This window comes from Macaca mulatta, chromosome 9, assembly GCF_049350105.2.
Source record: "Macaca mulatta isolate MMU2019108-1 chromosome 9, T2T-MMU8v2.0, whole genome shotgun sequence".
NCBI classification, from domain to species: domain Eukaryota; kingdom Metazoa; phylum Chordata; class Mammalia; order Primates; family Cercopithecidae; genus Macaca; species Macaca mulatta.
In genome coordinates, this window is record NC_133414.1 from 132,482,107 (window position 1) to 132,770,464 (window position 288,358).

Sequence of the window (288,358 nt, forward strand, 5' to 3'; positions counted from 1 at the left end):
AAAAAAAAAAAGCTCCTAAGTGGTACCCATGCTACCTTAAGTGGGTCACCTTTGGAGTATTGAGGTAGAAGCTTAGTCAACCCCCAGGACTGGCCACACCTCCTTCCCCATCACTCCAGCTCAGGAGACGCACACATCTTTCTGGAGTTCTACCGGGGACCAACAAGAGGATTTGCCGCATTCTTACTTTGTGCTTGTCACTATGTGTAGCATTTTACTGTATCTTTTGAAAGCCCAGGTTGTCTGAAATTTAGGACATTTTCAAACCCGTGCTCAGCTGCCTTAGCAAGAAACAGCTGGGTCCAGGTGTAGGGTAGGAGCACAGCTATTGATGAAAGGAACAGAGCTCTTGATCTGAACAGGATGGCTTGTCTTTTGGGGGGTTAGAGAAGGAAAAAAAAGTGATTTCCCTCTACCCTCCAAGGTTCTCTGGCTCAGGCTCTGGAAATGAAACTGACAAAGATGAATTAAGAGAAAAAGAAGCAGCGCTTATTGACATGTGCATTGTGCATAACCATGGGAGAAACTCAGTCATGAGTAAAATCAAAGGGGTGGCTAAAACGTGGGGCTTAGATCACATCTTAACGAAGAACAATAAACTTGTAGAGATGCGACAAGACAAAGGAAAATAAGTTTAGGCTTCCAAGGGCAGCAAACCATGGAAAGGTAAATATATGGGGAAAACTAATGGAGATGAGGGTTATTTCAATAAAATTTGTTATGTAGATTCCTGGTGCCATCTCTGGGCCAGTAAGAGTCTCGAGTCATCCCTGGTGATTCAGAGTCTAAACCTACTTTTAGGCAAATGTGGAAATGTGGGGGAGGGCAGAGAGCTTTGATGGCATCTGCTGTTTCTTGAGTGTCTTCGGCTCAAAATAATCCTTGTGCTAAAGCGGCAGATTTTGAGATGATCTATTCAGATCCCTAATGAGGACATTGCTTCCTCTCCTCGCCCCCTTCTTCTTCTTCCTCCGTCCTGTCTTTCTCACTTTCTCACTCTCAGCCCAGTCTCTGGGTTTTCTCTCTCAGAACTCCCTGTGACTAGAGACAACACAATGTTTCTTCTGAAGATGAGCATCTTCCCTGCCACCCAAATCTCCTTGCTCCATAAAGGATTGTACCTAAACTGGGTTTCTGGAGCAGATGAGATAAAGACATTAAAGTACAGCCCAGAGCTCATATTCTGCATGAATTTTAGATCTTGGGGAGTTCTCAGCGATTATTTCCAGGCAGTACTTCTGCACATTCTACCTTTTTTGTTGATTTCAGACTTTGCTAATTGATCTCTGTACTTTTTTCACCAGCCTTGGACGCAGCTTCACAATCTTCAATACAACACAGAAGCAGCTGAGTTTGGCTTTTTTAGAGAGAAGATTCTTTATACTCTAAATCTAATAAACTTCAGATTTTACTTTAGGGAGACATGGAGGCTCAGGAAGGAGGAGTGACTTACTCATGGCATGGAGCTAGGTCTGGAAATCCAGGTACCCTGGCTCTAAGGCTGACATTTTTTTCTTACCCTAGTAAATGATCAGTTTTAAAGAATATTGTCTAGAAAGCTTGGAATGATACCATAAATTTTAACAGCTAAAGTATAGATTTTATGTAATATATTTCCTATATGCCTGGAAATTTCTTAAGTGTTATGGAAATTGTAAAGGACTGAGTATGTAAACAGCCATTGTTAAATGGTGAGTCTAAAAATTGACAAACTGTTAACTTCTAAGGATAATTAGCAGATTAGTTGATTCTGTGCTATTTATAATTTAGGGTTGTAACTAGTGATTCATTTATTTCACAGAGAAAGGAGGAACAAGATAGCTTAATTGGCAAATACTCTGGTGTCTGGCATTTGCAAATAAAGAAAATAGAGCACGTATCACTTTGTGGAACTCTTGTCCCGCACACTATTTTTATGTACCAACAGGCCCCAATGAGTACACTTGCTATTATTCCCATTGAACTTACAGCTCTCACATTGGGAGTTACATTTGTTATGGCCATTCACCAAAAGGCATGTAGTGCTGTGTCCAAAGTGGTGCAATGGCCAAGTCCAAGATAGAAATCAAGGTCTGTAGAGGGACTTCTCACTCCTCATGCAGTCTCCTGGGCTTCCAGTTCTTACACTGAATGCTACCCTGTGTACTCTCAGTTATTATCAGACAATCAGGAGGAAAGATTTGGAATAAATTCAGTGGAAGTCATTCCCATTAGAGGTGGCAGGAAGTCAAAGTTGAGATCCTGCCTCATGCCTGATACCAGCTCGTCTGCTAACAAGACGGTTTTTCTTTCTCATTTCATCCTTTCCCTCCCTCTCCTCTCTCTGTAGTTGGTATTTCTTTGCCAACCCCTCAAGCTGGATTAATTTATAACTTCAATAATGTGGTAAAGAACCTGAAGTTATTTTGCCTGGAGAAAGTGTATAAAGTAAGCTGCATAATTTTCATTCATGTTTACCCACGAGCAACCCATCTGCTTACTCATCATTGCTTTTGGAATTTTGGCCCTGGCATTGTAAAAGTACTCAGATTAATTTTAACTTTAGGGATAATTAAGTCCATAAAATGTGTGTTTGTTGCTCTTTGGTTGAAAGTAGTAAGAAGAGGAGAAAATTGGAAAATGAAGTGGAAATGTTCTAGAAAATTAGCTCCAAGTAGATCTGTTAACTCTGGAGGGGATATTAAGATATAACTTCCTAAGACAACTTCTGAGCAAGGAAATAGACCAGATAACATCAATTTGAAAAAGAATCTTCTTGTTGAAGAAAACATAATTTGACTTTCTTTTCATGTATTCCTAGTTTTCCAATAAAATGCTATATATGTAATGTTATTATATATAATTATTATATATATTATATATACACACCAAGGAACCAACTGGGAAAAGAATTGGATGATAAGGCAGTCAAGAACTTACAGATTGTCTATTAAGATTTTAAATTCACTTATAGAAGAGTTGTATGAATAAATGTAAATGGATTCTTTATTTGGACTTGAATAAATTAGAAAGAGTTAAAACTGGAAAACAATTTTTTCTTCCCTTTAGATTGAATTGACTCACTCTGAATTGAGCCCTGAATAGCCCCATAATATATGTATTAGTTTATGCCTTTCAAATCACTTTCTTATCCCTTGGATAGCCTTGGATCTTTCTGCAATTCTGGATGATGTAATGCACTGGTTGTGTTTTCACTGCATGTTACAGATGAGAAAACATTAGTTCAGCAAGGCCGATGACTTGTTCAGCATGAAGCAGCTGGTAGTGGCAAAGCTGGAAATTCAATTCGGGTCAAACACCTTTTGTTTGTTACTAACAAGTATTGAATGTGTGCTCTGGAATAGATGCTGGGGCCGAAGGCAATAGAGTCAGTCCCTGGCTACAGGGAGCTCTCAACAACAGGGGGAAGTTCTGCATACACAGACGATCTGAAACTAAAGTTCCCCAGAGCTGGGGGCTGGTTGAAGATGAGCAGGATGAATAAGGTGGGGAGTCGGAGGGATTAGACAGTTGGAAGACAGAGAGCCAAGGAAAGGGGTGCAAATGTCCTGAGGTTGGAAGACATGAATACGGCTCTTTACCCACAACTTTGTGCCCTTTGAACACTTTCACTCACTAACACATGAAATTATGATTGAAATCTATTTTTATTTTGTTGGCACTCCAAACTATACAATGGAACTAGAAGTCCCTAAAAATTGGAATCCCTTATTGACCTAAAAAAGATGAATTCTCCTGGGGCCTAGCTGTATAGTTAGAGTTAGACTTCTGGTTTTTATTGATGCTGTCAATGAGGAAAACTTGTCTTTTTGTAAAGTTTCAGTTCATTTTTGCATTATTTTCTTTGACATAAGAAGGTAAAATCTATCCGAGAAGAATATCGGTAAACTAAAATCTGTCCTTTTTCATTAGTAACACAGTTTGAATAATATACATTTACTGATTGTTTTGTGACAGAGCCATAAAAACATTATAAATGATATTTAAAAATTGTAATGAAATCACTGTCAAGTTTTTTGGTTCAATACTTCCTGAACAGCAGGTGATAACATTCAAAATATTGGTGTATGCAATTTTTTCTGGGCTGTGCCAGAATGATTAATGGTTTGGCCTTGATTTGAATTGCAAAATAAGCATAAGGCAAGATCAATTATGGGTGTACTTGGACTTCATTATCACAGAACAATCAGTAAATTCAGCTCTGTTCTCTGAATGTATATGAAGGGAGAGAGGGGGCAGCGTGTGAGGATGGAATGGTCTGGGCAAGTCAGCTACCTGTGCACAAATGGTGCTTGCTGTGACAATATCTTCTAACTGAATCAGTATTACAACACAAGCTCCTGGCCTTATTAGCAGCTTCATTTATTTTCCAGATTACAAAAGCATATATCCTCACTGTTAAAAATTCACATACTGTGAAATGTCTGACTTGGAATGTGAGCATTGTCTGGAATCACTGTCTTTCTCTCTAATCTCAGAGAAAACCACCACTGAGTTGGGTATTCCTGCAATTGTTTTCTATGCTGGTACTAACACTCATTGATCTATTAACAGAGAAAACATCCAGTAATACATTGTGAGCTTGATTTGTGGCTTAATCTCTCTATGCATCAAAAGAAAACCAACCCACATGCACCTGGGCTGCCTTAGGTCAGGCTGTGTCCCTGGCTAGCAGCTGGCCTTGCCCGCAGGTCCACTGTCCTTTAGTAAGGCCTTTTTTTGGATGTTATAGTAGGATTGATCAGGATTAACAGTTTCCTGAACTAGAGTCATTTAAATGTGCCTTGTCTGTAAATGGAGGTAATAATAGTACCTACATCATAAAATTATGCTTGCAAGGATGTGAAACTGTTTATGTAAAGCTCTTAGCCTGGCGCCTGCTTTATTGTAAGCTCCCAGTAAATGACAGTTTATATTCCCTTGCTAGATGTGTAAGCTCCTGAAGACAGGGCACCAACTGTTTTCCCTTCTATCTCCCAAGGTCAGAGATTGGCCCACCAAGGTTGTCAATAAATATCTGTTGAAGGGATGGATTCCTTCTGGTTGCCTCCTGTATTAGTCTATTTTCATACTGCTATAAAGAAATACCCTATCCTGGGTAATTTATAAAGAAAAAGAGGCTTAACGGACTCATAGTTCCACATGGCTGGGGAGGCCTCACAATCATGATAGAAGAAGGTGAAGAAGGAGCATGTCTCATATGGCGGCAGGCAAGAGAGCGTGTGCAAGGGAACTGCCCTGTATAAAACTATCAGATCTCATGAGACTTGTTCACTGTCATGAGAACAGCATGGGAAAACCCACCCCCATGATGCCATTATCTCCCACCAGGTCCCTCCCATGACACATGGGGATTATGGGAGCTGCAATTCAAGGTAAGATTTGGATGGGGACATAGCCAAACCATATCACCTCCATTGAGCTTACTGACCAGAGGTCCATCAAGACTCCTTCAAAACCACATGTGTGCTTCACACTGGAAGAAGAATCCGGAAAGAAGAGTTGGAGGGTCGGAGAAGGCGGAGCCTGCAGTAAGGCTGGGAAGCTGCCAGGAAGGTCCTGCCGCTAAAGAGGGGCCATGCCCCCGGGGCTGGAGGCAGGGTCTGTGGACAGCTGTTCCTCTGTCTCAGGTGGGCCTGACCATGCTTCTGGTCAATAGGATGGCATTTGGGAAGAAGAACTGGATGCAATATGGGAAGACAAACTGGAACCTCCCGGCCTTTCTTTATACCTTGCCTAACCACGATAACTTCCTGAAAATAACAGCTGCTGCTCCACTTCTCCCTTTCAGATCTTGGGCAGATTTCTCCTCTGGCCAAATTTACATGAGATCCATATACACAGAAGGCATTCTAGGAAATGTCCCTGCCCAGCCAAGGTGAGTCGGAGAGTGAACCACCATCTAAAACCCATTCCTGTGTCTGCTGGAATAAAACACTCAGAGCCCTTCAGTCTTTGAGCTGCTAATGAATCCCATGGCTTTTTGCTGGGACATTCAGAATAGTTTTAACCAGCCAGCTATACCAAGTTAGATCTCTTCAATCCCATGCACAGAGGGGCCTGCTGCCCAGGACAGATATGCAGAGATACCCATTGTGTGGGGCCATCATCTCCTGGCCTAATGATGTTGAAGTTTATTAGCTGTTGTTAGCAGGTGAGGTCTCCTGGGATTTCTCTAGTCTATAATTGGCTTTTACTGTTGTGGGTTCTGTGAGTGTCAGAAATAATGAGGTGACATTTGGGTATGACATGGCATCATTAGAGGACTGGTAATGCAGCTTATGAACATGCATTCTGGTAAGGAAGAATAATCAAGTAGAAAAATGCTTGAGAAGTAATAAGGGTCACGCCTAAATGTATACTCTTTTGGTGCAGATTAATGCCAGCAATTGATAATTGATGGTCCTGTCCTCCACGGGGCTTGCAAGTCCCCTGCTAAAATAGTGTTTCTCAGACCACTGGAGAAACCCACAGTGAGTGTTAGTTAGGAAGTCCGAAGATCATTTGTGCCACGTACAGGTTTGGGTGGGGTGCAGATTAATTCATCAGGAGTGAAAGGAAGGGCATGTAGCTTTCCAAAACGAAATTATTCTCAGCACATTTTTATATGCCCCTACATGATTCCAACAATATTATGTTTTCCAAAAAAAAAAAATAGCAATTTGTAGCAGTCATTAAATTGCTGTGACATATGAGTGAGCAGCATTCCCCCACCCCCCAAGAAACACTGCAAGTTATATGTTTTAACACTGTCAGGAACCAACCAATGCAAATAGTTGTCTCTGGCTGTAGAAGTTTTTTTCTCGTGCACTAGGTATTTATAAGATTGAACAGCTCTGCTCATTATAAAATTCAGAACTTTTAGCACAGATGTTCGTAGTCAGCAGGTGATGAGAAAGGGAAGGCTGGCAGAAACATTAGTGGGTTTCCTGCTATGTGCCAGGCTTTTCCATACAAATAGTTTCAAATATCTCATGCCTTGCTCTCATCCTCCATCCCATGCCAATGTTTAGTATCCCAATGATGGCCCCATATTAAACGCTCTGAGAGATAGTAGAACATCTATTAGCACTGGTCCCTCCCTGTCCCTGTGTGCCTCTATCTGTCCTTCCTTGAGTATCTTTTTTGCCTCCAACTCTATCTTTTTTTGCTTGCTATGCCTAAAAATCTCTCCTAACCTTTAACTTTTTTTATATTGATGAATAATACACATACAGCACAGAAATCGTAAGAGCTCGGCTTGGAATTTTCCTAAACTCCAACCAGCATCCCAGAAGCAGCCTCGTATTCCCTTCTAATCACTACCTCTCCACGTGGACAGCCCCTCTCCTGACTTCTAACAGCACTGATTCATTGGCCTGCTTTTGCAGTTCATATGAATGGAGTCATGTGGCTGCTTTCACTCAGCATTCTGTTTGTGAGGTTCAGCCATGCTGTGTGTCGTTGTAAATTGCTCATTCTCATTGCTGGACACTGTGTCACTGCATGCATGTTCCACAGCTTATCCATTCTCCTGTCACTAGGCACTTTTGGCCAGTTATGGGCAGTGCTCCTAGGAACCTTCTAGTATATATCTTCTGTTGAACATATGCCTGCATTTCCATTGATTTTATATCTAGAAGAAGAAATGCTAGCTTCCTTTATTATAAATTTTACCTGTTCTTCAATCATCTCAGCCCCCATTGAAATGCAAAAGCAGTCTTGAGTGATGCTTAGGCCATAAACTCAGTTGTGTAAGAAACAGAATTTTATTTTTAAAATTTAAATCTAATTTTAAGCTCCAGACTGGGAAAAATCCAATTTTAGTCATTTTTTGATTCTTCCACTTCCTGAGTAGTAATCCAGATCAGAAGACAGAGGAAAGGTCTCTAGCCCTGTCTGTTTCCATGCTGACAAGGTTCAGTCCAAAAGGGTTTCCTGCGCTCTGCTTGGGGTGTAGGAGTTTGGGGAGGCTGGGACTCTTGACGTCTCTGAGATATCCTTCTGGGTCCTTCCTGGCTGTGGCTATCTCTTTGTGGGGAGCCATATTTCTGCTGCTCTAAGGGAAATCCCCCTTCCCTTCTCTTCCCTTCCCTTTCTCTTCCTCTCTGTCTGTCTTTTTTCTGTCTTTCCTTTCTTCAGGGTCTCATGCCCCGTTGCTCAGGCTGGAGTGCACTGGTGTGATTATAGCTCACTGCAGCCTCAAACTCCTAGGCTCAAGTTATCCTCCAGGCTCAGCCTCCTGAGTGGCTAGGACTACAGGGTGCACCACCAAGCCTGGCTATTTTTTTTGGTAGAGATGAGGTCTTGCTATGTTGCCCAGGCTGGTCTCAAACTCCTAGCCTGAAGAAGTCCTCCCACCTTGGCCTCCCAAAGTGCTGGGTTACAGGCATGAGCCACCACACCCAGCCTCTCTTCTTTTTCAGTGGGAAGACACTGTCTACATTATCTGGCTTCTCAGAGCCGCTCTGCCTCTTCCTCAAGCTCTGCTTAACTCTGTGGGCTCAGGATTTTGGAGAACAAAAGTCAAGAAGTCTTGCAGGCTGGTTGCATTCTGCTCTGGCATATTCCTGGCCTGAATATTCAACACAGAACCTACTACCATCAATGGGGAAAGGTGAAAATTCAGGAGAAAAATATGAATCATCTCAAAGTCCCCCAGCTCTTTGCTTGGCTAACATGTTGGGGAAAGGGGTGATGCTGGTGACAAAGGCTGACGCTTAACACAGCTGCTTGCTGTGTGGCCTGAGGGGCCACCTGGGCACCACCTGAGCATGGCGGTTTCTCTCTTACAGGACTCTTGTGACCTCATGTTTGTCTTGTCCCAGGAAGTGGAGAAAGGGTCTTGGGTGGACAGGAGGGAGGTAGGAGAGACTGAGAGGGAAGGAAGAGATGGACAGGGGCTGTTGTGGGGACACAGGCCCTGAGAGATCCTTGGGGAGAAGACACATTGTCAAAGTAGAACGGTTACCAATCTCAGGCACATGCAGAAGTGGCTGATGCATTAACAGAGCAGCAGGGATGAGGACTCCATGTCCTAAGACAGCAGCAAGTCACATGAGAACACTCACCCCGTGTTCCTTTCCTGTGGCTGCCGGAACAAAGTGCCACAAACTGTGGGGGCAGTGGGCTTAAAACAGCAGAGATGTATTCCTTCACAGTCCTGGTGCCTAGAAGTCCCATTCGAGGTTTTGGTAGCAGGGCTTTGCTCCCTCTGAAGGCTGGGTGGGGAGGATCCTTTCTTACCCCTTCCGAGTTTCCAAGGGTGGCTGGCAAGCCTTGGGGTTCCTTCGCTTGCGGCGGCATCCCTCCAGTTTCTGCCTCTCTTCACATGGCTGTCTTCCCTCTGTGTGTGTCTGTGTTTTCTCTTCTTAGAAGAATACAGTCCCTTCGATTAGGGCCCAGCCTACTCCAAATGACCTTGTCCTATTACTATTTACATTTTCAAAGACTGTATTTCCAAATAAGGTCACATTCTGAGTTTTGGGGTACATATAAATTTTGGGGGGATGCTGTTCAACCCATTACACCCCTTGAAAGGAACTAACATGATTGGTGGTCATTGTTAGTTGAATTCTCCCAAAGCATGCGTAGTTTTTCTCATTTTTCTTTTCTATCTTGATAGGAGCAAATTTGAGGGTCCTTTCCCCTTTCTTTATTCTTTTCCTTCTTTTTTACATTTTCTTAATTATACTGAAACCAGGACTTACTTCCATGATTCATAACTCACTCCAGAAGTCATAGACTCAAGAATTCCACCAGCTTTCTATGGGTCGTGGCATTTCTTCCCCTCCCCTCACTGGGATTTTCTCCCCTTTCTGTCCTTTTCACCCAGGCCTTGATAACTGTCTGCTTGTCACCTGCCTGCCTTCTGGCATCTGCATCCTTGTTTCCTCTCACTGTTGGAAAAGAGGAAACATGGCTGGGTGCAGTGGCTCACGCCTGTAATCCCAGCACTTTGGGAGGCAGAGGTGGGCAGATCACGATGTCAGGAGTTCAAGACCAGCCTGGCCAACATAGTGAAGCCCTATCTCTACTAAAAATACAAAAAGTTTAGCCAGGCATGGTGGTGGGTGCTTGTAATCCCAGCTACTTGGGAGGCTGAGGCAGGAGAATCAGTTGAACTGGGAGGCAGAGGTTGCAATGAGCCAAGATGGTGCCACTGCACTCCAGCCCAGGTGACAGTGTGAGACTCCATCTCAAAAAAAAAAAAATAAAATAAATAAAAAATAATAATAAAAAAAAGAAATAAAATAAAAAAAAGAGATTTGCTGGGGATCACATACAACAAAGGAAATAGTTCATGGAGTGCAATGGCCAGGGCCCAGCAGGAACCAGAGAGGCTTACACAGAGTCACTGGGCAGCATTTAATAAGGAGGCTATTTATAAAGGTATGGGCTGGATTAGGAGAAAACAGCAAGGGATGGTGCAGGACCCTAGAGTTGCTCCTACCAGCCCTTGGTTTGAGGGGCAATAGGAGGGAGTATTTACAGGAACACAGAGGGAGGAGCTAAAGCTGGAAGAGAGGAGCTCCCACAAGGAAATGGCCCTAGGTAGAGGAAGCCTGCCAAACTGCAGAGACCACAAATGGGCCAAGGGACACAGACATCTGATATGGTTTGGCTGTATCCCCACCGAAATCTCATCTTGAATTCCCATGTGTTATGGGAGGGACCTGGCGGGAGATGATTGAATTATGGGAGCAGGTCTTTCCCATGCTATTTTTGTAATAGTGAATGGGTCTCAGGAGACCTGATGGTTTTAAAAAACAGGAGTTGCCCAGCACAAGCTCTCTTTGCCTGCTGCCATCCATGTGAGATGTGACTTGCTCCTCCTTGCCTTCCACCATGATTATGAGGCCTCCACAGCCATGTGGAACTGTAAGTCCAATTAAACCTCTTTCTTTTGTAAATTTCTGTCTTTATCAGCAGCATGAAAATGGACTAACACAGCATCCCAGCTTCACTTTCTTCCCTTTCTCTGCTTCTTGGCAGTACCTCTTGAGCTGGAACTAAGTGGACGTCCAGCTGATGCACTTAGAGTGGTAGAAGGGAAAAGGCAGGTCCGGAAGAGTCAACAAAAACTATCCAGACACAAAGCTGAGATCCTGCTCCTGGGTGAATGTGGGTGAGGAGGGCTTGCCTTGCTAGCTTTCTGGCCAAATGACTCTGAAACAAGCCCAGAAGTTGGGAAGTTGAGTCTATGCCACTGAAAAAGCCCATTTGCAACTAACGAGTTGCAATTCGTTACAGGGCAATTTCTAGTTTCCAGTCAGCGAAATTAGTTTCTGGCTTTACATGGGGGAAAAGCAATCTAGATGTTTTTGGACAAATATTTCAGAAAACACCAAAATTTTATAGCAGCAATTGGTCTTGCTGAGAGTAAGACAATTCTAGAACAGAAAGTGACAAAAATACTAAAAAGACAATTGATGCACCATGCTGTATAACTAATTCAAATCATTCTACCTCAGATTGGATCTAATAATCTAAATATTTCAAATACTATTAATTCAATTTAAATTATCTGCATAATAAACTCATATTTTCTCCTCAAAGCAGTCTCCTTTTTAGTATAAAATATCTGATTTATGAAAAATGGAATTAAGTCAGCAAACTTTTCTGTAATATGACACATCATTTTTCCCCTTTTCTCCTCTTGACAAATGAACTCAAAGGTGACATATGTAGATGTATCTTTTTTGTTCACTGGCATTTAAAATACATTTTTCTTGTATAAGTCAAATGAATCATTACATATTAATTTGTGTGATCAGATTTATTGGGGTTTCTGGAGCTGTTAGGAGTTTTCAAATATGTAATTAAAAACTTCTGGGTCATTTCTATGATTTATTGAAAAGTAATATTATATAAATAGGAGTTTAGGTACCCATTAAAAATAGATTTGAGTCCCATAATCTGAAAATTACTCAGTTCTTCATACTTCATAATGCATTACATTAGCTGGCAGTGTAGAGCCATTATGATATTAACACAGATTTGAGCAGTAATAGAAATGTACTTACAGGAAGGTTAAAAGAATAAGATGCACTTCTAATGGCTCTTTGTGCCACCCAGAGCAAAGTAATGCTTTGTGAGCATATTTTAAAACATTTGAATAATGAGTTTATAAGATTTAAAAATATTGATTTCTGGATGCTATTTTGAAATACCATGTCTTACACAATATTATTTAAAAACGTAAGCATTCAAAATAGCCAGATGGGGCTATTTTTTTCCTCTTCCATTTTAAAGATGACTAGGAATCTGTGAAATGTAAATGATGAGGAACGTCTGCCTGGGGTCCCTAATTGAGTGTGTCAGGAAGCTCTCTTCTGCCCTTCTTGAGATGGATGGATGCTATAAGGAAATTGGCAACCACATCTACAGAAGCCGTGTGGGAATGACTGCGCGGAGTGTCCTGGGAAGACAGATGATCGCTCACTAGAATATGAACAGCGGTGAGAAAGGGCTTTTCCCTGAGGGTCCACCGAAGCTGGGTCTCAGGTTAGTTCAGTCTTTATCATGCCAGTTGTGTTGGCACTGTTCCCCCAGCTGAGATCTGTTGAGATGAGTCTGTGTTTCCAATTTCTTCATTGTGAATTTAACCTGGGTAAAGATATGCTGGGACAACTTCAGGCAAGCACGCTGGGACAATTTCAGATCCCCGCTCCGTCTACCTGGTTCAAAAACATCTAAAGATGGGAGTTATTGGGATTCACACTCTGCTAGATCTGAGTCCAAATTTAATAGGTTAACATAATGGCTAGTTGGTTAAAAAAAATCCTTGGTATTTGTGACATTTTTCCTTTTTTCAGAGGGCTTGAGATGTTCAACTATGCTGACTTCCTCCTGGCAGTAAGGAACCCCTAGATTGCTCATTGGCCTCAGATGCATGCTAGCTTCATCTACAGACAGGCTGATCAATATCAGTGCTCAGCCACACCCCCCCAAACCTGTTCATGAGAATCGCTCAGGACCAGAGTGACCAACCAGGACTTAGAGGGGGAGGTGAGGTGTCCTGTACTCCTTTCTCTCAAGTCTAGGCTCCCCCCACCTGCCCACCCCATTCACCTTCTAACAAGCTGCTTCCAGGAGGCCTTGGCCTGCATGTGTTCAGCTGAGCAGCGAGGTTTTGTAGGGAAGAAACAGGATTGGGATGGGGTGAGTCTCAGACATTGGTGGTCCTGCTCTGGCCCCAAGGACAGTGTCTGAGTCCTCTGGAGAAGGAGTGAGGCGAGGAGGGACACCATGGCATGGCTTTGGTAGGAGCCATGACCACACATGAGGAAGAGAGGATGCCCCCGCCTATGGAGGGGCACCACATAGCTGCAGAGTAGGAGAAGCCACTTTCCTCTGCCTGCAAAGGCTGGCAGCACTGGGAGAACGAAAGGACTGCCCCTTTGACTCCAATGTTAGCATTGCCACTGTGGACACTGGCCCGCACTAACAGGATGGAAAAGCAGGCAGGAAGTGTCCTGAGCCAATGCAAGGGCTCCCTGGTGACTCTTTGGAGGTATGTGTGTGAATGTGCATGAGATGAATGGATATTGTGAGGAAAATGGCAACCACATCTACAGAAGCTGTGTGGGAATGTGTGCATGTGTGTGAACATACACATGTATCGTTTCACAGGGCTGGAGGGCACATTGGAAAAGAACCAGGGACACCTGGGTTGATGCATATGACACTCGCTGTAGCCACAGGCTGGTGCACCAGGCCTGGGGAGCCTTTGGTGACATGTTGATCTAGTGTTGGTTCCCATGTCATCTTTTGGGAAGACATGGGATGGCCCACAGTGACTAAGGAAAAAAACAAAGAAATCATTAACATTGGCACCTGTCTTTTGGCTCCAACAAATTCATGCTCCATGAGGTGCGCATAGATCCCAAGTCTCAATGCTGCACTTTGCCTAAGATCTGATGCTCTCCTCTCTCAGTAGCAATATGAGATGATCTTTAATGACCAGGTCCAATGTTGCTTTCTCCAGGAAGTCTTCCCTGATCTACAGCAGCCACAAATATTTCTCCATCTGGTTTACTGAGACTCATCAGCTGCACTTCTCCTATTGAGGTTTTCCACTTTCTCACTTGGGTATCTTCAAATGACATGTGTACATGGGACATGCTGTGGAGTCTGTATTTGTCCATCTGTATTTGTCCACTTCCCTACCAGGTGGGAATCCTTGAGGACAGAGTTCACTTTTTAGCGCTCCTATTTCTATAATAAAGTACGATCAGGGAATTCTCCCATACATGTTTCCTGAACAAATGAATGATTAACCCTTGCATCCTTTCTGTTGAACAACTGTGAACATTTTGCTTGGAAAAATAGGCTTCACAAAAGGGTTCTTATTGCTGTTTTAAAAACCATTCCTGTTTAAAACTGTTTGGTTTGAGTTCATAGGGAACTTTTCTAAGTACATTTACTATCTGCAGACCCAGTAAGCATGAAGCAGGGCTCTCCAGGCCCTTTCCAACATGACTCACTAGGTGTGCAATTCTTCGCTTGTTGATCAAATACTTAGGGTTTTGAGTAAAGCCACCTCACTGGGTACTAAAACATGAACTAGAAAAAGCTACCCTCAACTTGGAGGGGACTGAGGAATACCCCAATTTTAATGGCAAAAACATCAAAAGATCTTCACTTGATAGAATTTATACTTTTAGTACCTGTTAATTGAGAATGGATATAATAAAAAATGGTATGGATAATTTGATGAATACTTTTAAAATAGTTTGTGTGTATGTGTGTGTATACTATAAGGCTACAGTAACCAAAACAGCATGGTACTTGTCTAAAAACAGACACAGAGACCAAGAGAACAGGATAGAGAACCCAGAAATAAAGCCACACACCTACAGCCATCTGATCTTTGACAAAGTTGGCAAAAATAAGCAATGAAGAAAAGACTCCCTATTTGATAAACATTGCTGGGATACCTGGCTAGCTATATGCATAAGAATAGAAGTGAACCCCTTCCTTTTACCATATAAAAAATTAACTCAAGATGGATTAAAAAAATTTAAATGTAAGACTTCAAACTATAGAAATCCTAGCAGAAAACCTAGAAAACACCATTCTGGACATCTGCCTTGTGAAATAATTTATGACTAACTCCTCAAAAGCAATTTCAACAGAAATGAAAATTGACAAGTGGGACCTAATTAAACTAAAGAGCTTCTGTACAGCAAAAGAAACTATTAACAGAGTAAATAAATAACATACAGAATGGGGGAAAATATTTGCAAGCTATACATTAGACAAAAGTCTAATCTCCAGAATCTATAAGGAACTTAATTCAACAAACAAAAACCAAATAAACCCATTAAAAAATAGGCAAAAGACATGAACAGACACTTCACAAAAAAAAGACATACAGGTAGCCAACAAATGTATTAAAAAATTCTCATCATCACTAACCATCAGAGAAAAGCAAATCAAAACCACCATGAGATACCATTTCACACCAGCCAGATTGCTATTATAAGAAAGCAGAAAATAAACAGATGCTGTCAAGGCTCTGGTGAAAAGGGTACATTTATACACTGTTGGTAGAAATGTAATTCGTTCATCCACTGTGGAAAGCAGTTTAAAGGTTTCTCAAAGAACTTAAAACAGAACTGTCATTGAACCTGGCAATCTCATTGCTGGGTCCCTGAAATCTCATTACCCAAAGGAAAGTAAATACTGCTACCAAAAAGACACATGCACTGACATGTTCATTGCACCACTGTTCACAATCGCAAAGACATGGAATCAACCTAGATTCCCATCAGTGGTGGACTGGATAAAGAAACTGTGGTACATACACACCATGGAATACTACACAGCCATAAAAAGAATGACATTATGTACTTTGCAGCAACATGAATGCAGCTGGAGGTCATTATCCTATGCAAGTTAATACAGAAACAGAAAACCAAATACCATATGTTCTCATTTATGAGTGGGAGCTAAACATTGGGTACTCATGAACATAAAGATGGCAGCAGTAAACACTGGAAACTACTAGAAGGAGGAGTGGGGAAAGGGAAAGGGTTGAAAAACTAACTATTGGGTACTATGCTCACTACCTGAGTGATGGATTTGTTTCTATCCCAAACCTCAGCATCACCAAATATACCAATATACCTATGTAACAAACCTGTACATATAACCCCTAAATCTAAAATAAAGGTTGAAATTCTGAAAAAGATTAAAAAGTAGGGTTTTTTAAAAGTAGTTTTATTTAATCTTAATAGCACCTACAGGCATAAATCTCACATTATTTTATTTTTATGGAAATGCAGATCAAAATGACAGTGTCTGTTGCCGTATGTATTCATGAATGCTTTGAAATTACTCCTGTGTCCCTCAGGTCTGTGGCCTGTGGATCACTTGTCACTGAGATGAATGATCCTTTTGATTAGACAGCATCGTCAAGGTGCAGCACCGAAACCTACTGGTTTCTGCAGTGGCTTCATGCTTCCCCTACATGCATTTTACTTCGTGTGTGTGCAGAGCTTAGAGCCAGCCTGTCTGCAAAATTAGGAGAAGGGGGTTATGACTGTATCTGTTTGGAGATAAATCCTCCCAACTGTATCATGCTGTCTGGAGCCAAACTAGAAACAGGGCTTGCTCCTCCTGTATTATGACTGGGAGTTTAAGTCAATGCTGGATGGGCCAGTGCACAGGCAGAGGACAGGCTCCCTGGGGTAGTTTATGGGCATCAATCTTTTCTTTTCAGTTAGACTTGACAGGTTGGAAAAGGGAATGTGGCATAAACATAAACTAGATCTTGAGCATCCAAGTGTTTTTTTGTTCTGTTGTTTCTAAAAGCTTCCTTATCAACTCACTTTATAAACTGACCATGCATAGCAGTTTCTGTGGGATAAATTATTAACCTGGGTCAAAGCATAAAGAATGTTCTGTCTTTGGATATTAGCAATTCGGTGAGATTTCTCCATTCTTGTATCACATTAATTTGCCTGTGGGTATTCAGGCAGGACAATGCCACATCGTATTTTCAGCTTTCTTGTTTTGATGAAATAACACACAATTTATTTCAATATTTCAAACATATCCAATTGTTTTCCCTTTCATCGTTGGCTATTTTTTAATGTAAAGTCTTTGGAGTGACAGGTGTTTCCTAAATATAAATTTTCCTACATCATTTTCTGAAGTGGAGGACCTAATATAATCTCTGAGCTTCATATAATCAGCACATTCGTGCTATTTCTGTGGTAAGATTGAAGAAGAGTTCAATTACTTGGAGAAAATTTTGTCATTTTAATGAAATACATCTTCTCACACAAAGTTTCACCTTCCACAGGCGTCTCTATCTCATTTCTGACAGATTTTATAATGCTTGTTTCAACTCTGACAGTGTTCCAGGATACATTCAATTCTTTCATTAGTAATACATAAACTGCCTTTGTTTTCCCAAGGAAATAACTGAGACTAGAATCCAGGTCTCCTGTTCCTGGCTGCTGGACTATTGACTTAATGCTACTAATCAGGTCCTTGTAGACACCTACGGGGAGAGGGGAACTGCCTGCCCCTCCTCTCCAATGTATCCCTTAGAGTGGTTTGCCCTAGGAGCTTGATTTTGGCTCCTTGGTTCTATGGTTTATTAAACCAAGAGTGGATTCTGGACCCAAGATGGGCCAATTAGATTTGCTTCCTGGAGAAAACAAATGAAGAATCGGAAGCAGGGCATGGAGATATATATAATAAAGTATTTGTCAGATCTTTGTCCCTGGCTTCTGAGAAGGAGCTTCTAAACCCTAGAAATACCCTGAGTGTACAAGTGTCTTTGTTATTCATGGTGTGCCCTTACACCACATCCGAATTTATGTGAAAATGACTCAGGGTGGGTCATGTCTGAAACACCAACCATGTGATTAGGGGCTTAGGGCTTTGAGCCATCAGTCCCATCTTTGAGGAGAGGAGTGGGGCTGAAGATTGGGTTTAGTTATGTGGCCAGTGAGTCCATCAATCATTCCTGCAAAACGAAATCTCAATAACAACTCTAGATACTGGGGCTCTGATGAACTTTCTGATTGGTGAATACATCAATGTGCCAAGAGGGGCATGGGCCATGATTCCATGGGACGGAGAACAGCTCTGCATTTGAGACCCTCCCAGACCTAACTGTATATGTCTCTTCATTTCACTGGTCCTGATTTGTATCCTTTATAATAAAACTTCCATTGTAGGTATAGTGCTTTCCAAGGTCCTGTGAGTTATTCTAGTGAATTATTAAATCTGTGGTGGTTCCAGGAAGTTTCTGAATATGCAGCTAATTGGTAAGAATCTCAGGTGGCCTGGGACCTCTGACCCTGTGGCTGGCATCTGGAGTAAGGGCAGTCTTTCCAGGAACCGAGTCCTTAGCCTGTGGAGTCTATACTAACTCAGGACAATTAGGGTTAGGAGTGCACTGCCGTGTCACGGGAGCCAAGTTACATTAAGGGGAGACATTTAGAGAGAAAGCCTCACACGCCTTAGCTATGCAACTCCCTTGTTCCTATCCTTTTCATGAGATGCTCTAGTATCCTTTCAAGAATTTTCACACCCCCATCTAGCTAACGTTGGTCTAGCCCTTGCAAATCAAAGAAACTTTAGTAGTTTGGCCAGGGAAAGAGGCTACCAGAAACTTTTGGGGCCCCCTCCCAGCCGGGGTTTTATTAAGTCCTAAGTGTTCCAGAAGGTGGCCAGATGGGAGACCATGGTCCCTGGACCAACCCCTCCCATCTTGCATTTTCTGCCCCAAGACTGGTTTAGGTGCTGTAGCCCTCTTGTACATCCCCTTCCTGGCCAACTCTGCTCTGAACTACAGCAGATGCTTGTAGGGAAGGTGGACAGGAAGGGTCTGAGAGAACCTCCTCCAACTGTGACCCCAGAAGCTACTGCACTAGTTTCATGTAAGGTTCTTCTCTCTGCTGTCAATAGCTTTTTCCATTTGGCTACCATTTGGTCTTTGTATTAATGTCTTTGGTGTTTCAGTTTTATGTAATGACAGGAGACTATATTGTCTCTTTTTCTCTTTAATTTCTAGATACTAAAGATTGAATTACTGGATTTCTAAGCAGCAGCTAATGATCCATATCTCTAATATAAACAAATGGATTTACAGTTAATATTTAATTTGAATATTTTCTGGAATCTTTTCTAAAACATTTTAACTTGACTTTAGGCATAAAAATGTACAGGTTTTTTTTTTTTAAATTTTATTTGAGGCCTCCACTTTTTTTCCTGCTCTCCCCAGTTCCTCTTGTTATTCGGGAATGAGATTGATTGGACTGTCAGTCTTGTGTTTACTTTTCCACTTGGGTGAATTTCCTTTTATTTTTCTATTTTATTATTATTATTATTTTTGAGACAGAGTTTCACTCTGTAGCCCAGACTGGAGTGCAGTGTGGCGTGATCTCAGCTCACTGCAACTTCCACCTCCCAGGTTCAAGCAATTCTCCCTGACTCAGCCTCCCAAGTAGCTGGGATTGCAGGTGCCTGCCACCACGTTCAGCTAATTATTGTAATTTTTTTTTTGTTTTGTTTCGTTTAGTAGAGATGGAGTTTCGCCATTGTTGGCCAGACTGGTCTTGAACTCCTGACTTCAGGTGATCCACCTGCATTGGCCTCCAAAAGTGCTGGGATTACAGGCATGAGCCACCATGCCCAGCCTTGGGTGAATTTAGAAAATCTTCTGGTGATTTCATTAAAGTACACGTGAAAAATTTTTAAATGTACATGACAACTTTTATCTGTACATGTATCAACCTTAGGAGTCTTTAGGGACAGGAACTTTTACAAGCTTCTAGGGTGATTCTAATGAGTCTTAAAGTTGGAACCACTGCTTAATGGTTTGATAAATTCTCCACTAGCATATTTTTGTAATCACGCATCTGTCCCTCATAATTGGCAATACACCTTTTCAAATAAACAAAAAGAGGGCCTGAAGTGCTTAAAGAGCCAGGAAGTTGGGGAACTTCCACAGCTTAGCTTGGGATGGCAAGAATAACTCCAAGAAGTAGAGTTGGGGGAGGTAACTGTGAAAAGCTCAAAGTGATAACCCTAAGGGACTGGGGGAAGGGAGAAAGGCCCTCTGGAGGGTTTAGAAGAGATAAAAAGAGAAGAGAAAGGAGGAGATGTAGGGTAGCCTGTAGAGCAGCCTGTAGAGCCACTGTATTAGTCTGTTCTCATGCTGCTAATAAAGACATACCTAAGACTGGGTAATTCATAAAAGAAAGGCTTAACTCACAGTTCCACATGGCTGGGGAACCTTGGCGGAAGGCAAAGGAAGAACAAAGGGAAGTCTTACATGGTGGCAGACAAGAGAGCAGGTGCAAGGGAACTCCCCTTTATAAAACCATCAGATCTCATGAGACTTATTCACTATCATGAGAACAGCATGGGAAAGGCCTGCCACACATGATTCAATTATCTCCCACTGGGTCCCTCCCATGACACATGGGAATTATGGGAGCTACAATTCAAGATGAGATTTGGGTGGGGACACAGTCAAACTGTATCAGCAACAAATTATTGCCTCTGAAGTGCTTCTTAGCCTCAGTCACAGTTTGGTGCCTGGGACCTTCCAGTGAATAAGCGCTTGTGTTTATTATCATGAGCCCCTGCTCGGTGGGTATACTGTGTTCACTCCAGAACTGTTGGTTGTGGTGGCTCCCACTCCAGAGCTTTGTCTCAAAGTTCCCATGACACACAACTTACATGATTTTTCCAGTTATTTTCAGCAGATATTTTAATTTCTGATGCTTCATGCAAATTGATTGGCCAAGGCTCAGTCTTGTATTTTATAAACTTCCAATACCATCCCTGCCCGCCATCTCCCTTGTCATGTGGCCAAGAATCACTGACTGCATATTCAAAACTGGAGCCCCAGGAGTTCCAGAGAGACAGATCAATGCCAGTGAATGAATGCTACAATCTTAGAGAACTGGAAACTTGGAAGCTTGTATAGCCGATATCTCAATTTATAAGTCAACAGGAAACCGATTTTATTTTCTGTATTATTAATTTACTTCTCTTTTTTTATTACAGAATCAATACACATTGATTATTAGAAATTGAAACCCAACGGAAGAGCAAAAATAGTGGTAGTCTTCCATTCCCTAAATCCTCTTCTCTAGTCCAGCTCCTGCGACATGACACTGCTAGCAGTTTGGTGTGTATTCTTGCAGACCCTGAGACACACACACACTCTCTCTCTCACACACACACACACAAACACACACTTGTCCATAGCTTTTGTTCTTTACATTCTGGCAAGAAAGTGTGACAATGTAAGGTGTTCCCTTTGCCCTTAGCCATATACCATCACCAGCTAACTTGTCAGCTCTTGCTTTATCATTAATCTCTGAGCTGGAGTCTTGGTATGCCTTCATTAATTTAGCCATTCTCTATTGGTTGATATTTGGGTTGTGTCTACTTTTGTTATTTGATCGTGTAATAAATATTTTTCAAGTATTTATTAAATGGCAGCCTCTGTTCTAGACCAAGATTCTTGCCCTCAGGGAGTTTGTGGCCGTGGATACTCATGTACCCTCTCCTTAACCCCCCAGGCAAGGTTTTGGGGTACAGTGTTCAGAGTAGGTCCTGCCCAAGTCCTACATGTCTAACTTTAGATTGTGTCATTTAAAATTCTGTACTTTTTGTTTCTACGTAGAAAGAGTAGTTTCCATTCCAGAGTCCTGTCTCCTGTGGACCAATGTGAAAGTAATTCTATTTTAATGAGAAAGGCTGAGAGAACAACTGAAGTCATAATGGAAGAGACCTTTTGTCAGGGAAACACTGATGGAGTTTCTCAGTTGCATTTTGTCTACTTTCCTTTCTCAGCAAGTGTAATTTAACCTGTTCAAAAAGCCATCATTCCAAGACACCCTCAGGTCCTGAAGTAGCTGGGGACTGACAGAGGTCTCCAATGAAACCTGATATCTTTCTAGAACTTCCAAGGGAGGGGGAATGTTTTAGGAACTGGGGGGTCATTTTCAGAGTTTCAGCACTGGCAGCTTCAGCTGACTTTGCCAGGTTGAGTCTTGGGGAAAGGAAGAGCAGATTTTGTGATAGAATCCTTTTATGGTTTCCGATTCCCCCAAAATGGACGGATAGACTACAGAACACTAATTTAAATCAGACCTATGATTTCAATAGAGTGTCTTTATTTTGCTAAGTGACCTCTGACTTCATGTGTTTTCAGCAGCTCTGGAAAGAGAGCAGAGTAATTGTTGCAATCAGCACCTGCCAGAAATGCAAAGAAACCAGGTTTGGGTTAAAAAAAACTAGGCAGGGGTTTCTCCATCAGCCCAGGTCTCAATTCTCTAATCCTTTTCTCTTAGGTGCTGCTGCTTGGGGTTGAGAGTGATACTGACTATGGACAGAAGAGGGGCACGTTACATAGGGGAAGGGGAGTCAAATAAGGCAGGAGATCCCAAGCCAGAGCCTTGAGTTCAAATATCTGGAAAGGCACTTACTAATGACAAACTGTAGGCATGTACTAACCTCCCCAGGCTTCAGTTTGCCCATCTGTAAAATGGGATGATAATACTGTACACCACAGGACTGTGAGGATTATCCGGATTCCAGGTCACACAGTTGCCATTCAGATGTGAGCTAAGTCCCCCAGTTTTGCTGTAGCAGAACTGACTGGGGCAGAGGGTGGGGAAGTGGAGGCAACAGGGAGGTGATTTACCTGGTTTATAATTCACAATGACTCACTCCGCTGGAGTCACACATACTGAGGTCTGGAGCTCTGGGCTACACAATTTCTTGCTGTGGACTTTGGCTGATACGCTGAACCTCTGAGCCACTCATTCCTCAAAGGGACTCGCATCTGGAGAATGTGAGAATTAAACAAGAACATATCTACAGGGTGTCCTGCACTGTGCCTGGCGTGCAGAGAGAGCTCAATAAACAGCACCCAGCATGCTCAGCATCGTTCTCACCATTATTGCTGCTACACCTCTTCATTTTTTATCTGTCTGAATTGTTTGATTGGGCTTTAGTTGAATGGCTGCCTGCCCATCTGGCATAGCAAATGAAGGATAAACGGGGTTCGTTTCTATTTTGTTGACATCGTTTCTCCACCTTCAAACAGGTGCCTAGAGAGGCAGCCAAATCTGTTGGGTAATTTTCTCAGAAGAAGCACTACCTGTGCTGCAATGGAAATCATTATTCTTGGCAAACATCCTCTAATGTTTCAATGGATAAATCAGCATAAATAACCTCCCTGAACAGTTTTATATAAGGTACTTGGGGAACATTTTCAACTAGTGCCAACTGTGGGGAGACCCACACTGTTTGCTCACTCACTGTCCTGGTAGCTGCAGCGGTTGCCTTACTGAGATTGTTTTATGACAAGCTGGGTGATCAGTAGCACTTCTTTTACACGTGTCTAAAAAACAATTCATCTCCCCCACCCTGCTGTGTAGTGCAAGATACCGAATTTCAATCAAGTGGGCACACAGGCAACTACAAAGCCATGTTCATTCATTCATAATTAATCACGTATCCATTCAACAACTGTTTACTGTGCACCTAGTACACGCCAGGTACTGATTAGGTCAGGAGAATGTGATAATGAGGAAAAAACAGTGCCTTCCCTTTGGGGCCTACAGCATAGTAAGGGAGAAATATGCATTAAATGATTGTACAGTGAACACTAAAGTGGAAAAAAGGAGAGGCATACCGTATCAGGGAGTGTGCAGCGGGAGATCGGATTTAAGCAGAAGGGATAAGGAAGGCTTTCCAGGGAAGTGGTGCTTGAAGGGAACCTGAAGGATGAGGTTGGCTTACTTGGTTCGAGGTGAGAGAAGAACATTCCAGAAAGATGGATCAGCAAGTTCAAAGGCCCATGAGGTGAGAAGGGGCACCTGTGTACCAAGAACTGAGCAAAGGCCAGTGTGGCAGTGAGTGAGGGGTGAACAAGTCAAGGTAGGTGTGAGAGGGCAGGGAGTATTGTACAGGCTATGCAGGGTCCGGTAGGCATTGCTGAGAATTCCTGTTACACTTATTCCCATACTCTTACAGAGTTTCAAGGGGAGACTCTCACAGGGTTTCAAGAGCGAGTCTTTTAAGAATGAGTGTTTGTGAATCTGTGTGTTAAATGCAATTGATTTCCATTTTTCAAGGACCTCTCTGGCTGCAGTGTAGGTGGGGCAGGAATGGAAATGGGAGAGCAGTAGGGAACCCGGGAGAGATGGGGGAAATGGGATGGAGATGGCGGTGGGAATAATTGGATCTTTGGAAGCAATTCAAAAGATGACATTGACAAGATGTAGTTTTAGATTTAGAAAGGTAGTGGAGAGGTTCAGGGAACAGGATGATGCTTAAGTTCCTAACTTGATGCCAGGATGGACAGTGGGGTCATTTGCTGAGATAAGAAACACTGCGAAAGAGCTGGTGGGCAGGGGAGATGGATTGGAGGTAGGGCATGGAGAACACTGAACCCTTCTTCACAGCACTTTCTGGGCCTTGCCTGTATGTGTCCTGTGGCCACTCCACACAAAGGAAGAACCTGCTTCTGAATTTTGTTCCCCCAGCACCTCTGGGAACAAGCTTTCAGGTTTCTCCTCAATACCACCAAATTGTTGCATTTCTGGTACTCGTCAGGAAACTCAATTCAACCTCTGAAAGAAATGCAGTTTCATTGAGACCAAATCTAAGAGTCAAGTTCACTCTCCTTTTAGTAATAAATGACAATGTCAACAGCCCCTACTGTTTGAAGGCCACTGTGCTAGGTGTTTAACATTGGCAACTCTACCTAAGCTTGGTTCCAATTCTGACCACCAGCAAGCAGTGTGCCTAGTTCTGGTTCAGTGGTCAAGGAATTAATTTATCAAACAGACATTACTCACCAGAGACCTATTGACCTATTGGGCTGTGCTAGGCCCTTGAAGTATAAAGACAAATAGGACATGGCCCTGTCCTCAGAGTGGGGAGAATGAGTCAGTGCTGTGTTCAGTTATTATGCCAAGAGTAGGTATCAGAGACTTTGTTTCCTCACTAAGGAAGGGGGAAGAGAGTTGGCTTGAAGTGGTCCCTATTCATTTTCATGAGCACCTGACGTGGGGTGTGCTGACTCCACTCTGCTGCAACCAGTTAGAAGCTCATACCACTGTCCTTAAATCATCCATGTCTCTCTTCCAGAAACTCCAATAGCACCTACTATGTGCTGGTATTCACTCATACAGGCCACAGTTCCTAGCTTGAAGAGATTCCCTGGCAGGGAAGATGGGCACATCAAGGCCTAGCTATGGGCAGAAGGAAGTAATACAAGGAGTGGGGTCTGGATTATAGAGGAAGATGAATTAACCTTCCCACCCCAAGGGAGGATTGGGGCAGGCTTTTTGGAAGAGGTGGCATTTGCTTTGGGGATGGCTTGAGGGATAAATAAAGAGTTCAGGAGGCAGAGTGCATGAGGGAATAACGTTCCGGGTTTAGAAATAAAAGTCAGAAAGCAGGGCATGTTGGGGGAAGGGTAAATAGCCATGGGGTGCTGGAATGCAAGGAATCTGATGGGGAAGTAGTGAAGAAGAGGCAGAAATGAGAAAGGAATGGGCACTGGAGGGCCTCCATGCTAAGGCGTTTGGATTTGATTCTGCAAATGGCCAGAGCTGTGACATATATCCTAGGAAGAGCGTGGCAGGAGGGTTCCCATAATTTGGAAAAATGACTCAGGTTACTTGGTGTTAATGGTTGGGAAGGTGAGAGTTTAAAGGCAAGTTTCCAGATTTACGCAGCTGTTATCGTTTGAATTGTGTCTCCCTGAAAACATATGGTGAAGTCCTAACCCTCAGTACCTGTGAATGTGACCTTATTTGGAAATAAATTCTTTGAAGATGTATTCAAGCTAAAAGGAAGACTTTGGGGTGGGCTCTAATCCAGTATGACCAGTGTCTTTAGAAAAAGAGAGAAATGTGGACACAGGTGCACACAGGGAAAATGCAATGTGATGATAATGGAGGCAGAGATGGGAGCTACACAGCTGCAAGCCAAGGAATGCCCAGGCTTGCCCTGACACCAGTAGCCAGGAGAGAGGTTAGGAACAGATTCTCCCCTGAAGCCTTTTGGAGAATATAGCTCGGCTGACACCTTGCTTTCAGGCTCTGGCCTTCAGAACTATGAAATAATTCATTTTTGGTTTTTGAGGCCACCTAATTTTTGGGACTCTGTTATAGCAGCCATAGGACGCAAACACAGCAGCCTTCAATATTTCTTGGGAACTAGCTAGCATAGGACTCACATTTAGAGTCTTTGCAGAGATGGTACTCTCCAACCATAGGGAGAATTCAACACTCAAACTTTCATGGTCAAAGGAAGCCGTGAGGACCTTCGTCAGCCCAGGCAAGTCCTGACAAGCCACACTGCTACTGCTGGTGAAGCTGTGATCTCCTGTTGCCTCAACAGACATAACAGAGTTGCTCTTAGGAGAATGACTGGGCAGGAAGGAGCAGCCAGTCATGAGACAGGCATACTGCCCACTGAGACCCAGTTCACAGCCAGGATGCCACCAATAATTGTAATGTAAAAGGCAATGTTATGATATACTCCAGATGCTTTTGAGAACTTTAGAGCCTGAAAAGCAAATTTGAGTTGGGTTTACCATTTGTCTTGCATGGAGAGGATGCTGATGTGGTGAGAAGGAAGCTTCTTCTATCTTTGGGTTAAGTGGCTGTCTCCTGTTTTCACTGACTGCAGTGACAGGTTAAAAATGAAAGTAAGAAACTCACTCCATAATTAAAAACTGCAAATCAGAGCAACAAAGAGATGCCATTGTTCACCCATCAAGTTGGAAACAATTAAATTAACTGCTGTTGGGACAGGGTAGGGAGGTAGTATTTGGCAGTCAACCTCCTAATGTCAGTGGGAGTAGAAATGTTTGCAACCACGTAGGAGGGTAATTTGGTCATGTCTGTCAAAATGTTTAATGCATAGACATGTTGGCAAAGGAGTTACCCAGCTAGGAATTTACCCTATGGTTATATTTGCAAAACTTTGCTAATTTATATGTGTAAGGATACTCATTGCAGCACTGTTTATAATAGCAAAAAAATAAAAATTTAAAAACTGCAAACAAGCTAAACATTTTTAGTAGGAGAATAGAGAGTTTAATTATGCACATCTACACAATGGATTACTAAAATTAATCAGGATATTTATTCTAAGATAATTATATTACTGGTTGGAATACAAATCAGTACAACCACTTTGGAAACTACTGGTTTTTGGTAAAGCCAAAAAAATGCATACCATATAACCCAGCAGATCCACTGCTATGTGTGTACACCACAGATATGCATATATATCATCACCAAAAGACATTATAAAAGTATTCCTAACTGCCGTAGAGTATTTATATTAGCCCAAACTGGAAACAATCCAAATATCCAAACATCATAGATTGGATCAATAAACTGTGGAATAAACATGCTATTGGAATATCATACACCAATTAAAATGAATAAACTAACAACATAGATGAATTTCACAAACATAATGTTGAGTAAAAGAAGCTGGACATAAGAAAGACAATATAATACAGTTTGAGTATTCCAAATCTGAAAATTTGAAACCTGAAATGCTCCAAATCCAAAACTTGGGGACCAACATGATACTCAAAGGAAATGCTTCTTGAAGCATTTTGGATTTTGGATTTTTGGATTTGAGATGCTCAACCAGTAAGTATACTGCAAATGTTCCAAAATCTGAAAAAAAATTACAGCATTTCTAGTCCCAAGTATTTTGGATAAAATATACTTAACCTTTAGGACATATTATATCTTATGATTCCAAGTGTCTGAAGCTCAAAAGCAGGAGAAACTAAATGATAGTGATAGAAGCTACAGTGAGGGTAACCTTTGTTGGGGGTAACCAATGACTAGGATGGGGCATGAGGGAACCATCTGGGGTGCTGAGTAATATTTTATCTCTTGAAAAAGATGGTGATTATTTAAATGTATTCACTTTGAAAATTCGTCAAGTTCTATACTGATGATTTTGGCACTTTATATATGTAGTGCTTCAATTTAAAAAGTTTATTTAAAAAACAAATAGATAAAACTAAAAAACAAAAAGAACAAACAATCTAATTCAAAAATGGGCAAAGAACTTGAGATAGCTCTCCAAAAAAGATAAACAAATGCCTAATAAACACATGAAAAGATGTTTAACACCATTAGTCGTTAGAGAAATACATATCAAAACCACAGTGAGATGCAACTTCATACCCACTAGGATGGCTAATTTTTTCAAAAATAAAATAACGAGCACTGGGGACAATATGGAGAAATTAGAACCCTTGTGCATTGCTGGTAGGAATGTAAAATGGTGCAGTGGCTGTGGAAAATGATTTGGCAGTTAAAAAGTTAAACATAGGATTCCCATATGATCTAGCAATTCTGCTCCTAGCTTTATACCTAACATAATTAAATGCAGGGACTCAACAGATACTTGTATGCTAATAGCATTATTCACAGTCACCAAAAGTTGGTGTTCATCAACAGATAAATGCATGAACAAAATGTACCGTATCCATACAATGAAATATGATTCAGCCTTAAAAAAGAATGGATTTCTGATGCATGCTATGATATGGATGAACCTTGAAAACATTATGCTAAGTGAGATAAGCCAGGCACCAAAGGACACATATTTGATTCTGCTTATATGAAGTACCTGAAATAGGCAAATCTGTAGAGATAGAAAGTAGGAAGAGGTTCCCAGGGGTTAGTGGGAGGGGAAAATAGGGAGTTATTGCCCATTTATGCCTACTGTTGCATTATTGGAACGCTAAGCCTGTGGGAGTTATTTATATCCTACTGCTCAAGGTCATCGCCAGGGTCTGATTTTTCACACACGTCTGCAATTCCAAAAATTGCAACCTCCAGCATAAATGGGTTAATGGGTACAGGGTTTCTGTTTGGTATGATGAGAGAGTTCTGGAAATAGATAGTGGCGATGACTACATAACATTGTGAAAGTACCTAATGCCACTGAATTATACACTTAAGAAGAGTTAAAATGATAAGTTTTATATATATTTTACCACAATAAAAGGTAGAATGAAATACAAATTTAAAAAGTGATGTATGTGATGTGAAGTGATTTTCAACACGTTAAAAGAAAAATCGGCCGGGCGCGGTGGCTCAAGCCTGTAATCCCAGCACTTTGGGAGGCCGAGACGGGTGGATCACGAGGTCAGGAGATCGAGACCATCCTGGCTAACACGGTGAAACCCCGTCTCTACTAAAAAATACAAAAAACTAGCCGGGCGCGGTGGCGGGCGCCTGTAGTCCCAGCTACTCGGGAGGCTGAGGCAGGAGAATGGCGTGAACCCGGGAGGCGGAGCTTGCAGTGAGCTGAGATCCGGCCACTGCACTCCAGCCTGGGCAACAGAGAGAGACTCCGTCTCAAAAATAAAAAAAAAAAAAAAAAAAAAAGAAAAATCAAGAATAGTATATGCATATATAAAACATAGCCCTAATTGAATATTTTAAAAGCATATGCAAATGTATGCAGTTACACACGTTGATATTTTACTGAAAGGATGTGCAAGAAATGTTGATAATGGTTATCTTTGCAAAGGACTCAAAGTGGAAGGGGAGAGAGAATGGTCCTTTCTCACTTTAACCCTTTCTCTGTACAGTTTGAGATTTTCTTTTTCCCTCCCTGTGCTTGCATTGCCTTTATTAAAATAATGACACTGTGGGAGGAGGGCCATAATGGAAGTTCCCTTGCACACATTTTCTTGCATTTGCAGGCAAGTCTCTGCAGGGTGGTCCTGAGCCCAGGGTGGGAAACAAGCCCAGCAGGAGGGGCATGTGGTAAGTAAGGCAGGGCAAGGCAGGTTCAATGATGAAGTTACATTCTGGAATGAGCAGAACATTCCAGAATGCTGGGAACCAGGCTCCCGTTCATGGATGACCCAGTTCGTTTCATTTTTATAGGCCAAATTATTGAATTATTCTCCTTCATTTTATATAGTCATTTTAATAATAGATAAAATGGCACCATACATTTACTGAGTTACTTGCCAGAGAGAGGAAGAGAGGAAGAGGGAGAGGGAGAGGGAAAGAGAATAGTTCTGTCTTTGAATAATTGTCTGCTGTATATTTTATGCCTGCACATCACAGATGCTGGCAAAGTGGCTTCCTGGAGGAACCATTCCGTGCTCCTAGATGTGTTTTGAACTTTGCAGAGACTCAGTGGAGCTGTTTGCATTAGAGTTATTGTGAGATACAGTCATCATTTTATCTAATCTGTGACAATGGAGATGGGTCCTGAAGTCCCCTAACTGTTTTCTTGGTGAAAAACAAGAAATTCCTTGGCACAAGCTATTTGATTTATGGAGCTGCTTAAATACATCAAAATGCAACAAGAATACCTCCTACCTCATTTTCCTGGAAATTCTGGGAACATGGTTGTTACTTGTGTAGAAAAACGGTAGAACAGCTGACCCCAGGAGCTGTCTGAGCATTTTGCACTGTCAAGTGTCCCCCAGAGAGGTTAGACAGACACTACTTCAAATCACAGGATAGGGCATTGTTTAAGTACCTGATTATTAAGAAGTTTCTAATTGATTCAAAAGTGTAACTTCCCTTTGGAGGAGCACTGAACATTTTAAAAATTAAAGTGTGATTAGGTGGGGATAAAAATCAAGTTTTTCAACAGTAGACTTCAAAGCTGGGTTTGATAAGGGAGGCAAAAACATTTTATTACTTATTGCTCTGCACTGAATGTTTGTACCAACTTCCAAATTCATATGTTGAAGCCCTAATCCTCAATGTGACAATATTGGGAGGTGGGGCCCTTGGGAAGTAATTAGGTCTATAGATGAAATTATGAGGGTGAAGCTACCATCATAGGGTAGTGCCGTTATAAGACAGGAAAAGAGACAAGAGTGTGCTCTTGCTCTTTTGCTCTCTGTCTCTCTCTGTCTCTCTCTCTCTCTTTCTCTCTGTGCCATGTGAGAACATAGCAAGAAGGTGGCCATCTGCAAAACAGAAAGAGAGCCCTCACCACATACTAATCTGTTGGTACCTTGATCTTGAACTATCCAGCCTCCAGAACTGTGGGAAACAAATGTTTGTGGTTTAAGCCACCCAGTCTATGGAATTTTGTCATAGCAGCCCAAACTGACTAAGACGTACAGAAACCTTTGTTATACTCAATCAGTAAGTATTTCAAAGCATAATTTTGCCCGTGTTTTATAACACAGTAAATCTATGGGATATGATGCTGTAGCTTTCCTGAACAATCTCACCATAAAGTTAGTTCCAGCAAGCTTCCGCTGTAGTCTCCAACCTTTGTTCTGTAAGATGCTTCCTTTAGAAATGGAACTGGCATCCACTGAAACTTCAGGGAGTGGCTAATGCTTAGATGGGGGAACTTTTTCTTAGGAAGGGTGTTTTCATTTGTTTTGTTTGAGGAATCATAAACTCAAGTAATGACTACTTCTCCAATTCTACTTGACAAGGAGGGTATCTAATCATTATTAATTCCACTGGTGTATGCACTGTGGCACCAGCCCTGCCATAAGCATGTTTGGAATCAACTTAAATGTAATGTGGCATCCTTTCTGTATCACTGGTTAATTTCCTCTCTCAAAACTAGAAGCCCCAGAGTGCACTTTCTATGCAAATGGGTAACATGAAGGGACGAGAGTTGGCATCTGCATTTGAGTAGGGCCTAAAAGATGCCACAAACCAAATTTCTATGGTGCTCTGCAACTCAGAGGAAGCCCCTTGTGCATCCTCCGATCCTTGTGAATGAAGGATGAGGTGAGAAGAAGGCACTTAATACCTGGGGCCGATGAGAAGGCAGACAGGCCTTGCCTGTTTTTTTTTTTTTTGACAGAACTGTACTATCCAGAGTTGATCTCATGGGTGATGAGAATGACACAGTGGGCCTATTGGCAAGTATAAATTAAACTAATGTGCTAATAACTGTCTGCCAGTCCTTTTAGTAAATTACACCAAGACAAACATAGTGTATGCTTTTTGTAGAACAATCTGGAAACAAATCATGCTTCATTTTCATGTGCAATTTCATCAACTGTGAGTTTTTTTTTTCCCACCTATACATCTGATAAGCTGTATTTGCATCATTTCCTGAGTTTTCTTAGCCTTGTTTTATTTTAGACTGAGCGATTTTGTTTGCTGTGACTCAACATTTTCCCAATGAAGAAAGATGGAAGGGCTGATACTTTCAGGGATAGGTCCTCAGGCATCAAGAGGGGAACAAGTCCCTTGGTCCCCATCAGGCAGTTTTCTGGGATCAGCCTTCTTGATCTTACCCCAGTGCCTTTGCATATGGTGGTCTCCTAAAAACCCCTGTCCTCACTCTGCATGCTGAGGAATCCTGCTCTTCCTTTAGATGTTTTCCCTATGAAGACTTCCCTGTCCTTCCCAGACATCTATTTATTCAGAAAACATTTGAAATTACACATAGGCACTAACTGGGGCACTGGGGATACCATGGATAACATAGCAGATGTAATGCCTGCCCTCCTGAGGGTGTAAAGGAATAAGTAGATATGTAAATACAAATGATTTAAAACAGTGGTAGGTAACATAAGGCTAATCAGATGCTAAGATGGAGAATGACAGAGGAATTCTAGATCAAAGGGGACCTCTTGGAGGAGGAGACTTGTAATCTGATCATTGGAAGATGAATAGGAGGCATTCATCCCTAGAGCAAGGAGAAGAGCATTTTAGACCCTGGGAAAGCAGAGGGAAAAAGCTCAGAAAGTTTAAGGAACTGAAGGAAGCCAATGGTATGAAAAAGAGCATGGATTAATAGTTCTTGATTGTGCCCTCAAAACATTTGTGCATACTTCTAATACAGGGTGAGTCATAGTTCTCAAAGTTGAGTGTTTGGCTGTCTCCTGTGTCTGTTTTCTATTCACCTTGCATCTCCAGCACTTGGTTGCTTCCAGGGAATGTAGTAGGTACACAGCACATATGTGTTGAATGGAGGAGTCAATGAGTCAATCATCTTTGTTCTGGATCTTCCTTATGTGCCTCCTTGTAAGTTGTTACTTGTAAAGAACGTAGTGGGAAGCTGGCCCAATGGCTCATGCCTGTAATCTTAGCACTTTGGGATGTTGAGGCAGGCTTCTCACTTGAGGTCAGGAGTTCGAGACCAGCCTGGCCAACATGGTAAAACCACATCTCTACTAAAAATACAAAAATTAGCCTGGTGTGGTGGTGGGTGCCTGTAATCCCAACTACTAGGGAGGCAGAGGCAGGAGAATTGCTTGAACCCAGGAGGTGGAGGTTGCAGTGAGCTAAGATCATGCCACTGCACTCCAGCCTGGGCAACAGAATGAAACTCTGTCTCAAAAAAAAAAAAAAAAAAAGAATGCACTGTGGTTTGCAGGTCCTCCAGGGGATGGCATCAAGGTGCTGCTGTGCATAGTTTCTGATTGCTGGGATCTTCTCTGGCATTCTCATCAGGCACAGAATTGCCCAGACTGTGTTTCCTTGTTGGTGTATTGATATTTCCATCTATGATCCTTGCTCTGGGTAATTCTGATTGCTTGGGTAACTTTGTGGCAACTTTGGCTTAACACCACAGATGAATTCCAGAGATAGCAATATGGTAATGCAGCTATTTCAGACTTCGAGGCTGACAGATATAAAAGATCATGTAGTCCAGCCTTCTCATGTTACAAGGGCCACAGGGGTAAAGTCACTTACCCAAGGTAAAAAGTTAGGCAGCAGCAGGACTGAGACTAGCATGTGGGGCCTTTGGCTCTTAGGCCTTGCTATTTCCACTTTACACCCAGCCTCCTATGACACCTCAACACTCAGCGTTTCCCCTCCATACAAAGGGGGAGGGTTGGGGGTAGAGCCTGGGCTCAAGTCAGGCTGCCTCGCTGTAATCCCAGCTTTACCGCCTATGCTTGACTGCAAGATGGAGCAATGCCTTAGTTTCCCTATCTTCAAAGAGGGATAATAGCTAAATTTATCTTTTAATGCAGTGATAATTGAATAAAATAATTCATACACAGAACTCAACACTCGGTAAGACTTACATAAATGTCAGTTATTGTTACTATTCTTCCTCAAAACACTATTCTGGAGACAGCACAAGCAGGCTTAGTGCATATTTTCCATAATCCTTTCTTCTGCTTATACATTTATGTTTTTTTTTTTTTTTCTGTTAGCTACTGAACTGGATTTTATTTATCCATCTCTCTCTGGGCAAATGTCTCTACCATTAGTAAAATTATAAACCCTAAGCTATTGTTTCCTTATTATGTTTAAGGAAACAACACCTCAATGCTTATGATGTGTCCTTTCCTAATGCTGACAGTGTTGGAAGGATGCTTATTGTGATTAAAGAAGTTAATTAGTTATGCACAAGTAATGCAAATAGCATGGAGGAGAAGGGGCCTCTATGGAGAGAAAAATGGCTTGAATTGCAGCCTTGAAGATAAAATTATAAATGAGACAAGGGGTTTGCATGCATAAAATCCATCATTTTAAAGAGAAATTGAGATATATGACTGGAAATGAAAAGGTTGTCTAAATGAAACACTGAACTTGATAGGGATTCAAATGAATGGATATATGAGTGGGTAGCAAGTGGCTGGGTGGACTGACAGGTGGAAAGATGGAAGGGTACACAATTGGATGCACAGGTGGGTGGAGGAATTTGTGGGTGAGTAGGTGAATAGGTAGACAGATGACTGAGGGAGGGATAAATGCAGGGGTATGTTGGTGAGCAGGTAGATTAAAACAAAATAATCACCTGATTTTCAAATATTAACCCACCTGGAGCTCCACTCCTCTGTCTGTCACTGCCTGTGATCGTTAATTTTATGTGTCAACTTGACTGGGCTAAGAGATGCCCACATAGCTGGTAAAACGTTATTTCTGGTAGTGAGTGTTTGTGTGGGTATTTCTGGAAGAGATTAGCATTTGAATCAGTAGATTGGGTAGAGATGATCTGCCCTCACTAATGTGGGTGGGCATCATCTAATATCCACTGAGAGCCAGAATAGAACAAACAGATAGAGGAAGAGCAGATTCTCTCTCTCTCTCTTCTTGAGCTGGGACACCCATTTTCTCCTGCCTTTGGTTCTGTTCTCCTGGTTTTCAGGCTTTCAGATGTGGACTGAATTACATCACTGGCTTTCCTGGTTCTCCAGCTTGCAGAAGGCAGAATGAAGGACTTCTCAGCCTCCATAATCACATGAGCTGGCCTCCATAATAGATCTCATATACTCATATATACTCTATTGATTCTGTTTCTCTGATGACCCCTAACACACTGCCCAACATACCACTGTAAACATCCTGAAACATGAGGAGGAGGCTGTGAGTATGATGAGTGCCCACGATCCTCTGGGGGGACATTAGGTCTGTTGCATCCTGTCATGGATTCCAAACCTGAATTCCTTGGGCACCTCCAGAAGTGCTGGCCTCCAGGTAAACCATTGCCACCCTGACTCTTATGCTGGTCTGACTGTAGTTTGACCCAGTTCCCCACCTGCCCTGCTTTCTGGCTTTTCCACTGGACCATTTGGGACACAGGGTCCACCATCATCAAAACACGGGGCAGCACAATCTCTTCTCTGAAGGCTTTTCTCACATTCTTACATCTGCAGATATGAAGCTGCACCCTGAGTATTCAGCTTCCCTACAGACTTCCTAAGAGTGGGTTGTTTTTCATACTTTTCATACTATGTTTTGCAGAACCTCAGATGACTTTGGTGTCTTCCTCTCTTCCATTGCCTGTGCCCTGTAAATATGCCAGCTTCTTGCAATTTCCACCATCAAGCTATGCCATCTTCTGCCCTTCATTGCGACAATAATCCTCTGATTCTGATTCTTTCTCCCTTTTATTCTCCTTCATTCATTTCAAGTTTTAACATATAATCACCTTAGCTAACACTTGAGTAATGTTTCCTACCTGCCAGGCACTCTTCTAAGTGCTTTCTGTATATTAACTTATCTTCACAGCAACCTTCTAAGGTAAGTACTGTTATTACCCCACATTCCAGAGGCAAGAAAAATGAGACAGAGACAGGCTAAGCAATATGTCTAAGGTGATACTTTGCTAGTCATTGGTGGAGCCAGGATCTGAATTCAGTTAACCGGCCTTATTGTTTTCTTATACCTAAATACTTTGGTCATAATTCTTAGATAATTCCAGTATCTTCTGGAGCAGCACTTTCCAACTGAATGTTCTGCAACGATGGAAATGTTCTCTATCTGTTCTGTCCAATACAGCAGCCACCAGCCACATTTAATTGTAGCCATTTTAAATGTGAGTAGAGCAGCCACATGTGGCTGGTGACTGGTATACTGGACAGTGCGTCTCTAGAAACCATTCAGTGCCTCTTAAGTTCCCTGGCCTCCTTGTGTCCAATGATCGCCACTTCCAGGCTGTTTAAAGCCCATGACTCCCATGGTCACACTCTTGTTCTTGTTTCCATTGAACCGTCACTGAATCCAAAGTCTCAAATCCAAGCTTCTCAGCCTGTGGCCCACATCATCTGTATTCCCAGGACATTGACTCCATTGCCACCCACTTCAACTGTTTTCACCATGAGCCACACATTCCATTCATTTACTTTGCTCTATTTTTGCCGCTATATTAATCAGGGCTTTCCAGAGAAACAGAACAAATAGGATGTGTGTGTGTGTGTGTGTGTGTGTGTGTGTGTGTGTGTGTGTGTGTGTATGTGTCTGTCTGTATGTATATATATAAGGAGATTTATTTATTATGGGAATTGGCTGTCATGATTATGGAGACCCCAGAGTCCCTCAATATGTCATCTGCAAGCTGGAGAACCAGTAAAGCTGGGGGTATAATTCAGTCTGAGTCCAAAGTCCTGAGAGCCAGGGGTGGGGATTGCTGGGGTGAGTTCCAGAATCCGAAGGGAACTCCTCAACCAGGAGCTCCAATATCTGAGGTCAGGAGAAGATGGATGTCCCAGCTCAAGAAGAAAAAAATTGCTCTTCCTTCATTTATTTTTGTTCAATTTGGGACCTCAACAGATTAGATCATGCCCACACATTTGGTGAACATGATCTTTACTCAGTCTACCAATTTAAATGCTAATCTCTTCCAGAAACGTTCTCCCAGACATGCCCAGAAATAATGTTTTACCAGCTCTCTGGGCATCCCTTAGCCCAGTCAAGCTGACACTTAAGTTACAGTATCACACTGCCTAATACCCCTGATGTCCATAGTTCTTGACTAGCTTGGAGATGATTGACCCACCACGATGATTATGCCTTACAGAGAAGTTTGAGTGTGTAGCTAATGGTATTTAGGCTTTGAGGTCTCCACATGCAGGGACCTCTTCCAAGGACCTAAGAGAGGCTCTAGCAATGTGTTCCCAGGTCTCATGCTAATTGTAAAATTTACAATTGTGAGATATTAAACCACAGGGAGTTACAATCACTGTCTCTTCCTCCTCAAATTTCCCCTCTGTTGCACATCCCCTTTTGGTGGGTGGGACTGGTGGGTGGGGCTGATGTAGCCACAGGCAGTTTTGGGATATGGCTAAGGGGAGGTTGAGTGGGGCATGCATCTAGTTTGGGTTTAAAGGGATAACATCTACGTATGGATACAATGTTGCTAGCTGTCTTCATGTAGAAATGGCTTCCAGGAATATGCCACCTGACTATTGTGCTGATTTACCCATCATTATGACATGAGAGGCCAGGGCCAGAGGTTATATCATGATCTGATCATGTCCTACAGTGCTCAGCACAGGAAGTATATGAGTAGTGGGGGAGAATTGAGCTTGAACTCTATAGATCCAGAACTGAGTCTGGAAATTTCTCATAGATGCCTTGCCAGAAAGAATATCCTCAATGATGCAACATTTACAATTACAAACACAATATGTATTTTTATGGGCATCGTGTGCAATATAATTTGTCAAAATGTCTCTATTTGTAGCATAAAACCTGTAGGAGTATTACAAACAGTAAGAGTATATGTACGAAGTCACATGTTTTATTTGCCCCAACCATCAGTAAGAACAAACAAATATCAATCACTCTTGTTAAAAGAAAGACTGAGTTATCTTTCTGTTCTCTATACAGAAAATATCACAAAATTGTTGGCATATAAATAGGTGAAAAGGTAAGGAAATTAATACAATAAAAAGTTGTGTTCTTTAGTAAAAGTTTTTTCATGGATTAAGTGATGTTTCTGGGATGTGTTGAGTTTCAAAATTTATGATTTGTTATGATCTATTTTATCATTCTAAACAAATATTTGCTTTTGTTTTTAATTTTATATTTGTGATTTTGTAAACTTTTTCTTAAAGACAGCACCCAAAAGTGTTTAAGTGTCAGGTCCCACAAAACCTGGATTCCCCTGGATGGCGAAGCATGAACCTCAACTCTCTGGCGTTCCTCCTCACTTCTTCACACACACCTGTCAATGTCCCAGCCCTTATTAATCCAGGTCACCTGTGTGCTGACACCCACACACCTGAAAGTGTCTGGACAAAGATCCACAACTGGGATGGCTGTTTCTGACCTCAAAATGAGCACTTGGCCCCCCTCCCACCATATGCTGTGTTTTCTTGGTAAATTCACTTTCCACACTTCTTGATGACTTCTCACATCTTCAGTTTCAACAAATCTCCAGCAATTTCACCTGCCCACCTTCTTTAACAGAAGACCCCCCCCTTTGTTATTTCACTGATAAAATAGATGGAACGGCTCCATCTTCCTGAATCTACCAATGTGATTCCTCTGTGCCCTTCTCTCAGCCTCCTGTCAGTCATGACGGAACTGTGACTGTTACTCTCTAAGGCAGCCACTCCCCTTGGGCACCAGCCTCAGCCTTTCCAGAAGACATGAGAATCTGAGTGTAAAAGGTGCTGTGGGAGGTCCCTCAGCCCACCCTGGAGGCCACCAGGGACAGTTCTCTTATGTGCCAACAGCTTCCTGGTTCTCTGTCCAAGGGTGTTCTTTCGCTAGAGGTTGAAGCTAATTTCTGGAACAGCCCAGAAATCATAACCAGGAGCAACCCTCAGTCAACAAGGTATGAGAGTTAGTGGACAGACACATCAGTGTCCTTGCCCTCTATGGGGCAAGTGCTGATTTACCCATCATCAGAGCAGTGCTGATTCTGAGAGACTCCAGCTAGCCAGAGGCCCAGTTGTCCACAGAGGTTAGTACATCTTCTATTGACTTTCTTCCCTTCCTTGCTTTACTTTCTCATGCCCACACTGATTTCTTGGGACTATATCACCCAAACCTTTCCTCAGGGTCTTCCCAGTCTTCAGACTGCACTCCAAACTCATCTTGCTCTTGCCACCTTCACCAGCACCCAGTCCAAGCTCCCTTCACTTCCTACCTGCGATATTGTGATAGCCTCTCACTTTCTTAAACTCTGCTTCCACTTTTGCCCCAATGTAGTGTGATTACACAGAACAACCAGAGTAAGCGTGATCTTTGAAATGCAGAAATCGAATCATGTGATTCCTCTGCTTAAAATCTTTGGATAATTTCCGCCAAATGTGGAGTAAAATCCAAGCAATTCACCACTGCCCCTTCTACCTCTCTGACTGCGTTTCATACCCTCTCCCTCTCCACCAACCTCCATTCACATGAGCCTTTCCTCTTGAAAATGCCAAGCAGGACTGTGCTATTTGTTTACTTGTTTATTACCTGTGACCCCCATTAGAACATTAGCTCCCTGAGGGTAGGGACTCTGTGTTGGTCACTACTGTACTCCCAGCTAGACCTGGGGCTGTAGCTTTGCACATATGTGTGCTCATATGTCTGACCCTGGCATATGTGCACATATGTGTGCTCATATGTCTCACCCTGGCTCATATGTCTGACCCTGGCTATCTTGTGCCAGGCACATTGCTGCTCACGTAGTTGAGTGTGTGATGAAGACTGTTCTCCAACATGACCATAGGTATATTCTTTCATTTATCTACACACTGCGGTCCCTCCCTCAGCTGTGCCTGCATTTGACTTGTTTTTCTCTCCAGCATTGGTATGTTTGCATTGAGCCAGACATGCCTGCCACCTGGTCCCCTTATAGGACCAGTGGCACTGCCTTGAGACTGTTGCTTGCCAGGACCCATTTAGATTACCCCAATAGTGAGATGTAAGTATATTCCCCAAATTAGGAAGACAGAGATCAGTGGTAGAGCTGGGCCTCATAAGAGAACTGGGAGGACATTTGGGTTCTGCCACCATTCTCAAGGCCACATGATTGCGTCTCTCAGTTGCAGTGGCCATTCATTGCTCCCTGTCTTGGAGTTCAGCTGTCATGGAAGCAATATGTTCTGCCTATTTTAGCCACTACTGTGAACTTCTACTTCCCCATAGCTTCTGTGCATGTATAATTGCAACCAGTGTGTGTTTTCCATCACTTTATGATTATTACCACTCTGCCTTCCAAAAAAGAGCAAACGCTTGACTTATATACATGGAGCTGGTTCCTTGTTGTTGCCAATAGTGAAGGAAATGAGGGTTTTGTAGGTTTGCAATGTAAACTACTCTTGATCAAATTAATGCCCAAATTAGCGACGCTGTGAACAGAACACCCAACAGTTTACATGGGAGTTAGATTCACCAAGTCGTTTCCTCATTAAAGGAGAAATCACCTTGAACAGCCACCAAAGGCTTGCTGAAATTAGCATTTTAAAACAATCGAATGCATCCTTTCATCTTTTATGCTGCTATAGACTTAAAAGTTAGTAAAATATGAAAGGGAGAAATTAGGTTGACTGTAATCCTTTAGTAGAATTAAACACAGAGCCCTCAAAGGTATTATGGAGCTGCTTTACAGAAAATAGCTAAATAATTAATTCATTTTATGTATCTTCGTGTGGCACCAAATACCAAATCTCTTAAAAATGTTGTAACATTTGTTTCTGAGTTTCTCAGGAAAGTTACACAAAAAAGCGCTTTAGGTGATGTTCAGGTTCTCTGAAACATTTTGCCCTGGCCATCCCAAGGAGGTAAACGTTGTCTTAGGGGACTGTATGGACAAACCCTGGGCCCTGGGGCTGGGCTATGTCAGGGAGGAGGGAGAAGATTGCCCTCTTACCCCTTTTCTTGGGAAACATATCTCCTGACTTACAGACTGGTGAAGAAGCTTTGAGTCTGTGAAACTGCAGGCTTAGTCTTGGAAGTCTGGGTCCTTAGTTCATGGGGAACTGGAAGAGTTATCCAGAGGAACACTGGGGAGTGGGTGTGGCTCTTGTCCTGACCCTAATCATTTATTTAGGGCAAGGCATTCATTCATAAACAAATGTTTCTGAGCCCCTACTGTGTATGGATGCTGTGCTGGGTGCTGGGGTGATTTGGTGATCAGCATATCAGACCTGGTCCTTGCCTTTTGAGGTCTGCATTCTAATGAGACAATAGCTCAGCACAAACACACGCCTTCAGAAGTGCCTATGAAATAACCTGTGCTGTGAGGGAGATTAGTAGACGAGACCTTCTTACTGCATTTAAGCTGAAACCTGGAGATGAGATGGGAAGTGGTGGGGGAGCTTTTCTAGGGGAGGCAAGGTCTTGTGGAAGAACTGAGAAGAGCTCAGTGCATTTCAAGAATTGAAGAAGGCAGGTATGGCTGGGTTGCTGGGGGAAGGAGGAAAGAGTGTCAAGGGGGGCCAGGCGCAGTGGCTCACGCCTGTAATCCCAGCACTTTGGGAGGCTGAGGGGGGTGGATCACCTGCAGTCAGGAGTTTGAGACCGGCCTGGCTAATATGGCAAAACCTGTCTCCACTAAAAATACAAAAATTAGCTGGGCATGGTGGTGCACACCTGTAATCCTAGCTACTCGGGAGGCTGAGGCAGGAGAATCATTTGAACCTAGGAGGTGGAGGTTGCAGAGAGCCAAGATCGTGCCACTGCACTCCAGCCTGGGCGACAAGGGTAAAACTCTGTCTCAAAAAAAAAAAAAAAAAAAAAAAAGACTGTCGAGGAGGGAAAACTTTCTCTATTTTTCTTAAGTTCAGTGGCCGGGGCTTGCAAATTTAATGGAAAAAAGACAGATTAACAGGAGAAAAGTAATAGAAATTTTATTAATATTTTATGTGGATAGGAGTTTACAGAAAGGAAGTGAAACTCAAGCAGTTCAACTCAGCAGCATATATATTATACCATTTTAGCAAAGTAAGGTGGAGTTGGGTTTCAAGGCACAATAAGTTGTGGAAAAGTGACTAAAGCATATATGGGAGAAAGTAATGGAAGAAAAGGGCTATTTCAGCAAGGTTTGTTCATGGCAACTTTTCTTGGTGCTGACTCTATCTCTAGTGATAAAGGTTATTCTCCTGTTTCTGGTAGGGTGAAGGGGACACCTTCACAAAGGGAAATTTGTATCCTGCTTTTGGGCAGCAAACGGGAGGCAAGAGAATTCTTGCCTCTGTTGATTCTCAAATGCCTTCAACTCGTAATGAGCCTCATACCAAAGTGGCATATTTGGGGGGGGTGGCATATCCTGATCCCCATCAAGAGGCACAGATGATGGGGGAAGAGAGAAGAGGTTCTACCATGGAGGGCTGTGGGCCATGGTGAGGTCTTAGGATTTTTTGGATTTTATTCAAAATGCAATGAGAGAGGCTGTTGAAGGGTTTTAGGCAAGAAAATGACATGAACTGATTTATATTTTAAGCAATTTGCTCTGGCGTCTTTGTGAATAATCGTGTCTCTCCTTTCTGCTTGGGAAGTAAGCTGAGAATTTAAGTGTCTCTCATCCCATAAACAAAAGCTCGTGTGAGGTCAGGCGGTCAGCAGAGAACAGCGGGGGTTATTTGGAGGGACCTCTGCCATTAGCTCCTAGAGGCAGCAGCTGAGAGGGTTGACTACCACAGTGGCCACTGCCGAAACCAAGCCCCGCGGACACTCTGGAAGGATGAAGAAACCAGGTGTCCACACAGGGCAGACTCTGCCTTAACCAACTGCTATTATGCTTCAGGTGACCCTCCTGGACAGGGAGCGTGGGTCAGGTGAGCAGGAGTCAGAGCACCAGGAGCTCCAGAGAGATGAATGAAGAACATCTTCCCTCAGTTCTCAATGTGGGAGCCCAGAGGAGAAATCCTCAGGGCCAAAATGGTAGAGACCTTCAGGGAGAGGAAAGATGGAGTCCCTCCTGCCCAGTGGACTAATGCCATGGCCAACCTTAACATTTTTGTCTAATTCCCACCCCCCACCCACCCCCAGTCCTAAGATTGAAGTGGAAATGGGTCCTGGAACAAGGCAGGAGTAATGTGGAAAGCGGACACTGCGGTTGGTTGTCTCTGTTGGAAGCCAAGGGCTCCATTCTGAATTAGTAAATGTACCCTGAAGGCAGATGGCCTTCCCCATGGCATGGGGTAGCTACCACTTTAGAAGCAGGAGCCTGACTGGGTACAGTGGCTCGCGCCTGTATTCCCAGCACTTTGGGAGTCTGAGGCGGGCAGATCACGAGGTCAGGAGATCAAGACCATCCTGGCCAACATGGTAAAACTCCATCTCTACTAAAAATATAAAAATTAGCTGGGTGTGGTGGTGAGTGCCTGTAATCCCAACTACTCAGGAGGCTGAGTTAGGAGAAACGCTTGAACCGGGGAGTCAGAGGTTGCAGTGAGCCAAGATCGCGCCACAGCACTACAGCCTGATGACAGAGCAACACTCTGCCTCAAAAAAAAAAAAAAAAAAAAAAAAAAAAAGAAAAGAAAAAAAGCAGGAGCCCAAGGGCAGTGCTTTTAATGACAGTGCAAAGGAAGAGAAGCTCTAAGAGGAAAATAAGCAAATTTCAAAAAAAAAAAAAAAAAAAAAAGAAAAAAATGTGTGGATGATTCACTTGCATTATGTTGAAATGGAAGATCTTAATCATACTGAGTACCAAGAATAGAAACAATATGAAACTGTGTAAAAACATTAGAGACGAGATCATGAAGGGAAGGACATAACAGGCAAAGAAGTCAGAGAAATGGGTGAAAGTTCATTCCAACAAGTGCTTTGCTGTATGGAAGAACTTAAATTCAATAAAGCAAGAGCTTAAAGAAGAGATTAAAATATTAATAGATATCAGGTCTTAGATAAGAAAGAAAAAGAACTTTAAAAAATTAATGACGTTGTAAGAAAGAGAATAGACTTGGCTAAAAACAAATTAAGAGAGCTGGAATAGAAGGCTGAGGTAATCATAATGAACACAGCACACAAAACCCACCGTGGTACATGTATACCTATGTAACAAACCTGCACGTTCTGCACAAAACTTAAAGTAAAATTTAAAAAACAAAACCTACTCTTAAGTAAACCCAACACATTTTCTGGCTGGCCTAATATTAAATTATCTGCATTTGCTTAATAAAAAAAAGAAAAAAAATGCCTGTTTGAATAGAGTACTGCACTGAATCATTTGGTTCTCAAATGCTGTAGGCACTTGGAGTTACTGCAGTAAATTAGGAGATCATCCATCATTTCTGTCCCCATTGGAACACTGTGATGCCAATACCCAGGCTGTACTGCAGATAACAGGGAACATCTGGCTGTTCTCTAATTTGAGGAGAGAAGCCAATCAACTCTGCACAAACACATTCCATTTCCATAGACAATTCAGCAGAAGAGATGGAAATGCTTCAGGGCACATCCCAGGACTTGCACCATCAGCCAAGCTCTGCATTCACCTCCCTGAAAATCAATCATCCTGGTGTTCATTATCTAGAACTTTCTAAAAAGGAACCATTTTATTTTAGAAAAGAATGGCAACGAGAGTTAAGATCAAGTTTTAACGAGTATTTGACATACCTTTCCCTCAACCTATTTAATACATCATGGCCTCACTACAGGAGTGTTGAAATTGCTGTATAAGAGTCACTGTTTTGAAGAGTCAATACTGAAATGCCAGTTTTGGCATGTTCTGATGCAGTGGAAATTGTCTAAGTTGGTGTTTGAGGACCCTCATTGCCTGGGCCCTATCTGCCTCTATGTCATCTCCTCCCAGTGTCCACATCAATCATCTTTCATGCTTAAGCAATGCCATTCTGCTTGTCTCAAATCTTCATGCACTCACTTATGCCTTTATCATTGCTTGGAATGCCTTTCTCATCTTTCTTTGCTGAAATACTCCTACTTGTCATCCATCTGTCTTTCCAGAAATCCTTCCTAGACTCTCCTTGCTAAGCAAAAGACCCCTAATTTTTGAACTCATAAGTCTCTGTTTATGGCACATTTTTTTTTTTTTTTTGAGATGGAGTCTCATTCTGTTGCCCAGGTTGGAGTGCGGTGGCATGATCTCTGCTCACTGCAGCCTCTGTCTCCCAGGTTCAAGTGATTCTCCTGCCTCAGCCTCCTGAGTACCTGGGATTACAGGCGCGTGCCACCATGCCTGGCTAATTTTTGTATTTTTAGTAGAGACGGGGTTTCACCATGCTGGCCAGGCTGGTCTCAAACTCCTGACCTTGTGATCCACCTGCCTCGGCCACCCAAAGAGCTGGGATTACAGGTGTGAGCCACCATACCTGGCCTATGGCACTATTTTTATCAGTCACCAGATGAGACTGATATGTGTGCATGTGGCAGTCTCTTAAACTGGATGGAGAAGCTCCAAGAAGGCCTTGTGGTCTATCTCTTACTGGCCTTCATCATCCAGGCCTTAATACAGGGTATAACTTCTTAGCATCTCAAAATGCTTGTTGAATTGAAATGGGAAATGCTTCCCTTCTCAAGCCCACATTCAGTGCTTTCTTCCTCTCTCCTGCAGTCAGTGTGTGCTGGGCACACAGTGCCCGGACAGGTCACAGTTGCTGCTGGGACTGGTAAGGAGGGCAGGAATGAAATAGGGGTCAGGCCACCCAGGAAAAGGTGACTCTGATGAGAACCCAGTCACAGCTGAAGTGCCCAAGCACTTCAGTTAGTGAAGACATTATTGTATTGATGTGACTAAAATTCGACCAACCACAAATGATTTAGCCTTCCCCTATGTTGAGCTAATCTATTTCAGAATCTTGGAAAGAAAACTGAAAACCATATGGGTGATCCATTATCCACAGCACAGAAGGAAAAATTCCAATGGAAAGCTTACTCTTCCCCTTATCACCAGGTAAGGCTATGAATTTGCCCTTATTTATAGAAATGCCGAGTTTCTTTTCTCATAAGCTCTGAGACCAAGGATTAAGCAACACATTTTCTTTCACTTCCTGGGGAAGGTAAGGAATAGTTGACAAGGAAAGGAAAAGACATGCATTGACCCAAAGCAGGCTCAAAGCCAAATGGTGGAGGGCACACATGTCAGACGTCCTCAACCTTGGATGGTGCTTACATGCTCAGTCACAAATAAACAGGAGTCAGAATCCACAAACAACTGGCCAGGTGAATGAGGATGCAATCAGGGCAAACTAGAAATGCTAAGATGGACTGGATCAAGCCTTGTGCCCAGCAGGGATTTTAGCTGAGAGGGGCCTCCAGTGAAACCCTGTGGGATAGCTCCCAGAGGAACCTCTTTCTTTTCTTTACTTTTATCTTTAATTGAGAAATAATAATTGTGTATATGTATAGGATATAATGTGATATCCTATATATATAGATATATATCAATATCAATATATAGGATATCATATATATATAAATATATATATATATTTATATTGTGGAATGATTAAAGCAAGCTAATTAGCAAATTCATCACCTCACACAATTACCCTTTTTGTGGTAAGACATTTAAAATCTACTCTTTCAGTAATTTTGAAATATACCGTGCATTATTTATTATATAGTCACCATTCTGTCCAATAGATCACTAAAATTTATTGCTCCTATCTTATTGAAAGACCTTGAAAAACCAAAGCAATCTTGACCAAAAAGAATGAAACTGGTGGCTATCTGATTAAAAAATCTATGACAATTTTGTAGTAATCTAAACAGCATGGCACCAGCATAAAAACAGACGCATTGACCAATGCAACAGGATAGAGATTCTAGAAATAAACCTATGCATTTAAAGTCAAATGATTTTTGATAAAGGTGCCAAGAACATACATTGAAGAAAGGACAGTGTCTTCGATAAATGATGCTAGAATAACTGAATAGCCACATGCAGATGAATGAAATTGGACCCCTAACTCACATCATACACAAAAATTAACTCAAAATAGAACAAAGACTTTAATGCAACTTGAAACTGTAAATATACTAGAAGAAAACATAGGGGAAAAGTTCCACAACATTGGTTCAGCAAAGGTTTCTTGGATAGGAATCCAAAAGCACAGGCAACAAAAGCAGCAATAAATAAATGGGATTGCACCAAACTAAAAAGCTTTGCACAGCAGAAGAAACAATGCATAGAGTGAAGAGACAACCCACAGATTGGGAGAAAATATTTGTAAATCATATATATGATAAGGGGTTAAAATCCAAAATATATAAGGAATTCAAACAATGCAATAGCAAGAAAATAACCCAACCAGGGGGACCTCCATGTGAAGTGATATCACAGTGCTCTTTTGCCTTTTTCTTTTGATATGCAATTTTTAATGTTTTTTAAAAAAATTACAGCAATATATGACTACAGTTTCATTGTAAAGATTAAAACATTTCAGAATTATTTTAAAAGTCAGTCAGTTTTCTCCTTTTCTTCCTAGGAAATCACAGATAAGAATTTGCTAAATGTACTTACAAAACATTCCAAATGTTTCAGAACATGCATTTACATCTGTGTGTGTGTGTGTGTGTGTGTGTGTGTGTGTGTGTGTTGTGTGTACACACTTACAGGTCTAGTTTCTTTTCCTTTAAAAATATAGAAATGATATCATTCAGTCCATACTAAAATGCTATCTGACTTTTTCTACTTAGCACTATGTCTTGTAGATCTTAATATGCCATTGTATAATGTCTTGATCAATTTTTTTTCTATTATTATTATTATTATACTTTAAGTTCCATGGTACATGTGTACAACGTGTGGGTTTGTTACATATGTATACATGTGCTAGGCTGGTGTGCTGTACCCATTAACTCGTCATTTACATTAGGTATGTGTCCTAATGCTATCCCTCCCCGCTCCCCCCACCACATGACAGGCCCCAGTGTGTGATGTTCCCCACCCTGTGTCCAAGTGTTCTCATTGTTCAATTCCTACCTATGAGTGAGAATATGTGGTGTTTGGTTTTCTGTCCTTGTGATAGTTTGCTCAGAATGATGGTTTCCAGCTTCATCCACGTCCCTTTGAAGGACATGAACTTATCCTTTTTATGGCTGCATAGTATTCCATGGTGTATATGTGCCACATTTTCTTAATCCAGTCTATCACTGATGGACATTTGGGTTGGTTCCAAGTCTTTGCTATTGTGAATAGCGCCACAGTTAACATATGTGTACATGTGTCTTTATAACAGCATGATTTATAATCCTTTGGGTATATAACCAGTAATGGGATAGCTGGGTCAAATGGTATTTCTAGTTCTAGATCCTTGAGGAATCGCCACACTGTCTTCTACAATGGTTGAACTAGTTTACAGTCCCACCAACAGTGTGAAAGTGTTCCTATGTCTCCACATCCTCTCCAGCACCTGTTGTTTCCTGACTTTTTAATGATTGCCATTCTAACTGGTGTGAGATGGTATCTCATTGTGGTTTTGATTTGCATTTCTCTGATGGCGAGTGATGATGAGCATTTTTTCATGTGTCTGTTGGCTACATAAATGTCTTCTTTTGAGAAGTGTCTGTTCCTATCCTTTGCCCACTTTTTGATGGGGTTGTTTGATTTTTTCTTGCAAATTTGTTTGAGTTCTTTGTAGATTCTGGATATTAGCCCTTTGTCAGATGGGTAGATTGTAAACATTTTCTCCCATTCTGTAGGTTGCCTGTTCACTCTGATGGTAGTTTCTTTTGCCGTGCAGAAGCTCTTTAGTTTAATGAGATCCCATTTGTCTATTTTGGCTTTTGTTGCCATTGCTTTTGGTGTTTTAGACATGAAGTCCTTGCCCATGCCTATGTCCTGAATGGTATTGCCTAGGTTTTCTTCTAGGGTTTTTATGGTTTTAGGTCTAACATTTAAGTCTTTAATCCATCTCAAATTAATTTTTGTATAAGATGTAAGGAAGGGATCCAGTTTCAGCTTTCTACATATGGCTAGCCAGTTTTCCCAGCACCATTTATTAAATAGGGAATCCTTTTCCCATTTCTTGTTTTTGTCAGGTTTGTCAAAGATCAGATAGTTGTAGATGTGTGGTATTATTTATGAGGGCTCTGTTCTGTTCCCTTGGTCTATATATCTGTTTTGGTATCAGGTACTATAAAATGCTGTTTTGGTTACTGTAGCCTTGTAGTATAGTTTGAAGTCAGGTAGCATGATGTCTATAGCTTTATTCTTTTGGCTTAGGATTGTCTTGGCAATGCGGGCTCTTTTTTGGCTTCATGTGAACTTTAAAGTAGTTTTTTCCAATTCTGTAAAGAAAGTCATTGGTGGGGATGGCATTGAATCTATAAATTACCTTGGGCAGTATGGCCATTTTCACGATATTGATCTTCCTATCCATGAGCATTGTATGTTCTTCCATTTGTTTGTGTCCTCTTTTATTTTGTTGAGCAGTGGTTTGTAGTTCTCCTTGAAGAGGTCCTTCACATCCCTTGTAAGCTGGATTCCTAGGTATTTTATTCTCTTTGAAGCAATTGTGAATGGGAGTTCATTCACGATTTGGCTCTCTGTTTGTCTGTTATTGGTGAATAGGAATGCTTGTGATTTTTACACATTGATTTTGTATCCTGAGACTTTTCTGAAGTTGCTTATCAGCTTAAGGAGATTTTGGGCTGAGACGATGGGGTTTTCTAAATATACAATCATGTCATCTGCAAACAGGGACAATTTGACTTCTTCTTTTCCTAATTGAATACCCTTTATTTCTTTCTCTTGCCTAATTGCCCTGGTCAGAACTTCCAACACTATGTTGAATAGGAGTGATGAGAGAGGGCATCCCTGTCTTGTGCCATTTTTTAAAGGGAATGCTTCCAGTTTTTGCCCATTCAGTATGCTATTAGCTGTGGGTTTGTCATAAATAGCTCTTATTATTTTGAGATATGTCCCATCAATACCCAGTTTATTGAGAGCTTTTGGCATGAAGGGCTGTTGAATTTTGTCAAAGGCCTTTAATGCATCTATTGAGATAATCATGTGGTTTTTGTCTTTGGTAATGTTTATATGATGGATTACATTTATTGATTTGCATATGTTGAACCAGCCTTGCATCCCAGGGATGAAGCCCACTTGATCATGGTGGATAAGCTTTTTGATGTGCTGCTGGATTCGGTTTGCCAGTATTTTATTGAGGATTTTTGCATCAATGTTCATCAGGGATATTGGTCTAAAATTCTCTTTTTTTTGTTGTGTCTCTGCCAGACTTTAGTATCAGGATGATGTTGGACTCATAAAATGAGTTAAGGAGGAGTCCCTCTTTTTCTATTGATTGGAATAGTTACAGAAGGAATGGTACCAGCTCCTCTTTGTACCTCTGGTAGAATTCGGCTGTGAATCTGTCTGGTCCTGGACTTTTTTTAGTTGGTAGGCTATTAATTATTGCCTCAATTTCACAGCCTGCTATTGGTCTATTCAGGGATTCAACTTCTTCCTGGTTTAGTCTTGGGAGGGTGTATGTGTCCAGGAATTTATCCATTTCTTCTAGATTTTATAGTTTATTTGTGTAGAGGTGTTTACAGTATTCTCTGATGATAGTTTGCATTTCTGTGGGATTGGTGGTGATATCCCCTTTATCATCTTTTATTGTATCTATTTGATTCTTCTCTCTTTTATTCTTTATCAGTCTTGCTAGTGGTCTAGTGATTTTGTTGATCTTTTCAAAAAACCAGCTCCTGGATTCATTGATTTTTTGAAGGTTTTTTTTGTATCTCTATCTCCTTCAGTTCTGCTCTGATCTTAGTTATTTCTTGCCTTCTGCTAGCTTTTGAATGTGTTTGCTCTTGCTTCTCTAGTTCTTTTAATTGTGATGTTAGAGTGTCAATTTTAGATCTTTCGTGCTTTCTCTTGTGGGCATTAAGTGCTATAAATTTCCCTCTACACATTGCTTTAAATGTATCCCAGAGATTCTGGTATGTTGTATCTTTGTTCTCATTGGTTTCAAAGAACATTTTTATTTCTGCCTTCATTTCGTTGTGTACCCAGTAGTCATCCAGGAGCAGGTCGTTCAGTTTCCATGTAGTTGAGTGGTTTTGAGTGAGTTTCTTAATGCTGAGTTCTAGTTTGACTGCACCATGGTCTGAGAGACAATTTGTTATAATTTCTGTTCTTTTACATTTGCTGAGGAGTGCTTTACTTCCAACTATGTGGTCAATTTTGGAATAAGTGTGATGTGGTGCTCAGAAGAATGTATATTCTGTTGATTTGGGGTGGAGAGTTCTGTAGATGTCTATTAGGTCCACTTGGTGCAGAGCTGATTTCAATTCCTGGATAACCTTAACTTTCTGTCTCGTTGACCTGTCTAATGTTGACAGTGGGGTGTTAAAGTCTCCCAGTATTATTGTGTGGGAGTCTAAGTCTCTTCGTAGGTCTCTAAGGACCTGCTTTATGAATCTGGGTGCTTCTGTATTGGGTGCATGTATATTTAGGATAGTTAGCTCTTCTTGTTGAATTAATCCTTTTACCATTATGTAATGGCTTTCTTTCTCTCTTTTGATTTTTGTTGGTTTAAAGTCTGTTTTATCAGAGACTAGGATTGCAACCCCTCCTTTTTTTTTGTTTTCCGTTTGCTTGGTTGATCTTCCTCCATCCCTTTATTTTGAGCCTATGTGTGTCTCTCCACGTGAGATGGGTCTCCTGAATACAGCACACTGATGGGTCTTGAGTCTCTCCACTTTGCCAGTCTGTGACTTTTAATTGGAGCATTTAACCTATTTACATTTAAGGTTAATATTGTTATGTGTGACTTTGATCCTGACATTATGATGTTAGCTGGTTATTTTGTTCGTTAGTTCATGCGGTTTCTTCCTAGCATCAATGGTCTTTACAATTTGGGATGTTTTTGCAGTGGCTGGTACTGGTTGTTCCTTACCATGTTTAGTGCTTCCTTTGGGAGCTCTTGTAAGGCAGGCCTGGTGGTTACAAAACCTCCCAGCATTTGTTTGTCTGTAAAGGATTTTATTTCTCCTTCATTTATGAAGCTTAGATTGGCTGGATATGAAATTCTGGATTGAAAATTCTTTTCTTTAAGAATGTTGAATATTGGCCCCCACTCTCTTCTGGCTTGTAGAGTTTCTGCTGAAAGATCCACTGTTAGTCTGATGGGCTTCCATTTGTGGGTAACCTGACCTTTCTCTCTTTCTGCCCTTAACATTTTTTCCTTCATTTCAACTTTGGTGAATCTGACAATTATGTGTCTTGGAGTTGCTCTTCTCGAGGGGTATCTTTGTGGCATTCTCTGTATTTCCTGAATTTGAATATTGGCTTGCCTTGCTAGGTTGGGGAAATTCTCCTGGATAATATCCTGAAGAGTGTTTTCCAACTTGATTCCATTCTCCCTGTCACTTTCAGGCACATCAATCAGATGTAGATTTGGTCTTTTCACATAGTCTCATATTTCTTGGAGGCTTTGTTCATTTCTTTTTACTCTTTTTTCTCTAAACTTCTCTTCTCGCTTCATTTCATTCATTTGATCTTCAGTCACTGATACCCTTTCTTCCACTTGATCAAATCAGCTACTGAAGCTTGTGCATGTGTCATGTAATTCTCATGCCATGGTTTTCAGCTCTATCACGTCATTTAAGGACTTCTCTACACTGGTTATTCTAGTTAGCCATTCGTCTAATCTTTTTTCAAGGTTTTCAGCTTCTTTGCGATGGGTTCAAACATCCTCGTTTAGCTCGGAGAAGTTTGTTATTACCGATTGTCTGAAGCCTTCTTCTCTCAACTCGTCAAAGTCATTCTCCATCCACCTTTGTTCCCTTGCTGGAGAGGAGCTGCGTTCCTTTGGAGGAGAAGAGGCGCTCTGGTTTTTAGAATTTTCAGCTTTTCTGCTCTGGTTTCTCCCCATCTTTGTGGTTTTATCTACCTTTTGTCTTTGATCATGGTGACGTACCGATGGGGTTTTGGAGTGGGTGTCCTTTCTGCTCTTTAATTTTCCTTCTAACATTCAGGACCCTCAGCTGCAGGTCTCTTGGAGTTTGCTGGGGGTCCACTCCAGACCCTGTTTGCCTGGGAATCACCAGCAGAGGCTGCAGAACGGCAGATGTTGCTGCCTTATCCTTCCTCTGGAAGCTTCCTCTCAGAGAGGCACCCGGCCCGTATGAGGTGTCAGTCGCCCCCTACTGGGAGATGCCTCCCAGTTAGGCTACTCAGGGGACAGGGACCCAGTTGAGGAGGCAGTCTGTCCATTCTCAGATCTCAAACTCCATGCTGGGAGAACCACTACTCTCTTCAAAGCTGTCAGACAGGGATGTTTTAGTCTGCAGAAGTTTCTGCTGCCTTTTGTTTGGCTATGCCCTGCCCCCAGAGGTGGAGTCTACAGAGGCAGGCAGGCATCTGAACGCCCCTCCCCCAGCCTCGCTGCTGCCTTGTGGTTCCATCTTAGACTGCTGTGCTGGAAGTGAGGGAGGCTCCGTGGGCATGGGACCCTCCGAGCCAGGCGCAGGATGTAATCTCCTGGTGTGCCATTTGCTAAGGCCATTGGAAAAGCACAGTATTAGGGTGGGAGTGTCCCAATTTTCCAGGTACCGTCTGTCATGGCTTCCCTTTGCTAGGAAAGGGCTTCTCTGTAAAGGTGACCTGTGAGCTGATGCCAGAAGGATAGCGGCGGTGTGAGCTTGCTGAGGAGTTATGGGAAGAACATTTAGCTAAGGAGAGGGCAAGTGCAATTGTCCTGGGGAAAGAGCAAAGCCCATATGAAAGGAGAATGGGGAGAAAGGGGAGAGATCAGGTCTGGGTCCTCTTCACTGTGGTCCCCGGTGCTTAGTACAGGGCATAGCACTGTGTAGGTGCTCAGCAAGTTCTTAGAATAAATGATTGACGAGTGGATGAAAGAATGAGTAGGGAAAAGAAAGGATGATCTGAATGGTTAAAGGCTTTCTTGTGCTCTCAGGTAGCATCTGTCTATTTTCATTCATTCTAGTCTTCTGGAGAATAAGTTGGTAGGCATAGAGATGGGTGGGCATTTTTGTCCAGTGGTATTGAAGACCCCTCAAATCACATGTGGCACCTAAGTTAAGGCTAATGTTTATATTTTTAGTAGAGATGGGGTTTTATCATGTTGGCCAGGCTGGTCTTGAACTCCTGACATCAAGTCATCTGCCTGCCTCAGCTTCCCAAAGTGCTGGGATTACAGGTGTGAGCAGCTGCACCCATCCTAGTTACGCATTTTAAATAATAAAGCGCAGCTTTGTGAAGAACAAGTGTTGCTGTGTACTAGATTTCTTTTTTTTTTTCTTTTTTTTTTTTTTGAGATGGAGTCTCACTTTGTCACCCAGGCTGGAGTGCAGTGGCTAGATCTCGGCTCACTGCATGCTCCGCCTCACGGGTTTACGCCATTCTCCTGCCTCAGCCTCCCGAGTAGCTGGGACTACAGGTGCCCGCCACCTTGCCTGGCTAGTTTTTTTGTATTTTTTTAGTAGAGATGGGGTTTCACCATGTTAGCCAGGATGGTCTCCATCTCCTTACCTCGTGATCCTCCCGTCTCGGCCTCCCAAAGTGCTGGGATTACAGGCTTGAGCCACCATGCCTAGCCTGCTGTGTACTAGATTTCATAAAAATGTTTTCTTTTTCTTCTCAAATTATGTTGCAGTTTATGTATTAAGTCTCAACAAAAGCAAAACAGGATCCTCATGTAGCCCAAGAGCTGAAGCCTACAACACGCATGCTGGAGGCTGCCTTGGTCATGGTTATGAAATAGGGGTGGGACAGCGGTTGGCAGGGCAGGCCTGTCATCCAATAACAGAAGGGATCCTTATGGACCATGTGCCCAGAAAAGGTGACAACGGACATTCCAACCACCAAGTTTAGTGAAGTCATTTGCCCTAAACCAAGCTTAGAAGAGTCAGAGTCCAATCACCAGGCCTTTGCTTGTCATGTCAGGATGGCCAGGGGTTTCCACTCAATGTTATGTGTCCATCCATGCACAAAGATAAGTGGCCATGTGCCCATAAACACACTCACTTCACAATGTCCTCACAGCCTGACCTCAGGTTCCATGTGATGGCCAAAGACAGTAGAATAGGAATATTTAATACTCACAGAAAAAAAGAAATAAGGTCCCAGTGAGCAGAAACAAGGCCCCAAGTCTGGTGAGATGAGATTAAACAAACATTATTAATATTGGATTAGCATTTTAGCTTTTCCAAAGTGTTTTCAATCATGTACTGTCTTATTGATTTTCATGACCAGCCTCAAACGAGACAAATAGCTTACTAGTAGCTTAAGATCCTAGGTCAACATCGCCGGTTTTTCCTACTAGTCAATGTTGATGTTCTAATCACAAATTAGAGTGCATTGGAGCAACCAATCTTCAGAGCCACTTTAGTTTTCTGGGTAGTTTTATGGGACAATTTTATATCTATATGTATTTTTTTTCTATGTTTCAATTTATGAGAAAATCCAATTTTATAAAAATATATTCCTTTCTGAACATATTCAAAAAATAGTTTTTGAAACAATTGCATGCCAGGGCGAAGATTACAAAAAAACCTGTTTTTGATTTTTACAAAGCCTGAGTTAGTCGGCTGAAACTTCAAGAGGCTTTCATTGCTTTCCTGTTCATACTTATCAGCCTTTACAGTCTTTCTACCCTGTGGTTGGCTTTACAGAAAAGTCCTCAAAGGAAAACGCATCCCCTGGGGCTGGATCTGTCTGTGTTTCTCATGAAATCTCTAACACTAGGGTTGTCTTGTTCGTGAGACTTTCCAAATTTGATGGTAAGGTTGCCATGGCAACTATGTAAATGGACAACTCTTGTGGCATGAGCAGCTGCCTAGAACACGTTTCTCACTTGGGACTGCCTCTGCCTCCCTGCAGCCATTGCCTTAGTAGGACTTTGCAAGAACTTGGGTCTATACTCTAACCTCAATATAGGTCATATCTGAAGCCCCTGACATATTGCAGTCTCAGGACACAGTCCACGTGTGGCTGGTGTCTTCCAGCATCTCTACAATAGCTATTTATCAGCATCATCGTAGGGTGTGTCAATGGAATGGGAGGCGTGCGTGATGGTAGAATTATGATCTTCCTGCGGGAGTGAAACAAAACAGTTTTCTAGACTCATAGGACCCTGAAGAAGCAGAGACAAATATCAGTGAGGCTCATGTTTTCTTAGGCACTACCTTTTATAAGGTGGGCTGCTCTAATAACACTATAGACAACTGTTCTTCCTAAAAGGTGGTAGGGAGTGGAGGAAGGGGTGTGGACAATCATTCACTTCACAATTACTTACTGAGTACCTATGATGGGACACAGTTCTAGATGTTGGAATTAAAGGACAATTATTCACTTCACAATTATTTATTGAGTACCTATGATGGGACACAGTTCTAAATGTTAGAATTAAAGGAGCTGGAGTCAGATGGTCTCCAGTTAGTATCTTGCTAACTGTGTGTGAACAAGAGTGTTTTTTATAACCTGCTTAGTGCATTTCTGATGGAGGGGGAGAAAGGATATCCTGGAGTCTGTCTTGCATGGTGTCTTATACACAGGAGGTGCTCAACAAACGTCAATTCCAAGGATGACAGTAAGGAGCAGCAGGTAGAGGTACAAAAAGCAATGGGTTTTAAACCAGGAGGCCTCAGGACCCCAGGCAAGTGACTTTTGCCACTCCAAACTTGCTTCATTAAAAAAAAAATGGGAATGGTAGTGTCTCCCTTGCATGGTTATTGTGGGAATTCAGTAAGATGATGTCCATGAAAGGGGTTAGTGTGGAATGGGGTGTGGGAGGGGAGGGTGGAGGAGCAGCAGGGGCCGGATCATGCAGGCTGTGTTGGGCATGCTTGCTATTTTGGACTTTCTCCTAAAAGCACTAGGGAGCTTTTAGGAGCTCCTAGAGGGTTCCAAGTGACAGAGGGAAGGGTGGAGCTTTGTCTTTCTGGAAGTACCCTCTGGCTACAGCCTGGAACTGGGGAGGACAGCTGGCAGACTTTTGCTATAATGCAAATGAGTCATGATCATGACCTGTGTAAAGAAAGTGTGGCTGGGAATGGAGAGCGGCAGGCACAGTCAAGCAACTGGAATGTAGGATTTGCAGAAGTTGGTGTCTGCTAGTTATGGATGGGAGATGCAGGGCCAGCTCTTCAAATGCAGAGTCAAGAGACAATCTGATTTCTGGTTTATGCAACTAGGTAGGAAATGGTGCCTCCAAACTGAGATGATGAATGACAGGAGGAGGAGTATGTCCATGGGACAAGACAGCTCAGGAGTTGAGCTTTGGACCCAGAGTGTGAGGGGCCTGTGGTCAACCCAAGCAGGATGTCTAGGCACTTCACACCCGGCTAAGCCCTGAGCACCTTGGTCAGGGGCACACGGGTGAGTGAGACAGATCTGGACCCACTAGAGTTTCTGTTCTAGTGTGGGAGACATGTAGCTAACATGTGGTCAGTATGTGAATAGGATAAAGAGGTTCAGTGTGTGACAGGACCTATTGTGGGTGGGTGGGTGCTGGTATAACTTTATACAGGATGGTCAGGAAAGGCCTCTTGTGGGAGGCAGCATTTAAAATCAGATTAAAGGACAAAAGACCTTGGGCAAGCCACATCATCCTCTGGAGCCTCAGTTTCAACATCTTTAGGCGGAGACAACAGTGCTTTTCTTACAGATCAAAGGCTCCTGTACATCAAAGCAACTTGAAGCTATATAAATGGGAGGAGTTGTTCTTGGATAACACCTCCTTGGAGCCTTGGAAAGGTTTGGGCTCTGTCCTGGCATCTCTGTTGGCATCCAGAAGGAGAGGGTGTGCTTACTGCACAGAAGTTTTCTTAAAATCATGGGTCCTGGCCTCATGCTTAGATTCTTGGCCCCCTAAACTCCTCCAGGACTTAAGGGTAGAGGGAGGGCGTAGCCTGCACTGTGCTTTGTGGCCACAAGAGGGCTCACAGCTCACAGACTTTGCATCCAATAAATCTTCCAGGTTGGCTCTTGACACAGTTTCATTGAATGCAGCCCCATCCTGCAATGTTCGAGATTGCTATTTAATTATGCACGATCATTGGACAATTATGAGCACTTCTATAATAGCTAAACATTAATTTTAGCATCTTAATTTTATAAATGTTTAAATGTGTTGCTCATGCAGAGCTATTCAAATGCAGATGATTAAATCAAATTATTGAGTTTATAATTTTCTAGAGGTTTTTCCTTGGAAATTAAATTTCCTCATTAAAAGTTTCCCTTTGTTGTCACCCTTGGTCAGCTGCTTGGTTCTTATTCACAGTGCTAATTGTGCTCTCCCCATAATATGCACATTCTGCCTTGGTTTCAGCTGCCAGATTCTTTAAGCACTCAGTACGTTCATGGCATCCTGCTTAATGACTCATTTTCTGACCTTCCAGTGACAAATTGGAAATAAGCAAAAAGATGAACCTGCAACATAGGAGAGCTCTGGGAGCTTGGCAAAGTGGATCACTGCCATAGAGTTTATACCGTGGTCTTCAGGTCATCACAAGTGTAGACAAGGGAAATTTGGATGCAGGTCCAGCCCTCGCTCAGATGGAAAAGAAAATCTCACAGTCTCGGTGACTACTTCTGTGGATATGAGATCAGCAGACAGTCATGAACTTCCCCTACTCTCCGGCACATTTCCCTATTACAGTTCCTCTGGTTATCAGTCACTCAAAGAGCAATGTGCTCACAGGGGTCATAAGGCAGAGCTGTTCCCAGCCTGTTGACTCCAGGAGCATTTGGTCATCCTCATTGACCACTGCTCATCCATCACTTAAAATAAGAACCTTGTCATCTGGATGACATTGGACCTCAAGGTTTTGGAGTCCTTCTGAGTGAAGGAGAATTTGTCACAAGGCTGATGACGACTCCCAAGGAAAAAGCCTTTAAAGCTAAAATATCTAATGAGACAGAAGGCATGTTGGTTCCCTTCTCTCTTAGACACTTTTCCAGCTGTTTGTGTTCTGTGGCATGCAGGCTAGCTGGTCATCAGGATCTCAGCTAAACTGGCACAAGAGCATCTTTGTTCAAGCTGCCATGGATGCTGTGGGTTCTGGAGGAGAAAGGATAGGGTAATTAATCTTGTGTTGTGTGACTCTTGATGGCAGAAAGGATTCTGCCAGAGATTCTAGAAGCTCAATGGGACCTTGACCCTGGCTCAATCCGATGCCCCACCTGGGGGTGTGGCATACTAATGAGGGGATACCAAGTGAGCGGTCACTCACAGCCATGGTAGCAGAATCAGGGACAGGTTACAGTTAAGCACTCAGGGATAGTGTCTTTTTTTGGATGTGACCATGGTGCAATTTCTGCTGCTTGGATCTCACTTGTTCTTGCCTGCTTTTGCTTTTTGAGTCTGGTTCTTTGTCTTTTCTTTCAATGTTATGAAATCCATCCAAAGAACTGCTTGTCTACTTAAGGTAGTTAGATCTGGCTTATCTTCCTTACAACCAAGACTTCTGATGTAGCTATTGCTATAGCAGTTCGTATTCTTCAGGTCTCAATTCTTTTTTTTCCCCCCATTGTAACTGAGTTTTCTTTTTCTGCACCTGCCTCAAGCCTCAGGGCAGCTCCATCCTCTCTTTATCTCATGCAAATAATCTCCTGAACCTGAAACTGTAACATTTTCTCAATATTTAAGGAACTCTCCTGCCTATTTCCTGGCTCTTTCTGGATATCTGTTCATCCTCAGGCCTCTGCACCTTTGCAGTATTGTTGGTCTTTCTTCCTACAAGGACATTGCTTAGAAGGGTGGATTTTCAAGTCGGAGTGCCTGGGTTCAACTCCAGGCTCTGCGATTTACTTCTGTATGACTTAGGACCCGATTCTTAATTTCTTCATGCCTCAAATTCCTCATCTGAAAAAGGGGCATCATAATAATATGTAGTTCATGAAGTCATGATAAGGGTTAAATTCATGAAGCCACGTGAAGTGCTGAGGACAATGCTTGGCACATACTGAGTACTCAATAACAATAGCTATTTTTATTAATGCCTTGTTGACTTGCTATGTGGATTAATTAAGGTTCCTGACACATATTAGGTACTCAGTTGTTGTTCATTTTTGTCTCATCTTCTATCAGATGGACTCTTTCTCATCTTTCACATCTTGTCAATTCACCTCTGTGCCAGGCATCCTGATCTTACCTGCCTTTGGTTGACTTAGCCCAAAGGAGCAAGTAGGAGTAAGATTAAAGAGATGTGATCTCGGGGTAGAATTTTAGGCAAGAGAGAGAAAAAAAATCTGCCTATCAACTTGGGCTCCCCTGGGATGATGGCATTTCTATTTGGACAGCCCTCTGATTCCATTGTAATGGAGAAAATCCATTAGCAGGTCCTTGTTGTGCTACTATTGTAGGATCAAATCCCAGTCCTCAGAGTATACTGCTTGTTTTCTGGATTTTGTTTGTTTCTTTTATTTCTTCAGTCTTCGTTTTCTTTTTTCTTTTTCCTCTTATTTGGTTTTAGTAAAGCTTGGATTACAGAATTCCAGCCTGCATGGGAGGACATTAAGGACATGAGACTTACACATTTTAAAGGCGGGGCATGGGGGCTGTAAGAGGTGAGGGGCCTTGGAGAGGGGGTGGGGTGGAAGAAGAGCTGAGATCTGCGTAGGAGTGGTCCACCCTTCTTACTCATCCCTGCCCCTATCCTGCCTGTTCTCCTTGCTACCCCATTTCCCTCCCCAACTCTTTCTCTTCCAATCTTTCCTTAGTTGAGAAGAATCGGGCTGGAAATACCTAGTGAAAGGATCATTTCTGCATTCTAGGGATCTTCAGAGAGAGGAATGTAGATGTTTCTAGTTAGTAGTAGGCTAGTGGGAGGAAGAGTTTGAGTAGGCAGTCACATATTTTGAACAAGATGGATTCAGTCTACAATCCTTGTCTGGTTACCCTCTGAGCTGCTGAGCTGGAATACCCCTTCCTGTCTTAGAATTCTCATCTGTGACTCACAGACAGTCTTTTTCCTTTTCTTTTCTTTTTTTTTTTAGGCAGAGTCTTGCTCTGTCACCCAGCCTAGAGTGCAGTGGTGTGATCTCGGCTCACTGCAATCTCCACCTCCTGAGTTCAAGTGATTCTCCTGCCTCAGCCTCCCAAGTAGCTGGGATTACAGGTGTGAACCACCAGGACCAGCTAATTTTTGTATTTTTTTTTTTTTTTTTAGTGGAGACGGGGTTTCACCATGTTGGCCAGGCTGGTCTTGAACTCCTGACCTCCAGTGATCCACCCGCCTAGGCCTCCCAAAGTGCTGCGATTACAGGCATGAGCCACCATGTTTGGCCTCCTTTCCTTTTAAAATACTTCTCATCAAGTGCTATTGTACCAATAATGATGAAAACAATAATGATACCAGTGACAAACATATCTTGAGCGTTTGTCATGTTCTATGCACTTTTCGGCTTTTGCATGCATTATTTAATTTACTGGGTAACACCCTATATATCAAGTCTCATCGTTCCTATTTTGCAGAAAAGGAAACTGAGATTTACAGAGGTTAAATGACTTGCCCAAGGTCACATAAGCAGTAAATCGTAGAGTCAGGATTTGATTCCAAATAAGCTCTTAAGAATCTAACTCATGACAAGAAATTTACATGAAATTTGTACTATGGTTATGTACTAGGTTTGCCTATTTTTTAAAGGCCAGATTTTTTGAACTTGAAGGTCTTTATTCAAACACAGATTGCTGGGCCCTATTTCACAGTTTCTAATTTAGTAGGCCTAGGGTAGCTCAGAGAATATGGATTTCTGAAGAGTTCTTGGGTGATGCCCATCCTACTGGTCCAGAGACCTCAAGTTAAGAACCACCATCCTAGACTCCTAGTAACTGATGATTGTGTGTTGATTGGAAATATTCAACCATAAAGTCTTTGTTAATTTAGACACAACTTATAGGGATTTTCTAATCATTTGACTAGGGCTAAGACAGTTTGCGCAAAAAAGATAAGATCTTTCCAGCAAAGCATCAGCACACAGGGTTATCAAGAAGAGGTTGAAACTATGAGAAAACAAACTGCCCTCTGGCACTTATGGCACAAAAACAATAATTTATCAGCACATTGTCTCCCTAAGAGGTACTATAAATTGTGCTCTGTTGTGGTGTTAAATAACATTGACCCACAAAATAAGAAAGTTACTCACTTTGCAGTTCTCTTTCAGTTCCAATTATGTCAATGAGAAGGCATCAGTTTTGTGCTATTTCCTTTAATGCCTCTAAAAACACTCTTTAATCTCCCCTTCAACAAAGAGAAAGTAAGCCTCAGGATAGGCAACAGTAACCAGAATTTAATACATTGTTTGTTTTTATTGATGTGCTTTATTTTGCCATTAACTTATATATACCCCATATAAACAGGTTGACACAAATTAGGAAAACAGACTGCCTTGGCTCTGCCATTTACCAGCTGTGCAATTGTGGGCAAAGTTCTCAACCTCTCTGTGTTTCAGTTGCCTCATTTAAAAACTGAAGGTAAAAACAACCTCTGCTTCAATATTGTTATAAAGATTAAAAGAGTTAATATTTATAAAACCCCTAGAAGATTGTCTGGAATATAGAAAGTGCTACATAAGTACTTGTAAATAAATACAAGTACCTGTATTTTTATAGAAGTAAATAATTCACTGAAGTATGAAAAATACTGTCTTAAAAGCAATGAAAGAGCAGAGACAGTGTTCTGGTAACCTGAGGCTGTCCTTGCCCCACCCTGCTCCCCCGCCCCCAGCCCATGCAGACATTGCAAATCCATGAAGGCAAGTTTCTAACTCAGCTGTCAGAAGTCACAGGCCACAGCCCTCCAGGTAGCCACAATAAATGGTTAAATGTTACTTAAGACCAAGATCTGTTTACAGACACTAGTTTGGCTACTGCAGAGCATCTGGGGCAGGGGCTCTGGTTGAGTGAGGGGTGGACCTTGATGGCTCCAGGCAGGGCAACCCCCACAGTGGTGAGACCCAACAGGGAAGCTGAGAGAGTACCACTGAGGTTCCAGCACCAGATTGACCATCATCCAATGGCCAGTTGTCTTCATGACCATGACCAGATTGTTTTCATCCACTGAGGGTCCTTAGGGGAACAGTGATCTGCTCTCCCCTTCAAAGCCAACCACTGTTGAGTCTAAGGATATGGGAAGGATATTGGAAATGAGGATGTTGGGGTCATGAGGGAGAAGGGATGCGGCATCCATGGTGGGGATGGGGGCTATGGAGTCAGACAGGCACTGAGCTCCATGTCTCTCTGCTCCTCACTAGCCAGCCTTTGATTCAAGACTCAAAAATGAACTTAGTTTTCTCCATGAGCTTGCCTCAGTCAGGCCTTCCCGTAGTTACTGGGAACCTTATTTAATAAAAAGCAGATCTAGACCTACATTCCCAGAGATTCTGATTCAGCAGGACGTCTGCATTTTTAATAAGCACATTAGTGATTCTGATGCTGATAGTTCACGGGATACACTTTTGGGAATCCTGCTTCCGTTTCTTTTTAAAGGAGAATGTTCCTTTGTTTTTACTGTTTTAGGATCATCTGTGTAACTCTTTGCTGCAGCAACAGTCTCTTTTGACAAGAAGAAGTGAAAACTGCTGCCAGATCGAGATGAGTGATGGTGTTGCAAAGAAGGGTGAATTTATAATGTACAGAGAGCTTCAAAGACATTAAGTCACTTTCCCTGTTTGACCTTTTCATTCTTTGCATATTATGAAAAATTATATAAATTATTCTTAGGTTTTGAGCGGAACATTATATGTGCCTAAAATCTTTGGCTAAAATGAATCAGAGCTTTTAGTTTTCTATATTAAAAAGAGAACCCAGTATGAGTTCCTTTGCCAGATTTTTTGAAATAGGAAGCCTAGAGTATTATGCTATTACAAACTGGTCTTTTAAAAACAGTTTTTTCTCCCAACTTCTTACATCCAGTGGAATGTCCACTCCATGGGGCTTCTGACATAGAATAGTCAGTTGCCAAAAAATAACGCTTTGTCAGCCAGAGAAAACAAGGAGGTGAAAAATGCAAGCGGGAAAGCAGGGTATGTTACAATAATCAACAGTGTGAGCTGTGAGGGTTGCGGTGGATCATTGCTGTGCTTGGGGCTTTGGTCGATGTAAAGACATCAAGATGGGAAATCCCTCTGGTAGGGATTTTTTAAATTGTGGTAATATATGTAAAATAACATTTATCATTTTAACAATTTCTAAATATACAGTTTTATGGCAGTAATCACATCCGTAGTGTGTAACTTTCCACCATCCATCTCCCAATCTGAAACTCCAGACCCATTAAACACGAACTTCTCATTCTCCCATCTCCTGTCCCCTGGTAGCCATCATTCTACTCTCTGTGTCTATGAATTTGACTAGTCTAGGTACCTCATGTAAGTGGAGTCATGCAGTACTTGTCCTTTTGTGATTTGGTTTCTTTCACTCACCATCATGTCTTCAAAGTTCCCCCACGTTGCTGCATATGTCAGGATTTCCTTCCTTTTTAAGACTGAATGATATTTCATTGTATGTGTGTATATATATAACTTCTTTCTCACCTCCCCCCTTCCCAGTCTGTTCTGATATTCTACAGCTGGCAAGTGGCTGCTGGGTTACTTGAGTGACACTCAGCAGGAGATGGGCTGAGCAAATGGTTAAACTCCGAGAATCACTGCCTACGCTCTTAATGTTTCTGGAATTTTCTCATGTAGTTCATCGATTTAGAAGTCCTCACATGGACTCCCACAAGTAGAAGTTTAACACATCCTGTAAGTGATTTTTTTTTTTCAAATTTCAGTTGATTGAGACCTAAAAATTCCTTTAGATGATTTGAAACCACAGAAGAGGATGATTCTGTTGATGCTGATGGGGTTGGAGAGGGTAATGTTGTTGTCAGCTTCAGGCTTTTGCATTCAATGTTGCTCCCTGTGTGTTGCATTTGCTTTGTTTCCAGTGAGTAATCTCAGGGTTGGCTAAACCAAGGTGGAGTGGAAGAGACCTCCTGGTGAATTCTGTTTGATGTTCAAGTAAGAGGATAGGGTGCAGGCTGATCATTTGACAGATTTATAATGCTATGGATGTGACAGTCACTAGGTAGTGATGCCCTGCACCATAGAGGCAGGGCTTGTTATTCAGCAGTTCATAGAAATTCCACCCCCGCCCCATGCCAGTTAATCTGCAAGAACAAGAAATCAGATGAGAACAGTAGTATTGTATACATCCCACTTTCAAGGTTGTGTCTAAAAGGAATCATTGTCAATCTAGTCCCTTTGAAGGGTGGGTATTCAAAGTTGTAGAACTCTCTGGAAGAGTGGTGGGTAGTCAGACCAGAGCACCGGCTTCAGAGGAGACATTTTTCCTTCTGGTTCTGACCCCTGCAGGTGTCTGAACCTCACTCCTCTCTTTAAAACTGGCCTGCAGCAGCCCTCTCATGGAGTGCCTCCCAGGAGGCTAGGCTGTTTCCGAATTCAGTTTTCGAAAAGGGCTTTGGCAGGAGAATGGCATGAACCCGGGAGGCACAGCTTGCAGTGAGCTGAGATTGCACCACTGCACTCCAGCCTGGGCGACAGAGCGAGACTCCGTCTCAAAAAAAAAAAAAAAGCGGGGGGGAGCCTTTGAAGATAAAAGGAGGCGTACTCTGTTCATGCTACTTCCCCCCTTAATTTAATCTGGTCTTGCAGCCTCTCCCTAAAACCAGCTTTCCCTCCTGCTATAGCAATTCCAGGAACTGTGGGGCTGGAGACGCCTGCAGCACGGGCCTCAGCCCTCCTCCCGGAGTGGGGCTTTGCTAATGCACCACAAGGATCCCACTCCGCAGGCCCTTCAGCCACGTTTTTTCTCTAGTTCTGAAACCAATCTAGCTGGCTTAGAGCTTCTGTAATGAGGAAGGTAACACTTCATTCGCCCAGCGCTGCCAAGAAATGGATAATCCAGATCATTGAAATAGACTCTTCCGAAGCGCAAACCTGAACGTCTCTTATGATTCTTGTGGGAAGTCTTTCAGAAACCACATCATATCCTTCTGTTCCTTTTAAAAGAGGAGGTGTTGAACACTACTTAACCTTTGCACAATCACTTGCATTGCACACTCATCATTAGGCTGTGCAACATTGCAGTGAGATTGCCCCTGTCGTCCCTGTGTGCTGAGACACAGCTGCCGCATGTCTGCCTGGCATTTTTTGTTTCAATTTGCCATGGGAGAGAAAGGTGGAATAATCAATCAGTTAGCATTATACATGAGAATAAATAAAACTGATGGTGGAGTGATAAAAAGGCAAGGATTCTGAAGTCAGATGGCTTCAGGTTTGATGCTGAAGCTATAGTTTGTAAGATAGCATCAGGGGCTAGTTATTTAATCTCTCCAAGCCTCAGTTTCCTCATCTGTAAAATGGGGTTAGAAATAGCACCTTTTTCATGGGATTGGTGTGAGGATCATGTGATGTAATATAGATAAGGCATCTGACACACAGAATTGCTAGCTGTCACTAAAAGTGGAGGAGACAAGGGAAAGAGGGGAGAGTGACGGATAATACTCACGCCTTGCCCATACCACCCTGCCCTACCCCTACCCCTCAGTATTCACCATCTCTTCTATGCCAGTCTCAGCTGCCAGCTGCAAGTACCTGTAACTTTTTGTTAAGTGCTTTCTCTGGCTGTTGTCCTCTGCTTGGCCGGAGTTCAGGGAAGGCCATATGTGCCAGGAGCTATCTTCTTGGCTCCCCAGAAGTGGCTCTCTACAAACCGACAGAGGTTGGTGAATGAAAACTCTGGCTCCAGGTGGGGCAGGGGCTGGGGGATGATTCTGAGGCACTGGTGTAGTTCCCCAGCAGGACTAAGTCTCATCTGCCCACAGGGGTCACCTACTTGCAATGCACCTTGAATTGCCTTTTCTTCCTTCCGTGTGTCATTTCCCCACTCACCTCTGGGCTCCCTGGATCACTTCCCAAATAAGCTCCAAGCACTTGTGCCCTTGTCTTAGGAATGGCCTCTAGAGGAACCCAAACTAAGACATTATTATGCCTACTAGATGCTATCTTATTTTCCTCTCCCTCTTCTTTCCCATTCACTTCTGTATGTGGTTTGGATTGTATGGAAGAGAAAAATTTCCATTTTCACACAGGTAGTTACAAATACTAACAATACATATTTGAGATCTTGCTTTGCAATCACAGTATATACTCTTCAGTAAAAATGTTCCAGAAGCATGAGAGATGGGTAATCATTGTTTTCAGAATTGGACCATTAACAGAATCTAATAACCGTTTCCACTCTTCAACTCTTAATCAAGCAAGAAGCGGTAGAACCTTTGAAGAGAAGCACAACCTGCTTGCAGCAGGCAGTGTTAACCTAGTGGGACGGCTGCACAGTTTGCATGGCATGAATGTCTGTACATTCGCCTGTCACTGCACGACTGACTGTTTCACGGTGACAAGGGCAAACACTGGGAGGCGAATGCTGTGCCCACTTCTGCATTTGATGCAAGGAGATGTGCGGAGGCCAGAAATGTTAACATCAACAGTGCAGCATGCAGCGCTCCCATTTACCAGTACATTTATATGAAGGTCAGACCTACATAGAGATGGAAGGTGGGTTTTTCCCCCCAAAGTTTGCACAAAAATGAGTTTATGTGGCCACACCAGTTCATGCACTGGCAAGCTCTGATGTGTTAAGATTTAGTATGCCGCCCGAGGAGGCATATGTTCCTTTTTATTACAGTTGTTGGAGTGGTGAAAATATATTTTACAACTCCACCTGCTTGATTAGAGGCGCTTGAACCAGGTTTGAAACCCTCTCATTGTGCCACGCAGCCTGCAGAAATGACAGCCCCTTCCTTCCTCCTTCAGTCGAACAGCTCCAGAGGAGACAGATGGACACACAGGCAAAGCCAAACTGCAGAAGAGGCTGGTTGAGAATCACCAAAGTGGCTTAGTGGAATGAACCTCTCTGCCTATCCACTCTGCTCCTGGCAATAAAATCTCGCCAAAATAATACCTGCTGCTCCGTTTCCTGAGCACAGGCCACGTGCCACGCCCTGTGCTCAGTGCTTACGTGCTTCACTTTGCTGTGTGCCCCAAGAGTTCTGCGAGGCAGGAGTAATTTTTAATCACCATTTTATAGAAACTGGAATATGGAGAGATTAGGTCACTTGCCTGAGGTCACCCAGTGACGGAGTGGCAGAGCTGGGCTTCGAACCAGATCTGTCAGACTCCAAAGGTTACATCAAGATCTTGTTTCTGATGGGTCTAATTGCAAAATGTGCACGCTTCCTTCTCCACTGCACAAATTTATTAACTGTTGTTAACGGCACAGATGAGGAAACACTGAAAATAAGAAACTTTCCCCTCTGGGAACAGGGTGTCTTTTTGTTTACATGATACTCATAGGATTCAATAAAAAACTGATGAATTGTGTACAATCATGTTCGCTATGTTTCAAACAAGTCATTCAATGAGCAGACTATACAGTATCTATTTCCGATAGAAGATCAATGTCCCCAAATTATTCTCTTTATGAGTAATTTTTTGGAATTGTGTTTACAATAAATACCACAAAAGACTGGGTGTGGTGGCTCATCCCTGTAATCCCAGCACTTTGGGAGGCTGAGGCGGGTGGATCACCTGAGGTCAGGAATTTGAGATCAGCCTGGTCAACATGGTGAAACCCCATCCCTACTAAAAATACAAAAATTAGCTGGGCACGGAGGTGTGCACCTGTAATCCCAGCTACAAGGGAGACTGAGGCAGGAGAATCTCTTGAACCCTGGAGGCGGAGTTTGCAGTGAGCCAAGATGGCGCCACTGTACTCCAGCCTGGGCAACAGAGCAAGACTCCTCAGAAAAACAAAAACAAAAACAAAAAACCCCCAAAAAAAGCCACTACAAAAATGATCTGATGGGCAGGAGCTGACTTTTATGGACAGATATCCGACTAGTTGGGTTATTTTATTTTTTTAAATTTACTTGCTTTAGAGTCAAATAGGGAACAGCTGGATTTCTCTCTGATGTTTCCAGTGGATTCCCTGGAACAAAGGAGACTCCTCAGGGTCTGGATTTGAAACTAAGACCAAAAGTGCAGTACTAGCTAAGAGATGCTAAGTAGAGAAACTGAGACTCAGAGAGATTGAGTCATGTGCCCAAGGTCCTGTGGCGGCAGAGTGGAGTTGGAACCCAGGTTAGGCAGACCCCCGGCTGCAAGACCTCTGGGTGTTGTATGTGGCTGTCGTGGAGATGGGGGAAAACTCGGGGTGGGTGGGCGGATGTTGGACCAGCCTGGTGTTATGAGTACCTGGTGTGATGCAACATAAGGTGCTCAGATGTCCCATGAGGTTGTATTGCCTAGGATGCTTAGCCTGAATCCAACCAAGTCTGTGGACTAAACTCCCAGCTCGATGGGATTGCCCAGGGGTGGGGGAAAGGAACAAACTCGATGCCACCAGGAGGAAACAATCAGATAAATCCAGAATGTTGTTCTGACAATCTTGGCATTCCCCGAGACAAGTGACCTGAGTTCTTCAAGATTTCAATATCACTAAATAAAATGGGAGGTGGGATTAAAAGAGGCCAAAGAGACATAGTAACTAAATGACATAGGCTGAGTCAAATTTTTTATTAATAGTAAAATGTATTTTGGAGATGTTTAAATGTAGACTGGATATTGGATAACGTTATGGGATTATTGTTGATTTTTCTTAGGTTTAATAGTGGCATTGTTGTTATGTAGGAAAAAATCCTTAGGAGATTCATGCTGAAGTTTTGGGGGTTAAAGTGTCATAATTTTGTCAATATATTTTCAAATGATTCAGGAAAGAAATGTATATGGACATACATACACAAACATACACACAGGTGTGTGTGTATATATATGCATACACACACCACACTTATGTATATATGTATATACATATGTATGTACATACATACATATGTATGGTGTGTGTATACATACATATATAGTGAGAGACAGAGAGAGAGAAAGAGGAGAATGTGGAAAAATGTTAATACTTGGTGCATCTAGGTATGGATGTTCACTGGGCTATTTTGTAAATTTAACATATTTTAAAATGAAAAAAAATCAGGAAAAAACAGATCTACATGATTTGAATTCTATTTCCAGTGCTAGTGCAGACCCATGCCCTGTGGGATGCATTCCTACTCTGTGTTTTGGTCACTGACCAGTGGCTGATCCACTCAACATCCTCCCTCCCTAACCTGGTTTCAGGGGATGGGATGGGGGGAGGGACCTGCTTTGGAGACAGCTGTTGGTGATTAAAGGGATAGCTGGCTGTCCTTCCTGATGACCAACTGTGACCTTGGCCTATTTATTAAACTTCTGCTTCAATTCAGCAGACACAACCAAAGCAAAACTTCTAGGTTGTTGGCATGGACTGAGTTACCACATCTCCATTTTTGCTTTTTCCTTGTGTAGATTAAAGACATTGTTGGTCTTTAATCTACACAAGGAAAAAGTAACATTAGACCAAAGCATAACATTAGACCTATTGATGATATGGAACTTGAAAGGGGGGAGACTGTTACCTTACGACTTTGACAAAGGTTGGAAAGAGAAGAGCTATGGCACCCGTTCTCATTAGCACCCTTTGCATGGAAAAGGGGAACACGTCTTGTGAATATCACTTATTACTCAAGTGTCAGAACATCTTGCATCCTGGAAAGTTCTAAAACAGACCTGTGAATTGAATAAGGAGATGAACTTCAGGTAAGACGGGAAAGGGTCAGCTTTGTCCTGACACCACTCTTTCCTTCTTTTCTCTGCTGACAATTCCTTGTCATGCACATGGATCACTAGAGGGCAAAGGAGAGAGGGAGTCACTCCAGAATGGAATTTTATTCTTCAGCCGACGAAGAACATCTCCAAAGTAGCCACTCTCTTCTTCCTCTTGCCAGTATCTGTGCCCTTTAAGGTGGCATTTAGTCATTAGCTTCTTGCTTTTTGGATATTGATCTTGCTTTCCTAACTAAGCCCCTGTAGCCTCTATACCTCCTGGGTCCCCCACATATCCCTCAAGGGTGCTTGCCACATGGTAGGTATTTAGCAAGTACTCTGTGGTTGATACAATACATTTTAATGATTCATTCAGGTCTCAGTGACAGAGAAAAACAACAACATCCAAATCAACCCGTCTTACATGAAATCAGGAATGCAGTGGCTCATATGACTGTAAGTCCAAGTATTAGTGGCTTTCCGCACAGCTTGCCTCGGGGACCCATATGGTGTCAGTAGAGCCTAATGTCTCCAAGTCTTATGCCTGCTCTCCTCCATATTAACTTAATTCTCAGGATCTACGTGGTGGCAAGATCCCTGCTCTGGTCCCACATCCTGTAGGGTCTAAGTCCAAAGGAGAAGAAAGAGGGCGTTTCTCAGCAGTAGGAGGAACTCTTGCATCTCGTTGGCTCTAACTGGGTCATGTGTCCATCCCTGAACCAATCACTGTGGCTGGTTGAATGTCCTCTCTAATTGGCTAGACCCAAGTCAGATACACATCCCTTAAGCCGGAAGTGAGGTCAGCTTCACCGGAAGCATCCGATCTGAGAGTCGGGGTGGGGTTGTTGTCTTAGTCACCTCCTATTCACCTCATTGGCAAGGAAGGGCTCTCTGTCCCAAGGTTATGGAATGGCTGGCACATGAGTCCTGATACCGGACACATGAAATGAACAGCAGTTTTGTTGCCTGGGGGAGGAGGACGCTGTGTGCTATGCAGGGTGACATGGAGGATACACTTGAGAACAGTGAACAATCAGGGTCTGTGAGAGGCAGGCTTTGTAGTATCAAGGGGTGGGGTGACCCCTGGTTTCTTGGGGGAGGACGTGATTGGCCTGTTTGAGTAACTCTCAGGCTGGTTGGGAACGGAAACCTGACACTTGGGATAAGTAGAAACTGCTTCTTGTCCCATTTGTAAGGAGGACCATTTGGCTACGAGACCTTATCCATGGGGGCAGAGTGGGGAGGGAAACTTGTAGTTAGGCCATTCAAGCCCCTCCCAGTTTCACCAGATGTCAAGGCAAAACAACATTGGACCTTAATTTTAGGCCTTACACGGTAGTGGTCCCCAGAAGAAAATTAGGAACTATTAGCACAAGAAGGGCAAATGGATGCTGAGCTTACTGGAGGAGTAATACGTGTCCACTATCTTTGAGTCAAGAAACCTCAAGAAAGGGGTCACTGGCAGCTGGTCATCAAATGCCAACTCTTTGTCTGGACTGGTCATTCTTATGCTCACCCAGTCTTCGGAGTCTCGCATAAATGCCTCTAGGGTCCTTATAGAGGAGATGAGGCAAGTAAATGTAGATGGCACTGGAAAAGCCTTGCGGATATCTATCCTGGGGAGATAAGTCATTTCTTTTGCAAAGATAGCCTTCGTTACAGACGGTATTTTGAAATGCCAGACTTCAGGGGCACCCTGGATGGGCCCGCTGCCCTGCTCCAGGCGACGTCCTTCCTCTTTCCTCATGTTCAGAGGCCCTTGCTAGGCCGAATATTTTGATAGACAGGGTCGGATACCTGGCTGGACCTGATTCCAAGTCTGATCATGGTAGGAAATCCGTTATTCAATTGGAACTCTTTTAAAAAGTGCCATCTAATGCATCTGGGGCAGTCCTGGAATTGCTGCTGATCAAATTTTAAGGGGGTCACAGGTAATTTGATGTGATAATTATAAAAGCAGAGATTCTTGACTTTTTTTCTATGAAGCTTTCTGAGAATAATATGAAAAACGATGGACTTTGAGAAATATAAACAAATACTCCAAACTTTACAAGCAATTTCTGGGGGCTTCATGTAGCCCCTACAATCCCAGCATTATACATACATTATGATTTGTGAACCCCATAGCTTTGAGAGTCATATTTGGAGAAATTGATTAGTATCAGGTCAGCTAAGGCAAGCTTTATTCCCAGGAGGGAGGCAGCTTTATGTTCTAGGTCTGCAAAGACTCTACATCCACAGGGCAAAAGCTTCGGAAATCGAGGTTGCCTGTGCTATTGGTCATTGGCAGTGCTTCACTGTGTCAACGTATATGTATATCCATCCATCACTGCTCTAAGCAAGTTGTTCCCCAGTAGCAGACTTTTAATATCTTTGAAGGGGAATAAAGAGTAAAAATGACATTTTTAGAAGTTGGGCTCTAAGATGCAGTCTTCATATATATATTAACTTGTGGAATTCATCAATGTTACCTGCACCATGATGGAAAATAATATGGGCTGTCTGCTTTAAGTTCAACTGGCAAACAGACTTTCAGACAGGTGAGTTTAACATGACCAAGGATAGCTGCTGGAGGTACTGGGGACCCAACTCTTCCTTTTTTGGACGAGGGAAGAGAGGAGCAAAACAAAATTACATAATGCCCTATTTAGCAGATTCCCTCAGTGCTTGAAGCTCATTCATTTATTTGTTCATACAACAACTATTAATTTTTACTGAATTCTTACTCTGTGCCAGGTATTTTTCTAGGGGACATAGCGGTGAACATGACAAAGGTCCTGATGTAATGGTGATTATCTTCCAGGGAGAGCCATGTGGTAGGCAGCTGAAACTTGTCTTCCAAACATCCCTTTATCTTCTGGTAACAGCACATGACATTAAAGATCTACCCTTTCTTCACTCTTAATCCTCTTGGTTTGAGGGATGGGTCTCTGACCCAGAGTTAATCCAGTCAGCATAATTGCACTGCAAACTCCAGCTGCGATAGCCACAGGACCCAAGCTGGTCTAATTAGGAAGAATCTAGGGATTTTTGAAGAAGTGATTGGAAAAAAAATGTGTGTGTGTGTGTATGAATATATGTATATATACATTCTTATTTCTTTTTAATTTTTTATCTGCTGAACTTGAACCTGAGAGGCTTTAAGTTGGAGCTACCAGCATCAACTTGCTGCAAAAGGAGACAAAATCTTGAGTATAGAGACAACAGAGGAGTATTGAGTGACATTGGCAAAAACACCGAGGCTTTGTAACATTGTTTGAGCCCCTCTGGACATTGCTGTCCAGGGCAATTTGAGTGGGGGTTTTATCAGTTAGTACAAGAGGAATCAATTGATTCACCTGCCCGTCTGGAAGACTTGGTGAGGTAGTTGTGGCTACAATCACATTCTGTACATCTAGTGTATGCAAGTTTCTCAGAGGACAGATATGCTTGGCAAAACTTTTGCCAGTGAAGGTGGGCCTGGTCCTCCCTTCCCTCCTGTCATGAGCCCCTTCTCCTTACCCCTAACACAACAGCCCATGCACTTTTCTTGCCTTTCCCAGGCACTGGTCCTGCATTCTATTTCTGCTGTCAGAGCAAGCAATCTCTACTTGAATAGTGAGGGCCAGGTGCCTTGGCATATGGAAAGAGCACACAACCTGCTATGGGAAGCCTTGCCCTTTAGTTCCTGCTCTGAAACTGCCCATCTTGGTGGTCTGGGTGAGCCATGTAACTGCTTGAGATTTATCTTCCAAAAAGATAGGTGGAAGTAATAGTAGTAATAATAATAACAACAACAACAATAATACTTTCTCTTTTGTATGAGCTCCTGGTTGAGGGTCAATTGAGGTAACACATGGAAGTGTGTTATTAATAGCAAATTAACATGAAAAATAAGATGTTGTTAAAAAACAGTTGAATATATAATTTTACTTGGGAAATTCCACACTTTAAAAGGGGATCTTTGATGAGGGAAGCCCCTTGATTCCTTATATGAAGGAAGCTATCATGGTGAAAGAAAAGCCTTAGTAAGGGTTGATATTTTGAGGTTAAAAGGTTCTTTTTCACTGTCCAGTTATTCCTTGGTTTTGCAGCTGACTTCATTCCAAGGATAGCAGTTAAGACCTGGAGGTTCCTGTTTCATAAATGAGGATATTTTTCTTTTCATTGGTGGATATTTCTGCAGCACTCACAAGGCAAGAAGTGGTGTTGAAAAAGGATGGATCAAATGAACAGCCTGACCTCCCTTGACTCTAACAAGAGTGCAGGTAGGGAGCTGCGTAGAGCTGTCTTTTCCTTCTTCTGAAGATAAGAAAGTGACTGACAGGTGAAAGATACTAGGAAGAAAATTGCTAGTTAATGATGGCTAAGAACTTGAAAGCAAATGAAGAGTCATCCCAGAAGAATAGGCTGGGAAGTATTGAGCTCACAAGTGGGATCAGGTCAGTGGCCAGATTCCTGTTCGGTAGGAATGCTGGAGAAGGGACTCTGGTTTGAAGAGATGTTGGGAGGATGGTATACTGGTTCTCTCCAACTCAAAGATTCGAAGCTCCTGCATACCTCCAGCATTTAGCGTGCATGCAGTGGAAAGACAACATAGAGTGTCTTATATTTCTTGATCCCTCTAACCAGCTGTAGCAAGAAACATACTGCTATATTTTGACTCACCATTTGAGGGTAAGCTTTTCTTTCAGAGTGCGTGTATTTCTGGGGAAATAATTTATACTGTTACCTGAGTGTGTCCTTGCAAGGAGCATTTGAGTAGCTTCCAAATACTTCCTGGAAGCAATCTTTTAGTTGGGGTCTCTGTGAGACAAACAGCATTATTTGTGGAGAAATCTAATCCCATGGCAAATAGAATGCTTGGACAAATTGAGGAGCTGGCATGGTTTTCTTGAGGGATTCCACTGAGAATTTACCTCCATATCCTGTGACTTACCTTGTTTTCCCTTTGTTCTTCCTCTTTTTTAAAAAATGAGATATAATTGACACACAATACAATCACAAATTTTAAGTATAGAGTTAGATGGATGTTGACAAATATATGCATCCATGTCACCTGCATCTTAAGTAGGTACAGAATATTTCTAACACCTCCAAAGTTCCCCATGCCCTTTTCTTTTCTCCATCCGGACGTAACTGCCATCTTGCTTTCTCTCACCATAGCTCAGTTTTGCCTGTTCTAGAACCTCATATAAATGAAACTATAGGGTAGAACTTCTTTTGTGTGTGGTTTTTGTGCTTAAAACAATGCTTCTGAGATTTATTCATGTGTTTTGCATGTATTAGTAACTATTTATATTATTGAGTAGTATTTCATTATATGAATATGCCACTATTTTTCATGCTTATGTTAATGAGCATTCGAGTCATTTCCAATATTTGATTATTATTAATAAAGCTGCTAGAAATATTTTGTGCAAGTCCCTTGGCGTTGTCAATCACAGATCAGGACCCAAAAGAGATGAGTGGAAAAAATAAAAAGAATTGAGTGGACCCACACAAATGATCAGTTTTTGCCAAAGTGTCAAGGCAATTCAATGTGGAAAGACAATCTTTTCAACTAACAATACTGAACATCCTTACGAAAAAAAAGAAGAATCTCATCTCTCTTGCATGCCACATGCAAAATTAATCTGAGATATAACACAGACATAAATATGAAAGCTAATATTGTAAAGCTTTTAGAAGAAAACAGGAGAAAATCTACAAATGTGGAGTAGAGAAAGATTTCTTAGGACACAAAAGGTACACACATAAAAGAGAAAATTGATGAATTGGGCTTCATCAAAATTAAAAACATGTTTTTGTTGAAAGGTACTGGTAAGAAAATGAAAAGTTAAGCCACAGATGGAGAGAAGAAATTCATAATATGTATAACTAACAAAGGACTACTGTTCAGAATATATTGTACATTCCTTAAAATCAATAATAAAAAACAACAATCCAATTTTTAAAATAGGCCAAAGATAGGCATAGGTACTTTATGAAAATGAGAATGGCCAAAACACACATGAAAAGATGCTTGACAGGGCACATGGACACAGGGAGGGGAACCACACACAGGGGTCTGTGGGGGTTGGGGAGCGAGGGGAGGGAGAGCATCAGGACAAATAGCTAATGCATGCTGGGCTTAAAACCTAGGTGATGGGTTGATAGGTGCAGCAAACCCTCATGGCACATGTATACCTATGTAACAAACCTGCATGTTCTGCACATGTACCCTGAAACTTAAAATAAAAATAAAAAAAAGAAAAAGAAAAGATGCTCAACCTAATCATCCATCAAGGAAATGTAAATCAAAACCACAATGTCAAAAATCAAAACCAAATGTCACCCAAGATGCAGCTGGGGCCATAAAAGAGCACAGGAGTGTAAGAGAGGGAATCTGGGTTCTGCTTCTGCCCCAGATCCTGTCCCTCCCTCCCTGGGGCATCTTGGCAAGGCTCTGGACTTCCAACAAATGAAGGAACAGAACTAGCTGTACATGAAGTACAAAGGTGTCTCTATTTTTTATGTTGTTCTTGCCCTAATATTCCTGGATTCTAGTTACTGCCACAGCATCTATGGGAGGGGTCCTCAACCCCCAGGCCACGACCCCTTAGAAATTGGGCTACACAGCAGGAGGTGAGTGATGAGTGCTGGGTGGGGTGTGAGCCAGCAAGCAAAGCTTTATCTGTGTTTACAGCCACTCCCCATCCCTGGCATTACTGCCCGAGCTCCACCTCTTATCAGATCAGTGGTGGCATTAGATTCTCCCAGGAGCACAAACTCCATTGTGAACTGCACCTGTAAGGGATCTAGGTTATGTGTGCCTTATGAGAATCTACTGCCTGGTGATCTGTCAGTGTGTCCCATCACCCCAGATGGGACTGTCTAGTTGCCGGAAAACAGGCTCAGGGATCCCACTAATTCTACATTATGGTGAGTTGTATAATTATGTCATTATATTTTGCAATATAATAATAATAGAAATAAAGTGGACAATCAATGTAATGCACCTGAATCACCCTGAAACCATCCCCACCACCCTGTCCATGGAAAAATTGTCTTCTATGAAACAGGTCCTTGGTGCCAAAAAGGTTAGGGACTGCTGATCCACGGCAATGAGAATCTTGTTGGAGGCTCCCACACGATTCTTTCTGAATGAAGTAAGGGAAATGATACTCTGACTTTTCACATGATGAATTTGAAAATAATACACATAGTTCCGCACTTAAACTTTTCTAAGAAATGAAGTACCAGCCAGGCGTGGTGGCTCACGCCTGTAATCCCAGCATTTTGGGAGGCTGAGGTGGGCAGATCACGAAGTCAGGAGATCGAGACCATCTTGGCTAACACAGTGAAACCCCGTCTCTACTAAAAATACAAAAAATTAGCCCAGCATGGTGGCAGGTGCCAGTAGTTCCAGCTACTCTGGAGGCTGAGGCAGGAGAATGGCGTGAACCTGGGAGGCACAGCTCGCTGTGAGCTGAGATCACACCACTGCACTCTAGCCTGGCGACAGTGAGACTCTGTCTCAAAAAAAAAAAAAAAAAAAAAAAAAAAAAGAAAGAAAGAAAGAAAGAAATGAAGTACCATGTTTTTCCTGAAGATGTTATTAATTCATACATGTTCTCCTTTGAGAGAATGACACCTACTCTAAAGACATGAAATGGTTAATTTACTTTTACTGTGCTTTCCTTCTTCCCTGTAAGTAGGAAAATTACCTTTTATTATTATTATTATTATTATTATTATTGAGACACAGTTTTACTCTGTCACCCAGGCTGGAGTGCAGTGGCGCGATCTCAGCTCACTGCAACCTCTGCCTCTGGTTCAAGCAATTCTCTTGCCTCAGCCTCCCGAGTAGCTGGGACTGCAGGCACCTGCCACCACATCTAGCTAATTTTTGTGTTAGTAGAGACAGGGTTTCACCATGTTGGCCAGGCTGGTCTCGAACTTCTGCCCTCTAGTGATCTGCCTGCCTCAGCCTCCCAAAGTGCTGGGATTACAGGCGTGAGCCACCACGCCTGGCCAGAAAATTACTTTTTATTATGTGGAATTTGGCCTAATGCAGTTCCGCATCAGGTCTATTGCCAATATTCTCAGAGGTCTTATAAATATTGCTGCTTGAAAGAAGGTGAAACAAAGGAATATTTAGATTGGTAAAGAGAAGACTGTCTTCCTCCCTCTTGCTCTACGTATCTATCCCTATCTTCTTTTGTAGTTGTACGAGAATTAAAGGGCTATATTGTAGAAGAATAGACATTACATTTATTCTATGTGGCCCCCAAAGCACAATATGGGCCCATCAGTGTAGGCTGGAGGCAAATCTGTTTCTACTGAAACAACAGCTCTCTCTGGAAATGGAATGAGTGGAGTGATTTCTACGTCCCTGGAGGTATCACACAGATATTTATTGAGACCATTATGGAAGATATTCATGGACCAGGCTGAAGTTGGTAACCTTCTGGAATCCCTCTTGGGTCGCAGGCACATCACCAAGTTCATGCCAGGCTTGGTTCATGCCAAGTTCATGCCAAGCTTGGATATAAAGGAAGCTTGGATATAGAGGAAAGCTTGGATATGTGCACCTCTGTGGATAAGGGTCACTGTGCTGGCTGCCTGTTACCAAGACAGCTCTTAGAGCAAGTGGGTAGGTAGCGCTCAGATACAAAGTATAACTTCTGAAAATGAGATGACAAGAAACTGTTGCAAGTTTGTGTTCTCTCAAGGTGGCTTTGGGTTTTGGAAACGGTCAAAAGTCTGGTCAATTTGGGGTCAGCCTGCTGGAAAAACTGTTTGGGGGTTTTAAAAAAAACTCTAACAACATAAGCAAAACTACAGAGGGATGGAATTTATTTTCTTGGCATGCCCACAAACTCAATATGAAATATGGGAGAGTTCCCCAAAGTGGCACTTTGAAAATGTGTGCAGCCACAAAAGCATTGGAGGAAGCTACACTCGATGAGTATCTAGATTCTGAAGTGATTTTTCAAAGATCAGCCTCACACTTTACAGCGATGGGTTCATCATGTCTTGATAGGGGGATTGACATGTTTATTCTCTTTCTTACGATAAAGCATTTCTGACGCTGCTGAAGCTCTGACCCACGCTTCCTTCACCAGAGGACTCATCACATTCCATGGGGATCTTAAAAAGACCCAGCAGGGGCTGCCAAGCCTGACACCTGGGCACTCTGGCTGGATCACAGTATCTAACCTGGCTCTGCTTCTTGACTCCCTGTAAGCTCATTTGTCTGCTGGTGCAGCAATATGACACTTCAGGCGGGCTCTACCTGCTTGGCACATGCTCATAGCTGGACAGCTGCTAGAGCCAGCTACCTCTAAACATGTGAAAGGAATGTGGTGGTTGGCAGGGGGCGAGGTGGGGTGGCGGGTGGTCGGAGGTTGGGGTGGGCGTTGCTTCCTGCTTTTTGTGATTTGGGGCACTGAAGATGCCATCTGCAGTACTTTTCAGAGGTATCAGAGCCTATCTGCCCTTCAAGAAGGATCTGAATTAAATTATAGATCCTTCTGTGTAAGAGAGCCCCCAGAGACATCCTGATCCAGGTTTATATAATGAATAAGGTTAGAGCTTTCCCTTGACTGCAGGCTTTGGCAAATGGAAAAAGGGATCATTAGAGGAGATAACAGGGTTGCCAAAGGGACTGGAGAAAGAAGAGACTGGGCAGCTGAAGACAAGCATCAAGGATGACATCATAGCTTTGTTTAAAGCCACCTTCAGAGAACACAAACTTACAACAAATTGCAAGTCTGTATTGACAATTGTAGAAATTGGGCAACCTTATCATGGAGCACCAAGAAAAACTCCCTTTTACTGGTTAATGATCGTGGAGTTGGACAAGAATGTAGGGAGGAACACTGGTTGTCTTGAATCTGCATGGTTGGGGATGACCCCACCATGCAGCACGGAACAGGATGGCCCCTGGTTGTTTACCTTCCCATCAAACATTTTCCCTGCTCCAAAGCATCAGCCCTCTATATGTCGGGCCGTCTCTCCCCAGTCTCGGAAGCTTTGGGTAGGGATGAAGCATGTGACCAGGCTTGAGACAATCAATCCATCATGGTTCCCTGACTACAGTGATTGGTTCAGGGTCGGCAGCAACGATGACATTCTGTGACACTTTTGCTGGGAGTGCTGGAACCTAGGCAGAGGTCTTTCTAGCCAGACTTGAACTTGAGAGGGTGTAAAACTGGAATGCTTGCAGCCATCTTGAAACTACCAGGAGCCTGAGACTGAAGTCAATGCGGTGCAGACAGAGCAGAGAGTTGGAAAGAACCAGGTACTGATGACATTGCTTGCACTCAGAATTCAGTCATGCATGAAGGCTGACCTTCCACTGGACTTTTCAATCATCTTTTCTTAAATAAGTTTAGGTTGAGCCATCTGTTGTTCATCACCATAGAAGCATTGACTGTGACAGTTCCAAGTAGCTGGTGGGACAGGACTAATGCAATGATGTAAGTTGCAAGGTGGTGTGTAGCAGTTCCCTGTAAGGAAATGCTTTTGAAAGAGCCGTCTGAAGAGGGTACAGGCTCCCTCAAGGGTGAATGCCTTCTCAGTGGCAGGATTTGCACCCTGCACTGGATGAGGACTTGGAGGAGATAATGGAGAATAAATTCCAGCAAAATAGGGGTTTAATTGGGCAGTTCTTTAGATTTATGTGTTTCAGAGTCGCTTAATGACCATGAAGTGAAGTTACATGCCCCTTCTGACTCCCTCTCCGGGTATCTCTACACAAATAAACTTAGATTCTCACTGTGACCCTGGTAATAGACCCTGATAGGCAGGATTGTCACGACTAGGTCTCCTCCACCAACCTCACCTCGGGATGTTTCTCTGCTCTGTCAGACGGGTCAACTCATTATGCCCTACCAAACCACTTCCACCTTCTGCTCCCTTGCACCTACTTTCTTGCCCCTACCAAGAATTTCTTCCCCTGATTTTTTCTTTCTTTGCCTTACAAAAGCCAGCTCCTTTTTTTTTCTTTTTTTTTTTTTTTTTTTCAGATGGAGTCTTGCTTTGTCGCTCAGGCTGGAGTGCAGTGGCATGATCTCGGCTCACTGCAACCTCCACCTCCTGGGTTCAAGCGATTCTCCTGCCTCATCCTCCTGAGTAGCCAGGACTACAGGCGTGCACCACCATGCCCAGCTAATTTTTGTATTTTGAGTAGAGATGGGGTTTCACCCTGTTATCCAGGATGGTCTCGATCTCTTGACCTCATGATCCTCCCACCCTGGCTGGGATTACAGGCATGAGCCACCGCACCTGGTCCAAAAGCCAGCTCCTTTCCGTGAGGCTGTGTCCTCAGGCTATCTCAGACGGATGATGTGATTCCAACTTCTGACCTCTAAGCAATCCGGTTCTCTGAAGCACATGTTTGTGACTTATTAATACTGCTTTGCATAGTTCCCTGATGTCTCCTTGTGATCTATCAGCTCCCTGTCTTTTTGAAGGCAGAGATGGATTATGAATCATGTCACCTAGCACACAACTTTGCACGGGCTGCACTCACGCTCAGCGGATGCTTATAGGTAAGTGATGCCCCAATGTCAGGGGCTATTGTCAGTATGCCCTGCTGGAATATGGCCACCTGACAATCTCAGATCCAGATCATCAGAGTTCACTGGGCTGCCTATGGGCTCTCCTACACCACTTTGCCAACCCATGGGAGTCGTTATGTCTAAGGTAGTTGCTGGGCCCAAGATTCAGAGGAGACAGAAGCATACCTCCTCTCTCCAAGACCTTCCTACTCTACCTGCACCTGACACCTCGTGTGCCTGATGATATATATGGCCATATATTATATGAATGAATATATCATACATAGCCATATATATATATATATATATGTTTGAATATATACTTATCCATTTACTAAGTACCAACCAGGTATTCACAGTGTGCCGGGCACTGGACATAGAATGATGAGGAAAGCAGATGCAGCTCCTGCCTGCGGTGCCTCAGGGCTGGAGTCCCTCCCACACAGAACCTGGGTTGTTCCTACTCCCTCTGCCTCTCTCTCCCTAGCCCCTGAGATGTCTGGGGTCAGGTATCTCTGATCTGCACGTGTTTCCTTTGAAGGTAGGGTCTGTTTGCCCTTTGCTGATGCCAAGGGCCTCCTCCTAAGTTCTTTCTACCCGCTCCCCCTTTTATCCAGGACTGAGCCGTAGCTCCTCGGTCCCAGGAACCACCTTCTAATCCGTGTCCTCTGCTCACACAATTTTGGCTGGGTCTCTCCTAAAATCCAAGAGAGGCCTGGGCTCCCCAGGAACAACCTAATGGTTAGAATCACTGTGTGTTTTTGCATTTTAAATGTCTTCTTGGTTTAAATTAGTGAAGCCAAGAAGTTCAAATTCTAAGAAAAGTAAGATAAAATCCTGACAGCTTTGGGGAAAGCAAATCCAAGCTCCTGCTGGGCTCCAGCTGGAGGGCGTGACCCCTAGGCCTGCTGCGATGCTTGGACTTTTGGCTCTGAACCTGAGGATGAGGCTCTGAAGTTCTACCTGCTGCCTGGCTGACGGCTGGTTGAATGCTGTGTCAGCGACAGGAGACCCTGACCTCCCACACGCCGGCCAGGCACGGTGGCAGGAGCTTTTTCATATTCCACAGCTCAGCAGCCCCAAGCTGCTGGGGGCGGGGGACAAGTAGTGGGGGAGAGAGGATTCGGCCCCCAGGGGCCACCTGGCGCTGGTGGCATGGTGGGGAGCCAGGCTCGCCTTTGCTCTCTCTCTCTGTGCCACAGCCCTGGACCCTGGCTGGCATCTCCTGAGAGCAAAGCGAAGCCCGCGAGTGATCTCTGGGGGAACTTCCTAGAAAAAAGAATTTCAGGTTCCAACAGTGTAGGGAGGGCCGAAGAGGGAGGAAGGGAGCGCTCCTCGGCAGGGACCGAGGTTGGCCAGGGCTGCCCTGAGCCCTGGAGAATCCCCAGAGCGCTCGTCCACTACATGCCCACGTGCGTGCGTGTGCCAGGGAGCGAGAGCCCGGACAGCGGGTGTCGGAGGCAGGACCAGGAGCTGCAGAGGTGCCGCGGGCAGAGTCCCAGTGAGCGCGCTGCCCGGGCGCGGAGCCCAGGGGCCGCCCACTGGCGGGGGAGGCGGGGAGCGCGCAGGGAGGCGGCGGCGGCGGTGGGGCTTTCCCGGGCTTCCCCTCCCCGGGCCGCGTGTGCCCGGCGCGGGCCCAGGACGCGGAGGCGGTTCCCGGGGAGAGGGAGCCCGGAGTCCCCGAGGCGGCCCCGGCTCCGCACTAGGACGCTGGATCCGCAGCATCGCGAGCGGCCGGCGCGGCTTCCCGGAGCCCCGGAGCCCGAGGCGGGAGGTTTGGGCTGAGCCCTCCCCGGCGCCTGCCCCCGCCCGGCGCCCGCCTCCGCCCCCGCCCGCGGCCTGGAGCGCGCCTCCCTCGCCTCCCAGGGTCTGGCGAGCCGACGCCGGCCGAGCTGCGGGAGCCGCGCAGAGCGCCAGCCGTCGCCGCGGGAGCTGCTCCGGCCGCACCATGCGGGAGCTGGCCATCGAGATCGGGGTGCGAGCCTTGCTCTTCGGAGTCTTCGTGTAAGTAGTGGCGCGCCGCGGGCAGGGCGCACTGACGCGGGGGACCCACCGACCAAGCCTCTCTGTGCCCTAACTTAGTTTGCGCCGCCGCTTCCCACCGGGGCCTGGGTTCCAGGTCCCTTCCCCGCCAAGTGCCCGCAACGTGCCCTATGGGACCAAGAGAGACCCTTCCTCTCTCCTTCCTGGGATCCTAGGCGCGGAGCGACCCCCGCGCGCCGACGCTGAGACCTGCTCCGGGTCTCACCGGGCCCGCGCCTGTCGCCAGCCCCGCACCACCTGCCCAGGGGATCCAGGGCTGCACCTCTGAACAGGGACGCGCACCCTGGCCCGTGTCCTCGGGAAGTTTCTCCTTCTGTGTGATCTTTAAGGCCCACGTTGGAAGTCTTTGCACCTGGCCCCATCTGCGGTTCCTCCCCGCTGTGCTGAGGGCCGGACTCCTTCCATGTCCCCGGCTTTAGCGCCCGAGGTCCTGCGGAGCATTTTCCCAGCGGGCGTTTGCAGCGCTTCTCCTACTGAGAAACTGTTGCTGCGGAGGCTTGAGAAGTCAAGGGGCTGCAGCTGGGGGTGGGATACACACACCTGGAGCTCTGTGCCCAGTCGATGTCCGCTTTGGGGGCGGAGGCCCTCCAGGGCAGCCGTGAAATGCCCAGGGTGGCTTTGAGCGGCTGGCACTGGGAACAGCGATCCCAAAAAGAGGAAGGAGTGGTGGCGCAGGTTCTTTCAGAGATGTCTGAGCCTGCTCTGTGAGCCCAGGGACCCACCGCTCAATGACCTCCTGGGCCCAAGCTGCAGGGAGCTGTCGCATCTCTCTCTTTCAGATCTGAGCCCAGAACACCAGCTCAGAGCCACCCCACAGCCTCCCGTGAGCTGCTGCCACCTGGGCACCCACACCTGCACTGGTCCCTCCATCAGTGAGCCAAATTCTCTCCCCCTCTCTGCCCATGGATGTTTTCTGCCACATTCTAAATATTAAAGTTGCATGAACTTTTTGGATTTGCCATGCATTTATTTGTTTGTTTTTGTTTTCGTTTCTGGAAAAGCCCTCCCGAGCCAAACAGGAGGCCCTGTCTGAATTTCTGCCTCAATCTGAAGTCGTCCATGGCAGGTGTGCTGTGTCAAAGATGACTTCTGTTCTGGGCAGCCCAGGGTATACACATGGAAAGAAATGCCCTTTCTTGCATGTTTTTCTTTACCAGGGATTAAATTCATCCAGAGTATTTATTCACACCATCAGAAAAGGCCACGAGCTCCCCCAGATGCAAGCAAGCCCCCCTCTCCCGCCTTCTGCCCGAACACTGGTGTTATTCACTGAGAAGAAGGAACGAGAACTTCAGTTGGGTTTTGATGCATTTGGAAAAACAAAACACTTTTCCCTTCTCTTACTCTATTTTCTACCTTTGGAATGTACGTTAAAACTAGTGATTGCTGTGTGATCAGATGGGGACAGTTTCTAATTAGCAGATAGGCTGAAATCTCATTAAATTATTATGTGATAGAAATGATAAGTTTTTGGTGCACAGTAGAATTTAACATTTGTTGAGTGAATGAAGGAAGAATGCTGAGATAAAGTGAGATAGACTCTTACACTATCTCATTATCTGGTTTGACTGCTGCTGGGGGTGCTCAGATAAAAAAGGATCCAATAATGTGTAAAAATATTTGTCGTTTTCAGGTGTCCCTTCCAATATCCCCCCAAATATTTATGAGATGTTTACAAATACACAATGGTCTATGCAGTAAATTTGAAAACTTGGTAATTATTGCTTATGTGCGTCTTGCTTTTTCTAAGGGTGTTATGTAAAAACTGGACAGGCAGTTTATGTTCTGTTCTCTGAAGTTCCCTCTTGTGTTACTTAATAGGGGATCTGCTGTCACACATGGACATTGATGGCATTTTTGGATGATTCCCAGGTTTCTTATCAAATTGCTAACAGTGTGTCCAACTTGTGGTTCTTTTACCTGCAAAAACCAGCTTTGGTATTGATGCGAGCCTCCCTAGGGGGGCAGCTCTTGGATGCTCAGATGCTGTTAATATCAGGCATGTACTGACTTCTGGGAGGACGGCTGGGAGCATGCAGAAACAGATGACCCTTTGTTTTCTCAGATAAGCGTCTGGCACCTTGACAGAGACTGACTTTTGGGGGAAGTTTAGTTCTTCCTTTTGCCAGCACTGGAATGATGGCAATATTCAGTGGGTTGTACCCACCTCTGCTCACGAAGATGGTGGTCTCAGCGGCACAGGGGTTTAGAACGTCCCATGGGCAGGCTGAATCTGATTTCTCTGTTGCAGCCAGTGTCCAATTCAGCCAGTATAACGCATCATCTAGTTTTGCTTGGTATTTCTACCCTATTGCTCAGGATGAAAGAATTTTTTGGGGGGGAGAGGGGGTATCTTGCTTCTTTGCAAACTTCTGCCGCTGGAGAAACATCACCTGTAGATGTGCCTGTTCTCTGACTACATTTGCTCTGCATGAGAGCAGGGATCTTGCTGCCCGTAGCCCATATGCTCCTCAAAGATTCGAAGTTAGAGCTAATAAAATGCATTTTGGGCCCGTGGGTAGTAGGGATGCAAACTTTTCCTTACTGACTCTTAAAGATCCCATTTTCTGTCTCTAGACTAGGCACAGTGCTGAGGTTTTGTGTATTCAGAACTCGGAGAGGATGCTCTCCAGGCCCTCCCCGCCCCCACCCCCGCAACCACCCCATAGATGCTCAGTCCTGCCTAAGGACTTCAAATCGTTGGGAAGGAAATTAGTAGAGTAATGCAAATCAAGGCTGGCATATAAAGTTTAACATAACAGAAGATAAATTGGCTACAGGAACCCAGTGTTTAGGAAAAATAAAAGTGAAATGTGAAGTTTTGAGGCTGCATTTAGTACCATGAAGTGTGTGGGCCTTGAGGTCCTATTGCTCTTACTCATGGATTGTGGGCAGAGCAGGAAGGAGAAGCACTTTTGGGCTTTTTCTGTCCTGCTGCTACCCAAGACTCCAGGAGAGATTCTTTTGAGTATTTCTGCAAATGCCAAGGCTAGCAACAGACCTTACTCAGCAAGCACATAGTGTAGAAATGAGATGGCTGGTTAACACCCAGCAGACCAATAGTGCACTACTAGGAGCATGCTACTCACTTTGACCACTATCACCAGTACAATAGCAATCATTTACTGAGATCTCACTGTGTGTCAGGCACCAGTGAAAACTATCTCATATGCCATTTAGCCTGATGAAGGGGGTATATTGATATTTCTTTGTCATAGATGAAGAAACTGAAGCACAGTAAAATTAAGGAACTTCCCAAGTAACAGGGCTAACAAGGGCAGCTCTGAGACCTAAATCTAGATGCTCCATCTGCAAGGTCTGGACTCTCAATCACTTTGCTTCATAAAAAATAGCAGCCAGTTTTGGTCAGTCTAGGGCTTGCTGCATGCAAAAGGCATTCCATGTGATTTCTCTTTTAAGCCTCATCTCACTGGATTCTGTTCATTATTCCCACTTTACAAATAAAGAAACCAAAGTTTAGAAAGGTTGAGTAAGTTGCCTGAAGTCACTCAGCTAGCAGGAGGTGTAACCCTGATTCAAACAGGCGGTTGACCCCATGTCCCTGAGTGGTCATCCTCTGAGACAGAAGACATCCAGCTTCCAGACTGCTATGAAACTGGCCACATCCTGTGAGCAATTCCTTCCTTGACTCCTTATCTCCTAGCAAGTGCACATTGCCTGGAGTGATGTGTGGGAAGCTGTCACTCGAGTTCTAAAATCACATGCTAGGATGACACCTCAAAGGTGGAGGGATGGCAGTGGTGGTTCACACTTCCTAAAAGATGGGATTTGATCATGGCATGGATTTTAAGGGTACGATGTGGTGAGTAAATTGCCAGTGAGAACATCAATCATGGTAGTAAGAAACTAGGGATACACTGCTTTCTTTTGCTGTTTTTGGCCGTCTTCTCCCAGGACATCAATTAGTTCAAGCACTCTGTATTTACAACATTGGAGAAAGGACCCTAGAAAGATGATGACAATCTCATGTGCTGGGCTGGGGGAAAGGTGGTCTGTCTGTTTCACTTGTAGGCTTGAGTTCCTTGGGGTCTTATCTTCCTCTTTCCTTCCTTCCATCTGCCCTTCTCCCCATCCCTCTCTGTCATTTCTGGTGGCTCTCTGTCTGCAGGGTCCCCCCAGGAGCTGCTCAGGATGCCAGGGTGCACAGGTAATGGTGTTTACCTCCCCTTAGATAATCCAGCATCCTTCTTTGAGCTCCTAGGATGCAAGAGGCCTTTGCCAGGCACTGGAGATGAGAGGAGAGAGAAGGCCCGGTGGCCCCCAGTAGCTCACAGTCCAGCAAGGAAAGCACACAGAGGGCCACCATTTGTTATTTTCTCCAATGCAATTACTGGTTTTGAAAGTTTTCCCTCCAAGCATTTCTCTTTCATTGTTCATCCACTTGACGGATATTTGGCACCTTCTAGGTGCAAGCATTTGTGATAGTCGTTTCCTTTCCCTTTCATTGGTACGCTTTGATTGGTGTAATTCCAGCAAGACACAGGGAAACTTGGTGCTTTACCTGGTCCAGGTGACTTGCTTGAGGGCACTGGATGTCAGGTAGATTTTTGAAATATGGACACAAACTAACAGATTCATCTGCCCCTAGGAGCCCAGTGTAAGACTCCATGCTGGGGACCGTTGGAGCAAGGTGCTTGGTTTTACTGAGAAGGAGGATGTGTGTGCCAGGGAAGGCTGCCCAGGGCTGAGCACTGAATACCAGGTGTGCAGATCCTAGGCCTAAGGACATTCCTGCAGGCTAAAGGCCCGGAGGTGTGGAGGCATATTTTGGGTGGGGATGAGGTCACCAAGTCTGGCCTCAGTGTGGGTTTTGGGGTAGGTGGGTGTAGCAGTGGCAGGAAGCGAACCTGGATGGAGAATGCAAGTGGCCTCAGGGCCCTGCAGGGCAGTGGTCATTCCCACAGAGGCAAAACTGGGGGAGCCTGGAGGTTTGAAACAAGACCGTACCATGCTCAGATGTTTGCCCTGGGGTGGAAAGGAACCATTTGGCTGGACGCGCAGGCTTTGCTGACCGTGATGGGCTTCGTGGCCACAGCCCTGCTTCATGGCTCTCCAGGACAAGTACTCTCTGCTCTGCGTTGTGGTTAGCTGTCTGCATCTTTAACTTCTTTGCTTTCTCCTTCTCCTAGCTTGGCCTTGGCACAAGCGTGGTCGGTGCCTCCTGACTCAGTTTCCCAGGATAATTTTTACAGACCTGAGCATTCTGCATCAGTCCAAAGCAAAGCTACTTAAGGGGCGGATGGCTGCTGAGCACCTACGTCAGGATTACACGGGGCCCAGGTCAGGCTAACTGAATTGAAATAGAGATCAAGGCCCTCAGAATCTGCATTTTGAGCAGGGGCTCCTTCCATCCACTGCCTTTGGGAAATACTTATGTGCAGTCTAGTGAATGGATGGCAGCACCACAGGGTAGAGGCAGCAGGCGGTGGCCCTGGAGAATCCTGTCACTAGAGTGGCCTTTGTAAGAGGGAGGGGGACTTTTTGTGTTCACTGAAGTTTTGGGGTTGATTGGCTACTGTACCATCAGTCCTTTCTATCTAACGAATACGGTCAGAATCATTCTGCTTGCTCTCTAGAAACAGGTTTCTTTTTTTTTTTTGAGATGGAGTCTCGCTGTCGCCCAGGCTGGAGTGCAGTGGTGCGATCTCGGCTCACTGCAAGCCCCGCCTCCCGGGTTCATGCCATTCTCCTGCCTCAGCTTCCTGTAGCTGGGACTACAGGCACCTGCCACCACGCCCGGCTAATTTTTTGTATTTTTAGTAGAGAGAGGGTTTCATAGTGTTAGCCAGAATGGTCTCGATCTCCTGACCTCGTGATCCACCCGCCTCAGCCTCCCAAAGTGCTGGGATTACAGGTGTGAGCCGCTGCACTTGGCCTAGAAACAAGTTTCAAATGAGTTATTTGAGGTAAAGAGCTATAACTAAAGACCTCGGGCTTTGGAGCCAGGCAGATCCGTGTTTGGGTTTTAGCTGTGCCACTAACTAACAAGTTGCCTTCAATCTCTGAACCTCAGTTTCTTCATGTAGGAAATGGAGCTAATACTTACTTCACTGGATTTTATCAGATAAGGTACTTTAAGTGCCTGTGGTACATATAACAAAAATTAGTAGCTTCTCACCACCCTTGTTAATCCCTATTACATACATGTAGTGTCTAAAAATGACAGCACAGCACAGTGGTTACGACAGTGGCATTTGGCATCAGGTTACCAGGGCTTAAATCCTATTTTGTTTTGTTTTGTTTTATTTTTAATACAGAGTCTCTCTCTCTTGCCCAGGGTGGAGTGCAGTGGTGCAACCATAGCTATTCCCCTTAACTCCAGCCATCTCCTTGGGCCCTGCTCTTATAGGCCCAGAGGATTCTTTTTTTGAATATATAGATAGAGTCTTGCTCTATCACCCAGGCTGGAGTGCAGTGGCATGATCACCACTTACTGCAGCCTCAACCTCCCAGCCTCTCGAGGAGCTGGGACTACAGGTGTGTCATTGCAGCCAGCTGTTTTATTTTTTGAAGAGGCGGGGTCTGTGTGGCCTAGGCTGGTCTTGAACTCCTGGGCTTATGAGATCCTCTCACTTCAGCCTCCCAGAGTGCTGGGATTACAGGTGTGAACCATTGTGCCTAACCAAATCCTGGTTTGCAACTTATGTGCTGTGTGACCTTTGGGAGAAAGTATTTATTCCCTTCTGTCATTGTTTCTCCTTCTGTTCAATGGGAATGTCCATCATATTCATGAATGTAAGAATATGTTAAAAACATATTTTATTGAAGTATCAGTTTGAATCACATTAAACGTATTTTATTGAAGTATTGGGAGTATTAAATGGGACAGTATCCAGCTCATTGTAGGTGCTCAGCAAATGGTGATGTTATTATTATTATCCTTTTGTCGAAATGAATCCATAATATACGCTAAAGAGAAACACCGTAGGTGTCTAATGATGTTCTTTTTACAAATGATTTGCCACAGGATTTCTAGACAAGAATCAACTCCTGGAAGTGTATTCCTAATGATTCCTTTTAGGCCTCAAAAGGGAGGGATGTACCTTGCCGTAAGTTTGTCCAGTGAGTCAGAACCCCAGAGCTTGCTGTCTGGTGGGGTGGGCCGGCCTCAGCCTTGCAGTTTCTCAGTGGTGGCTTAAATTGCTGGCCCTTTACAACAGGGATTCTAGGAGGTCGAATTAAAGTGCTATCAGCATAGCTGCATTAGATAACATACTGGAAAATGCTATGTTGTGTTCTTAGATGACATAACATAAGGAAAATGCTATGTCCCCATTGTTAACTTTGCACACAGGGCTCAGTTAGAAGCCACGTCCAGGGGGTGCTTTTCTTCAGGTACCCCCTCAGCCCATCTGTGCATGCTGTGCAATGGTGCCCGAGTGTTTCTGCTCCCCTCCCTGAGAAGGTGTCTGCCTTGTCGTCTGATAAATGGGGCATCCTTCTGTTTGAAATATTACTTGCCACTGTAAAATGAGTTGGCTGTACCCAGAATTCTGAGAATTGATGATGTTTTCCCACAGGGAGATAAATGCTCCCGGCACTGCAAAAGAAATGCATGGTTGCATAACTTGTGGATAAAGTTACCTCAATTAGTTGTAAAGATTATACCTTTTGTGACACACGCAAGGCTCATAAAAGCTCACTACCTCTATTTTTCGATGATAGCATTTGTAAATAGAAACATTATCTTGGTAATAGTGCTTCTTTAAGAATATTATCTTGCTGTTCTATGTGGATGAAAGAGAAACACTGTTTTTACAGCGAGGAAGCTCCTTCTGACAAGACTGTTGCCTGCCAGTGGGCCCTCATCATTCAACCAGAAGCCGCGCAGGTGTTAAGAGCAAGGTTGGGGATTCCTGGGATGAGTGAAAGAAGGCTGGGAGGAACTGGGGCTGCAGAACGCAGGGGTAGCTTCATCACAGTCTTTCAATACGTGACTGTGAAACATTATCCCGCAGAAAGGAGGAATTAGTTATTCTGTCTCCACTAAAGACAAAGCAAGACAAATCGGCAGAAAAACAGGGCGAGAAGTGGCAGGAGCATTTAGGCTGGTTTCTTTTTTTTTTTTTTTTTTTTTTGAGGCGGAGTCTCGCTCTGTCGCCCAGGCTGGAGTGCAGTGGCGCGATCTCGGCTCACTGCAAGCTCCGCCTCCCGGGTTCCCGCCATTCTCCTGCCTCAGCCTCCCGAGTAGCTGGGACTACAGGCGCCGCCACCACGCCCGGCTAATTTTTTTGTATTTTTAGTGGAGACGGGGTTTCATTGTGTTAGCCAGGATGGTCTCGATCTCCTGACCTCGTGATCCGCCCGTCTCGGCCTCCCAAAGTGCTGGGATTACAGGCTTGAGCCACCGCGCCCGGCCTAGGCTGGTTTCTAGAAAGGTAGCAGTCTGCCAATCAATGCTAGATGTTTCTTTCTTCTTTACCAGAGGGTTTTAAAAAACATATTTTATTGAAGTATTAGTTTGAACCATATGAAATTGCTGATATTTCAGTATTTTGACCTATAAAACCGGGAATTTCATTCAGTTCAACCTAAAATAACATACACAAAGAAATGTGCACTATTCATAATTGTACAGCTGCCCAGAAAACTCCCCAATCTACCAAGCCCCCTTCCACCACCCTGGCTTCTAACATCATTTGAACTCTATAGAAATGGAACCATAAAGCGTGTGCTCTTTTGTGTGACTTTTTTTGTTGAACATGTTTTTGAGATTTATCTCTGTTGTCGTGGGTGGCGGCAGTTTGTTCATTCTCGTGTGCTCCAATTTATTTCTTCGTTTTACCCGTGAATATATAGGATATTTATCATTTTTGGCTATTAAATGTAGTGCTGCTATTGGTTTTTGGTGAACATTTTGTAATTTCTTGTAGGGATCTACATAGAGGTGGAATGGCTGGGTTTCTCATCAGAAGTTCTTAAGGAAGGATTTGGCCTCTCTGTCCAGCTATACCTCTGAAAGCAATATTTAGCCTGTATGATGCTGTAATCTCCATCTGCTGAGCAGCTACCTTGTAGAAAGCATGCAGTGGGCCTGGCAAGTGACAGGGCCTGGCAAATGGGTCCCATTCTGCAGGCAGATGGGCAGCATGGCCCACTTCTGATGAGAAACCCAGCCGTTCCACCCCTATGTAGATCCCTACAAGAAATTACAAAATGTTCACCAAAAACCAATAGCAGCATTGCGCTTAATAGGCAAAAATGATAACTATCCCATATATCCACGGGTAAAACGAAGAAATAAATTGGAGCACATGAGAATGAACAAACTGCCGCCACCCACGACAACAGAGATAAATCTCAAAAACATGTTCAACAAAAAATGTCACACAAAAGAGCACACGCTTTACGGCTGCATTTCTATAGAGTTCAAATGATGTTAGAAGTCAGGGTGGTGGAAGGGGGCTTGGCAGACTGGGGAGTTTTCTGGGCAGCTGTATAATTATGAATAGTGCACATTTCTTTGTTTATGTTATTTTTAGGTTGAACTGAATGAAATTCCCAGTTTTATAGGTCAAAACACTGAAATCATGGTGAAGACGTGACACCCTGACTCTGCTGATTATAAAGATGTGTCCGAGCCTCCTCATCTGTAAAATGGGGACACTATCTCACCTCCTAGGGAGGTTGTAAAGATGCGGTGATGTGAGATGTGCCAGGTGCCTTGCACAAAGATGGCACATAGTAGGTGCTAAGGTGAGTCTCTTTTCCTTCCTCCACCTCCCTCCTTCCTAGAACTGAGGTGAAGATACAGGTCAATTAAAAGATGCCTGACATCACAGTGTAATAATAATGATAATAAAATAGCGTAGCTCTCAAAACTGCCGGAGAGAGCTGAGCCTTCAACTAGGATTTAGAAATTTCCTAGAAGACATCTGAATCATAATCCAAGAAAAAGAAATTGCTGATATATAAGTGTGTGTAGGTTTTTTTTTTTGAAATGGAGTCTCGCTCTCTTGTGCAGGCTGGAGTGTAATGGCACGATCTTGGATCTCGGATCTCAGCTCGCTGCAAGCTCTGCCTCCGGGGTTCACGCCATTCTCCTGCCTCAGCCTCTTGAGTAGCTGAGACTACAGGCACCCGTCACCACGCCTAGCTTTTTTATTAAAAAAAATTTTTTTTTTAGTGTAGACGGAATTTCACCGTGTTAGCCAGGATGGTCTCGATCTCCCGACCTTGTGATCTGCCTGCCTCGGCCTCCCAAAGTGTTGGGATTACAGGCGTGAGCCACTGTGCCTGGCCTGTGTAGATATCTTATAATTGACATCTATTGCCACCTTGGTTATAGGAAGGCAGGGAGGTGGAGGAGACACCTGCTAGCTACTAAGAAAGAACACTTTAATGCCTACTATGTGCCACCTCTGTATTTGGCACTTGTCACAATCGTATGCTTTAATTATGACACTTCTCAGGTCCTGATTTACAGAGTTAAGAGTTAATGCTCCCTCATTCAGAGAGCTCTTACCAATTGACAAGGAAAGAGGAGCTCATCAACAGAAAAATGGGCAACAGATATGAGCAGAAAACTAACAAAAGTTCAAAAACTGCCACACTTTAAATCTGTGATTTTTTAATGTTAACTTTTTTTTAAGTTCAGGGGTACATATGCAGGTTTGTTACAGAGGTAAACTCATATTACGGGGGTTTGTTGTGCAGATTATTTTGTCACCCAGGTATCAAGACTAGTACCTATTAGTTACTTTTCCTGATCCTCTTCCTCCTCCCACCCACCACCCTCCAGTACGCCTCAGTGTCTCTTGTTCCCCTATATGTGTTCATGTGTTCTTATCTTCCACTTATAAGTGAGAACATGTGGTACTTGGTTTTCTGTTCCTGCATTAGCTTGCTAAGGATAATGATCTCCAGCCCCATCCATGTGCCTGCAAAGGACATGATCTCATTCTTTTTTGTGGCTGCATAGTAGCTCATGGTGTATATGTACCACATTTTCTTTATCTGGTCTATCATTGATGGGCATTTAGGTCGATTCCATGTCTTTGCTATTGTGGCTAGTGCTGCAATGAACATAGTGTGTACGTGTCTTCATTATAGAATGTAAATCTGTGATTTCTATAGCAATGCAAGATATGCATCTGAAAACAGCAAAATAACAATGAATATACATTAGTAGAAGCTTTTTATGTGCTACAATGGAAGAATGTGCAGCTATTAAAATTAGTTATATAATAGGTAGTTATTTGTTAACTTGAGAAGGCATCTATGAACCATTGTTACATAATAAAAGCAGCTTACAAAAGTGTGCATGATGCTAGTTTAATGTGGTAATGTAATAAAATCAATTGTGCCTACATCTCTATAAAGATACACAATACAGTTTTAACGGTGGTTATTTTGTGCTGATAGGACTATGTACTATTTGCTTTTTAAATGTTGTTTATGTCTAAATTATTTTATAGTAAGCATTTATTATTTCATACACAATCAAAAATCAATATAGATGTTTTCTGTTATGGAAAGAGGCCAGTGAAATATTCCAGGATAGGGCACTGAATGATTTTTTTGTGATTGCTTTAGAAATATTTAAAGTGACAATGTGTCAAAAAATCAACCTTTCTACATTTTATATCAACTAAAGTATTTAAGAAAAATCAGAAAGTAAAGATTACTATGCAGAATGTATAGGTTTGTGTTTTCAAATGTGATCAGATGCTCAGGTGGAATAGTAAATGGGTACAACTGTTTTGAAGAGCAATATTACAGTACACAAATAGCCATAAAATTATTCCTGCCCTTTGATTTAGAATTCTTGGTAAAAAATACATGGAGGCACTAATGGAAGAGATACCAAAATCCTCATATATAAAGATTCTTTTTGCTGTGTTCCATACAAAACAAAGTAAATGTATTTGTTAAATAAAAATTAAATTAAAACTCAAATGGTCAACATTTGAAGATGATTTGCTAGATTGTGAACACACAGAATATTATCTAGTTATTGGAAGAATCATTTGAAAATCATGAAGAAATGTGGTGAAATTTTATGATGTAATAGTTAAGGAAAAACACTATACAAAAAATATGCCTTGGAATTGCAACTATTTGAAGTATGTCTGATTTGCACAAATACTAGGAAGGATTACACCAAAATGAATGTGATGGAAATGAATGTATTTCTCCTCACTTAAATTTCTTTCAGGATTATAAAATACTTGTGAAAATTAAAGCAATACAAAAAGTGTAAGGCTCCTGGAACCACTTCAACTTTCTTTGCCTATTCTATTCTCTTCACTTTTTATACACATTTGTATATAATTAACAAAACCACTGGAAACACATTTTATTTATGGCTTAATTTTTAAACTCATCTCTTTAAGATATTATATATATGAACACATACTTGATTGTTTTTTACTGGCTGTGTGGTGTTCCATTGTATTAACCTATTCATGGAATCTTAGGGTATTTTCATTTTTTGCTTTGAAAAACAGTGTTGCAATTGTTGCATACATTGTAGTGCACCTGTTCAAGTACTGCTTCATGATAAACTCTTACAAATGAATTTTCTGGGTCAAGACCACATGCATTTTTTTTTAAGAGACGAAGTCTGGCTCTGTCACCTAGGCCAGAGTGCAGTGGTGCGATCTTGGCTCACTGCAAGCTTCGTCTCCCACGTTCACGCCATTCTCCTGCCTCAGCCTCCTGAGTAGCTGGGACTACAGGTGCCCGCCACAAGGCCCAGCTAATTTTTTTTTGTAATTTTACTAGAGACGGGGTTTCACCATGTTAGCCAGGATGGTCTCGATCTCCTGACCTCGTGATCCGCCCGCCTTGGCCTCTCAAAGTGCTGGGATTATAGGCGTGAGCGACTGCGCCCGGCCCACATGCATTTTAAATTCAGATGAATACTGCCAAATTGTCCACCCAAAGAGCTTCACATACTTACATTTCACCGCCGTGTGTGAAGGTGTCTGTTTTTATGCATCCTTGCCAATGTTGGATGTTTTGTATTCCTGCCATGGCCTGGAATATAACATTTACTTCACTTTGCATTTCTCTATGTTTAGTATTGAGCATCTTTTCACAAGCATATTGGCAATTTGTATTTCTTCAGTGAAATATCTGTATTTTCCTTTATCCATGTTTCTGTTGGATCTCTGAATTAATCTTACTGATGTGTAGGTGTGCTTTATGCCTTATAAATACGGATCTTCTCTTTCATATATTGCAAATATTTTTCCAGGTCTATGGTTGATTTTTAAGTTTCTTTATAATTTCTATTATTGTATATGTTTTAATTTTATGTAGTTAAATCTATGAGTCTTTCTTTGTTTCAGTTTCAGTCCTATTTAGAAAGTCCTTTCCCATCTAAAACAGAAATGTTCTTCTGTATTATCTAGTGTTTTATACTTTTGTTCTTTAATTTTAATTTGTTAGTGGTTTGGTTCTTTATTTGTTACTTGTCCCACTCAAATGGTTTGTCGGTTATGGAATAGTCCATTATTTTCTTGCATCTTATGGGATTGCAACTAAATTCTATTCTGAATATCTATTTGCCTGGTATTGTCTCAAGTAACATTTTAATTATTGTAATTTTATAGTATTTTTAGATATCTGTAGGGAAAATTTACCCCCACTACACTCACCCCACTCCACCCACTGGGAAGGAGTGGAGTACAGTGGTTAAGGTTTCAGGCTCTAGTGCCAGGATACCTAAATACAAATCTGCTACTTACTGGCTATCATTTGGGTAGGTTGCTTTATGTCTCTGTGCTTTAGTTTCCTGACGTTTAAGGCAGATAATGATAGTGCTAAAATAGTTTTATTGTATTGAGACCAGAGACTGTGGCTTGTATGATTTCTATATTTTATAACTGATTATGATTTTCTGTGTGGCCTCATACATAGTCATTTTTTTGGCTGTAAATTTATATAGATTGAACATAATGAATAGTTTGGTGAGTGTAAAGTTCTAAATATAGTAAAAGAAGGTAGCCACGCTATTAAAATTTTCTATAGTCTTATTCTTTTAATTTGGTCTTTTTAATTTGAAGGTATGCTATCTCTGTCAAACAAGAATAATTAGAGCCTTCACATTGTTTTTTGGAAATAATTAATATTTTGTGTTATTAAAACCAACTTATTATGTGTTTTCTTTTTATGGTGCTTTATTTTTATGTTTTATCCCCTTTGTTTCTTTCTTTTAGCTGAATAGCTCAAGCGTTCTTTGCTACCCTCCTTTTTTACTTTAATAATTTGGATGTCATAATTTCTATGTCTATATTTCTAGTTAGTATTCTTAAATTTTATCTCCTTCTGATGCTTGAGCTTTTATTATTATAAAATTTCTATTTGTCTTTGTATTAATATTATTATCTTAAGGTCTACTTTAACGTTAATATATTACTACATTATATTTATTGAGGTTAAAGTCTGCATAGAGTATCTTTTTCCATCCTTTTACTTTCAACTTATCTGTATCTTTATTTTTAACATACGGCTTTCGTAAATAGCACTTAGTTATATCTTTTAACTTTATCTGTCTGGCCAATCTCTGCCATTTAATTGGAGTGGTTAAGCCATTTACAGTTAATGCAATTATTAATATGGTTGAATGTAAATCTACCACCTTTTACTATTTGTTGCATGTGTTCCTTGTCTCTCTTTTTTCTTTCTTCTTTTAGATTAACTAGAAACTTGTTTGTTTTCCATTTTATCTCCTATATTGAATTGTTAGCTATATCTCTTTAAAAAATTTAGTAGTTTATTTCACAATTATAATATGCACTTTTTACTTATTACCACCATCTTCCCTGTGTCATTTATTATACCATTTCATGTACAATGTAAAAATCGTATGTCAGCCTACTTTCATTTCTACTCTCATGCCTTTGGTATATTGTTATAGATTTTACTTCTATATATAAATCTCACAAAACATTTAAATTATTTTTACTTTAAACAATCAACATACTTTGACAGCAATTAAAATTTTAAAAAATTTGCCGACATAGTTATTCTCAATGTTCTTTATCAGTTCTGTTAGATTTGGTTTTTCCCTTTGGGATTATATCCCTTCAGCCTGAATAACTTCCTTTAGCATTTCTTATAATGCAGATTGCTGGAAAGAAATTCTCCTGGCTTTTGTTTTCTTGAAATTATTAATATCTTTATTTTGCCTTTAGTTTTGAAAGATTTTTTGGTTGGATGTAGAATTCTCAGTTGACAGTCGTCATTCAACACTTTGCATTGTCTTGTGGATTCCATTGTTTCTGATGATAAGTCAGCTTGTACTGTTATTGCTGCTTTTATGAATGTAATACATTTTTGCTCTTGATTGTTTTTAAAACTTTCTGTTTATGTTTTACTTTCAGCAATTTGATTGTGATGTGTCTAGGTTGGACTCATTTGTATTTTTCCCATTTCTTTTCATTGAGATTATTGGAGATACGGTTTGATGTCTTTCATCAATTAAATAGTCCTAAGACATTATTTTATCCAATATTTCTTCTACCCAATTCTGTTGCTCCTGTACTTTTGGTTCTTCATGTACATATACATATATATTAGACTGTTTAATAATGTTCTACAGATCTTGGATGCTCTATTCTATTTTTAAAGTATTTTCCCTCTCTGTGGCTCAGTTTAAGATAATTTCTATTGATTTGCCTTCGAATTCACTAATTCTTTATTCTACTGATTCTACTGTGTCTATTCTGTTGGTATGTTCATGCAATAAATGTTTTATTTCAGATATTCATGAGTTCAGATCTAGAATTTTCATTTGGTTGTTTTTTAGAGATTTAGTTTCTCTGTTGAAGTTTCCGTCTGTTATCCATTGTGTTCATCTTTCCCTGTCATCTTTTAACATGTTTATAATGGAAGATCCCTTTGCACCAATTCCCACATCAAGATGATCTTTACCTTTGACCTTCTCTGTTGATGGTGGGTCACGTTATCTCTCTTCCTTTGCATGTCTAGTAACTATTACATATTGGACATTGTGAAACATACATTGTAGAGATTCTGGATTGTTATTTTCCCCTAAGAGTATTGAATTTTGTTTTAGCATGCAGTTAATATACTTTTGGGTCATTTCAGTCTTCAGAACTTTGATTCTAGGCTATTGTCGGGCAAATCCATCTTGTTTTTTTCCCTAGATTGTATCCCTTAATCTGGGATGTGATTTTTTTACTTCTATGGTTTTGCCCTTCTGAGGTTTCAGTAGAAAGCCTAACTTGGATACATTTCAGTCCCAGACTGTATCTCCTAGCACTGGCTAGGTGCTGAAATCTCTGCTTGGCTCTTTAGACTGTGACTGTTACTTTCCACTGGGGGTTCTTGGAGTCTTTTTCTGCACATTGCAATTTCTGAGTTAGCCAAATAATTTGAAGGAAATTTATATATAGAACTTGGGTTCCCCTTCTGAGGCTGATATGGTTTGGCTCTGCATCCCCACCCAAATCTCATGTCGAATTGTAATCTCCACATATTGAAGGAGGGGCATGGTAGGAGGTGATTGAATGATGGGGTCAGACTTCCCCCTCGTTATTCTCGTGATACAGTTCTCATGAGATCTGGTTGTTTGAAAGTGAGTAACACTTCCCCCTTCACTCTTTCTCTCCCCTGCTGCCGGGTGAAGATGTGCTTGCTTCCGCTTTGCCCTTCTGCCATGATTGTAAGTTTCCAGGGGCCTCCCCAGCCATGCTCCCTGTACAGCGGAACCATGGACTAGGTAACCTCTTTTCTTTATAAATTACCCAGTCTTAGGTAGTTTTTTTTTCAGCAATGTGAGAACGAACTAATATAGAGGCCAACCTCCTTTATATGGAGGTTTCTTCTTCGTTGTACTATGTATTTTTTTTTTCTATCTGGTTTATCTTTTTCTTAATTTTTTTCCTCTTCTTCTTTACTGATTGGTACTCTTTGAGGCTCTTCAACCTGTATATGGATTTATGTTTATGTTTTTATTACTTTCAGTGGTGTTTCAAGAGGGTAGAGAGACAAAATATATGAGTTCAATCAGCCATCTTGACCTAGATGTCTCTTTGAAGAGATTTAACATTTTTTCTTTGACACAGGTTTACATTTTTTACGTACAAAATTATAGTTTTAAAAAATCCATCAATTTTTACTTTTACCATGACTATTTTTATGGTTCTCTGAGTTATCCTTCAAATGGCCTCATTTTGTCTATCTAAAATTTACCTGTTTTACAAAATTCAGCTCAGAATTTACTTTTCTGTGGTGTGTTGTTTGAAATATCAGCCCCGAATTAATGTACATAATACTGATGACAGTTATATAGAAGTCCCACATTTATTTTTATTTATTTTTTGATTATGGAAATACATCGTTCCTGAATATATTATGTTTTCATTCATTCTTGTGGGCCAGTAAAAAGATCTTCAGTCATATAATATTAAATTAGACTTTTAAATATTAATGCTTTATTTATGAAAACCCTTGTGAAACATTGATGCTTTGCTTTTATTTATCCTGACACAAAAAAATCTTATTGTTCATTAAAAGCAAACTGGGGTTGTTTGGCTCTAGAGATGATGATATGATAATGATGAGAACAATGGCAGTAATGACTAATATTTATTGAGTATTTTCTATATGCCAGGCAGTGGCATAGTTAAGGCAGTTTACCCCTTGACTATTCAAACAACTCTATGAGGTAGGAATTTTATCATCCTTTCATTTTTTTGGATGAGAAATTCAAAGCTTAGAGAGGTTAAAGATTTCACCCAGTGTCACATTGTTAGTAAATAAGATGACAGTGTTTTGAGTGAAAATTTTAAATTGAGTATTTTATGTCTTGAAACAATTTACACCAGATTTGGATGGGGCGGGGGAAGAAAGGGCTGGTAGTGAGGCTTTCTTATAATTAGATGACCCTAGTGACCTCAGTGAAATCATAGATACAAAGGGGATTGACAATTCCCGAGCAAGCGGAGCTTTGATGTTCACCAGATGGCCCCCAGCATGAGTGATGTTATACCCAGCAGCTCCCTGGGGGAATCCTTAGGGATTATTATATCCATTCCCTTCTTTTTCTTTTTAAGAAGATTTTTCTGTTTTTCCCTCTTAGCCAAGGGCCTTACTTAGAGCCTCCTTGTTGTTCAGTGGCACCTCGGTGTCTTGACTTTTGGCCCCACAGGCCTGCGTTAGCATGGGACTTCTTCCCTTCCTAATAATGCATGGGTTCTGCACATTTGGCCTTGTTCTTTTCCCATTCATTGGAGGTTATATGAATGCAGCTGTGTTTCTAGATAGGCTTTGTGGGGCAGCTACTTGGGAGAGCTGCTCTTTATTACAACAAACTCTTGCTCTAAGGGAAGTCCTGGCAGTTCCCTTCTGTGTATTTATCATACTTCTGTGGGATGCATGAGGCAGACGTGTTCACAGGTCCAGAGAACAACATGAGATGATGAGTGAGCCTGGCCTTTGAGTGGTATATTCTCCCGCAATGGTCTCCCTGGCCTGAGGTTTCCTGTGGATTTTGTTCTAAGTATCAGGAAAAGGGATGGAACCTGAAGTTCAGGGGGGCGTGTTCCTGGAGGTGTTTTTTCTACGAAGACCAGCTTGAAAACCCAGAGGGCACCACATGTCACGCTGGGAATAGCTGCACTTTGGGAAAAATATCTGCAGATGGTAACACTGACCTTCTTTGTTCCAGGTTCTTATCCTGGCATGATGTGGGCAGGGGGCACAGTGTCCACCACCCTCACTTAAGATAATGTCTGAAATCACTTCCATTCCTCCATTCCTGCAGCCTCAGACATGCATTGATTGGGTCCTATTGTGCCAGGCACTGTATCAGGCCCAGAGAACATGGAGATAAATAGTGGCATGTGCCTGTGTCACAACTGTCCACATGGACAGCAGGACCCTTGGAGATCTGGGCTGTAGTGGAGCTGGGACTTGGGTGGGAAGAATGGTGGCTCTCAGAGCTAAGAGCAAAAAGGGAGTGGAGGACATTAAGGACGCGTTTTGCCTGGGGCCAACTGTGCCCCCCTGTGCAGGCCTTGCCTCCAGCTCTCCAGCCCCAGGGCCAGCTCTTTGGACTCTTTTCCATAAATTATAACAGCTGCTGCTTCTTTTTGTTGTTATTGTTGAGGGCTTACTCTGTGCCAGGTAATGTTTTTGTGCTTTGTGTGCAATTATCTCATCTAAACCTTACACCACCACCATGATGTAGATGCTGTCATTTTTCTCACTTTATAATTGGGGAAACTGATACTCGGGGAAGGAAGTCATTTGCCCATAGTCATTTGTCAATAGGTGGCACAGATGGAATTAGAGTCCAGGCTGACTTTCAACTTCCTTGTTCACATTGCTCTGTTGCTGCAGTTGGGTGGGGTGATACTTTGTCCCCAGCTTTCCACATACTGGCCTGCCCACTGCGGGTCATAACAAACCCACACTCAGATGCAGTCCAGTCTAGTGGTGATGATCCCAGGATCAGGAGCCAGAATGTGTGGGACTAAATGCTGCTTCCACCTCTACTTGGGTTACTCTAACCTCTCCTCCCTAGAAATAGTGCCTACTGGATGGGGTTCTCAGGGCACAGATGCTAGCGGGGTGGTACCTGGCATGCAGGGAGAACACCACAAGTGTAAGCCCTTACATTGCCTTTATAGGTGCTTGGCTAAAGCTTCCCTTACCCTTCTTGTCTCTGTCTTGAGAGCACCATGTTTTTCTATGCCCTCTCCCAATGGTCTTCTTGTCACCCTGACCTTGTCCTGCCTATGAGAGCCACTTGTTTATAAGAACTATCTTAGTTCACCGTAATCTTGGCTTCTTTCTTTAACAAATCAAACCTCTCCCTGGATGTCTGCAGACTTGTAGGAAAATAGTGTCTGCCTTAGAATAACCAATGTAAAAAGCATCAAGAGACTCGGACGAAACTTGATTAATTATCTGTGTACTTTATGCCGAAAGAGTGAATCATGGTCTTCATTTTCCTCTCAAGAATGTGAGCTGCCTGCTTTGAATGAATCCAGAATGGTGTTTCCAAAAAAAAAAAAAAAAAAAAAATTCTGCTGTATCGGCATTTGGAATTACTGCCTGAGGCTTTTCTTTTTCTTTCTCAGAGAATCTAAAGGTATGTCAAATAATTCTTGGATTAAATGTAATTATTTCAAGTTAAAAAAAAAGCAGAAGAAAATAACTTTGTGAAGATTGTGCTCCAGAAAGAAGTGTTCCCGTCGTCAGTTTTGTTTGTCTGTTTCTGAGCAAGGTGCTTTGAAAATCACCCCCCATTTTTCTGCTGGCTGAGCTGGAAATCACAAACTCTTGCCTCTGATGGGAAATCAGAAAGCGGTTCTTGGTCTGGACTGAGCTGGGTCCGATGCCACACTGAACAGAGTCAGGTTCTGTGTAAGAATCAGTGTCAGAGAGAAAGCAGTCTGGGTGTCATTTCCCGGCACGGCCTTGGGCTAGGAAAGCATCTGCCCCTCTCTACAGTAAGTCCCTTGGGAGGAGGGGCCTTGGCTATTGTGTTCACCTTGTCTCTGTCACCCCCGATATATGCCTGGCACATAGTAGATGCTCAGGAAATACCAAGTGAATGAATTGACTGCAGTGAGGGAATTTTAGATCACGCTTCTGCCTACTGGAGGAACGGGCTTTCCCCATGGGAATCTCCTGGGCCTGAGTATAGGAGATAGGGGCCATAGCTTGCCCTGCTGACATGCAGAGAATCTTAGAGGACAAGTTGAGGAGGGCATGAATCACTGAAGGAGGACAATTTTCTTCTCCAGGAAGACACGCAACAAGGAAAGGGTGACGGGTTTCGTTGAGATGCCCTTTGGGTCTGCCACTCCATCAGCTGCCTGTAATGGGTAACCCCTGGCCCGCCCGCATTGCACTTTGCCACTTAGAGGCTGTGCAGGGTTGGATCAAGGAGGGAGAGGGCAAAGGTGACAGTGGGGTAGTGTGGGTTTGTGCACACTTGATTAAATGTCAGGACACATGCCAAGGTTTTCCACATTTTCATTTCTCATCATGACCCATGCCTAGAGCTGACTGTCCCACCTTCTCGTGAGGGGTCCTTAATGGAGTCTGGCCCATTTCCTCAGGTGCAGCTTCCAGGCCCAGATACTTAGCACATCTTCCGGGAAGGGAGCTGTCCAGGGTGCCTGCTTTGCCCTCATAGCTGAAACTCACCTCTTCCAAAACCACAGCTTCTAAACAACTTATCTTTGCTGGAATTCTTTCTCTTATTTTAACTCAGCTATTTGGTAAAATTATGAAACAAGCATAGGCTCGATGTAGGAAACTTATATGATACACAGATAAAATGGATAGAAAATAAGATTATTTATGATCCTACTACCCAGAGAAAACCACAGTTAACATTCTTTTGTGTGTGGTCTTTCAGTCTTATGCCTGCTCCCATGATAATACATAGTACTTTCTCTACACAAGAGATATGTCTCATCTGAAATAACGTTTTGTAGTCTGCCTTTTTCTCTTGGTTTTATGCCCTCAGCATTTTTCTATGCCAAATATTCTTTCTTGACTTGTTTTTTTAAAAACTGCAACACAGTGCATTAAATGAAAGCAAATAATTTAATACAGCCAGCCTGCTGGTGTTGGACACCCAGGTTTTAGTTGATGTAGTTAACACCGTAATGAACAACCTGGAGCATTCATTGCTGTGCACACCTTTGTATGTTCTTAGGCTTAATTTCTGGATAAGGAAATCCTGAGTCAAGAAACTGGCCAGGCGTGGTGACTCACGCCTGCAATCCCAGCACTTTGGGAGGCCGAGGTGGGTGGATCATGAGGTCAGGAGATCGAGCCCATACTGGATAACATGGTGAAACCTGTCTCTACTAAAAATACAAAAAATTAGCTGGGCATGGTGGCAGGCACCTGTAGTCTCAGCTACTCGGGAGGCTGAGGCAGGAGAATGGCATGAACCTGGGAGGCGGAGCTTGCAGTGAGCCGAGATTGTGCCACTGCACTCTAGCCTGGGCGACACAGCGAGACTCCATCTCAAAAACAACAAAAAACAAAACAAAACAAAACAAACTTCTCATCCCCCCCCACTGCCACCAGTTTTGCCAAATTGCCCTCCAGAAATGATTTTCCGATTTACATTCCTCCCAGTAGTGCCTGATCTGGCTGGTATCCTCATGGGACCTGCTCAAATGTTCCTTGCTGGATAAACTATCACTGAGCAGCTGTCCCGTGTTCCATTATCACATTCCTCTGTTTTGTTTTTCTTATGGCATTTATTGCGATCTAAAATGATGCTGTCCGTTATTTATTGGTGTCCCTGTTTATCATCTGCCTCTGCTCAGCAGGCTGTATGTTCTGTGGGTGCAGGAACCTTGCCTGTTGGGGTCATTGCTGTCCTGCACTGCCTTCCCACCATTTCCCAGGATCTGGCTCAGCATGGTGTGCAGGAGGTGTTTGCTGAATGAATGTTTACTCACACCATGAATAACACTCATATTATCATGCATTTTTAAATAAAAATTGTTGCCTTCATTCTAAAACAAATGTTGTCAAAGATAATTTAACCAATGGCTGGAGATGAAATGGTGACAGATGGCCCTCAGGTAGTCACGTAATTCCTTCTTGTTCTGATGAGGTATGAGGTCCTTTTCCATGAAATAACTGGAGGTTGTAACTATTTTGGTTTGTTTCTTATAGTTTAAAATGTTTTCTCTATTCTTGAAAGGCTGTGGATGGTGTGCTGTCTAAAGCAAGTTAGTTTCCATTTCTGATTTGCAGCTGATAATCTGATAAGGCCTTGAAAGGAGATAGTCACCTTGTTAAAATTGTATGTAAAGTAAGATCACTCTTATTTCATATATAGGTTTAGCCTGAGTATCTGAACAGCTGCAGGGTTTAGGTGCTGGAGGATTCTGCATGCCTAGACCTTTTTGATTACTGACTTGTTCTTAGAGAGGGACAGTTTTGGTAGTTGAGTTCCTAGTGCATGAGGTTTTACCATTCTTGTTACTGAGTGTGTTGCCCCCTTGAGTACAATAGCAGAACGTCTTCTGATGAATCCAGTAGTTAGAGGCTGAACAAGGAGTGTATCCAAGGATTATTGGCTGTGGATGTGCATCTGGGGCAAGGGTGGGGAGGCTGTCCAGGGCCATGCCTCAGGACCCTGAATCTGACCTCCTCTGTCCAAGGTTTTGATCAGCAACTTGGATAAAGACATAGAGGGCAGTCTTATCAAATTTGCGAATGACAGAAGACTGAGATGCAAAGCTAATATATCGAATAATAGAATCAGGATTCATAAAAATCTTGACAGAGAGGATGCATCTGAAACTAACAAGGTAAATCCTAACAGGATTACACATGCAGCCGGCAGCTCACTTCAGCAGAGCTGGCAGCAGCCGCCAACGATGGGAAAGAGCCAAGGCAGTTTGTGGGGTTAGTAAGGTCCTGGGTTTCCTAAATGTTGATTTTTAAGATTACTTCTTCCTTCTATACTATTAACAGCAGTAGGGCACATAGACCTAAAGGGTGCTAATCTGCCCCTGACACTGCTCCTGCCCCCTCATCTTTCCTTTCTTGCTACAACAACACTCTCCCCACTGTCCTCTGCTTCCTCACCCAACCCATTTGATTTTCAGGCCCAAGTTGGGCTCTACTTATTCTGAGGAGCTTTCCCTAAGTCTCAAGGCAGAGTAAGTTATGCTCTTCTTCCAAGCACTCTGACAGTACCCCGTCTTCCCCATCAGGGTGCTTACCAAACCATGTGACCACTGTCTGTCTGATTGTACATCTTCCCTTTGGATTAAGGACTCCTGGCGGGCAGGGTCTGTGTCTGCCTGTGAGATGCCCCACCCTGAGCTGTGACACAGTGACTGGCACAGACAGATCCCAGTGGACACTTTGGTTGGTGGCATACATTCCTGGAGCGTGGGATGGAGTCTAGGCCCCACACTGTTGGATCTTGTACCTCTGTAGGCCATCCAGGAGTGGCAGCTTTCTAGCCCTTGTGCTATGGAAAGCACATGGTGGAACTGCAGGTGCCTAACCAGAACACGAAAGGACGTGGTGAGGACTGTACCATGTGCAGGCTGTCAAGGATGGAGGGTGTGGACTATTTTGAGGGGCTTCAGAGCAGCACAGGGGACATCAGGCAGAAGGGATAACTCAGTTCCTAGAATGGAAAGGGTTTAAAACCATTGTAGCTCCAACCATCTATGGACTGCTTGCTTGGTAGGAATCATCCATTCACTGCAAATGTTGAATTGTGGAGAGGATTTTTAAATTGGAAGTGGAAGAGTTGAAATATGATAATGGCAACAACAATGTCAACAGCTACCTCTTCCTGGAAGCTCCCTGGGCATCAGATGCTTTATACAACTGGGTCCTTACAGCCTCCCTGAAAGGTGTCAGGTGCTCTGTGACCTCAGTGGGGGAGATAAGGAAACAAAAACCATGATCAAAGTTTCCTGGCCAGTAAGGAGATGATAACTGAAGCTTGATCCCACTCTGAGGGCATCTGATGCTGAGATTCTACTGTGCTGCTGTTTAGCAACTGATACGGTTTGGCTGTGTCCCCACCCAAATCTCATTTTGAATTCCCATGTGTTGTGGGAGAGACCTGGTGGGAGGTAATAAAATCATGGGGGCAGGTCTTTCTTGTGCTCTTCTCATGATAGTGAATAAGTCTCACAAGATCTGATGGTTCTATAAGGGAGAGTTTCCCTGCACAAGCTCTCTCTTTGCCTGCTGCTATCCATGTTAAGACATGACTTGCTTCTCCTTGCCTTCCACCATGATTGTCAGGCCTTCCCAGCCACGTGGAACTGTAAGCCCATTAAGCTTCTTTCTTTTGTAAATTTTCTGGTCTTGTGTATGTCTTTGTCAGCAGTGTGAAAACGGACCAATACAGTAAATTGGTACCGGCAGAGTGGGGTGCTGCTGAAAAGACACCTGAAAATGTGGAAGCGACTTTGGAACTGGGTAATAGGCAGAGACTGGAACAGTTTGAGGGCTCAGAAGAAGACAGGAAAATGTGGGGAAGTTTGGAACTCCCTAGAGGCTTGTTGAATGGCTTTGACCAAAATACTGATAATGATATTGACTATAAAATTCAGGCTGAGGTGGTTTCAGATGGAGATGAGAAACTTGTTGGGAACTGGAGCAAAGATGACTCTTCTTATGTTTTAGCAAACAGACTGGAGGCATTTTGCCCCTGCCCTAGAGATTTGTGGAACTTTGAACTCAAAGGAGATGATTTAGGGCACATGGCAGAAGAAATTCCTAAGCAGCAAAAATTCAAGAGGTGATTTGGGTGCTGTTAAAGACATTCAGTTTTATAAGGGAAGCAGAGCATGAAAGGTTGGAAAATTTGCAGCCTGACAATGAAATTGAAAAGAAAAATCCCATTTCCTGAGGAGAAAGTCAAGCTGGCTGTAGAAATTTGCGTAAGTAACAAGAAGCCAAATGTTAATCCCCAAGACAATAGGGAAAATACCCCCAGGGCATGTTAGAGGTCTTCATGGTTGGTCCTCCCATCAGAGGCCCGGAGGCCTAGGAGGAAAAAGTGATTTCGTGGGTCAGGCCCAGGGTCCCTGTGCTGTATGCAGCCTAGGGACTTGGTGCCCTGCATTCCAGCTGCTCCAGCCATGGCCGAAAGGGGTGAACATAGAGCTTGGGCCATGACTTCAGAGGGTGAAAGCCCCAAGCTTTGGCAGCTTTCAAGTGATGTTGAGCCTGCCAGTGCATAGAAGTTAAGAATTGGGGCTTGGGAAGCTCTGCCTAGATTTCAGAGGAGGTATGGAAATACCTGGATGTCCAGGCAGAAGTTTGCCACAGGGGTGGGGCCCTCATGAAGAACCTCTGCTCAGGGAGTACAGAAGGGAAATGTGGGGCCAGAGACCCCACACAGAGCCCCTACTGGGGCACCACCTAGTGGAGCTGTGAGAAGACAGCCACATTCCTCCAGACCCCAGAATGGTAGATCCACTGACAGCTTGCACCGTGCACCTGGAAAAGCTGCAGACACTCAATGCCAGCCCATGAAAGCAGCCCGGAGGGAGGCTGTACCCTGCAAAGCCACAGAGGTGGAGCTGCTGAAGACCATGGGAATCTACCTCTTGCATCAGTGTGACCTGGATGTGAGACATGCAGTCAAAAGAGATCATTTTGGAGCTTTAAGATTTGACTGCCCGGCTGGATTTCAGACTTGTCTGGGGCCTTAGCTCCTTTGTTTTGGCCAATTTCCCCCATTTGGAATGGCTGTATTTACCCAAAGCCTGTACCCCCATTGTATGTAGGAAGTAACTAACTTACTTTTAATTTTACAGGCTCATAGGTGGAAGGGACTTGCCTTGTCTTATATGAGACGTTGGACTGTGGACTTTTGAGTTAATGCTGAAATGAGTCAAGACTTTTGGGTACTGTTGGGAAGGCATGATTGGTTTTGAAATGTGAGTGACTTGTCCTCCTTGCCACATGCCATGATTGTGAGGTCTCTCCAGCCACTTGGAACTGTAGGTCCATTAAACCTCTTTCTTTTGTAAATTGCCCAGCCTTGGGTATGTCTTTATCAGCAGTGTGACAATAGACTAATACAGTAACACTTCAGTGTCTGATGTGTGTAGACTTTTGTTGTTGTTGTTGTTAGTAGCTGCAGACTTGGTGTCTGTCTCATGGAGTCTTCTCCTGGCTCCTCTGTTGATGTTTGTGGGTCAGCAGCTGACCCTTGACTGCCTCAGTGTATGTCCCACTCTGAAAAGTTCCTGCCACCCCAGAGACAGCAAACAGCCAACCTTGTCTGCATGGTTAACACACAGACATTATTCTCTGGTGGACCCTGAGGCAGCATGGAGTGACTGGAGAAACTCACAGATTGAAAGACAGCCATGGACTTGGGTTCCTGTTGCCACTTACTGGCTGCATGACTACAGTTCAACCACTTAACCTCTCTGAACCTCAGCTGTAAAATGTAGAATTAATCTCCAGTTCTGTAAAGCACTTGACACGGGAGCCCAACTGACAAAGATGGTCGTAATTCCCATCTGCTTTGAGGTTCTCAGCTGTGCAGCTTGGGTTTAAGGTGGTTAGAAATCTGTTGTCCAGATAAGCTGAACATTTCCACAAAAAACAGTTGACTTACAATTTCCACACAGTGTAGGTAACTGACAGAGCTTTCCCTGCCTAGTAGTGAGATATCAGAGCAGAGGAAAAAGAATCAAATTGTCAAACTTTCCTGGCCTCAGGCTGCCCTGCCAGTCTGCTGGCTTCCCCACCCTTGGTCATCCTGCCTATGCATGGCTTTCCAGTAAGTGTATGTGAGTTTTCTTCTCTTTGAAATTATAGAGAGGGATCATTGATTTACTCAAAACATTTCTTTGAACACCTGTTAGACACCAGGCAGAATTCTAGACTCTAGTTATACAGCAGTGAACAAAACAGGTAAAGTTCTTGCCCTCTTGGAGCTCATATTTCTAATCTGGTGAGGAAGACTATGAATAAGTATGCAAGGGGAGATATTGCGTGTTGGATGTTGATGAATGATAAAAAAAATTAAGGGTGTAAAGGACAGGAATGGCTAGTTTGGGTAGGTGTTGCTATGTTATATAGAAATGTCGTAGTAAATCTGGCTGATAAGATGCTATTTAATCAGAGACCTGAAGGAAATGAGGAGCAAGCCATGCAGGTGTCTGGGGAAGAGCATTCCAGGTAGAGGGAACAGCAAATCAAAATTCCTGACATTGAAGCATGCTTGGCAAGTTCAAGGAACCTCAGGGAGGCCAGTGTGACTGGAATAGAGTGAGAGAGTAATGAGGACAATAGCAACATTGATTGATTGGAAAGTAGATTCCAGGGCTTGTATCCAGCTGGCTTGTGCATGTCCTGAAGTCCTCACTGTTCAACCCTTGGAGGCAGAGACCGTGGTTCCAACTAAGACTCAGGGTGGGCAAGTGATATGCCCAGGATTCCACCTCCAAGTGGCAGAGCCATGATTCTAACCCTGATTCACATGGCTCCAGAGTCCTTGCACCTTCCATTGTGCTGGGCTGGTGTAGACCCCCACTCCCTCTCTTCTCACCCAAATCACTCTCTTGTTTTCCACGCTCCATCCAGCCTGGAGACTTAGCCCTGCTCCTTCACACCACTCTGTGTCGTATCACTGCCAAGTGGTATGGGGTGGGTTTCTGCAGATTTCATTCTCATCTGTAATATCTCTGAGAAGAGTCTTTATGCAGGTCAGAATTAGAATACATTGGGAATTATTATTTGGAAACAGAACATGGCTTCGGTACTGGCCTCTATTAGGAGAAGCAGGTGAGTATGCCAAATTACTCTTTTGAGGGCTCTGAGGGTGCCTTTGGGACAGTTGGGCTAGAGTAGTTTGCTAAAGGGCAAATTGTGGAATGTAGTAACATTGCCCCTTGTGATAGTTAATACGGAGTGTCAACTTGATTGGATTGAAGGATGCAAGTATTGTTCCTGGGTGTGTCTGTGAAGGTGTTGCCAAAGAAGATTAGCATTTGAGTCAGTGGACTGGAGGGGCAGACCCACCCTCAGTCTGGGTGGGCACCATCTAATCAGCTGTTAGTGTGACTAGAATAAAGCAGACAGAAGAACGTGGAAGGACTTGACTTGATGAGTCTTCTGGTCTTCATCTTTCTCCCATGCTGAATGCTGCCTGCCCTTGAACATCAGACTGCAAGTTCTTCAGATTTTGGGTTCTTAGACCTACACCAGTGGTTTGCCAGGGACTCTAAGACACTTGGCCACAGACTGAAGGTTGCACTGTGGGCTTCCCTACTTTTGAGGTTTTGGAACTCTGGCTGATCCACCACTGGCTTTCTTGCTCCTCAACTTGCAGACGGCCTATCATGGGACTTTACCTTGTGATGGTGTAAGTCAATTCTCCTGAATAAACTCTTCTTCATATATGCATCTATCCTATTAGTTCTGTCCCTCTAGAGAATGCTGATTAATACATTCTCTTAGGGGTCTTGTGAGAACTGAGTGAGTTAATGAAGTTAATGAGTGTAAAGCACTTAGAATGTCCCAGGCATACACTAAGTCTTTGGGCATTCCACTGTGGTCACCACCATGGGCCTCGAATCCCTCCAGTGATGGAGCCCTGGAATAGAAGATTCTGTGATTTGAATATTTGACTCGTCCAAACTTCATGTTGAAATTTGATCACCACTGTTGGAGGCGGGGCCTAATGGAAGGTGTTTGGGTCAAGGGATTGGATCCCTTAAGAGTAGATCAGTGCCCTCCTGGGGGGTGGGGTGAGTTCTCACTCTATGAATTCCCATGAGAGCTAGTTGTTAAAAAGAGCCTGACACCTCCCTGCTTTCTCTTACTTTCTTTCTGGCCATGTGATCTCCGCACGCGGAACTCCCCTGGGCCTTCTGCCATGAGTTAAGCAGCCTGAGACCCTCAGCAGATGCAGATGCCCAATCTTAAACTTTCCAGCCATCAGAATTTTGAGCAAAATAAACCTTTTTTCTTTATAAATTATGCAGCCTCAGGTATTTCTCTATAGCAACACAAAATGGACTAACACAGGGGGAGAGAGAGACAGATGAGGGCTCTGCAGTCATGGAGCTTCCAGGCTGGTGGGGATGACCAGCAATGAGCAAGTATCTGTATAAGTGCTACAGGAAATTTCAAATGTGATGTGCTAGTAAGTGAGCGGATGTTACCATTGTTAACATTTTGGGGATTTTCTTTTTGTCTGTTTTTTTTTTCTTTGCACATGTGCATGTTATATAAACAATAACAACATTAACAAAAGGGAGAGCACAGGATCTGCTATATTCTTCCCTTTTACCTAATAGTATATCATTGCAAATGGTCAATCACCACATATGGTCAGTGTATGGCTGTCTTAGTCTGTTTTATGCTGCTATAACAGAATACCTGAAATTGGATAATTCATAATAAACAGAAATTTATTGGTACATGTTTCTGGAGATTAGGAAGTCGAAGATCGAGGTGCCAGCATCTGGTGAGGGTCTTCAGGCTGCACTATCCCGTGGCAGAAGGTGAGAGGGCAAGAGAATGTGAAAGAGGGTAAAAGGGGGTGAATTTGTGCTTTTATAAGGAACCCATTCCTGCAATAATGGCATTAATTCATTCAATGGGGCAAAGCCCTCATGGCCTAATTACCTCTTAAAGTTCCCATGTCTTAATATGTTGCGTTAGGGATCAAGTTTGTTGCAATGGGGATCATCTCTTAATACTGTTGCACTGGGGACCAACACATGAACTTTGGGGGACACATTCAAACCATAAAAATGGAAGAATAATGTTTCCCCAGGGATGTCCACATCCTCATTCCTGGAGCCTGTGAACATATAACCTTACATGGCCAAGGGAATTAAGGTTACAGATATAATTAAGGTTCTATTCAGATGATCTTGAGATGGAGAGATTATTCTGGATTACCTGGTAGGCCCAGTGTAATCATATGAGTCCTTAAAAGATGAAAAGAAGAGGCAGAAGAGGGGGTCAAAGAGATGCAATGTGTGCAGGACTCAACCTGCCATTGCTAGCTTTGAAGATGAAGGGGCCACAAAGCAAGGAATGCGGGCAGCCTCTAGATGCTGGAAAAGGCAACGAAGTAGATTCTCTTCTAGAGCTTCTGGAAAGGAATGCAGCCTTGCTAGCACTTTGACTTTAGCCCAGGGAGATCTGCATCAGACTTTTGACTTCCAGAACTTGTGTTATTTAAAGTCACTGTGTTTGTAGTCGTTTGTTACAGCAGCAATAGGAAACTTATACCATCTGTTTCTAAACTTGTGCCTTCCCCCTAGAGCTCCCTGAAGGCAGGGACTGTGCCTTATTCACTCTGGGACCAAGTGCCTGGCACAGGCTTTGAGCTCAACAAACATTTGCTAAACTCTTTGCACCTATTCAGGAGCTGAGCCTCTGCATTAGGACTGGAGGGGACCCCTTTGTCTCTCTTTTCCATACACAAACCCCAGTCTTGATATGGCCCACTAGGAGTGGCCTCCAAGGCCTATAGACCTACTTCCAGCCCAGGCCAGCCTAAAGTGAGAGCAAGCCATACAGAAAGAACACTGCCTGCTGCCGTAGCTCTCACCAAGTAGCACCTCCTTCAGAAGGGGAATCCCTGTTAAGTAGAAGGGTTCCTAAGTGGAACTCAAAACATGCACATGGTTTTTGATGCTGGATACTGTGAATTTCTTGCCAGATTTTTACAAAAGAACCATTATTGATTCATTCAGCAGGGAAATAAATGAGGTAGAGACAAATCAAAAAGAAAATTGAAATAAAAGAAAAGAACAAGAAAAGCAAAAAGAATACAGTGATGTGAACTGTTCACCTCCTGAGTTGCTGCTTGCCCGTCTCTCCTTGTAAGGTGACTGCGACAGTAGGCCTGCCCCACGCTGGCTGCCCTGAGATTTGTATTAGTTAGCCTAGGGTGAGGCAGGGGCAGTGACGTTTTTAAAAGCTCAATGATCGAGCCTAGTAAGCAGCTGGGGGGGACACCCACTGCTGCACAATATTCTTGCTCTGCTCTGGTCTCAAGTTAGAAGCTCCCAAACCCTAAAACTGAGTGAAGGATGCTGCTTGAAAACCAGCCAAGCAGCCCTCTCATCTTATACATGGAGAAACCAAGATTTAGAAACACAGATGCCAATCCCACAGTCGTGCAGTGTGGCACCTGGTGTCCGGGTTGAGGCCAGGGCCTGCTTCTGTGGATTTATCATGCCCACCATCAATCTTACTAGTGTTGCCAACAGTCTTAAATCGGGACAGCTCCATCAACCTCCATCTGTGAGAGGCTTTCCTCTTATTTCTTTTAAGTTTTTTTTTTTTTCCTCCTCAAATGCTCCTTTGAAAGATCTGCTTTTGATGGGAGACATGGACTCGCCCTGCCTCCGCCTCCATGTCCACCGTCCCCTAGATGAGGCAATACCAATTAGCTAGTATGAACATGGGCTCTGGAGTCACTCAGGTGTGGCTCTGAAATTTGGCTGCACTAATACTGTGTGGTCCCTGAAAGCCTCAGTTTGACCAGCTGTAAAATGGGCTTAATACTAGTACATCATTCATAGTGGTTGTGAGGTTGAAAAGACGTGGAATACATTGAAAGTGCTCAGAACTACGTGTGACACATAAATGCCAGCTGTTATACATTATATTATTGTTTTAAATTACTACTGCTATAGGGAGGAGAATGTGGTTTCAGGTGTCAGAGTCAGTAAAGAACATCGACAGACATTTTTGCCGTTGCTTACTGGCTTCCTTTGGGATGTATGTGGCGTTGGTCAGTGGTGTCCACTCCTTGACCAGACAGGCACAAGTGCTCTCTTGGGGTCTGGTAACAGTGAGCTTCCAAGTGAATGCATGGTGTGATGAGCTTGTTAGCCTTGGAGCAGAGGCTCCCTGGGCTTTTACCTCTTACCTACCTTGCCCACCTTAAGGTCAGCCCACATGGGCTGCCTCCTGCAGGGGTCCTAGGTGTATGGACAGACATGAGTCCTTGCTTACTGTGGGATTCAGAAGGGGTTTGCTGACTTTTCCTTCACTGTCTCCATTACAGAAACATTTTCCATGCAAGTAATTGCAGAATGAGATAACATGGAGGAAGATGGGGCAGATGATAATGGATAAACTAAACTAACTTGATTACGATCTTTCCCAAACTTGTTATCCACACTTGCTGTGCTGTGCAAAATCTCAAAAGCCAATTAAGACCTTACAATCACAACTGCAGGTTCCAGAGAAGTCTCCCTTATAAGTCTAGCAGATCTGCCAACAGATTGAGAATGTTGAGAGTAACTCTTCTGCTCTGGATTTTTGTATTTCAGTGAGAATAGGGAGTTTTATTGTTACGCTTTTAAACAAAGCTATTAAACATCCAGGCGGGAGGGCAGCTCTTCCGCTGATGTGGTGTGTAGTGATTTAGGTGAACCTTTGGTATTTTAGAGTGGGATCGTTCTGATTGGTAACATTGTCAATTGCACAGATAACTGATTCATTTTAAGACATGTTGATGCCACTTACAAAATCACAAGTTAAAGGACTTTGGGAAATCATTTAAGTCAGAGAAGCAACATTTCATTTATTTCTCAGCTTACTATTAGCTTCCTTTTATCAGTATTACTTGACCTTTAAATCGGTTTTTTAATAGACAAGATAACCCTATAGGGTCATGGTAAGTGTGAATGAAATAATGAATGTTAAGTGTATAATTCAGCACCTGGAATATAGAAGGGGTGCTGAAACTTTTGGTTTCTCCATTGTTTGGGAGGGAGATTCATAGCATTTGGACAGAAAAAAAACTCTACAGTCATCCAGTCCAGTTCCTTAATGAGAAAAATGAGGAACAGAGAAAGAGAGAGAACTGTAAATGATTTACTCAGATTGTTTTAGCAGCTAAGCCAAGAATAGAACGTGAATGTCCTGGCTTCCAGAGTTGGTAGCTGCTTCTTACCTGGTCCTTGACCATTTCCCATGCCAGCAGGAAACCCAAAACTCTCAACCCGGAGGCACCTGGAAATCCAAGACAGGAGAGGGCCGGGGAACTAAGGGATGGAGACCATGATGAGAAAAGGCTCCAGAAGTCAGGGGCTCCCTGGGAGCAGATGTAGTCCCCACTGGAGAAGGACCATATCCCAAGATGGCCTTGTGGGGTGACATTATTCAGGAAGGGTGTGGGTGGAGGGAAGAGGAGCTTGGGGAAAAGAATGAGCAGGGAGAGTGATCAAAGAACAGAAGGGCAGTGCCAGGAGCCCAGAGTCAATGCCAGCCCCCCTTGAGTGGTTTATAAAGCATTTTCACATTTATTATCTTATTTGAAGCCCTAAAACAGTTCTGCCATGTGGGTGGAATGTCAATATGTGCTGAATGAATGAGTGAGTGAATGAATGAATGAATGATGACTGAAAGCTAACATTTATTAAACCTGCTTACTATGTGCCAGTCATTGCATGTATAATAAGCCTTTTACAGGTGAGGAAAGTGAGGCACACAGAAGTAAAGTGATTGGCTAAGGTCAAATCCTAGGAAGCATATTTCAGAATTCATGCTTTTCATTTCATTTAACTATCTTGCCATACTGCAAATGCATGAAAGAAGAGTAGGTGGATGAATTTCCATTTTACCAACAAAGAAGTAGCAACATTGAGGGGCAAGAGGCTCCTACAGTTGTAAAGTAATCAGTGGTCGAGTCACTGCTAGTTAGTTATTTTGATCTCTAGTCCAACATGCTGCTAACTAGCTCCAGCTTGTATCCCACACTACTTGGGCAGGCTCTGGGTCCTCCCACCACACACCGAGTCAAGCTGTTGTCTTCAGCCCACCCATCGTCCCACCCCCACCTCAGTGTGCTCTTGCCCCACATTTTCAAAAATGGTTGTAATGGAAATAGCCCAGGATTGTTGTTAGAAGTCTAAGTTCCAGTTTTGATGCTTGTTAGCGGAGTGACTTTGGGCAGGGCAAGAAACCTCTTTGAGACTCAGCTTCCCTCTCTGGAAAATGGAGATAACAGTGCCTACTTTTCACTTGTAAGGATTGAGATAAGATGTAAGAAGTGTCTAGCAGCTTCCTGGCAGGTAGGAAACACTCAATAAATTGATCACCTGATCCTTCCCTGCCTCCCTACTTCCTTTTCTCCCTCTAGGTGCCTTTGAAGATGTCTCATGTACTGCATGAATAAGGAGCAGTTCAGGCAGTCTGTGATGTATCAAACCCAGTTCTCAGTGAGTGCGGCAGGGCTGTTATAGCTCCATCAGCTGGGATAGATGATGAAGAATGCAAGGTCTGCAAGTTGATCTTTCATTGGAGAATTGGTGGTGATAGTGGTGGTGGACAGGGACACTCTGACCACACAAATGCTGTGGACCACTTCGTCTTAATGAAACACTTGGTGAATGAGTACCCAGCAAAGGCCAGGCTCCCTGAGAATAGACATGCATTTGTTCACACGGGAGCAGACTTCAGAGAGTGGGACTGAGGGGCCCTGGTGACTGTTAAATACCCACCACTCCCCAGACCAGCTAGCAGCCAGTCTGAGCAGCCGTGAGAGGTGGTGTGAGCACAGGGTCACACTGCACAGCTGGAGTAGGAGTGGGCCACAAACACATGAGTGTGGCAGTCTGGATGGGGAAGACCTTGGGGTGAGCATTTGCCTTGTCCAAAGTGGGCAGCTGCTTCTTAGTTTTTTGGACTGAGTGCTGCCACGGGGAGATGCAGACTCAAGGTTGCCAGATCAAATGCTTCATCAGAAGCCAGAAATTCAGATGTTAATGTAAGAGCTCCTGTTTTTAAAATATTGGCCATGAGTTACATTTAAAAAAAAATTTTTTTTTTTTTTAACATGGAGCAGCTCAAACCAAATATGCAGCAGGCTGCAATTAGTTCAGGCTGCCAGCTGCCAGCTTCCGATTAAAGATTCCATGTGGCAGAGGCTTGGGTCTTTATTGGAACAGCTGACATGGATTTATTTGTTCAGTCATTGATTTAACAAATATTTATTGAGCACCTACTGCATGCCAGGCACTATTCTAAGTGTTGGGGATACAGCTCAGATCACAAGCACACAAGAATGCCTGCTGCCCTTGTGGAGCTGGTGTTCTGCTGTGACCCCTCCATTCTGCCTGGGGGCACTGAATCTTTGCAGTAGTAATGATGATCATGACCCAGTTATCCTCTATCCTCTTCTGCGGGAGACTCAAAGTGAGCAGCTCAACCTCAATCATAAAGCCCAGTTGTACCAAACGGGCAGCCATTCCTGGTCCTTGACTCAGGCAGTGGCCGCTGGTGGGGACAGAGACACCACCTTGGAGATGTCTCCAGCTGTCCAAAGTCAAGACCAGTTCTATAGGCCACGTGGGTGAGATGCCTCCATTTGCATTTGAATTGAGAAGTTCAGAGTTTGCAGTACAGGTGGCCATGAAAACATCTACCGATATCCACCATGAGCAAAAACTTTTGGGGCAAAAATGAGGGCTCCTTCTCTGCTTAAAAACCACAGCCCCTACCATTCCTCAGGGTGGAAGGAAGCTTCTGCGTTCTTCAGAGCTCAACCACCAAGCGGGTGAACATGCTGCGGGAAGCTGCATTCCAGAGCCTCATTGAATGCTCATGTGTTTGCAACCCTGTCCTGGATGCCTGCCCTCAGCCTCTCCTCTAATCATGGACTGTATTTGTGGCTGTTTCATCTTACACATCTGATTCCTCTCACCTGCCAGACTATTCTAGAACACAGCCTTGTTCCTCCATGGGGGAACAGTAGGTCAGAGAAATGGTCAGGGGTGTCACGTCAGGACTGTGCTGATTTCTGCCAAGGACTCAGGTGAGATCTCGAGGGAGCAGCAGAAAGGCCTGATGCCACCTGTGCTGCTGCTCACTGGAGCCAGAGGAATTCAGATGACATTACAAGGATGGAAAATCTTAAAGACACCTCTCAGGCCGTATTTAGGAAAACGTGATCTCTGTATATTGTGTTTTAATGAAAATGGCAGCTCAAAAGCACCTTCAAACTAACTTCTATCTTTCACTGTTTTCTCCTGAGTGATAAGTAGCATTCTTTCCTGTCCTCGAGCCCCTATCTCTGCTCAGGGTCATATCCTAGAGTCTTGTTGTGTCCTGGTGCAGGGTATGCATAGACTGTCCCAGAGTGCTTTAGGCTCTGGCTAAATTCCTAAACGCTCCTATTTAATCTTGGAATGAACACTTTACTAGGTATTTTAGAGTTAAAGATTAGTTGGAGACTGAGATCTCATAGCAAGGAAATATACACTTTCCCCTTGTCCCTCCTTTGCTAGGTATGTCTTTCTATGTCTTTCCATGGCTCTTCGTTTGCCTGTGGCTCAGGTACAGCCAAGTGGTCCGTGCACCAAACATCATTTCCCATTGGGAAATTTATTTGGCCAAGAGAGGAGATGAGTTCTGGAGGTCTCTGGGCTGCTGGCCCTGCTGGGTGAGGGGACCTGGCTTGTGCTAAGGTGGATCTGGGCTCTGGGATGCCCAGGAAGCCAGTAGGAGGTGAATTATGCAGGTTTCCCTGAGTCATAACCTCACTGGTCTGGTTCTGCCTCAAGTCACCTGCCACTGTGATGCTCACTTTCACCAGTACCTCATCACTCAAAGTTATTAAGCAGCTGCTTTTGGAGGCATGCAGGGCCACATCTGAGCCAGGGAGAGGGCTCCTCAGTGCCCCAGGCTGCAGGGCACCAGCATCTTTAACCTGAGGCTTTTCTAAGTGGCTCATTTTGTGATTGACCCAACCTCTTTCCAGCTTCTCTTTCCTTTTGTTTCTGATATTTCTTATCCTGCCCTTCCTTTTACTTTGTAATTTTTCTCAGTACTCTTCCCATTGTCTTCACTGAAATCTAGATGAAGCTAAACATTTCCCAATAATAGGCTGTTGCTTTAGTTGATAAAACACCTAATTTTGTAGCATCTCAATGGCCAATGGGCACAGTTGTTTTACGGAACTTTTTGATGTGAAAATTTTTAAATACCCTCCACTAATTATCAGCACTTTTGTTTTATCTGCTTCCCTCTCTCCCTTTTTTGGTGAAGTCTATTAAAGCAGATCCTGGATATGGCATCCTGTCTGTAAACACTTTGATATGGAATTTTAATCTATAAGAACCACAACAAAAACCATACAAGCAAACAAAAATACCCAAGTGATCTCCCATTACTATTGTAATACCTGATGAAATTAATAATAATTTCTTTGAATCAGGATCCAAATAAGGTCCACACATATTTGGTATACAAGCTTTTGGAAACCATTTGTTTTTCATTTAGAATGTTTTGGTAATTAGTATTACTATTAATGCCAGTTGCTGAGTGCCTCTTGTGAGATCTTGACAATTATCTCAAATCTTCACCACCTCCTAGCAGTGTGCTCTGCCCATTTTACAGATGAGCAGGGCAACTTAACTGCTTGACCCAGGTTATGAGGCCTCGACTGGATCCTGCTCTGTCAGCCGCTGCACCCAGGTTTATGTGGACCAGGATTTTCTGTTTGTGTTCAGACAATGAAGACATTTTCAGTCTTCTGTTGTTTACTCCCAAAGGAAAGGCACCCTCTGTAGAAATGTTCGAAAGTAGTTGCACTAAATATTTGGACTTCTGGGGTGATGCATGTGGTTTCTGCACACTGTGTTGCTGCCACATATGCTTACGTTTACACCATGCGCCATAGCAGGCATGTTTGAATGTGTTTTGCTGTTTTTATTATGAGGCAGAAGTGGTTTTGAATACCCTGTTGCTGCTGAAGACAACTCCGGCAGGAAGCGAAGGTATATAAGCACAGAACAGCCTGGCTCTTCACATCCATTCTGTATTACCTCACTGCTTACTCCTCCCCACAGCCGCTGAGATAGTGGCAGTTATCTCCATTTACAGAAGAGGGCTCAGAGAGGACATATACCTTGCCCAAGTCACACCATGAGTAAGAGGCAAGGGCAGCATGCAGGGTTTTCAACTCCGCAGCTCTGGCTGCCAGCTGTTGTACTTTCAGAGCAACACTGTCTTCCTTGCTGTGTCCCCACTTTTGAGGTCCTGCTTCTGGACCTTTCTATGCCAACGTTTTTATACTGAAAAATTCCAAATATTTAGAAAGGTTGAAAGAGTAGAATGATCCCCTATATACTCTACCTAGATTTAGCAATTGTTAACATGTAATCATATTGGTTGGATATCTCTATTTATTGTTTATATATGCATTTTTCTGAACTACCTGAAAGTAACTACTGATATATAAGGCTCCTAAACCCCCCCTAAATGTTTCAGCTGCTTCTCCTACAAAGAAGGCATTCTTCCACATACCCATGTCATTACTGCACTGAAGAAAATTAGTATACTTCCTATCACCTAAAATCTAATTCATTCTTTAATCCCACAATTTCTCCAATCATCCCCAATGTTTCTTTTTAATAGCTTTTGGTTTGTTTTGACCCAAGATTTAGTCAGAGCACATATGTTTCATTTTTGGTTGTTTTGTCTCTTTAGGCTCTTGTAATCTGGAACATTTAGCTTTATTCTAGCTTTATTCCTGGGTTCACCTAATTGTTCATTGAGGGTGTTTGACTTGTTCCTCTTCCCCTGTTGGGTCTAAGGGTTTGATGAGATCCAGAGTATGCATGTTTGGGAAGAATGCTCAGTGGGTTGCCATGGCCTTCCTGTCTCCTTGTGTTGGGGGCACAGAAGAAAGGGTCAGTAGTTCCAGTGTCAGGGGCCACAGGTAAAGAATGCAAGTTAGGGTCATTTTTCTAAAAGCTGAAGAAGAGTTGGCATGAGCAGGCAGAGGCCTTGCATTGGGAGCTTTGCTTCACCCGCACGGCCTGTTCTGGTCCTCTCTCTGCCAGTGCCGCTGCCTTCCATGCCCTAGGAGCTGGATAGATGGATGACATCTCCAGGCTTGGGCCACACATTTCCACACTCTCCACTCACCAATCCACACCCATCCCACCCCAGTGTGTTTAGGAGGGTACAGCAGTAAAGTACATGTTTTCATTGTCTCCTATACACCTTTTTGTCGAGGGAGGGATTCCTGCCCTAGGGTTATGAGGACGGTAATACATGACACTCAACACTGGGCAGATGAGATCAACGGCAGCTTATTCCTCACATATACTCACAGCCCAGGGGAGGAGTACACTGCACACCATGCAGGGACACAAGGAACAGAGTGAACAGCCAGGGACTATGGGAGGCAGGCTTTGTAGTGTATCAGGAGGGTGGGGTGGTCCCTGGTAATGGCAGGAGGATGTAATTGACTTATTGAATAATTCCACAAGCTAGCAGGAAGCTGAGACTCACTATTCAGAGATAGGCAGAAACTGTGCCTGGTCATGTCAATAAGAAAGGTTATTTGGCTACAGGACCTTATTTGTGAAAGCAGAGTAGGGAGGGGAACTTGTGGTTAGGACATTTGAATCCATTTTTGTTTCAGGTGTCAAAACAAGACATAACATTGGGCCTCAATTTTAGACTTTACACTGCTCAAATTTAACACCTTCATTATTCATTCACTATGTGTACTCATCCTCCTATCCTCCTAAGCACTTCATATGAACTAATTCATTTAATCCTTACACCAACCCTCTGAGGTAGGCGCTATTATCAGCATCACTTCAGAGATGAGGCAACTGAGGCCTGAGAGGTCTCTTGCCCAAGGTCACGTGGCTGGTAAGGAAAGAATCAAAATCCAACCCAGGAGAGCTGCCTGCAGAATCTGTGCCCTCACAGTTGAAAAGGGCATGAGATTTAGAGTGAGGGCACGAGGACATGAATCCTGGCTCTGCCTTGGGTTTGCATTTATGCTTGCTAAGCCTCAGTCTTTGCATTTGTTGGGAGGCTTATCACAGAGCAAGAAGAACCATCGCCAAGAGGGGGTGGTAATTCCGGGAGCTGTTCCTGGTCTGGTCCAGGGCTGGTCTCTGCATGCCATTCTTCCTCATCCAGGCGAGTGGTGGATTATTTGATTAAATCAGCTGCTGTAAAGGAAGCCCCTCTTTGGATTATAGGTACAAGAGAGTTGGTGGGAGCAACTTCTTGGGGTCTTCATTTCTTTTTCCACCTCCTTCCCTGTGCATTCTTTCTTTCCCTTCTTTCCAACAAACATCAAACTTTGCTCTGCAAAAATCTGATCTCAGTCGTCCACACTGAGACTGGAGATCGACATGTTGCAGTTCCCGAGTAAGGTCACATCTCTATATCTCTAATTGGGGAAAAGTCTGTGTCTTATTAAAATAATTGCAGATAACACTGAGCTGGTGGGGAAAGCATGTATGTGTGTGTTGTGTGTGTGTATTGTGTATGACTGTGTTGCTTGATTTCCTTAAAAGTCCAGTGCATGTACGGAGGAATAGTGCACCCTGTGCCATATAGACGTAGGCAAGACATCTGACATCTTGTAGCTTCAGTGCCCTCATTTCTAAAATAGGAATAATGGTAATTCCTGCCTTATAGGGTTCTTATGAGGATGAAGTCCTGTTGGAAAGCAGCAAATGAAAGGCTTGGCATAAGATATCTGCGATATCATAACTATGATTATTATTCTAATTGTTAGCTTTGTTTTGGGGGATAGCCAACTACTCCAATTCACAGTAAAGACTTGTCTGAGGGCAGTTTGCTGGCCCACAGGCTCACAGAGATAATCCAGCAACATGTTCTCCCTATAACCACACCCACCCCTTGTTCCCAGGACTAATGAGTAACCTGATACGCCTCCTTTCCTGCCAAGAGTGGAGTGGCCTGCTTGTTCTGCTGACCACATCTGATGCCTGTTTATAAGAGCTTTTTCCTGTTGCCCGAGAGTGGCTGACTAGGGAGGAAAAGTCAATAGTGCAATAAGGAAACATGCTTTCCTTTTGGCTCTCACCTGGAAAACGTTTTTTGTTTATCATGTGTCTTCAAGTGTTATTATTTTTTTTCTTCAGATCTCAATTGTTGAAAGTGACTTTCTGGGCCATTGTTTGCTCATAGAATGACCAAATGATGCAGACTTTTGTTGCCATTCTTCTATCTGCTCCCTTTCCCCAACACACAACCTCACTACCCTTAGGTGGGGCTTAAAGAAGGTGGGGCAGCCTTCTCACACCCAGCATATTCACATGTGTAAGAGAAACAGTCACCGTTTATGGAGGCTTTCGGTGCTCTAGGTGCTGTGCTGGACCCTAACTTATTACTAAACAGAATGTTCACAATGGCCTTGGAAGGTATGGCAGCGTCTTGGGGGACAGGAGGAAGATATGTAGCTTCAGAGAGGTCAAGTGACTTTTTTCAAGCCACCCTGACAGCAAACACCAAAGCAGGGATTTGGACTAAGTCTAATGATCTGATTGGGTTTATATTTCAGTATAATCTTGTGTTATTTATAGTTGGGGAAAAGGATGGTGAGATCTGGCATCCTAGTACTTGACTTCAAAGTCCCCTGGAGTTTTAACCTATCTTGAAAAAGGCCTGTCATTCAGGCACATGGGCTAAGGGCATTGGCAAATCCATGAAATCTTGTAGAAGCTTATAGGGATCCTCTGGGGCTTTGGGCACTTGACTTTGAATTAGAAGAGGCCCAGGGGGACAGTGGCATCACTGTCCCTTGTCATGGACTTGCTGTTTCTGCTGATGTGATGTCAATATCAGCCATTCCTTTGGATTCCCAACTTTGGGTTGCACCTGTTGCCACATTTGACATGTGGACTGTGATAGATACATACCTTGGAACATCCCTAGAGGACCAGGGTCCTCACAGGTGGCTCTGTTTGGGAGGCTATTTCATGAGACCAACTACTGGGGCACTCCAATCTAGACATCTTCTTAAAGCAGAGTGCAGTGGCAAGCTCATGTGTTCTGATGTGTACAAGGAAAAACCTCAACAACCAATTCCACGATCTGTTGTGACCCAGATTATACAATCTGTAATCTCCATAAGAGTTGGGACCGTATTTGTATTCACCAGTGTTGTAGAACAGTACTTGGCACATCATGGACACTCAGTAAATATTTGTTGAATGAAGAAAACTTTGGCAAAGATGATAGTCCACTTTCTGTCCCCTCCTGTGGCCTTTCTGTGTAACAAGATACGTATCCTGGGTCCTTAAGTCATGTTGAGCTATGGAAACAGAATTAACTAACAAGAGCATGGGAATGAGACAGAGAGAGAGAGAGAGAGAGAGAGAGAGAGAAAGAGAATGTGTGTGTGTGTGTGTGTGTGTGTGTGTGTGTGTGTGCAGGTGAGCATATGTGAGTGTAGTTCTTATCTGTCATGAGTCTAGATGCTGCCCTATCTAGCCCTAGTCTGGGGATCTTCCTAGGGGCAGGACCATATTCTAACTTGATGCCAAGTCAGTTAAAAGCCTGGAGAGCCCCCAGTGATGCCACGTGTGCCTCTGGAATTGCATCTGCTGCTTGTAGGTGAAGATTCAGGTGACCAAAAAAAGGTAGTAGGTGGTGCTTTTGTGATTTAGCAGTGAAAGCCACTGGCAGCCACGGTTTGCTTAAAGGGGAGAGGTGTGTGGTTTTCTGTTATATTTTGCTTTCAGATCACTCCGACTTCAGTTTTCTTCTTGCTTTTCATTCTTAGTCAATGTCAGATCCTCCTTTACCTCTTTTCCATTTTGGTTAATTTTAGTGGATTCTCCCTGCATCTTAAATAATTGCATCCTTTTATTTGCCTTCCACTCACTTAATTTCAGGCAGTGTGTGTGTGTGTGCACACACGTGTGTGTTTATGTGTGTGGGGTGTGTGTGTGTGCATTTTGTGTGTATATATATGTAATTATAAGCTCTATCCCCTTTAAACATCTGAACCACACATGAACAATGCACAAGAGAAAATTGCTTGGCATAAAGTTAGAATTACATCTTTGAATTTTCGTCATGAATTTTTTTTTCTTGTCCTGTCTTATGGTGCTGAGTGAATGTGTCTTAAGGTCTTCAAACTATATCATGGGAAAATTAAGGAGAAAATACGTAAAACTGCCCCCACTTTGCCCAGGAGAAATTAAGATATAAATAGATTAAGATAACTGTCCAGATGGGTGCAGTGGCTCACGCCTGTAATCCCAGCACTTTGGGAGGCCGAGGCAGGCGGATAATGAGGTCAGGAGATCGAGACCATCCTAGCTAACATGGTGAAACCCTGTCTCTACTAAAAATACAAAAAATTAGCCAGGTGTGGTGGCGGGTGCCTGTAGTCCCAGCCACTCAGGAGGCTGAGGCAGGAGAATGTCATGAACCTGGGAGGTGGAGCTTGCAGAGAGCCGAGATTGCACCACCGCACTCCAGCCTGGGCGACAGAGCAAGACTCCATCTCAAAAAAGAAGAAAAAAAAAAAAAAAAGATAACTGTCCAATTTAAACAGCAAAGAAATAGAAGTATGTCTTGGATTAAAATCTAACAACAATTTACCTGACTTTGGGCAGTTAAAATTATCATTAAAGAAAATAATATGTTTACTTTGGTAGTAACTTTGCTTTTCAATGTAGTAACATTTGACCTGCACAGTCTAGACATTTTATTTTTAGTTTCAATCCCTATTAAGTGAAATGATGTTGACAATAGTTAACAATTCATGAATGCTTGTAATGGGGGAAGTCCGTGATTTTGGGGTTAGACTGGCATGGCTGCTGAACTAGAGTTTATTGATAACAATGAAGAAAATATTGCATTCACACCTATACAGTCTCATTAAATAGCATTTTTCCTTTGAAATGATTCATAAATGCTACCTTGTAATCTGTTAGAATTTGTAGGGCTGTTTATTTTTGGTCATCAAACCTGATGAAGTTTTAGGAGCCTTACTCTACTCTTAAACATATTGTGAGATGCAATGGATAACTAGTGCGATTATCCACATGATTTGAGTACAGAGGGCCCCGAGTTATGTACACAGACACACCAGCTCTTCTATTCTTTTTTTTTTTTTGAGATGGAGTCTCACTCTGTCACCCAGGCTGGAGTGCAGTGGCATGATCTTGGCTCATTGCAACCTCCACCTCCTGGGTTCAAGCAATTCTCTTGCCTCAGCCTTCCAAGTAGCTGGGATTACAGGCACGCACCACTACACCTGGCTAAGTTTTTGTTTTTAGTAGAGAAGGGGTTTTGCCATGTTGGCCAGGCTTGTCTCGAACTCCTTGCCTCATGTGATCCACCCGCCTTGGCCTCCCAAAAGCTCTTCTATTCTTAATGAAGGCTTTGCAGAGAAGGGAAAAGGCCTTCACAGTGAGAACAACAGGCCTGACCCTCATCCCCAAAGGACCTCTGCATCCTTGGATCTGTCAGAGCCTTCTGGGCTTTATTTCTGTATTTATTGGAAATAAAAGTAAACTAAATGGTTTTACCCACCTTCTAGTGGTCAAAGAGTTGCTGCAATTTCTTTAACTTTTTCTTAAAAAGCTCAAGGACGTCCGTAATTACGCTGGCCAGGAATATACTGACACTTGCGAGCTACTAAGGCTGGCCGGGCTATAGTCCTCTACACTGAATGGCTTCAGGTTTCGGTGCCTTTGAGTTTTCATTTTGTTTTCTATATTCTTTTCTCCCCGCATGACACAAGTGGTGCTTGAGATGATTTTAATGGCTTTGTTAGGTGGGTTTAGATTTAGATTGTACTGGGTTGGTACATAGGCAATTGGGGGTTTTGCTATGCTTTAAAAAAAAAAATGGCAACAACCACAATTACTTTTGCACCAATGTAATACATGGATATGACCCACATTCTACCACAGTCATGGAGAAGATTCCCTGGGGATCATGTTAAATGCAGACTCTGATCTACTGGGTCTGGGGTGGGGCTGGAGATTCTGCATTTTTAACAAGATCCCATAAGATGCTGCTGCCCTGGACCCTTGTGACTCAAGGTTTGATCTACAAATCGGCAGCATGGCACCCCCAGGAGCTTGCTGGAAATGCTAGCTCTAAGGTCTTTTCTGAACCTGCTGTCTCTGTATCTGCAGTCACAAGCCTCCCAGTGATCTCTGGACACATTAAAGTTTGGGAACCGCCAACGTAACACACTGCTGGAGACCACGCCTTCACACTTTCCCTAGAAGCAGGGATCCCATTTCTTGGATTCCAAACCACTTCCAAAGAGCTTGTGGAAGGATGTTTCCAGGCCTGGGCATGTTCTCTCTTGGGAACACCTTTAACCTCTCCAGGACTTTCCATTCCACTCTGTGCCCTCCTCTGTCCCTGTTAAGATCCTTAAGCTTTATGAAGACCTTGGTCCTCTGCATATTAGCTCCACTGTCTGCGTTCTTTGAGACAGACGCCAGTGGCTGAAGCATGGCTGGAGAAGGGACATCGATCTTTCTTAGTACTGCTGTTCCTAGAGGATATAATTTGCTTGATAAATGGGTTCTGGCTGCAGCTACTCAGGGTGGAGTGAGGGATTGTGCAAAATGCTGGGTGCACCAGGCTTTAGAAAAATTGCCAGGAGGATAATAAAACCTGAAAGACAAACAAGACGAGGAAGGAAGATGCTCTGTGGTGTACCTGGTCCCATTGCCCTGTGGCCGGCTGTGTGAGAAGAAATAGGAGTCAAGGTTCTGGGGTCTCACAGAGTGGGAGTGTGTGGCCATCACAGTGTCAGTAGCACCCTGTGGGTGGCAGAGTATATTTCAGAGGTGGCTGCAGCCATATCCCTCATTCATCTGCTTTTCTATAGTAAGAACTTGCCACACCCCAGTCAATGGGTGGAGTCATTTCCCCTCCCTGGAATCCAGACTGACCTTAGGATTCACTTCTGACTGGAGATGACACTACACAACTTCTGAGACTAGGTTGGAAAAAGCCATTGAGCTTCTGCCTTGTTCTCCTGGGATACCTGCTGTGGGGGAAGCCAGTAGCTATGAATAATTCTGACCACCCTGAGACCACAGTGCTGGAGAGGAAGGGTTTTTCTAGGGGTGGAGGGATGGGGTTCGAGATCTTTTATTTTCAGAGCTTGCAACAGTTGGTTAGCAACGCTAGCTAAGTTGGTATGATCCGAAGGCCAATCACCTTTCTCTTTAGGCACTCAACCAATAGAATCTCTTTCTTACAAACAAGATCATTGACCAGTTGGGATCTGTCTCAACGTGTGTGTGGGAAGAGGTTCTCTCCCCCTACTTCTCCCAACAAGATTGTTTTATAGCCAAATGAAACTCAAATCCATAATACAGCAACTAGTCATCTCCTGTATCACTGATTCCCCCCACCCCCAGAATAGGAAGTTGAGGTAAGAGGGGAGAGACTGTCCTATTATACGAAAAACAACAGCAGGGGTTCCAGCTAACAGCCTGGTCAGTGGACAGCCGTTGACTGTGCCCACATGAGAGATGCTAAGTGGGAACTACCTAGAGGATGAGCCCCTCTCAATTTCCTGATCCACAAATTCATGAGCAAAATAAAATGTTTTGAAGTAATTTGTTATGTAGCTACAGAAACTGGAGTATTCTGAAGCTTTGGTTATCAGAGAGACACTACACATTCTTAAAGACATCCTTCAAGCAAAATTTATTTCATTTCACTTCATTTCATTATGTCTTAAAAACACTTGGGAGCAGGGAGTAGGTTGTCACAAAATCAAACAAAGCCCGAAAACCGTCTAATAAAAACATGCGGCTTTAGGCTACAGTAAAATGATAATAGTAATACAATTCTAGTTTTTGTTTCTCTTCTGTCAGGCCCTACATATATATTCCATCGTTTAACTTTCATTCCAACTCTGTAAGGTGTGTCTCTTTTAGAGATGAAGAAACTGAGGCTCAGAAAATGTTAAATGACTCACCATGTGCCAGAGTTGGGGTTTGAATGCTGCTGGACCTGACTCTAGAGCCTGTCCTGCAGTGGGTGGAAGAGTTGTTAATGAGAAGAGTTAAATTACAGGATGTCCTGTCCTTGGATCCTAGCCTCTGGGACCCTTAGGTGTCATTTAGTTCAATGCTGGGGACTCCTGGCCCATCATAGTGTTTTAAAATCCACATTACCAGACTCTGTTCACGTGGAGTCTTAGGTCTGTGGTAGGGTGTTTTCTAGAAAGTTCTGACCCTTCTCAAATTGAAGTCTCGGATTTAGTTCAGCCTCCCCCATTGCAGAGGCCCTGGGAGAGGAAGCAGCTTGCTCCACAGCACGGAGCAGCTCAGCTGGCGAGCTGGGGCAGAGAGCAGGTTTCTGATGCTCAGAGAGGGTGCTCCTCCAGGCAGCTCTAGAGGAGGTTTGGAAGACTGATAGCAGAAGTGACTTGCACCCCAGTGAGGGGATGCAGTAGGGATTCTGTAATAGAAGTGCTCCAGGTTCAGGGTTGGTGAAGGGTTGACTGGGTTCTGTGATGATGGCACTGCAGGAGTCCATTCAGTCATCTAGCAAATAGCTACCAAGAGATGCCTGTGTGCCAGGCAGAGGCGCTGGGGGCCCAGTGCTGAGCAGAACGGTCATGGGTACCACTGCTTTTCGAAATTACATAAATATACAGACTTTTAGGACTTAAAACGTCACAGAGGAGGCAGGGAGAGAAGGGGAAAGAGAAGGAGGGAGGGAGAGACAGGGAGAGAGACACAGAAGATGGGTGGATTTTAGGTTTCTTAGATACGCAATAGAATTGAGAGTCAGGCTGATCAAAGTAAGAATAGTTTCAGTGTCACCTGTTCAAAGTCCCAAATAGATGTTAACTTCCGTGGTCTCTGAGTGCCTACAGTGGCCCAGCCGTGCTACTGGGCTCTGAGGTGACAGCCCTGGAGTGGCTCCTGCCCTCATACCCTCACAGGGGAGCTGAAGCTGCAAACAGAACATACTCGTACAACGTCCCAAATCTGGGATAGAAACCGGGGCTGTGGGACTCCTGATTCTGTCTGGAGACTGGGATGGCTTTAGGTGACCAACTGTCCTGGTTTGCTCAAGACTGAGGGGTTTCCTGGGATATAGGACTTTCAGTGCTAAAACTGGAAAAGTTATGGACAAACCAAGACTGCTGGCCACCCTAGAGGGTTTCCTAGAGGAGGAGAAAGCTGAGCTTCTCCTCCTCTCCTGCTCCCCTGCACTCTTCATCTTGGATCATGGGAATCCTTTTCCCAGAAACCCAAACCAGAAGCCTAGGAATCAGCTTCAGCCACTCCTGCCCACAGGTTCTCCATGCCATCCATTTCCTCTCCAGTCTGCTAGTCTCTCTTGCAGGGACAACTGCCACAACCTCAGCACCTCCCACCTTGCCTTCTATTCTCTCTTCCAAGTTCCATCCTCACCATGGCCAGGGCCACCATTTTGAATTGGAATTCCCATTTACCATGCTCCTTTACCAAACCTCTCCTTGGCTCAAAATCAAAGTCCTCTAGCCTGGCACTCAAAGCACCAAATGACCTGGCTTCTTTTGCCCTCTCCAACTGCATCTGAAGTGGTGCTGAACTTAGTTCCTCAGGTAAAGATTGGCTGGAGAGCTGGGAGGTGGCCTGATGGCTGAGATCTGAAAAAGCAAACCCCTGCATTTCTGACCCTTTCTTAGTTTTTCTCTTGGCAGTGACTGCTTTTCATTGCCCAACCAATGAAGACAGCACACGGGCAGCTGTGCCAGTTACTCCCTCGCTTATGTTCCACCTCAAGCCTGTTTTGTTTTCAAGAGACCACACTGCTGCCCTGGCCTTGCCCCATTCTGACTTCAGTTTCCAGTTTACTTTGGAACCCCAAGTCCTTAGAGTCTTTGTACACACAAAGCTACTCCCTTATGCATGGAATTTGTCCTTGCTGGCAGGTGGTGATGGAAGAGTCTGTAAAGTCTCAGTGATTCTTTCAGTCCTTCCCAAGCCTTTGAACCAGTGAGAACTGACAGCAGGGCCTGTCTCTTTCCCCCTCTGCAGCAGTCTGGATTCTCCCCACTGAGGGTGCATAGTGGGGGGCCTCCTTGGGAACTTCCCGCAGCAACAGAACGCTTAACCTTTATGTACTTTTCTTTTTACGTTTCAGTTTTACAGAGTTTTTGGATCCGTTCCAGAGAGTCATCCAACCGGAAGAGATCTGGCTCTATAAAAATCCTTTGGTGCAATCAGATAACATACCCACCCGCCTCATGTTTGTAAGTACCATGATTTCATGCCTTATTTGACTGCTCTCTCAAAGATGAACCAAATGAGTTTTCATCTTTGCTTTTCTAACCCTGAAGACAGTGGGTGGCCTGAGAGAAAGAGAAGGTGAGCAGCCCATCAAATTAAAATCCAGTTCCTTGTCATGATACGAGCTGCTTGGTCATGTGAGAAGGACTCTGTTAGAAATGCTTGTTCCCTGGTGCCACAAAGAAATAGCACACGAACATAGATTTAATTCTCTCAGCAAGACAATGTTTACTTTCTGCAGAAAGGGTGCTCATCACAGATGGAACGATGGTGAGAACATGCCTGAACAAAGGAGGCAATTTTTATCCCTTATGCAGCTTGTCCCTGCTACTGTGTCCTGTCTCCATTGGCTGGAGCTGGACCTCACAGTCAAAACTAATACCTGATTGGCTAACAGCTTAAAACTTTCTTAAATAGGTAAAGGCAAGGGAGAATAAAGGAAAAGAGAAAGTTGCTTATGAAGGATTTAAAGAAGCAATAACGTTTCCAAATAAGGAAGGGGCATAAGCTATAAGCTAAGACTTGCCTTGGCCTGTCTAGATATGCCTGAACAAGCCAAAGCAACTAACTGGGCTGAAGTGTAAGAACTAACAGTTGATAGGAGGCTTTAGGGTAAGAAGCTGTTATTCCTAGTGCCTATTTTATTTTAAAACTAAGACGAGCTTTGAAGAGGAATTTTTCTACTTTCTACAAGTCATCGCCCAATATTGTAGAATGAGAAAGGACTTGCTTGTCTGGGCTATGCTGAGTTATAGTAAAGGAAGACTAGAAGCCAGTGATGAGAATTTTCTGTCCACTCTCTTTTTAGGATAAGCCTTGATTCTGCCCAAATGAAAGTACCCAGATAGCTCTGTTAATCTCTTTTCTGGTTTTAGCTGGTCAGTTGTTGGCCACTAATAAGACCACCCTGTGCTTCAACCTCTTGAGAGTGTCTTGTGTCTCTCTCCTTCTAGAATAAATGGGCAAGCACCCATGGAGCTGGTGAATATATTGAGATAAATTTTACCCCCCCCACCCCCAATGCCACATGGCAATTGCCACAACCTTTTACATTTCACTGCCTATATGCCAGGCTTGTTGCTGAGAGCTTAAGAAATGATGGTCTAATTTAATTCCACCCAGCATCCCAGTGAGGAAGATGTCATTGTTGTCCATATTTCACAGATGCAAAACTGCATTCCAAGAGAGATGAGGGAACTTGCCCGATGTCACATAGCTAGTGAGCACAGCACCAGGTTCTAGCAGCCAGCTCTTGGAGCTCAGCTCTCAGCCAACAGGCTGCCCTGAGGGTTGGAGGCAGTGTCTGGGACTCCTTGCTGATGCTAATGAAGCCCTGGAGAATTGGAGAATCACCATCCAACCTTTCTGGAGCAGAGGAAATATTTAAGCTCCTCTTTGTTATGGAACGATAATGTCACTTTTGGATGGGCAGCCTCCCAACAGTTTGAAGGTTGTTCCTGTTGACCTGCCATGGTGTCTCGTGCCTCTCTGGGAACTGCTCCAGAAACTTCATAGACACACAGGGAACATTTTTGTATTTTGAAAGAAATCCCTCTGATTTTGTGGAGGAAATTTTGTTAATTAGTGATGATTGGAAAGATCTGTGTTTTTGCAAACTCTTGGAAATGCCCATAATGCCAGCGAGCATTAAAGTATTATTTTAATTGCTTCTTAATAATTACTTTTCTACTGGAAAGTAAACTGGATTTTTATAAATCTTAGGGAAATTGACAAATTAGGGTTGTTGTGAGTAGGGAATTACTAACACATGGCTATTAAAATCAGGCTTTTTTCATTTCTGCTGTAACTCAAATCTTCTATAAATCCTAGAAATAAAGGAAGCAGTGTATGTGTAATGAGTTTACTCAATGGCTTTAATAGGGAGAAGCTTCTATTTATCAGTTACTCCTATTTTTCATAACCTTTTACATTTCATGTGTTGTAAAAACACAATTTGGAGATGAATGTTCATATGGGATGTTGTGAGAAATCTGTGGCTGTGTCCTAGATTTATGAACAATGGATTGTTTTGAAGTCTAGATACAAATGCCACAAATATTCTGGCTACAGGCACAAATAGGATGGAGCAATTTGCATGCTGGTGGTGGTAGAAATTAGTCAGTAGAGGGCTTATTCAGCACTGGGGTTCTCAGAGAACAGAAGGATATTCAGCCACACATACTGATTCATACCCTCTATTCTCCTAATGAAATAAGTTCAACCTTTTATTTCATTAATAGCAGTTGATGAATTTCATTCATTTGGTTGCACGATTTAGTACAATTCCATAATAACACAAGGAAAGCAGTAGATACATTTATAATACCTATAACGCAAAGATGAAAAATATTTTGTCACCCCATAAAAAAGATTTGTTCTCCTGGGTTTTAAGAATTTAATATAAAGCATTGTATTATTTTGGTACTTTAAAACCTTCAGACGTTGGTAGAATAATTGGTAATAGAACATCCATTTTCACTGATGTATAAAATGGCTTGATTTTCTTTGAAAGCTTAAATTTTTTTATTTACTACATAAAAAAGTCCTGGGGTCTCCTTTAATTTTGGTTGGAATGTTTTAATCAAAAGGTGAACTTTCTAACTTTCTTACCAAGGTGTTTTTTAGAAGCAGCTGGTATTGACTTGGATTTCTTTTATTGGATAATTAATGCTTCTAGAGTCATGTGTGTGCAAGTTAGACGAACCAATTGGGCAAATGTAACAAGAAAATTAACAGAATAATGGTTAGGGAATTAAGTGCAGAGTAAATGGCAATAATGTCACTGGAAGCCTCCTAACTTGCACTTTCGCTGTCTGTGGCGCCATTAGCTCAGGTGATGTCTGTCACCCTGAAAGTTGGGTGTAGTTAGAACTGTTTGAATCCAAGAGCTTGTTTCCCTTGACAACCCAGTGTTCCTGTTGACCAGAGACTGGCTGAGAATTCTTTTCAGATACACTCAGAAGTCTTGCTTAGCATTTCAGGGATATGCCCAAGGCCTTTATGGAAGGCTGTTTCCTTATTCAAAAGAGGTACCGGTTGCTTGCTGAGTGTGAGGGGTTTATCAGAACATTTTTTAAAACCTACTTTTTGTGTAGGACAACTTCATTGGTATTAGTTGTTGCTTTTTGGTACACGTTTTGTTATCTGTAGTAGTTGTTTCTTTGTACATTCAGGGGACATTTTCAGGGAGTCTGCTATGGGTAAAGAAAACCATAGGGGCTATAGTGGATAAGAAGTCCAGTGAGACTTGGGGTGTACCTTCAGGGACCCTCCAGGATCGCTGGTACATTAGGATGGTACTCTAATACAAAACGGAATCTGAAAAGGGCCAGAGGAGAGGCCCAGGTAAACTTCTAGGGAACTACTTCTTCTTCTTCTCCTTCTCCTTCTCCTTCTCCTTCTCCTTCTTCTTTCTTCTTTCTTCTTTCTTCTTCTTTCTTCTTCATCAGCTACAACAGTAAACATTTCTTGAATTCAGGGGCTGTGCTTATAACTTTATAAAGAACATCTCAGTTAATCTTCAGAATCAAAACTAGGGAAAACAAAACTAGGGAAATTACACAACTTGTCCAAGATTATACATCCGTCAGTGGCTGGACCAGGATCTGAGCACCGGCTGTGAGTGCAAACTCTCACTTGGAGGCACTCTGCTTGATGCCTCTTTGGTGATTGGTTAGGTGGAGAGGCGTGTAAAGGCAGAGAAATGGAGAGTGAGCCCACGTGGGTCCTGTCAATAGAGTCTGTTTGGAGTATCTATGTGTAAGGGCTAAGAATGGGGCATGGATAGAGCTAGACTGAGGATAGCTTTGGATTGGTTAATTACAACCTAATTCAGTGGATGGTTATGAAACACTTGCCATGAGGAAAGATGAATAAGATATGGTTTCAAGTCTAGGGAGGGGCACAGACATGAACACAAGGTGGACAGTGCTTCACTAAAAAGCCTTGAGGAATAGGTAAGACTCAGTAAGGAGTTTAAGGAATGATAGGTTTTGCAAACTTTTTTCCTTGGCTTCCAAAAGAAATCCACCCAAGCCCTATTCTTTGCCCTCTTCTCTTTTTGCTTCGACCATGATAGGTCCAGATTTATTCTCATAGACTATTACTGATAGATACTGTGTTGATTTGATACCAGGGTTTTCTATTCTGGGATAGGATGCTTCTAAGGAAGACAGAAATAAAGTCATTTTGGGGAGGAAGAAGGAAGAAAAAGAGACAAGGCTGGATCATGATAGACACTTTAATTTTTAGGCTCTTTTTAAGAGTCTTAGACAGCTCTTTTATCTGTGACGGAATGTAATTGTTTACCCACAGCAGGGCCTTTTCCAAGTGTCTGAGTGTCTTAAAGTTGTCTTTATAATCACTTTGCAACACACCTTTCTGTCAAAAGCCAGAAATGAAGGCACTTTGGGCCCACTGTTTTGTTTTGTCTGACGTGAATGAACCCTAGTGACAAACTCCTCTCTGGCTAACACCCTCACATCAGGGCTGCTCTGGCTTCGATCTCTTCTGGTTGTTAGAAGTCCTTGGCATCCTCATGCCATCCCCCCTCAAACACACTGCTCCACATTTTGTGGTTTCCCGGAAGTGCCCAGGCAGCATGGTGCACGGTGCCTTGCATCAGCACATGAGGATGACCCACTTTCTGGGTGTAGAACTGGCCAGGGATTGGCGCCCCTTCCTGTGTTGATTCATGGGTGGATGCTCCATACCCTAGTTGGTCATTTAGGGTATGGTCAGGGTGCCTGGGAGAATTAGGCTCCCTTTTCTGTCCCCAGCTTCCTTCCTTTACTCAAAGGTGCACACTATTCAGATCTCAGGGTGCAGGTGGGCTTGAACTGAAAATCCTTCAATCCTATATGTCTGGTGACAAGATCCTGATACCCTTTTAACAATCTTTTCCAGAAAATAATGAAATACTAGTCAACAACCAGCATTTGCTGGATGGTAGCTCTCTGTTGGACCCTGTTGGTGGGCAGTTGGTATGGGCTCCATAGTGGCCTACTACGGGTCAACTCCCAGCTTGCCACTCACTAGCTATGCAAATGTGGAAGATCACGTCCCCTCCTAGCACTTTACTTTCTTCATCTGTGAAAGGCGTCTTTAAGAACATGTCTCGGCCGGGCACGGTGGCTCAAGCCTGTAATCCCAGCACTTTGGGAGGCCGAGACGGGCGGATCACGAGGTCAGGAGATCGAGACCATCCTGGCTAACACGGTGAAACCCCGTCTCTATTAAGAAATACAAAAAACTAGCCGGGCGAGGTGGCGGGCGCCTGTAGTCCCAGCTACTCGGGAGGCTGAGGCTGGAGAATGGCGTAAACCCGGGAGGCGGAGCTTGCAGTGAGCTGAGATCCGGCCACTGCACTCCAGCCTGGGTGACAGAGCGAGACTCCGTCTCAAAAAAAAAAAAAAAAAAAAAAGAACATGTCTCATCAAGCTGTAGAGAACATCAAATGGGGATGACAGACCTATGGCACTTTACTTAGTGCATGGTACCTAATCAGCATTCCATAATTGCTGGTGAATTGAAATCCTGCGAATAATACCTGTCATAGATATTATTATCATCATACCCATTTTATAGATAAGGAAACAGAATTAATGAGGTTAAGTGACTTGCTCAAGGACAAAGAACAGACAAGTGTCAGAGCTTATCTCTCCTTAATCTGAGACCATTCCACACACATTTTTTTTTTTTGTACAGAGCTCTGGCTTCCCAGCCTGTGGAACAAGCTACATACAAAACTAGCCACATCCCAGATCCTGCTTAATGATGCATATGCTATCTCTTTATGTGGGCACTGTGCAGTACAATTAGTAACTTTAAAGGTGGTGTTCAATATATAATCTCTGTCAGCCTCATTTTCCCCATCTGTAAAATAAAGCTTTTGGGCTAAGGGAATCACTGAGATTCAAGACTCCAACCCAGGAGCATGGCAACCCAGTCTGGGAGTCTTGTTCCCACTAGCTGTGTGCATTTGTGTGTTTACTGACCTCTATGATTTTTAGTTTGGTTATTTGTACAATGGGAATAATATTTTCCACAACAGAGTAGTTAGAAGATTGGAAAGTGTGAGGTAAGTCCTTAACACATAGTAGGTGCTTAAGCTGTGACAGCTGTCACTGAAATTTCTTTGACTTATCTATGACCTGGACCTGGAAACAAGCCGCCTTACCTTTCTTTTTTAACTTGGAAAAAAGCAGGCACTGTATTTTATTTAATGTTTACTTTCTAGGGTAGGAACTGCTGTAACATTGTGGTTAAAAGTGTAGAACTTAATTTAGGTGACCTGGGTGCAAATCCTCATTTTACCACTTGATTAGTTGTGTGACTTCCAGCAGGTTGCTGAACCTCTCTGTGCTTTAGTTTCCTATTCGTTAAGTAAGGAGCCTTTTCCACCTAGGATTGCTTGAGAATTGAATGAGTTAATTTGCATGGGGTGTCTAGAATAGACCATAGTCCTTAGTAAGTTCTCAGTACACATTAGCCTTTGTTATTCTAACCTAGGTATGTACATTCAGCAGCCCCATACTCATAACAAGTGAGCAGAACTCAAGTCCAAGAAGGGTTCAATATGTTCTCTGAATTCTGCAGCAGTGTTTGTCTGGAATTCTTTGTTTTCTCTCAGGTCTCATTTAATAAGCACTGACCACTTCCCATCTTCCTACCCTGGGCTCATCCTAGGATTTCCTTGGGTTTGATTCTTTTAAAATTAGACATGGAAACATTAACAGAAGAGAAAACAATACCAAGGGAGATTTTGCTTGCTCATGTTTTCCCCCCATCTCTGCCCATGTGTGGAGGTACAAGGGAACATCCCCAACTTATGTCCCTCTGTCCATCGTCATCTGCTCCCCTGGCCCGAGCAGCAGAACCGCAGCTACCAATGGCCTTTGTCCGAAGAGTGGAATGCATATGCACTGGCTTCAATTCAATCTGCTTTGCTGAGTGAAAGTGAGGTGGTGGGGTGCTTACTCTCTTCATTCCTCCTTCACTCAGTTCACAGGTGTTTTGCCCCAGGAGGAGGTTGTTTTCCCAATGTGTTGGCTTCTGAAGTTCACCTCTTAATTCCAACTTTCAGTTAAAAAATGTTTGTATCCAAGGGGGTGAATGATACATGTAACTATGTCTCTATCCATCCTGATTCATGGACCCTGCTACCCAAGGATATGGCTGATACATTTCCAGAAGAAGAAATGAGACACCAGGGCCCATTGCTGTTAGGATGAGAGGAGGAAACAAGCCACATCTTGCAATCACACAGTCACCTCTGCTGAAGCCACTCTGGCTGCAGCCACACGGCACTTTGAAGGCTGCATTTCCTCGCCTGGGAAGCTCTTGAGGTGGGGAGCCTTGGGCCCTCCTGGGTGCTTAGCCTTGGCTCAAGAGCAGTTGATAGTGGTCCTAGACACCAAAATACATCTACCTAGGGAAGTTGTAGCATGAGTTAAATTAAGTCCAGCCTTGTTGGGGAAGTAGAGGTGAGGGTCCAATTAGGAAGAGGCAAGTTGAGGCAGGCAACGGTTCTAAAGGAGATCACTGGACCATCAGGCCACTAGCTTGGAGTCATTGAGCAGCTCTAATGAATTCTTCAGCCTGCACACTTGACCATGATCCTGAGCACCTCCCACCTGGCACCCACATCTCTTGTGTGGGCAGTGACTTTTTGCTCTGGAGTTTCCTTTGGAAGCCTCATTGGGAAAGTCATCCCAACTCAAATTTTTTTCTAGGGTTTCATTATTGCCTAACCTTAGATTATACCAGCTGGGATTGTCTTGAAATATTTCCTTCAGAATCATGTTGTTCTCCTATATAAACGCTGAATTGGTGGTCATTACTGGGCCATCCCCTATTTGGTGAGTTGCTTTCTCCTATTTGGGAGCACATTGCCTGGTCTGTATGCAGTGCTTGAAGGGACAGAAAACAGAAAGGTAAGCTGGTGGGCTTCATGTTTGGATTTGGAGAAACAAGGACTTCTTTGGCCTTGACCATAACGTTGGACTTCAGTAAGTGGTGCTTCAGTTCTTGTTCTTTAAGCACTAAATGCGTGAATCAAAAGTCTAAGGCATAATTCTCAATCATCAGCATCAGTACCATTTGAGATACTGTTAAAAATATACATTTCTAGACCTGCTATATAAGCATGTTTGAGGAAATCAGTACTTTAACAAGCCATGTAGTTATTTAGGTGTGAGAGCTGCCCAATAACTTATGGCAACTTTCACAGACTTACTGGACCTCTTAACTCATGAGTGTTGCCCTTCTGAATAGCCCCCAAGGGAATCCTCTGCTTTCTCTGTAGCGGTTCTGAATCTCCTCTCATGCATCTGCCTTTAGCACCTGAATACCCTCCATGGTGGCAAGACTTGCTTATTTGACTTTTAAACCGTCTAAATCATTCAGGGCCACAGCTGAATTGTCAAACTGGTTACTACCACTTCTGGTCAGAAATAAATGGTGACAGGTAAGGAGAGGGCTTTTTTCATGTCTCATACAAGTGGCGTCTGAAGACAGTTCCCAAAGGGGAGTCCCCAGGATGATTTGAACTCTAGCTGTCTGATTGTAGTAAGGATGTGGAGCATCTCAAATAATTTTAAAAGCCTGCATTCATTTGGGTGAATTCTGTTTTTACAAAAGAAGAGCTCCTGGTCAGCATAGTGAAATCCCATCTCTGCTAAAAATACAAAAATGAGCTGGGCATGGTGGTGCACACCTGTAGTCCCAGCTACTCAAGAGGCTGAGGCAGGAGAATTGCTGGAACCCGGGAGGTGGAGGTTGCAGTGAGCGGAGATCATGCCACTGCACTCCAGCCTGGTGACAGAGTGAGACTCCATCTCAAAAAATAAAAAATAAATTTAAAAAAGAAGAGCATCTTCCAGCCATGCCTTAGTCCCATCAGGAAGCCCCTCTCCAAAAAGTGACGGCTTGCTAGAGTGGAGAGGGAGATTTCCAGAATTATGAACACTATTGGTTAACAGTTACATCCCAGCCCTCCCACGACTGACTGGTAGGCCGATTCTGGATTTGTAAGATGTTCAGTCTCTTCTGATGTTGTTATCCTGAGATGTTATAGTCATAAGGAAGTAACATAAATACCTTTTATATGGTTGGTGGAATGTTGAAAAACAATTTACTAATTATGGAAAGCTGGAATAAAGACTCAATATGGGAAGGGAAACATTGTCCCCAAATCCTGGCCTCGCCCCTCTCCAGTTCTGTGTTCCCAGGCGCATCACCTAGTCCTCAAGCCTGGAGGAGGCAGTCACAGAGCTATCATGAGGATGTAAGAGTCTCCTGGACTTGATGGTAACTACCATGGTTTCCACTTCACAGTAGGTTTTGTAATGAGTGTTGGTTGCATCTGAATCCCACCAGTTTAACTCATTAAGTCTGAGTTGAGCATCTATGTGGAGGAAAGGGGATAGAGGAAGGGAAGAGGAGAGGCTTTATGCAAACAGACTAAACTCTGCTTTGCAGAAGAGATAAATATTCAACAAAAGAACACCAAAAAAGAATGAATTGATTGACTCGAAGTGAGTCCCAAATGCACTCGTGTTTCCAGAGAGATGGGAGTGGGAAGCCAAGGGTTCTTCACCCTTCCACAGAGGAGAGCATGAGGGGAATTACTGGCAAACATGATTCATTGTAATTATAGACTATTTTTTTCCATTTAAAAAGTCACTGCTTTAAACATGGCTCTCAGCAATTACAAATCAATTATAACCTACAATCAGATCTTCCATTTTTAAAGTCTGTGTAGTCTCTAAGCACAGACATACATCATCCTTTTTTTTGTTTGTTTGAGGTCAGGAGTTCAGTAAGATTATTCAACTAGGGAGTCTAAATGAAGCTAACGGGAACTAATTATCAATCAGCCCTTCTGATAGCAAACTGATGTCCTCATAAGGGATTGTTTGTTATTTCTTCCAGGCAATTTCTTTCCTCACACCCCTGGCTGTTATTTGTGTGGTGAAAATTATCCGGCGAACAGACAAGACTGAAATTAAGGAAGCCTTCTTAGGTAGAGTATTCACAGTTCCTGCTTTAGGGAATGGGGCTGGCCTTAATTAGATGATCGCATTTAAGAAATCTCAGTTGCATCCAACTGATTTTTTCTTTTGGTCAAATTAAGCTGGGGAGGAATAACATAAAATAAAGATAAACTTTAAGCCCAAATAAGAGCCAGTGTGCAGTCCTAAATGGAGGATGGTCAGACGCCGCCCGCTGTCGCTGTCCATTGTGCTGAATGCTCATAACACCCCGTACACACCAGAGAGCTGTGCTGCTCAGGCACACACTCTGGGCAGCTCTTGGCAGTAGGCAAAGTAAATCTAAAACTTTGTTACCTCCGACTGTCCAGTCTCACATTTTTGGCTAATAGACCCACATTATGGGCAATTCAGAAATCAACAACAGACCCCTCAACCAAACACTGTTGGCTAGAGGCAATAATGGGCAAATGCGGTGTAAAATAAAATAGATATTACAAACAAACTCTATAACTCATCTGAAGTTTGAAGACATTTTGGTAGTTAAGTGTTCACTATTATGTGAAGAGTGTTATGATCTTTGTCATTGATTATAACATCATTGTTATAAATTCTTCCCAAGCTAAGCCATGTCTGCAGGGCACAAGAGTTTGACGTTTCAGGATTAAATGTGTTTTTCTGGTCTTCATGTTAATCAAATCCTGAGTAAATGACGGCACCAAGAGATAGCCAAAACTACTTGGCTTGTTTAGCAAACAAAATAAACTAACCTGTAGCCAAGTTTTCAGCTTTTTGACCATGAGAAAAACCAAATCAGGTTGATTTTTTCTTTTTTTGACAGTCACCTAAAAGTTACCCAAATCCTCAGCCTAAATTTTGTTTTTGGTGTGTTATATGGACTTACCATTCAATGGCACAGTAAGTCTGGAAAATGAGAGCCTTCACTTAAGGGTGTGTTTGTTAATTATTGGGCTTTGAGGAAATGAAAATGTAGCAAAATATGGTCCTCCCTTTTTCATGGTAAGGGAGTGAGTGTGAGAGCTGCATCTAGGGAGTGTGGGACAACAAGCAGCTCCTGCCCTAAAGCAGCACACAGAATGCTTCCTATATAACCAGGCTTCTGTTAGGCCCTATCTAGGTGAAAGGAACAGAATCCCTCTCAAATTAGCTCAAATAAATTAGGGGTTTAATTACAGGGCTCTGATAAGCAATCTCACAGACATCCAAGAAAAAAGGGGGAAAAGTTCAGAGGCACCTCACAGGGACTGGAATGGGGAACTGGGCCATCAGGAGGGGAGACCTCCCTCTTGGCTCATGACCACTGCAGTATGCCTTCCCTCTTCTCCTGACACTCCCAGCCTGATTCCTCTGCCTCGACTTTGTTTCTGCTGCCCCATGTCTCTGGTGTATGTGAGACTTGGGCTTGCAGTGGTGGTGGCTTCTGCCCCCAATCTGTCTGCTTGTTCAACTTTGATGCCCACCCACCAAGCTTCACTGTGTTTTTTGGTCCAGACTTCCTGGACAGAGTCTCTGTACTTCCTAGATAGAGTCAGCTCATTTCTCCAGCCGGGCCACAAAAACTGTGAGTCCCTGACCAGCCTGTCGATGCCCTCCCTCAGGTCAGGTGTGTACCGCAGGCTGCCCTTGTATGGCTTGGCCTTTTGGTCACAGGTTTCAGTCTCCTCAGCTGAGGTGGGAAAAGGTCACATTCTCCAAGGACGCAGGTAGGTGTCCATTCACACATGGCTTGAGTGGCCAGGCAGTGTTTGGATGGATATCACCATAGTCTCCAAAAAGTGCTGTTGGGAGCCCTCTCAGTTCACTTGGAAATCCCTTTAGTTCATACTTTATTCTAGTAGCTCCCCTGGCATGGACTCTCAAGATAAGTGGCTGTGGGTAAGAACTGTCTTTCGTGGTTGTGGTTCTCACTGACGGCTGGCTTTTGGAGTAGGGCTGCTGTCATAGCAGTAAGTAGCTCACAGTTGCCTTCTCCAGACTTTTCATTCTGAACGAAATCTCCCTTAGGGTGACATTTCAAAACTGAACATCATACTCTGTCTGCTATATGTTAACAGAGAAGGTGGAATTATTGGATGTTCTGTTTGCCTAAATAAAACAAATGACAGCCTGCCCTATAAAAATGATGAACAGCCTCCCATTGTGTGTAGAGGTTTTTTTTTTGTTTTTTTTTTTTTGTTTTTTTTTTTAATTGCTACTTTTAGGAAGCCTTGGAAGTAGGGGGTGGAGGTGGGTGATCTTTAAAAGCCAAGGATAGAAAAGTGGGTATAGATTTTCCAGTGTTGTCTGGAATTCAGGACTCTATCAACCAGGAGGTTTAGTTCTCAGTGCTCTTCTTTACTCAGATGTCTTCAGCAGACTTTAACCCAGGCTTCCAAACCTGGATCCCAAGTGCTGCCCTCATCTCCAGGTAAACAGTGGCCATGTTTGTGCATCTGGCATTGGTTGAGAGGAGTGAGGTTTGCCCCATGCAGCATTGGGCTTTTAGGAATTCAGGCTGCAAAACAGTCAGGTCTGTATACTCTAGGAACCCTGTTATAAAAGCACAATAGTACTGATTTCCTACAGCAACGAAAGTAACAACAAAAGCCCTCTAATCCCCTGGAATGCTTATAACCAGTAGTGTCCTGAGTACAGGCTGCTTACAAGCCAACTCACGGGACACGTTGCTTTGAAATTTTTTATCAGATGCAGTATGGTTTGTCTTTTTGACTCTTCTCTCAAACCCACAGTGCTGTGGGATGCTGTAAAAACAGAACAGCCTTTATGACCAGACCCACTGGGTTATTGTTAATGAACAAGCATTCCTGATGGGGGCCATTTATTTTCCTGTTTGTCCAGCCTTTTATGGGTCTGATCCCAGCACAGCTTTCTCTCTAGTATCAGTGAGGGGCTCCTGCATTGATTCCCAGAGGGTTGTGCTATTCCGATAAAAATATTAAACAGTTTAGGTTCCTGCTATAATGCTGAAATGACTGTGTTAAATATCATCACCAGCTTCCTACCTTTCTGCTTCCTTCAGGTGTTTGGATCAGACAGGAAAATTGCCAATTGTTGGTGGTTATAACACATCCATACATTTTCCAGCTTAGCTACTTCAGACTTTTTAAAGAACGGCTCTGTGCTATGATAAGCCCACCAGGCTCAGAGGCTGGGGAAGTGATCCATGTGGCTGTGTATGAAGTTCACCAAGATCTATGTGGGGCGATAGGGAATTGGCCAGGGATGCTTGTTCCCAGAGAGGCCATGCTAGGACCAGGATGAGAATGAGTCCAGCCCCACTGGGAAAACACAGCAGTGAGCCTGGCAGGCCAGCCCTAACAGAGAAAAGACCACAGTAATTTCCCGGCAATCTCACAACCTGTTAATTATCAGGGTTTGTGGAGAGAACATGGCAAAGATATTCTAGGGAATTTTTTCTCCCCTCTTGGAGAGAGGCCTCTCCACAGTGCTCTGAGCTTGCCAGAGAGAAGGGGAGCTGGCATTTGAGGAAGGAAGGGTCTATGTGTTCAGAATGCAGTCAGTGGATCTTTCCAAGTTCCCTCATATTCAGTTCCAATTTCTGCACCCCCATTTCATGCTCCGTGTTTTAATGGCAGTGCTGTGCTGCTGATTCACGCTCTGCCCTCCAAGTCTGTGGCCTGTCCCTCCTTTCTGCCACACTCGGATATGGCCAGTTGCCCCCATCTCACACGTAGGTGATTTGTTTCCCTTTGACAAAGATGTTCATTTGAATGTGTCCCTCCCATTCTCTCTGCTTCAGATGACTTGTTAAAAACAGGTGGGTTGTGTTCCCATCTCTGTGGCTCATGCTCTTAGTGGTACTGGCCATTCCACAGTACTTTCTGCTCATAGAACAACATATTTGTCTCTCTCGATGGGCCGTGAATTGCCCTAGGCAGCTCCTTCCCGAAAATGCCCCCATTCACTGCTAAATTCTTATATAAATCTCAGCTAGTATTGAACAGTTAATATTTGCCGAAGGGAAATGGTAGCTCACATGCTTTATTATTCAACAAAGCAGTGGAATGGGGCATCAATAGGTTTTTATTGCTTCTGTGAGGCATTTGACCTTCTATCACATTGATGGTGATGACTCTGCCTTTTATGCACTCTCAATAAACCACAGGAGAGAGGTGCAAGATCTTTGCAGTGAAAGCTCTGTGACTCATGTTACCTGCCACCTTCGGGACAATCTGTGCTGCGTCTGGCAAAGTCTTCCCAAACTGTTTAGAGAAAGTCCCTGTGCTCTGTATGATCAAATAATGTGTCCCAGAAGTTCTTGCTCTTTTAGATGGCAAAAAGCACCGCCTGGGCAGACCTTCTCCAAAGCCAGTGAGGCTTTTGGACTCTGCACCTTTGCAGAAACAGTGATTTGTTTGATAATAAATGGACAGCTGTCAGCCGGTGATGGGTCAATAATGAGATAATTGCCGAGTGGGGACGTCCTTTTCTGCAGTAGGATTCCAGCAGCTGCTCTGATTAGAATTATGTCTGAGAAGGTTGCCAGGAGGAAATAAAAAAAGTTATGTTTCTTGCTACCAGTAAAAGAAATTCTACATGCTGTGGTATTAAATCTGTTCATATCAGGCCAGAAAATGATGGATGAGCTCCTCTGTGATTGTGAAAATTTCAGTCAAGGCGGAGAGATAAATTTCATGACACAGGGGCCTAGAATTTTATGAGTCACTCTCCAAAGTCCTGGCGTAATTATATTTTGCTCTAGCAACCCAAACGTATCTCTGTTTTCAAAGTATTCATGCCTGTTTCTATGGTCATTAAATAGTATTATAATGTAACAGTGATGATGATGATAATGATGATGATGATTTTGATTTGAGAGCCTGCTTGCTATTTTTCTGTCTGTTGGTTTTGTTTTGTAGCGGTGTCCTTGGCTCTTGCTTTGAATGGAGTCTGCACAAACACTATTAAATTAATAGTGGGAAGGTAAGTTCCAAGAAGAATGAAATGGTGACTTAGACTATGAAGGTCATCTGTATAGGAAGCTGGGCCAGCAGACACTGGATGGGACAGATTTGAGCTCATCTAGCTCTCCCTTAAACCGTCCTTCTGAGCTTTCCATCCTTAGCACAGATCTTTCCTTTGAATTACGAACTCACTATTTTAGAAAGCAGGAGATCACTAGCAAGGAAATGCCCACTGACCATACTTTCTTGTGGGACAAAGCTCACTGCTGGCGTTTCCAGTTCCTTCCACTGCCAGCCCAAGGCCTCCCCTGACACCCTCTCACTTGTCAGTTTTGGTCTCTAATAAATAAGTAGGATTTCTTACCTATCATTCTCTTCAGGATGAGACATATGGATTGGCATCTGAGCCTGGGCTTACGGCACATTTCTCTTACTGCCCCTGAGAAATGATTTCTGTTTTCCATTTATCTTTCCTTCTCTTCTGACTACTCTGGTGAAGAGCTGGTCTCTGCAGACATGAGCCGTCAAAATATCTGAATACAAGACCTAACTAACTCTAGCTGGCTGTTGGCCTGGGACACACTAGATCCCCTCTCAGAACATTAGTATTTATTTTATCTACTGGATGCAGGCCAGGGACTGAGGGGGCAGGAAATAGATAAAAATCAGGCAGTACGTGGCCTGTTGCTGCTGTATTCCCTTAACTTTGTGTGCTTAGAGCTACCACAGTGCCCTGACCAGTGCTCACTGTCAGGCCTCGGCCCTCTGAGGTTCTGGTGCATTAGGTGGACATCCATACTTGGAGAAACGCTGGCTGAGTACTGGAGAGACAGAACCCCAGCTGTTCTGGTAGACTGCTTAGGCCCTACCTGAGTTGCAGAACTGAAGGACCAGCGATCAGGACTGTGACTTGGAGTGCTCAGAAAGCAGGTGCTGTGTTTCTAACATTAGCTAAGCTTCACCCATGGTAGGTGCTCAGCGAATATTAGTTGAGTATGAATGTGAGGTGATAGGCCATCACCTACCTGTGTAAGGACCCTCATTCGAGTGAGGCAGTAAAGCATGCGGTGAAGTATGTTGGCACAAAGATCCAGGCACTGGTGTTCAGAGCTCGTCTTTGCCACTTACTGGATGTGTGTGACCTTGAGCAATGAAGAGCCTTCATTTTTGCACGTGTGAAATACAGACAGCCCCAGGCTCTGCCTCAGGGTTCTCCTAAGGATTATATGGCACAATGGGTGTGTGGACCTTAGCACTGTGTCTGAAGCCCAGTAAGCACTCAGGACTTCCTTCAGCTGTGATTGCTGCAGGAGGCTCGACTTCAGGCCCAGGGCCACCCCTATGTAGAGGTCTCTTTCCCATGTCCTAGACCAGAGAGGCCAACCTGGGGCACTGTGTCTTCTGCATCATGGAGCTGAATATTTAAGGTCTCTCAGTAAGGCCGGGTGAGGCCTGCCATTTCAGGAAGGGCAAGTGGCCACCCAAATTCAGGATATATGGACACGAGGCGCCTGGAGTCTTGGATCCCAGAGGCAGCCTCTGAAATAGATCAAGCAGTAGAGCGGTAGATAAATAGGATTACTTATTTATCATTCTCTTCAGGATGAGACCTATGGATTGGCATTTGAGCAATCCATGCCAATATCCAACAATAGAGCGGTAGATCAAGACAGGAAGTAACTTTTAGTCTATGGGTGGCATGAAGCCTTCCTTTTCACACCTGTCAAACAAGGAGCTTAAGCCAGAGGACACTGCTTAGGTGCCTCCTGTACGTCATGTCACTTTATCCTTAGGACCTCAGCTTTGGGTCAGTATTGATTTCCCCCTTCTACAGATGTGGAAACTGAAGCTGGGGGAGACCAAGTGACCTTCCCAAGGTCATAAAGCGAGTAAGTGGTACGTGGGAGCACCAACTCAGATTTTTCTGACACCAAAGCCTGAGCTTTTCCTCAAATGCCTGTGTCTAGAGGATTCTGTGGGGAGCTCCAGTGTTGATGGCCAAGGGGGCTGAGGAAGGAGCTAGGGGCAGTGGGGAGTTGGGGGTTCAGCTTGGGGTCATTTGTGATGGCAACATTTTATATTGAAAATGTCCATGGTGTCTTTTGTAGACCTCGCCCCGATTTCTTTTACCGCTGCTTTCCAGATGGAGTGATGAACTCGGAAATGCACTGCACAGGTGACCCCGATCTGGTGTCCGAGGGCCGCAAAAGCTTCCCCAGCATCCATTCCTCCTGTAAGTTCATGGCTGGGATGCTCTTAGTGCCCCCAGTCATGTTTCCTGCTCACTGTCTTTGGGAATTTAGGTGCAGAGCAAAGCACTTGTATGTGAATGTCAAGCGCAGTTCATTTTTCTTCACTGTACGGCGTTTGGCTTAGAAACAAGATTATTCAACAGGAAGTAATAAGCCTGGAATGAGGCTCTGGAGCTTATAAAACATTGTATGTGTTGCTTTCATGAGCTTGGCAGAGCGTAACATGTGATGCTTTATCCCTGCACAGTACGATTCAGGACAAGGGAATTCTCCATGCTCCCTGGGACCCTCCATTGTTTAGGTCATTGTTCCCTCTAGTTTATTTTTTCAATTGAGGTGTTGCGCATGTGTGTACACAAATATATAGCACATATGTATACATATATAGACATACATATGTACATGCATATACATATACATCTCCCCATACCTCCAGTTTATAGTCTGACTATAGATGTGTGAACACCTTAAAACAAAGACTTAATACTGTGAATCAGAAGCAGTGCAATGTAGCTGAAAAGGACACAGGTCTTTGAAGTCTAACAAACCCTGGCTCTGCCAGGTATTAGCTGGGGGACTTCACCTCCCTATGCCTCAGTTCGTGCTATAACATGGGAATAAGAATGCCTCCTTTATGGGTTGGAATGAGGATTAAAATAAGTGGTGATGATCCCTCCCATTTCTGGAGCAGCAGCTCTGCCAAAATGGTAACATAAATTATCTTATTTAATCCATGCAGTATATGTAAAGCACTTAGTATTGTGACTTTCAATAAACAGTAGTTATCTACGTGATTGTTGATGATCAGAGCTGAAGTTTCCTGAGCATTCTGGCTCATGTCATCATCCATCCGTCAGTTCATATTGCATGACTCAGGTGCCAGGCACTGTGCCAGGCATGGGGGATGCAAGGATAAATAAGATGCCGCTCATGTCCTGGGGAGTGCCCAGGTAGTGAGAGATGGTGTATTTAAATTGATGATTCCTGGGATAATTGGAGAACTATGGTCACAAGTGACCATCTTGAATATGACAGGCTCTTCTCATGATGCCAAGTCCTTAATTCTCCCACAAGTCTGATTATTATTTACCTTTAGCAAGCCTGCTATTTTAGCCTCTTTTTTTCCCTAAATACCCGAGACACATCCTACTAATGGCTGAATCAAGAAATAACTGAACGCTGTTTCCTGGAGAGTGGCTGTTGGACATGTTGCTCAAAGCCGTTGAAAACTAGGGCCTGTCAACCACACATTAGCTGGGGGCAGACACTCTAAATGAATCACTGTCAACTTGCACAACAAACTACCAGGTGAGGGATTGTCTCAGTTTCACACACAAGGGCACTGAGGATCAAGCAGGCTTGGTAACTTGTCGAAGGACACCAGCTCTGACAGGAATATCTGTAGGTACCAGCTGGAGGAATTCCTGCTGTCTTGGGACTTTCAATGATCAAATACAACAAAGCATTTACAGTCCATGTTTATTTAAGTAAATAACTAATTTTCTTCTCTAGTTTGTTGGAAACTGTGGTGAGTTGAGTAGTTGCCTCCAAAAAGATACGTTTAAGTCCCAGCCCCTGGAACATGTGAGTGTGACCTTATCTGAAAAAAGGGTCTTGTTTGATAATACTACGACCCTGTAGACTGGAAATTTGCTAAGAGAGTAGATTTCAGGTGCTGTCATCACACAAAAAAATAAACCATGTGATGAGATGGATATGGTAACTTGTTTGACTGTCGTAATCCTTTCGCTATGTATATTTTTATTTGAAAGAATGAACACTGATTTACATGCCAAAAAAGAAAAAGGAAAAGGAAAAGGATCTTGGCACATGCAATTAAGTTCAGATCTCGAGATGAGATCATTTTGGATTTAGGGTGAGCCCTAAGCCCAGTGGCAGGTGTCCTTATAAAAGAAAGGCTCAGCCAGGTGCAGTGGCTCATGCCTGTAATCCCAGCACTTTGGGAAGCCAAGGCGGGCAGATCACGAGGTCAGGAAATCAAGACCATCCTGGCCAACATGGTGAAACCCATCTCTACTAAAAACACATACACACAAATTAGCTGGGCTTGGTGTGCATGCCTGTAATCCCAGCTACTCAGGAGGCTGAGGCAGGAGAACAGCTTGAACCAGGGGGTCAGAGGTTGACCCAAGATCGTGCCAGTGCACTCCAGCCTGGCAACAGAGTGAGACTCCGTCTCAAAAAAAAAAAAAAAAAAAAAAAGGCTCAGGGTTCTTGTAGGCTCCAGCCATTCCTATGACTTAAGGCAGAACACCCATTTGGAGTTGCTTCCTGCCTCAATATGGTTTTTTCTCTATGAAGTCCCATTTTAAGTGATCACCTGTTTTGGAGGACTTGTAGTTACCAGCTGGAGGAATTCCTGCTGTATTGAGTTACTGTCTCCTTGTTTCCAGGGAGTCCCATGCTGGCATTGTTTAGAGGTACCTGGAATAGTATTCACCTGGGATCAGCTCCCATCTGCTCTCCATCTGTCTCCTGGTAGAGTCATTGAAGTTCTCTTAGCTTTTTTCTTCCTTTGTTCTCTTCTCCTTTCCTTCTCTTCCTTCTTTCATTCCTCCCTTCTCCCTCCTGTCACTTTCTGTCCTCCCAAAGACTTGGTGCTGAATCTTAAGGGGCTTCAGAAAGTAAAAGCACCCAAGAAGTGAAACTCTAAGAAAAACCTTAATATTGGCTTTTAGAATGGTTGGTGGGGGACTGTAGCACAATTTACTGTCTACTGTTGCATTTGAACTTGGGAACGAAATAGCTGTCATGTGAATCACTCAAGCTGTCAGGCTACTGGACCTCGGAGATTAGAAGCTGGGCCCCACAAAAATGTTGATTTTAGATGCACATCCTCCCTTCCAACCACCAGGAAGCATTTTCTGACATGGCTGGCTTTCGGCTGCGTTGTCAAATGCGTGGCTGACGTCTGATCGGTGCTAGACCAGCTTTTTGGCAGAGGCAATTAGATCCTTTGCTTATGATGCTACTTAAAATGTTACACACTTTTACTCCTTGGCAGACACAGAATTCTACCCAGCCTCTAGGCTTTGATGGTGGTATTTTCGTTTATTTTCTCGTTTTTTTTTTTTTTTAAATGACAGGTTAGTGATTGGCTTGGAGGGAGTGCCATATCCACTTAAAAAAACTACCAGTGCTGTTTTCTGGATTTCTTAGTAGCTAATAGGAAGCCTAGTAGTTGATGTGACTGCATCTCAGAGGGGGTGACCTAAGTGGACTCCCATTTTGATATAAACACTCTTTTTTTTTTCCTTAAGAAATCAATTTCGTAGGCTGGACTTGAGTGGCTGGGCAGGGGAGTTCTGGACTGAGGGGTCGCCTAAGACTAATTCTCCATGCTAGGTAGACGTGGGTTTTGCTTCTGCTGTGTTTGCAGATAATTGGCGGCTGGAATGGAGTCCGTGTCCTCATATCGTCCTTAGAACAGTTGGTTTTCTTTGAACTTAAGAACAAACATTGATTTCTTTTGGAAACAAAGGATCTTGTTCTTAATCTACCATAAGCAGCCAAACAACGCTTGTCTGAAGGGCTTATGTGTCAAACTCTCAGCAAACAGCAGTTCCCCATGGCAGCATTCTTATGGGGCTTGCTCTGTAAGGCAGCCTAAGCCACCCTTGATTGGAAAAGCAGAGACCACAGTTTCAAAGAGCAAGTGATTTTCATCCAACCTAAAAGAAGCTTAGGCTTAAAAGTGGAGAAAGGCAGTGTACCTTCCCATAGTTCTTAAAGCAGGGATATTCTGAAAAGAGAATTTGTCTCTCAGAGCATAATCTCGATTTTTGATTGAGTATTGATTCAACTTCCAGAGAGAGGATAGATTTAAGAGAGAAAAGTAGAAAAACCAAATTATTAATGCTATGTCGAGGTATTAAGAAACTTCTTTCCTGTGAAGATGGTGGGAATAAATAAAGCATTACTCTCGTCCAGGTGTCAGCGAATGACAGCATGCGGACCAAGTCCAGTGGCTGCTGGTTTTCATAGGTAGAGTTTTACGGGAACACAGAGATGCCTGTTCGTTTCCATGTTGTCTATGGCCTCTCTCACTTTACAATGGCCATGCTGAGGAGTCGCGGAAGAGAAACATGGTCCACAAAACTGAAAATATGTATTATCTGGCCCTTTACAGAGAAAATTTACTAACCTTGCAGTCGTCCCTGCTCCAAACAGATAGTATTAAAAAGCTTTACTAAAGCAAGACCAGTGCACTCAATTTGTGCACATGTTTCCATTTTAAACATTTTAAACTCTATTACAGTGTAAAAAGGGGCAGTTGTTGCTTGTGGAATACAGTTTTTAAATGACAGAGAAAATCTAAAAGGTATTCCTGGCTGATAAAGATTCAACAGGTGCTTCTTGAGTTCTTTCTGTTAGGTATGTACCAGGCTGAGCCCTTGGGGACAGTACAAGGGTGATCAGACATGGCACATATTTTCCTCCAGGATGAAGTCAAACATTAAGTTGTTGAACACCACACTCTGGGATTGGGGAGCTGAGAATTCCAATCAGGGGACACGGAAAGCCTCCAGGGAGGAAAAGCCCTTTATCTTATAGTTTCCCATAAATGAGTACATACAAGTTACATGTTTTGAGATGTTTAGTTATGAAATGTCTTAATTCTATTCTTTAGCTGCATGTAGAATTCTAGGAGGAAAATCATTTCCATGCAGGATTCCAGTTCACACTGTGCTTGAGAAGTCTGACTGCGTTCCTTGCCTTTGCTTTGTTTTTCTTTCTCTGGAAAGTTTGATGGTTCTTTCTCTGTGTCTCACCATCTAAAGTCCACAATGATGTACCTTACCGGGATTTGTTTTTTGTATTTATCGTTCCGCTCACTCTGTAGGTCTTTTAAATCTGGAACTGCGTGTACCTCACCTTTGTATTCCCTGTTTCTTCTCCCTGGAATTGTATTAGGCAGATGTTGAGTCTCCTGGACTGATCTTTTTATTATCTCTTCTTTCCTACTGTCTCTTTGTCTTTTTTATTCATCCGTCAGGGAGACTCTAAAATTCTCATCTACTAAAGCTTCTACAGAATTTTTATTATGATTTTTATATTTTTAATTTCCAAGAGCTCTTTCTTGAACTCTGATTAGAAAAATCATTAACATCCTGTTTTTGTCTTTTCATGGATACGTCATCTCTTACCCTGCTTTGTTTGCAGGTTTCACCTGTGCCCTGCCTTCCCTTTATTTGTGTGTTTTTGTGTCTAGCTTTCCTTAAATATCTGGTACCTTTGCTGTATGCTGTTATTTAAGGTTGAATCATAAAGCTAATTGGGCAGGGCTTGTTAACTGGGCTTCACTGAGGGTGAGTGGAGTGAGCTGGGTTTTCATTGGTTGACCTCCAGTGTTAGCATCTGGCCTTTACTTTGAGGCTGTTTGATTCCCTAGAGGAGCCTCTTCATTCTCCTGCCTGTTGTATGTGAACCTGGCATTCTGGAAGCTGTGCAGAAGGGTGTAGGCACTCACAGGTCAGTTCTTAGTCTTTCTCATCATCTCCCTATTTTCCATCTGTTTGTTCAACCATGCCCTCTACTCATCTGTGTTTCCAAAACCAGAGCCTCAGATAGTTAAAACTTCTGTCTTCCTCAAGAGTTGGAAAGGGGATGGCTTCCTGGCTTTGAAGGAGGTGTGGAAACCTGGAGCGTTTAGCTTCTCTTTATCGGCACTTTCCACCTATTTGCCTGTTTCTAGCCCCATAGTTCACATCCTGCCTTCTGCAGTACCTGGTGCCTCTAGTTTCAAAGGCACCAGGGCCTTTGCAGGGCCCTGCCTGGTGAATGGGCTGCCTCTCATCAGCACTACCCCCTGCAGGTGTGTAGATTGATCTGCCTTCAGTTCAGCAAGTCAGTATCTACTTTGCCACCTGCTTCCCATCTTCATAGAGTGGTGTAGTGTTCAGGTGCTCCTAGATGGAATGTGTGTTCCTGTTTGCATTAGTGAGGGCTCTCTGGAGAAACAGAACTGGTAGGATGTCTGTCTATCTGTCTGCCTATCTGTAATACCCATCAATCAATCATCAGTCATCTATCTATCTTAGCAATCTGTCAATTGATTGATTTATTTTAGGGAATCGGTTCATGAAATTGTGGTGGCTGGCAAGTCTGAAATCTGTAAGGCCAGGGTGGCAGGCTGGAAATTCAGGTAAGAATTGATGTTACATTGTTGACCCCCCAAATATGCAGACCAGCAGGCTGGAACTCAGGTAGGATTTCTACACTGCAGTCTTGAGGTAGAATTCCTTCTTATATGGGAAACCTCAATCTTTACTCTTAAGGCCTTCAACTGATTGGATGAGGCCCCTCACATTATAAAGGGTAATAAATCATACCCTCCATAATTGCTTACTTAAAGTCAATTGGCTGCAAACATTCCTCACTGCTAAAAATACCTTCACAGCAACATCTAGGCTGGTGTTTGTTTGACTAAACAACTGGCCACCATAGTCTAGCCAAGTTGACACATGAGGTTACCAATCACACTGTTCTTCCTTTCTTCCCCCATCATTTTAAAGTCACAAATACCATCATGATGCTCTAATGCATTCATTGTAGAGGAATCATTTTTAAGAGAGTTCTTGCTTTGCCTCAGTGTTATTACTATTGATAGCAGAGTCCTTAAGGGTGGAGCATACAGACTATATGGTCTTTTACCAGCTACGTGTCTGGGAGTCTGCTTTTGCTGAGAGTCTAAGTAGGTTTTAACTATGAATTGAGAAATTATCACATGATAGCATCTATGCCAGGTTTAATGCCATCGAGCATGAATATTCAATATTATAAACCAGCTGTTCTTAGAGTGGTTAGGCAGGCCTTTGTGTGAAGAAAGAGGAAACAAGAGAGTAGGGGAAATTGCAAGATTTGTTTGTTTTGCATCATTTGATGGAATGAAATTGCTGTCAAGGGGTTTTGCTGGTAGATGGGAAATTTGAAAAATACCACTCTCTTTTCTTTTAAGAATTGTATAAAATGGCATGGACTGCTTAGGTCATTTGTTCCAACAGGACACATTGGTGGCCATGTGTCTGAGGTCACCTCAACTTGTGTGGTTTCTCTTATAACTTAAAAATGAAAGTTCCGGGTTCACTAATATGTCAAGGGATATCAGCGAACTTGGCAAGATCCCCTCAGGGTTTTCTCCCTGAATTTTTATAACCCTACATCTCAAGCTTTCAAGACAATTGCAGAGGTTCTGGGAAGCAACCACAGTTGTTTTTGCCAAATAAAGGAAGACCCCTCCTAGATCCTGGGAGGCTTGCTTTGGGCATGTCAAACCCCTGGAGGGAATGGTGGTTTAAAACCGAGTCAGACAGACCTCTTTGGAGGGCAGTGCTTCTCAACTTGGTTTTTTTGTTTTGCTTTGTTTTGTTTATCACTCCCTCCTCCCCATGGAGCCTTTTTAGATTCTTTTTTTTTTTAATAATTCCCACCATAAAATGTTAATGCCACAGATATATATCTGTTTTATGTCTTAAAAATACAAGCTTTTAGGTTCACAGTCATGTGAAAGGACATCAGCGTACTAGGCAAGAGCCCCTCATTTTTTAAAATTTCCTAATGATTTTTTTCCCTAAATAATTGTAATATCTAAGATTTTAAGATCTCCCCAGGAACCAATTTTCATCTCCTCAGGGGACATACGAGAACGCATGTTCTAGGGCAGTGGTTCTCCACCAGGCAGTTTTGCATCCCCAGGGGACATTTAGCAACGTCTGGAGACATTTTTGATTGTCACAAGTGTGCGTGTGTGTGTGTGTGTGTGTGCATGCATGTGTAACGGGGGGTGCTATTGGCATCTTGAGTACAGAGGTCAATGCTGCTGAATATCCTGCGGGGCACAGGACAGCCCCTGTGGCAAAGAATTATCTGGCCTCAAATGTGAATAGTGACCAGGCTGAGGAAGCCTGTTCTAGGGTAATTAGGCAAATATATGGAAGAAATTGATCACTGTGTTAAATTCATCCACTCTCCAAATTCCTGGTCTGAATAAGTAGAATATTTTTAGCAATGGATACTGTGTAATTAATTCAAAATACTCTTTCTCAAAGAAATAGCTCACTATTTGATTTCTATGAAAAAAAAGATCAGAGTCAGATTAAAGGTTATAATTAAAACCCAATGCAAAGCCAGAAATCATGGCTCATGTCTGTAATCTCAGTGCTTTGGGAGGCTGAGGCAGGAGGACCACTTTAGACCAGGAGTTCAAGACCAGCCTTGGCAACATAGTGAGACCACGTCTCTAGAAAATATTTTCTTGTGTGCAGCAGAGTAGCTCCTTTGCTGAGATCTATTGAAAGTCAGCCCTTAACACAAGGGTTTGTAAAAAAGATAAAACAAAAAGTAATAAAAGAAACAAAAAAATGTTTTAAAAAAGAAGCCAGGGATTGTGGCGCACACCTGTAATCCTAGCTATTCGGAGGAGGGAAGATCGCATGAACCTGTAAGTTTGAGGCTGAAGTGAGCTATGATTGCACCTCTGCATTCCAGCCTGTCTCAAACAAACAAAAACCCAATGCCTCTTTGTTTCAGCTTTTTATTGTACAGCATTTCAGACTATAAAAGACAGCAATGTCTAGTGAATCCTCATCTCCTCCAGGTACAGCATTCTGCCCTTCTTGTATGCTGTCCCGTTTCTTACCACCATTCAATGATGATGATTCTTAATGTTACTTTAGCATTTTAAGGTAAAATTAACATCAAAATGCATAAATCATAACCATTCAGTTTTTACAGATGGACACACTGTGTAACCTATATTCCTATCACAATGCAGAATATTTCCATAACACTGAAATCTCTTTTTTGTCCATTTCCAGTCAATTTTCATCCCCGTGAGGCAGCCACTGTTCAGGGTTTTGTTGTTGTTGTTGTTGTTGTTGTTTTTTTTTTTTTGCCTTTTTTAAACTTTAGATTAGTTTTGCCTGTTGTAGAACTTCATAGAAATGGAATCATATAGTATGTGCTCTTTTGTATCTGACAGCTTTGGCTCAGTATGTCTTGAAATCCATCCATGTTAAGTATCAATAATGTATTCTTTTTTATTGTTGAAATGTATTTCACTATAATGAGTATCACACACGTTCTTTATCCATCTTTGCTAAACATTTGGGTTGTTCTAGTTTGTTCAGTTGTGAATAAAGCTGCTCTGAACGTTTATGTACAATTATTTTAGTGGCCGTATGTTGTCATTTATCTTGGCTAAGTATGAATGGTGTTGCTTGGTTAAAAGTGAGGTCTGTGTTTAACATTGGAAGAAACCATCCAGCCTTTTTACTAAATGCTTGTGTCTGTTGGCATTCCCATGGGCCATCTGTGAAAATGCTAGTTCTCCATTATCTTCACCGACATTTGGTGTCATCACTCTTTTCAATTTTAGTCATTGTGGTGGGTGTATAGTGCTATCTCTGTAGTTGTAATTTGCATTTCCCTGATGACTAATGATGCTGTGCACCTTGTCATTTGTATACAGGCTGTTCACTTATCTTACTATATTAATTGGTGGAGTTTCTCCATATTCTGTTTGCAAGCCTTCTGTCAGATAATTGTTCATGCCTATTTTCTTCTATCGATAGCATGTCTGTCATTTTCTTTTCTTTCTTTTTTCTTTTTTTTTCTTTTTTTTGAGATGGAGTCTCGCTCTGTTGCCAGACTGGAGTGCAGTGGCGCGATCTCGGCTCACTGCAACCTCCAGCTCACTGCAGCCTCCACCTTCCAGATTCAAGCGATTCTCCTGCCTCAGCCTCCCAAGTAGCTGAGACTACAGGCACATGCCACCACACCCAGCTAATTTTTGTATTTTTAGTAGATATGGGGTTTCACCATGTTGGCCAGGATAGTCTGGATCTCTTGACCTCGTGATCCGCCCGCCTCGACCTCCCAAAATGCTGGGATTACAGGCGTGAGCCACCACACCTGGCAGCCTGTCATTTTCTTTATGATGTCTTTTGATGAGCAGCAGCTTTTAATTTTGATTAAATCTAATTTACTACTTTCTTCTTTTATGGCTATTGTGCTCTCTGTCCTAAGAAACCTTTTCCTGCCCTCAAGTTATAAATCTGTCTTCATATGTTTTCTTTAAAACTTTATGGCTTTGGCTTTTATATTTAGGATTTTCTCTAATTTTTGTTTATAGTATGGGGTAGAGTTTGAAGTTCATATTTTTTCATATCAGTATTCATGTATTCAGCACCATTTGTTGAGATTACTTTCACTATCAAATTACTTTGGCGCCTTTGCAAAAATTAATAGTCTATAAGTTTGGGTCTACTTCTGTACTCTGCATACTATTCATTAATCTGTGTTCCTATCCTTATGTAAGAACCACACTACATATCTATATATGTGTGTGTGTGTGTGTGTGTATATATATATATATTTTATTATACTTTTAAGTTCTGGGATACATGTGCAGAACGTGCAGGCTTGTTACATAGATATACACGTGCCATGGTGGTTTGCTGCACCCATCAACCCATCATCTACATTAGGTATTTCTCCTAATGCCATCCTTCCCCTAACCCCTACGCCCCCAACAGGCCCCAGTGTGTGATGTTCCCCTCCCTGTGTCCATGTGTTCTCATTGTTCAACTCCTACTTATGAACGAGAACATGCGGTGTTTGGTTTTCTGTTCCTGTGTTAGTTTACCTAAGAATGATGGTTTCCAGCTTCATCCATGTCCCTGCAAAGGACATGAACTCATCCTTTTTTATGGCTGCATAGTATTCCATAGTGTATATGTACCACATTTTGTTTATCCAGTCTATCATTGATGGGCATTTTGGTTGGTTCCAAGTCTTTGCTATTGTGAATAGTGCTGCAATGAACATATGGAACCACACTATATTGATTAGTATAGCATTATATTAGATCTTGACATCAGGCAAGATCTTTATTTAATTACATTCATTTGAAATACATTTTATATATGATTCAATTCACCCATTTAAAATGGTTTATGGTATATGTTTTTAGTATATTGTTTATTGTATAGTCACAGCATTTGCACAATCACCACAATCTAATTTTACAACATTTTTGTCTCTCATAAAATAAAACCTGAATCTATTAGCTCTCTCCCTCCACCTGTTCCCACCTTCTGTATCCCCAGACCTAAGCAAACATTAATTTACTTTCTATCTCTATAATTTGCCTACTCCGGACATTTCATATAAATGAAATAATACAATATATAGTCCTTTGTGACTGATTTGTTTCATTTGGCATAATGTTTTCAAGATTCATTGATGTAGCATGTATTAGTACTTTATTTTTTATTGCTCAATAATCTTTTATTATGTGGATACAGATCACATTTTATTTATCCATGAATCTAAGTCATTTGATGGACATTTGGGTTGTTTCCAGCTTTTGGCTATTATGAATAATGCTGCTATAAAAATAGTATACAAGTTTTTGTGTGGATATATGTTTTCTCTTGGGTACATATTAGATGGGTGCAAAAGTAATTGTGGTTTTTGCTATTGAAGGTAATAATAACTAAGAATGGAATTGATGGACATACGGTAACTCTGGGTATAAATTTGAGGAACTGCCAACCTGCTCCATTACAACTGCCCATTTTATATTCTGACCAACTGACTGACATCTAAGATTTCCACATCCTTGCCATCATTTGTTATATTCCATCTTTTTTATTATAGCCATGCTAATGGGTATGAAATAGTATCTAATTATGATTTTGATTTATGTTTCCCTAATGACTAATGAGGTTGAAGACATTTTCATGTGCTTATTGGCCATTTGTTTATCTTATCTGTAGAATTTTCTATGCAAATCCTTTGCCCATTTTTAAATCCGGTTATGTGTCTTTTTATTATTGAAGTTTAAGTGTAGTTTTACATATTGTAGATACAAGACCATTCTCAAACATATGATTTGCAAATATCTTCTCCCATTCTGTGGGTTGTATTTTTACCTCATGGTAGTATTGTTTACAGTAAAAAGCTTTAAATTTTGATGGAGTCAAATTTATCTATTTTCCCCTTTGTTATCTGTGCTTTCGTCATAATATCTAAGAAACAATTTCCTAACCCAAGGTCGTATATTTCCTATATAGATCTCTTACCTCCTCCCTATCTTGATGCTGCTATTACTGTACATATTGTATCTTTATATATTACAAACCCAATAATATATTGTTACAATTATTATTTATATAATTGTATGCCTTTTAAAGAAGCTGAGAGAAAAAAGGAGAGCAAACATATATATTCCTAGAATTTGTTATATTTACTTTCTTAACATATTTGATTCTTTTCATTTGTTCCTGTGGATTTGAGTTACCATCTGGTTTCATTTCCTTAGTCCAATCCGGCTTTGCTCCCACCCACTTCTTTTGTGCTGCTATTAGCAAATATATTATCTTTCCATATGTTGTAGGAACAACAATGCAATTACATAGGTATCGTTCTTTATTACTGCTTTTTAAATCAGTTAAGAAAGCAGAAGAAGAAAGATGCATTTATACTGTCTTTTATAATTACATAATCAACTTTATTGGTGTTCTTTGTTTTTTTGTGTAGGATTTCAAATTGCTATCTGGGATCACTTGTTTTTGGTCTAAAGACTTTAGCATTTTTTGTAAGGTGGGTCTGCTAGCAATGAATTCTCTCAACTTTAGTTTTTTTTTTCCTCTGGGAACATCTTTATTTTGCCTACAGATTTGAACAATGATTTTGTCTTGATTGACATTTTTTTTCTTTGAGTATATTGTTCTGTTTTCTTCTGGAGTTGTTTCTGTTGGGAAGTGAGCTGTTTATCCTATTAGGGTCCCTTGTAAGTGACAGATCATTTTTCCTCTTGTTGCTTTAAATATTTTTTCCTTTTTTGTCATTTCTTATTCTTATTATGATTTATCTGTATGTGGACCTTTTTGTATTTATCGACTTGGAGTTCATTGAGCTCCTTGGATGTGTACATTAATGTTTATCATCAAATTTAGGATGTTTTCAGCCATTATTCCTTTGCATATTTTTTTCTGCTCCTCTTCATCTCTTATCACTTCTTCAGGTACTTCCATTACATCTACATTAGTATGCTTAAATGTGTCCCATATTTCTGTGAGACTGTTTATTTCTCTTCATTCTTTTTTTCCTTCTATTTATTGGATTCCAAAATCGCTATCAAACTATCTTAAATTTGCTGATCCTTTCTTCTTTGTTTCCAACCTACTGCTGAGGCCCTCTAGTAAATTTTTCCCTTTGGTTATTGTACTTCTCAATTCCAGAATTTTTATTTGGTTCTCTTTTATAATTTGTTTCTTTTCTTTTCTTTTTTTTTTTTTTTTGAGACGGAGTCTCGCTCTGTCGCCCAGGCTGGAGTGCAGTGGCCGGATCTCAGCTCATAGCAAGCTCCGCCTCCCGGGTTCACGCCATTCTCCTACCTCAGCCTCCCGAGTAACTGGCACTACAGGCGCCCGCCACCTCTATTGATATCCTTTTTTTTTTTTTTTAACTTCTTGAGAGCAAGGAGAACATTTTATTTATTTCTTGTTTATAAACAATGTATAACGCAGTGCCTTACACATTTTCTTTTTTTTTTTCCTAATTAAAAAAAAATTATTATTATACTGTAAGTTCTAGGGTACATGTGCATAACGTGCAGGTTTGTTACATATGTATACTTGTGCCATGTTGGTGTGCTGCACCCATCAACTCGTCGGCACCCATCAACTCGTCATTTACATCAGGTATAACTCCTAATGCAATGCCTTCCCCCCTCCCCACTCCCCATGATAGGCCCCGGTGTGTGATGTTCGCCTTCCCAAGTCCAAGTGATCTCATTGTTCAGTTCCCACCTATGAGTGAGAACATTCTTTATTGATATTCTTAATTTGATGAGACATTGTCATCATCCCTTCCATCCCTTCCTTAGGCATGCTTTCCTTTAGTTCTCTAAATAGAATTATAATGACTACTTTGAAGTCTTTGTTAAATCTGACATCTGGTGGCCCTCACAGGCAATTTCTTTTGCCTCCTTTTTCTCCCGGTGTATGATCAGACTTTCCTGTTTCTTTGCATGTCTCATTTTTGTTGTTGTTATTGGAGACCAGTGAATTTAGTTAATAGAGCAATTCTCAGTACTATTCACCTTGCATTCTAAAGCTTATTATTGTCATTTGCTTAGTGAATGGCTGGATTATTTTAGTGAAGTCTATTTTCCCCACAATATGAGGCCTCTGGTGGTGTTATTATGATGTTCAAGTATTTTCTACATTCCCTTGTGATTTCCTTTATCTGTGGGCTATTTAGGAGTTGATTGTTTACTTTCCAAATATTTAAGGCTTCCCTACTTAAGATTATAAATTTTTAATTTAGTTTTATTGTGAATAGAAAACATGATATGTGAAATTTTAGTCTCTTGAAATTTATTGAGTTTTGTTTTATTGCTCACTGTATAGTTTATCTTGGGGGATGTTCTATGCACACCTGAAAATTTATTCTGCATCTGTTGGGTGTTGCATTCCATGTGTCAATTACTCAAGATGATGATGTTCAGAGATTTGTGTGTGTGTGTCTTATTCTATCAGTTACTGAGAGTAGAGTTTGATAGTCTTCAACTATGGTTGTAGATTTGTCTGTTTCTCCTTTTAGTTCTGTGAGGTTTTGTTTCATATATTTTGGGACTCTGTTTATAGGCACATTCCTATTTATGATTATCATGTCTTCCTGATAGTTTGAGTCTTTTTTCCAATATTAAATGTCCTCGTTTTTTATCTCTTCCTGTTTCATGATGTGACTTCATGTGGATGCAAAGCCCCTAGGATCATCAACTGTGAAACCTTTTAATAACAGAGTTCTTGTTCTTAACCCTTGGTGATGGAATAGACTTAAATTATAAAGGGATTGGATAACAGCCATTTTGTGTGGTCTTCTTTTATTACTGTTTCAAATTATTGGCTTGTAATACTCTTCCAAATTTGAGTTTAGAGATCATTCAAGACATTTCAAAAATAGAAATTAAAAATTACCATGTGTCCTTTGTAATGGACATCTTTTGGGAAATGGACATCTATAAAATATTGATGAAAGAAATTAAAGACACAAATAAATGGAAAGATAGTTCATGCTTATGAAGAATCAATATTGTCAAAATGTTTATATTACCCAAAGCAATCTAGAGGTTCAATGCCATCTTTATCAAAATTCCAATGACATTTTTCACAGAAATAGAAAAAAAATCCTAAGTTTTGCATGAAAAGACAGAAGACCCTAGATAGGTAAATCAATCTTGAGCAAGAAGAAGAAAGCTAGAGGCATCACACTTCCTGATTTCAAATTATATTACAAAACTGTAATAATCAAAACAGTATAATACTAGCATAAAAACAGACCAATGGAATAGAATAGAAAGCCTAGAAATAAACTGATGCATATAGGATCAACTAATTTTTGACAAAGACTCCAACAACACACCAGAGGGAAAAGGTACTCTGTTCAATAAATGGTATTGGGAAAATTGGATATCCACATGTAAAGACAAATGAAATTGGATCCTTATATCATACACAAAAACCAATTCAAAATGAATTAAGGATTTAAACATAAAACCTGAAACCATCAAACACCTAGGAGAAAACATAGGGAAATAAGATCCTCAACTTTGATCTTCTTGGCAATGGTTTTTTGGTATATGACACCTAAAGCACAGGTTTAAAAAAAAAAAAAAAAGGAAAAATAAACAAATGGGATTACAAAAAAAACTAACGATTTTGCACAGCAAAGGAAACAATAAACAAAACGAAAAGACAACCTTGAAATGGGAGACAATATTTGCAAACCATATATCAAATAAGAGGTTAACATCAAAAATATATGAAGAACTCATACAACTAAATAGCAAAAAGACAAATAACCCAACTAAAAAGCAGGCAAAAGACCTGAATAGACATTGTCCTAAAGAAAGCTACAAATATCCAACAGATATATTAACAGCACTAATTATGAGGGAAATACCATTCAGAACTATAATGAGATATCATCACACATCTGTTACAATGGCTATTATCAAATAGACAAGAGATAATAAATGTTGGTGAAGTTGTGGAGAAAAGGGAACCCTTGTACATTGTTGGTGGGAATGTAAATTGGTATAGCCCTTATGAAAAATAGCATAGAGCTTCCTAAAGAAATTAAAAATGTAACTACCATATGATCCAGCAATCTCACTTCTGAGTCCATATCCAAAGGAAATGAAATCAATATGTCAAAGAGATATCCGTACCGTACCACCACATTCATTGTGGCATTATTCACAATAGCCAAGATATGGAAACACCCTGTCAATGGGTGAATGAATAAAGACAATGTGATAAATATAGATATACAATTAAATATTATTCCACTTCAAAAAAAGAAAAGGAAATTCTACTATTTGTAACAACATGGATGAACCTAGAGGACATTATGCTAAGCGAAATAAGCCAGACACAGAAAGATAACTACTGCGTGATCTTACATACATAGATGTGAAATCTAAAAAAGTTGAACTCATCAAAGCAGAGATAAGAAAGTTGATTGCCAGGAGCTGTGGGGTTGGGGAAAATGGGGAGGTGTTGGTCAAAGTGTACAAACTTATAAGATGAATAAATTCTGAAAACCTAATGTACAGGGAGCGAGTATAATTAGTAATGTATTGTATACTTGAAATTTGCAAAGAGCGTAGATCTTAAGCATTCTCACCCCTCCCCCAAAGGTAACTATGTGAGGTGATGGATATGTAAATTAGCTTGCTTGTGGCAATCTTTTCACAATAAATACATATATCAAAATATCACATCGTATGCTTTGAATATATATACTTATTATTTGTCAATTATAGCTCAATAAAGCTGAAAACAATTAAAGATCTGAATACCATGAGCGAGCACTGTTCCACATTGCCTTTTTCTGGAAATTGTCCCAGTCCTGAGCTGGGTATCCATCCTCAGCTAGGGCCCTGCCACAGAAACCTTCTGTTTTGGGTTCAGAACCACCAGGCCCTTTCTTTTTGTGTGTGTGTGTGTGTGTGTGTGTGTGTGTGTGTGTGTGTGTGTGTGTGTGTATGTGTGTTTTCAGATTCATATCTAGTATGCATTTTCTTAGAACCAGATGTTTTCTTTTCCCTTTTGGATAGAACTCATAAGCCTGGATAAGTCATTCCCATGGGGGCCTCCACAGCAAACATTTCCTTCCAGGCTTGCTTCCTTACGCCTCCCGGTGGGGCTGGGGCTGCCTCTTTTGGCAACTCCTTGGAAAATGCAAACTCATTTGAATGTTAGCCAGAACAATCATAATTAGGGAGTTAAGTCTGCCAAAGGAAAATGAAACAGATCATTCTATAGCCAAGTCTGTGCCATCTTTGGATGATTCAGACCAATGCTTCTTTCCTTTCATCAACCTTCGGAGTCTGCTAATTAGTGCTAAATAGCACCTTCCCTCTATGCCAGCAGCAGATTTCATACTGGAGATAGAGACATAGAGAAGGCGTTTCATGTTTTTGGAGAATGACATTCTAGAATGATCGTGTCAGGTCACTCCTCAGCTTGAACTCTGCAGTGGCTTCCAGTGCACCTGAGAGAAAACCCAGGCCCTTTCACATGGTCTTCAGGCCCTTGCAAGATCTGGCCCCTGCTGTCTCTTCAACCTCATGTCCTTCTCCCCTCCTCCTTATACATTACATTCTTGCCACCCTGTCCTTTCCATGATAATGCAAATAGCTATCATTTATTAAGGATGTGAAATGTGTCAGGTTTTGTGTTAAGGGCCTTAAAGGCTTTATTTTGTTTTATCCTCAAAATAAATCTCTGAGGTCTTTACTATTACTAACCCTATTGTCCAGTTGAGGAAACTGAAAGAGTGCAATAATTTGACCCCATGTCAACAGCCAGCATGTCACGGAGCTGGCATTTATACCCAGATCATCTGACATCAGAACCCAAACCCTTGATTTCAGAGCTCAGCTCTTGCCAGCAGACTCCACGGGAGATATTGCTTGTTTCCCTCCTTGGCCTTTGCACTTGTCCTTCTCTCGTATTTCCCACATGCTGTCAGAAGCTCATACATACTAATTCCTTCAGCCCTTACTATGGCCCTGCACACCTGTCTGATTTCCAACTAGTGGCAGCTGAACCTTCCTCTTGAGGGCTTCTGCTGGCTGCCGGAACCCACGCTGCCTGTGCTGGTGGGAAACTGGATGTGCAGGGAACAGATGCTCAACCTGTCCCCTAGAGCCACTGCTGTTAGAGGCTGAAGGGGTCGGGATATGGTCACAGGTCAGGTCACTTGGAGCTAGGAAATTCTGTGGTCTCTTTCAGCCTCGGTCTAATCAGCTTTATAGGAGGGCTTTAAAATGCCTGTCAAAGAAGGCCTGGTGATCATTGAAAGGGATAAGAGGTGTGAGTTCATTGCACTGTGCCCAGCACACAGTGGGCCCCTTATAACTGCTGGATTCCCTCTCTGCCTTCCCAGCAGAGCTAAGGATCTGAAAGATTAACATGAACACCTGTGAGTTAGGGCCCTTTCTACCTGGAAGCTTGAGGTGGACCTGGAGAACTGGGGACTTGGGGCAGGGCAGAGATAAATGATCACTTTTACTCCAGAGCCTGGACATACCTCAAGTCTTTCTTTCTTTCTTTTTTTTTTTTTTTTTAAATAAGCAGACATTTTTCAGAAGGTAAAAGTTATTTGAGAGCCTCTTTCTGCTTATTTCTACCAATAAATGGATTCCATTTCAGGCCACAAGTTGTTCTCTTTCATGGGATCTCCCTCATGAGGAACTCGATATAGGAGGAGTGAGGGAGGAAGGACCCTTGCTTTCCTTATATACATTTATTTACTATTAGGTTGGTGCAAAAGTAATTATAAAAACCGTACTTACTTTTGCACCTACCTAATAACAGATGCTAGGGAAAACACTTGGTATTTTTGAGTGCCACCAGCTGAGCCTCCCTCCATAGATCCCAAGATGATTAATAAGCTTGTGAAAAAAAAAAGTCTCCATTTTTGCCCTTTACTAATATGGTCTTTTGGTCAAATCTCCAAATATTTTGTCCTGGAGATCATTTTCCATGCTTTATAAATAAGATTCTAATTATTTTCTATCAAAACTATTTTCTTCCAAAAAAGAAGAAAAATGACTGCATTTGCTGACTCTGGAGAGAGCGAGGGAGCCAAATGCACAGCTGCCCAGCTCTTCCCAGGGCTCGTCCTGTGAACCCGGGGCTTGTGTCCTCCTGTGGCTAAGGTTTTAGCTGCTAGAACAAGTGACATGACGTTGCCACGCTTCACAATTTGGCCTTTGTCACGATATCTTTGGTAACACTCTCAATACTCTGTAAAATGTTTAAAAAGTATTCATTTTCATTTAGTCATTTAATAATTTGTTCCACACATATTTGCTGGATACCTATTAGGTTTATGTTTGGTGCAGGAGGAAGTAGCAGTGCTTACAGGGCAGGACTGCTGTGAGCCCATGCAATGCCTTATGCCAATTAGGAAAAGGCATTGCATCCTCCTAGCAGGTGCAACCCAAGGTACAGAGCAAAGTGAGAAGAGGCCTCGCTCCTCTGCTGGGCACCCTTGGGCAGTGCACATCCTGAACAACTATTCTTGGCAGCCCTGATGGACAACATGGACGTTACACAAATAATTACAGAAATGGCCACTTAATTACAATCCTGTTATGCGCTAGTATGAAAACTATGTAATGCATGATAATGGTGTCTTTAACATAGACAAATCTGGGACGATTACTTCTGAAGGAAGAATGAGGTGAGAACAGGCCACAAGAAGTGAGGGCGTTTCTGAGCGGAACACCCTCCAGTACGCTTGCCTGTCATCATGGCACATGTGCAGGTGAGGGAGGTGAGTTAAGCTATGGTGGAGAAGGACCAGACCACATAGAGCATTTTAACTTTTGAGTTTCTGGTCTAAATACCATGACCATTCATTTTTAAATTCTTTTTCTGTATATTCGTAACCAGATATTGTTAAGTGTCAAAAGAATGCCTTTTCAGGACCTCAGCTGGGGCCAAAAACGATATATTTGCTTTTGTAATCATTATTCTACATAAAGAAACTGAGTTACTTCGTATTTAAGTATGTTTCTGTATTGATGGGAGGAGAATTATTTTCAGACTTAGACAGACCTGAGTTTGAGCTGGCTCCATGACTTAGTAATGATGCAATCTTGGGCCAATTGCTTCACTTTGTGCCTCTGTTTATTTATTTGTGGAATGGGAGTTTCAGTCCTTACCTTTCAGGCTGTGAGGAAAATTAAATGGGATAATGTAGCACCATTCCCTATTGAACTATGATTCTGGAAAGGTCAGAAACTGGTCCCTGTCCCCAGATGATGGGAGAGCCAGAGACAGTCCTGACAGGTACCTACTGGAATGCACTTCTGTCTCATGCAACACTAGAGGAAGCTACAAATCCTTCAGTCCAGTTTATTTCCCTCCTGAACGGTACTTGTTCGATTATTGCATTCTTAGTGATGCCCTCCATGGCATGTGTTTTGCTGTGAGGGGGGACATGTATTTAGTCAACACATTCCTTTTGGAGTGATTCTCGTGTCTCCACTTATGGTATTAATTTGATTCTGAGTACAGATCCACATGCTTTGGAAACTCCGTGTCTTGCAGTTGTTCAAAGCAAAAATAAAAAATCGAAGACTGTTTCTCTGGTCATGGCCTGCTGTGCATTTAAGAAACATAAAGTGCCATTTAAGTCATTCTTTTTTTTTTTTTTTTTTTTTTGAGATGGAGTCTCACACTGTCACCCAGGCTGGAATGCAGTGGCACAATCTCGGCGCACTGCAACCTCTGTCTCCTGGGTTCAAGCAATTCTCCTGCCTCAGCCTCCCGAGTAGCTGAGAGATTACAGGTGACCGCCACCATGCCTGGCTAATTTTTTTGTATTTTTAGTAGAGATGGGATTTCACCATGTTGGCCAAGCTGGTCTCGAACTCCTGACCACGTGATTCATTAAGTCATTCTTGAAAGTCAGTGTGTACTTCAAAGAGCCCTCCCTTGAGTTAGGCCTCTGGAGATGGCCACATGTAATGAGCACAGCAAGGCGCTCTTGCCTGCCAGCCTCCAGCTTGGAGGTGAGGAAGCCTGCTGGAGGTTCATTTCCGGGAACACTGGTTAGTGGTTGCACCCATACCTACAGAGGTCACCGAGGCAGGAACACCCAGGGTGAGGTCAGCCAGTGTGTCAGCCAGCATGGGCTCAGATGCAAATGACCAGAGTCAGAGCCTGATTTTAAACAGTGGGGACAGAAGGTCGGTACCTGCTGTTTTCTCCATTGTATTGTTTTGGATGGTGGCTAAACTGGAAGAACAGAATTAATAGTGAATCACATAATTTATGGAAGCAATTGTTAGAGACACAAAGGAAGCCTCTGGGTACAACTAGGATGGTTGTCCTAAAAAGTTAGAGGCAACCTGGGGACCACTGTTTCCTGGGTCTCTTCCAGTATGTTTATGAGAGATGGGATTTGGAATAGCACAGGCTTGGCCGTGCAAGCTCATTGCAGAGGAACTGGCTGCCTCCCCTAGAAAAGGTGCTATTAGAAGACTTTTGCCCCACATGTGTAAACCTCAGCAAAAAAGTGACCTTGTAAGAGTTTGTTCAGTTCTTTTCTTGCACTCAGCCTGTATTCTCAATTCCACAAGTGCTGCTGAGTAATTAAGTGGGTAAAAGCTTTTTCATGCAGTAACAGTCTCTAAACCCACTGCAGAGTGACTGTTGATGCTTCATTCTGGGCATTTGGATCAATTAGACCCCCGATTGTGGGCAAAAGATGGCTTCATGTTCCAAAATTATTCTATGCATTTGCAACATGTAGTGGGATGAGGTTTGCTCCTCCCAGAGGCAGTTTGTGTCCTTTATTCTTGAGAGACGCTGCTCCAAGAAATGTGTCATAGGGCCCATGTGCATGTAGAAGGAGATTATGAAGAACGTGGTACTCTGTGTAGCCTGATACCCATCCCCAGGACGGTGGGTGAGTGTGGGTGTGGGTGGTAGGGCTGGGCCACCTTGGTAGAGATGAGCAGTAAGGGTCATCCAGCTCTACCAGCACTTGAGACCTGCCTGCCACAGCCAAGTGAATAACATCACAGGGAATAGAGCCGGGGGTCCCAGGGACACCCAGGGGACTAGAGTCAGTGTCTTTAGCACAGGCACCTTTTCAGTCCTTCCTCCTCCAGCTGGCATTGTCTAGGGGGTGATGTTGCCTGTGAATGGTAGAGGCAGAGGAGGGGCAGAGCTGAGGCACCTTGCAGCTGCCTGTCTCAGGGTTCCCTGCTGTTATGGTTGGCCTGTTGCTCCCGATAGCTCCTATGGTGGGAAGAGCTGGAGCTTGTGAAGGCCTTGGTGCTCAGGTGAGGGTGTAAGCATTACTAGCCTCTGGCATCAAGTCCAGATTGGCAGATTCTCAATGCAATAAAAAACCACACTCAGCTTGTCATTTGGCCCTGACTAATCTCTGCAGCCTTGTCCACGAGGGACAGAGGAGAGAACATTCCTGAATGTGTAGATTTTTTGGGTGTTGTAAAATATACCTAACATAAAATTTACCAGCTTAGCCATTTTTAAGTGTGCAGTGACGTTAAGTACATTCACAGTGTTGTGCAGCCATCACCACCATCTATTCACAGAACTCTTTCATCTTGCAAAACTAAACTCTGTACCCGTTAAACACTGACTCCCCATTCCCCTTCACCAAGCCCCTGGCAACCACCACTCTGTTTTCCGTCTGTGATTTCAGTTACTCTAGGTCCCTCATATTAATGGAATCATACCGTATTCGTCTTGTTCTCTTTCACTTAGCATGCACATCCTCAGGGTTCATCCATGTTGTAGCGTATCTCAGAATTTCCTCCCTTTTTAAGACTGAATATTCTTCCATTTTATGTCTACATGACATTTGGTTTGTCCATTCATCCAGCAGTGCACACTTGGGTTGCTCTCATGTTTTAGCTATTGCTAATAATGCTGCTACAAACACGGGGGTACAGATATCTCTTTGAGCCTCTGATTTCAATTCTTTCTGGGTATAAACCCAGAGGTGGAGTTGCTGGACCATATGGTAGTTCTGTTTTTAATGTTTTGAGGAACCACTGTACTGCTTTCCACAGCAGCTGCATCATTTTACATTTCCACCAACAGTACATATCCAATGTCCTTGCCAATACTTGTTATTTTCTGTTTTAATTTTTTTTTATAGTGGACTCCCTGAAATTTTGACAGAGCCCCTGGGCGGATGTGTCATCTTCTCTGCCTGGGAGACTAGAGTCAAAGTAAAGTGAAGATGTAGTTACTGAGTTTCCACATTCTCTCAATCCTCCCAAAAGCAAGTCGCCCATTCCTGCTGCTAAGCCCCTCACTACCCTTCCCGCCCCGCAACACAGAGCCCTGGTCAAGGCTCTCATTCAAGGCCCAGCTCACATCCCTGCCTTCTAGGAAACTTCCCCTCCCATACATGGACTCTCCTGCTCCCCAGGCCTCACTCTTCCCCCTTCCACCTCCAGCCAGTGGAGGTTGGAGTGTGAGCCTGTCCTCCCTTCTAGACTACAAGCCCCTAGAAGGCAGACCTGCCTGCTCATCTCGCCATCTCTTTGGGCCCAGCCCAGCACTTTGTACATGTTACAGGTTTGGTGAACAGCACAGGCTGAATCGTTGAACTTCCACATATAGAAACCAGAAAACCTAGGAAGACTTTTGAATCGGACTGGCAGGAGGGCCCATAGGTTTGAGGCTTTGTGTAGCCCATCTAAGCATAGCCAGGGGATCAGAGTATCAACCAGGGAATAGGATGATGCCCAGGCTGTCTCCGCTCAGACATTTGCTAGGGAAGTCTATGCCAGAAGAAGAGAAGGGTCATTGTCAGGGCCAGGGATTCTCCCTGAGCGTTTGCTTTTGGCTGAGGAGTGACATGTGCTTGGTTGATGGCATCAGTTCTGCTTTGAGAAGGCATTGCTGATCAGAGTTCTGGGACCGTCTGTAGGTCTCTGTAGGTCTCTGAAGGTGAGGATCTCTATAGGGCTGCCAGCTTGCCTGCGTGGCACTGTGGCAGACACAAGGAGGCAAACTGGAGAGCCAGCCACTTAGCCAGCACCTGCCATTGGCCAATTCCAAATCCTTTTGCTCTTACCCTTTCCTGGTCCTTCAGGAAACTAAGTCCTGGGTGGTGACCCAAGACTTCCTCTTTATTTACGAAAGCAATTTAATAGGATAAGAATGATTTTCGTTTATTACTGATCTTTATCTTTCCATTACATCGTCGTGCTTTTCAGGGCCAGAGATTTGGTTACACAAAGCCAAGGGATGAGTATGATATTCTGCCTTTACTCATGGACATTCTTGCATTTACTCATGGACATGCTTTCCTTTCATTGTCCTGATAGTTCTTCTGGCCTCTGCTCGCTTTTACCCTCTGGTAGTGGGCCCAGAAAAGGGCTTTGACTCCTTCCCTTCTCTCTGTGTCCCTCCAGGATTTGGGAAGCTCGGGTGATGCTTCTTCCCTGGAAGGGAGGCTCAGAGACCTCACTTAGCCTCTTCTGCTGGTAACCCATGCTCCCCAGAAGTGGGGTTCTGAATGTTGTCTCATCTCACTCTATCCTGGAAGTGGCAATGCAGCCTAAAGGAAGGTTGGATAGGGGTTTGGCTGCCTTCCAGTTTTTTATTTGAATCTGTAATGGTTAATATTGAGTGTCAATTTGATTGGGTTGAAGGATGCAAAGTATTGTTCCTGGGCGTGTCTGTGAGGGTGTTGCCAAAGGAGATTAACATTTGAGTCAGTGGACTGGGAAAGGCAGACCCACCCTCAATCTGGGTAGGCACCATCTAATTAGCTGCCAGCATGGCTAGAATAAAGCAAGCAGAAGAACACAGAAGGACTTGACTTGCTGAGTCTTCCAGACTTCATCTTTCTCCTGTGCTGGATGCTTCCTGCCCTTGAACATTGGACTCCAAGTTCTTCAGCTTTTGGAATCTTGGACTTAGACCAATGGTTTGCCAGGGGCTGTTGGGCCTATAGCCACAGACTGAAGGCTGCACTGTTGGCTTCCCTATTTTTGAGGTTTTGGGACTCGGATTGGCTTTCTTCAGACGGTCTATTGTGGGACATCACCTTGTGTTTGTATGAGTCAATACTCCTTAGTAAACTCCCTCTCATATATACATCTATCCTATTAGTTCTGTCCCTCTAGAGAACCCTGACTCACACAAAATCCTTCTTGAGAATGGAAAATGGATCTGCATCGTACACCTCCCCCATCCCCCAGCCTGCTATACAGCCTTCCTGTTCAGTTCTCCCACACAGTGGCACCAGAAGCCCTCACCTCTTCTCTGTGGCATCGAAAACCTAGGGATCTGCATCACTCAGAATCACTCATCAATTCCTTTAATAACTTGCTGGGGAATTCTAACCTGGAGATTTTCCCAAAGCCTGCTTGAACCAGTTTGCATTTTCTCTCCTACCTATTTGAGAAGAGCACGTTCTTTCTCCTCCAGCATGTACTCTTCAAACCAGTCAGTCTCAAGCCCTCACAGTGCCTGCCCTGGTCTGTGGCTCCTGCTCCTTCCTCCCACGCAGTGCCCTCCTGGCTCTTCTGTATAGCCTGCCCTGCCTGGCACTGTAGGTGTTGAGAAAATGCATCCACATCCTGCCTACCCATCTGTCAGGTCTGGATTCATGTTTCCAAACTTCCTAGAAACCTTTGATTAGCAAAATCCGCATTTGCTTCTCCATGTCATCTATCTTATCTCCTTTGCAAAATGGTTGTTAGGATAATGCTAGAGAATACGTGAGAAAGTGTTTCCCACTGTAAACCTGAATGTAAAGAAGAATTAAAAGCACAGTTCTATGATTGTTTTTAGCACTGGAAAATTTGTTATATGCACTGATTCACAGGTGAAATGAATAATAGATGTTCACAAGGTATAGGTCTAACATGTATGTCCAGTGTTTTACTAGAGTTCAGGGACTCTAGGTAGCACTTTTTTTTTTTTTTAATAGATGTTCCTGAAATAGTTGTCTTTTTTTTTAATCTTTAAGAATGGTGAACATAGATAATAGAAATGAGAATTATTTTTCTTTATTTTCTAAAATGAGGCATTCAATAAGAACAAGTCCTGAAATAAATGTTTAGTTAAACCCTAATATTTCTTGATTAAGAAGAAATAAATGCCTTTCAAAGAAAGGCATTTCTTTCAAACCCCTATCCAACCTTCCCTATCCAAACTTTGAAAGCTAATGCTTTCAAAGAAAGACATTTATTTCAAAGAAATCTCTAGAAATAAGAGGACAAATCATAACCCTATGATAACCTATTATTTAATAAAAAGAAATGGCATGATTTGATCAACACAGCGTATTATAAGCTTGCAAGCGATACTTCCCATCCTCATTAATCACACTTTTGAAGTGGATGTTGAAAATTGTGTATGTGTTTAAAAAATTGATATTTTGGAGGAGAAGCCCAGTAGGAGAATGATTGATTATTAATAAGTCAAGAAAGAGCTACATTCCTCTAGAGCTGCATTCGTCAAAGTATTACTTTCTGTTGTTTCCATCAACAATAGTATTTTATTCAGTACAGTGTGAAATTTCTTGACCCATGTGAAAAACTGACAGACATCCTTTCTTATCATAGATTCTTTTTTTCCATCTATCTTTATCCCAGTTTCATGAGGCACCATACCTTTCCAAAGGTTGGCTGCCCCAGTGGTTGTGATAGGATCTCAATTGTTTGTTCATGAAAATGTCATGGTTTAGTTCATAGGCACTGGAACAGAGAGACATGAGTTGAATCCAAAATAGCTTTTTGACTTTGAGAATTGCTTAATTTCTCTAAGCTTTGATTTTCTATTTTTGAAATGAATATAATAATAGTTCATAATATTATTATGAGGATAATATGAAACTTTCCAAATATGCTGATTTGTTTTAGTCACATGCTATTGAATTTCTTAAGAATAATGAATACATGTGGACCATGATGATTGGTGTTAGATTTGGGGAATTAATGTAGATGGCAGTTGTTTAAAATTGCCAATCTTCTTTTTTAACTTTTAGATTTAGGGGTATATGTGTAGGTTTGCTATATGGGTAAATTGTGTGTTGTGGAGGTTCGGTGTACAAATTATTTGGTCACCCAGGGTAATAAGCGTAATACTCAATGGGTGGTTTTTTGATCCTCACCCTCCTCCCACCCTTCACCCTCAAGTAGGCCTTAATTTTTGTCATATGTGTTTTGTCTTTGTGTTCATATGTACTCAGTGTTTGGCTCTCACTTATAAGTGAGAACACGTGGTATGTGGTTTTCTGTTTCTGCATTAGTTTGCTTAGGATAAAGGTCTCCAGCTTCATCTATGTTGCTGCAAAGGACATGGTCTCATTGTTTTTCATGGCTGCATAGTATTCCATGCTGTGTATGTACCACATTTTCTTTATCCAGTCTACCATTGATGAACATTTAGGTTAATTTAATGACTTTGCTATTGTGAATAGTGCTGCAATGAACATATGCATGCATATGTCTTTATGGTAGAAAAATTTATATTCCTGTGGGTATATATCCAATAATGGGATTGCTTGGTCAAATAGTAATTCTGTTTTAAGTTCTTTGAGAAATTGCCAAACTGCTTTCCACAATGGCTGAACTAATTTATATTCCCATTAGCAGTGTATAAGTATTCAGTTTCTACAACCTCACCAACATCTGTTATATTTTTACTTTTTAATAGTAGCCATTCTGACTGTTATGAAATGGTATTTCTTGGTGGCTTTGCTTTACATTTCTCTAATCATTAGTGATGTTGACATTTTTCCATATGCTTTTTGGCAACATGAATGTCTCCTTTTGAAAAGTGTCTGTTCGTGTCCTTTGCCCAATTTTTCATGGGATTTTTTGGTTTTTGTTTGTAAATTCATTTAAGTTCCTTATGGGTTATAGATATTAGACTTTTGTCAGATGCATAGTTTGTAAATATTTTCTCACAATTCCAAAATTTTTAGATAAAGTACTTCTGATTCTAGACATGAGGCAGAACGTGGTACTGAACTTGCCCTTGTTATTATTATTATATTAGTTAGTATTAATGAAATTGATAAACTCCTAACAAGACTGATCCAGGGAAAATAGAGAACCCACACAAATTAGCAGTATCAGGAAGGAAAGAAAAGCTATTGAATACTTCTAAAAAATCCTAAATACTTTAAAAAAAGGATAATTTTGTAAGCAGTTTCATGCCAACAAATTTAAAAACTAAGTAAAATTATTAATTTCCTTGTAAACCACTGCTAACCAAAATGGATACTAGATGAAGGAGAAATCTAATTTTAATTTAAAACCTTTTCAGAAAGAAAGCTCCAGGCCCAGATGGTTTCACTGGTGTCTTTAATCATACATTTAAGGAAGAACAAATGTTAACCTTACCTAAAACTTTAAAAAAGCCAGAAGAACAGGGAACACTTCCTGACTGACTCCGTAAGGCTATACAGATAAGGTAATAGGATAATCCTGATAACAAAATCTGACAAAGATATTGCAGCCAAGAAAATTATAGGCCAATATTCCTCATAAATATAGACACAGAATTCTCAAATTATCAAGATAAGTCCAACAATACATAAAGAAGAATTAGAACTTATTCCAGAAATGCAGTTGATGTAAAAGTTGAAAATCAGCCATTGCAAGTAAGCACATTAACAAAATAAAGAAGAAAAATCATATAATCATCTCAATAGATTTAGAAAAAGCAACACGTATTCATGACAAAAAATCTGTCATTAAACTAAGAATAGAAAGAAACTTCCCAGTCTGATAAAGGCATCTATGAAAAGCTTACTGCTAACTTCATACTTAGTGGTGAAAGTTTGAATGCTTTTCCTTTTTGATTGCAGACATCATAAAAAGATGTCTATTTTTACTGTTTTATTCAAAATTTTAGTGGTGGTCCTAGTCAGTACAATTAGACAATAAAATAAAGTAACAGGCAAGGGAGAAGTAAAATTAGTTTTGGATAACATGATTATTTATTTATAAAGTTCTAAGATGTACAAAATGTATTAGAATAAATGAATTTTGCAAGATCATAGGATACAAGGTCAATATAGAAAATCAATTAAATATTTATACAATGTCAAGATGCAATTAGAAAAGAGAGACTTTTAAAGTACTATTTATAGGTACTTAGGAATTAATAAACAAAAACTGTGAAACCTATATTTTTCAAACTATAAAACATTGCTAAAAAATGAAATAAGACTTAAATAAGTGGAAAAGTATACGATATTTGTGGGCTGAATGATCCAATATTGTTAAGATATTGATTATCCCTAAGTTTAAGTATAGATTCAACAAAACCACATTTAGATTTTTTATGTAGAACTTGGAAAACTGATTATAAAATTTATATGAAAATCCAAAGGACCCAGGATAGCCAAACAATTTTCAGACAGGGGGATACATTTGAAATACGGACAGTACCCAATTTCAAGAGTTCTTATAAAGCTATAGTGATAAAGCCAATGTGGTTATGGACAGATAAATAGGTCAATAAAACAGAATAGAGTCAAGAAATTGACCCACATATATAGTCAGTTTATTTTCGAAAAAGGTGTCAAAGTAATCTAGTGGCAAATGGAAAGATTAAAATCAATGATATTAGAGATTCTGAATAAAAGTATGGGAAGAAAGTAAACTTGACCCCTACCTCATACTATGTATAAAACTTAATTCAAAATGAATCATATACAAAAAGTTCATCTATAAATCATATAGAAGATAATATAGAATAATATCTTTGGTACTTTGGGATAGACAAAGATTTCTTGAGGAGAAACACAACAGCACCAACGATAGAAAATAAAAGATAAACCGAACTTAAGCAAAATTTAAAATGTCTGCTTTTCAAAAGACATTGTAGAAATAAAATGGCAAGTCACAGACTGAAAGAAAATATTTACAATTCATAGGTCTCAAAAGGACTTGTACATTCATATCCACTATATATAAAGAGTATGTACAGATCAGCAATAAAAAGAGCCCAATACAAATGTAGGAAAAAGACTTGAACAGAGACTGCGTAAAGGGAACTGTATATATGATCCGTAAGCACACGAAAAGGTGCTCCATTATTGCTCATTAGGGAAATACAAATTAAAATCACTTCACAACAATTAGAATAGCTAAATTCAAAAAGATCAACAATGCCAAAATGTTGATAGGTGTGGATTTAAGTGTAATTCTCAAATATTACTGGTGATGTCTAAATTGTTACAGCCACTTTGTGAATTGGTTGTCAGTTTCTTTTAAAGTAATCATATACTTATCCTACTACCTAGCAGGTTCATTTCTAGGTATTTGCCCGAGAGAAATAAAAACATACATTCATGAAAGGACTTGTACAAAATATTAATAGCAGTTTTATTCCTAATGATCCCAAACAGGAAACAATCCAAAGTTAATCAATAGGAGAATGCATAGCAATTAAAAGGAACAAACTAGTAACAAATATTGCAACATAGATGAATCTCGAAAACATTATGTTGAGAAAAGGAAGTCAGACAGAAAAGAGTGTAAGCTATAATATTCTGCTTATATGCAGTCCAAGAACAATCAAAACTAGTCTATGGTGTAGAAATTAGAGTAGTTGTCCTGAGTGGGGAGGTCATTGGCAAGGGAGAGAACTGGCTGGCAAGAGCTGTAACAGATTATTCTGAGGTGGTGGAAATGTTCTCTATGTTTATTGAGGTCTTGCTTACATGAGTGTCTATGTTTTGGGGTACTTAAGACCTATGCACCTTGGACACTCCTTCTAATGCTGTTTGTATAAGTTGCTCCTTCTCATCTTTCAGGTTTGTATAAAGTGGAGTCTCCCCTGCTCTCATCAACCATTCTGTTTTTCATAAGCCTATTTGTGGCTTTCCTAACTTTTTTTTTTTTACAATTTGTAATTATTTCTCTCTAAATTCCATAATGCCAAAACCCAAGTCTGTCTTGTTTGCCCCCCAGAACTGAGCATAATACTTGGCCAGACTTGTAGCAGGAACTGAGTAAATATTTGTTGAATTAGTAGCTTCATTATAAAATGCTGAATTCTGTTGCCCCAGGTGGTGATAATGATGGTGATTGTTGTTGGTGGTGGGGTGTGTGTGTGTTTGTGTGTGTGTGTGTATGTGTGTATGTTGTTTTGTGAAGTCCACACATTTCTCTAAATCCTGGCGGGCCAAATTCTTATTCGTTGAATTAGTAGCTTCATTGTAAAACGCTGAATTCTATTGCCCCAGGTGGTGATAATGATGGTGATTGTGGTGTTGTTGTTGGTGGGACGTGTGTGTCTGTATGTTGTTTTGTGAAGTCCACACATTTCTCTAAATCCTAGCAGGCCAAATTCTTATTCATTGAAAAAAAACTTGTATTACCAGAGAGAATAAGGCATCTTTCTCTAAACTCAGGTATTTGGCTGCCTATAGTTAGATGACCTTTCACTGAATCACAGCTTCTTAATCTACCGGATGAAACATTGAAGCCAACATCAGGGTGATATATCGTCTTCACTCCAGTGGATAAAGTTGGAATCTGATTTGATTCTAATTGTTTTTGACATTATCCATTCTCATTCTATCACCATTGGCCATCAAAAAATAATGTCTTGGGAAGTCTCCAGAATTTTATTTGAATTCGATGTGCATATTTCCTGTGTTTCACATGCACATGCTTTTGTGCTCACTCCCAGGAAAGCAATCTGGCTGGTGGGTGAGAAGGACCATTTTGACTGTCTTGACAAGCGGCTTGGCTGCTGCTTTTTGTTTGTATTTGTTTGGTTTTTTTGTTTTAACTGAACTTTGCTGAATCTATGACCTACTTTGGCCCTACGGAACACAAACTAACTTTCACCACTGAGCCTCATTTCTTGCAAGCTGTAGACTTGCATCAGTGATTAGACAGGCATATGGGCTATGCTGATTTACACAGCTCTCCAAGGAACTGAGTAACAAGACTGGAGTTGATGGAATTGATGCAGAAAAAGGCCTTTGGAGGATCCAAGAAAGCTGAGACTCTGCTGCTGACTGATACACCATAGGTAGCACTTCTGCTGTGCTTGAGAGGGGCATGGACATTAGAGTTCTCGACATTCGAGTTACTGTTATCTGATTCTTCTGATTCTTTGTAGTTATGAGATTGCATGGGGAAGCCAAAATCAGCATGATATGAAAGAAAATGTGTAGTAATGAATTTACCACTTCTAAGAGATGCTTTCAAATACTTATTCCTGCCAAATCCTAATGGAAGCCTCTTATTCTTTCTCAGTTACCACTGGTTATTGGTCATTTTAATATGACAGTTGTCGTGATCTGAATGTGTTCCCCAAAATTGATATGTTGAAAAGTAATCACCAATGTCATGGTGTTAGGGGCTGAGGCATTTGGGAGGTGATTAGGTCATAGGGCCTAATGATAGGTCATAGGGTCATAGGGTCCTTGTGAATGGGATTAGTGTCCTAAAAGAAGCCCCAGAAAGCTGTCTTGCCCCTTCCACCATGTGATGACACAGCAAGAAGGTACCACCTTTGAACCAGGAAACAGGCTTCACTAGACATCAAATCTGCCTTAATCATGGACTTCCAAGCCTCCAGAACTGGGAAAAATAAATTTTTGTTGTTTATAAAGTACCCAGTGTATGGTATTTGTTACAGCAGTCCCAATGGATTAAAACAACAAATGGCACAAGGCAAATCACACCAATTTGATGACAAAGTACATTTCTTGAGAAAGAGGCAGGAGGCTTCCAAGCCTCAACTCTTGCCCTCTGCATACCCACAGGCTTAACACCACGTGGAAGCTGCCAAGGCTTATAGCTTGCACCCTCTGAAGCAGCGGCCTGAGCTGTACCTTGGTCACTTTAAGCCATGGCTGGAGCTGGAGTGATCATGATGCTGAGTGCCATGTCCCCAGCTTACTCAGGGCAGTGGGACCCTGGGCCTGGCCCATGAGAAACTATTCTTCCCTCCTAGGGATCTAGACCTTGATGGTAGGGGCTGCCATGAAGGTCTCTAAAATTCCTTTGAGGCATTTTCCCCATTGGCTTTAACATTCAGCTCCTAGTATGCAAATTCTGTAGCTGGTTTGAATTCCTCTGCAGAAAATGTGTTTTTTTGTTTGTTTGTTTGTTTGTTTCCTACCGCATAGTCAGGCTACCAACTTTCTAAATTTTTATGTTCTGTTTCCGTTTTAAATATGTTTCAGTTTCAGATTATCTCTTGGGGCTCATGCATATGACCATATGCTATTAGCAGCAGCCAGGTTACCCCTTGAATGTTTTGCTGCTTAGAAATTTATTCTGCCAGATACTGTAAATGATCACTCTCAAGTTCAAAGTTCCACAGATCCCCAGAGCAGGGGCACAAGTCTGCCAGTCTCTTTGCTAAATCATAGCATAAAGAGTGACCTTTATTCCAATTTTCAAAAAGCTCCTTATCTCCATCTGAAACCACCTCAGCCTGGACTGGACTTTATTATCCATATCACTATCAGCATTTTGGTCACAACAATTTAACAAGTCTCTAGGAAGTTCCAAACTTTCTATCCTCTTTCCGTCTTTGCCTGAGTCCTCCAAACTCTTCCAACCTCTGCCCATTACCCAATTCCAAAGACACTTCCATATTTTCAGGTGTCTTTATAGCAAAGCCCCACTTCTCTGGTACCAATTTTCTGTATTAGTTCATTCTCAAACTGCAGTAAAGAACTTCCTGAGACTGGGTACTTTATAAAGAAATGAGATCTAATTAGCTCACAGTTCTGTAGGCTGTACAGGGAGCATGACTGGGGAGGTCTCAGGAATCTTATAATCGTGGCAGAATGTGAGGGGGAAGCAGGCATATCTTACGCGGCTGGAGTAGGAGGAAGAGAGTGAAGTGGGAAGTGCTACCCACTTTTAAACAACCAGACCTCATGGGAACTCACTATCACAAGAACGGCAAGGGGGAAATCTGCCCCTGTGACCAAATCACCTCCCACCAGGCCCCTCCTCCAACATTGGGGATTACAGTTTGACATGAGATTTGGGTGGGAAGACAAATCCAAACCGTATCACCCTGCATATGTCCAGCAGCTTCCCACCTGCACGCCCAAGACAGCTGGCTCTGTCTGCCACTTTATACAGGTAGCATATGTCTGTCTTCCCTGCCCCAAACCCACCTTTGAGAAATTTTGGGAATGTTGATAATCTCCCAGTGGCTGTCAGATTAAAGTGAGTGGCAAATGTGGGGAGTGGGGGTGGAAGAGAGTAGGGAAAACACAGGTAAAGGAGAATAAGCTAAAAATACTAAAACCAAGCAGAACCTACATAACAAAATACTTATTTTTACCTCTAGAAAAGAAAATGAAAAATCTGGCTCCATGGAAGAACTTTTACTCCCATAGCTAGACTGAAAAAAAATTGTGTTTGTCCTCTGGTTGGTCTGAATAATGTACAAGCTTACAAATGGCAGGCTGTCCCCAACTGGCTTTTTTCTAGTGTTTAAATCACATTTTATATGTTCCTTGCATTGTGCCTGGGCCACGTGAGACTGTTTAGATAAAATGGACTTTCTTTGGTACCACAGTTTTCAATTTTTCACCCAACTCATCTGGAAAGACTGAAGAGAAATAAGACCAGGGTCTCTGAACAGGTCAGCATCAATACTTTTTAGTTTAGTTGTTCGGTCAGCTACTAAAACTCCGAAATAGCTCTTTGCTGCTCAGCCTGTTATGCTTCTTAACTGTGACCTTGCCAAACACCTTACTATATCAGCACACACTGGGTGCAGAGACAGAAAGAGCATGGGTCTGCCTGGTTTAGTGCCTGCCTGTTTGAATGAATGAATGCATGAATGAATGTCATTTCAAGTCTTGTATCTATCACCTGTCAGCCATGACCTTCAGCAGGTTTCTTGGCATCTCATTCATTCACCCAACAGACATTTATTGATTGCCTCCTGGGTGCCAGGCACAAAATTAAGTTATGAGGATCCCAAGGTGAAAAAGACAGCATCTGTTCTTAAGAAATTCCAGTCTGGTAAGGAGGGATCCTTCCAAGAGAGTAACTGGCTCTGTATAGTGAGGACCAAATTGTAGGGGTGCTCACTCCCTTTATCTCTTGTTTTCTCAGACTGGTGGCTTGTGGCTTGCAGGACTGCCCCCCTCTGCTTTCTTTCTTAGCTAAAGTGGTGAGGCCTGTTAGATCACACACTCCATTCTGTGACTATTGCCAGAGACCCATATCAAAAGCTTTGGTCTTTACCTTCTGGAATTCCAAGTTTTCTTTTAAATGTCTATGTATGTATATTTTAACTAATCAAGATATTTTCCTTTTGTCAGGCTTCTGGTAGCTTTCCTGCTGTTCACGTGTTGCAAAGACTCCTGGAAGTAACTTTTGATCACACTGGGGAGGGTCTGTTAGTGCCCTGGGGATTCATTCTTCTAGTCCTAGATTTTTTGTCTCTCTTAAAGCTGACAGGTGGCTGACATTGTTCTTGATTTTTCTGATGTTTGTTCTCTTTCTCATGTTAGAGATCACAGCGGGAGTGGAAGAGTTGTGTTTAACTTAAACTATTTCTGGCCCACATGTCTGTTTGTGAATGCAGGGAGTGTTCAGATTTATTGGGTAGGAGGCCAAATGATGTGGACAAGAGTGTAAAATTTAAGTTTGCCATTCATGATAGAAGAAATTCAGAAAAAAAGTCCAGTCTCCTGTTGAGTGTAGTAAACTAAGCATAGAGGCTTTCTGCTGACTATAGTTCCAAAATACAGCTAGCATTTATTGAGCACTTACTGGATACTAGGCATGCACCAAACGTTCTACAAATGCTGTTTTACTTAATCCTTACAAAACCCCTATGAGATGGATATTTGTATTGATCTCATCTGCAGGTGAGAAACAGAGTTAAGTATCCTGCTTGAGGTCACACAGCAAGTAGTGAATCTAGGATTCAAACCTCGGCACTGAGATGTTACTTTGCATCCACATCTACCTATCTTATATTTAGGCTGGTGCAAAAGTTATCGCAGATTTTGCATTTTTAATGGCAAAAACCACAATTTACTTTTGCACCAGCCTAATACTTAGGTTAAGATGTTGTAATCAGTGAAGAGATCTCCAACTGATGATTCATGCAGCTGTTTTCCTCCTCAAAAACTTTGTAACAAAAGTATTTTATTTTATTTTAATGATTGTGGGGCTTGTTTTATTGCTAATAATTCTCAAGGAAAATAAATAATCCAAGTCCTGGCTTAGCATTTTTCTGAGCCCGGGCGAATCATGCTAACCATCACGACAAATGGCCAGTCTCAGGTGTGTGTTGTAATGAATAGGAGAAAAAGGAATGAAATCTGTCTTTTCACCCTTAAGAAATAGCTGCATTAGAAAAATAAAACAGCAATGAAGCTTGAAATATGTTCTGGTGTAAGATCTGTAACAGGTAACCCAGCCAGTTTCATTTAATCTGAATTTATTCCCATTACAAGCCTTGAATGCTCCCTGGGCTCTCTCTTGCTAAATCGATGTTTTCAGAATTCTCAGTGGCTTGAATTTTGTAATCTGAGAAATCAATCAAGTGCCTCCGGAGAATGCCATGTCTTATTCTACTCTGATCCTCCAAACGCCTCTTGTAATTAAGTATTAGTTGGAGTTCATTGCACTTGAATAATGAGGTGATGTTTGGGTAGGTTTCCTTTGTTGTTTTTTCTTGAGGAGCACGACTTCTGTTTTTCTGGTTAGCTGAATCACAGTTGTCACAAAAAATGCTATGGAAAGCCTCCCTAATTATAATAGTTAGCATCTCCAAAAACCAAATTCAATACTTTATGGTCGTTAGTGTGTTGCTGCAGTCGACATGCGTAGCCCTGGCATACATAGTGTATGCCCTGTGATTATGGAGTTTTACAATTAAGCTTTGACAATGACAAAAGGGCTGAAGGAGTTGAATGTGTTCCTTTTTAAAATGGTCTGACTTGCCTGATGACCAAATGAATGGCTGCATAACTCCCATTATAGAGCAAGCAGTGTAGTCACTAGCTCTTTCTGCATTTGCTCTGCACTATATAATTTCCTTGGCACACCACAGTTGTTTAACAGGGTAAATTAGTTAACAGTGAAATATATGTACAAAATCATATAGAAAAATAATCATTGGCTTAAATAGTATACTTACTATTAAATAATAATATTAATAAATATTAAGTAATAATAATAAACAGACCTTCATGTACCCAGCACTTGGTTTAAGAGGTTGAATTTAACTATACCCTTAGAAATCCTACATTACCCTCCTGGTGGCTGATCCTTCTCCCTTTTACTGTGGCCATTATCTTGAGATTTTCAAAATTATTTCTTTGCTTTTCTAGATAGTTTTACATGCACACACACACACGTGTATACATTCCTAAGCAAATTATTGCTTAGTTTTTCCTGTTTTTGAACTTTACATAAAGGGAGTCACATAGGGTAGGTTTTGTGATTCGCTACTTTTGCTCATTATTGTTCTTTGAGATTCTTCTATTTATGGATGTATGTAGCAGGAACTGATTCATCTTCTTTCTTTTTCTTGAGACGGGAGTGGAAGAGTTATGTTTAACTTAAGCTATTTCTGGCCCACATGTCTGTGAATGCAAGGAGTGTTCAGATTTATTGGGTAGGAGGCCAAATGGTGTGGACAAGAGTATAACATTTAAGTTTGCCATTCATGATAGAAGAAATTCAGAAAAAAAGTCCAGTCTCCTGTTGAGTGTAGTAAACTAAGTGTAGAGGCTTTCTGCTGACTATGGTTCCAAAATACAGCTAGCATGTATTGAGCACTTGCTGGATGCTAGGCATGCACCAAACATTCTACAAACGCTGTTTTACTTAATCCGTGTCACTTAGACTGGAGGGCAGTGGTACAATCTCAGGTCAGTGTGACCCGCAACCTCCACCTCCCAGGTTCAAGCTATTCTCCTGCCTGAGCCTCCTGATTAGCTGGGATTACAGGCGCCCACCACCACGCCTGGCTAATGTTTGTATTTTTAGTAGAGATGGGGTTTCACCATGTTGGGAAGGCTGGTTGGTCTCGAACTCCTCACCTTAAAGTGATCCGCCCACCTTGGCCTCCCAAAATACTGGGATTATAGGAGTGAGCCACCATGCCCAGGCTGAGTTTATTCACTTTCATTTTTATCTGCCATTCTAAGCCATGACTATACCTCGGTTTTAAAAGAATAATTCTAATGCTCATGGACATCTGAGTCATCTCTAGTTTGGACCTATTATAAAATGTCACCATGAATTCTTTTTGTACTTCTTCCAAATATAACTCTCAGATAAATTCCTTGTGGTAAAATTTTTGGGTCATTTGCTTATCTTCAGCTTTAATAACTAATGACAAACTGTTTTTACACTCTCACCAGCAAGTTACGAAAGTTCCCATTGCCCCACAGTCTTGTCGGCACTTAACATGGTCAGAATTTAGTTTTTGCTGGTCTGGAAGATGTATTGGTAGCTCCTGGCAGTTGTGATATATGTTTTCCTGATGACTGCTGAGCTAGATCATTCATTAGTTTAATGGATCTTAGCTTTTCTCTTATATAACATACCTGTTCATGTCTTTTGCCAATTTTTTTCCAAGTAGGTTGTCACTTTTTTCTCATTAATTATTAGGGTTTTAAAAATATTGTGGATATTAGTTCTTTGTTGGTCATACTTGTGGCAAATATCTCCCTTTCTGTGCTTGTCTTTTTCATTTTCATTTTTTTTTTGCCTTCCACAAAAAAGGCAGATGTTTGTGTATTTATTATTTGTTTATGTTTCTTTTATGTATTTATTAATTCATTTATCTTATAATCCTTTTCTTATTAAAGAAAGAATACATACACATTGTAGAAAGTTAAAATATACAGAGAAGCAAACTTTTTTAAAAAGAATTTTACATTCCTACTGCCCTGAAGTCACCAGAATTAATATCTTCTGTAGGATTTCATATTCTGAATTTCATACGTGTACGTGTATGTGTGTACGGTTGACCCTTGAACAACACAGGTTTGAACTGTGAGGGTGCACTTTTATGTGGATTTTGTTTTCAGTGAATATACTGAAAATTTTGGGGGGATTTGTGAAAATTTGAAAAAACTCATAGAGGAACCACAAAGCCTAGAAATATAAAAAAAATTTAAAAAGCTATGTCATGAATGCATAAAATATATGTAGATACGACATCTACATATATCATTTACTATCATAAAATATACACAAATCTGTTATGAAAAGTTAAAATTTATTAGACTTTACACATACAAACATAAGTGGTACGTGGCATCATTCGCAGTCAGTAAACTTGAAGCTGCAGTATTAAATCACAACTGCATAAGATTAACTGTAGTACACGCTGCGCTACTGTGGTAATTTTATAGCCACCTCCCATTGCTATTGTGGTGAGCTCAAGGGTTTTGAATATCTACTTAAAACACCGTGTGGCGCTGATCACCTTCACGTGGGCAATTCATGTCTCCACGAAATTGGCGGCGAGCCATGGTGAAAGTGATTTTTCGCCGTTCTCACATATTTCCCATTGTCTTTGGAGCAATGTTGTAAACCTTGAATAACACCATGGGACTTACGAAGTGTCACTAGTGATGCTGGAAGTGCTCCTGAGAAGCAGAGAAAAGTCGTGACATTACAAGGAAAAGTTGAATTGTACTGAGTATGTACTATAGATTGAGGTCTGTAACTGTGGTTGCCCACCATTTCAAGATGAATGAATCGAGCCTAAGGACCATTGTAAAAAAAAAAAAAAAAAAAGAAAGAAAGAAAAAAATCATTTGTGAAGCTGTCACTACAGCTGCATCAACAGATGTGAAAACCTTACACATTTTCTGAAATATTAGGTTAGTGCAAAAGAAGTTGTGGTTTTTGACATTAAAAGTAATGACAGACTGGGTGCAGTGGCTCACACCTATAATCCCAGCGCTTTGGGAGGCCGAGGCAGGCGCATCACCTGAGGTTAGGAGTTTGAGACCAGCCTGGCCAACATAGTGAAACCCCATCTCTACTAAAAATACAAAAATTAGCCGGGTGCAGTGGTGCGTACCTGTAATCGCAGCTACTCAGGAGGCTGAGGCAGGAGAAACATTTGAACCCGTGAGGCAGATGTTGCAGTGAGCCGAGATCGCACCACTGCACTCCAACCTAGGTGGCAGAGTGAGACTCCGTCTTAAAAAAACAAAACAAAACAAAAAAATAGTAGCATTAATTTTAACAGCAAAAACTGCAATTACTCTTGCACCAACCTGTACAAAGTGTGGGTTAACTGACCATTTATATTATCAGCAAGCCTTCTGGTCAACAGTAGGCTAGTAGTAACGTTTTGCGGGGAGTCAAAAGTTATACTCAGATTTTCAACTGCGTGGGGTGTTGGTGCACCATCCCCCACGTTATTCAAGGATCAACTGTATATGTAATCAAAAGTAATTTTCAGTCACCAACCTCCAAGTTTTCATTTGAGCAGATTTCCTCTCACCATATAGGTAAACCATCTTCAAATTTTCCCAGTTGGCCAGCAGTCCTTTAGAGCTTTGGTCAAACAAGTATCCAATCTAGGACTTATTATGTATTTGGATGAACCAAGTTCTGAATGTTAAAGTCTGTTTTATCAGTCCTTTGCTTTGTGATTAGTATTTATTTTTTGTATATTTTTAAATACATGTCTGTCAATCCCAAGACTGAGTTATCTTCTAACAGCCCTACAGTTTTGCTTTCTCCTTTAGCTTTATCAGCCAGAATTGATTTCTGGGTATAGTAGCAGTCCAATTTTTTTCCCATATGGATACCAGCACCATTTATTGATGTGCACCGACCAACAACATATCATGACTCCTGCCGTATTTCATGTTCATGTAAGGATGGGTCTTTTTCTTGGCTTTTAAAATTCTGATTCATGGGTCTATTTACTTATTCCTATACCAATGCTGCAGGGTCCTAATCATTGTGCGTTTATATATGCCTTTATAATATGTCTTGACATAATACATTTTATAATAAGGTTTAAATAAGACAAATCTCCATGGGTAGGTTAGGGAAGGTTGGGCTGTCTTTGGATACAAACCTCAGTGGCTTAAAACTCGAAGGGCTTGTTTCTTGCTCATGCTACGTATACAGTTGTGGTCACTCAGGGTCCCAGGCAGAGGCTCTGTTACTATCTCAATATGTTCTTCCACAGGCGAGAAGAGAGCACGGAGAATCACTTATCAACTTGTAATGCTTTCTCCCGGAAGTGACACATGTCAGTTATATTTACATTTCATTGGCAGAGCTACTCCCATGACCACGCCTGATTTCAAGGTTGCAGGGGAGTGTAATCCTTGTATAACCAGAAGCGGAGGATTGTCTACCACATCTCTCCCATTGCTCTTCAGAAGCGTCTTAGCTATTCTCAGCCTTGAGACCCAGCTTGTCAAGTTCCATGAAAACCTTTATTGAGATTTTGATTGGGATTTTAGTGAATCTAGGGTTTAATTTGAGGAGAAATCATGTCTTCCTTTCCAAGCTTATGGTATATTTGTCTATTTATCTAGGTCTTAATGTCTTTTAGTGGTTTTATCCTTCTCTCTTTAAAGGATTTGCAAATCATTTATTAGACTAATTCTTAGGTTTTTATATTCTTATTGCTATTATAAATTTTATTTTTTAAATTATATTTCCTAGCTAATTATTTTCTGGTATCCAGAAATGCCGGTGACTTTGGTATGTTAATTTTATTAATGCAGAAATTTTGAAAAACTCTCCTAGTAATTCTAATTACTTATCCATAAATTATTTTGCATTTTCTACATAGAAAATCATACCACCTGCAAATAATGACAGTTTCGTTTTTTCCTTTCTAATTCCTAACCCTTTTATTGAGTTCTCTTGTCTTCTCTAGCTAGGGCTTCTTGTGCGATGTTCTAGAAGTGGGGATAGCAAATGTTTGTGTCTTGTTACTGATCTTCAGGGAATGCTTTAAACGTGTGACCAATAAGTAGGACTTTTTTGCTAGACATTCTTTATGAGGTTCCTTCCATTTCTAGTTTGCTAAGAATGAACTTTGAATTTTGTGGATCAAAAAAGTGATACTTTCCCTTTGATATGTTAATGTGGTCATTTATAGTAATCAATTTAAAAAACATTAAACCTGCTTTAATTCCTAGAATTAACCTACCTTGGCTAAGATGTATTCCCCTTTTACTCAATGCTAGATTTGGTTGATAATATTCTGTTTAAGACTTTTGTAAATATGTTTTGAGTAATACTGGTTGGTAATTCTCATTTCTTGTACCATACCTGTATGGTTTTGGAATCACTGTTACCAGAATAAGACAGATGTACAAAATAGAAGTATGAGACCTATAAAATCCATGAAAATTGTTTAAGATATAAATATACATTTCAAGCTGGGCATGGTGACTCATGCCTGTAATCCCAGCACTTTGGGAAGCCAAGGTGGGCGGATCACCCGAGGTCAGGAGTTTGAGACCAGCCTGGCCAAATGGAGAAACCGCATTTCTACTAAAAATACAAAAATTAGCCAGGCATGGTGGCGGGTGCCTATAATCCCAGCTACTCAGGAGGCTGAGTCAGGAGAATCGCTTGAAGCCAGGAGACAGAGGTTGTGGTGTGCCGAGATCGCGCCACTGCACTCCAGCCTGGGCAACAAGAGCGAAACCCCAATTCAAAAACAAAACCAAACAAACAAACCAAAAAGATGTAAATGTATATTTCGGTGAGTGATAGATCAAACATAAATTGGAAAATATATAAGACTCAAATATCATAGTTAACAAGCTTCATAAAATATCCCCTCATTTTTAATTCTTTGTAAAGTGTCTATGTGAGTTGATTTATTTTTTGGGGGGATGTCTGGAAAATGTGCCCATGAAAATTTGGTCCTAGATTTCAAAATATAGAATCAGTTTACCAAGAGCTATATTTAAATTAACAATTTAATGTTAATTAATTTTTAGTTTGAAAGTTCTATCAAACCTCTAGTTTAACACACATAGTTAATGAAGTCTCAGGTTAATACCTTTTCTTCCTTCTGAGCAATGTAAGAACATTAAATTCTTTAACTCTGATCAATAATATATTCTAACTTATTTGATAATGTTATCTGGTATTTTAATTCTAGCTTGAGGCCGGGCGCGGTGGCTCAAGCCTGTAATCCCAGCACTTTGGGAGGCCGAGGCGGGCGGATCACGAGGTCAGGAGATCGAGACCATCCTGGCTAACACGGTGAAACCCCGTCTCTACTAAAAATACAAAAAGAAATTAGCCGGGCGTGGTGGCGGGCGCCTGTAGTCCCAGCTACTCTGGAGGCTGAGGCAGGAGAATGGCGTGAACCCGGGAGGCGGAGCTTGCAGTGAGCCGAGATTGCGCCACTGCACTCCAGTCTGGGCGACAGAGCAAGACTCCGTCTCAAAAAAAAAAAAAAAAAAAAAAAAAAATTCTAGCTTGATTCTTTCTCCTTCCTCCCAACAAACCACCAACCTCTGCACACTTTCACCCACAGATATGCCAGTATCTTCGCTTAGCATTCCCTCGTGTGTCTCAGCCTTACCACTTTCTGCCTAAAACATATCCCTTACATTTCCTTTGATTTATTTGCGTGTGTGTGTGTGTGTGTGTGTGTGTGTGTGTGTGCTCGCGCGCTACATGCTCTGTGTTTTTGAATTTCCTAAATTGTCTTTGACTTCATTCTTGGAAGATGGCCTTATTCAATATGGAATTCTAGTTTGACAGTTACTCTTTCTTTCTGAACTTTGATGATATTATTTCACTTGCTTCTAGCTTTGATTTTTTGAACCTCTTGAAATCATCTGTGAGTCTTAAACTGCTGCTCCTTTGTAGGTGTTCTTTTCTTCCTTTCTGCACGTCTTTAACAACTTGCTTCTTTTTGTGTTGTAAAGTTTTATTATTGCTGTGTCTAGGTGTGGAGTTCCTTTTATATATCTTGTTTGGGATTCACTGGGCTTTATAAATCTCAAGTTTGTGTCTTTCAACATCCTGAGATATCCTCTGCCATTATCTATTGGAATATTGCTTCTTCTCCATTTTCTCTATTACTTCCTCCTCTGATTTAGAACTTCACGTAGACATTTGTAAGACCTTCTCAGCATATCATCCATGTCACTTAATCTTTCCTTCATGATTTTTCATATGTCTTGTTAAATTTTTAACTAAATTCCGGTTAAAATTTGAATCTATCTTTCAATTTGCTAATTCTCTACTTAGGTTTGTTTTACGTGCTATTTAATCCATCTATTGAGTTTTAAAGTTTAATTACTATATTTTTCATTTATAGAAATTCTATTTTGTCGTCTTAAAAATCTACTTTATTATTCTTTTATAATGCTTGTTCTCTGTCCTTAGTTTTAAGCTTTTCTCAAATTTCTTCAAGCATATTGCAAATAGTTATTTTATATTCATGCCTTATAACTCTACTATCTAAACTTGTTATGAGTCAGCTTTTCTTATAGGTTCTCATTTATGATATCCTAGATCTTTGTGTTTCAGTTTTCTTACTCTGGGCTTTTAATTTTTCCTAGAAGTTTATTTTTGGGAAATACTTTGATGTCTGGGTTGAAGCTGAATTCCTCCAGAGAGATATTTTGCCAATTGCCTGACAGCACTAACTACCCCAGGACCACTCAAAATTAACTCTCCACTTATGATTTTTTGGAGACCATATGAGAAGCATGAATTGGATAGCAAAAACCTTTGAGAATTGGCTTGTAGTTCTAAAATCTCTCCACATAGCACAAAGATGGAGACAGGCAAGTGTCCCTGCTGTTTTCTTCTGAAGGACAGACTTCTTTTCCTACTTATTCCTTTTTTTTTTTTTTTTTTTTTTAAGATGGAGTTTCACCCTGTCACCCAGGCTGGAGTGCAATGGTGCAGTCTCAGCCCACTGCAACCTCCACCTCCACCTCCATCTCCTGAGTTCAAGCGATTATCCCACCTCAGCCTCCTGAGTAGCTGGGATTACAGGTGCTCGCCACCACGCCTGGCTAATTTTCGTATTTTTAGTAGAGATGGGGTTTCACCATGTTGGCCAGGCTGGTCTTGAACTCCTGACCTCAGGTGATCCACCTACCTCAGCCTCCCAAAGTGTTGGGATTACAGGTGTGAGCCACCATGCCTGGCTTTTTCCTACTTAAGCAGGTTGTTTAGTCTTTGGGGTGCAAGATGTACTCAGGGATCTTCTGTTATGTTTTCATCATGGGCAGTCCTGAGACTTTGTTTCTTCATCCTTATGCCCCAGGGAGACATCAAAGTGGAAGCTCAAGGTCTGCAGTTCCCCACAGACACACTTGGGGTCAAGTGTGGATCTCTGGCTTTCCTGTGTCCTTGCACCCTACGTGTTTTCTCTCCCTTCATTTTTGGGAACCTTGTTTTTATTAATTTTTCTCTGTGTCAACATAGTGGCATGTTTAAAATATTGTTTTAATATTTCATCTAACATTGAATTATTTCAAACAAAATATATAATCTGCGACACTGCTAGAAATAGAAGTCCTAGGTTTGGGAATTATTAGGCATTCTTGTATTTGAAAATGGGAACTAAACTTTGGCTAAGAAATAGGCATGTCTGGGTTTGAGACTAGACTCCGTATTCAATATTTCCAGATATTTGTTTCCTCAGCTTTACTAAAAGTAACACCTTTTATTTGTATGTTGAATTTCTGTTTACAAAGTCCTTTCACAAATGTCAAGTCTTTGGAGAGCTGGCTGAAGCAGATGTTGTTGTGCCTGTTAAGAGAATAGATGAGATTGTTGAGGGGACACCACACTGATTTGGAACCCAAGTCTTTTAATACCTAGAAGAGTTATTTTTGCTTCAATGCCATCTTGGATTAAATTATTTCAGAGAAGTCAGCAAGTGGATCTCAATTTGTTGTCTGGGGCAAGTCAGTGCGTGGACACTATCTTGAGGGAGATCCTGAGCCCAAACTGGGTTTTCTTGTTGTTGTTGCTGTTTGTTTGTTGTTTGTTTGATAAAGAGTTCATTGACCCAATTAGCAGTGTCTGCAAAAGTTGCAAGACATGACAAATGCAACTTATTTGCTTTTCCAGATTTAAAATGGCCTTCCTGACTTTAAAAAATTCACAGTTCTCATATAAACATAAAATATGTCTTTCTAAACTCAGGTGGCATAAGTATTGGAAAGATAGACTTTGCTTATGTCAAGTAATGAGGCTACTAGTTCTATTTATGGTCAGCTTCCTTTGTGGTGTGTGAGATGAGCATGGAATGGTCTTTGATGACAGGGAATTTGTTGCAAGAAAAACTAGAACATGAGGAAATCTTGGAAAGCCACCTCCTCACTGATACAATCACTTGGCGTTTCTCAGACTGGGTTGTGCTACAGTTTTCTTGAGTTACAAAAATAAGGACCTAGCTTAGCTCAGGACAGTAGCTTGACGTCAATCTGCTTCCCTTTTTCCACTCATACAATATTTAATATCTGATTGGGCCATGTGGCCAGCACTCATCACAGACTGTCCCTATTAGTCAGCATTTGAGCCAAACATTTCAGGGGTAGCAGATCTTCTTAATGCAAAGACCATTTATATTCTCTTCTCATGCTGGCTGAGACCCTCACTCAAGGCTGCTAGTGGAAGGTTAGAAGGGTTCTTTTTCTCTAGCAAACCCTGAGACAGGTTGTATAACATCTCATAAAAGGGAGGAGGAATTGAGGCTACGCTCTTAGAAGTGAGCAAGGCAGAAACAGTTATTACAACCTAAGGGCTTCTCCTGAAGTCCATGCACTCCAATTAGAGGATGATCAGATGAGCACACTGGGCAAATCAACGACTACTCCTTGTTGGTGGTTTCTTAAATGTGCATTACTATTCAAATGCCATCATCAAATTTATGCTCTGTTAAGTCCTTTGAAGGTAAACTAAAAATCATTTTTCATTAAAATATCATCTTTATTTTAATCCTGCTCATGCTCTTATCAGCTCCTCTAATGTCATTATGGAAAAAGGCAATTTCTTTCTTTTGAAGGCTTATTTTTATATTTATGTTTCAGATCATTGTGGCGTATAATCAAAGGAAAAGTTATCCTGGGGATTTAGACCTGGAGATTAGGATGTTCAGATATGCAAAACCACTTCCCATCCTTGTGACTGTCAGTTTTCTGCAGTGCAAGGAGTAACATTTATGAGTTCTCATAAGCATTTTTCATCAAGGAGTGTGGGGTGGACAGTGGAGCCAAAGCAGCTTCTGTCATTCAAAAATCCTTAATTCCCAACCAGGTGCAGTGGCTCACGACTGCAATCCTAGCACTTTGGGAGGCCAAGGTGGGCGGATCACTTGAGGTCAGGAGTTCAAGACCAGCCTGGCCAACATGGTGAAACCCCAACTCTACCAAAAATGCAAAAACTAGCTGGGCATAGTGATGGGCACCTGCAGTCCCAGCTACTGGGGAGGCTGAGGCAAGAGAATTGCTTGAACCCAGGAGGCAGAGGTTGTAGTGAGCTGAAATCACACCACTGCACTCCAGCCTGGGGTAAAGAGTGAGACTCCATCTCAAAAAATTAAAAAAAAATAAAAATATATATATAAAAAAAATTCTTAATCCTCCTCTGCTGCTACTTTCCCTCCTTGTAATTGCCCATTACCAGGATCAGTGCCTCCAGCCGGTTGACGAAAGGATGACCACCTTCCTCTCGCTATCATTTTTCCTCCCACCACTGTTCTTCCTCTGCACTTCTTGTGCATTCAGCCTGAGTTGATTCTTTTTCTCAGAACAAAATCCTCTTTGAAAATGCAACATGAGGTAACAAAAGGAGTTTACAGTCTGCTTTTTTCTGTTTGCATTTCCTGCCTCTGACATTTGCTTTCAGACTAATTAGGAGTTTTTGAATTCCTTTTCCTTTTCCCCATTGCTCATTTTCAAACAAGACTGTACAACCCTTTCCATCATGAGATGAAAATCTCACATGGCTCGGTAGCTCAGGTATCACCCTGCCTAGAAACAGGGGACAAAGGACATGACCTTTCATGTCTTTCTGTCCCTAAAGACTTTGGCCTCTTGCCAGAATACTTAATAGGGTCCAAGTATATTTGTAAAATGAATACATGGTCTCTACCATTTATATATTCATTTGGTCATTACATGTCAGGTGCCTCCTATTGTCAGGCAGTGCGTTCGGTCCTAGAGCTTCAACAGTGACCCTGATGGGCATGTCCCTACTGGGGGTATGAAAACAAATAGGCAGTTAGCATTGCTGTAACTGTAATAACGCTAAGAACATCTGTGGTTTTTGCTGTATTTAAAGAGAACTCATAGTTTCTAAAGAGCTGCATCGAACCCATGTAAATGATTTGTACTTTCTGAGCCTCCATTTCTCATTGGTAGAATGGCCTAATGACTATGTCGTTGTGTTGTTCTGGGGATGAAATGAGGCAACGTAATGAGAAGCTTCAAGCACAGTGCCTGGCCCGTGGGAGGCACTCAACCTCTGATCACCTGGCTGTCCTTCTGATGGAATGCTCCTCTGCCTGCTCTGCTTGGCATAGTTTCCTCCTGCTGATGAGGTTGAGCAGGCACTGACCAAGCAGGCTTGTTTCCCACATCCTTTGTTTCAAACGGTCTTGTGGAGATGAACTTACATCCTCTGCAAAACACCCTTCCGTACTAAGGTTTATTAAGCTACCCAACATTGCCCTTCTGCCTCTTAGAGAATATGATACCAACTCTCGGAACATCCCAAAATGGAAAGTTTGTATAGATTGACTCATCAGAGCACAATTGTGTCTTCAGTGCCAGAAATTATCAGCTTGTGTGGAGAAATGTATTATAATTAGCAAAAGTAAAAAAATACAACATGAAAAGCAGGATGTGTCTTCCTGGTTCTTATCTCATTTGTTTTTTAAAGAGTTTTCTTTTTTGGTGCCAGTTTTGTGTTTCTTGCAATCAGTAGGGTCCAGAGATTTTCCACTTGGTTTAAGAGTCAACTGGGGTTGAAGGGAAAACTACAACATTGCACCTAAGTTAGCGCAATGACTAGATCTTTCTTTGCAAAGGGAGAGTTTTGAACTCATCTGGGTTGCTGGAGAGAAGAACCAGTGATTCCTCTTCAGTGTCACCAGGCAGTCAGATAGCCCTGTTCATGGGATGGACCTGGTGTTACCACCTATGTCAGCTCCTTTTATTGTAATGCTTTGCCTATCTATCCTCATTCACAATAGCCAGTAAGCATCACAAGTGTCAGAAACAGGGTGAAAAGCCATTATCTTTCATCTTCTTCCTAGTTTAGACTATCTTTCCTGCTCACAGACAGATCAACACATAAATATTAACAACCAAGAAAACCTGCTGCAAATAAAGAAAACCTGCTACAAGGCTTTGAAAAAGAGGGGCATATGCTCTTCCCACAGGTCACTATGCCTACTTCCTTCCCATCAGTAGTAAAGGTGTGTGTGTGTGGTGGGGGCAGCGGGGAGGTCTGTGTGTCTCCAACCCTGGAGAGCAAATGAACAAGTTTGCCTAGGACAAGTAGACTCTGAATATCCTCTCATCCCACTGGCTTGGGAGTTTTCTACTCATTTCTGTTGTTGGTAATGTTAGCAGAATGTGAGTACATTTGTCCTCTCTCTTATAATCCCCATGTTTAAAAATGTTTAATGCCCTAAGTCTTTGAATGTTCATGTCTCAGTTTTAGTTCTTAATCAAGCAGAAAGCTAGGATTGTGCATAAAGGGAAGACGGGGGTGGGGTGGGGGACAGACACTCACTTGGAATGCAGGTCATTTAACTTGTTCAATGCTAGAATAAAACATTATACAACACCCTCCCCCTCCTCACAGCATGTCAAATGCTTGTTTTCTTTGAGAAGAGAGTAGGATGCCCTATGGCTAGAGTCAGAAAACATGTCTTTGGCAGCCTTCCTGGTTTTTTTTGTTGTTGTTTTTCTTCCTCCCAGTTGACCTTGAATCTGAGCCTTGATGCTTTAGAGTCCTAGGATTTCAGAGTTGGGTAGGAGATGGCTCATGGGAGAGATCACATCTTGGTCCCCAACCCCTTAGCTGCCAGGAAGAGATGGCAGAAAAATTATGAAATCATACGAAGTCAGTATAGGTTGGTAGAGTCTCATTCTTCCTCAAGTAGTTACTGGAAAAACAGGAGTGCAGAGAACCAAGGCTTCCCATAGCTCAGACATGCCCTTGGGCCAGAAGTCCTTTGTCAAAGCATATTATGTTAGTTCAATAACTGTATAAATATCAGTAAGAAAGTGACAAGGATAAGGTTTAGCATGAAATTGGAGCCTCATCGTGTAACTTAGGAAAGTAAGGGCACACAGTGATGTTTAAAAAAATATTCAAAGACCCAGTAGCATGTGTCCAGGAAGACTGGCTGCTGCTGGGCGCTCACAGGACCTAGGCTCTTACATATAGCCTGTAAAGATGGCTTGGAATAATTCCTCCTCTTTCTCAAAGAGGCAGAGGCTCCAACATTTTGGAGAGGTCGCAGTGGTGGTCCTGACTCCCACCGTGTGGGAGAAAATACATTTTACCTGCCCTCCAAAGAATGAGTCAGAGCCTGTGGTGCCAATGCTGGCCAAATTCGAGTTCCTGAGACAGAGAGATCAGGAGGAGCCTGAGAATCTCACCTCAAACCATTTGCCCGAGGTCTTGACAGTGGAGGGTTTGCACAGCCTTTTCCCTTCTCCATGCCCTGGATGTGCCCGGAGGTGCTGCAGGCAGTATTGGTTGCTTGAGCTGATGACTCATATGTCTTAAAGTCTCCAAGTCATTTTTTATGGGGACACAGAAATTCCTGCTCAATAGCTGCCCTATGTTCATTGATTTCTTTCTTTGTTGTTTCCCTAAGAGATGCCAGTTTGGCAACACCCAAGGCTGCCTCTCCTCTGATTCAGATCTTGGAGACTTTCATCCATAACCACACAAAGCCCCAGGGCAGTTTTTTTGTGCTTCCCGCATTTAGTGTAATTCGGTGGATAAACTTGCTTAGCCACCTGATTTGAATAAAGTCCATTATTCCTCCTGGAAGAGCTCAGGATGGGGTCAATACCAATGGGAGCCAACTCTCCAGCCTCCTCTCCCACTCAGATACCTCAAGGAAGAATGAAATTAATAGAAGGAACAGAGCAAAGTGGATGAGGATAGAATTTAAGAGGTGGTTGTGCTTGCTAGGATGGTGGCCAAATAGGGCCACTTTGGAACATCACGTAAACCCCTTAATAACCTTCCTCCACACTATCTATAGCAGGGTTGGGCAATGCGGTTTCTTCCCACTTATTTTTACTTTAAGCAGAATACTTAATATATATTGACACGGCTCTGATGTTTGAATGCTAATCATTACGCAGAAATGTTTCAATGCACACACCACTCACATTTGCATTTACTTTCTTTTGCTGCATTTTTATACCTAGGATAAACCTGGTTTAATATTCCATTAAATTTTTTTAAGCCACTGTAACTTTGTTTAATTTGGTTGCTGAAAAAGTTCTACTTTGGTATAATCTTGTGTTTGTAACCAAGATCGCTTTTAAGAAGGCACATTCTTATCAGAGATAATTTGGAAAAGCTGCAGGTTGTTCACTGTTTGGTACTATAGTAATGATTATCTTGAACTTACATTTTAGGGGCCTCCTTGTTTCACTTAGCATGCATCCTAAGTGTTGTCTATATTGTTACATAATCACGTGGTTTTCTTTTATTTATTTATTTTTATTATACTTTAAGTTCTAGGGTACATGTGCACAACCTGCAGGTTTGTTACATATGTATACCTGTGCCATGTTGGTGTGCTGCACTCATTAACTCGTCATTTACAGTAGGTATCTCTCCTAATGCAATCCCTCCTCCCTCCCTCCACCCCATGACAGGCCCCAGTGTGTAATGTTCCCCTTCCTGTGTCCAAGTGTTCTCATTGTTCAATTCCCACCTATGAGTGAGAACACGCGGTGTTTGGTTTTCTGTCCTTGTGATAGTTTGCTCAGAATGATGGTTTCCAGCTTCATCCATGTCCCTACAAAGGACATGAACTCATCCTTTTTTATGGCTGCATAGTATTCCATGGTGTATATGTGCCATATTTTTTCTTAATCCAGTCTGTCATTGACGGACATTTGGGTTGGTTCCAAGTCTTTGCTATTGTGAAGAGTGCTGCAATAAACATACATGTGCATGTGTCTTTATAGCAGCATGATTTATAATCCTTTGGGTGTATACCCAGTAATGGGATGGCTGGGTCAAATGGTATTTCTAGTTCTAGATCCTTGAGGAATTGCCACACTATCTTCCACAATGGCTGAACTAGTTTACAGTCCCACCAACATTGTAAAAGTGTTCCTATTTCTCCACATCCTCTCCAGCACCTGTTGTTTCCTGACTTTTTAATGATTGCCATTCTAACTGGTGTGAGGTGGTATCTCATTGTGGTTTTGATTTGCATTTCTCTGCTGGCCAGTGATGATGAGCATTTTTTCATGTGTCTGTTGGCTGCATAAATGCCTTCTTTTGAGAAGTGTCTGTTCATATCCTTCACCCACTTTTTGATAGGGTTGTTTGTTTTTTTCTTGTAAATTTGTTTGAGTTTTTTGTAGATTCTGGATATTAGCCCTTTGTCAGATGAGTAGATTGCAAACATTTTCTCCAATTCTGTAGGTTGCCTGTTCACTCTGATGATAGTTTCTTTTGCTGTGCAGAAGCTCTTTAGTTTAATTAGATCCCATTTGTCAATTTTGGCTTTTGTTGCTGTTGCTTTTGGTGTTTTAGACATGAAGTCCTTGCCCATGCCTATGTCCTGAATGGTATTGCCTAGGTTTTCTTCTAGGGTTTTTATGGTTTTAGGTCTAACATTTAAGTCTCTAATCCATCTTGAATTAATTTTTGTATAAAGTATAAGGAAGGGATCCAATTTCAGCTTTCTACATATGGCTAGCCAGTTTTCCCAGCACCATTTATTAAATAGGGAATCCTTTCCCCATTTCTTGTTTTTGTCAGGTTTGTCAAAGATCAGATGTTGTAGATGTGAATCACGTGGTTTTCATGGTTGCATCGTAGTCCATTACATGGAAATGTCACAGCTTGCTTATCTGTTCTTCTGTACTGATCACTTTCAGTTTTTCAATATTTATCAATAACTTTGAGCAGAAAACCTTCTAGATTTCCCTTGTATTTTATATTATTTTCTTAAGATGGATGTTCCAAGGTCTCTTACAAAGATAATGAATGTATTTTAGGCCAAGTCTTTTCCAAGTGCAGTGTGTGCACAGATTGCTGGTGGATGTTGTGAAATGCAGATTCTAACTCAGTAGATGTGGGCTGGATCTGAGGATCTGCATTTGTCACAAATGCCTGCATGATGCCCAGGCTGTGGCTCAGGGCTTTGGGCAGTCTCTTAAAGTTGCTGGTGTATTGGCATTGAGAATATTTATAATACTTGTTTTGCCAAGTCATTGTGTGGGCTGGTTACCTAGGAGCTCTGCCCCCTCGGAAGTATTTTCTAATCAAGAAGAAAGTTTGGATTAGACTGGTGTCCAGAGGGATGGGGAGCTGTAGCACCTGCCTTCAGTGAAAGCCTCTAAGCTTAGTTGTGGCCGCCATTAGAATCATCTGGGGAGTACACACACACACACACACACACACACACACACACACACTCTTTCTCTCTCTCTCTCTCTCTTTCTCTCTCTTTCTCTCGGCTCCCTCCAGACCACTACAAACAGAATGGCTGGCAATGGAACCTGGCTATCAGTATTTTTTAAAGCTTCCCAGGTATTAGAGGTGATTCTGTATAGCTCAACAGCTCAACTATGTTCATTGATTTGTTTGCTTCTTTGTTTCCCTAAGAGATGCCAGTTTGGCAACACCCAAGGCTGCCTCTCCTCTGATTCAGATCTTGGAGACTTTCATCCATAACCATACAAAGCCCCAGGGCAGTTTTTTGTTTGTTTGTTTGTTTGTTTGTTTTGTGCTTCTCGCATTTAGTGTAATTAGGTGGATAAACTTGCTAAGCCACCTGATTTGAATAAAGTCCATTATTCCTCCTGAAAGGGCTCAGGATGGGGGTCAATACCAATGGGAGCCAACTCTCCAGCCTCCTGGAGAGTTGAGGACCTCCTGGTTGAGGACCATTGTTCTAAGCCCTTCCCACCTTAAATCTCACTGAGCTCCCAACTATGTTTTATACCTGCTTGGATGTAAAGCTTGGGGCTTATATATGCCACACTCAGACCTCCACGCTTTCAACAATGGATTTAGCACAGCCATGAGTTTTCTTTGCAATTCTGAAAAAATAATAACCATTATTTTGGACAGAAAACAAGGTAGTTGTCATCACTGACTTCTCCATGAAACTCACTCTTTTGTAGCATTTGCTGGTCCCATCTTACTGAATGCCACCATTGTACACTCAGTCTCCCAAGCCAAAAACCTGGGGCTGATCCTAGCCCCTTTACTTTCCCATACCCTTCAGATCTAAGCAGTTCTTACAGTCCTTTGCTCTGTATGTACTTGTTTCTTATAGAATGTATCGCATTATATTAAAATTATCTCTTAGTATGGTATGTCCTTCAACTAGATCATGAGCCTCTTGACTCCAGAGATAGTATCTGATGCATCTTTTTATTCCCCACATCTAGTGCAGTGCCTGTCTAGCACAAAGTGGAGACTCCTGAAATAACTGTTGAATGAATGGATGAAATAAAATAGGTTTTGATCACATGTAACCCTGGAAGATTATTCTTATGGTTGAAAGTTTCATAGCAGCCTGGTTCTAGCAGGAGCACAGATTGCCTAGATAGTGCCTGGTGCCAACATGGCCTTGGCCTTGAGGGTGTGCAAGGTGGCAGACGGAATGCCCAGCATGCCCTGACTCCCTGCCACTCACCACCTGCTAGAGTAACACCTGCTGTTTCTGTTTGGCAGTTGCCTTTTCAGGCCTTGGCTTCACGACGTTCTACTTGGCGGGAAAGCTGCACTGCTTCACCGAGAGTGGGCGGGGAAAGAGCTGGCGGCTCTGTGCTGCCATCCTGCCCTTGTACTGCGCCATGATGATTGCCCTGTCCCGCATGTGTGACTACAAGCATCACTGGCAAGGTGAGTCCCTGCCCAGGGCCTGACTAGACCTCACCGTGGTTGCCCCTCTCCTCCAGGGATGGGTGTAGAAATGCACCAGTTGTGGGAAGCTAAGTGCCCATTGTCCGAAACCAGAGGAGCCTGAAATGACAGAGTGGATGTAATTTTGAAGCAAATATGCTGGTTCAAATGAGGTCTGGCCTTCCTGGGGAAAGAATTGGAGGTCTTCTTCCTCCTTCATGCTCCAGGAGACTGCTTGAGTCCTGCCAGAATGTCAGGCCCTTTGGTTTAGAGTCACCCTTGGCCTGAGACCCAAATGTGATTTTCCTGCTGGATCACTTGCCTCAGTCCTCAGACTTAGTGCCAGGTGGTTTTTGGCTTCCTTTGCTTATTGAATCCAGCCTACAAGGACATATTTGTCACCATGGATGCTCTTCTGAAAGGTATATCCAGCCAGGGATTCATTCCAGTAATGCTCCAAGCCACAGCTGCAAGCCTGGGGTGAGGTTTGCCTCTATATATATATATACACACATATGTCAGTCCTGGAATATTTGTTAAAAATCCAAATAACACAAAACAAGGGAGGGGCTTGTTCCTGAAATATAACTAAACCATGCCATGTCCTTCTGCAGAGAAACTGCAGCTCACAGTCTGTCTGAAAGGAAACCACCACCTGCCAGAGCACACAGAGAGCCGAGACGGAGGTGATGTCCGCAGGAGGTGTGGCCTCTGGGAAGCGTGGGGTCTAGGGCAGGGTTTCCCAAGGGGAATCCTTGGATCACCTTGATCAGGCTGCCCTGATCTAGAAATTGGACTCTCTAGAGGTGCATCTGGAGCAGTGGTCTAGAATCGTCATGGTTGTTAAGGTGCATCTGGAGCAGTGGTCTAGAATCATCATGGTTGTTAAGGTGCATCTGGAGCAGTGGTCTAGAATCGTCATGGTTGTTAAGCAAGCCTATCATTGCTGATGAAGTCTAAGAAGCACTGGGAAAGAGCTCCACCATATGTGTCAATTTTAACCAAACAAAGCAAAGAAAACGTGCCTGAATCCAGCTTCTTTGGGTGAATGGGCTTCCATGATAGGTCTGTGACCCAAACCTCTTCTCCCTTTCTTGTTTTCCGACTGTTGCTGGGCATTGTTCATCTCCCCCCTCTCTCTGTCTTTGCAGCCAGCTGCCTTGCAGGACTTTTCCTTTTCTTTTTTTCTACCTTTTCCAGGTTTTTTTTTTTGTAGTGGTAATGAGGCAATGGATGGGGACAGAGTTGAGGGGAACTCCTAGCTGAGAGCCCCTCCTTCCTCATCTTCTCTGGAGACCTTGTGTTCTTTTCAGCACTGCCCAGCTTCTCCTGTTCCTTTCTAGTCTCATCCCTACCCCCATATCCTCCTGGAGCTCATGCTCTGGGTGTCCTGTGACCCCAGCCTAGCTTTGAGCTGAAGGGTGAAGGGTATAGGGAAAGAGATGCTGACATGGTTTGGACAGCACAGCAAGTATCAAGTGCTACTAAGGTCTGAGGCCCTCCTGATGGGGGAGGTCAGAAGAGGGTCACAGGTCTGAGCCTGCCCTTGTTCTGTTTTTAATCAATGACTCGGATGAAATGCTGGATGATAAGAAGCCACATCATGAGATGGAAGGATGGAGAGAGTCACTGGGCCAACAAAAACAAAGGCACAGCCCCCCTTGGAACTGGGAATATTTTCCCACAGAATTGTTTTCCACATATGTGGTTAGGGCATTTCCCCATGAAGAATATTATGGGCCAAATGGCCTTTTATGGACTGCTTCTCATTGATCCCTTGTGAGCCAGTTTCTTCTTTGAGCGCAGGAACAATTAATCCCTAAATATTTCACAGAGCTTTTCGTAGATTGAAAGAAATAATGGGTCCAAATGTTCTTTGTAAATGGAAATTTACTACACACATGCAAAGTGGTATCATTGTTGCTTAGTACATTTTCCTAAGGAAGGATGCGTTGTGTTTCCCAAACAACTGACTTGGAGGCAGACATTTTTTTTTGGAACATGATTTATTTGTAAGCTACAAATGCCAGGTTTTCACTTTTATTCAATCACTTTGGATTCGGGGAATGATTTGGGGGTTTCAGAATTGAATCAGTTTTTCCTTTATCTTGGAGTCAGTAAGAGCTTTTGCATAGTACTGACAACCTAAGATGTGAGGCTGGCCTGTCTTCAGCACTCTCTGACTCTACCCTGTTTTGTTCCTCGTTTCCTAGCTGTGGTAGTGTAATGTGGCCAGAGTAAAGGAATGTGGAATCACAGCTCTTGTCTTTAGAGAGTGGTGAATTTATGCTGCAGCTGGTGTACCCAAGGCCTGCTGGTAACTGGGGCTTTGAAACCAACCATACTATCCAACAGGCACAGAAAGGAACTATGAGCAGTCAAGTGAGAATATTCATCCTCTGTGGGCTGTTGGGAAAGCAAAGCAAGAGAATTTATGTTCAGTGATGGTTAAAACCATATTTGGGAATCAAACCAAAACTGCATCATGGTAGACTTCTGCAGCCCAAACTGAACGTGCATCTGTTGGTACAGGTTATTGATATAGCCCAAGGACCAGTTCAGCTCTGTCATTTTCTGTTCAACTTATACCCTTGGAGTCAGCCAGGAGAGGAACACAGCTTCGTTTGGATACTCTAAAGGGCTCTGAGTCAGGCTCATTTTACCTGAGTTCCCCCCTCATGAGGCTGTCTGCCACTGTCCACACCAGTTATTTTCAACTGGGTGATGGAGAGGCTGACTGTACCTCTCAGGGGACATTTAGCAATGTCTGTAGACATCTTTTTAGTTGTCACAACTTTGAGAGGTAGGTGCTACTGCCATCCAATGGGTGGAGGGTTAGAGGCTAGGGATGCTGCTGAATGTCCTATAATCGCAAGGCCCCCTGCCCACCAACAAGGAGTTATCCAAACCCAAATGTCAACACTGCCCAGTTTGAGAACCCCTGTTCTACATTGTACCCCAGTTCCATAGTTCTTTTCCCTGTTACATGTTAAGAAGCAGCAATGTTCTGGGAGTGGAAAGTTTTGTTCATTCAACACTCAATTATTAAGGGAGAAATCAAGGAGCCCTCAACGGTTTCCCGTTGGGAGGAGGGAGGCAGAGTGAGGTCTTCAACTGCAGTGTAGGTGGATGTTTGAGGCAGGGTGCCTGATTAAGATAAATAACTTGTTTTCCTTTGGTGAACTGAGCTGCCCAGTGACTGTGGGCGGGGGCCATCCATCATGGTGAGAATTCACATGGAGGCCTATTAGCATCAGCAAAACTCAAGTCCCCCTCATTATAGACTTTAGTTAACAGCATTCATGTTGTGAGATTTTATGACTCCATTTCAATTTTGATTTAAGCAACTGTGCCTAATGTAGAAATACATCCAATTACTCGATTACACATCATATCCAATAAATAGCCCATAATCTCCAATGACTCTCTCTCTCTCCACTATCATGGTTATTTTCTGTTATTGACACCCCCTGGTCTTTTCTGCCTCCCCAGCCCACTCCAAATATACAAATCTATTGTTTTATTAAGTGAGGAAAATACAGAGGCACAGGCCATGGCATAGGAAAGGACACATGAAACATTTAACAGAACTTCCCCAGACACAAAACCAGCTGGATCAATACTAAATCTCTATGTGGCTGATGTGCCCTGTGTCCTTGTGACATTCTGGCTTGCAGGTCAACTGGAAGCTGGAGAGTTTCACAGATGATGCTAACTACAAAGCCCGGTATCCTCTCAAACAGGCTCCCCTTTGTGATTGACAGTGTGTTTAACGGTGCTCAGACTTGTGGAGTCCCCCTGCTAGAGAAAATAAATGCAGACAAAGAGCAGAGCGTGTCATTAAACTGACTTCTGCCTCTATTCACCCTCTTGTGTGATTACAATTCCTCGTACATGGAGGGTTACAGCTACTAGTGGCAGGAATGTGGTGTTTGCTCTATCACTGGACTTAATAATGAGCTCCCCGACCCCTCAAGTCCCTGCACCTGAAACCAGGCTCTCCCCATGTGACTTTAGGTTTGGAGATAACAGTTTAAACACTTGTTTCTCTAATTATAGGTCATTTGAAGCAGCCCTGGGTCCCTGAGTGGTGTTTCATTATAAGAAAGAACACCCCCCTCTGGATGTAATCTAGGGAAACCGGTCTCAAAGAATGAAACAGTCATTTGTTCCCACCCAGACTAAGGTTGGAAAGTGTCTCGGTCAGATACAGACACAGTTGTCTAACTGGGTTGAAGTTTTCAAGATGGCCATTATTGCCTTCGCCTGCTTTCCCAGATTGGGCTGTGAAGGGTCTGTGATTTGAAATGAACTAAATGTAGTTACCAAACTTCAGGAGATTACTGACCCTGCAAATGCAGGTGTTTTGGTGGTTGGATATTGTGCTGGACTGTTTCATGTGCACAAAATACTTCTGGCCTCAAGAAGCCCAGGCAGAAGCTATTCCCTTTGGAGAAACCCTTGCTTCAAAGTCTGATGACATTCTATAACTCACAGAACTCTCTCAAGTTCTCCTTCCTTTTGTTACTGATAAACTCAGTAGCCCCAAAGGATGGGATCGTTCCCTGTTCAGTGTGACAGAGACATTACATGAAATCAAAAGTAAGCATCAAGCAGAGTAAGTTTTATTCCATGGCCAAAGAATGGAGAAGTGGGGGCCGGGCGCGGTGGCTCACACCTGGAACCCCAGCACTTTGGGAGGCCGAGGCGGGCAGATCACGAGGTCAGGAGATTGAGACCATCCTGGCTAATACGGTGAAACCCCGTCTCTACTAAAAAAAAATACAAAAAAAGTAGCCAAGTGTTGGGGTCCGTGCCGGGGGTGGTGGAGAATGAAAGAACACACAAAAGACAAAGACACACAGAGAACATGGCGGCCGCGCTCAGAGCCTCCGCCTCACTTTATTTATACTCCATAAACCCCACGTCAGCAGAAAGAATGCAATGCAAAACAAACTTTCTTTTCCCAGATGTAACCTTCTACTCAGTTCTTTGTTTCTATGCTCTTCCTTATCTGCCCGCCTTCTTGGCGCCTACGGGAGTTCATTAAAAGTTCAATTGGAGATACTGTCCTTGAGCCCTATCTATTCTCAGCATACTGTTTTCAAAGGCCCCTGCAGCCAAGCATGGTGGCAGGCACCTGTAGTCCCAGCTACTCGGGAGGCTGAGGCAGGAGAATGGCGTGAACCTGGGAGACGGAGCTTGCAGTGAGCCGAGATTGCGCCACTACACTCCAGCCTGGGCGACCGAGTGAGACTCCGTCAAAAAAAGAAAGAAAGGAAGGAAGGAGGGAAGGAAGGAAGGGAGCAAGGGAGGGAGGGAGGGGAACACAGCTCTCAGATGAACTTCTCAGTTAGTGAGGGGTGAAGGGATTAAAATATAGGGTTTCTCTAACGAAGAGGTCAGGTAGTAGAATCTAGGGGAGGAATAGTCGACTCTTTTTCTGGAAATGGATGGTGAACTCCTGGGAACCAGAGTGCTGCCTTCCTTTTATGGCTTCTTCCAGTTGTTGTCATGGCAATTGTCAACTGTCATGGTGCTAGTGAGAGTGCCGTTTAGCATGGAAATTAGATTATAATGAAGCCTGAGGTCTTCTTGAAGTTGTTCTGTCAGCTATCTTGGTTTTACCAGTTTCAGGTAGTCCAGTTACAAAGGGAACTTTTTACCACAGGGGCCGCATTTCTTAAAGATAAACAGAGTTAGGGAGGGGTGGAAATCCAGCTATGTCATGTAAGCCTTACACTGAGTAACACCTTCCCCTTCCCTCCCCTCTGTCTCTGTCTCCATCTCTCTGTCTGCCTCTGCCTCTTACACACACGCATGCACACATGCACACACACACACACACACACACACACACACACACGGCTGAGGGACACACACTGTTAACCAGGCCTCCCTTGTGCTGTCAGAAGCAATCTGTAGATTTTCTAAATGAAGTGACTTGAAAAAGATGCCTTGGAACAATATGATTGTTCCCACCAAAAGCCTGCCAGCCTGAGTAGAACAAAAACACTGAGATTCTCCCTCTACTATCCTCAGCCTGAGTGAATTGATCTCACCTCATTTTCCCTCCACAGTTGGCTGCTCTGTGTGGCAGGGCCCACAGTCACATTTACCACTGGCTGCCAACCCCCGTCTCTGTCTGGGAACCTCTGAGTCTTGACTGCCCATCTCAATCCACCGGCCTTTGTATTGATGCCCAGGAGAGCGTGAGAAGCCTCAGCCCCTGGCTCACCCCTCCCTCCCGTCAGAGTCCACTGCATAGCCTGCTTTCAGCCTCAAGAGAGGCATTCTCAGTCAGGACTTCTGCCGTCTTCCTGCCTCGTGGTGTTTCCCCGTGACGTAATTCCCAGGGAAGGTGGACGTTGCTTGCTCCCAAGTCTCACTGGCATCCTTCCTTTGTTTTACTTTGTTTTACTCAAGGGAACCTGTCTCTTCTCAGCTTTCTTTGGTGTTCTGTGTGCCAGGCCCTGGCAACCACTGATCTACTTTTTATCTCTGTGGGTTTGCCTATTCTGCACATTGCATATAAATAGAACCACACAATGTGTGGCCCTTTGTGGCTGGTGATGTTGATTCTTTAGTGCCTCTTGTAGATGTTGTTCAGCTCATGTCAGTTCCCCATTTACTGAATAAAAGTCTGCTGAGCTCTGGGAAATAAATAGGAATGAAACATCCCAGAGTCCTAGATAATGACATGTAGTCAGGGAGATAGATTCAGAAACAGGAAACCCCACTGGTGGTAGGTGTGAGGGCACAGAGTGCATAGATGGCAGCCCAGAGAGACAGCAGGGCCCCTGGTCCATGCTCAGGGCTCCACAGAGCCACAAAGGGACATGGAAAACATTCTGCTCCAGCCCACACCAGATGACTGGTCAACCTGTGTCCTATAGTCTTACAAAGACACTACCCCTCTCTTAAAAGATGGGTCTACCTTCAGTTTCTCAGATCTGCCGAATCTCCTTTGTCATCAGCACCTTCACACATACCCTTCTCTCTGCCTGGAAAACCACCAGTGCCCTCCTTTCCTCTACTCCTCAACTTCTCCCGGTTAACTCTTGCTCATCCTTCTGGTCTTAGCCTGAGGGTCATGTCCTCAGCAAAACCTCTGCTCCAGAATAGCCCAGGTCTGTGTGCTGGGTGAGCTCACAGACCCTCACACATTTCCTTCATGGTGCTTATCATAGCTGCAAATTGCTGATAAGGCTGTCATTGTTTAGTATCTGTCTTGCCCCTTTGCTGGAAACTCTGGGACAGCAGGGACTTGTCCCATTGGTTCAGCCTGTGCCCTAGGCTTGGCCATCATGCCCGACCCCTGATACATATGCAGTGCATGTGTATGAATGAATGGCATCAGTGCTACGTAAGGAGACAGAAGTATTTTGTATTCCAAAAACACTGAGATCCATTTATTTCCCTTTTGATACGTCCAGTTGATTTGGGGCAAAGTTAATCCCAAGTGTTTTTCCCCCAATAAGGGCTTTCTTGTCCCCCACTTGCCTGTCTGTCAAGAGGATACGAATGCGATTTTATCAAAATAGCAATAGCCCACTTGAGGCAATTGATGACAAGCTCCTTCATAAAGTAAGTTATTGTTTGGATCTTGTTCACCACCTTTGTAATAAACACAGCCCCAAAATGACTTTGCTGAGAAGCAGCTTGGATAGACCTTTCATTGCCCTTGTTACTTCTGATAACTCCCATAGCACCTGTGATATCACTTTTCACTCATTCCATTAAATGGGAAACAGAATTGGCAGGAATTGTCATTTCCATGCATGCTGCTATGTCAGTAAGTCTGGGAAACATTCTTGGGATGATTTGATGTCTTTTGGTCAATGATCCACCTAATGAAATGCTGTGCTACAGAAAATAGAATGTCGAATGGTGTTATTTGTAGGTTTTACTCTTTGGTCTGTTTAGTCAATGGCTCAACTGCAGATGTTGTGGCTCATTTTAGATGCTAATAAAAATGCCTCATGGGACTGTTTCCTGGGGTTAGAGGAAAAACAAAACAATAGTGCAACTCTAAGACCTTGAACTAGAAAAAGGCCTGACACATTTTATAGGCTGGTGGCCATAAGCTAGTGAAGAGATTCTTCATTTAAGCAACTTCACTTAATCATGTTAATTACACCCTCTGGCCCTGCTCCAGAATTCATGGTACATATGGCTTTACAATTTCTTGGGTGACAAATGTGTTTTTAAGTTCCTTAGAAGTTTATTTACAATGCTATGAAAATGTAGCCATGTCAGAGAGGTGAAATCTGTAAGCTGCTGCGTTGCTGTGTGAGGAGAAGGATGGGGCAGGATGAGAAAGCCTCCAGCAGCTCTGGAGTGGAATGTGAGAGGAATGGGAAAAGGATAACAAGGATGGATACTATGTTTATGTCCTATTTTGGCATGCTCCATGAAATAATCATTAGAAGTAATATATTACTAAATTATCATCACAACTTACTGAGGCAGATACTGAGATCCACATTTGAGAGAGAAGGAAACTCAGAGAGGCAAAGGAACTTGCCCTGGTAGGGTCTGCAATGTCAGCCTTAGGATTTCTCAGCATGGAAGATTCTTGGATTGGGGGTGAGGATAAGTGGTGGTTACCTTACTGCAGCCCCAGGAGCCTCCAAAAGGACAAACAGTTCTTCTCTTGGGAATGGATCTGCTGCCTTCTTTTCTTGTTCATTCTTGGTAATGCCTCTTGTTTTCCCTGCTGTCCTCCAATCCCCCCTACTCTGATGGCTGCTCACCAAGACTGAGCAGACACGAATATGTATTCGTTGCCTTTTTGCCAGACAGCTACTGCGCAGTCACACTGTGTTCATCAGTTGTGGACGTTTGAACTAGTATGGGGAGAAAGCAGTGACAATTATTTGGTCTCTCCCTTTGACCAGTTAGAATGACTTTTGTTTCTGATATTTTATCTCAACCAAAGAGAGGATATGACCTATTTTTTTTCTTTTCTTTTCTTTTTTCTTTCTTTTTTTTTTTTTAAAAAAAAAGAGATGGAGTCTTGCTCTGTTACCTGGGCTGGAGCGCAGTGGTGCGATCTTAGCTCACTGCAACCTCTGCCTCCCGGGTTCAAACAATTTTCCTGCCTCAGTCTCCAGAGTAGCTGAGATTAAGGTGCATACCACCATGCCTGGCTATTTTTTTTTTTTTTTGTATTTTTAGTAGAGATTGGGTTTCACTGTGTTGCCCAGGCTGGTCTCAAACTCCTGAGCTTAGGCAATTCACCCTCCTTGGTCTCACAAAGTGCTAAGGGATATGACCTATTTTCTTAATGCACCTTGGTAGAGTCTCCAAATAATCTCAATGTATGACCTCAGTAGGCTGACTCAGGATCAAATTCCTGGAACATTTATATAACAAGGCCTCTTAGGCACCTTGGACTTGTGGTTCCATGCTAATATGTTACTGATGAGGTCATCAAGAGGACCAGAATGGGAAAGGGGCACACCCAAAAACACACAGGACAGCAACCCAATCTAACCCTGAGTTACTATGTATCCATTTCCCTCAACAAACATAATTATGCTGTGAGCGAGGTGTTGGCCAAGGTGTTGAAGGAACCAATAGCCAACCCTTATAGAGTTGAGTCCAGCATTAAATATTAAACAATCACACAATTTGTCATTGTTTGCCACTCTAATTGCACAGGGAGTGGGGAGGGGCTACTAACATGTATAACTGGGAGACTTGGTCTAGTCTGGAGGTCAGATGAGGCTATGTTGCACAATGGTATTGAGCTCTGAAGTATGAATAGAAAAATGATATTGAGCTCTGAAATATGAATAGAAATTGATTAGGGGAAGGCATGAGGAGAAGGGATTCCTGGGAATCCAGGATCAGAACAGCACATGTGGAGCCCCAAGAGGAGAAGCAGCACATGTATTTGAGGAACTAAAGGGAAGACCATGGCTTTGGTAGGATGAGTGAAGGGGAAATAGCTGGGATGGTTGGCAGGGCTAGGGATGCAGCCTTAAATGACACAGGGGCTTGGCTGTTCTCTTACAGCAGTGGGAAGGAGTCAGCCAAGCAGGAGAATGGCTGCGCCTATTTACTCTTAAGAGAACATCACCGCTGTGTCCCAAGTCCAGTTCCAGAGCAGTGTCCTGGGCCCTGGGTCTGCATGCACGGAGAGCTTATGCTGTCATCACGGACATGTCTAAAATAAAAAAGCTTTTCTTTTATTTATACTTCTTTTCCTGCTTTGCTATTGCAGATTAATAAAATTACATGCATGAAATTACTAAATTTGTTTTAAAGGAGATAAAGCTGTTCATTATAGAACTTTTCATGTTTTTCTATTAGCTTCATAGAAACTCTGAAAGTAGAAACAGTTCTATGAACGATACTGAAATATGAAAATATTGTCCCTGTCCTCAGAAATTATCCTGTTAGATCTAGATAGAACCAGGATACCAATAACAGGATCACAAAAAATGACTGATAGGTGCAGTGCACGTTTCTAAGCATTGAGCAGCTTGTTTTCCTGAAAGATACATTTCTTTGACAACCACTCAACATGTCACCTACAGGAGACAGAGGCACATTAGTTTGTGACTTAAACTGAAGTCTCTCTACAGTGTGTTGCTTACTGGGAAGCGTTGGGAAACTTACCACCCTGAGCACTGATCCTTCAGGATTACCACTGGCCCCTACCTGAATGCAGGTGGACACACCCTTCAGCCCATGGGCCTGCTGCATCCTGAAGGCTGGGACCTCAGAGTCATGTGGTTATCGAGCCTGGAATGAACCCGCCAGCGTGTGTGCACAGCACCACGGACCAGTGCAACTACAGGATCAGGACTCCAGGGTTCAAGCCCAATTCTTTTGGGGAAAATGGGGCTGATCCTGCCTGCCTACGGGAAGTCTGTATGGTTCAACAAGAAAATAACTGTGAAAGTGGAGACCCCCCAACGGAGAATGGCAATTCAGCCTGACAGCAACCTTGAAAGAGTTCCCATTTTTTTTTTTTTTTTGGTTAGGGGAGATTTTCCACTAGACTAGAATCTTTTCAGCAAAAATAACCCATAGACAGTTAAAGTGAACACACACACAGATACTAAGCGAGCGTTGTTGGTGTGAGCTGCTTTTATGAGGTCTCTATTGAGAACTACCTGAATGTTCTCTTTGGCAAGGGGCTTCCCTGGGGCAGAGGGCTGGTATTCCCTGCAGATGCACCCTTCTGCCTCACCTGCTCCCCTCTCGCCTCCCAGCTGGTAAGATCTGTAGCTGTTAGAGAATTGAGCCCTTCCTGCCAGAGGTCTGCTGAGTTTGCCAACACAGGCATGTCTTAAAATGTTTTATTCACTTTGTCTGTGACACAGAAGGTTCATTTCATCCCTGGGAAACCACTTACCACGAGGCAGAGACTCCTTCACCTGCTGGATTTTCTGCAGCACACCAGCAATATTACACTGGTGGGAACTTCCTAAAAAAATAAATAAAAAAAAAAAATAAATAAAAACAGCACAGCTCCCGAGATATTTAGATCCTACAGAGATGGCTTGAATTTTTCTTCCAGAATTTAGAATTAATTTCAAAAATCAGGGATACAAATTTGAGTTTATGCAATGCTCAGGTGTGAGTTAAAGAAATACAGGGAAGGGCTCGGTATGGAGGTTCACGCCTGTGATCCCAACGCTTTGGGAGGCCGAGATGTGCAGATCACTTGAGGTCAGGAGTTCGAGACCAGCCTGGCCAACATGGTGAAACCCTGTCTCTACTAAAAACGCATAAATTAGCTGAGAGTGGTGGCATGTGCCTGAAATCCCAGCTACTTGGGAGGCTAAGGCAGGAGAATCACTTGAACTGGGGAGGGGGATGCTGCAGTGAGGCGAGATTGCACCACTGTACTCCAGCCTGGGCGACAGAGCAAAGAACAGGGAAGAAAGAATCAAGTACTCATTTTTTAATGTTTAAGTGCCAGAAATGATGGCAGTTTGCAGAGGCCACCAGCGTGGTTTCTCTTTCCTTTAGTCTTTCAGGGGGTCCTGTAAGCAAACCAGGTCCTAGAACAGGAAGGAGAAGTGCTTTCTGGAAAATATAACTGGCCACATTTGAACAAATAGTAACCCATTTTTCCCGCTCTGCTGTTTCCTGCCTAGATTCCTTTGTGGGCGGAGTCATCGGCCTCATTTTTGCATACATTTGCTACAGACAGCACTATCCTCCTCTGGCCAACACAGCTTGCCATAAACCCTACGTTAGTCTGCGAGTCCCAGCCTCGCTGAAGAAAGAGGAGAGACCCACAGCTGACAGCGCACCCAGCTTGCCTCTGGAGGGGATCACTGAAGGCCCCGTATGACCAGTGTCCTGGGAGGATGGACGCTAAGCCCTGGGCACATCTGCCACCCTGACATCATAACACAATAGAAATGGTTTTCTGTAGTGTTTTTCATCAGTTGTTTCTCAAAGTCATCATACTTCTGCTTCTGTTTCACTGATGGTGTTCCTGCTACTTTAAATGTCTACTTCCAACATCCTTGAATTTGCAAACGAAGGACACCAGGAACAATCTCTGAGAGACGTGTGGAAGAGGCTGCGAAGGTGGGGTTTGGGGAGCTTGGCCGATTCCTTTATCCAAAGTGTTTGCTGTAACAGCCACCTTCCTATGTTTTCATGGTTGTAAAACACAATAAAACCTCCCACCTGGAAGAGTTGGTGTTGGCCGCCCAGTGCAACAAGTCATGGAGATGCAGCGGGTTTCTCAGCAGAGACCCAAAGCCAGCTTTGTCTGTAGGTCATTCCAGGTTCTGAGCTTGGAAGCAAAGGCTCAGAACCTTTCTGAGCCATCAGCTTCTCATAGCCCATGTCTCTAAAATAGATTTGAAACTTGGAGTGACAGCTTGAGCATTTCCAGGGCTTTTGAATCATTGAATCTGGAAGCAAATAAAATTAATAACTTCATGCACAGACCTCCACCAAACACAATGAGCGTGAAGATGCATGAGTGCCTGTGTGGGGGATGAGGTCACTGCAGTTGCCTGAGGGTTCATGGGCACAATATCCTTCCCATCTTCCAGTCTGTTTATGGAGCCACTTCTGTAGCTTTGCCTCATACAGTGAATTTTGGGGGCATGGGGGCTTTACTTAGCTCTTCTGCAAGAAGTGGTGTGACTGATCTCACAGATCAGAAACCGCATGCCTGGGGCTCATCTCAAGGGAGTGGCTGAGTGGCCATTGGAGGTAAGAAGCAGCTTCAGGCTGAGAGTTTTTCCCCTTTAAGGTCTGAGTTTTGCAGAGCTGTGCTCTAAGGATTCTCCAAGTGGTGGTGTGTTCCTGTTCCTGTCTAGCAGGCAATGTTTCCGCATGATAGGACTCTGGTAGAGGGTACAAGAACAGAATCAGGAATGTGCCATGTCTCTCGCTCAGCTCTTTGCATTATTGAATACAGCCAGTCAGCCAGTCAATATGAACCTTTTTCAGTCTGAGTATACAGCACGCTGCTCCTTGGCCAGCTTGTTTTTTCAAGGCAGTGAACATCCCCTTCATCCAGTTCCGATCGGATGTACCATGTGGTTCTTCAGATTCCTGGGCCTGGGTGCTACGAGGTGATGCATCTTTGCTATCCGGAGTGTTACTTTTTTTTTTTTTTTTGAGATGGAGTCTTGCTCTGTCGCCCAGACTGGAGTGCAGTGGCATGATCTCGGCTCACTGCATCCTCTGCCTCTGGGTTCAAGCTATTCTCGTGCCTCAGCCTCCCAAATAGCTAAGACTATAGGCACCCACCTCCACGCCTGGCTAATTTTTGTATTTTTAGTAGACACGGGGTTTCACCATGTTGGCCAGGCTGGTCTCGAACTCCTGGCCTCAAGTGATCTCGCCTCGGCATCTCAAAGTGCTGGGATTATAAGCATGAGCCCCTGCACCTGGCCAAGAGTGTCACTTTTGGGCAGTTAGCATAACGGACTGCATTTTGAGAGACTTGAGTGGCTGCCTAAATGGTCAGCTAATCAGCACTGGGCTGCATGTGCAAGTTAGAAACATCAGAATATCTTTGATCAGCCATTTCCGTTAAGCTCCATGGGCTTAACCTTGGAGTGCATGTACCACAGACTATGCTCCATGAGCCCCAGTGCAACTCTCTCCAGTGCTGGTCCTTCCAAACTGGCTTTGGCACAGAGTCGTGTGATTATCCCATGGATGGAGTGGGAGAAGGGGAGGCTTGAATTGACTTCCATCCAAAGTCAAGCCATTGATTTTTTAAAAGTTATAGTAGTTACATTGGCAAGCAACTTTGAAGATGAATGTGAGATATTTTAAGAGATAAATCATAGCAATTGAAAAGACATAATTTTAAATTCTGAGCTAAAATTCATTTAAAATTAGAAAATTAAACAATAATTTAACTAAAAACTCTATAATTTTCAAAAAATAAAGCCCCAAATAGAAATGTAGGAAAAGAATCCTTTGCTATTGTTAAGGAAAAAAAAAAAAAAAACCCATCCTGATGTGGCCCACTTTCTTATTTGATTCTGGTTTTATCTGAGTTCTGTGACAGAAAGCGGGAGGAAAGGAAAAGGGTTGTACTTCAGTTGATAAAGGCTTAAAATTCTGAACCATAAAGTGTAAATTTAATATAAATAATTAAAGATAAATGGCCAGGAAGTACTCTGCAAAGTAACAACAGAGTATTATTAATGCCGATAATTACACAGAAAATCCTAAGACTGGCCATGTAAAAGCTTTGATTAAAATATCATTAAAACTACAAATGATGTAATAACATGAAGCTGATGGTAGGATCCTCAGGAGTCATAATGAACAGTGTAAGCCAGTTCACAAAAGGCAGGCATTTTTACAGATCCTTATGTTTTAATTTCATGCTCTATTCATGTGAAGTAAATATAACATCACAGTGTACCAATTAAATGGCCATAATGAGAACATTTATTCCTCAACCCCGATTGTTTTTGGATGTGGGGTTCCTAATTCAGTCTCTTTGGCAAAGTAGGTTACACACAGTGTGAAGAGTCCGAGCCCACCCTGGGAGCTGTGGGCTGCCTGAATTTCTTCCTTCATTGAGTAAACTTACTCAGAGTCCATATTAGAGATCGGCAGCCACAAGCTCAGATACCTTGAGGTACTAGGAAGAGAATACAGTGAATGAGGCAAGTGGGGACATTAAGGAATAGTGGAGACTGTGGAGAACTAAAAGCACACACCCTAGGGAAGTGATGCTGACCCTCTTTAGCTGCAGGTCGTTATTTGTCAGAGAGAAAGGCAGGCCCAGTGTTGTCAGATCTGTTTTTTTTTGTTTGTTTGTTTTGTTTTTTTGACGGAGTCTTGCTCTGTCGCCCAGGCTGGAGTGCAGTGGCACGATCCTGGCTCACTGCAAGCTCCGCCTCCTGGGTTCACGCCATTCTCCTGCCTCAGCCTCCTGAGTAGCTGGGACTACAGGTGCCCGCCGACACGCCCAGCTGATTTTTTGTATTTTTTAGTAGAGACAGGGTTTCACCATATTAGCCAGGATGGTCTTGATCTCCTGACCTCGTGATCCGCCCACCTTGGCCTCCCAACGTGCTGGGATTACAGGTGTGAGCCACCGTGCTGGCCCAAACACATATTCCGCCAAGAGAAGTCAAGAATCTTCATTTTATATGAGATTGTTTGATTTTACCTTGGGCAACTGTTTCCACTGAGATACATTAGAATGCAACCAATATACCCCAGTGAAAGAAGCTTAATCAGTAGGGGTTTATTAAGATTAAAAATAATAAGAAATTGAGAGGTTGGTGGTCTCAAAGGCCCCAGCCTCTTGCTCCACCATCTTCAGTATGCCAGTGATTCTCCCCTCATGGTCACAAGGCGGCTGCAGCATCCCCAAGAATCACATCCTCATCCCATCATGCTCAAAGGCAGAAAGAAAGGAGCCCATTCATGTGACAAGATAACTCTACTTGTGGGTCCCTTTATCAGGGAAGAAGTAGTTTCCCAGCACCCCTGAGAAATATTTCCTTTACTTGCATTAGCTAGAATGATGTTAGATGGCCACCCCAAGAAGTCAGGGGGACTAGGAAGAGTGAATATCCAGCATTTTCAATCTCTTTGCAGGAGGCAGATTCTACCTGCTTGGGAAAAGGGTTATAGAATGGCTGTTGGGTTGACAATAAACAGCGTCTGTGAGAGCACCAAACTTGTTTAATTAAAACACAAAAATGGCACTTCAGTCACATAAAAATGTAGAGTAGGCTGTTTGCAGTCTCCTTTAGGGCTCACATGGCTTCTTAGTGCATTAAAATTTGAGCAGAAGAGCTGGCTTTTTTGTCAATCTATTTAGCTCTATTGAATTGCCCTTCTCCTAAAGAGCTTTTCTAGGTAAAACCGCGGTGCTAGTTGTCTGGGCATACTCCACCTCCCTGAAGGTTCTGGCACATTCCCCTCAGCTTTACCATTTTGAAGATACTGTTCTTTTCCTTAAACTCACTGTTTCCTCACCTCCCGTTACTTATCACTTAACATATGTCCCTTCTTTCCAGTTCAGAACGAATGGGTCACATCCACAGTTATCTGCTTCCTCTTCACATCTGGAGTTGACCCCACTTGGGAAGGCTCTTCCTTCCTTAGAAAAACTCCTCACACACAGGACTAGGGTTCCAGAAATGATGACTGGCAAACTTCCCCTCTCCCTCCCCACTCAAACCTACTGGTCAAAAGGGAGACCCCCAGCCTAGGTGACCCAATCTCAGTCTCACTCCTAGGAGCTGGAACAGAGCTGAGCCACCTTAATGGCAGCCTCTTAGAAAGGAAAAACATAAGCCCCTACTTCCAGATAGCCCAGAGTGCCCCATTTCCTGCCTGCCTGAAATGGTTGCTCTGCTCTTCCTTCGGTACTGTGGGCCACCCAGAGCCTGCCAATGCATGCATTTTTCCCCCAACTAGAGCTGCTTTCTGTTTCTCACAACTGAAACATCTTCTAAACAAGAGCTTTAATTTCCTCAGTCCCAGCTCTCCAGATGTGGAAGAGTTATTTCCAAGAGGTGTACAGAGCATCGCAATGACGACACCGGGCTTCAAAGTTCCACTCCCACCTGTCAAAACCGAACTTTCCAAAGGTTAGTTCATCCATCATGCAAACCCCAGGTGGAAATTTCAGAGAATGCCTGGCAGGTAGTTCATCTAAACTGGCATGTTTCCCAAATCTTTAGCATTTAGTGATTCCAAACTCTGGCACACACACAAAACATCCAGCTACAGTAGCATTTCGAGGGAAGCCTGACACAGTGCTTGGATCTTGCTCTCTGTGCCCAGTTCAAAACAAATAAAAGCAAAACAACAACAGTAGCAGCAACAAAGCAAAACCATTTTCCTAAGTTTTACAAAGTAAAATGCCAATTTCAGTGTAAAGTTTACCATGAATGTTAAAGATGTGTGCTTCTTTGGGGAGTAATTTTTCCCTTGCATATGTGTGTGTGTTTATGCTTTTAGAACTTTGATAGGCATGTCCTAGCTCTTCTCAGCACACCATGTGTTTGGGGACATGGGTACCTGCTTTGGTCAAGAAGAGCGTTAATATATTAGAAGATGGCTTTGATAGCCCCTGGCTATAACCATCTTAGACCAAAGGAGTTCAGTCTCAATTAGGATAAATACTTTAATGTAATTTGCACCATTGCTGCTGTCTGGGAGTAGAGGAAATGAAGAACTAGAAATCTAGAAGCAGTTTTTGTGTGTGTGAAGGCAGAGGAAAAGAACAAGTGGCCTCTTCTTTTCTCAAAGGGAATTTGATAGAACTGGTCCAGCTTTGTGAGAATATAGTACAATACAGGTGTGATTAATAGATTCTAAATCCTCCTCTTACAGATCCAAATGTAAAATAGCATATTAAAGGCTCTGAAAAGTCCTGCCATGAAGAAACTGTTTGACTGCGAAACATGCCCCCCCACCCCAGCTTTTTTTTTTTTTTTTGAGACAGAATCTCACTCTGTCACCCAGGCTGGAGTGCAGTGGGGGCGATCTCAGCTCACTGCAAGCTCCGCTTCCTGGGTTCACACCATTCTCCGGCCTCAGCCTCCCGAGTAGCTGGGACTACAGGCGCCCGCCACCACGCCTGGCTAACTTTTTGTATTTTTAGTAGAGATGGAGTTTCACTGTGTTAGCCAGGACGGTCTTGATCTCCTGACCTTGTGATCCGCCCACCTTGGCCTCCCTAAGTACTGGGATTATGGGTATGAGCCACTGCGCCCAGCGCCACTTTTCATTCCTCGATCACATCTTTTCATCCCAGTGCTTGCAGTGGTGCTGCCGTGACTGCTTGCCAGTGGATTTTGTAAATGATCAGGAATAATAATGCTCCCAGTAACAGACAATGAGAGTAATATCTTAACACAACATATGCTGTGTGATGGGTGGTGTCTTTTCTTGCTATGTGGTGTCTCTTCGTTTTCTGCCCTGGAAAGATCCCTAGACTGACATAGAACACAGTCACAGATGCCCTGGGGACATCATACACTGTCATGTGATGCTAAACACCTGCTTTCATCCACATACAGGGTGCTCTTCAAGGATGGCACAGAGGAAAGAACCACTTAGAACAGGGCCAGACAGTCCTGCTAACATCTCTGCCACTTAACCTTGAGCAAACTGCTTCACACCCATGAGCCTCAGTGTCTGCATCTGCAAAACAGGAGTAACACCAACCTTATAGGACCTTCTACAATGGTTTAGTGATTAGGAATGTATTAGGTTGGTGCAAAAGTAATTGTGGTTTTGCCATTAAAAGTGATGATCAAAACAGCAATTACCTTTGCGACAACATAATAAGATATCAGACCATGATAGTTGTGATTATTGCAGAACTCCTGGGGTATCTGAGACATGAATAAAGGAAGCACCTGGCACTAAAACTCTCTTGCCTTAGTCTGTTCAGGCTGCTACAACAGAATATCATAGACTGGTGGCTTATAAACAACAAAACCTATTTCTTACAGTTCTGGAGGCTGGGAAGTCCAAAATCAAGCACCTACAGATTTAGTGTCTGGTAAGGGTGTGCTTCAGGGTTCATAGACCCCTGTCTTTTTATTATGTCCTCACATGGTGGCAGGGGCAAGGGAACTCTTTGGGGTCCCTCTTATGAGAACACTAATCCCATTAATTAGAGTCCTAACCTTATGACCTAATTACCTCCCAAAGGCCCCCACCTCTTAATACCATAACATTGGAAGTTAGGATTTTGACATCTGAATTTGCGGGGGGATGTAAACACACAGTCTATAGCATCTCTGAAGAGTAAACAGCAATTCTGATACAAGTAGGAGAATTTCACTGGCAACACTGTTATGGTAATCAGGTATTAAAACTAATTGAATTATAATTGAATTATAATCTCTCTAATTGCTGCTGCCACCAGTAGGTAATGATACAGTTTATCCTCTTAGGGAGCCAGATTCCCCCATAAGAAGGCTGAATTAATAATACAGCAAAATTCACTATGTTGAGTTTTAGAAAAATTAATATGTCTGAGGGGTATCCAACCTAAGTCAGATGTTGCTCCAGGCACCAGCTATGTGGAAGAAAAAGGCCCATCTGAGCCAAAGCCAGGGCAGGACAAGCAGCTTTAGGGGTGCTAAGGAGTGAGAAGCCTCCATACACCAGGGCTCACTCCTTAGGAGGCCTCCTGAAAGAAGGGGAGCAGGAGAGGGGCAGGGAGAACCTCCAGTTATCCAAGGAAGAGGGTGAGCTAAGCTGATGGATACTGGAATTATTGGAGAAAAGTGTGAAATTAGAAATACCCATGAAAAGACCCAAAGACTTGTGAGCCTCTTAGGGATTGCAGAATGTTTTCATTCACATGGAAACCAATTGGACAAAAAGTGTTCATACCTGTATTCCAGGAGCCAGCGAAGATAGTGTATATGCAGAGAAAGCTTCAGTGAAAGGGGAGTTTTAGGAAATGACGGACCCAGCCTTCCTTAAAAAGAGGAGTCAGATACCTCCTTGCATGCATGTGCATACACGTGTGTACACACATAGAGACACACACACACTAGAAATTGTCTAAAGGTGGATAGCTTATGTAGCTCTCCCTGGATCATATAAATCGTGTTTCACTTGGACTTGCCATTGCCTGAAGCAGACTTTGTAGAACATTCCAAGTTCTATAGAACTCCCAGTCAGCTCTATATCTACACCCTGGAGCTCTAGAAAGATCCCTTCCCAGCACAGTGGCTCACACTTGTAATCCTAGCATTTTAGGAGGTGGAGGCAGGAGGATCACTTGAGGCCAGGAGTTCAAGACCAGCCTGGACAACAGAGTGAGACACCATCTCTATGAAAAAGTTAAAAAAAATAGCTGAGCATGGTAGTCACACCTGTAATCCCAGTTACCTGTGAGGATCACTTGAGGCCAGGAGCTTGAGGCTGCAGTGAGCTATGATCATGTCACTACACCTGAGCCTAGGTGACAGAGAGGGACCCTGTCTCTGAAAACAAACAAAAACAAACAAACAGAAAAGAATGATCCTTGAAGTCACACTCACTGCTGATAGCTTGAGGGTGAACCCCCAAGGCAAAGCAGGGACTGCCTTTTGGGGTTGACCTGATGAATATCATCAAAATAGAGTAACTTCCCACCCTCATAACAGACAAGAGCAAACTCAGCCATGCTTGGGTTCAAATCCAGCTCAGATATTTCCTTGAGCAGATTACAAATCTTTCAAAGATTCAGTGTCCTCATGTGTAAGATGGGTTTTTTGTGAGGATTAAATGAAGAAGGTATGTACAGAAAGTGCTTAGTACAGGGCTTGGTACACAGTAAGTGCTCAATAAATGTTAGTTCTTGTGATTAGTCAGTGTGATCTGTCACTGTGTTGTGAGGCATGGGCTGTTCTACATGAATGCAGTTCCCAGAAGAGTGGTGTCTTGAGCCTCTCTCACATGCTGACCATTTTGTTTAAAATCTTTGATAGATGAATTCTACACTCCCTGGCCTTCCTTGTCCAGAGGCTTCTTCTTAAGAACTCAGTGCCAGGATTTTGAGTAGCACTGGATATTCTGGGGTCATCCATCCAATTTCCACCACTTTCCAGATGAAATGGGAATCAGAGAAGGCAAGCCACCTCCCCAAGGTCACACAGCTTGTGAGAGCAAGTCAACAGCATCCAGGCCTGTGTAATAGCAGAGCCATTGCTTCTTTGGCTCTGCTGAAGCTTGTATTGTGGTATATCTGTGGTGTCGGTTGGCTGTCTCCTGTGCAATGTCAGGAGGACGGGCTGGAGCACCTGGGGACCAGAACCCCTCAGATTCCAGGAGGAGCAGGGAAAGCACAGATGGCCTGGAGAGTCCCAAGGGTGAGGCCAGCAAGTTCTTTCTTCCCCCAGGTGCTCAGAGCATCCTCTGAGTTGCCAGACGGACTCCCAGAGGGGTCAACCGTGGGACCTAAACCAGAGAATGGCTGGGAAGCAGGCTCTCAGGGGAACTGGGGTCTCACCAGCTCAAAAGCAGGCCAGGACTCCTCGGCACAGAAGCTGGGAATCTTGGGTGTTCAGATCAGCCTGAAAATCTGCACTTGGGAAAAGCCATCTGGCTGGGGCCACCTGCGTGCCGCTGTGACTGGGGCATCCTGCTGCTCTCCTCCCTCACAAGGTGGTGCCATCCGCCTTGTCACTGCTCCTCAGGACAAGCCTGACTGCTCTCCCTCTGGCCATTGAGAATCCAGCTGCTCCATCGTGGTGGAAAATCTTTGATGCTCAGAGTGACACCTTCCACCACTGGAGTTCTGGAGAGCCTGGTGCCACGTTACAAGCAGCCATGTAACAAGGGCGGGGAGGGGTAGGAGTGGGAGACACAGGTGTGGTTTGGGACAGAATAGGGCCTGAGGCTCACGTATTATAAAACCCCCTTTGCTCTGCCTGTCTCCTTGAATTGTGGCCGGTTTCACATGGGAAGCAACGTGGAGGGACAGAGACAGCAGGTGAGGCCACAGGGCTTTGCATTCCCATCCCCAACAGTCACCAGCGTGTGGCCTTGTGGGTGTCGCTCCCCTCTGTGGAGTCAACTTTGTGCAGTGACCTGCAGAGGCTGGACTGCCGCCACCTCATGCTCCGCCTGGCACGATGGTCGCATGAGACTGAGTGATTTGCGGGTCTATGGGGAAGTGTCCTGCCTCAGAGATGTGGAGGAGAAGCCAGGCAGAGCGCTGCTCATTCCATTTCTTTCTTTTTTTAATCTAAAGGAGGGAAAGGGCTTTATTAACTCAAACAAAGGGATGCCGTACAACTTCCCAACGATACTATGCGGTGATGGCATTAGGTTCCACCTGTTCTTCCATGCTGGGGACAGGGTGTGAGGACTGGCTGCTCTGGGAGACCCTCTGAGCTGAGAGAGAGAAATAGCGATGCTAATAGCTGCCTCTTACTGAGTGCTCACCCTGTGTCCGGGGCTGCACTGAGTGCCTGTGGTGGGTTCTCAGGCACACTCAGAACAGCACTGTGAGGAAGGCACTTTTGCTTCCCCTGGTGTACAGATGAGGACGAAGAGGCACAGAGACGTTTAGAACCTTGACCTATATCACACAGCCAGTGAGCAGATAACCGGGATTTGAATCCTGCAATCTCTCTGCAGAGCCTGCACATTTAACACCACGCACAGTTGTGGCCTGCAGTGAATTTGGTTGTTCTTTCTGCCTGGGGTGGTCAGTTTCCAATCCTTTCCGGATGGAATTCTGCAGCCCAAAGCTGCGTGCTCCCTGCACGCAGAGAAGAGAAAGATGGCCCTTGTCAGAGCAGAGAAAGATGGCTAAAGTTGTTGTCCTTGTACATTTTTATCTTTAAAACATTGCTGAAATCAATCTCTCTTCTACCGTCTCCAATTTCCTTTGTCCTTACGGGTGGTCTACAACTTTACTATCATTTTAGTGGATGCAAGAGGAGTGGAGATAAACACGTGTTCAGCCTGCTGTGAATCTCTGCAGTGGCTATTTTGTTTCTTAAACAGATGTAATGAGGCATCTATTCCCTGTGTGCCATGTGCCCCTTGAGTGGGGGACATCTGTTTTGAGTTGTCTGTGTCTCCAGCATTAGAATGGAACCTGGCACACAATAGAAGCTCAATTAGTATTTGTTGAATAAATGAATATTAAGAAACAGAAAAGAGCCTTGTTCCTTCCTTGTGTCTCCTTCTTCACGTTTTGTAGTCCACTGGAATCTCATTACTAGATTATTGTTCCAGAAACGTGTTCTAAGGACAGGCATGTGTAGGCAGAATGGAACTGGGAATATAAATAGGAAGTTTGAACCTGGAAAGTCACAAGGGAGATGGAGATTTGGGGAGAAGTGGGAGCTGGGAGAGCAGAAGCTCAAGCTGAAGATCTAAGCTGGGGGTCAGGAGAGCCAGCTGAGAGCTTTCTAGGCTGCGGAGGTCACCACTCCGCGCAGTAGGGCGGTCGGAGCAGATGGGAGCACAGGTGCTGGGCCCAGTGGACATCAAGGTGCACAGGTGGCCAGTGGATGTGGGGTCCATGGGGGCAGAGGGAAGTCCTAGGATGCTGCAGAAGCCTGAGGCCAGCCCGAGGCCAGCTCTGGGAAGAGGGGGAGGCAGCTGCCATAGGTGAAGGCTCAGGAGGGCACTCAGAGATGGTAACTGAAGGCCTGCTTGCTTCTGCTTCCTCTGCCCAGAACCCCTGAATTTCAGGAAACAGAGAGGATGGAAGGACTTAGGGACTCTGGATGATGAGAGGTGCCGCAGTCCGGGACTTGCTGCATGTTTCCTCTGTGTGCCTGCTGGTGGCCAGCTCCCTCCTCTCCCTGCTCTGTGCTGGTGCCCACAGAGGTGGCACTCCCTCCCAAACCCAGCACAACTGCCATCTCAGCAGTCCCCCAAGAAAGAGGCTGAGATCCTGCCTCAGGGCACCCTGAGGAGTCCACTTCACTCTCCTGACCACCCTGCCAGCCTGGACTCCCCAACCCCATTTCTAGCCTCCACACACTCCCAGCCTAGAATGGGATTTTCTGGGAGCCTGACATATAAGCTGGACTGGGAGAGCTTGGCTGCAGCCTCAGCTCAGGACCACCCCCTGGTGGCCCCCTTGGGTGGGAGCCCATCTCTTGATGGATAGATGAGCGAGCCTGTGTCCTCAGCAGTGACCTGAGCAGCTAGTTGGGGGAAGTGACTCAGCAAACTAGGCCACTGCCAAGTGGCATCAGGATCCAAAGCATCCCCACCCAGTGGCTTCAGTTGTTAAATTACATTTAGCCTAAAGTTGCCTCCGTACATATTTTAAGTTCAGCCTGAAGGTTTCTCCGTGCATAGTGAACTGTAACCTAACTGAATGTGTAAGCAGACTATCACCTGCTCTTTTGCCAATCACAGAGTTCGGCCAATCACAGGCAGCCAACTGTTCAAACCATCTTCAAATAAGGCAGACACCAACAGCTGTAACGAATCGGCTGTTTCCGTACCCCACTTCCCTTTGCTGGACGTCACTTTCGTATTTTTGTCCGTAAGTCTTCTTCCAGCACGTGGCTGCGCTGGAGCGTCTGTGCATCTGCTGTGATTCCTGGGGCTACCCGATTCGCAAATCATTCTTTGCTCGGTTAAACTCTGTTAAGTTGAATTTGTCTACGGTTTTTTCTCTACATAGGTTAAGACATAACCTGTGTTTGACCCAGGGGCAACTGTGGGCTGTGTGTGGCAGGCGGCAGGGGCGTGTTGTTCCCTTTCTCCCAGGGGCTGTGTTCTCAAAGGTGAGTTCTCAGGTTGCCTATGCACAGGTGCCGCAGTATCCTCATTCATGGGATTATCGAGTCCCAGATACCACCCAGAGCTACTGAATTAGCCTCTGGGGACCAGAACTGGGACTCTGTAATGAGCACTCACCCACGCGGATCTCAGGCTCACCTGGTGTGGGAGCTTCTGCCCTCTGTTCTGCCTGCTGGACACAGTGCAGAAGAGACAGGTTTTCCAGGCTGTTCTTGGGGTGTGCTCTATCCTGGAAAGAGGAATCTCGGGAAATGACGACATTTCTTTATGTTTGGTTGATATTTCACAGCGTGTTGTGCGTTCTGGGACCACTATCAACTCATCTGCTTAAACCTCAACCCTAGGGACCTGCCTTGATCGGTCCTTTCCTTGATTCTCTGTTTCTAATCCATCAGCAACCCCTCTGGCTCCTACCTTCAAAGTGGACTCAACAACTAACCACTGCCCCCAGCTCACTGTGGCTACCGTAGTCCACCCCTGTTGTCACCCCTGCTCACCTGAGCGCTGGGATGCCTCCCACCCATCAGTGCCACATTCACTTCCCCCAAATCCACTTTCCACTGCAGCCCAAGTGTGTATGTGTGTGTTCCTTTTTTATTAAGGCGCTGTTTTCAGAAAACAATATTCACTTATTTTAAGTGTACAGTGTTTGAATTGTGATCCTTATACATAACTATGTAACCACCAAGACAGAAGGCAGTTCCCTCATCCTAAAAGCTGCCTTTTGCCCCTTTGCTCTCCATCCCTGGACCCAGGCAGCCCTAGATCTGTTTTCTGCTGTCTGATTTTTTCCTTTTCTAGGATGATATATGTGATGGTTAATACTGAGTGTTAACTTGATTGGATTGAAGGATGCAAAGTATTGATCCTGGGTGTGTCTGCGGGTGTTGCCAAAGGAGATTAACGTTTGACTCAGTGGGCTGGGAAAGGCAGACCCACCCTCAATCTGGGTGGGCGCCATCTAATCAGCTGCCAGCGAATGTAAAGCAGGCAGAAGAACATGAAAAGGCGAGACTGGCCTAGCCTCCCAGCCTGCATCTTTCTCCAGTGCTGGGTGCCTCCTGCCCTCGAACATCAGACTCCAAGTTCTTCAGTTTGGGGACTTGGACTGGTTTTCCTTGCCCCTCAGCTTCTGTCCCTCTAAAGAACACTGACTAATACATAACTGTGTAATCACCAAGACAGAAGGCACTTCACTCATCCTCAAAGCTGCCTTTTGCTCCTTTTCTCTTCATCCCTGGCCCCAGGCAGCCCTAGGTCTGCTTTCTGCTGTCTGATTTTTGCCTTTTCTAGGATGTCATATAAATACAATCATACATGATGTTGTCCTTGGGTTTGGATTTTTTTCTCATTTAAGATTCATCCACATCACTGTATATTTTCATCTGGGCTCTCTCTCTTTTGCACATCAAACTGTTGCAAAACTGCCAGGTTCATCAGCCCACTGTGCAGCAACAGGCCAATACTCAGACAGCAGGATTTGCAGCAGAGAAAGAGTTTAATAATTGCAAGGCTGCTGAACAAGAAAACAGGAGGAATTCCCAGCCTCAAATCTGTTTGCTGAGGAGTTCTGGGCAAGAAATTTTAAGGGGATTGTGGAGGATGAGGGGCTGGAAAATACGGGGTCATCGACTGGTCCGGTAAAGGAGTGAAATTATCAGGATGTGGAAACTGTGTCTTCCAAGAGTCAGCTGTTTAGTGGGTCCTTCAGGGCAGGGGGATGGATAGTTTTGTTAGTTTGCAGAATCTAAAGGAGAAACGCTTAGATTTTATCCATAGAACAAAGAGCCTTGTGATGAGGGCTACCTTATCCTGGGGTTGTGAGCAGCAACCTGCTACAAGGAAGTGGGCCCAAGGGCAAGCTTGCTTAGTGATTTCTGCTGATTGTGTTGCTAGCCTAGTTGAATTTTACTTTTTTCCTTTAATCAATTTTATAAAGTTTTTTGGGGGACGGTTTCAAAACCAGCTGAGTGGTTTCTGACTGCGCTCCTGTGCCTCTGCCTGGATAGCTCTCCCTCACCTAGTTCTTTCTCCTCCTTCAGGCCTCAGACTCAATGCCACCTCCTGAGTGCTGCCCTCACTGTGATGGCACCCCCTCTCCCCCAACACACACAATTAGTTTTTATCATATTTTCCTAAGTTCCTTCATGTCACAGTTATATTTTTCATATATTCTTATGGGTAGAATTGTCCCTGTCCCCAAAATTTGTATGTTGAAGTCCTAACCTTCAGTACCTCAGAATGTGACCTTATTTGGAGACAAGGCCTTTAGAGAGATAATCAAGTGAATATGAGGTCCTTAGGGCAGGCCCTCACCCAGCATGACTGGAGTCATTATTCAGAAGAGGAGGTTTAGACACAGATCTGCACAGAAGGATGGCAATGTGAAGACAGCCATCTACAAGCCAAGGAGTGAGGCCTGGGACAGATTCATTCTCCTCACAGCCCTCAGAAGAAACCAACCCTGCTGACACCTTGATCTTGAACTGCCAGCTCCAGAATCGCGAGACAATACTTTTCTGTTGTTTAAGCCACCTAGCTTTTGGCACTTTGTTACGGCAGCACTACTTTACTAATACATATATATTTTTTCCTTTCTGCCCTCTCTAGATTGCAGGCTTCATGGGAGCAGGGATCCCCTCTGTCTTTCATAGCCCTGTCCCTAGAGGGGGTCCTCAATATACTAATATTACCACATTAATGAATGAGTACATCATGTTATTTCATTGTTGCCATTATCCCTATAAGGTTGGCTCACCAAGTTTAGGTTCCTTACCCAAGTTGATGGCTAAAACAGAGAACTCTTGAAACCTGGGGCTGTATCATTCTAATTATGCCACAGTTCCCTGAGGGCCTTCTTATATTAGATAAAATCTGGAGACAAATTCTACTGTCTTTTCCTTCTTATAGGATACAGAAGGCTTGTTCTTCTAAAAGTGTTTCAGGAAGTTCAAAGCTATCTCATTTGGGCTGTGGGGAGAGAAGCAAAAACAACAACAAATCAACCAAACCCAGATACCCTGAATGGCATTATTTCCAGTAAACAAAGCAAACCAACAAACTCAACAAAAACCGTCTTCAGCTTTTTTAACCTAAGTATTGGCTATCATACTCATTTATAAAGCAGACACCCCAATCCATTCTCATATGATATTATTTATTCCTATGTGACTTACAAAGATCTTTCAAGAAGCTGTCAGTTGCATACTTGGAGCTGTAGGCCCATTGATTAAAACACACCAGCAAACTAAGAGGCATTTGCCAGAATGGCCAGAAAAAAAAAGAGGCCATGGCAGCTTTTAAACCAACACCAGACAGGTTATGAGAGATCAAATGCATGCAGAGAGGTGTTTGGGGATGGAGGGTGGGCAAGAGATAATAAACACATTACTTCTTTGAGTGACCAGATACCTGGAAGCAGGTTTGCAATATGATAGCCCACTCAATTAATTTGTTTTTCCCAAGGGGCCTAAGTAGTATAGTTATTACTTTAATTTGAAATGAGTTAAGTTTCGGGAATGATAGCATATTTAATGTACAGCTGGGCACTGGTGCATTCTAACTCTGGCTGTGTTCTCTTTCGTGGTTTTGTCTTGGTCTCTCTATTCTTGGGGTGTCTTTTCTCTGTCTCTTTACGTCACAGTGTGTTTCTGACTTCTCTGCTCATTCTTCTACCAGCACCTCTCTGCCTCTCTGTGTATCTGTCGCTCTGTTGTCTCTCTCTGTTGTCCTGTCATATTATCAGGCTGCCTGTTTGGCTATAGTAGAACTTCATCAGCCTCCCCTACACTGAGAGCAGAGCTCTTTTGTGGAACACAATAGCATTCAGGAGAGAGAAAAATCTCTTTAAATGTGCAAATTCTGTCTCATTATCCTGAGACTGGAGGGAGGAAGCTCTCAAGCTTTATCATTTCAGTAAGAAAGAAAGACCTTTGACATTTTTACAATTATCTTCACTCTCATGTCTCCTTGTCCTCCACACCAGCTAAAAGATGGGTCAATAGTGCTGAATGCTCACTGGCTGGTCCATGGAGGGCAGGATCATTTATTGAGATATTAATTCAGGTTCTATCTTTGCTGCTGAAAGAGAATAAAGAAGAACGAGAGGTTTTGCTGTCCTGTGCTCTGGGTCTCTCCCTCCCCCAGGTCCTCAGCTGGGCAAGGAGACAGGGAGGGCCTATTATACATGCTTTTATACACACACACACACACACACACACACACACACACACACACAATATATAAGCTTAATCTCTTCCTTTGGTTGAAAAAGTATAGCTGAGTAGGTGAGAGTCATAGCTCTAGAATTATTCAAATCATAGCTCAAACACAGGTTCACACTCACAGATTTATATCCCAGCTGTGCTATGTGGCCTTGGGTGAGTTACTTAGATTCTCTTACCCTCAGTTTGTTCATCTGTAACATTGTGATAATGAGGAAGTTACTATGAAAATGAAATGAATAAATCCATTTAAAATATCTAGAAAAAGTGCTTGGCCCCTGACAAATACCTGAGAAAGTGGCTCTTATTTTCACTAATACTTACTGCCTAATCTTGGAGAAGGAAATTGTTAGTGATTACCCACCGTAAAGCTTTGAACTGGATGACTTCGGCAGTTCTTTACCTCTCTAAATACCATGGACAGGGGTCTCTCATAAGGCTTTATACTCTTCTCTACTTTTGACTAACAATGGGTAAAAGCCGTGATTAGAAATTGGACTGATAATACAGTGGCTTAACACTTTAAAGAGAAAGATCTGGGGCTCACAGAAGACCGACCAATGATCTGAGTCATGTGGCAAAGAGCACATAGGGCAGGGTTCAGGTTAGGTATGCTGTAGCATTATTAGCACAGTTCACAAACTCTTCTTCCTTTGGGACACTGGTGGCCACCGTAGGGAATGCAGTTTACCTCCAAGAGAGTGACTAACTGGACAAATAAACAAGAGAAGAAGAAAGGGAAGACATTGAAACAAAAAAGTTGGCTTATCTGACTTATAAAATAATCTGCTAGAGGGTGGCTGATGTCTTCACAAAGCCTTTCCGTTGCATGAACTCCGGGCTGCTGTTGGGAGGAGCATGTTCAAGGGCTCCCTGGCTACCATATCTTTTGACTCTTTGGGAGAGAGAAGGGGCAAGGCCTTCAGATCGGCCTAGAGTTTGAGACTGAGCTATTTGAAATAGTGGGAGGAAAGAACAGTAGCTGTCCTGAACATGCAGAAAGTCTTGACTGATCAGTATCCACAGGGCAGACTTTCAATCCTGTTAATCCCTTTGAGAAGGATTCTGCAAGCTCTACTGGGTAGTGGATCCAAGATGGCTGTGTGATCCTGGACGAGCCTCATCTGTAAAAGGGCAGCAACACCTGCCCTACCTAACTCACAGAGTGGCTGTCAGACTCGTAGAAGACAACAAGTGAATGCGTGGGGACCTGACCAGTTGTAATGGCACAAATGGGAAAATGCTTCCCATTCTCTTTCTTTTTCCCTCATTCACATATGCCCCCCTATCTGTAGTCAGGCACTTGTGGTATAATAGCTTGGTCAGGAGTAGAGTAGGTAGTCATGATCAGGGTGTGGAGGTTAAAATGTCACCTTTGCCAATTGCAGCCAAGCCTATGGCCAACAGCCAGGCCTGGCCTCCTCCACTTGACGCCAGCCTGCTGGTGAGAGTCATAAGATCTCCTTGCTTTGCAAACATCATCCAAAATTCTTCCATCAGTTGACATCACCATCTGCTGGGGTCTTCTCTCATGGGAACTTCTGCTCAGAGAGGGAATTGCTATGAGTCAGTAGGAATGACTAACAGAGATTCCAGAGAGAAGACACTGCCAGTTCATTAAAGAAATGAATACATCAGTTAAACGGCTCTTATCTGCTCTCTGTGACTTTCAGAACAACTTCTCCCAGTTGTCTGACATTGAGAGTAACAGAACACTTGGGAGAAGTATCAACATAATTAACAAACTTACACATAATGACCCCTGATACTTTTAACAAAACATAAAATAACCAAGAAATGTCTACCATTTTATAAGTTCACATTGGAAACACACCTGATATAAATGAGTCAGAACAGTGGTTTCACTATTAAAAGTCAGCCGGTTTCATTATTAAAAGTCAGCAAAGAAAACACAAAAACTTGCAGGCTGAAAGAATAATTAAAGGCAATCACTATAGATTTTAAGCATTATTAGTTCTCAAAACATCTGACTGGCTGATGATGAAGACAAATTCTTTCTAATTGTCCTTGATAATTTCATGCTTTTAAAATCTCATGGCAAGACCAACTTGGGAGCCATAGTCCTCAACCATGGGCATGGTCAGAATGATGGCTGGTAAGAGCAGAGCCCTAATCCATTATAGAATCTGTTAGCCTACGTGGATACATATGGGATGATGACTACTGAAGCCATGTTTAGCATTGTATCTAGGAGTTCTTTGCCATCTGTAAACCGTGACCCCTCCCTTCATGCAGTTTTTTAACCTGAGGTGGTTACCTGTTTTTGTTTGCTGTCCTACACTCCTGGCCCCTTGATAGAATTCAACTGTTCTTTGAGAATGATTCAGTCTTCCCCTGATCAATGACCCTTCAAGTGATCAATGTAGGACTGACCCCACCTCAGCTTCAGAGATGAGCATGTGACGCGCCTGGTCAATGAGAAGAACACATCTCTCTGACCATAGTGATTGGTTAAGGGATGAACATGTGGCCCACAGCTGACCAATCAGAGCTATCGAGACTCAGTTCAATGGTTTCAATGGGAACCATTGAAAAAGAGAAACTCTGTTTTGGCTAGAGTTGCTGTGAGGGTGGAATGGTGAACCTGGACAGCTGCAGCCATCTTACTGCAGAAGGTGCTTCTGGGTGGATCCCAGGCAGTGGAATCAGAGGCAAAACTTGGAGGGAGTGAACTCCTGAAATCACCTGGGTTCTGAACCCAGCCATGCACGAAACCAGCCCTGCCCTGGGCTTTTCAGGTACTTGAGCCGATGCATTCTCTTTTCCTCTTCATCAAGGTTTGGTTAGAGTTTGCATCCCACGCGACTGAACAGAATGGACATTGCTCTTAGCAAGGGACAGTAACCATGAGTCCAAGTCCTGAAACACAGGTGGGGCCCACTTCCTCCCTTCTCACTGGTTTCCTTCCTCCTGAGTGGGGTCTAACTGCCTATCTGAGCCTGGCATTTCCTTCATGACAGTTTCATTTGCTCCTGGACGGTTCCCTTGCTCACCGTCAGCCCTCGGGCCAGCTCTAACACTCAGTTTGTCCAGCTAATGTTAGGAACCTGTAAAGAGGAACTCTATGTTATTCAACTTTCTCTCTCATTAGCACGCTGTTTTTCTGTCCCGGGTGATGCAGGCTGAATGCAAAGCAGCAAGATGTGCTAGTTTGAATTCCATGGCCTTCCTTCACCAGCCTGAGTGTTTGTGTACACACAGCTGGGCTACAATGTCAGTTTCTGTCTGATGGCTCAGAGCCACAATTTTACCCTGTTATTGATGCCCATTATGTCATTTTAGAAAATGTAGGGATGTGACTGTGCAACTTATCTGAGTATCTGTATATAAATAAATAAAAGTACATTTAAATCTGTCCTACCTTTGATGTGATCTGAGGGAAAAATAAGGTCTTTGTGTTTTCCCATAAAAATAAGAGGAAAGGGCTGGGCGCGGTGGCTCACACCTGTAATTCCAGCACTTTGGGAGGCCGAGGCAGGTGGATCACGAGGTCAGGAGATCGAGACCATCCTGGCTAACACTGTGAAACCCTGTCTCTACTAAAAATATAAGAAATTAGCCGGGCATGGTGGCGGGCACCTGTAGTCCCAGCTACTCGGGAGGCTGAGGCAGGAGAATGGCGTGAACCCGGGAGGCAGAGCTTGCAGTGAACCAAGATCACGTCACTGCACTCTAGACTGGGCGACAGAGCAAGGCTCCGTCTCAAAAAAAAAAAAAAACCAAAAAATTAGCTGGGCGCAGTGGCGGGCACCTGTAGTCCCAGCTACTTGGGACGCTGAGGCAGGAGAATGGCGTGAACCCGTGAGGAGCTTGCAGTTAGCTGAGACTGCACCACTGTACTCCAGCCTGGGCAACAGAGCGAGAGTCCATCTCAAAAAAAAAAAAAAAGAAAAAAGAAATAAGAGAAAAATAGGTTCATACACCATCAGTATCACAAGCAATAATGAAACACATGAAATACCATTTGAAATTATTTTTACAATTACAATGTCAGTTTTCCATGAAGAGTTGTAACAACTGCCTCCTCTCTCAAATGACATATTCACCTATGGGCAGATGGGGAGTTTCTAAGATCCCAGCTTATGTTTATGAAAAGAGAAGCACCACAGTTTAGTGAGCAAGGAGGTTACTAAGCTTGGTGTGCTCTCAAAGGCCATGTCTGTACTGTGTGTGATGTTGTGGAGGCTTTGGACACCCATCAGCAAGTTTTATGTTAATAAAATCTTTTTTTCTTCTATCAGCTGCTAAGACCAAAAAGTTTGTCATCTGAATTTAACCAAGTAATTGTCTTGACTCTCAGCTCCATTTTGTGCTCAGAAGAAAGCAGTTGTGTCATGAAATGGAAAGGTGAGGTCTAGCTCCTGCAGACCAGTATTGGCATTCTGGAAAAAGAATAAGACGCCAAAGATAACTTTTTACCATGATTTCATAGACAAATAGGACCTGAGATTTTCTTTTTATGGAGCAAGAAAGCAGTGCTTATGAGGAGAAGATTTGAGTCTAGTACTACCAGAGAGACTTGTGGAGGCATATGATGGTGTTTCTGAACAATGTTTTTAAATTGTATATGTTTTGTAATAGGAAGAGAGAGAGAGAGAAAGGGAGGGGAGAGGAAGGAAAGAAGAAAATGAGAGGAAGGAAGGAAGAATGGAGGAAAATTTCTTTTAATCAGAGATGGATCACGAGGTCAGGAGATCGAGACCACAGTGAAACAACGTCTCTACTAAAACGACAAAAAATTAGCCAGGCGCGGTGGCAGGTGCCTGTAGCCCCAGCTACTCGGGAGGCTGAGGCAGGAGAATGGTGTGAACCTGGGAGGCGGAGCTTGCGGTAAGCCGGGATCGTGCCACTGCACTCCAGCACTCAAAAAAAAAAAAAAAAAAAAAAAAAAAAAGAAACCCAGAGAGTCAGAATTCTAGTGCAGTGTCATTGGCTACTTGGGGTTTGACAGGTCGTTGGGAGTGGCTGCTGGGTTTGAGCAGAGTATAACACATCAAGAGCTATCATACGCAAAACTCAGTAGGCTTATTTCTTGCATGGCAGAGGAAGGATTAGAACCAATGAGTAGGAAAGAGACTTTGGTTCAGTTTTAAGAACTTTCTTAATAGAGAAATGGGCTTGCCAGTGAGTAGTGAGTTTCTTGTCTGGAGACTTTCCAGCAGAGACGAAACACATATAGGGTATGTTGACAAGGAAATTTAAACTTTGAGGAAAATGTTAGACTAACTACTGAGATTCTATGTTTCACATTTGACTCTTAGAAATTAAGCAGTCATCTTAATAGAATACCTGAAAGAATCTCAAGCCATTGGGAACAAATAACCCTTAGACTCATGCAGAGTTCAGAGGAGAAAAAAACTATGGCAGCAACACAAGGCACAAACCAAGTTAACACTTTGCACCAATGAGGCAATTACTTCCCTCCAAAAACTCCACAGGGAACAATAGTAGGTAGAAGTTAAATCACAAATACTTGCCCTCATTATCTAGGAAATAACTTGAGTTGCACTTCTAATTCGCATCTGTAAGCAGCCCTGTGCTGTCAGTTCTGGATAACTCTCAGAACCTAGTAAGGTGATTATACACGATGCTCAATCCCATGGTCATTGTTGGCCAGAATACTGCCACCCACACAATGACATGAGTAAGAGGCACTGCAGAAGCCACTTAAACTCCAGGACATACATCATAATAACATTGGGAGCTACTGTGTAGTTCTGCAATTCAGTGAGCTTCAGCATATTCTGAGAATGAACAAGCATCCTTCTTACGGTTAGAGTTGCTTTGGCACCTAACTGTCCATGTAAAGAGCCTTGTGTGTGGGGGCAGAGATTTTTGCATTTAAAATAAAGGCTTACAATTTGCATTGATCACATTTATTATGAAGCTAAGTCAAGCCTAAGTTACTGTTTAAAAGTTCTGATGGAAAACATTTTCTCCTTCCACCTGTTCTTGGGGCAATATATTCTATGGACGTGGTGACTGCTACTTTCTTCAGGTTGTGTTAGGTAGCTATTTATTAAAATCATTGTTGTAGAATGTTGGGTCACTTTTTAATGTGCTTATTAAAGCCAAGGAAATAATTTAGCATAACTCCCCAAGCATATGAGAGAAAACCAAGGCATCATCCAAGTAAGAGTCTCAATTTTGCATTTTTCTGCTTCCTTCTGGGAGCTTGTCAATATTTGCTATGTGTTTTTCTCACTCTTTTACTTTGAAATCACCATAGGTATGGGTTGGGGAAGTCAGGATGAGAGACACTTTCAAAAAGTTCATATGGGTTGAAAAGGAGATGGGCACATTAAGTCCCTGGAAGGAATTCATCAAGTATTAGTTATTTTCATGTGTCATGGGTGAGAAGCTTTTCTCCTCTCATCCAAGCAAGCCCAGCCTTTGGCTTTTCCAAGGCAGAGACTGTCTACTGATCTCTAAGGACTTTCTGTAGACATCTTGTTAATTAGCTGTTAAGCACATTAAGTGAGAAATAAACATAAGTGACTTCATATTCAGAGAGTTTGACAGGGATAAAATCAATTGCTAATTGAGAAGAGGAATTTGAAAAAGAGGCAAAAATATACCTAAGGATTTTGGTTTTGAGTTTCTGTTTCTATAGCCTAATTTTTCTCCTGGTTGTATAGACTATCATTTCTTGTTTCTTGGCCTGTACAGTAATTTTTAACTGGGTACTGAACACTGTAAATTTTACTTTGTTGAGTATTTGGATTTTGTTGTCATCCTTTAAAGAGAGTTAGACTTTGCTCTGGCAGAAAGTTGTTATTTGAGCATCAATTTTTCTTTTTGAGGTTTGTTTTTAAGCTTTATTAGAGTGGTCCTAAAGTAGTCTTTAGGGCTAGTACAATGGCATGGCCCTCATGAAGTCTCTACTAAATACTCTGATTTTAACCAGGTCTCTCTACTCTGATTGGAACTAAACTATCTTGCAACCCTGCATGAGCTCTGGGAATTGTTCAGCTCACAGCTTACAGGTAGCAGTTCTTTGACCAGTTCGATGGAGTTTTACTCTGAAAATACACAGCTCAGTTTTCAATCAGAGACCCATAGAGATACCCATGCAGATTTCTGGAACTTTTTCTTTGTGTAGTTTTTTCCTCTCCAGTATTCTACCTCACAAAGCTGCCTCAGTCTCTCTAAACTATGATCTCTGTCTCATCAATTCACCGAGACTGCTGTGTTCTCCTTGGCATCGCTCTGGGCACCGAGGCCTGGAAGGTGCCTCCAGGCAGAAATCTGGGGCGGTTGTGGGGCTCACCTTGTTATTTATCTTCTCTCAGGGACTATGGTCTTATGCTACCTGTTGTCCAATACCTGAAAGCAGTTTGATATATTCTATTTAGTTTTCTAGTAATTTATGGCTGGAAAATACATCAGCTTCCAGTTACTCTGTCATGGCCAGAAATGGAAGTTCTTAGTTTCCTAGTCTTTGCATACACGTGTTGCACTGCTTCTGCTGCCAACAGTTCATCAAAAATTACATAGTTGAATGGAAACAGGACCTGGAGGTTGGGGTTGGAGAGGAGATTGTAACTCAGTGGCATTCATATAAATAAGTCCACCATGGGGAATAATAATAGAGATGTGTAGTCTGGGCATGGCCTGGCTTTCCCTGTCTAGGACTCTCATACCGATAACCCTCTTAGCTGGGCTTAAACACTTCTTCCTCTTCCCATTATCAGTACTGACCCACCGTTGACCCAGACTTACTTTTGTTTATTTTTTGTTTTGGAGCAGTCTTTTATTCTTTTTTATTTTAAACTTTTATTTTAAGTTCAGGCTACACGTGTAGGTTTGTTATATAGGTGAACTTGTGTCGTGGGGGTTTGTTGTACAGCTTGTTTCATCACCCAGGTATTAAGCCTAGTGCCCATTAGTTATTTTTCCTGACCCTCTCCCTCCTCCTTTTTTTGAGGGATGACAACAGTTGCTAATCTTGATCTAGTAAATGAATATGGACTGTGTATTTTCCTCCCAAGATCCTGCGTCCTTAGCCTAGACAAGATGCACATGAATAATGATATCTTTGTGCAGGAGGGAAGGACAATGGGAGTGACTGGTGTTTGATGGGACTTGTCAAATTATGCCAAGCAAGCAATTGTCTATGGCTAGTGAACACCCTCAGGACTAACTCCATTGCTTTTCTTAGCTAACTCCTTCCCCAGTCTCCCAATCAGGAAAATCCTACTTGACTTCTCCATCTGCTTTTTTAGCCTTCAAGCTCAGCTCTAGCCTATCTCCCCTATAGGCTTGTTATATCATGTGTGCCAGGATGCTTACTTGGATATATGGTTTCTTGCCAGCATGTATTTTGTTCCTGGAGTTTATTCTTAATCAAGTGGGTGGGCCACTGAAGTGTCATTCTCTCTTATGTAAGCTGGGGCAGGAACTTGAAAATTGTTTGATGGAGGAGAATAAAGGGAAGTTTGCTGAAAGGATTAAAACAAGCCTGAGGAAATGTCACACAGCAGTAAAAGTAATAAATATTAATTACAGTCAAATTGAATTGTATGACGACTATTAGTTGTTTGCAGTTTCAGCTGCAAATGCTGGATTCCTTTGATCTTTCTGAGGAAGGTAAATCCTGGTTCCATCTCTAGGTTGTATTTTCAATTCTCAAGGGTGATTGAAGAACATTATAGCATATTCACATTAAGAAAGCTTGCCAAAGCTTTTCCCTGTACATGGGGGTAATACCTGTATTTTCACAAGGTCTGATACTCAGCTAATGTGGTTCATAGATATAACTGTCCTGAGTTTGAAACCACAGAAGAAACAGAAAAGATCCCAGAATTTTGCTTAATATTTTGTATTCCACCCAGACAGAAACCTTACAAAGATAACATTTGTAGCAGTTAATTTGATTTTAGCAATTCTGACTTTCAGAATTTTGATTTAATAAGCCTCATAGGGTCCACCCAAATGCTGTATCTACATGTTTGCTTTTGACTAAAGACGTCATAGAGATACCAGGGGAATGTCTAAACCTGAACTCTTGAAGGAAAACTAATGCAGGTTAACCGGCTATGAAGGCTCTGTGTGATTCTAATTTCTGACTCCAGATTTTCCATCCTAAGAAGTAGGCTAAAATGCACATGCTCACATTCACACACATGTCACACACCACCACCACCACCACCATCAACAACAACAACAACAACAACAACAACAACAACAACAACAACAAAATTCTCAACTTTTGTAGCTAAAGGAATAGTTTGGTCTTGCCGGACTCTTCTTTTTCCCCAGAACAATGGAGACACCTGTATGCCCCTAATCCATCATCAGCCATCCACACTGCCCCTGTGAAATGTCCACTTTGTTTTACAGGGCCCTTGTGACTGAGGGTTGGGATGTTGCCTTTGCACTTGCTCTATTGCTCAAAGTATATCCTCTAACAGCATGAGTCTTCAGTCACTTTATTTCTTTGAAAGATGTTGCCCTGTTCTAATATGCCCTGCAGGATGCTAGCTGCTTGCTGGAAGGGGCTGGCTGAGGCTGCTGGGGCTGTCTCCTTTTTCAGCATGACCCATTTTCATCTGTCTTTTTTTTGGCAGTTATTTTCTTGCTCTAGGCTGTCCCAATGGGAGGGGAACTTATTAAATCAACTTTATCAAAGTATAATTTATACCAATGAAATGCACAGGTTTGAAGTGTACAGTTTGATGAATCTTGACAAATATATACAGTGGTCTAACTGCTACTCCAACATAGAACATTTTTATCTCTTCAGAAAGTCACTTGCACTCCTTCAGAATTAATCTGCATCCCACAGCCAACCACTGATCCAATTTCTATCACCATCATAAGTTTTGCTGGTTTTAGAATTTCATATAAATGCAATTAATGGCATACGTTCTTTTATGTGTGACTTCTTTTGCTTAACATGTCTGTTAGGATGATCTTGGTTGTTGTGTATAACATCAGTTATTTTATTGCTGTTACTTTTTATGGTTGAATGTATTCCATTGTATGAAGATATAAACAGTTCTCCTTCACCTGTTTGTAGACAATAAGAAGTTTCTAGGTTTTGACTACTATAAATGAAGCTACTATGAATGTTTGTTTTTAAGATTTTTGTTGAAGTTTGTTTTTATTTCTCTTTGGAAAATAGAGTAGAATTGTTGGTCGTCGGATAAGTATAGGGTTGGCCTTATAAAAAGGAAAAACTTCTAAACAGTTTGCAAACTGTACCATTTCACATTCCTACTAACAATGTATGAGAATTCAAGTTGCTGCACATCCTCAGCAACACTTTATCTTGACAGTCTTTTTAAATTTTAGTTCTCCTAGTCGGTAGGTGTTGCTGTATCATTGTGTTGTTAATTTGTACTTCCCCAATGACCAGTTATATTGAGTGTATTCTCATGTGTCTATTGGCCATTCTTCTGTGTGTGGCTGTTTTCAATATTTTACCAATTTTTAGTTGTGTTGTTTCTTTTCTTATTATTGAATGGTAGGAGTTCTCTATATATTTTAGTTACATGTCCTATTTCATAAATAGGTATTGCAAATACTCTTTCCCAGTCTGTCATTTAACTTTTCATTTTCTTAACAGTGTCCTTTGAAAAATAGAGGTTTTTAATTTTGATAAAGTGCAGCTTTTCATTTTTTTTGTCCTTTATGGTGTTTTTTGTGTTTTGTCAAAAAAAATTGTCTTTTCTAACATACTCTTTATTCTATCTTGTTTTTCCTTAGAAGTTTTGGTTTTTGCTTTTGCATTTAAATATATGGCCCATTTTAAGTTACTTTGTGTATAGATACATATTATATATTGTGTATAAACATATATTATATATTGTGGGTTTATGACATAGGATAAATGATAAAACAACAATAATGGAATTGGGGTATAAGAATATACAGTTCTTAGGTTATACTTGAAGTAGTATAATGTTGGGTTATTAGTTAAAGACATATATTATACATCTTAGAGCAATCACCTTAGAAAAGAGATAAAGATGATAAGCTAATAGAGGAGGTAAAATGAAATACTAAAAATACTCAGTCCAAAAGTGGGTAGAAAAGGACAAAAAAGAAAAACAAGATGGTATATTTAAACCCAACCATGTCAATAATTACATTAAATGTAAATGGCCTAAATATTTCAGTTAAAAGGCAGAGATTGTCAGAGTGGATAAAAATATAAAACTCAACTATATGCTGTCTTCAAGAAATTCACTTTCAATATAAAGGCAGATAGGTTAATAATAAGATATGTAAAATATATATGTAAATATTAATCATAAGAAAACCGAAGTGTTCATGTTAAATAGACCAATGATGAAAGAGTTAATTCACTAGAAAGACATGTCAGTCTTAAATATGTATGCACCTAACAACAAGTTTAAAACACATTAAGCAAAGGTGATAGAACTGAATGGAGAAATAGAGCCACAACTATAACTGGAGATTTTAACACTCCTCTTTCAATAATTTATAGAACAAATTGACTAAAAACAAAATTAAGTATGAATATTGGATAAAGGACATTTGAATAACACATATCATGGTCAATCAACTGATTCAATTGACATTTATAAAACACTCAACCCAACAATAGCATAATACATATCATTTTCAAGTGCACATGGGACATTTGCCAAGATAGACTATATGCTGGACCATAAAAGAAGTCTTAATAAATCTAAAAGAATCAAAATCATAGAGTATGTTCTGTGACCAAAATATAATTAACTTAGAAATTACTAACAAAACATATCTAAACATTTTTCAAATATTTGCAAATTTAGAAACACACCTCTACATAACCCATGAGTCACAGAAGAAATAATAAGAAAAATAGAAACACTTTAAAATGAATGAAAATAAAAGCACATCATATCAAAATTTTTAGTAGAAAGCTAAAGCAATATTTAGAGGGAAATTTATAATTTTAAATATTTATATTCAAAAAGAAGAAAGATATAAAATCAATTATTCGTTTTCAACTTAAGATAGAAAACCAAGAGCCAAAAATAAGTAAAAGAAATGTAATAATAAGGATAAGATACTAACTTATTAGTAAGATTTTAAATAAGTTTTAAAGGTTCATCTATGTCCATAAGGCCTTGCACATACTAGGTGACTTGTAAGTATTTTTTTCCAGTTGGAGTAAAGCCTTCTATTTTTTTTTTTTTTTTTTTTTTGAGATGGAGTCTCACTCTGTTGCCCAGGCTGGAGTGCAGTGGCCGGATCTCAGCTCACTGCAAGCTCTGCCTCCCGGGTTTACGCCATTCTCATGCCTCAGCCTCCCAAGTAGCTGGGACTACAGGTGCCCGCCACCTCGCCTGGCTAGTTTTTTGTATTTTTTTAGTAGAGACGGGGTTTCACCGTGTTAGCCAGGATGGTCTTGATCTCCTGACCTCGTGATCCGCCCGTCTCGGCCTCCCAAAGTGCTGGGATTACAGGCTTGAGCCACGGCGCCCGGCCGCCTTCTATTTTCTAATATAGGGTTAAACGCAGTGTGGCTTAGTAGAAAGAACATAAGTTAAAGAGTATGGGCAGTTTAGAGTTTAAATATCAGCTCCCTCATTTAATAATTGCATGGCCTTGGACAAGCCATTTAATTTCTCTGAGCTATAACAATAGCTACATTTATTGAGTACTTACTGATGGTATGCACCTTATATGTATTAACTTATTTAATTATTATAACAACTCCATGAGGTAGGTACATTTAACATCCTCCTTTTAAAGGAAATAGTATCTCATATGGTTTACAAGCCTCTCTGAGATCACAGAGCTAGGAGATGGTAGCATTGAGATTCAAAGACAGGTTTATCTGACAGTAGTCTTATGTACTATTCCTGAAGATCCAGAAAACTTCAGTTTCTTCATCTGTAAAAATAAAGTTATTGATGCAAGATTGACTGAAGGGGAACAACAGGAATGGAGAACACACAATACACAGGGTCTGGCTGTGTACCGGGAGAGGGCACAGGGAGAGAGGGAGTGGAATGTGCCCCACTACTCAACTGCTACTCAACAGAGCAGTTCCAAGATGCATTTCAGCACTAGGGCCTGCAGGGAGAGAGGTCAGGAACATATTATACTGCCCATTGGTGCCATCTACTTTACTGTGTCTAGCTTACAAGGCCAAGGCAGGTCATATAAATGGGTAAAGTGGTAGGTAAGGTGGGCCATGACAACGAGTGATGAATCTTCTAAAGCATCAGCAGACCCTTGCCTCATACTCCCTGAGGCCACACTGAAATGTGCACCCAGCATCACCAGAGCTTCTGAGTTTTCAAGAGATGCCAGTAATCTGGCTTTTAAGTAAAATCTCTCAATTTTTAGGTATTGACTCTTACTTAAACTTTTTAAGGAAACACTATAGGGGCTGAATAAAATATATTTGCTGGCTTGCTTTAGCTAATGATGGGCAGTCCATAGTCTTGGGTTTACACTTAGTGTGTTTTTTAAAGGATATTCCAATAACCAGAGCAAAAGTGTTTTTCTTATATTTCAAGTTCTTTTGAGTCACAATTCCAAAGTACTATATGGACATCAATAGGTTGTGACTAATATTTATGTTGGAATGAAAAAAGAAAACTGTGTGTGTGTGTGTGTGTGAGAGAGAGAGAGAGAGAGAGAGAGAGAGAGAAAGAGAGAGAGACAGAGAGAGAGAGAGAGAGAGAGAGAGAATTTCTTAAAAGACTCCAAAGCAGCAGACAATGTGGCTAATCTTATCAGTGGGAGAAAAAAAAAAAAAAAAAAAAAAGACTTAGCATCTCTGGGAGATACTCCTTTGGATGGACTCACCCTTGTCAGGTGAGAAAAAAAAAAGCGATAGCACAGTTTTTCTCTTACCTACAAGGGGAGAATAGAGAACTTAGCAGATGAATGATGACCAACTGAAGAAGGCTCAGGGTAACATCACAAATCCACAATGCATCATATTACTGGGTAATATTGTTGCTGTGAAGTATATGTGACTAGTTGCCACCTGTATTTAAAGCAGTGGAGAGAGAGGTGTTTTCCCTTTCTTTAAAAGAAGCACCAAAGAAGGAAGGAAATAAAGAACAGATTACATCTGTGCTTCTCTAAATTTCATGTGCACACAGATCCCCTGGGGAATCTCATTAAAATGCAGATTCTGAATCAGTGGCCGGAGGGCAAGGGAGGGCCTGGGAATCTGTATTTCTTCCAAGTTCCCAGGTGATGCTGATGCTGCTGGGTCCAGGGCCACATTCAAAATGACAAGAAACTAGCCGATGTACTAAAGTGAGTGCAAAAGTAATTGCGATTTTTGCATTGTTGGAATTTGCTGTTTGATATTGGAATACATTCTTAAATCAAGACGGTTAAGTTATACATCATTTTAATGGGATTTCTCTATTTTTTTTTTTTGCTAATTACTTATTACTTGCTGTTTATTTTATTTTATTTTATTTTTTTATTATACTTTAAGTTCTAGGGTACGTGTGCACAACGTGCAGGTTTGTTACATATGTATACATGTGCCATGCTGGTGTGCTGCACCCATTAACTCGTCATTTACATTAGGTATATATCCTAATGCTATCCCTTCCTCATCCTCCCTCCCCACAACAGGCCCCAGTGTGTGATGTTCCCCACCCTGTGCCCAAGTGTTCTCATTGTTCAATTCCCACCTATGAGTGAGAACATGCAGTGTTTGGTTTTCTGTTCTTGTGATTATTTGCTGAGAATGATGGTTTCTAGCTGCATCCATATCCCTACAAATGACATGAATTCATCCTTTTTCATGGCTGCATAGTATTCCATGGTGTATATGTGCCACATTTTCTTAATCCAGTCTGTCATTGATGAACATTTGGGTTGGTTCCAAGTCTTTGCTATTGTGAATAGTGCTGCTGCTGCAATAAACATACGTGTGCATGTGTCTTTATAGCAGCATGATTTATAATCCTTTGGGTGTATAGCCAGTAATGGGATGGCTGGGTCAAATGGTATTTCTAGTTCTAGATCCTTGAGGAATCGCCACACTGTCTTCCACAATGGTTGAACTAGTTTACAGCCCCACCAACAGTGTAAAAGTGTTCCTATTTCTCCACATCCTCTCCAACACCTGTTGTTTCCTGACTTTTTAATGATTGCCATTCTAACTGGTCTGAGGTGGTATCTCATTGTGGTTTTGATTTGCATTTCTCTGCTGGCCAGTGATGATGAGCATTTTTTCATGTGTCTATTGGCTGCATAAATGCCTTCTTTTGAGAAGTGTCTGTTCATATCCTTCACCCACTTTTTGATAGGGTTGTTTGTTTTTTTCTTGTAAATTTGTTTGAGTTCTTTGTAGGTTCTGGATATTAGCCCTTTGTCAGATGAGTAGATTGCAAACATTTTCTCCCATTTTGTAGGTTGCCTGTTCACTCTGATGGTAGTTTCTTTTGCTGTGCAGAAGCTCTTTAGTTTAATTAGATCCCATTTGTCAGTTTTGGCTTTTGTTGCCATTGCTTTTGGTGTTTTAGATATGAAGTCCTTGCCCATGCCTTTGTCCTGAATGGTATTGCCTAGGTTTTCCTCTAGGGTTTTTTATGGTTTTAGGTCTAACATTTAAGTCTCTAATCCATCTTGAATTAATTTTTGTATAAGGAGTAAGGAAAGGACCCAATTTCAGCTTTCTACTTACGGCTAGCCAATTTTCCCAGCACCGTTTATTAAATAGGGAATCCTTTCCCCATTTCTTGTTTTTCTCAGGTTTGTCAAAGATCAGATGGCTGTAGATGTGTGGTGTTATTTCTGAGGGCTCTGTTCTGTTCCATTGGTCTATATCTCTGTTTTGGTACCAGTACCATGCTGTTTTGGTTACTGTAGCCTTGTAGTATAGTTTGAAGTCAGGTAGCTTGATGCCTCCAGCATTGTTCTTTTGGCTTAGGATTGTCTTGGTAATGCAGGCTTTTTTTGGTTCCATATGAACCTTAAAGCAGTTTTTTCAATTCTGTGAAGAAAGTCATTGGTAGCTTAATGGGGATGGCATTGAATCTATAAATTACTTTGGGCAGTATGGCCATTTTCACGATATTGATTCTTCCTATCCATGAGCATCGTATGTTCTTCCATTTGTTTGTATCCTCTTTCATTTCATTGAGCAGTGGTTTGTAGTTCTCCTTAAAGAGGTCCTTCACATCCCATGTAAGTTGGATTCCTAGGTATTTTATTCTATTTGAAGCAATTGTGAATGGGAGTTCATTCCTGATTTGGCTCTCTGTTTGTCTGTTATTGGTGAATAGGAATGCTTGTGATTTTTGCAAGCATTGATTGATTTCGTATCCTGGGATTTTTCTGAAGTTGCTTATCAGCTTAAGGAGATTTTGGGCTGAGAGGATGGAGTTTTCTAAATATACAATCATGTCATCTGCAAACAGGGACAATTTGACTTCTTCTTTTCCTAATTGAATACCCTTTATTTCTTTCTCTTGCCTGATTGCCCTAGCCAGAACTTCCAACATTATGTTGAATAGGAGTGGTGAAAGAGGGCATCCCTGTCTTGTGCCAGTTTCAAAGGGAATGCTTCCAGTTTTTGCCCATTCAGTATGATATTGGCTGTGGGTTTGTCATAAATAGCTCTTATTATTTTGAGATACATTCCATCAATACCGAATTTATTGAGAGTTTTTAGCATGAAGGGCTGTTGAATTTTGTCAAAGGTCTTTTCTGCATCTGTTGAGATAATCATGAGGTTTTTGTCTTTGGTTCTGTTTATATGCTGGATTATGTTTATTGATTTGCATATGTTGAACCAGCCTTGCATCCCAGGGATGAAGCCCACTTGATCATGGTGGATAAGCTTTTTGATGTGCCGCTGGATTTGGTTTGCCAGTATTTTATTGAAGATTTTTGCATTGATGTTCATCAGGGATATTGGTGTAAAATTCTGTTTTTTTGTTGTGTCTCTTCCAGGCTTTGGTTTCAGGATGATGTTGGCCTCATAAAATGAGTTAGGGAGGATTCCCTCTTTTTCTGTTGATTGGAGTAGTTTCAGAAGGAATGGTACCAGCTCCTCCTTGTACCTCTGGTAGAATTCGGCTGTGAATCTGTCTGGTCCTGGATTTTTTTGGTTGGTAGGCTATTAATTATTGCCTCAATTTCAGAGCCTGCTATTGGTCTATTCAGGGATTCAACTTCTTCCTGGTTTAGTCTTGGGAGAGTGTATGTGTCCAGAAATTTATTCATTTCTTCTAGGTTTTCTAGTTTATTTGCATAGAGGTGTTTATAATATTCTCTCATGGTAGTTTGTATTTCTGCGGGGTCGGTGGTTATATCCCCTTTATCATTTTTTATTGCATCTATTTGATTCTTCTCTCTTTTCTTCTTCATTAGTCTTGCTAGCGGTCTATCGATTTTGTTGATCTTTTCAAAAAACTAGCTCCTGAATTCATTGATTTTTTGAAGGGTTTTTTTGTGTCTCTATCTCCTTCAGTTCTGCTCTGATCTTAGTTATTTCTTGCCTTCTGCTAGCTTTTGAATGTGTTTGCTCTTGCTTCTCTAGTTCTTTTAATTGTGATGTTAGGGTGTCAATTTTAGATCGTTCATGCTTTCTCTTGTGGGCATTTAGTGCTATGAATTTCCCTCTACACACTGCTTTAAATGTGTCCCAGAGATTCTCGTATGTTGTATCTTTCTTCTCATTGGTTTCAAAGAACATCTTTATTTCTGCCTTCATTTCATTATGTACCCAGTAGTTATTGAGGAGCAGGTTGTTCAGTTTCCATGTAGTTGAGCGGTTTTGATTGAGTTTCTTAGTCCTGAGTTCTAGTTTGATTGCACTTTGATCTGAGAGACAGTTTGTTATAATTTCTATTCTTTTACATTTGCTGAGGAGTGCTTTACTTCCAACTATGTGGTCAATTTTGGAATAAGTGTGATGTGGTGCTGAGAAGAATGTATATTCTGTTGATTTGGGGTGGAGAGTTCTGTAAATGTCTATTAGGCCCCCTTGTGCAGAGTTGAGTTCAATTCCTGGATATCCTTGTTAACTTTCTGTCTCATTGATCTGTCTAATGTTGACAGTGGGGTGTTAAAGTCTCCCATTATTATTGTATAAGGGTCTAAGCCTTTTTGTAAGTCTCTAAGGACTTTATGAATCTGCGTGCTCCTGTATTGGGTGCATATATATTTAGGATAGTTAGCTCTTCTTGTTGAATTGATCCCTTTACCATTATGTAATGGCCTTCTTTGTCTCTTTTGATCTTTGTTGGTTTAAAGTCTTTTTTATCAGAGACTAGGATTGCAACCCCTGTCTTTTTTTGTTTTCCATTTGCTTGGTAGATTTTCCTCCATCCCTTTATTTTGAACCTATGTGTCTCTGTGCATGTGAGATGGATCTCCTGAATATAGCAAACTGATGGGTCTTGACTCTTTATCCAATTTGCCTGTCTGTGTCTTTTAATTGGACCATTTAGTCCATTGACATTTAAGATTAATATTGTTATGTGTGATCTTGATCCTGTCATTATGATATTAGCTAGTTATTTTGCTCATTAGTTGATGCAGTTTCTTCCTGCAGAGTGTTTTCCAGTTTGGTTCCATTCTCCCTGTCACTTTCAGGCACACCAATCAGATGTAGATTTGGTCTTTTCACATAATCCCATATTTCTTGGAGGCTTTGTTCATTTATTTTTACTCTTTTTTCTCTAAACTTATCTTCTCGCTTCATTTCATTCATTTGATCTTCAATCACTGATAATCTTTCTTCCAGTTGATTGAGTTGGTTACTGAAGCTTGTGCATTTGTCACGTAGTTCTTGTGTCATGGTTTTCATCTTTATCAGTTCGTTTATGGACTTCACTGCATTGGTTATTCTAGTTATCCATTCTTCCATTCTTTTTGCAAGGTTTTTAGTTTCTTTGCACTGGGTACGTAGTTCCTCCTTTAGCTCCGAGAAGTTTGATCGACTGAAGCCTTCTTCTCCCAACTCGTCAAAGTCATTCTCCGTCCAGCTTTGTTCCATTGCTGGTGATGAGCTGCATTCCTTTGGAGGGGGAGATGCACTCTGATTTTTTGAATTTCCAGCTTTTCTGCACTGCTTTTTCCCCATCTTTGTGGTTTTATCTGCCTTTGGTCTTTGATGATGGTGACGTACTGATGGGGTTTTGGTGTGGATGTCCTTTCTGTTTGTTAGTTTTCCTTCTAACAGTCAGAACCCTCAGCTGAAGGTCTGTTGGAGTTTGCTTGAGGTCCACTCCAGACCCTATTTGCCTGGATATCAGCAGCAGAGGCTTCAGAAGATAGAATATTGCTGAACAGCAAGTGTCGCTCTCTGATTCTTGCTCTGGAAGCTTTGCCTCAGAGGTGTACCCAGCCGTGCGAGGTGTGAGGTGTCAGTCTGCACCTAGAGGGGATGTCTCCCAGTTAGGCTACTCAGGGGTCAGGGACCCACTTGAGCAGGCAGTCTGTCTGTTCTCAGATCTCAACCTCCATGCTGGGAAAACCACTGCTCTCTTCAAAGCTGTCAGACAGGGACATTTACATCTGCAGAGATTTCTGCTGCTTTTTGTTTAGCTATGCCCTGTCCCCAGAAGTGGAGTCTACAGAGGCAGGCAGGCCTCCTTGAGCTGTGGTGAGCTCCACCCAGTTCGAGCTTCCCAGTGGCTTTGTTTACCTACTTAAGCCTCAGCAATGGCGGGCACCCCTCCCCCAGCATCGTTGCCGCCTTGCAGTTAGATCTCAGACTGCTGTGCTAGGAATGAGGGAGGCTCTGTGGGCATGGGACGCTCCGGGCCAGGCGTGGGATATAATCTCCTAGTGTGCCGTTTGCTAAGACCCTTGGTAAAGCACAGTATTAGGGTGGGAGTTACCCGATTTTCCAGGTGTTGTGTGTCTCAGTTTCCCTTGGCTAGGAAAAGGAATTCCCTTTCCCTTTGCACTTCCCAGGTGAGGCAATGTCTTGCCCTGCTTCAGCTCTCGCTGGTTGGGCTGCACCCACTGACCAGCACCGACTGTCTGACACGCCCCAGTGAGATGCACCCAGTACCTCAGTTGAAAATGTAGAAATCACCCATCTTCTGTGTCACTTACGCTGGGAGCGGGAGGCTGGAGCTCTTCCTATTCGGCCATCTTGGGTACCCCCTCCCCCTGCCGCTGTTTATTTTAGACTGTTTATTATGTTTATTATGGAAACGATGTTAGACAAAAATCAAATTCAAGCAGTTTTCTTATTTGAGTTCAAAATGGGTTGTAAAGCAGCAGAGACAACTCTGAACAACAACAACGCATTTGGCCTGATAACTGCTAATGAACATACAGTGCAGTGGTTGTTCAAGAAGTTTTGCCAAGGAGACAAGAGCCATGAAGATGAGGAGTGCAGTAGCTTGCCATCGGAAGTTGACAATGACCATTGAGAGCAATCATCGAAGCTGATCCTCCTTACAACTGCACAAGAAGTTTCAGAAGTCAACGTTGACCCTTCTATGGTCATTTGGCATTTGAAACAAATTGCAAAGGTGAAGAAGTTCCATAAGTGAGTGCTTCATGAGCTGAGCAAAAATTAAAAAAAAAAAATTCATTGCTTTGAAGTGTCATCTTCTCTTATTCTACATAACAAAAACAAACCATTTCTCAATCAGATTGTTACATGTGACAAAAAGTGGATTTTATATGACAACTGGCAATGACCAGCTCAGTGGTTGGACTGAGAAAAAGCTCCAAAGCACTTCCCAAAGCCAAACTTGCACCGCCCAAAAAAGTCGTGGTCACTGTTTGGTGGTCTGTTGCCATTCTGATCCACTACAACTTTCTGGATCCCAGCGGAACAATTACATCTGAGAAGTGTATTCAGCAAATCCATGAGATGCACTGAAAACTGCCATGCCTGCAGCCAGCATTGGTCAACAAAAAGGGCCCAATTCTCCATGGCAGTGCTCAAGCACACATAGCACAGCCAACACTTCAAAAGTTGAATGAATTGGGCTATGAAGTTTTTCCTCATCTGCCATATTCACCTGACCTCTCGCCAACCAACTATCACTTCTTCAAGCATCTCTACAACTTTTTTCCAGGGCAAATGCTCCATGATCAGCAGGATGCAGAAAATGCTTTCCAAGAGTTTGTCAAATCCCAAAGCAAGAATTTTTACACTACAGGAATAAACAAGCGTATTTCTCATTGGCAAAAATGTGTTGATTGTAATGGTTTCTATTTTGATTAATAAACATATGTTTGAGCCTAGTTACAATGATTTAAAATTCACGGTCTGAAACAGCAATTACTTTTGCACCAACCTGATACATTGTGAATTCTAATGATAGAAGGACATTTAGAGATCATCAAGGATGTCCAATCTGAACTAAAGAACTCCTTCCATTCTCTGCTCCCCTTCCTCCCAGGAGCTCCTTGTTTTGGTGATGGCGCAAACCCCAGGCATCTCTGGTTGAAACCTGGGACCTGTTTAGGCTCTTGCTTGTCTCTCACTCCCAGTCCTAGCCCCTTCACATGGCAGCCCAAGTTTAACCCCTTGCCTCATTTGTCAGTTCTACTTCCATAGGGTCACTGTATCCACGCTTATCCTCCCCTGCCTCCCCTTGACCCCTGCCTCTAACATGGGTTTTGTGCTTCCTAAATGGCCTCTTTGCTGCCTGTATCCTCCCTATACTGTTTATTCTATGCAGAGCTTCCCACATACCTCTGCTCACTGCAGTCTCTTGCTCAGGAGTAATCAATGCCTAGCTTCTCCCCTGTCTTTTCTACCTCTGCCTTGCACAAACCTGCACCCATCCCCTCCTCCCAAACCCCCTTGATGAACCCACTATCTTTGCCCAAGCTGTTTTTTTTTTCTCTAGAGCACATACTACCCTCTCAACTGTCAAAATCACACCTCAAGGACTAGCTCAATATTGATGAGAACTGAGAAATATATTTTGTACTCTTTTTTCATAGTTTTAAGTTTCTGCTGAATGTGCCTTAAGACTGTGCTGTTTTCTTCATGCTGAACCATTGCTTAGAAATTTCTCTGTGACCTATTGTCACTACCAGACCCAGAAGACAGGCAAGTGCCCATTTTGATAGCTAGAGTCATCCTGCCTAGAAAATTCATCCTTCCCTGGGCCTCTCCTTTCTACTCCCTCCCCAGAGCCTGTTCATTTGATCACCCAACAGGAAGTGATATGTACACCCCCTTTATAATTATAGCATTTCTCCTTCTATCCCCTAAAATAATAGTTTCCTCATTTCCATCCTTCTCTGAAACACAGAGCAATAGCCCTGTATTCATCTTCCAAAATAGCAATACTTGTTTCGTTTTTTTAAAACTGGTCCTCCCCCATGTCTTTCTCAGTCTACTCTTTCTCTCTCCTCCTCCCATCTCCTCTTCTAAATACAGCCAATAGACTTCTCAGTTTTTCTTCCAAATGTCTTCGGTCCCTACCTCTCAGAAGAGGAGCCACTGTGTCCCTCTGGAATGCCTCCTTCTAAAGGAGCTTGTGTCACTTCTTATCTCCCCTGTAACTAGTCATTAACCTCAGTGTTCAACCAACTTCTGATAGCAGCTCCTGCTAATAACCTGAACTTCATCTAATACCTACTATGTGCCACGCATTCTGCAAGCATCTCTCATTTTCATAACCTCACAAAATAAATATTATTTACTATCCCCATTGTACAGAATGGAACACTGAAAACTCACCTGTTTAAGGCGTACAAGTAGAAGATGGCAGAGGTACAATTCAAATCCAAATCCAGGTTACTCTGATGTCAAAGCCAGCATTCGATGCCACTCCCCAAACCATGTCACCAGTTACCCTGTATATTCATTTTCCTTGGCTGCCATAACAAATTTCCACAAACTGGGCAACTTAAAACAATAGGAACTTATTGTCTCAAAGTCTTGGAGGCCAGAAGTCCAAAGTCTAGGTGCCAGTAGGACTGGTCCTAAGGGAAAATCTGTTCCATGCCCCTCTCCTAGCTTCTGGTGGCTGCTGGCAATCCTTGGTATTCCTTGTCTTGTCCACTCATCGCTCAAACCTCTAGCTCTGTCTTCACATCATCCTCTCCTCTGTTTTTTTTTTTTTTCTCCAATTCTCTTCTATATTGAGTATGGTTTCCCCATACTGTTCTCATGGTAGTGAATAAGTCTCACGAGATCTGATGGTTTTATAAGGGATTTCCCCTTTCACTTGGCTCTCTTTCTCTCCCACCTGCCACCATGTAAGATGTACCTTTCAGCTTCTGCCATGATTCCGAGGCCTCCCCAGCCACATGGAATTGTGAGTTCATTAAACCTCTTTTTCTTTACAAATTACCCAGTCTCAGGAATGTGTTTATCAGCAGCATGAAACTGGGCTAGTACAGTTGTCATTGGATTTAGGACTCATCCTAATCTGAGATAATCTTATCTCCAAATCTTTAACTTAATCATTCTTGAAAGACCCTTCCCCCAAATAAGGCCACATTCATTGGATCCAGATAGACATGTCCTTTGAAGAAAGGGACATTTATCTCACTACATCATGTAGAGAAAAATCAGCATGAGAAATCAGCTCTGATGGAGATGTACGAGGAGATTAATGTTTTCATGCCTGTTAACACAGCATCCATTCTATAGCTGGTGGATCAAGGAATTACTTCTATTTTCAAGCCTTATTATTTAAGAAATATCTTTTGTAAGGCTGTAGCTTTCAGTGGATAGTGAGTATTCTGATAGATCTGGGCAAAGTAAATTGAAAGCCTCTGGAAAGGATTCACCATTGCAGGTGCCATTAAGAAGATTCATGATTCATGCAAGGAGGTAAAAATAGCAACATGAGCAGGAGTTTGGGAGAAGTTAATTCCAACACTCACGGATGACTTTGAGGGGCCCAAGGCTTCAGTGGAGGAAGTCACTGCAGATATGGTGGAAATAGCAAGAGAACCAGAATTAGAAGTGGGTCCTGAAAATATGACTGAACTGTTGCAATCTCATGAAAAAACTTTAATGGGGTAAGGAGTTGCTTCTTATGGAGGAGCAAAGAACATGGTTTCTTGAAATGGAATCTAGTCCTAGTGAAGAGGCTGTGGACTGTTGAAATAACAACTAAGGATTTAGAGTAATACATCTACTTAGTTAATAAAGCAGTGGCATGGTTTGAGAGGACTGACTCCAATTTCTAATAGAATTTCTAATACTATGGGTAAAATGCTAACAGCCTTGCATCTACAGAGAAACCTTACATGAAAAGAGGAATCAATCGATACGGCAAACTTCACTGTTGTATTATTTTAAGAAATTGACAGGGCCACCCCAACCTTCAGCAACCAGAACGCTCATCAGTCAGCAGCCATCAACATTAAGGCAAGATCATCCACCTGCAAAAAGATTATGACTCACTGAAGGCTCAGATGATTGTTAGCATCTTTTAACAATAAAATATTTTTAAATTAAGGTATGCAGATTGTTTTCTTCAAGTATAATGCTATTGCACACTTAATAGACTATAGTGTAAACATAATTTTAATATGTACTAGGAAACCAAAAAAAATGTGTGACTTGCTTTATTGCAATATTTGCTTTATTGCAGCAGTCTGGAACTGGATCTGAATCATTCCAAGGTGTATCTGTATTTTTCCATGCCACTGTTACTGCAGCTCCAATGGCTAATTTCCAAAGCTCTGCATGGAAGTCACAGCCAGAGTGTACCCTGGATGTCTGTGCTGCTGACAGAATGCTCTCTGCCCCATGCCACAGCAGCCAGAGGAGGGTTGTGGCCCACTGGGGATGTTACAGGAAATATATCCCTCCCCAGGTGCATGCTGCTGCTGGATTGATTCTTCCAGTGTGACTATAGCTGGAGTCAGTGCCTTATAGATTGTTATGAAGTCAGACCCTACAGAAACATCTAAGTTTGGTGGCAGAACAGAGACGGACTCAGCAGCCTGGGCTGCATAGTGAAGCTGTTCCCTTAAAGGTGTCATGCCTGTGTTCTGTGGGAAGGAAAATTGCAAGGGGATATTCTTATAGGGTTATCTCTAGACCCTTCATCACCTCCTGAGGAGGGCAGCTGTCCTCCTGAAGGCTACAGGAGTCTGAGTTTGCAGGAGCCAAACTGTACTCCAAGAAGGAGAGAAAGATTTGGGACTGATATCCATTGCTAAGACCCTACCAGGGTTAGAACACTGAATACTCCTGTACCAGTGGGATGCCAGTAAACAGTCCCCAGAACTCACTGCCTGCATGTCATTCAGCCACTAGTGGCTGAACCTCTGACCCAGTAGGGGGCCTTGGGGACCCTGATCATGTGTTCTGGAGGGCACCTGTTAGGACTAGTTGGTGCTCTGTAGTTGCTTCCTAAATATTTTAATATCACCCTCGAGGAACAAGAGAAACAGGAACCAATGAAACTTGAGGCTCCCTGGGCAGCAGGCAAGAAGGAGAATTACCACCGGTTCCAGCCTAGAGTTGCAGGGAGGAACAACATGTCGATGGTGGTTTCTGAGCTTGTGTGCCATTTGATACAGCTTCTGTTAAACCCATCCCACTTGATCAAGATTCTTGCTGAGGGGCTGTGAGAGGGCTGAGCCCTTGGCCAAGGCAAAGTCAACCTGCAGGAGCAAGGAGAACAGCATGCATTGGGATAGATGTCTGTATGCTGAGGTGCCAGGATGTCAGTGGGCTCAGAGCCCCACAGCCCTTCTTGACCTGGGAAGGGATGTATTCCTGCTGGTAAGTCCAGGGGTCAATGGTACAGCCAGACACACAAGTGCTGAAAGTGGCAAAATACAGCTTGTGCTTATCTCCTTTGCTGTGTGGCTCATCAGGAAGAGGGCAGGTGTCATATTAGCCATGCTTTTTTATAAAGAGGCAAATTCTCTGATGGTCGCAGGGACTGAAGCGGTAGCTTCTTGCAATGCTCTTTCCACTGGGCAGCCTACCCTTTCCATAAGGAGGACTTCCTGTTTCTGCCTATTTCTGGTTTCCACAGTCAACAATGTTTTGCCCAGGATTGGGTTTTGCTTTGCTTCTGCTTTGAGCACAAGCTCAGAGACTATAAAGGTGAATTAGACGCTGCCTGTGGCTATGCCAGCCTAGTTGTGGGCATCAGCAGGTTCTTCAGGGACAACCCCTTTGTGGTCCAGGGCATTCTGTTCCTCCTGCTCAGTTTCTCTTCCATATGAAGGGTTTATCTCATCTCTGTTTTGTACCTGCCTGCACACTGGGCTGGACTTCCTTCCCCGACTCACAGAAGAGCCCCTCTCCCAAATGTGACTTAGAATGTGTTCCCTGTTTAGTGGTCAAGCTCTCCTTGAAGTGTAGTAAATTCTCCCTTTCCATCCCAAGTTTTCTGTCTAAATCAGATGTTGAACCCCTCATAGTTACCTTTCCAGAGTTCCTTGGACCTCCATTTTCTAATCTGTAAAACAGAAGGAATCAGGCCAGATGAATTTCAGATATTCTAGACATTTTATCACATTTTACACTTTGCTAATAGGTGCTAGTCCACAAAGCACATTTATGCAAGTTTTAATTAGAAGCCTCTTCCTCCAAGACAGAGTGTATTCCAGGACCATGGCTTAGTGAGCAGAGCAATGGCTATATTCAGCCTTTCCTTATACTTTTGGCCAGGTATGCTTGTGTAGTGAATAACCTGCACAACCATACTGTATGAGTCTGTTCTCAAGCTGCTAATAAAGACATACCCGAGACTGGGTAACTTACAAAAGAAAGAGGTTTAATTGACTCACAGTTCAGCATGCCTGGGGAGGCCTCAGGAAACTTACAATCATGGCAGAAGGGGAAGCAAACATGTCCTTCTTCACATGATGGCAGCAAGGAGAAGTGCAGAGCAAAGGGAAAAAACCCTTTATAAAACCATCAGCTCTAATGAGAACTCACTCACTATCATGAGAACAGCATGAAAGTAACCACCCCCATGATTAAATTACCTCCCACCGGGTCCCTCCCACGACATGTGGGGATTATGGGAACTACAATTCAAGATGGGCTTTGGATGGGGACACAGTCAAACTATGTCACACACACATCAGCCTTGTTTTCCAAGTATCAGGAGGATATACAATTGCAAAAAAACAAGTAGAGCATAGTCATAGTCTATATTCAGAACAATGGTTCTCAAGCAGGGCCAATTTTAGCCCCTTTCTCCAGGGGACATTTGGCAACCTCTGAAGACATTTTTGGTTGTCAAAATGAAGGGATGGAGTGGCAGGGGTGCCAATGGCACCTAGTGGTTAGATGCTGCCGCTAAACATTCTGTAATGCACATCACAGCCCCACCTAGAAACAAATAATTATCCAACCCTAAATATCAACAGTGCTGAGGTTTAAAAACCCTAGATGAAAATACTAGCCATGATAATAGACTTTGCACAAACAAAAATAAAAACTTAAGCAGGAGGTAGGAGGAAAAGTTTAAATTGGGAGCAACTTTAACGGATATTTCTGAATAATGGTTTTGAATCTGTCTCTTTCTATGCCTGTTTGAACTATATGTCTGCTTACTGCAATAGCTCCACCTTTGGCAAGAGCACTGAATTCTCATTGGAGAAACAAAGAAAAAGCCTGAAGCATATGGCTCCTAAGGGTGGTTCCTTCAGTTCTTTGTTGTACCTTTCCAAGCTTAGAGAAACCCCTTGCTAAATTGCAGGTTCAAATTACAAAGAAAAATTTAAATTTTCATGCAGTGAATTCAACTATAAATTAATCTACAACTGAGTCTACAATTTGAATGTTTATTCTACACAAAAGTACTAGGTAAAACGTTATTTAAAATCTTTATTATATCTTTAGCTTTAAACAGTGATAGAAAAGTTATTGACCTTCAGAAGATACTAAATAATTGCAATATTTGGTGTTTTATTATTGAAATTACATGTTTACATAAACAGAAATATAGATTAAATAGAAATTCCAACTGTAAAATGGAAAGCAGATTAACTGCACACTAGTTTTGTCCCTATTGGTCTTAACTTGAAAGAGAATTAAGAATCAGTTTTCATTTAGGATGTGGAAACCTGCACATAACGATGAGAAAAAGGCAAAAAAATCTACAGCAATTGTAAGTTTTCTTGAGCCATTTAGAAGGCTGAAATCCAGGCAAACAAACCAAATTCCAAAGAGGGACAGGCTCTATTAAGGGGTGAAGAGACATACAAACATTCACCTTACACAGAACATGGGAGAGAGAGGTGGCTGCCATACAGATGTGTAAAAAGAAATCAGCTAACAGATGTTAAAACTATTAAAGGCTATAAAAGAAAATACAATTTCAGGACTCTCTGAATTTATTATGCCAAGGGGGAAGTTAAGCTCTGGAGACTGAGTCACAGAGCATGTTTGCTATTTTGCTTCTTAGATTATGGACTATCTCTCTTCCTCATTGTTCTTGTTCTGTGAATGACTAGGAGAGACGAGAGAATAGACCCCTCACCTCCCAATCATCTATCTTTGTTAAAGACTCACTGCCTGCTTTTTTTGTCCTTACCCAACTCAGACCAGATGGGCCAAAAGACTCCAGGACTGTAACATCTTTGGTGTGGAATGTCAAATATACCTTTTCTTAAAGAAAAAGATCACCTTGACTGATTAGATCATGATAACTATGCATTAAGCCTTACATAGAAAGATACAGAAATTCTGTTAAGCTTTCCTAAACTTTATCTATATAAATGATTCCAAACTTGTACACTTTGGAACACTGACTTCCATTCTTTTGAATCTCTGCTTTGTAGCTGACCGTCCTTAAACTTTGTGCTTGTGTAAACTCTCTTTAAACTAGATTATGACCCTTTTGATTATTTTAGGTTGACAAAGCCACGTGTGGGCTAGAATGTCAGTTTGGAATAACTGGGGACCCAGACACAAAGGAAGCTCAGAGGCACATGCTCTTCTCCACATGGCTCCACCAGTTACTGAGAGAAAGATATAGGGTGGGAACCTGGAGCGAGCCCACATTGGTGGAGTAGGTACTGGGGAGTTCTCTGTGGCTGTAGGGAGAATAAACACAATCCTCTCCCCAGCGCTTCTCTCCTGGGAAAGAAGCCTTGAACTGCTGGGGGAGAGGCAGCAGACTCTTTCCCCCAAGGCACAGGCCAAAGACTGGTGTGCTAGGGAGGGTCAAAGCAAAATCTCCAACCCCCAGTGGAAGGGCAGGAAGCTGTGTTGGACCCAAGATATCCTACTGCCGAGGAGGGGCAGGAAACTCTGGCCCAAGTCCAAGCTCAGATACAGAGCAGTGTTTGGCTGCCATGGGGAGGAGGGATGAGAATGCTGAGCAAGCCTCATCTCCAGACCCAGGCACATGGTGCCTGCCTAAGACTAAGGCTAAACCAAAAGAACTGAGAACCACCTCTCTTCCCTTGCCCCTGTACCCCAATATAGGCCCAGCACTGAATAATAGGCCAGAGTCATCTGCCACTGGGATAGGGGAGCTAAGAGCATGGACAGAGGACTCTCTGTGGCATGGGTATGCCAGGCTGGCTGTGTTGGGGCTCAGAGAATGATACCCCAAAGTATGGTGCTTTGGCATGCTGAGTACTTTTTAATTAAAGGGAATTGGAAGGTGTTAGAAGCTGCCTCGGAACCAAAGACCTTCTAACCTTCTCCTATTTCTTCCCTCCACCCCGAAACCCTAAGCACAGTAAGGGGCATTCTCTAGAAGTTTCCTCATCTGAATGAGAAAAATTCTTCCAAAAGAAATGCAGTTGTCTTAAAACTCCCTCCCTAGAAACCTTATCAAATCACCAGGGAAGATGAGCTACTAGAGAAGAGAAAAGACTAAAAGTCATCACCACATCCAGGCAGACTTTTCATCCGTTCTTCTGAGGGCAGCTCTGAGGCATTACCTGGAAGATGTTATCTGCATAAGACAATCTTTGTTCATAGGGAAGTTCTACCCCTCAATTTCCCAAAACGTGTTGCCACCTTCCCCAGAGCTCAGAGGAACTTTGTCCCAGGCCATTGTCTATTCTTTGGGCTCATTGGTTTTCCCTAAAAATAATTCACTACCCCTCAAAATTGCCTACATTCCCCCATCTTCCTCCCCCTACGAAGATGATGGTATTTAAGCTTCAGCCATCTGGCCCTTCCTTGAATCTCATATTTTGTATGGCCCCCATGCATACTTACATATTAATGAATTTGTATGCCTTGTCTCCTGTTAATCTGTCTATTGACAGTTCATTTAAACAGACTTGATCCTTCAGAGAGGCAGGAAAAACTCTCTTCCCCTCTACAACAGAAAGCTGAGGGGCAAGCAGGAAACCTGGGAAAGATTCTGGCACCTTGGCACTCACACTAAGCACAAGATAACATGATTCCCACCTCTAGAGGAATTTGAAACCTGTGGTCTATTGAAGGTAACAGTGGCAACAACAAAACCCATACCCAGCTCAACTACTGACTAGATAACCTCAAACTCTGACACTAATGCTCTCACAGAAGAAGATATTGGGATCATTTATAGAATAAATACTATTTACCTTCATCTCTGCTGTCCTGTACAGTCACAAATTATAAGATGTACAGAAAAGCAAGGGAAAAAATTATGAAGAGACAAAGGCTATCAACAGAAACAGACTCAGGGATGACTCAGATGTTGAGACTTTGAGATAGAGACCATAAGAATTATGATTAATAAGTTAAAAGAGTAATAGAAAAGGTAGATATCATGCTTGAACAGATGGAGGATTTCAGCAGAGGGATGAAAATGATAGTTAAATGGAAGTGTTAGAAAAAACACATAAAATCAAAAATGAAGAGAGTCAATAGGTTTTTTATCCATGGGGACATCTGCATATAGATTCTTTAAGGGAATTGAAGCTTCACTGAAATATTCTTATGACATAAGGATAATTATATACATAATAAAATATATATAGAAATTAGAGTTCAGCTGACAACAAATAATTTTGTATCTCCAAAGGATTTGAGATATTAAAAGCAATTATAGTTCTAAATAAGCCTGGTAATTGGAACTAAGATTCTATTGTAGCAATGGGAGGGAACTTTCCTAACCTGAACAGACATACTAATGAGAGGGGAGATCTCTGAGGCATAACGCTCAGGACAGTCAGAATCTGATAGAATCACAAATGGTATTGAGTTGGCTCCATAATTTTATAGGAAGAAAGAACAAACTTTTAATATATGTGTAAACCAAAAATAAAATTCTAAGCCCTTCGAATAACTGATGGACCCTCTCCTTGGCCCAGGGCATTCTAAAGTTAACCTGAAAAGCTAGTTCAGGCCATGATGGGAAGTGGGAGTTGGACATTCTTCATTATACCTTCCTCGCTTTGGAATCCAGGCACAGTTGACCATTATTAACATTAAAACAGAGATCTTAAGACTAACGAAACAGACTTTTTTTGTAGCAATAAGATACCAAATTCCAGCCTGACTCTACTATAGCATGACACCACAGATAGCAGGCCCTGAAAATAAATCAAACTATTTTATCCAAAATTATATTTCTTTGACATATTTTGAAATGGCCCTGCAAAGATGACTCTTGTGGGGGAAAATCTACATTCTGTAGAGAATCCCTGTTTCTTTCCAGGTTGTTTCCCTGATCCAAGAGAGAATTAACTAAGACTCTGGTACCTTTTTAGGTCTGAAAAGAGCTCTGACGCCTGCTACCTGAAGGCTTCATCTATATGATAAAACCTTAGTCTCTGAAACGCCTAATTTTTTTTTTTTTAGTCAAGCTCTCGTTCTATTGTCCAGGCTGGAGTGCAGTGGCACAATCTCTGCTCACTGCAACCTCCACCTCCTGGGCTCAAGCCATCCTCCCAACTCAGCCTCCTAAGTAGCTGGAATTACAGGTGCACACCACCATGGCCAGATAAATTTTGTATTTTTTGTAAAGGTGGGGTTTTGCTATGCTGTCTAGGCTGGTCTTGAACTCCTGAGCTCAAGTGATCCACCTGCTTCAGCCATCCAACGTGCTGGGATTACAGGCATGAGCCACCATACCTGGCCCAAAACCCCTTATCTTAACCCAGACACTCCTTTATATTGATTATTGGTCTTTATAGAATAATTCTTTCAAACAACTGCCAATCAGAAAATCTTTGAATCCACCTATGACCTGGAAGCCCCCACTTGCAGTTGTTCTGCCTTTCTGGAACAAACCAATGTACATCTTCTAGGTATTGATTGATGTCTCATGTCTCCCTAAAATGGATAAAACTGAGCTGTAGCTTAGTCACCTTTGGTACATGTTTTCAGGATCTCCTGGGACTGTGTCACAGACCACTGGTGATTCATATTTGGCTTAGAATAAATATCTTAAAATATTTTACAGGCTTTGACTATTTTTGTCAACATATGCACACCCCAACTTAAAAATAAGCAGTATTTCTACAAAACTATCTTGATTTTTGTGAAAAACAAATGATGTCAAATAAAGAAAGAGTTGATCATTGATAGGTTTGGGACACCTCCAACTTATACATTTGAAAAAGAAAAAGAGGGATAGAAAGGTGTAACCTATGGTCCCAGTCATTAAGCCAGTTGTTGTCCAGAAAAGGGTATAAAATTTCCTTTGATTTTGCTTTAACTTTTTATTAACCTATAGTTTACATACATACACATAGGATATGTATCTGTAACCTGTACTTTACATACACATATCCTAAGTGTACAGCTTATATAACTTGCAAACTGAAAACACCCTTGCAACAAGTTCCAAAATCAAGGAACATAACATCAGCTTCTTTGAATTCTCCCTCATATTCCCTTGAAGTCTCTACCTTCTTCCAAAGCTAGCCATTATCCCTATATTAATTAGCATAGATTACTTTTGCCTGTTTGGCTCATGTGAAAATGGAATCATACACTGGTACTATTTTCTGGCTTTTTTTCCTCTGCATTTTTGTGGGGTTCACTGATGTTGCTGTATGTGGTTGTAGTTTATTTGTGCTCATTATTGGTATAGTACTATATTTTCTTGTTGACAGGCATTTGGGTTGTTTCCAGCTTAGGGTTATCATGAATAAACTATGAACAGTTTTTTACCAGGCATTGTGTAGGCAAATGTTTTCTTTTCCCTTAGATTAATACCTATGAGTTGAATTGCTGAGTCATAAGGTATATGGATGCTGCCAAAGTGTTTACAAAAGTGGTCATAACAATTTCCATCCCACTAGCAGTGTGTGAGTTTGCTGCTCCACTAGGGATATGAAATTTTAGGCAGCAGCAAAAACCACAAGCAAATGTAAAATTCGTATTGTTGTACACAGACTGTGAGAACCATAACTGTTCAGAAGGAATAGGAATTGGTGAGAGCAGAAGCATGGGAGAAGTTCTTCGTGGACAGAGGATGGGATGGATGGGCTGAGGGGCATCTGTGAGACAGCCTTTGGTTCAAGGCCAGGTTCCATAACTGATCAGCTGCATAACCTTGGGAAAGTTACTGGATCAATTTGAGCTTCTGTTTTATCATCCGCAAAAAGGGGAAAATAACAATCCCGCTATCAGGCTGAAATGACATTGTGCATGGAGGACACTGAGTATAGTGGCTAACACATAGAAACTTACTATTTTATTACTATTATCAATAATTAAGTGGACAAGAATTTGACTTTGCAGGATGGTTGGGACTGACTCAGTGAATGGGTGGAAGAGCTCTTTGAAAGGGGAGAACAGGAAAGAACGAAGCAGGGGCTGAGCTTGGTATCTTCACAAGCTTAACAGAGGCAGGCCACACACCCAGGGACAATCCCTTGTCCTGCCTGTTTGTGTTTGTGTTTAGCATGGGGTAGCCTACTCCTGGGAGCCTCTGTGAAGTCTCCCACCCGTTTGAATTAGCACCCAGAGGGTACTTCTCTGGTTGTACTTAATTCTCTTAACTGAAACTGCTGGGATATTGGTCTCTCTTTGTCCAGGAAAGGGTTGACTTCCGTGAGGACAAGGCTTGGTGACTCACTGAAAACCATGGGCCTCCATCCCTGGAAGAGGAATATTGTTCATTCCAACAAAGGATTATTATAACACTTACCATATGCCCGTCATTATGCTTAGAGACCTACAGTGTCGATGAGGAGACCTGTTGCAGTGTTTAGAGGTCAGCAAGAAGAAATTCAGTGTATGGATCCAATAACTGAGCACAGGAACTGGCTTCTCCCATGAAGTCATGAAAATTTGCATTAAAATAACGTAAAGAACCGAATCAAATCAAGAAGAAAAGTTTTAATGACATAAGTTATGAATGATAAAGTGCAATTTATGCCGTTTTGCACCCCTGATCCAGGTTAAAGTCCACCCAAAATAATAATTTCTAAGTAAAAATTAAGGTAACAAGCATGGGTCAGATTAGATACTGTGGCTTTGTAATACAATTTATACTTCTGTTTTATGTTCTTCTTTAGCCACCTTAGGGTAGAACAACTGGAATCATCTCCCCACCCACAGCATTCATTTGACTCCACTTTCCATTCCTGGACTGCGCTTTGGAACAGTTGCACTGCGTGAGGGTGAGGAGGAAGGCGTGATGTGAAGGGGGGGAATGGATTAGAAATGATGCACTCCTGCACATTTGAAAATGAAATATTCAGTAACATCACAAAACACCTGATCTTTAACTTTCCCAGGGAACCCCCTTAAGGAATCCAGAAAACTCCTGTAGATCTTTAGGTCATCTTGGGAATCAGGACATTTTTCTTAGAAGCTTAAAACCACCTTGGAATAGTCAGAAAGCACCAAAGAAGTTCAAAGAAGGAGAACTGGGGTTACTGAAGTGAGAGGAGGAGGTGAGACTAGTACAGGCAGAAATGAGCAACTGCAGGGCAGGGCCGGAGGCCGGCCAGATGCCGGCAATCAGAGGCACCTGCCTTGGCCTGCGTTTCTTAAGAGGCCAACCTGGAGGAAGAAACCTTTGTTGTGTAAAAAGTAGCCTTTTCTCTGCCAGGTGCGGTGGCTCACACCCCTAATCCCAGCACTTTGGGAGGCCGAGGTGGGCAGATCTCCGGAAGTCAGGAGTTCAAGACCAGCCTGACCAACGTGGTGAAATCCCGTCTCTACTAAAATTACAAAAAATTAGCCAGACATGGTGGCGGGTGCCTGTAATCCCAGGTACTCAGGAGGCTGAGGCAGGAGAATCGCTTGAACCCAGGAGGCGGAGGTTGCAGGGAGCCGAGATGGCACCATTGCACTCCAGCCTGGGAGACAGAGAAGGAGTTTTTTTGAAACTCTGTCACACACACACACACACACACACACACACGAGTAGCCTTTTACTAAAGAAATGACCTCTTGATTTACAAAGCATGACATCAAAATATTCCTTAGAGTTGAATGTCTTCCCACAGAATATTTTGCCAGGTATTCCTGTTGCTAATTATGACGGCCTTGAAAGTGCTCCTCTCAGATCCCAACTTCGAGGAGCATAGCTGGTGATGGTCTCCGCTGAAGCCCATCCCGCCATTAGCATCACGCTCCACACGCTGCTCACGACCAGTGACTGGGCTTGGTAGGAATTCTAAGGAAAGTTCGTTCGGGAGAAACAAGAATCCTCCCAAAAGGGACTTGGACTCGAGGGCGCCCCCTGGGCTTCACCAATGTCTTAGAAGGACTCTGCCCTCTAAGACTCTCCCCAGCCTGCCTCGACTCTCCCCAGCCTGCCTCGGCTCTTCCCTGCATCGTCCACTCAAATCAGACCTGCATCTGATCCCGCAACTCTCCCAGACTCCTCCAGCTTCCCGCCTCAGCCTCCCACTTCCCCCGCAATAAATCTCTTCCACATCCATCCTATGTTGATACCTGCTTCTCGGAGGACCTAGTGAACTAACACAATAATGAACTTTCTGAAAGTATCTTTGTTTGCATTTAATTGTGCATGAGGTTCTTTGTGAGGGAGGCTGGTGATGTGAGATAGAAAAAGCTTCATTAGGAGCTGGGGCTTGGCTCTGGCTCCTTGCAGCTACGTGGTCTTAACATTTAGCCTTGCTCCCTAGTTAGACCTCAGCTTTTTACCAGAAAAATGGAGATACTAAATTACCTGCATCATAAAGTTATTGTGGAGATTAAGAAGATAGTGAATTCAAGATCTCAGTGCACATAACAATAGCTCTATTTACTGAGTGCTTTCGATGTGCTTTTGATATAACTCACTTAATCCTAGCAATTTCCATATGAGATATGTACTTTACTCACAAGAAAACCAAGGCATAGAGTGGCTAAGAGGTAGAGTGAGAATTTGAACCCTTCAGAGTTCAGAGCTTCAGAGCTCAGGCTCTTTCACTATCACCCTATGATTTTCCCCAAATAGCACATGCTCGGGGTATGACTGTTGTGATTCCATCATTAAATCCAATATATATTTTTCCACTTTCTACCCCTGTGACCTTGGCAAGGGTCTTCACCTGAAGACAGTCTTGTCGTTTGGTGAAGGTGAAGTGAGGAAAGGGATGTAAAACACCTGTGGTTGGTGCTTAGTAGCTGTTCACCTGAATTTTAGCTAGGATTATAATTATAATTATTATTAGCTTCGAAATGCTAATTCCTCTTTCTTTGTACACTTAATGGGTACAGTAAAGGAGCAATGGGTTGGTTGTTCCCAGCTTTCAGATGTGATGTCTAAATGAGAATTGAAATAAACCATGAAGGAGCTGAGTTGCAAACACTTCTCTGATGACTACAGCAGGTGAATAATCAGCTCTGATATTTGATCATACCCTTTGCAATCCTGAACCCCTTTGTAGGTCCTTTGCCATATCCTCTACTTGTTTCTCTGTAGCTCAATCTGCTGCCTGCCCAGGGCCATCAATAATAAACGTCCCCACAGACAGCTGAAGGACATTAAAGACAGATGGTGATGGATCAGAGCACTCGTCAGCCACTGGGTGTAGACTGTATAAAAGGCTGGGTCCAGAGGCCACCATGATCAACCTGCAACCTGGCAAGAAATGGGGTCAATTCCATAGACAGCAGTTGTCAGGGAACCCAGGTGAGTGCATGGCTGCTTCATCTTTATGTACTTGTTATAGCACAAATGAGTCTATTTCCTTTCTTCCTAAAATAGCAAGGAGAAAATAGGAAATGCGTGGTACATAGTTTTTTTTCTCTTCTCTCCATCTGTGTCATACTTTATTAACAAGGTCAAACCAAAATCATACAGATGTTCTGGGACATCTCAGGTGAATCTGTTAACAGGGTAACTTTGTTCTTGCCATTGCCATCCTCCACTCCCCTTGTCATTGCCTGCCCCCCCCCACCCATACTTCTCATATAGCCTCTTTCTGAAGAATGTGCCTCAATTCTTATTTCGCTGCTTTGCTTACATCAGTAGTCACCTGGGTTTTATGACTCACCCTTTCAGGGTTCCATTTGATTAATACTTAATATGTCAATCTCATATAATTTGTGCAAACATATGAACACCTGTAGTGCTAGACATATGGAAGGACACAAATAAAATGTGGTCCTTGCCTTGCAAAGACTAATGCTGCAGACCAGTGTTTCTCACTAAGAGTACATCTGAATTACCTGGAGGACTTGTTCAAACACTGACTCTTGGACTCCAGAGTTTTTTATTCAATTGACAGGCAGTTGGGTCTGATCATTTGCATGTCTAACAACTCCCCAGGTGGTGCTGATGCTGCTGATCTAGGAACCACATTTTGAGAACACTGATCTAGCCTGAGACACATGTGTCCATAGGTATTGAGATAATTGGTACAATAGTGGTTGTGTTGCTATGTTGATGGAGGCCAGTTTCTTAATGGGTCATCCCAGAGAAGACGACATCTTTGATTGCTCACAGGTACCTTCTAGGCATGCAACAATGGAGAAGTGGTTTCCATGAGGCACATCGAGGCACTGTGGCAAATCAAGGTAGAGGGGTCTGTGGATGGGCCTTAACTTTGGCATCCCTGAGAACCACTTGTTGACTGACCCCATGACCTTAGCTTGTACTTGCCCTGACTCAGGGCAAGAAAGGGGTGTTTATACCAGAAAATACTTGGTCTCCTCATGTTAGGGAATAATTCATTTTTTTTTCTTTTTTTAAGTGAATGTTTCAAAGACATTTGTGCCATTTGACAGATATTTCAATAAATAATGACAACACCAAGGTGAAGACACTCATGTTCACACAACCAACACATAACAAGTCATTGTCCAGAGGAGGTGTGAAGAACAAGGGGAGGAGATGGTTCCTGCTCTCCGGAGCTCTCATCATTCTCATTGAGGGGCCTCTAAGGATCCCTACGATCCACAACACAAGGAAGCAGCTGAGCCATGCCTCATTTATTCATTTGTTTCTTCATTTCCTCTATAAACAGCATTGTATTATTATTTTAGGAACATTATTGAGCCCCTGACAGAGGAATTGGGAATACAAATGAATGAGACTCATTCCTCTAATACTATAATTCAGATTAAGCTTCTGGGTAAATTTGGTGGGTTTTTAACATGCATCTATGACTATTCCTCTTGAAACAACACTAAAATGACAGAAAAGGGATATTTTAAAAATATAAACCCTCAAGGACAGGGAGGATGAGAGATGAAAATAGCAATGAAAATTTGGTAGCTGGGAAGCAGACAGACAAGGGTAAAAACACTAATCTGGATCCTAAACCTGCAATGGAAAGACTGAAGCCAACTTGCTTTCCAGAATTCCCTAAAGGGCCTGCAATTACTGCAATGGTGTATCTGTAAGTGGAGGTTAAGGGAAGGAACTAAAATAAGAACGGGGAAAAAGTGGCATCAGAAGTGATTGGTTCCCAGGTTTCTCCTCTCCCTTCTGGAAGACTAGTTTTCCCTCCCTCTGGAGAGGATAAAACAGGATTTCACAAGTGGTTGGGCACAGGAGTGCCATACCCAAAATAGAAAAAATAAGCACTGAATGCTGAATGCCAAGTGTCCAGCCCTCTCCCCAAAGTTGACTCCCACAATGCTGGTGGCTAGGAACCTGCCTCCCCGCAATCCTCACAACAAAGCAGAAAATGAGGAGAGACCTAAATATCCGTTCATCAGAGATTCTACAAATTAAAGTTCCCACCAGTTCACAGCTTTGAAGTTTGCAATCAACCAGCTCCACACATATATATTTGAAAGCGGGGGACTGGAACTCAGAGGTTCCAGTCCCCCGCTTTCAAATATAAACAGACAACTAGGGATGGTCAGGCAGCTGAGGAAACCCTCTAACATGGAAGATGGAATTACAAACAAAACAAACTTTGAAGAAACAAGCTATGAAGGGAAAAGGAAATTTCAGAAAATCTGTACTAGGTATCCTCAGAGATACAAAAGAAGACATGGTAACAATGAAATAAGAACAAGATGTCATTAGAAGGAATATTCCATCAACGATAACAGTGCAGCAACAAAACCACTAGATATTTAAAACGTAAGAAAAATATAATGTACTATAACACTTGAAAGATGAAGACCCCAGAAAGTAGAGTATAAAAAGACAAACAAAAATAAGGAAGAAGGGATAAGACCCCAAGGACCAACCTAGAGGTGCAACATCTGAATCATAGGTCTAGGAAGAGAAAAGGAAGAAAACGGGAGGCAACCATCTTTTTATGAAATTATTTAAGAAAATTTAGCAGAATCTGAAGAGGCCCACTGAGGGCTCAGCACCATGGATGAAAATAGATACTCACTACTGTACATAATTGTAAACATTTCAGAAAAATAGGAACAAAAAGATCTTACAACCTCCAGAGAGTAAAGCCTGTTCACATGTGAAGGGTCAGGAACCAGAAGGGCTCTAGCCTCTCTAAAGCATCACTCAAAGTTAGAAAGTAATGGAAGGACCATTAAAAATCCCAGAGGGATGGCCAACATGGTGAAACCCCATCTCTACTGAAAATACAAAAAATTGGCCAAGCGTGGGGCACACGCCTGTCCAGCTACTCCGGAGGCTGAGGTGGGAGAATTGCTGGAACCTTTGAGGCAGAGGTTGCAGTGAGCCAAGATTGCACCACTGCACTCCCGCCTGGGTGACAGAGTGAGACTCTGCTGCAAAAAAAAAAAAAAAGACCAGAGGGAAATGGTCTCCATAACAGATGCTGTCAGTATCCACCTGTATTCCCAGCAGTCCCTGAATCTGTGCACGATGACCTGATGGCTTGCAGGACAAGCATCTGTAACTCTGGGACACTCTGAAGGAAAGTGAATGCCCCAGGAGCAGGAGCAGCCACAGTCTTTAACTGAGGACGGGCTCTCTTGCCCTTCAGGTGAGGCATCTCTGAGGTGTGCTCTATTCAGTCTCCCAGAGGCCCCCAGCAAGACTGAGGCCCAGTTGCCCACAATGGTAACCTGTTCCTTCCTGTCCCTGTCTCAATTCCTCATTCTCCTCTTGATGCTCCCAGGATCACCTCCCAAATACAATAATTACCCTAACTTCCTTGTCTTGGGATCTGCTTCTAAGGAAACCCAAATTAAAACACCTGCTAAACTATCAAGTGTCAGGTTAGAACAAAGACATATCCAAACATACAAAGTCTCAAAGTTTACATTCCAGACACCCTTTCTGGGAAAATTTCAGAGAACGTGCTCTACCAAAATGGGGCCATAAATCACGGATATAGGACGCAGTATCCACTGCAGGAGAGAGGTGACGGGATTCATGAAAATGATGGTAAAAGGAGATGCCAGGGCGATAGCTGGGTACTAGTGCACAGGGCCACTGGTCCATCCGGGAGCACAGCTGAAGGCTCTGGGAAAGAGCTTCCTTAGGAAGATGAACTTGAAAGAGTACAAAATGCATCTAAACTTCTTGTGAGGATATTCAGACAATTGTTTGTGAGTTTGATCTTAGTAATAAGAATATAGTGTACTATGCAAATGTTTAAAAAGCAACTCCAGGGAATAAACAACTTAGTTATGTTACGATGTCATAATATTGTAAACACTGGATATTGATCCAATCAAAATCACAATATGGCTCTACTGGGAGAATGGGAAGTAGAAAGACACACATGGGCAGGGACTAAAGTCCTGTTTTCCCTAGTGTAAAGTCAATTAAAAATGCCTTTAACTGGCTGGGCACTGTGGCTCTTACCTGTAATCCCAGCACTTTGGGAGGCTGAGGTGGGTGGATCACTTGAGGTTGGGAGTTCGAGACCAGCCTGACCAACATGAAGAAACCCCATCTCTACTAAAAATACAAAATTAGCCGGGTATGGTGGTGCATGCCTGTAATCCCAGCTACTCGGGAGGCTGAGGCAGGACATTCGCTTGAACCTGGGAGGTGGAGGTTGTGGTGAGTGGAGATAGCGCCATTGCACTCCAGCTTGGGTAATAAGAGCAAAACTCCATCTCAAAAATTCCTTAAACTGAATAAAAAAAAAGAGGTTAATTCAAATCTGCTATATAAAGATATGAAGATGAAAATGAAAACACTCAGCAGAAGGGGATCAACATGGCTTGCCCAGATGAACAAGAAATGGCAGAAAACAGGGATCAAAGGCTTTCTACAACAAATCTTGAGCAGTTTTGCTCTTTACACTGTGTGTTTGCCTCCATGCAAACAACCCAAACCTGCAATACAATACAGAACAGAACCTCAGCTGGAGAGTCAGCTTTCAGGAAGCTCTGCTTCCAGAGTCTGACTTATATACTATTTTCCTGTGCCTGCCCCATGTGAGGGACGTTGAAAACATAAGGCTCATCTTGGGTTTTCTGGTAAGTTTCTCCAGTTAGATTCTAAGCGCCTTGAACTCAGGGACTCAGGAACTTTGCCAATGCAGTTCCATGTGCTGAGCGCCCACAGTCCCAGGGCCTGGCACACAAGGGGTGCTGCACTGAGGTTCATTGAATGCAGTAAAGGAAAGAAGGAAAGATGTCCCACTAGAGAGCCGCACAGGCAGTGGTGATGCAGGGAGCAAGGGCTCAGATTAACCTGAGGGCAGTCTGGAGGTTTTGCAGGAGGACTGGGTGAACTGGTAAGGTGGGGAGGGGCACACCCAGGCAGGTAGAGCAGCTGTGCAAGTATGAAAAGGCGCTGTGTGCAAGCGTGTGTCTGTGCGTGTGTGTGAGCACGTGCGTATGCTTAGAGAGTGGAGTGGTCCAAAATGAGACTGTGCTTGTGAGCTGAGGTCAATAGAGACTCTTTGGCCACTCCATGTGTCTTAAGAAGCCAGTTGGCCTCTTCACGCCTAAAGGCGTTCCTTAAGCTAATTCTTCATCATAATCACCAGGGGAGCATTTTTAACATAGTCCCGGGCCTCACTCTGAGAGATCATGAGCCACAGGTCTATGACTGGATCCAGGAAACTGCATTTGTCAGAAGATTCCCCAGACCTCAGTGGGTGAGCCAGCCTTCAGGACAGGCTAGGAAAGAGGAGAAGGTGATGAGGGAGGGAGAGCTCAAGGACCAAATCTGGGCTTTTGAGTCCAGAGTCACACTGAACTTTTCCTGAAATCCAAAGTGAATGCATTTTAACCTATTCGAATAAGAACAGAATAGATAATGCCTTTATGTTGATTTGAAAACAAATACTGCAAAAGAGTTACTCTGTGAGCCTTTTATTGCCAAATCCATGGAGTTATTGCTGAAACGAAGTGCTTTAAATATGAAAAGTTAAGATTGATTTCCAGATGGCCTACTTTCATTACTAGAATTTAATAGGATCTCTAATTTTCTTTCTTCTGTATATTAGTAACAGTGAGGTAAGTCCTAAGGTGAGCTAATGCATTTCACACCTAATATGTGACATTGGTACTATTTAAAATATCCAATTTTTTTGAGTGAGAATGCTTTAAAAATACCCCAAGGAAATACGCTTCCCTAATATGCATAGTGTGATTCCTATCATGATGTTCCTTTATTTCAGTCTTATCTTACTTCAGAATCAACCGATATCCACTGAGTTCTTCCTCTCTGCAAGGCCTGGGTTGGGGAACAGGAAGCTGAACTGCTGTAGGGAATATAAGAAAACATGAGCCATGAGCCCTGTTCAAAAGAAATTTACCAGCTGGCTGAGGAGATAAGACTAAAACACATGAAAAAATGACTAAGGACTTCAGGCTATGAGCAAGTGAGAGGTATAAGCAACACAAGCTATAGGAATTCAGATGGGGGCCAGGAAGAGCTATGGGCTCAACTGGTCAGGGAAGGCTTCATGGAGGAGGTGTGATCTGGGCTGGCCTTGAAGGCTGGGTGAGATTTTACTAGACAGAGTTGAGAAGAGAGACTCCTGGGGCAGTGGGTACGAGAGAACCTAAGTCCAGATCGGGGAGGATGTAAGACACATTCAAGAAGAAGGCTACATAGAGGTAAAATACTTATCTGGGAATTATTCGAGGTGAAGCTAAATAAAATGATTAGGGGGTGAGCCTGGGGGACCCTGGATGCCAAGATTAAAACCAGTAGGCAGTAGGGAGTGGTTGATGATTTTTGATTTGGTTAGAGAAGAGGCAGATGAACATAGAATTTTGGGAACGCTAATTTGGAGAAGTGTTCAATGAATTAGAAAAACAATGAGACCAGTTCTGAGGCTGATGTGATAGGTAAGTCCAAGGGAATGAGATTCTGAATTAGGCCATGGGATTGGCATTGATTTTTTTTTTTTTTTTAAGAAAGGTGGCAAGAAACGTTGCAATGAACAACTAAGCAGACTCTATAGCAAGCTATGGTTGGCAGAAGGAAGAGGGGCGGCAGCCCCACACTGAGGTTTTGCATGGGAGCCATTGGGTGAGTGATGGTGTTGCTGGTAAAAAATAGCAAGGTCTGGTGGGGATGCTGGTTTAGAGAAAAAGAAGGCTTCTGTTGCGAGCATGTTGGTGTAAGCAGGCAGCAGAGAGAAATGAAAACAGGCAACTGGAGATGGGGGAGCTTTGTTTTGGAGAGTATTTGCAACTAGTTATCCCCACAGAGACAAGCTGAAGTTGAAGAGTGAAGAAGATTCATTCATTGATTCACTCACATATTATTTAGCAAATATCTGTTGTGCGCCAGCCACTTCTAAAGGTGCTGGGGATCCTGGAAAGCACATGAATCTCTTGTGGAGCTTATATTTTGCTGTGGGAAGCTGACCATAGACAGGCAATTTTACAAAGGTCTTGCTACAAATCGAGTATGTGTCCCCTCCAAAACTCATGTGGATGTTTAATCCCCAATGTGACAGTATTGAGAGATAGGGCCTTTAAGAGGTGACTGGGTCATGAATGAATTAGTCCATTTGTGGATTCATGTATCAGTGGGTTAATGGATTAATGTGTTATTATGGAAAACGGACTGTTGGTTTTATAAGAAGAGGAAGAGAGATCAGAGCTAGCATGTTCAGCCCCTTCATTCTGTGATGCCCTGCACCAATTCAGGACTCTACAGGGAGACTCCACCAGCAGGAAGCTTCTCGCCTGGTGCAGCCCCTTGACCTTGGACTTCTCAGCCTCCATAACAGTATGAAATACATTCTTTTTATTTATAAATTGCCCAGTTTGAGGCATTCTCTTTTTTAAGCAGCAGAAAATGGACTAAGAGGCCTGGAGGAAGAAAACTGCAAGAGTGAGTGAGCAAGCAAAGAGTCTTCTTTGTTTAGGGTGTGGGAAAAGAAAGCAGAAGCATGATGCAAGCCAGAATGATTCTGAACTTTCACAAAGAGAAGAGGAATCAAGGGCAATCTAAACTGTTGCCTATCTGGGGCCTCTCTGGGGCCCTGCCTGGTTGTCCCATGTACTTTTAGGCAGAGGCCATGTAGTTTCAGAGGCAGTTGCCAGCCCACTTATTTTGAGGCAGTTCCAACCTTAGATTGTGAATTAACCAAGGAATCTGCATGACTGATGTCTCCATGCAGGCCTCCTCAAAGGGGCTGGAAAATAAAATCACTGAAGGACAAGCAGTCGATATCACTCTCATGCTTTTAAGGGAACCAGTTGGAAAAATAAATCAGTTAGTGGTGTTCTCACATTAATTCCCCCTGGGGTCCAATGATTTCTTTAGAATGCCTGCGGTCGCTTCACGATGAAAGCCAAGCTCATGTTCCCATCAGCTAAATGAGGCCTCTCATTACATAGCTCCTGTTGGAGGGAGAATGAGTGATGTTGATGTGACTGATACATATGCATTGGCTGATCAATAATAATGGCAGTGAGCTGAGGGTCTTGTATGAATTTTGCATGAACTCACAACAATGTGAAGAATCAGTGATGGATTACAACTCTCCCCTTAGTTGGCCAACCCTTACCAGGCTCATTGGGCACACTGTGTAGCAGAAGAAAAGGGATTCCTGGGGACTTCTAGAGTTTCCCTCTTTGCAGCCTGTGTGTCAGTTCTTCCCCTCACATCTCTCATATGGTACTTGGCCCACAGTAATGCAATGATTACTTTCCTGGCTTCCCTCCTGGTATTGGAGTTCTTGAGGACAGAGACTGTTTTATCAAACTGTATGTCCTCAGTACTTAGTACAGTACATAGCATAGAGCACAGGTGCTCACCAAATGTCTGTGGCATATGGAGCTCATCTGGATGTCCCTCATGAAGGGGAGGGATGTGGAGCAACTGTAGATACTGTTAAGTGGTCAAACCCATCAAAGGAATCCTGGAGAATAAAGAACCAGTTCTTCGTTTTAGATTCAAGAGTTACATTCCAGCCCACCTGGAGGAATAGGTGAAAGAGAATGTGCACACATTGTCTAGGAAAATCTCAAATTTTGTGCAGACCTGAGATAACTCAGTCTGCAAAGTCCTGCCTGGAAAGGAGTAGAAAGACCAGTAAGTGAATGGAAAGACCATGCATGGAATAGGTTCAGTCTGCTGGGCATAGCAGGGCCAAACACCACATACAATCCAGTGACACCAGGGATGGCGCAGGAGACTGCAGGATCCTCTAACTGCCCTCTTGTTTGATACTGTAACTCCCTTCTCTAATACAAAACTAGCCTTGCATGAACTGTGTGCTTCTCCCACCCTCAACAGGCTCTTGAGTTTCAGGAGATTAATGAGGATGGTGAGAAGTAAAAATGATGGAGACCTTGTGGAGGGAAGGCAACAGCTCATTCTTGGCACCAGTTAGAGAAAACCAAGAGGACAGTAGGGGAGAGCCCTGGGGACTGGAGGAAGGCCTGCCTAGAAAGTGATAGTAGGCTCACTTAGGTTACCAAGGAGATTTCACAGGGCTCAGGTACAGAATCGTGTTTCTTTATTTTCTATATTTTATGTTGCTTTAACATCCTGGGGCCTTGCAGACCTGAGGAGGGACTGCCCCTCCCAGGGTTAGCTAATTCCTCAAGATAACCAATGACTTGCCTTTGAGCACATCTTTGACATGAAAATCAACCAATCTAGAGCCCAGACACCCAACCAGCTCCTTTATCTACCTCACACACAAAGCTGATATTCCCACGGCTCTAAATCACCCCAGAGCCCGGTACTGGATAACTGGCGACCACCCCTATATCCCTGAGCCAGCCAACATTATTCAAATCAGACAAACCTAAGTTACATATCCCATTTGCTTTTCCAAGGAAACCACAATAAAGGCCATGCTCATACCTTCTTTTGCTTCCTTCTGCCTCCAGACCCACCCTGGGGTCTGCCACAGGTGGCCTGTATGGTATGGGGTGCCCCCTGTTTCTAGGGATCCGTGAGAATAAAAACTTTTTTTCACAATTGTCATTCTCGTGTCTGCATATCTTATTATACCTGATTAAGACAAATCCTTGGTACATTTTAAAGCATGTGGCAAAACACACAGCTTCCTGTTAGGGATTTAGAAGAAAAGAAAAAGAATCCCGTGCCCTTTCCCCCAAAGTATCTTCCACCTTGTGTCTTGGGCTCAGTAAAGATGCAGGCCAATTTACTGTGCCTTCTGTATTCACTTTGAGGCACCCAGATTCTCTCATTAGTAATATATTGACATATTCAGAGTATTGTATGTAACAAAGCTGATACGTGGATGCTAGAGGTTTTAGAAAGTTATTTTTAGTGGTTGACATTTAAAAACGAAACAATGGATTCCTGTGTAATGATATGATGCATAGTTTGGATTATTTGCTTCTAAGTAAACAAAAACAATTTAAATAACACAAAAGAAGGAATGGGTTAGGAGCTTCTGTACACTGGAAGGAGGGCATTGAAGGACAGTGGAACAAAGAGCCTTCAGCAGGACAAAGGGCACAGCTCAAGGGTCTGGGAGTAGGAATCCAGGGGCTGTCTTTTGAGGGTCTGTTCATCAGAATGACTCAGCCCCACCCGCTGTCCTCCTGTGGGGTTTTACCCCAAAGTCAGGACAGAGCTGGTGGCTTGGCTCAGGTTGGATGTCCCTTTCTTGGTCCATGGAAGAGGTCATTGTGGTTGACAGTGCCCTGGGCCCATGTCAGGAGGCCGTCCTCCCAGTGGAGAGCCTGGAGAAAGTGTGAGGGTGTGTGTTGCAAGGCGGGAGCTATGGTCCTATTGGCCTGGGTGCAAAACCTAGATCTGCACTTGTTGGCTGTGGGTATGTGGTTTTTGTCTTCCTGTGAGATGGAAATGCTAGCCATCCCACAGGGTAACAATAGGATATATAGTTTGTAATCTTTGCTTATAAGTGAGAGAAACCAATTTAAATAAATTAACATGAAAGAAGAAATGGGCTAGGAGTTCCTAGCTCGCGGCCACCCTGAGGGTTAGTGTGAAAATTACGTGAAGACCATGCATGTCAAATGCCTGCTATAGTTCCTGGCATAAAACAGACACTCAAAATGAAAGCTTTTAATCATAAGATAAAAATCATCCATTGATTTTGGCCTCAATTAGGCCAAACTCCTCATTCCATATGATTTCTGACCAATCAGGAATTTTTGCTTTTCTAACTTGTTTTAATTTTTAGAGTTTAATTGTAGCTTCCAAGCACACTCAGGGCCACAAATAAAGCATTTTAAGATTCTTCTAAGTCAAAATGTTTAAGGTGATAAAAAGGCAAATTGTACTCTCCTGGTCATTAGATGACTTATACAGTCCAAGAGCTTAGTCTGTTTTTCTGGCCACTCTCCTGAGCCCTAACCCCCAGGGTGGCTCTTGCCACTCTCCTGCTGGTGACTTCAGGCACATCCTCCCTTCCCTGGGCTTCAGTTTCTTTGTCTGTAAAGTGAAGGATTTTTAACTGGATAGCTCCAAATAATGACCAACATCTTTACGCTATTTTCAGATTGCAAAGTTCTTTGATATCTATTATGATATTTGATTCTTCAAGTGTAACTCTTAATCGCTGTGTGAACTTGATAGACATCTTTGCAATCCACCATTGATCAGTGGAAACAGCTGGTGTCTTGCTGTTCTGATGGTCCATATGGATTAGTGCTGTTCTCCATAGATCTGCAGATACAACAGCCTCATCTCAATCTCTTGGAAAAGTAACTGAGGCAAAAAGAAGCCAGGCATGATGTCCTAGAGAATAGATCTGAACTAATTAGCTTTCCATGCATGCCTTCATCAGGAAACAAGGCACAGTTGCAATATCTTAGGAGCAAGGCTCTTCCCTCTGTCCCCATAAAAAGTAATATTAATGGGTTCATTCACAGCAGGATCTGTTTCATTCTCTAGGGTGGAGGGCATGTAGCACCCCACTTCTTGTTCTTCACCAAAGTTAGACTTACCTAGTAGCTTTGTATATTCCTAAATTGGTTTAATTGTACTGGTGGTGAATGGTAGTGTGAACTTGCCCTTGGAGACCATCAATATCGGATTTGCACAGCTCATAGAATGCCATAGTGGACAAATATTTCCTCCTTTGTGATCCCTGGTGCCTGAATGCTTCCTTCAGTTCTTCATATTAATTGATTTTGGTTTTACCTATCGTTATTGTTTGAAGACATTTCTCATTCTCCTACTTAATTTGGTATGTGTGTGTCGGGGGGGGGTGGGGGCTGCAAGTGATTTCAGAGATAATCCACTGCTTTATTGACACAAGTTAATTGAATCCCAGAGAGGTTAAGTGAATTGCTCAAGGCCGCGGGGCTCCGAATTCAGATTTCTGACACTCATCCAGAGCCCTTTACACTTCACCACTCTGCCCAGAAGAAAGACTGCAGGAACATTCTTTTATGACCTCGGGTGTCATTATTGTGAACAAACAGTGACAAAGAGCCAGAGATGCAAGAGTGGAACGGTGGTGGGAGGGAGTGGGAAGGAGGATAACATTACAAAACTAGATGCAGGTTATAAATTATAGTAGGGAAGTCGACAGTATTCTATATAAAGGCTTACTTTGTAAAACTGAGTTCCCTAAACAGCAGCATGGGATAAAAAGAACTTCAGCCTCAGATTTCTTAAATTTCCTCAATGCTTTTCTATCTGTTTCTGGATCCCAACAACACATTTTTAGGCACATATGCTGTTTAAAACTAGCTAGCAAGACACTAGGCTGAGTTTGTGTAAGCTGCTTTCCTGACATCCTCATAGAGATGTATTTCTCTCCTGGGCTAGCATGTGGGTTTATCACACAGCATGCAAGAAAGCTCCAGCAGTCCCTGTGCTAGTCCTTCAAAAAAAAAAGAGACAGACAAAGAAGAGATGGGGTTGGAATGTCTTTCTCTACTCAGGCCTGTCTGAGTGCTCTGGCTCAGTGGGGACATGCTTTGGAGAGGAAGGGCAAAGGAAGAAAACAAGAACAAGTACTTGGCCGGGCACTGCGGCTCAGCCTGTAATCCCAGCACTTTGGGAGACCAAGGCAGGAGCATCACTGAGGTCAGGAGTTCGAGACCAGCCTGACCAACATGGTGAATCCCCATCTCTACTAAAAATACAAAAATTAGCTGGGCATGGTGGTGGGCGCCTGTAATCCCAACTACTCGGGAGGCTGAGGCAGGAGAATGGCTTGAACCCGGGAGGCAGAGGTTGCAGTGAGCCAAGATTGCACCATTGCACTCCAGCCTGGGTGACAGAGCGAGATTCCATCTCAAAAAACAAAAACAAAAAACAAACAAACAAACAAAACAAAACAAAAAAACAAATCCTCCTTTTTGTGCCCAAGAATAGGGCATATTGCACATGGGAAAGGTCCTGAATGGGGTTCTAATACCTTCATTATGAGAGAAAGCTCACCACCCAGACAAGGCCTCATTCCCATTCCTTCCTGTATCAGCTAAAGCCCCCGGGGAGTTTAGTGATCCTGGGTACCTGAAATCAATCTTGGCACCACTATTTATGATGCATTGTTTTACAATGACTACCTCTATTTTACTTGACCTCTATTTTGTTATATAGCATAGAAAATTAGCCTGATGTGAAACTTCAAAGGTTTTGTGTCTCTGAAGAATATGCCACTGACGATCAGACCAGATGTGGCCTCACCTCAGGGATGGCATCTGTGTGTTAGGTGACGACCCCTGTACCACTCAGATGGTGCCCCAAACTTTGGTCCCAAACTCAAAACAGAAGAAATCTCCTTTACCTACTCCATGCCCCAGAGAAAGCCCTTCTGGGCTGCTCTCCCTGAGCCCACCCAAGGCAGAGAGATGGTTTAAGATGGCTTCCAGAGCAAGCTTTTGCAAGAGGATTTGGGCCTGTCCACCTGCCTGCAGCTAATGGTTTACTGTTCTTCTTTATGACTGCCCATAAAAACAGATGTGATTACAGTGAAAGAATGCCTGGTGATGAGGAGAGAAGCTGTACACTCTTCAGTTGACTGTGGTCCCTTGGATCTCTAAACTGGCCACAGAAGGTTGGAGGGAGGAAGAGAAAGGGAGGTGAGCCAGCCCCTTGGAAGGTGGGATTCCCTAGGCAGTAAAGGAGCTGGAAATCTGAGGCACTCCTATTACCCTCTGTTGGCTTAGGTGCAGCATGACTTTCTCTCTGGGGCAGATGCTGGAAGTCCTCCTTTAAGAGCTGTGGCATGAACACATCTGGTCACCTCAATGTGGCTTCTTTCTGTGGGGCATTTTTTTTTCCTTTTAGGAACTGCGGAGGAGCCCAGGTTTACAAAAGAAATAAATTACTTTTACTTTTCACAAAGTATAACCTTCTACAACCAACACAAATGCTTAAAGACTGAAATCAGGAAGCACTGAAAATCAAGCTCTTTACACTTGAATACTAAATTCCTGCCTGGACACCATTTGAAACCTCACTTTAAATAAAGCCCTTTATTTAGGGTTATCCAGCCTGCTGATAGGGAGGCAGTCAACCTTTAGGAGAGGCCACTCCTACCCAGCAAGGCCCTTTCCCTTATTGGCTCTTTTTTATTATTATTATATCCCATTAATGGAAATAATATTCCATTATTTCCATTATTCCTTTCCAGCCACAGAGATCCTCTACACAGGGCTGTCTACACAGGGGGCACCACTGACATCAGGATACCATTTCTTCTTCCTACCCCTCCCAACCACAGCCAGTGCAACATGGTCCACTCCAGTGGCAGTGTGGCCTGCTAGAGAGATCACCAGGTTTGGAGTTCCATATTCTCTACTCACTGCCTGTGGAACCGCGGGTGAGTCACTGGCTCTCCTTGAGCCTCAGTTTCCTCCTCTACAAAGTAGGAGCAACATATATACCTTGCAATGTTGTGAAAATTAAATGAGATCACGGATATTAAGGCAGGCACAGAGTCCCTGCTCAATGATTGGTAATTCCAATTGTAATTGAAAGAGCAGGGATTGGTAAGCTTTTTCTGTAAAGGGCCGGATAGTAAACGTTTTAGACTTTGCAGATTATACCACCTGTCATGACCACTCAACTCTCCCTTGTAGAGAAAGCAGCCGCAGACAATATGCAAACAGGTGGGTGTGGCTGTGTTCCAGTTAAACATTATTCACAAAAACAGGCAGCCAGAGGATTTGGCTCCCACAGGCCACCCTGACCTGGAAAATGAGAGTCTAGGAAGGGAGAGACTAGGAAGAGAATGTCAGATTGTCAGTGGCATGTTCTTTAGAGACACAAAACCTTCAAAGTTTCACATCAGGTTAATTTTCTATGCTGTATAACAAAATAGAAATCAAGTAAAATAGAATTAGTCATTGTAAAAGAATGCATAGTAAATAATGGTGCCAAGATTGATTCTGGTGCCCAGCTAATCTCTAGCTGTTCTAGTCACCCCAGCTACAGCCTCAACCCTATGCAGGAGGCCACCCCAGGTCATCCTCCAGGCAATACCACATGACACAGACAGGTCATCCCTATCACACCTGCTCAAGTTCCTCATCCACAGAATCATGAGTAAAGGTATGGGTGTTTGGGGCATGACTTGTGTGTTTGTTTAACCACGCAATAGATAACTGACTCCATTCATTGATTGAAAAAAATTACCTAAAAATCCAAATTTTCAGCTTCTCTTGGAAATTCAGATGCTCTGGCCAAATGAACCACTATTTGCACAGGGCTACAATTTCCTGGACCCAAGTATCACTGGTCATCTTTAGATGAGGTCTGTAGTCTCCAGGTGGCCCAGCCCCACCCTGTGGTCTCCTTGGTGTCACTTGCTGCCTGTCCTCACACTTACAGAGCTGTTTTCCTTGCTCTTGGCCTGCCTCATTCATTTATGCAACCTGATTGGTCCTTAAAGGTATTTGAGTGTGCTACCCCCAGCTTAGATGGATGGCTTTTTTTGGGCCATGGGTCCCCTTGATCTTTTTGATTGCCACCTGATCTATTCCTGCATGCCTGGCCTTGGGCTAAGCACTGTGGCAAAGACAACTAGCTGTCATCAAAAATGCACACTCCTCTCTCCATCCTGGGAGGCAGCTGACCTGGGATGCATTTCCCAGCCTCTCTTACAAACAGGTGTGCTCATGAGCTCAGTCTCATCAATACGGTGAGCTGGGTCTTATGTGCCACTTCCAGGACCAGGGTTTTAAGTGAGTGTTCCTGGCCCACTATTTCTTTCTCCTTACAAGGTTTAAGTACAGACTCCCTAGATCCTAAGGAATGGCAGGATCATAGCTCAGAAAGAGACTGGGAACCTAATTGTCACCTGGAGCAATGCCGCCTGCTGACCACACACTCCCACATCAGGATGATGTGTGAGACACAAACTTTCAGTCTTTGGACATTAACATGTTGGAGTTTGTTTGTTACAGCACCTCATGTTAACCCTTCATGCATGCTGTCACACTTAGTCTTCACAATAAGCCCTTTTCTAGGAAGGTGTTTCCTCCCCATTTTACAGATAAGATGACCAAATGAGAAAGCAACTTGCCTGACTCCCTAGTGAGAGGCAGAGAGGCAGAGGCAGGGTTTGAATGTAGGTACAAGTGAATTCACCATGAAACTAGTGAAGCTTCAGCTTCAGGGGCCCTTGCTTATACTACTTCCAAAACTCTGGAACACGTTCATGTGGTCATACATTTTCGTAAAATTTGCACAAGTAAAGTATCTCGTTTGCAGTCAGTTAAGATTACTGTCTCTTTCCACTTCAACTTCCCATCCATCTGCTTCACTC

General features: G+C 42.7%; 1 protein-coding gene across 5 annotated transcripts; it reads left to right on the forward strand.

The window, feature by feature from the left end:
- Window positions 1-84,143: 84,143 nt before the first annotated feature.
- PLPP4 (phospholipid phosphatase 4) lies at window positions 84,144-218,840 on the forward strand. Of its 5 annotated transcripts, NM_001266703.1 has the most exon segments (7): window positions 84,144-84,266; window positions 133,683-133,791; window positions 143,762-143,852; window positions 148,722-148,785; window positions 150,875-150,999; window positions 206,001-206,171; window positions 218,291-218,827. In NM_001266703.1, coding segments are annotated over 7 exon segments (816 nt in total). In that variant the 5' UTR covers window positions 84,144-84,210; the 3' UTR covers window positions 218,491-218,827.
- Window positions 218,841-288,358: the final 69,518 nt, after the last annotated feature.

What these genes read in the sequence shown, in the direction of transcription:
- PLPP4 (XM_077945175.1), top strand. Translation starts at nt 150,918, where the DNA reads ATGAACTCGGAAATGCACTGCACAGGTGACCCCGATCTGGTGTCCGAG. An exon ending in CCCCAGCATCCATTCCTCCT is followed by an intron (nt 151,000 to 206,000) that starts GTAAGTTCATGG and finishes TCTGTTTGGCAG; the next exon opens with TTGCCTTTTCAGGCCTTGGC. An exon ending in CTACAAGCATCACTGGCAAG is followed by an intron (nt 206,172 to 218,290) that starts GTGAGTCCCTGC and finishes TTTCCTGCCTAG; the next exon opens with ATTCCTTTGTGGGCGGAGTC.